Genomic DNA, 282,417 nt, shown 5'->3' with positions numbered 1-282,417 from the left:
AGCTCCTTAGGCAGGGATGGTTCTCCCCCTCTGGCTGCTCCAGGCCTTCTACAACCCCCGGCCGGGCACACCCACACGGGGCCGGCCCGACGAGCTGGTCTCGCGCCCACAGCCCCACCGGTGCAGCCGGCCCCGGAGGGCACCGCAGGGTGGAGCGGGGAGCCCTCACGGGAGTCCCCAGCCCGCTCGGTGCCGGTGCCAGAGCAGTCCCCAGCCCGCTCGGTGCCGGTGCCGGTGCCAGCCCCGGTCCCACAGCGCGTCCCGCCCGCGGGTGGAGCCCTGACTGCCCCCGCCCCTCCGCGCATGCGCCGTGCGCGGACAAGATGGCAGCGCCCGTGGATCTGGAGCTGAAGAAGGTACGAGACCCCCGCCCGCGTGTTTCTCTTTCATGTGCGCTCCCTCCTTGTGTCCCACCCTTCCACTGTGTGTCCTGCCCACTGTGCGTCCCCCTCCGTGTCCCCCTCAGTGTCCCGGCGCCGGCGGCCCCCCCAGCCCGGGGCCGGTTGTGCCCCCGGCGCTCCTCACCCCGGCGTTCTCCCCTGGCCAGGCCTTCACCGAGCTGCAGGCCAAGGTGATGGACACGCAGCAGAAGGTGAAGTTGGCCGACCTGCAGATCGAGCAGCTCACCAAGACCAAGAAGCACGCGCACCTCACCGACACGGAGGTGATGATGCTGGTGGATGAGACCCGCATGTACGAGGGCGTGGGGCGGATGTGAGTATCGGCCGGGGCCGGGGACACCACCGGGAGAGGGGCCCCTGGATTCAGGAAAGACAGTGAGAGTCTGCAGCATGTCCGGAGAAGGATAACGCAGGTAGAGAAGGGGCTCGAGGGGAACCTTCCTGTTTTCTTCAACTTCCTGAGTGGAGCGTAGTGGTGGTCAGCTCTTCTCCCAGACAGCAAATGATGAGAGGACATAGGCTTAAACTGCACTAGGGTAGGTTTAGGTAAGTCATTAGGAAGAATTTCTTCACAGAAAGGGTGATTAAACATTGGAAGGGGATGCCCAGGGAGGTGGTGGAGTCACCATCCCTGGAGGTGTTTAAGGAAAGACTGGACATGGCACTTATTCCATGATCTAGTTGACAAGGTGATGTTGGGTCATAGGTTGCACTCAGTGACCTCAGAGGTGTTTTACAACCTGATTGATTCTGTGATTCTGAGTCCTCCAGCCTGAGGCTCTGTGAAGCCTCCAGGCTGCTGCCCTGGGCAGGAGGCTCTCCACAAAGAGCATGTTAGCTTTCTGTCAGCACGTTCACTTGTTCCCTTTTATCTTCCATTTTTAATTTCAGTTTTAATTTTTAAATTCAATCTACCTGCAAATACAGCAAGGCTTATTCCTTTACCTCTTGGGATTAGGTGCTGGCTGCCTTGATGAAGGGCTGTTACAAATTATATTGGCTTTGTGTGGTTTTGCTTGCTGGCTCAGCTCCTGGCCTCGGTGCTGACCTCTGGGGAGTTTGTAATTTCAACTAGCAGAATGCTCTAATGCCAAATGGCATTTGTGGGAAGGCCCTCACAGATCTGCCCAGCATCAGTCATTTCCAGTGTTGTTTATGTCAAACTCCTTGAAAACCCCCTGTGCATAGCTCCTGTGCTCAGGGCTTTGCTGGCACTGATGTTTTACAGAAATGTCCTTTGCAGTGTCATGCCAGGGAATGGATCTAATGTCATTGTTTGGATTTTTTTCAAACCTTTGGAAGTGAACATAAAGCTTGTATGGGTAGTCCCAGTGCATCCTTAAAGATGTGCTTCTGTGTGTTGGATGGCTGTCAAAACAAACACCTTAAACCAGGCTGAGGTGTTCTGATTAATTTCTGCAATGCACTTTGGTGGGATTTCAGCAGCCTCTGATAGAACACCCTATAAAGTGGTTTTTATACAGAGAGGTTAAACCAAATAAAGTAGTTTCAAATCTGAAACATGTGCTTGCTTGACAAATATCACATTAGATTTCTGCATTTCTGATTTGAGAAATAGGATTTTGTCTCATGTGGGTTGGGTAACAGTGATGACTGCCCAGCTCAGGATGTGGTTTGTGAAATACTGGATCTGCTCAGACTGCTGCCAACAGGGGAGATTGTATCAACCTCCTCCCTGCCCTGTTTACCCCACCTTCTTCGTGTCAAAGTGGCTGATCACAGGACCAAGCAGCGAGCCAGGTCAGCCTTCCAGTGCCCTCATCCCTCAGCCCACACAATCTCCAGACCAAGCTGCAGGGAGGTGGCAGGATGGGAAGCCAGGAATGGTGTGTGCTTTGCATTTTGAGAGTTTTCAGGGGAGTTGTACCCAGGCTAATGGAGCTGTTCAGAGTGGCAGGGTTCCCACTAAATAAACTTTTCCAAGTAGGTTAAATGTTTATGTTGGGTTTGGTGGGGATGCTGATGACATCAAAAAGAGACAGAGTCTGGTCTCTTGCAAGAGGGGACTGATTGACCTGGGCAGGCTGTAGATGTAGCAAACACTTGTGTTTGGAGTAGTCATGAGATGTCTCAAAAGGCTTTTTTTTCTGTTTGGGTTCTTCACAGAGCAGACAGATGAAGAGTAAAAGATAATTCTGGAGTCAACATGTTTCTCTAAAGCTTATTCAGAATTTGAAAGTCTAGAGGGCCTTTGGATGGGAGAAGTCCCTCAAGGTACTTTAAGAATGTGAGAGTGTTGGTCTTTATGGTTAAATGATCCTGCCTGTGAATCAGGTGTGGGGTGTCACAGTGGTCACAGGGGTTTTCAGGGTGAAGAGAGAGGCGAGAATGTTGACCTCATGTTCAGAAGGCTTGATTTATTATTTTGTGATATATATATATACTACATTATAACTATACTAAAAGAAATAGAAGGAAAAGTTCTCAGAAGGCTGGCTAAGCTAAGAATAGAAAAGGAATGAATAACAAAGTTCTGTGTCTCAGCAGAGAGTGAGACCCAGCTCTGCTGTGAGTGGTCAGTAAATCCAAACATCCACCCAAGACCAATCACAGATGCACCTGTTGCATTCCACAGCAGCAGATAACCATTGTTTGCATTTTGTTCCTGAGGCCACAGCTTCTCAGAAGGGGGAAAAATCCTAAAAAAAGGATTTTTCACAAAAGATGTCTGTGACAGTGGGGAGCAGATGTTATTTCATCACTCTGAAGTGCATTGTCCTGCTTTCTGCTTCTGCCTCCTTGGGAGTGAGACACCTCCTTGATGTGCTGAACCACTTACCCTTGCTGTGTGCAGGAGCCCCAGTCCTGTGGGGAGCCCTCTCTTCTCCCCTTTCCTGACCAGACAGGTGTGAGGCAGGGCTGGCAGCTCCGGCTCCTCGGGGATGGCAGAGGCGCCAGCAGGGAAATATTTACATTGTGACATTGTTTAAAAACTGAACTCTTCGTGGCCTTTCTTGTATTAGTGGCTGTGCAAATACAGATTAAGGGAGTGCTCTTCTTCTGAATGCTGTTCATTCATTCTTTTTTTTTTTTTTGCTTTTTTTTATCCCTGCCTAAGCTTGACAGGGTGTTTCTGTGAGCTCTGCCTGTCCTGGCTGTGGGGCTGAAGCTGCCCTGCCAACTGGCAGTGATGCACTGGTGTGATTTGTGTCACTTCCTAGTGCAGACAGCTTGCACCAAGTACATGAGCAACTTCCTGAAGCCCACTCCAACCCTAGCAGAAAATTTATTGCTGAAATTTGGGCTTTTGGCAAAACAGGCTAAAGCAATCCTTGAACAGGAGTTTAAATCCAAGGGCAGTCTGGCATCTTGTGTTCCACTGGAGACCAAAGGAGGTGGTCACTGTGGTTCTTCTGGACATGGAAGCCATGTTCTGTGAAGTGGACTAGCAGATGTCCTGTGTGGACATGAGTTTGGCCACCAAAGGCATATTTGTGATGTCCTAATTTCATTTACGTAGTCCAGCATGGAAATACTGGAGCTCTAAAGGGTTTCAGTTACCCAGGAAGGGTGGAGGTTTGAGTCACTGTTAACTCTGATTATCAGGGTTCTTCTGCTTGAATAACTAAATTCTTGAAGTAGGTTTGGTGCTTCTATTCCTGTGCTTAACTTTTTCTTTTAATTTCCTTTCTTTCTTCCCTCAGACCCATCTAAGCTGCTACTTAGAATCTGGCATCTGATGGGGTTTCTGTGTTTTTCCTCCAGCTTGGGTGGATGGGCTGTATGCAAAGGGCTAGCATGTACCCTTCTGTAGGACAAGATACTCCAGGTCTTCGTGGAATTTGAAGGCTTGAGAAATTGTGGTGACGTGCTGCATCCTGGGAGGAAGCCTGCCTGCTTTGGTACTTCCTTCTGCATTACTTGGAAAGCAGTTGTGTGGTTTTTATTTTCTGAACCCCTATCCTGAGTCTCCTTCCTTCCCAGAAAGCTTTTCCTTCACTGCTAATGAATGTGAAAGTTTCATGTGTTGTTCCTCAACTTAATTTGATTTGGTTTTTTTTTGGGAGTATTGCAGTTTGTGTAACATGCCGAGGCCTTACCGGGCTCCACACGTGGGGCTCAATTTACTTTTGCTAAAGCTATTTTTGCTTTGACAGAAGAAATGTCAGTGCCACATAGTATGAGCTGATGAATTGCTGTGCACTGTACATATCTGTGGGGCTGGGAGCTCATCTGGGTGGTGGCATCTTGCCAAATACATTTCAGTTCTGTTACTTCATACTCTTTTGAAGGGCCCGTTACGTAGCCTGAGACAGCTACCACTGTGCTGGACTTCTGCTCAAGCTATTTGTGAACTGATATCATCGTGTTGCTTTGAGAACTATGTTGAAAGTTTAAGCTTCAGAATTCTGTCTGAATATTTCAGACCTTTCCCTTTACATTCTTCTAGCCCATAACCTGGACAAGATCCTTATTTACAGGAGAAAAATGTCTGGCACTTGGTGTGGGGCACAGTGAGGAGAGTGCTGCAGATTTTCATGCCGTGCCAAAATAGACAGTCAGTTTTGGTTTGATATTGCTTTATCATCAGTTTACTTGTACAGCTAATGGGAGAACACTTAAAAGAGAAAATATAAGAAAAAAATCAAGCAAATACTGTAGCACAACTTTTGGCTCAAGATTTTCTGCAAGCATAATATATTATCACAGCTGTCCCTATAAAATGGCTTTGTACCATTACAGTATTTTATGGGACAGCTGTAATAACATGATTTTGAATTTAAAAATTTTTTTAAAGAGTGGTTCAGATTTTTGGTGGCTGAACCATATGCATGTGGAAACTGAGAGAGAATTAAATATACTTGATGATTCCTTGGACTTAAATGCATTCTTGCTTTTACTGTGATTCATGGTTTTGTTTGAAAATGAGACACAATCAGTCACTGTAAGCTCTTTCCTGAACCCCCAAAGGCAGCAGTCCCTGCTGCACATCCCTGGCAAAGCTGCAGGAGCTGCATTTTCACTGTTTGTGTGTGTGTGTGAGGTGTTTGTGTGTGTGTGTGAGGTGTTTGTGTGTGCATTTTCACTGTTTTTTGTGTGTGAGGTGTTTTTGTGTGTGCAATTTTCACTGTTTGTGTGTGTGTGTGAGGTGTTTGTGCGTGTGTGAGGTGTTTTTGTGTGGGCATTTTCACTGTTGGTGTGTTTGTGTGTGTGTGAGGTGTGTGTGTGTGAGGTGTGTGTGTGAGGTGTTTGTGTGAGTGTGTGTGAGGTGTTTGTGTGTGTGAGGTGTTTGTGTGTGTGTGAGGTGTTTGTGTGTGTGTGTGAGGTGTTTGTGTGTGTGTGAGGTGTGTGTGTGAGGTGTTTGTGTGTGTGTGAGGTGTTTGTGTGTGCATTTTCACTGTTTGTGTGTGTGTGAGCTGTTTGTGTGTTTCACTGTGTGAGGTGTTTGTGCGTGTGTGAAGTGTTTGTGTGTTGTGAGGTGTGTGTGTGCGTGTGGTGTTTGTGTGTGCATTTTCATGTGTGTGTGAGGTGTTTGTGTGTGCATTTTCACTGTTTTTTGTGTGTGAGGTGTTTTTGTGTGTGCAATTTTCACTGTTTGTGTGTGTGTGTGAGGTGTTTGTGCGTGTGTGTGAGGTTTTTGTGTGTGTGTGTGAGGTTTTTGTGTGAGTGTGTGTGGTGTTTGTGTGTGTGTGAGGTGTTTGTGTGTGTGTGAGGTGTGTGTGTGTGTGTGAGGTGTTTGTGTGTGTGAGGTGTGTGTGTGGTGTTTGTGTGTGTGTGAGGTGTTTGTGTGTGTGTGAGGTGTTTGTGTGTGTGTGAGGTGTGTGTGTGAGGTGTTTGTGTGAGTGTGTGTGGTGTTTGTGTGTGTGTGTGAGGTGTGTGTGTGTGTGTGTGAGGTGTTTGTGTGTGTGTGTGTGAGGTGTTTGTGTGTGTGTGTGAGTGTGAGGTGTTTGATTCTGCCAGCACTGAACACTGCAGCTGCCCTGTGCTTCCTGCTCACATGTCAAAAATCTCACAAAGAGCTGAAGGACACCCAAGGCTTAACCTTGCTGGTTCAGCTGCTAACTATAGGCTGGTGTGTGAAATCTGAGTGCTCCTCCATGGGCTGGCTCTGTGGGCAGGGCTCGGTGCAGGCTGGGCCATGGGGCCCGGCTGCCGAGGGGCTGACAGGTGCTGACACCAGTCCCAGGCAGCAGCTTTGGGTGTTGCTTTCTGGCCAATTTGTGGTTTATAAACCTAAAGTTCCTCCATGTAGCTATTGCAAAAGGGAGGATTTATTTTCCACAGTAAGTGTGATGTGTGGAGAAGTTCAATCAGGCACTGAGCTGTGAAGAAAACAAAATTTGTGTCCAGCTGCTTGATGGCTGCTGCTGCTGCACATTGAATGAGCTGTTGGGAGCTGGTACATGAGGAATCAAAGGCTATATGGGCATAAGCCAAAAGGTTTTCCATCCCACAGCTGGTTTTTATTTCAGGTTTTTCCTGATTTTGAACTACTTACTTTTGTTGCAGCCTGAACAATCATCTTCACAGATTGTTAGGTGTGAGTGGGCCTAAAAGTTTGCAAGCTCTTTTTAGAGAGCTGTCATGGAAAGCAGAAATGAGAATGATGCATGCAGAGGTGATGCAATAGTTTTCTGTGCTGCTGCCTGTGACTTGGTCTGTGAATTAAGGGGCAGGAGTTTGTCATCCCCTTCCTGGTTAATTGGGAGGGTGAGAGGAGCAGAGCTGGTGCATGGACTGTGGTTACTGCTGCCAGTAGTGAGATACTGGCAATCTGGACTCCTGGATTTGGTTCCAGCTCAGAAGGGGAGCTTGTTCTCTTGGGCACAGGCTCCTTTTCCAACTGACATCTCATTTCCAAACACATTCCTTCCCCAGTGCCCTGCCCCCGCTTCGTTCTTGATCTTATTCCTGCTGCCCAGGGCTGCTCATTTGTAATCTCCTGGATATCTTGGGCCAGTTATAGCTCTTCTGCCCTGCTGCTCTACATAATTTCTCCATGCAAGACTGAAACGTCAGAGAAGAAAAGATTTCCATGGTTTGTGTGCAAGATGTCTATCTGTCCTGTTCTAGGAAACAGCTGCACTTCTTTAAAGAATCAGCTTTAGGCAGAGAACTTGGACACTCTGATAAGTCAGTGTTTGTGAAATACATAAGGAGTAGAAACAAGGGTCTTAAAATAAAAGCAATAGCTAATTTAAAATACAAATAAGTCCTTTACTTATCCCTACTGGAAATAAATCTGTTGGTTATAGTCCCCCACCTACTGCGTGGGTGTTCTGATAGGAGATTAGCAATACAGCTTTTCCTCTTGCTTGTCTCCCTTGCCTGGTGACATTTAACTCTTTAGGAACATTTTTCTGTTGGGACTTAGGACTATGACATTCACACAAGTCTGTTCCATTCTTTTCTTTATCCCTAAATTTTTCTCCACCTGTTACCTAGACAACACAGAGGAAGGAGCTACCTGAGTAAACTTGAGGTGAAATCTAAACTGAGAAGAATAAGGGTCAGAAGGGAGGCTGAGTGCTCCTGCAGGCTGCCCTTGTTGCTAGAAGAGGGAGTTTGATGTGCTCTCATGGAAATGCCAGAGCCTGCAGGAATCCTGCTCTCTCAGGGCAGGTTTGCAGCTTGGGCTCCTGTGCACTGAGGGCTGTAGTGAGGAACCTTGGCTTTGTCCCTGCCTCTAGAGAGAGGGAGGCTGAGCTCTCTTGCAAATCCAGCCCTTGCTTCAGTGGCTCAGAGTTCTGTTTGGATATAGGCTAGACAAGTATTGAATGTTCTGAGGAGCTTCTACTACTCCTGCTTTTGTGACTTGCTGTGCCAAATGACTTTACAAAACCATTATGGAACATGAGTGACTGATTTCTGAAGTTCTCCAAGCACTTAAAATGTCACTCTGGTATTCTGAAACACCAAGGAGCTTCCATTAACTTTAATATTTAGTGGATTTAAAGTACTGTATTTTGAAACTTCTTCCCCATTTCCTGAAGCAAATTTTGGAGTCAAGGGTGAGAGTCCCTGGAGAAATACTGAATTCTAGAGCACTTCTTTCAGGACACAGGGCTGTTAGGTTTAGCACAGAGGATGTGACTTGCCTGCAGCAGAGAAGAATGGCCAGATCACTGGCCCAAAAAAAGAGTCCCTGCTGTATTTCTGTCTTGCTTGGAGATGCCCTTCCAGGTGTGCAGTCAGTGGATGTTCTGCCAGCAGGACAGAGTATGACAAAGTACTGAGGGCCCTCAGCTCTCAGAGGGAGCTCTCAGTCAGTCCCTGAGCTGGGATGTGAATGTCAGCATAAGATATAAATTTCAGGTGGAACAGCCTTAAAACAAATGACAAATCTAAGTCTGAACATGCTGGCCTTGCCACCTGTTCAGAGCCTGAAAGAAGGGGAGGCTCATTCATGACCCCCTGAATTAAAACACTGAATTAAATATGAAGAAACCAATCCCATGGCATGAGAACTCCATTTTACACAAGTTTAATTCAGAGATGCAAGAACCAAAGTGCTGCATCAAATCTTGAACCAAATGCAAGACAATTTCTGTCTTGAATTCTTACTTTGTTTTCTCGAAAACTATTTGCTGAATTAACGGAATGTTGTGGCCAATTTAGCAAAATAAAAAAAAATAGAAGTTTGTTCTTGCTGATTAGGACACAGCAGTGTGGTTGTTTTAGTGCTAGCTAATTTAACTCCAGAGTCCAGAAATATCTGTCTATTAGTGTTGTGCTTGAATGCTTTTGGCTCAGTTATCTTTGTGTCCACTGCTGTGAAGTTTTCTGTAGTGCTTTGATGCTTTGTTGTGGCAGGATTTGGGATGTGCAGAAGCCAAGACTGTGCTATTTACCCACAAGCTGGGTCTTCCTCCTCACTTTGCATTTCAAAGGTTTCCTGCCAGACAAGGCAGAAATATTTTTTCTTTATTTTTTTTTCTTTTCCCCTCTTGCAATTTGGGATGGGTTTGCTTTTCAGAAAAGATGGATCCTGATTTTGCCAGCTTCTCTCTACAGGGTATTAGGGAGGGTCTGCTGCTAAGAAGGGCATAAGTTTTTCTGTCAGAGTATAGCAGTATCTTCATGTCACTTCATTTGCTACTGCAAAGTTCACCTTTTTAATCACAGAATATTTATCAATAAGAAAAAAATTAAAATAGAAATGTCTTTCAGGTTATTTACCAGGGTGCTTACACCAGCGTTTGCTTGTTTATATTTTCCTTGGTGCATATCCATGTGGTATTGTAGTTTTATTTTTTTTTTGTTAAGCATTCTTCCATAGGAATTTGTGGGGAATTCTTGAAAATAGAGCAGATTTTAGAAATGGATCTTGACTTCCTGTTATTGAAAAAATTTTTCTGTTTTCTGCTTCTTTCTGCTTCTGGTTCAACCCAGACTGCAAAAATCTATTTGAGGTGCATGTGTGGTTGGCATGTTGTAGTCATCTGAGTTCCCTTGGCTTAAATAAGCCACAGCTCATCAGTGCCACATACTAACAAATTGTATGAAAACAAAACTAGAAGACAAAACCACTAAATCAGGAATATAGTGAGGCAGAACCACTCAAGGGGATTTCAATTGCATGAAGTGCTGTTGTTCTTGCACTGTTTTCCCACATGGATTTAATCTCAAATGTTATGAATTCCTGTATGATAGAGAGGAGGCATTTGCTTGCTTTTTTTTTTTTTAAATTCCATTTATGTCAATTGAGCCTTGAAAAAGAATTTATGATGTTCATTAAAAGCAGACCACAGTACTATTTTCTTTTCTTGGGTTGTGCTATATTTAATACACACTTCGAGGTATATTCCTGATGTCTTTTTTTAAAGAACCCAACATGAACAATGGTATAAATCTACCATCTAGTTAAGTGTCTGGCAATGCAGAAACTGCTGTTTGCAAGCTGTGTTACTATCTTGGCTGGAGGTAATGTAATATGCTGGAGCTATTGAGAGATGCCCCCCAAAAAAGTGAAAGCTCAACGTAAACATGGCCTGAAGGGCAGCCCAAACCCCTCCGTGGGGCTGGGCACATCAGGCCAGCCCTGCTGAGCTTTGGGGAAGCCAACAGCGTGGAATTCTTTCTTCAAATCCTTTAGCTCCTTAGAGTAAATAGGTTTATGGCTTACAAATGTTCATCTGAGTAAAAGTTACCCTTGTTGGGGCCTACATAAGATGAGGTTTGGCCGATATCCAGCGCTGCTAATCCTGAGCTCTGCGTGCTCCGGTGTGTCAGGCTGGCTCTGCACAGGTTGTGCTGCTCACTGGGGATGTCTCCTGCCCAAACAGCTCCTGGTGCTCATCCACCTCTGTGAGGGCAGCAGCAAAATGTCGTGTGAGCTATAAACTGCTGCTCCTTGGAATGTATTCATGTATAATCCTCCCGACATAAGCTGCGGGATTTGTTTTGCTCTAAGGTATGTGGGGGGAATAGTTGGGGTCAGCTATATCGAGGTGACCCAGTGAGACGACTGACCACTAAAATAAATGCAAACATAGGAAAAGCTTCAACTCATCTGTTCAAACTCCATCTGTTCTGAACCAGCTCTGGTTAAGGCATATGATCTGTTGATGGGAGATTCAAAATCAGGCTGAAAAAATGTGAAACCTTTAGACATGAAGGGTGGCAGCACAAGCTATAATTAGTGATGATTTTTCTTTTTTTTTTTTTTAATATTGCTTCCTTGTCTTGTTTGGAACTGGGTAATTCATCTATGGTGACTAAAACTGGAATTTGGAGGGGTATAAACTGTGCCTGGTATGAACTGCATAGAGAATCACTTACAGAAGCACCAGCAAATCCTGGGAGAGTAGAAGAGGACTACTGGGTGCTGGCAGTTCTGCACAGCTGGTTTTGGTTCAATCAAGCTAGATTGCTTGGGATCAGCTCCTTGGAAGCCTTTCTTCCATTGGCTTTGAACAGTACTTAAAATGCAGTAATCCCCTGCTGAGTCTGCTCAAAGCTTGAGCAGCAGTGCAAGTTCAGAATTAAAAAGCGTCTTTAAATAGATAAATGCATCACTGGGCTTAGCCAAACTTTTCTCACAGAGTGGTCTAAGGCAAGCACTTGGTTTCAAGGGGCAGGACATTTCATGTAAACACTGCTGTGATATACCACAGCATGTTAGGTTGTTTAGAACTACAGTAAACACGTTAAAATAATGTTAGGGCTTTGCACAAAGTTGTTTGTTTTCTTTTCAGTTTTTTGTAGAGAGTTTCCCAAGTGGAATGAGAACCATGTGGCTGAAGTTACAGTGGTTCTTTGTGAGTGCTGGGAGCCAGGTGAATGGACTTACAGATGTGCCATTCATCATTATTCTGGCAAAATAACACTGGACATATGTACCTGTAAAATTGTTTCTGTCTGGAATCAGGCAGAGAGCTGTGTACCCATCTTGGCAGGGGAAGAGCTGAGGCTTCTCCTGCTACCCTGATTCTTGCAGGGATCTACATGGAGCCAAGTGGGAAGAGCTTCTTTGCAGACTGTTTGTGTGGGGGTCCTGTGGCCTGGTGTGGGGCTCCTTCCCTCCTGGTTTGAATACTTGAACACAAACACTCTCTTGCCCAGGCAAGGCAGGCAGGGGAAACACTGGGACCACATTTCCTGACTCCAAGGGCAGAGGAGAGGCTGCTCATGCCCAGCTGCCTGCCACTGAAAGCTCCAGCTGTGAAGGCTGAAGTTTGTTGTAGTTGCAAGTAATTGAAAGTAGGGATTCTTCATGGAAAACCTGAACTATGAGCATCACTGTGACTCCACCTTTAATAACTTTAATGACTTGTATGTCATAATGAAGAGTGGCATGTGCTGAACAAACATCTCCATAACCTCATTCATTAAGAGGCAAATCTTTCAGAATCCAATATTATGTCTCAAAGTCAAGTAAACAGCACATTTTGGTGCAAACAGGCTGAGTTATGGAATTACTTACACTGGGCCATCATCAGTTTGTGGGTGTGTATGTGTGACACAAAGGAGCAGACAGATGATGAAGTGGGCAGCTCTGCTGACCTCACAAGAGTCTGAAGGACTTTTGGGCCAGGGCATCAGGGAGTGCAATATAGACACTGATCAAATGAAAATCATAATAGAAAATTAGGATTGTGAAGGGGTAAGAGATCCCTTCAGAAAGAAACTAGCAGTGAGCCCCAGAGAGTGTATATAAACCACTCTCTCTGCCTTAGGGAAACAAAATTCCTGGTGTGGAGCTAGCAAGGGGAGGAAAATAGAAACAAGTGGGAATATTTAGAGTGAGGTTTCTCTTTCAGTTCACTTGTGCTCTATTTCTGTTCCCATATTGCACTTGAGAACCAGCAGTCACTGGGAGCCAAGCCTGTAGGTGCAGTCCATTGGCTCTGCTCCATGGAGCTGTTCTTGTTGGAGCCCAGGTTTGGCTGGGCACTGCTGTCCTCAGGGACCCCATCCTCTGAACTTTCATTTCTGATTTTCTTTGGTTTGTTTTGAGTTTTTACCATTATTAGCAAGTCCTGTTCTATTTTTACTGGCCGTTCTCTTTGAAATGGGTGGCCAGGTGAGATGGGGTGAACTTGTCCATTCTGACCCAGATATTTTTTGTGGTAATTTAGCAACAGTGAAAAAGTTCCTGTGTGAAGAGGTGATTGTTACTAAGCTTTGTCATTGCCCCTGTGGTGCTGAATCACTGTTTCATGGTTGATAGTGTGGGTGTCATGTTTGACAGGTCTGGGAGTGTGTGCTGTGACGCTTCACTGAGAGCAGGAGGATACAGACAAACTCATATCTGGGGGAAGACTGGATTTGCTGCTTGTCTTGTGTGGATTAGCAGTGCTTAAACTCCATCCCAGTCCAGCACACAAACTCTGGGGGCTGGAGCCTCCCATGAACTCCAGCAGAGCTGTGGAAGCAGCTCTTGGGTCAGTATTGCTGTGTCACCTGCTGGGCTCTGCACCACTGAGCAGAAAGGGGCTCCTCAGCTCGGTGACTCTCATATGGGCCAGCTCTCAGCTGGTGCTGAACCTCCAGGCACAGAATTAACTTCATGTGTCTGAAAGGATTGGTCACAAACTCACTTGGGGATGAATTAAGTTGTCAGAATGTACCATGCTTCTTTGATGAGCTTGGAAATCTGTACATAAAATAACTACATCTAACTGAAACCAGGCAGCAGAATGGCACTGCCCTGTTTCTCCAGCTTGGTGAGGGAAAAATCTAAAAATCATCAAGTTGATGTGTTACTTAGGGTAATTGGAAAAATGAAATTTAGATTGAATTTAAATTCTGGTTTATTACAAATGCCCTGCAGCACTTCTTACCTAGTGAGCAGAACAAACTTCTGCTTTTTCCAAGTGCTGCCATAAACCACGTTATTTCCTTAGGTAAAAACTTTGGCCAAGATCTCCATGATGTGTGTATCCCAAACTAGACTCTAAAAAACTGATGCATTTTTGAGTCCTGCTTTTGTTGGAAAGCAAAGCCACAGATTTGAACAGTTAACTGTGGGTGTGGATTTACAGTTCAGCTTTCAAAGGCCTGGCCTTTGGCATCTTCCAGGGTGGCACCTGTGCCCTTGGGGCTGAAAGCTCCGTGGTCTTGCATCAGGGAACTCAACTGGCTTTGAGCAGCACTGGTGAAGACCTGCAGGATGCTGCTGCCCAGCTCAGGGACATCTGACCTGCTTCTGAGCAAGTGTGTGAACAGACCCAGCTTCCATCCCACTGTTTTATAGCAGGCAAAAGCAGGGTGGTTGTGTTTGTGCCCAGCTGCCTGCAGAAGTCTCGTCAGTGCTAATTTCAGCCATCCAGTTTTAATTTGCTGTCCCATGTCTGCCAGAGCATTGCAGGAGGGTGGGAAGGAGGATATTTTCCCTGATGACTGCTGTTGACATTTGCAGAATAAAAGTGAAGTCAGGCAGTTGTTTGTTGGAGGTTTTGGTGCCTGCAGCAGTTGTGAGCCAGCCGGGATCGCCCAGTGCCTGTCACCCAGCAGGGACATTCCCAGCTGCAGCATGGGGAAAATTGCTCAAGCTGTGTTGCTTTTGAACTTTGTTTTTTAGACCAGGGACGTCAGGGAAACCAAAATGATCAATCTTCCTGTACAATTTGGGGAAGCAAATGAGAAGGGATTGTATTCTTCTTTGCTGCCTCCACAAAAAAAGGAAATAATTCAGGAAACGTTCACATACACAGGCAGGCTCAGGGAAGCAGTGACGTGGGAAGGGACTCATGGCTTTGTGTACAGAAGGCATCTTGCAGCTTTGGCATTCACTAATGGCAGCCACTGCAGAAACAAGGCAAAATTTGAGTTTACAGGGGTTGTATGTGAAGGCTAATGATTTTTATTCTGGTATTGTATGCCTGAGGTAAGAGCATCAGAGTGATGTGTTTGCTGGTGGTCCTGAAAACTATCTTTTCTCTGGCTGGATCCAGCAATGAAAATAACTTCTTTCCTAGAAGGATGGTCTTCAGCTTGATTTTCACAAAATACCTGTGTTGTTATTTCAGCAGTCTGCTGTATGCCCAAACCATCACCACTGTGTGCAAGTGAATGGTGGGGACACCTCCCATTGGGAAAGGGGGATTAAGGGGATAAAAAGAGTCTGAGTGAGCTGTGTTGGTAAGAACAGGAGCAGACAGAGAGCAAAGATGATGCCAGCAATAAGCATGAGCCAAGACTGGGGAAAAAATGAGAGAGATTTGAGAAAATTGCACCATAAAAGATGTAGAGGAAGTTCCTGTGGAGAAGAGGAGGTGAAGCAGAACAGGGAGAGAAGTGGGAGGAGGAGGAGGCACTTCTGTGTTCAGTTAATAGCAACCCCAAAGAGAGTTTTAATTGGAAACCTATTATAATTATCCACGGTTTTCCTCCCATGCATTTCAGGAATGTGTGTGGCAGGTACTTTTCCTTTTGGCTGGGTTACTGATGCAGAGGGCACTGGGTTTCCAGCCAAGTGGCAGATCCGTGTTTGTGTTTACCAGGCACTGAGCAAACACTTCAATAATGTCATTTGTCGTGGGAGATGACTCTGCAAACTGATTTCAGGATTTTCTGTAGCAGACGGGGAATGCACTCTGATTGTGCCCTGTCTAAAGCTGCTCATTTTAACTGTTGGAGCATGAGCTGCTGTCACCTGGCAGGAGGACATTGACCCTAGTTGGTGCTAGAGGAGACCTTGACCTCGTTGGTATGACCCATGGAGGCTCCTTCTAAATCCCCTGGGGGACTTTCTAAGTAGGGAAGGGGGTGAATCTGCAGCTTGTACATTCTTTATGTCTGGAAGGATGAAAAACAACCAGGAAGGGTTCCTAAAATTTGTTTGAACTTAGTTGTCCTTTAGCTCTTTGTGGGATGCCAGTGCCACGTGCTGCAGAGCTGCTTTGAATGTTTGGTGCTCCTTCAGAGGCTTCTCTGAGGCACCTTTCTTGTTGGCAAGCAGGACTCAGATGTTGTGGATGCATCTTTCAAATCCCTTTGGCAATTGAAACCAGAACAAGTGGAAACCAGTGGCCACAACTTCAGTTAAAAGCAGCCACTTCCCACCTCACAGAAAAAACCCTTTGGTTGGGGAAAGTGTAGAAATTTGGAGACCAGTGAGGGGTTGGGTTAAAGTCAAGGCTTGAGAAGTGGGGTCTGCTGGAGGCACCGCCTCTGCTTTGTCAAATCACAGGGTCAGCTGGAAAGGCTCTTCACAGACCATCCAGTCCCACCCCCTGCCTGCCCTTCCACTATCCCAGGTTGCTCCAAGCTGGGTCCAACCTGACCTAGGACACTTCCAGGGATGGGGCAGCCACAGCTTCTCTGGGCAGCCTGTGCCAGCACCTCACCATCCCCAGTCTGAAACATTTCTCCTCAATGTCCAATCTAACCTGGCCTGTTGCAGTTTAAAACCATTGCCTGACATGACAGACCCTGCTAAAAAGCCTCTCTGTCTTTCATGTCAGCCCCTTTTCTACATTGAAAAGCTGCAGTAAGGTCCCCCTGGAGCCTGCTCTTCTCCAGGTTGTACAACCCCAACTCCCTCAGCCTTTCCCTGTGGAAAGCTTTGCTTTTATTGTGTGGGTTTGTTTACCTTGTGAGCACTAAACCCTTAATAAACAGCTCTTACCTGTCAAGAGTCTTCCTTGACTCTGTGCCATCCATTGATTTAAATCCCTGTGAAGGGAAGGTGCTGACAGACTCCCCTTGCTGGCTGTGTGCCAGAATCACTTCCAGATCATTCAAGGACACTGAATGATAGGGGGAGATCTCTGTGTGTCCATGTTCACCCTCCCAGAGCATGGCTGAGGCTGGTGAGCCTTTGGGGCCAGGAGCTGTCAGAGCAATTTCTGCTGTCTCTGTGCAGAACATGGGAATGAGGATGAGCACTTGGTGCCCAGCTGGTGAACACTGATGTGAAAAGCACCCAACTTTTTCTGTCTCTTCTTTTTCCCTTGTAGGTTTATTCTTCAGCCTAAAGGAGTGATTCACAATCAGCTCTTAGAAAAACAGAGAATAGCTGAAGAGAAAATTAAGGAGTTAGAGGTAAGTTTTTGGCAAATGATGATGAAAGCAAAACATTAAAGGTCTACGGATACTCTTTGCTACATCTCTTGTTTTTACCTGCTACTTTTGGTGCTGAAGGATTGTTACAGAGAGCCTTACCTCTCTGTAACAGGGATTGTTGTAGGTGTAACAGAGATTGTTGTACTTGTAACAGAGATTGTACACAGTAACAAGTCACTCAAGGCACTTGGTTCCTTTCCTAGATCTACAAACCAGTAGGGATTGATTGTTGCCTCTGTGCCCTGGTATGAAAATTGGAAGAGAGGCATTCAGATGAGATTAGTAAGAGCAAGGTCTAAAACAAGCAAAAGGATGTTTGTGTGGTTATTTGCAGCAGATAAGTGATGTAAAATTTCGCCAGTGCTGTGGGTATTTAGAGGTTACACTGGCTCAGAACAATTGCACAAATTCATGGAAGAGAAATCCATTGAGAATTACCAAATATGTAGAAATGGCATCCTGCTCAGGAAGTCCCTGAGCTAAAAATGTCTGGAGGGTGGGAAACTATGAGGAGGAAGTACCATATAGCCTGCCCTGTCCTTACTCTCTGCCCTTAAGCATCTGCTTGGGGCTGCTGTTGAAGAGCAGATCTGTGGGGAGATGTTTTGACAGTGTGATCAGAGCACTCCTGTGTTCTTGTGTTTATCTGGTTGGAGTATTCAAGGCACAGAAGGATATCTAGGAAATGAAAAGCAGTGTCTGCGCAAGCTGCAGTGTTCAACCAGCCTATCTGCTGAATCCTGGCTATCTGCTCGTGGCTGCGTCTGCAGCTTACAGCTCTGCTGAGAAGAAGTGCAAAATGTACTTTTCCAAGGCTGTTAGTGTGTGGTTTTTTATAATTCTCCCCAAATATCATTAATACAACTCCCTGTTTCTTGGTCTTTGAGGAATGACAGAGAAATCAAAGACCAAGTTTGTGCCAAGCTGCTTTTCCCATCTGTTATTGTTTTGGAGAAAGTGAAGTGGAGACCAAATAAGAAGGGACAAGCAGGAATAGGAAGTCTGTGTTCAAACCCACTCAGACCTGTGCAGTTCTATCTCTGTTGTCTCCTACTTATACTAAAGCAGAAGTTGAGTCTGTATTTTTTTTAAATCCCTTCTTAAAACTCAGCCTGCCTGAGAAGCTGTGGAGCAAGCCCATCCCCAGATGTTGTATTGCTTGGAGTGTTGTCTGTGCCAGACTCTAAGGGGATTTATGTTTCTGCCCATGAGAACTCTTTCTGCCCAGACCAGACAAGTGCTCTGTGGAGAGGGGTGTGCAGGCAAGGCACAGTCATTTGTATGGTTTTGTGGTAAAAACAGTGGTATCCTTGCTCCTTTGGAGCCATCCCAGATGCCAGGGGATGTGCAAAACCAGCCCTGCAGCTGGGGCTGGAGAACTTCATGGCAGCTCCTCTGGGTTTGGGAGCAGGTGGAATGTGCCTGGCAGCTCCTCTGGGTTTGGGAGCAGGTGGAATGTGCCTGGCAGCACCTCTGGGTTTGGGAGCAGGTGGAATGTGGCTGGCAGCCTGTTTATAAACTGGGGTTCCTTGCTGCCAGCTGTGGTCAGCTTCTTGGCTACTGTGCTCTTCAGCTGTGCCATCTGGGTTTCTTCCTGTTCCTGGTGGGGAATTATCTTACCTCCTGAACTTCCCTGATCACTGAGTTCAGCAGAATGGGTGGAATTTCCCACAAATTATAACTTTGCTGTTCTTACACCAAGCCTCAGAACTGGCTGCTTCACAGCCAGTTTCACTGTTTTTCTGCTTCGTTGCTGAACCTCTGGTTATGGTCATTGAAGTTTCCAGCAATAGTCTCAAAACTGAGACTGTCTCAAAAGGTGGTTGGAGTGGAAAGGTGGTTGCCACATGGGTTGGTTTTTCTTTTCAATCATGAATAGTAGGGCTCAGAATGCCAACACTTTCAAAAGTTTGTGTTAAGTAAACATTCAAGTCCATCTTTTAAGTGATCTCCTTCCAGCTGGCTGTGGCAGTTTTGTGAAGAGGGTTTTCCTTAGGCCTGGGATTCCCCGTGGAAGAGGACAAGCACTTAGGCTGACAACTGCTGGAAACTGAGATTTCAGGGGAAATACCTGGGTCCAGCTCAGAGAGCATTTATCACAGGAGGAGGGGATTTTGCTGTCCTGAAAACAAGTTGTGACCCAAGCAGGAAAGAATGTGAAACTTTGTGACCTTGTGCTTCCACCACATGGTTGTAAAATAAATATCCAACCAAGAAAGGTTAAACATCTCTCCATTTATTATTAAAACTGCAAGGTGTTTAAAGCTTAGGTTTATATTTTACATTGTTAACTACCTTGTGACTTACATTTCTCACTTGGCACAGCTGAATCAGGCTGGTCAGAGTAATCCCCCAGTACCCTATGGTGTGGCTGATCTCATTACTCACATAGCTGAGCTCGAGGCAATTGTGCTTTGCTATGATGACATTACTGTGAAATGTGTATTTTTTGATACATTCCTGAATCTGAGAAATGCTCTCCCCTCTACCTTGATGCTGTTTGCAGAGGAGGGCTGGGTTCACTGCTGAGCTCTTCTGGAAATCCATCCAGCTGCATAGCAAGGAGATCTCCAGCTGCCTGTTCCTAAAAATGTGTCTTTAATTTGCTTCAGAGGTGTGAGCTGGTTTTGCTGGCATTCACAGCTGCCAGTGAACTTTGAAAACTGTGAGGAGTTTTGTCTCTCTTCTCCCTCTGACACTCTCCACTGCAGTACATGATTGCAGTCATTCCCTTGCTTCTCTCTCATGGGTTTCTCCACTGATAAAGCAGTGCATTGTATTTTTCCAGGTTTTCCAGGCAGCATCACAAAATTGATGGGATGCTGCTCGTTTGGGCTTCCTTGCAGCAAGGACAGCCAGACCTGTCCTTGTGAAGGGCTGGGAAAATAAAGCTTGGCTGGGACACACATTATGCTTGGTGAGCTGTGTTCTGAAAGCACCAAGGGGTCTGGGTGTGGATGATGCAGTTAGTTACCTAAAGAAAACCAAAGGTAGCTTTACTCTTCTTGTTAAAGCTGTGTGTGGATGTCAATATATCTAAGTGTATATGTGTGTGTATATACGTATATATATATATATATATATATATATAATGTATGTGTGTATAATCATAGAATGGTTTTTGTTGAAAAGTTTGGATGACTTTAAAGATCTCTGCCATGGGCAGGGACACCTTCCACTAGACCAGTTCTCTCCAGGTATGAAGTAGCCACAGCTTTTCTGGGCTACCTGTCCCAGGGCTTCACCATCCTCAATTAGTAAAGAATTCCCTTCTAATTTCTAGTTTCCCCTCTAAATTTCCTCTCTTTCAGTTTGAATCCATTGTTCCTTGTCCTGTCACTCCAGTTCCTGATGGAGAATATCTCTCTGGCTTCCCCGTAGGCCCCTTCAGGTCCTGGAAGGTGCTATGATGTTTCCTCATCTCCAGGGTGAACAGCACCAATGTTCTCAGCCTGCCAACTCCATATGCACCTGTGTGGCTCTCTGAACTTCACAACTTGTATCTAATCCTTTGGAATCCAAACACACTGCCCAGGCTTGCTGGCACAGTAGCTGTGCCTGCTGGCAGGCTGTGCCAACGGGGCTCACCCAAACCTCCAGAGATTGGTGCCATCAGCTCCCTCACACACTGGCATGGGACACGTCCTGCTTAGCAGGATTGGATTTTTCCAGTCCTGATACTATCAAATTCTTGTTGTGTTTCACGGTACAAGGGGTATGTGTTAAATCTATTTTGAAAGCATTCTAAAGGGATGAGCACAGACTCTTTTTAGCTCAGCAATGTTTGTGCAGTATTAGGAGAAAAACCAAGTAATGTTTTTTTTCCCTTGTTTTTAAGGAAACATGATATGTGAGCGGTGGAACAATGCTTTGTTTCAGGAAATGTTATCCGTTTCCATTGTAGCCCTAGATGGATTCTGTTTTTAAATGTGGCATTTTAAAAAGAACAAACTCTATGATGTTATAAAGACATGGAAAATTGATTCTTCATTAGGGGTGGAGAAAGTGATTATCACTGTGTGCTTTCTCTGATAATATCTGATAGTCCCCTTCTCTCCTGCTATATTCAGCTTGTTTAGTTGTCAGGCGTTGTCAGACTAAATTGCTAAAAATAACAAATAAGGGGGAGGCTCTGCTGGGCAGCTCCGTCTGCTGTGTGCCACTGAATTTAGCTCCTTCGGGAAAAGGGCAAAAGCAACCTGCAGCTTTCTGGGGGAATTGGATTTTGGTTTGAAACTCTGACCACAGCATAGCTGTGTGCTTGTTTCCCAGGCAATTCTTTCACATGCCTGTGGGAGACTGAAAGTTTACTGCTGCTGAGATAAAGGCTTGGTTGGTTTCTTCTCTGGCTGCCTGGAGTAGAAAATATAATCAAGAGAGCTGTACCTAAAGGCTTGATTTCTAATTCAGAAATCCTTCATGCAAGCCCTAAAACACCATGTCCAATTTCCTTATCCCATGCAGAAAATGCCTTTGCTCTCCTTCCTGGTGGAGGAAGGAACACTGTGCTCTCAAACACTGCTGTGCTCCATGTTTAAAGCCTCAGGTGATGTTTGGAAAGCTGGTGAAGTTACACAGTGGCTGCACTGAAATGCCTTAAGGTGACCACTGACTGTGTTGCCTGAGCACAGTCCTGCTCGTGCTGCAGCTTCCATTTCTCTAATCTGCTTTTTCTGGGAGCTTTAAAATGGCTTTGCTGCAGCCCTGAGGCAGAGTGGCGGTGCCCCCCCTGTGATGAGTCGGCTCTGACAGTTGCCACAGCAATGTTTTCTTCCCCTGTGGGAACAGAGATTTTGGCAGGTGAGGTGTGGCTGGGGAGAAGCGCTGCAGCCTGGGGCAGGTATGGCTGGGATGGACCTGCTCGGTGTGGTCCAACTCCCCTTCATTCTTCACTGAAACCCTCAGCGTGGAGGCCAGTTCTGTGGGTGGCTTTAACGATGTGAAAACAGCTCTCTTGAGATTCGTGGTGCTCTTTGCAGGCCACAAAATGCTCATCAGAAGGTAGCAATTGTTAGGCTGTTCCCAAGTTGGAGCAATTTCTTCCAGGGTTTTATGGCACAGAAGTTCTCATCACATGATTTGCTTGGGGTAGGCCAGTGCCCAGGAATGTGTGGTGGGCTTTTTAACTAACCAGGGGGAAATAAGGAATGCTCCTGTTTGCTTTGGAGAGGGGAAGCCTCAAGAATAACTCTCTGTGCATTAGCCTGGAGCAGATTCTACTTTGGATGAGGTTGCTGTTCCCTCATTCCGTGGCTGGCATCAGCGCACGTACCGGGAGCAGGGTTTGAAACACGTTGTCACTGCAGTTGCCCCTTGTTTCCTTGTGTGTGCACAGGCAAGGTCAGTCCCTCTGCTTGCTCTAGAGGGAGGCAGGACACCTAAGGTGGGGACAGGTGGAGTTTGGAAGTGAGTTTACCATGTAGGATTAATATTTGGGCTTGTGTGGACATTTTAGGAGGAAGCTATGGGATCTCTACAAATGATGGATGTTAGAGTGAGGATGAGCTGCAGAGCCCCTCAATGGGGACCAGGCCAGGCCAAACCCAGCATCTTGCATGGCTTTGGGTGTCAGAGGCAGCTGTGGTGTCTGGGCAGGTCCTTCTGGACACACACATTTGGACTTGGTGACGTTCCTGGGAAATGTGTTTCATCTTGACTCTCTTGGCTGCTGTCATCCATGTCTGAGGCTGTGCCCTCACTGAGGGTTGCTGCTGTGTTTCAGGCTGCAAAGCTGCAGGCTCAGTTTGCTTTTGGAGGACATGGGTGGTCCAGCTGCCTGCCTGTCAGCTGTGGAGCATCCACAGGCACTCCCATGGGAGAGCAGAGCTCAGCCTGCATGGGCAGGGCTGCTACCAGTGCTCTGCCCTCCATGAGAGCCTTGTTTTGAAGAAGGGAGTAGCCAAAGCTCATTTTTTTCCCCTATAGGTCTGGCTGTCTTACAGGGAGGAGAATCTGTGTTCTCATTCCTGATTTTTGAAATGAAAGATACTCTGAGCAATGAGAAAAATAGGCTTCAAAAATGACAAAACACTGAGGAGGTTGAGAGTGTAATGGACACAGAGCTAATGCTGCCAGCACAAAATCCTGCTTTGTGGAGAGGCTCTCTGACATTGGACTGGGGCCACACAATTTAAGGTAAATGCTGGAGGAATTGGGGCATAGCTAATGCTTCTCTAATTCTTTCTGTTCCCCAAACTGACTCTGCTGATGGTTACATGAAGAACAGGCCCTCACAGCTGTGAGGAATCATTCACTTCACTTGCTTTTTAATGTTTAAAGCCTCAAGGTCTGTCTTGTTTCTCAAAAATGAGGGTGGCAAAAAGATTGTGTTCTTACAGCTGAACTTCATGGGTGTTTCTCTGTTGTGTGACTGTCACCTTTCATTGCAGGCAGATGGAAATCAGCTGTGTGCAGCCAGCACCTGGCAGATTTTAAAGGCAGCAAGTGTTCCTCAGTATCTGCAGGGAAGGAGGTGGATCTGTTTGAAAGCTGGCTCTTAGTCCTGTGTTAAATTTGTTAGATAAAGATCAAATAACAGTATGTTCTGCTTTGAAAATTGTGTAAGAACCTTGTCATGTGTTAAATAGTGCACAAGTCACTGGTTGCAAAACATGATGTTGGAATCTTATAGGCACAGGCAAATAAATTCTCACATTTCAAAGGGGAAAGGGGATTCCCAGCTCTCTGGAGGGGTCATCTGCCACCTTAGGCCTGGGCTGGCTTATAAAAACTAATGTCCCACCACATTTTTGTGAAGAATGGTTGTGGGTAATGCTGATTTGACTGCAATGACGTGTATTTATATCATCACATGTGTGTGGGTATGCAGTGGCAAGGCTGGATCTCTCATTTGGAGCAATCATTCACTGCAACAAATTTTCAAACTCCCAGATTTTTGCAAGCAGTTGTTTAATTAGTAATTCTTTGTTAGTCTTCCCTGTACTGCAGACTGCAAAGTAAGCACACAAACCAGCTGAGAGGGCAAAGGCTTTATGAAGGAAGAACTGGAATTTGTTGACTTTGCTTTCACTCTTCCTACCTTTATTTTTGGGTGGATATTTGTAGATTTTAAAAGCAAGTGGGTAATTAATGTGGGGGTTGTTGTCCTTTAGAGGCTAGTTATAGACATGCTTTCAAAATAAAGGCATCTGAGAATTTGCTTTATGTTTTTTTTGGGGGGGAGGGGGGGATTATTCTTGTTTAAGAAAAACCCAACAACCTAACAGAGAAAACTTTTCAAGCAACTCCTGCCAGTCCACTCACAACCCCTTGTAATTAAGAGGAAAGTGAAACACACTATGCATGAATAAAAATCCACTTCTGCTGCTGTGTCTAAAGGGTTTTGTCCATCCAGGAACATACATTTACTCATCTGAGCCTGAAAACATGGTTTGTTTCCTCTGATTAGCATTAAGCTGCCTTTATGGTTCCCCTGAAATCATTTTAACACCAAGTTGGTTGATAAGTCTTTCATTTTAAAGCAGGGTCTGATTCATTGTCAAAGCTCTCCTTTGTGCTTATGGCTGCAGAAGTATCCCAAGCAACGAGCTGAGCTGAATGTGGGTCTCTCTCCAAATTCCTCCTTGCATGAGTAATAATTAGTCACAAACCCAGCACTGCTGTCCTTCCCTTAGTCACCAGGCCCCTGCAGTGGCTCCTGGCTGCCTTTGTGCCAAGCAGCTCTGGGGAGGGGGATTATCTGTGCCTGATAAACCTTCAGCCTGCTTCCATCTCCTCCTCCATCTCGCCTGGGGAGAACAGGAAACGATTATTTGGAAAGCATGCTGCTGCCTGTTGGAGCCCTGAGCCAGCCCTGAGTCAGCTGTACAAAGCCACACCTTGCTGCCAGGTATGCAGGGCAGCCCTCACCGTCATGCTTCCTGCTGTCCCCACTGCTGGCTCACCCCTGCTCTGTCCCTCATGCCTTGGAGGTGGCTGTGTGGCTGCTCTGAGCCCAGGGCTGTCTGAACTGAGGGGGAGATGCTGCCTAGGTGGGCGTTGACACCGACTTCTTGTTGCCGATTTGTCTTTGAAATGCATGGAAATGATTTTTCTTTTCAAGTGGCCTCGCTTGGCCAGGACTGCAAGAGCTGAAAGGTGTGGTGTGGTTTTGCAAAAGTCCTACTGCCAGGAGGGATCCTGATGAGCCACACCAGCTCTGCAGGACCACAGAAACTGAGGCACTGGGATGGGGAACTTACCACGTTTTGCAAGAGGCGCTTTGGTGAGGGACGCTTCCGCCGAAACACAACGTGGGGGTTTCAGGAGCTGAGTGAGCTTCCCCTCCCCAAGCTCTCTGTTTGACCTGACTCTGCTGTCATAGCCTGGTTAGGGTGCAGTATCCAGCCTGGAGCAGTGCACTCCTGGAAACTGCTCTGAATGGGGAATTGTGCCAAGAGGGGGTGTCCCTAAAGGAATCCTTTGGGTTGATAATACATTTCTGCTGCCACCTACTGAAAGGTTCTCATCGACTTGCTTTTGTAGTGGTTCACATCAGGCTAGGGTGCAGGAGTTCACTGGAATAATCCATCATTTCCCACTCACCAAGAGCAGCTGTCTCCATCTCTGCTGAAAGTGCTGTCCTGTGGCTCAGACAGTGGGTCCATGTGAAGTGCTGCTGCCACGAAGCTGGGCTTGGGCAGAAAGGCTGGCAGGCAGCCTGGCTCTCTGCCCCTTCTTCTCTTGAAGGCACCAAGAATGGAAGTTAATGGGGTTTTTCCAGAGTATGTTCCTCGAGGTAATGATGGGGAAGCCCAGCTGGTTGTGCTGCAGTAGGATCAGCACACCATGATGGTGGATTTGCACCAGCAGTTCTTGAGTAAGGATTCTCTTGAACTGGCAAATGTAGTTGTGTGCTTGATGTTTTCTCTTCTACACTCTAACCCAGATAGATCTGTGGGTCCCCTTTACCTTGGGGAAGGAAGAGGTGAGGAAAAGCAGGGTGTGAATCATCACTTCTCCTCTTTGGTATATGGCATCACGCTTCTGTCAGCAGCTGTCGTCAGAAACCAGCTGGGTTCCCTTCCTATTCCAGGTCATTCATTCTTGAGCAAACTCTGGGCAACTTCCTGAGGCAATAACTGCTTGGAAAGTCTTGAAGTGTATCTAAATATTTGGTGGTTGCTGTAGAGTAGTAATTCCCAGTGTGTACATGTGCCACAGTATTCAGCTGGGTGAGGACCAGTGCTGGGTGGACCCATCAGGGCGTAGGGCTGCCTGCAGACCTACCCCACCCCCTTGCTGGTGTCCACTCTTTCAGCTTCTCCTGGAGCAGGAGCAGCTGGGTGCTGTTCAGCAGGTTCACCTCCTTCCTGTTCAGGGCTTCAGAGTGAAATCCCATAAACAGAGCACGTGTCTTCAGCACATCATCTTCCATGAGCTTAGTCTGACCAAAATGTTTGCCTTCCCCAGGGTTGCATGCCAGGGCTTGGAGTGCTGCTCTCCACAGGGAGTTTGGGCACTGCCACCCCCTGACCAGCAGTGGTGGCCCCAAGAGTGAGGGCAGCCTGGGCTGCTGCTGCCTGGCCCCCAGTGCATTGCCATCCTCCAGGGAAGATCCTTCTCAGTCAACCATGTGCTCCCAACTCCAGCTCAGGATCTGCTGACCACCTTCCCTCAGAGCCCTCAGGCAATGCCAAAAATGGTTTGGGTTAACTTTGGGGGATACAGAAGTTCTTGGCTAGCCACAGGGTTGCTGAGGTGTCACAGGATGAGTTGTCTCAGGGCTCCTGTTTGAGGCACTGCATCATGCCTGAGGACTGCAGTGTTCCTCAATGGAAGCCTTCTGAGTGTGAGAGTAGGATGCCAGAATCTGGTGGCTGGTGGCCAAGCATGCTGAGAGCCATGGGAAGGGAGATATTCTCTGAGAAGGGACCTGCCAGCTTGTTTTGTCCTCACAAGTTGGGTGTAAAACAAGTTCATAGAAAAACACGTTGAAAAACGAAAATGGGGGAAAAAAAAGAACTGGCTGAAATGAATAGGCATGTTCCAATACTAGATCCTAAAATTTCCATGGAAACATTTTTGTTTGGGCTTAAGCAAATCTGTGTTTGCAGGTCAGGGGTTGAAGCTTTCTTTCATTTGCAGAGGTGACGTGAGAGGAGTGGAATTTGAAGAGCAAAAGTCGATGTTGAATGATAAACCATGACTTGACACAGGAAGCTCACCTGTGAGGGGGAGGGCATGGCAGCGTGGATGGGCAGGGCTGCTGTGTCTGTTCTCTGGGAGCACAGGGTGTTTGGGCTCCTGGGGTGGGTGACAGTGCTGTCCCCTGTTCCGCTGAGCCCCCGGCCGGAGCCAAGGCCCTGCCACACGCGGGGCTGGCAGCGGCCAAGCCGCTCTCCCTGAAGGCAGAGCAGTCTGAATCACAGTGCTGGGGGAAAGACAGTGCTTTGATCATCAAAAGCCCATCCAAGAAAAGCTGATTAATAGTTTTCTCTTGCTGTGGAATCTGTGGATGCTGGCTCTTTAATCTGCCAGGAATGCCAGGTCCGGTGCGTCACGCTGAGCAGCTCGGGCCTCGCCAGCAGCAGCACTGTGATGCAATGGCAGCGGAGGTGGAGGCTGGAGCAGGAGGTGACTCCTGCCGTGTCAAAAGGCCATGGGCCACTTCTGTTAACCACAGCTCCTTTTCTTCTTCGGGGTGTGAGCTGGAATTGTATTTGCATTCAATCGAGTCTTTCCACAGCTGCTGCCAAAAGCAAACAGCGCGGAGCTGCTCAGGGAGCAGTACTGCTCCGATGGGGAGTGAAGGGCAGGGGGGGCTGAGGAACAGGGTGGTGCCAGGGCGAGTCCTCTGATGTTGTTTGGCTGCAGCCACCCGTGCCAGGGCACAGCTGGGCACGCCAGCACACCTTGGTCAGGAGGTGCACAGCCAGGGCTGGCTCGTGGTGCTGCCTGCACTGCCCCAGGCTGGGGCCAGCTGAGCTGGTGCTTCCAGGAGCCTGCACTTCCTACACCAGCAAACAGAGGCAGCCAGGGCTGGTGGAACCCCAAAGCCATCGCCTGCAGCCCCCCACGGGTGTTTGGGAATGTGTTGGCACTGGGCATTGCATCCCACCAGTGCCCTGGCTTCCCTTCTCCTCCTGGGGCTGGTGCTGCCTTCCCTGCCAGCCCTGCAGCTCTGCCTGTGGAGCTGTCAGCTGGACAGCCACCATTCCTCTGGGAAGGGTTCCTGGGAGATGGATGTGCATTGCCTGAGTGCTCAGTCCCATTTTGGGTGCACCTCCAGCTGTGGGAGATGCTGTTTTCAGTCCATGTAGCTGCACTGAAGCACACACACCCTTTGCCCTGCACACTTTTTTTGGAAGGCTGCAGGAAGCCTTGGAGGTGGAAAAGGCTCCTAGAGCTGGCAGAGGAGAATATGGGCCAGGTTGGTGATCCATCTGTACTCAGGGGTAGGAGAGGTGCAAACTCCAGTTTCTGAGCCCCCAGGATGTGCTGGAAGGCCCAACTGGTGGGATTGGCTTTGCTGCCCAAGGAGGGATCTTCTTGCCCTCCATCCTGGTGCCAGACAGCTATGAGTATGGCAGATGTGTTTCCAGAGAGCAGATTTAGGTGAGAACACTTCCTTTGGGGCTAGTTTTGAGACAGATCATCAGGGCTGTGGTTTGTCTTGTTCCCAAGTGCTGCAGCCCTTCCTGCCTGGGGAAGGAACTGTTGTTGGGAGTGGTATTAGCTTAAAGGAATTAGGAAACCAGGCTGGGAGGCATTGGCTGCACTGGCTTTTGGGGCCATCCTCTGTGGGTTTGCACCCTGTCAGTGTCCTGCAGGTGGCCCAGACCTCACTGGGCTGTGGCTGGGCTTGTGTCCCAGTGCAGGTGGCTGAGCCCTTTCTGTGTGGGGCAGAAGGGGATCAGGGGCTGTCACACAGAGGAGAGAGTGGATGGAAACTGGTGGGTGGCCTGTGGCAGGAAGAAATGAGGATGCAGGAGCATGTCCTGGGCTGGATCAGGTCAGCTGGCTCAGTTTTGGGGTGCATGTGCTGTCCACCTGGAGTCCTGTAGCTGCAAATCTGCTCCATTCCCACGCAGCCTGTCCTGTGCAGCCTCCAGCTCCCCTTGCTTGCTCTGTGGGGGAGAGGATTCTGCAGTGCTGACAGGACCTGCAGCCCTGGCTCATCCCTCCCTGTGTGAGTGACTGTGCCTGGGTCATGGGAACACACTGGCCTTTCTCTGGCAGTGGGGGAGCTGCCAGGGCCTGCCAGCCTTGGTCAGAGGCTGTTCCTCTGAAATAAGTTTCAGTACCACCCCACAAGAGAGTTTTGTAGAATAATTCTCTAGAAAGGAGCTGTGAACCAGGAGGAACCAGCCCCTTGCTGCAGTTGGAGCCCTTGGCTGACACATCAGCTGTTTCCTGTGGTGCCCTCTGGGTTTCCTTGTAACTGCCTTGCCACACTCCTGGTGACACTGCAGGGGGACAGCAGCACACCAGGGGCACTGCCCAGCCTCCTGTGGAGCCTGGCCCTGCTGGCAGCCGGAAGCTGGGGCTTTTCTGAGAGCTCAGTGTCATGGGACAACTTCCTTCCCCCTGCTGCCTTCTCAAAGCCTCTCTCCTTTCTCTGTTCTTCCCTGGAGCTCTGTGGCTCAGACAGTGGCATGTGGGGCTTGTTTGGGCACCCACCTTACCTGTCCAGGGGCTCACAGGAGCAGGGGGAGGGTGGGGGCAGTTCAGGGCAGTGGTGTGGTGAGTAGGAGTTGTGGGTCAGCAGCTCACAGGCCATGCAGCCACCACAGCCAGTGGTGCAGGGTCAGTGAGCTGCTGTGCCCCCTTGGGCTGCTGCCATGTCCCCCTGGGCTGCTGCCATGTCCCCTTGGGCTGCTGCCATGTCCCCCTGGGCTCCTGACTGGTGAGCACTGGAGCCACAGCCGTAGGAGTGAAAGCAGAGGCTTCAGAGAGCAGCAGCCACCTTTGGTTTCACAAGGGACCAAAACCAGCAGTGCAGTTTTGACGTTGCCCTGGCAATTCCCACAGGCTGCACCTGCCATGGCACAGGTAGCAGAGGATGAGCTCCTGGAGCAGCAAACACACTTTCCCAGGGGAATGCATCAGCATTCCCAGGCTGGCACAGCAGCCACAGGCTGGCCCGAAGCAGGGCTCAGAGGACAAAGGGTTAACTCGGGCTGTGAGTGCAAATGAGCTGGAGGTGGGGTTGGGGATGCAGGGAGGTGTTCAGGAACAGATCCCACCAGCCTGGCAGGTCTGGCTGGGCCGGAACAGCCTCCAGCATGACTTCAGAGCTGTGCTCTGGTGTCTCGGGCTCGGCTCGGCGTGAGTAGGCAGAGCGTGTGTCAGCCACTCGCTCGCTCAGTGCTGCTCCCTGGGAGACACGGAGTTTCCTGTCTAGACCCCGGTAATGGCAGCGAGGAGGGGTTTGCAGCAGCCTCCTGCCCCTGCTCTGGTGATGACTGAAGCAGAGCCCGGGCTGCAGTTCCCCTTCCTGGGGAACAAACACCTCGTTTCTGCCACGTGTCTCGGAAAATGTGGCGCCCGTCTGTGATCCGGGCTGTGGGCTGGAGTGGGAGCCAGCCCCAGCTCCTGCCTGGCTGCAGGACAGCTCAGAGTGTTTGCAGCCCCTGGCTGTGGGTGCAGGGCTCCCCTTGATGCTCAAAGGATGCTCCTGGAGCCCAGAATGGGACTCTGGAAGCTGCTTCTGGGAGGGAGTAAAAGCGCTGGGACCAGCCCAGATTCTTGTGCCTCGGAAGTTAGGTGACCAAGGAGAGTGATTGAGGTAAAGAAAAATTCCCTGAATCCTGCCCTGCCTGGGACTGCAGGTGCTGCCTAAGTGCAGGAATGGCCTTAAACCCAGGCCCTTTGCCACAGGGAGGGCAGAGCCTGTCACTGTGCAGGGGTGGGCAGTGTGGGTCCATGTGTGGGTGCTCCTCTGCTGTGTCAGGGTCCCTTGTCCTCCTGGAGGTGGTGCACACATGGGCACCAGCAAGGCTTCCTGATGGGATGTCTGAAATTCTCCTGGGCTCTCCCAGTCCTGCTGGACAGTGTGTCTGGAGAGCTGCTCTCTGGAGCTGTCTCCTCCTGCCTGGTGGGAGCAGGAGACAGGGGCAGGAGGGCAGGACCATTTCATGCACTAATTTAAGTGTTTAGAAAAAGCTTTAGTAAAAAATGACCCCCTACAAGGCAGCTCTGCTGCTGCCACCCTCCTCTGGTCAGCAGAGTGAGGTGAAGCTTTGAACCACGAGGGTTTTTTGGGCCTGTGTCCTCTTGCTGCCCTCAGACTCAGTTCCCTCTGTGGGAAATCCCTCGACGTCTGTGCGGCAGCGTGGGGACAGCGCGGCGGTGACAGAGCCCTGCTCTGTGTCACTGAGTCACTGGCAGTGGGAACCTGTGGCTGCTCTTCTCCCTGTGGTTTCCTCAAAAGCATTTCCTGTAAATGAAAGAGACCCCACGTGCCTGGGAGCAGGGAGAGGGACAAGGAGCCCTGGGCCATAACCCTGGCCCTGGCTGTCAGGAGCAGCCTTCAGGATTTGAATACAAACCCTGCAGCCTGTAGAAGCAGGGCTGGGAGAAATGTCCTCATGGCAGGGCCATTCCAGCTGTGTGCAGCTGTGCCACAGCAGGGGGACAGAGGGGCAGTGCTGGCAGCACGACTGCTCCATGGGCTAATGCATTTTCAGCATTACAGGTCCCATGGGCTCAGGGTCAGGCTCACAGGGCAGCACAGCAGTTCTTGTCCTTCATCTGTCCTTGGTTTGGGTGGCCTTTGGGGACACTGCTGCTCTGCTGAGCTCCTGGCACTGGAGACGGGCAGAGCCTCTGGCAGGATGCTCTGGGTGGAGGCCTGGACTCCTGGAGTTTAATGCCAACCCTGCCAGTGCTCAGTGGGAGCTGGCATGGCCCAGGGCAGGGCTTTACATGGGCAGCACAGGAGCCTGAGCTCACAGCAACACTGGAGGAGACTGTTGTGTCTGTTGTTTGGAAACCCAGAGAAAATAGTCCAAAGAGCCAAGGGCTGATTTTTCCAGCCACAGAGGAGCACCCAGACCAGCAGGAAAAACGCTGCACTCTGAATTCCTATCTGGGGATGCACGGCTTGGGGCTGCTTCCCTGCCAAGCCCAGCCTAATTACAGATGATTGAGGAAACACGTACTTGGTGATGATGCCAGGGAATTGCTGATAGAAAGGAGGATATAGGGTCAGAAAATGGCCCAGCTGGGAAAAAGAACCTTTTTTGTGCCCAAGGAAAGGGTTTTGCTGTGTCTCCATAAGGAAGCTTATAGGCTCCAAGAGTTACAGGATCTGATTTGATTTCCTTCCTTGCTGAGGTTCATGGCTCCCACTTTTTGCAGCCCTGAGGTTTCAGGGGGGAACAAAATTCAGTCTGTGTGGACATTGCTCTGTGCCTGTGCCTCTGGGAGTGAGTAGCTGCTGTCCCCACAGGGGACACCTGCAGTGTGGTGGGTGCCCCAGGCAGCACCCACAGCTCTGCTGGGTGGCTTTGGGCCCTGGTGCCCAGGTTTGTGCTGGCAGGGCTGGGGCATCCTGACTTACCTCTGGTTTCTGCCTTGCAGCAGAAGAAGTCGTACCTGGAGCGGAGCGTGAAGGAAGCAGAGGACAACATCCGGGAGATGCTGATGGCCCGCAGGGCACAGTAGTGGCACCCCTGGCTGACCCCCACCCACCTAATAAACACAGCACGTGTCCCTGTGGCTGCTCTCCCTGCAGGGGTGTGATGGAGAAAGGGGCTGGTGGGAGGAGTTGGGCTGAGGGGCCTGCAGGGCATCCCTGCTGTGCCCTCATCCTGCGGATACCCAGGATGGTAGCGGACAGACAGACAGGGAAGGTCCTGCTGCGGAGGGGCGGTGGGCAGGGCTGGCACAGGCATGGACATGGACACAGGCATGGGCACAGGCACAGCCATGGGCCAGCAGTTCATTCCCACTGCTCCGGGTCATTCTTGTTGGCCTGGGTCATTCCCTGTGTCCCGCTTCATTCCCCGTGTCCCACTCCATTCCCTCATTCCCGCTCCATTCCCGCTCCATTCCCTCATTCCCGCTCCGTTCCCGCCCCGGCAGGGCCGCGCTGCGCGGCCGGACAGCGCCACCGTGTGGCCGTCATGGGCAGCGCAGGTTCCCGGCCCCGCCGCTCTCCCAGCGCCGCCCGGAGGCTCCCGGGATCCCGGAGGTTCCAGGTCCCGCTGCTCAACATCCAGGAGGTTCCAGGTGCCGCTGCCCGGGATCCCGGAGGTTCCAGGTCCCGCTGCTCAGCATCCAGGAGGTTCCAGGTGCCGCTGCCCGGGATCTCTGATGTTCCAGGTCCCGTTGCCGCCTCCCCGTGCTGTCACCCCATAGGCACACGGGTGCTGTCACACTCTGGGCTGGCTCTTCGCTGCCCCACCTTCCCCCACCGCGGAGGGTGACCCAGGGACTCCACTCCTGATGGCTGACAGCTGCCAGGCTGCCACGGAGGTGACAGGGAAGGTGACAGTGCTCATTCCCAGGCTAGGGGCCTCTCAGAACCAGGCCACAGACCTGAGTTTATGGCTGCAGAGGGGCAGCCCCCAGAAAAAGGCTCCTGGGGACCGGGAATTGCAAGGGACTCTCATCAACCCCAAACAGATGAGCTTGGGCCAGGCCAGAGCCCCAAGCTGCACTGCTGAGCCCACAGCTCCCCCAGGCTGCTGCGCCAAGGGACAGCGAGTGCAGTGTCCTCTGCAGGCAGAGCCACCCAGAGCTGGTGTGTGCCAGGAGAGCAGGGGGGCTCTGCTCCCGAGGCTGGGGGAGCAGCAGGGTGGGACACAGCCCACAGAACCAGCAGCAGGTTGTCCCCACTTTTCTGCAGACAAAAGCTTTGTATCCTTTTCTGGCCAGGCGTGCCATGGAATCCTCTAAATCCTCAGCACTAGATTAATCCATGGCTTTTCTCTTCTTACCCATTAATTTACCTCCTGCAAACCTCTGCTCTGCAGTGGGGGATGATGGATCACAGCTTGGGACCAGCCCTGTGGCACAGACACAGCAGCCCAGCCTGTGCTTCTCCCAGGAGCTGCTGGAGAGGGTCCTGGTTCCAGAAGGGGAAACATAAGGATAAAAACCCAACTGTGCTGCCCTGTGTGGGATGAGGGGCTTGGAGGTGCCAGACCAAGGATTCCCACCCACAGAGTGCCCACAGGAGACCATACACAGCACCAGAGGGGATGCCCACCCTGCAGACAGACTCACTGAAACACCGGGACCTAGTGAAGAAAAATCAACTGTTGGCTTTAATTATTGCGTACGTCTTCGTCTCTAGGGCTAGGAAAATCTCAACTGGTAAATATACATTTCATCAGAATGCCCTTGGCTGAAATACACCATTAGCACATTCTTCAAAGTTACAACAAAAGTCTTAGAAATGTTAAAAAGGGATTTTTTTTTTTCCTTTACTAAAATAAAGAAGTGCACCCCCCACCCCGACAAGGCGCTAGGACGGACAGACGGGAACTGTTGGCTGTGCAAAGCAGAGCGTTGATTACAGTAACAGAAAGAAGTCGGGACAGGAGTGGGGAGCCTGCATAGCACTCGGCGAGCGGCGGGGCGCAGGGCTCAGGTCAGCATGTCCCACAGGCAGCAGCAGCAGAGCGCGGTCCAGCACGCCGTCAGGCAGGCGCTCTCGCCCGTGTCGTCCCTCCGCCGCTCCTCCACGACGTACACTGCGGGCACAGAGCGTGTGAGACACGGAGCGGCACCACCACACAGACAGGGACACAACCGGGTGCGGCCCCCGGGGCAGCTCTGCGGGAGGTGCCAGCTGCCCCAGCTGCAGGCACGTCTGTCCGCAGCCTGTCTGTCTGTCCGCTCAGGCTGGCGCGGCTCAGCCCCCTCGGAGGAGCAGCTGGTGCCCAGCACTGCTCCAGCCCTACCACACACAGAACTGCCTCTGCCCCAGGATGACAGGGCAGGGACTCCTCTTGACAGGCACCAGTCCTTGTTCCAGCCCTGTGTCCCTCCTGCATGTGAGGGGACTCCCAGCTCTGTCACCTCAGCACCCGAGGCACAGGCAAGGAGGTGGCAGTGCAGTGACACCCCCTGGCCAAGGGGCAGGTGCCCAAACACTCCAGGTGTCACCTCATGAAAAGAAACCATCTGCCCAGAGGCTCCTGGGATTTACTGCCCACTGCCAATTGGGATTCACTGCACACCGCTGGGATTCACTGCACACTGCCAGCTGGGATTCACTGCACACTGCTGGGATTCACTGCCAGCTGGGATTCACTGCCCACTGCCAGCTGGGATTCACTGCACACTGCCAGCTGGGATTCACTGCACACTGCTGGGATTCACTGCACACTGCCAGCTGGGATTCACTGCACACTGCTGGGATTCACTGCACACTGCCAGCTGGGATTCACTGCCCCCTGCCAGTTGCATGAGCACACAGGAGGGAGCCCCAGGTTTGGGTGCAGCTCTCCAGGCAGGGTCTCCTACTTGAGGCCAGGTGCTGCTGGCTCTTTGTGCCAGCTCCTGAGGCCCATCAGGACAGGGGAGCAGTTTATCTTTGGTTCCTCCTCGCTGAGCCCAGGCTGTCACACCCAGAACTGCATCATTCTGAGGGCAGGCACAGGACTGTCCTTCCTGGCAGCTTTCCTGGCTCTCATTGCTGTGCTCTGTGTGGGAAACGTGCCCTCACACAGGAGTCCAAGCCAGGCAGGCAGCTGGTGCTGGGGACACAGTGCTGGAGGCAGAAACCTGGGCAGGACACAGCTCATGGCACCAGCCTGGCTCTCCCATGGGTTGCTCTGTGCCCAGGAAACCCTTCCCCAGTCACTCCTTCAGCTCTGCAGAGCCATGGGCAGAGCATGATGTGCTCCAGCTTACACAATGCCACAACCCTGGCACCACCAAGTGAGGCAGAGAGGGCGGATCCAGCACCCCCCAGTGTCTGTGCTTGGGCACAGCCTGTGCCTGAGCCTCAGGCAGATTCCCTCTCCTCAAGGGGAATAAAGAGAAGAGGAATCCTCTGCCCAGGCACAGCCCAGCTCCAGGGGAGCCCCTGCACAGCTCTGCTGTCCCCCTCCCTCTGACCACTGTCACAGCGCCTGCAGCCCTTGCTCCAGAACGTCAGGATGGAGGAACCCTCCTCCCTTCAGCCCCAGGAGGAGGTGGCAGCGCTGGGACAGGCTGTGCTGGAGCAGGGGAGGTGCTGTCCCTGCCCACCTGCAGAGCCCTGGCTGGCACCTCCAGCAGGGGCACAGCAGGACCCGATGGAAGGCTGGCTCCGTGTGCTGCTGCCAGGGGGAGCCTGCACAACTCCTGCCCCTGTGCAGGGCAGGGCAGTGCCAGGGCCAGCCCCTGCCACACCCACAGGAGAGCAGAACAAGGTCCATGGCCTGTGAGCCTGGCACCGTGGCTGCCTCCTCCATCCCCCTGAAGGTTGGACCACAGAGCCATCCATCCATCCCAGGGGAATCTGTCACACGGCAGGCAGGACTTTGGTCAGGCCCCTCCCTCCTCCCTGCACTCAAAGCCAGGCCTGGAACACTTGCAAAGAGAACATGGAGGCTTGGAGCCCTGACCTTACACAGCACCTCTGCCCACTGCCTGCTCTTCATGGAGAGGTGACCCAGGGGCTTGGTCTGGGCTTTATTCACCTTGTGGATCCAGGAGCTCTAAACAAGCAGCTCTTTGGTGGGCTTGTTTGCTCTAGAAGGTGCTGTTACAATCAGTGGAGGCAAAACACACACAAAATGCCCTGTGTAAGATGGTGACATCCCTGTGCTGGAGCCCTGACAGCCCTGGCTTCCAGCCAGGGTCAAGCTGTGCCACCTCTGAGCCATGGGGAGCTGGACTGCTGCTGCCAGAGCATTGCCATCCCCAAACTGAGGGCCCCAGTGCCCTGAGACATCCAGATCCACATGGCAGAAGGAGGCTGCCCCATCCAGACCCACATGGCAGAAGGAGGCTGCCCCTTGCCAGTTAAAATCTGTCCAGGACTGCAGGGAGTGTTTGCCTGATTTATGATTAATCCATGAGATGCTTTAAGGTACAGCCAAGTGACAGTGACAGCCAACAAAGCACATCCAAGGCATGTCCAAAGTGCTGTTATGAAACACTTGCTGAAATATTGAAGGGAATGGCTTTCCCCAGCCTGTGCAGAGGGAGCCAGGCCTCAGCTGGCTCATGCTGGATGCTGTCCCTCTGCAAAGGGGGTCACAGTGTCCATGGGCATCACCCTGTCCCTGCCAGCCCCTGGCACTGCTGCCATGGCTTTGCCCAGAGCTGGACAAAGGACAGGCACAGCTGGGGCAGCACCAGGACAGGGACAGCAGCCATCTCAAGGCCTTTCCAGGACTCACCATGGGTTTGGTAGGAGCCTTTCTGTTAGAAACAGTGAAACAGTACTCATGTTTGTTCCCTCTTCTTTCTTCTGCTAAAAGCTGGAAGCCATTTGAACCAGCAGCACATTGTGGCAAAAGCACCTTTCTGTAAAAACCCTCTGAAAAAAGCTGTGCATTTCCCCCATGGCAGGCAGCTGTGGTACTTCAACCCACAAAACAAACCCACTCACCTTCCAGGTTCAATGAATGCCCCAAAGACACCACCTGAAATACACATTTGAGAGGCTGCTGCCTTCCCCTGCAGAGCTCCTCTCCAAGGAGAGCAAGTCTTAAGGGCAGCCCTGACACTGCTGCAGTCTGAGTGTGCACACCATCAACACTGGAAACTTTCACACCTGGAGAGCACTGGGCAATGCTCTGGGGACAGAGAGCCAGCCCTCCTCATAGTCTGTGAAGCTTCCTTTGAAGCCACATCAATGCTTCAGGAGCTGCAGCTTTGTCACTGTCACCACACAAATTGCCAGAGAGGTTTTAAGCACAGATACTGAGCATTAAACAGCTTTTCTGACCTGGTGAGGGGCTGGCAGAGGACAGGAGAGGAGCTGAGGGGTGGGCAGCTGTTCAGCTACAGCCACCAAAGCATGCAAGCAGCTCAAAGACAGGCTGGATGCACTCTCAGCAGCCTGGAGATGCCCCACACCAATCTGCTCCTTCTGGACACCTGGCCATTGGCTCAGGGCACTAACACAGTGACACAAGTACCTGGGGACATCAAGGGCACGTGGGAGCAGCCTCACCCACTCCTCCCAGCCCATGCTGTACAAACACAGGGTCAACCCCCCAAACACCATATCCAAACCCAATCCAAAATCTCCCAATGAAGAGAATTGTGGTTTTTGTGAGATTCCTCAGTGTCTGAGTGCCTCCAAGCTGAAGCCACCCAGTTTTCCATGGTGAGCCTTATTGGGGATCTCACCAGCTGCTTTGTGCCTCACTTTTGGTCAAGGTTGGGACCTCCAACACCTCCTACAGCACAAAGGGTCCTCGTCACTATGGACAGAAGCCTGGTGGTCCCAAAAAGAAGAGAAACAAGGGTGATTTCTGTTGGAGGCATTAGACAGCACTCAGTTCTAGGCTCCATTTTTGATGGTTTAATTGTTTTTCCTAAAACAGGATGGGAGAAGGTACAAACTGAGAGACCCTCCCAGCTCCTAATCAGCCTTCAAGAGCATAGAGCAGCATGAATCATGCTTACCCTGCAAATGGTATCAGCCCCTGTAATCACACAGCAGTGGCCTGCACAAACCAGTGCAAATAACTCCCACTTTGTTTTTAAAACAAATACCACAATACCTTCTTATTTCATGTACAGGCTGCTTTATCTTGAGCATATACATTTTGTTTCTTCTCACACCTAATTGATACATTAATCATTAGCTCCATGAAGGAATGAGCTGTACTTTTCACCCAGTTTGGCATCAACTAAAACTGTGACCTTAAGCCTGCAATGCCCCTCACTGCAGTGCTGCATTGGCTCCACAAGGATGGCAGTACAATGGTTTGGAGGTAAAAGCAGATGCACAGGCTGACCTGACTGAGCAATCTGCTGCAGACAGCACAAAATCATTCTAAGAGGTGGTGAGCAAGATTTCTTACTTGCTGAAGAGGAGAAAACAAAGCTCTTGGTGCAGAAGTGGCTTGTGATAAAACCCACTTAATTGACAAGAGGGAAGAGGCTTCTGGGTCCCTTCTCTGCTGTGCTCTCCCCCCCAGATGAGACTGGCATTAAGTAATACTCCTGCTCTGGCCAGCTGTTCCCATGGCAAACAGCCACTGTGATAGCACAGGGAGGATTCTGGGGCTGCAAAGGCAGTGATTGATAAATTACCCACTGCTGCTTCCTCTCTGTGCCCCACAGCCAGGGGTGCAGGTGAGGGGTCTGTGCTGGCACACAGCTGGGCCCAAGGAGAGGAAACCTCAGGGCTGTGGGATTTGAGCCCTCCCACCTTCAGAGGGTGGTGGGTGCTGGGCTGTGCCCTCCCCTTTGATCAGGACACCTTTGATGCCAGATCAGCCCATCCTCTCCCAGGATTCAGACTCAGACATCACCTGGGGGTGCTGATGATGCCTTGGGAGAGCCCCTGAGCTCCACAAGCTCCCCCAGGAGTCCTGCACAGCCCAGGGCCAGGCCTGGGTGTCTCAGGTATGGCAGGAATGACACCCAGGCACAGACAGGCACAAGGGGCAGGCTCAGTGCCAGGGCAGCAGCAGGGGGAGGGCACAGCCCAGCACCCACCACCCTCTGAAGGTGGGAGGGCTCAAATCCCACAGCCCTGAGGTTTCCTCTCCTTGGGCCCAGCTGTGTGCCAGCACAGACCCCTCACCTGCACCCCTGGCTGTGGGGCACAGAGAGGAAGCAGCAGTGGGTAATTTATCAATCACTGCCTTTGCAGCCCCAGAATCCTCCCTGTGCTGTCAGAGTGGCTGTTTGCCATGGGAACAGCTGGCCAGAGCAGGAGTATTACTTAATGCCAGTCTCATCTGGGGGGGAGAGCACAGCAGAGAAGGGACCCAGAAGCCTCTTCCCTCTTGTCAGTTAAGTGGGTTTTATCACAAGCCACTTCTGCACCAAGAGCTTTGTTTTCTCCTCTTCAGCAAGTAAGAAATCTTGCTCACCACCCCTTTGAATGATTTTGTGCTGTCTGCAGCAGATTGCTCAGTCAGGTCAGCCTGTGCATGTGCTTTTACCTCCAAACCATTCTCACCCAGGCCCTTGGAAAGCTTTTCTGTTCAGGATGGAGGCCAAAGAAGGGAAAGCCAGCACAAGTGTGTCCAAGGGATGCAGAAGTGACAGCAACAGGAAATCAAATGTCCCTGAGCCCCTCTTGGAGGTGCAGACCCAGAGCTGCAGGAGGAAGGACCACCCAGCCACAGCCTCCCACTTCTCCTGGAATAAACCCCTCACAGGCAGCAAGTGCAGAAGAAGAGAGTTCAAGACTGGGGATCAGGGACTGAACTTTCATTTGAGCTGCCACCAAGCTGCTCTCTGCATGAGGCCTCCAGGGCACAGATGAGATCTCACTCTCTTGGCAAGGAAGGACTTTAATTGTTCTTTCTCCTCTCTGAGGGTCTGTGCTCATGCCTAACAGCCTCAGGCCTGTTATTTCCCAGCCCCCCAACTCCCTCCTGCCCAGAGGCTTTCCCTGTGTGCAGTCTCTACCACACCACACTCAGGTTTCAGGAAATACCTCAGTACACTCCTGAAACAGATACCAGAGCCAGATGGAAATTCAATAGCCCACTTCCAAGAAAAAAATCTTCCAAAGCTGCAAAATGCTCAGAACAAGTTTCCCAGCTCCAATCACAAGTGGCTGCTGCCAGAGCCACCTGAGCAGAAAGCAAGTGTGTCAGGAAATGAAAACACCAAGAGTACAGGCAGTTCCACCTGCAAATTCCCTCTGCCACCAGACAGACACTGCTGACCCAGCCCAGATTTCAGAAACAACTGATCTACACCTACTCTGACCAGGTATCAGACCTCTCCTCTTCCATGGCCTCATGCCTGGGTTCAGCAGGTTTGGAAAATTCCTGCCTTTGTGTTCCTGTAAGGCTGAGCAGCTCTGACATTCACCCCAGAGAGCTGTTCCAGCTTTCAGGAAGCTGAGCAGGCCACACATTTCAGGGAAATCTCTGTGCAGGCAGCCAAGCCAGCACTTTGCAGAGCCAACACTGCCCAGGGCAGAGCTGTTCTCCTCTCACACACCAGCCTGGGAGCCAGGCAGAAGATTTTCCTGCAGCTGAGCTCAGGGCTGGAAAAGGTTTTGTTTCCTCACCTGAACACACAGGGATGGGATTAAGAGATCTTGGAGATAATGGAAGTGATACCAGTCAGCATTTTCGGTGTATCAATGTGCCTGGGAGGGGTTCAACCTCTCTGAAAGGCACAAGCATTCCTCACAGGAGTCAGCACACCTTCTGTAGAGTGCTCAGGTCTGGGCAGGATGTCAGCAGGCATCAGCCAGCTCTCCAAAGCACAAAAACCCCAGCACACAGGTTAGGAAGTGTACAGGAGACATGTCATATAATAAACAAGCTTTCCCTCAGCTCAAATGTACAATAATTCAGGGCTTCAGATTTTCAGCCTGCTTCTAGACCACAACAGAGGAGAGACATCTCCCAAAACTACAGATTTTGAGAACTTCCTCTGATTTTTTTTACAAATCAGTAAAATCTTAATTTACTGTTAAGGCAAGATGTTTTTTACTTAGTCAGCTGCAGGGCTAAAACCAGCACAGTCCTCAGCCTGTGTCAGTGCTTACAGTGAAAATCAGCATCAGCCCTAGAGTTAAACAAGACCTGGCTTGGAGGGATTTGCACAGCACAAACTTCATCTTACAAAGGTCCTGCAGTTGTGCTGTGGGACAAAGCCCATTTTAAAGCACAAGGGAACGTGCCCCAGTGAGATCCTCCCTGTGCAGCCCCACAGTCTGTGCAGTGCTGGGAAAGGCTGGGCACAATTTGCTCCTCACCCAGCCTGGTGCCAGCTGACCAGGACTGGAACAGCAGCCTCATTTAAATCAGCCCACACTGGAGCCAGCCTTGGCCTCCTGAGACCAGTTTGTCTGAAGCATGATTTCAGATACTGGACCTGAATTGGGAATAGCTTTCTTTGCACCAGGTTTGATCAGATTACTCCCTCCTTGGGGGTGAGAAGCAGTGAAGGTGAGCTGAGACAGCAGCCCCAGGACTGCACTGTTTGCCAGCCAGCAGCCCCTGCTGTTTGTGCAGCCAGGGACAGAGGGAGGGATGATACAGCAGTCCTGGAGCAGAGAACACTGGGGTTTAAAGCACACTGAAGAATGAGAAGCAGATAAGAGGACAACTGCCAAGTAAGATTAAATTTTTTCTTTGGCAGGACTCCAGCAGCTGGAGATGCAGCTCCTGAAGGTACAGGAACAGTTAAAGTAAGTGATCTGACAGACTAAGAAAGGATCAACAGACAGAGAGAGAAAGGCTGTGTCCAAATTAACTCCTGCTGGGGAAGGCTCAGCTCCAGCTGGTGTGGGAAGCAAGGGGGCAACCACGGAAAGGCACTGGAGAGCCTCAGCAGAATGACTCCAATCCCCTCCTTTCCACACAGGTAAAGAGGAAAACCCATGCAGGGATTTTCAGTGCCTGTATCTAGGTGACCTGCTTATCCTGCAGCTGGGCAAACATTAGGAGGCAGACAGCATCACTGTGACTGCGACTCTTATCACAGCCAGCTTTGCTACAGGTAATCAACTTCCAGAAATAAGATTTCCACCCTGTGTGTACAATGGCTCAGACACAATCCTGAGCTCTGTTTGCCTTCAGGGCCTGCTGACAGAGCCTGGTTCCCTTTGGCACAGCATGGAATAACCCCATCCATTACATTGGCTTCTATCAACGTGGAGGGGGAGGAGAAATAAAACTCCTGAAATTGCTAGCATCAGCTTCTGCTTTTAGAATTAGTATGTCACTTTGTACTTTGGCTCATTCCACTTCTTTTTAAAGCATACCTTTATCAGCTGCATTACATTTCACCTCTAATTTACATAGACAAGAAAGGACCAGCTGAGCAGTCAGCAGTTACTGTGGTTTCTTTACGCCAGCCGATAGCAAATAATGAAAATACTGGTGGGGAAATATCTTCTGGAATGAGGTATTTTCTTCCTCTTAAGCAAGGCCCTGCTGTAAAGAAGAACCTGCTGCCTACACAATGCTGCACACAGGAACCACATTGCTAAAGCTGTGTGTTCCCCAGCTTTGCTCTGGGGCAGGCACTGTGTGGCACATCTGCCCTGTCCCAGGAACTGTCACCCACACGGACTTTGTGTGGACAGACTCGGAGCCAGCCCTCAGCCCTTGCAGCAGAAAGCTGCAGACAGGGATCAGCAGGTCAGTTCCCAGAGCTAGGAAGCTGAATCAGACACCCTTAAGAATAATGTCCCCCAGGCCCAGCATACACATCACCACCTCTAAAGGCAAAGGGCAAGCTGTTTATTGCTAATCAACAACAGCCAAGTCAGTTGCCAGCCTGTGGGAACCCAGGAAATTCCTCTGGCTGTCCTGGAGGGCTCCAGCCCTGCCCAGGGGGCTCAGAGCCCTTGGCACAGAGCCCAAGACCCTTTGATTTAGCCCTTGGAAAAAACAATTACCAACCTTATATGAAGAATTACAAGACACAACAGTTTAAGTAGAATAATAGTGAATTTATCACGGTGAAAAATAATTTTTTTGGGGGTTTTTAGAATGAGGGTTCAGGAGGCAAGATGAAGGAATCTGGGCATGTCCAGCCTTTCTCCTTCTTCTTCTTGGCCTCCATCTTCTGCTGTGATGTTGGCACTTTTAGATTGGTTTAGAGTAGAAGCTCACTGTCTAACATAGGTGATAGGTATTGGGAAGTGATTGTAAATATTGTACATGTAGTTTTTAGTATAAAGACATAACACAGCCTGGGGGCAGGCAGAGTGCCTCTGTCTGTGCTGCTGGATGGACCTCAGCTGGACAGGAGAAAAAATTTTATAGATAAGGAACAATAAACAATCTTGAGACTGAGAACTGAAGAGCTCTGACTCCTTCTTCAAGCACCAGGCTGGGAAAAGAGACTTTGTGACACATCTTGGGGTCACTGTGAGCAGCAGAGACACCAGCCCTAGCAAGGCGTGAGACCTGGGGTTTCTTTGGAGACTTTGGTATCAGTAACCTGGTGAAGCCTAAAAGCCATCCATCCAAAAAACAAACCCATGAGGGCTTCTGTGCCACCTCAGCCAGTCACCAGTGAGTCTCCAGCTTGCTGCTCCTTCACATGGAAAAAAACCAAATTTGCTTTGAGGCCTTTCACACCCTGAGGGAGCTGGGGTGACTCTGAGGGGGTGCAAGCTTGTACTCATCCCCTCTGGGAGAAGGGGCCCAGGATCACTGGGATCAGCTGCAGTGTCCCTGCGCCACAGTGCCCTATGGGGGTGGCACATGGCAGTCATATGGCCACACCACTGTCCTAACACAAACCACAAGCTGATTTCTGCAGCCCAGACATCCTTGTGGTTGGCTAATCCTGCACAGACAGTCCAGAGGGGAACACACGTGTTCTGCTTGTCCAGAGCTGCTCTGGACTGCAGCTTCCTCCAACAGGCCTTTAGGTTTGTTCCCCTGTCCAGTGGCACACTGAAAAGGTGGTGACATCCCTTTCTCAGCTATTTGTTGCAGAGTCACTGCTCACTGAACAGCAAGAACTTTCTTTCCTACCCTAAGCAGCACTGAGGTTAAGCTGCTTCCCTGTTACACCTCAGATGCAGCTTTAATACACAGAGTGAGGCATGTGAGGATTTTTGACTTCTCCAAGGGCCAGGTGGACAGCCTATGTCCATTGCTACTCCTGACAGGCTACAAATCAAGATGAAACAACACCATCACCACAAAATGCTAATTTACCATCAGGTTCTGAGAGCTCAACAGTAATTATTTCCATCTGTGTGATCCACTCAAGACCAAAATATGATACATAATTACTTCCATACATTAGCATTAGCACATTGGCTGTGCCCTACACTTTGCAGTCTGCCCACACAGTATAATAATGGAAAGCAGAGAATTTAAAGTATAGCAAATTTCCTAATTTTCACTGTGGACACACATTTGCCCAGAAACACTAATGCACTACCTGGAGTAGCTTGATTCATTAGATTAAGTAAAGTCATGTAGGAGAGCAAAACATCCGCTCTGAAAGGAAAGCATCCACACAGCAGCTCTTCCAGATAATTGTCTGGAAACACCACAGGAACTGACAGGGCACATGAAATCACACTGGACCAGCCAGGCTGTCTGCAATGCCTTGATTAAATTTAGATGTCAATTTTTTATATTAGGAGTTCAGCCACACCAACAGATACATGGCATTAGTGTAACAGATTTATAAAAAATTAGCTTTTTTAGAGACATCCACTCTAAACTAGACACTCCTGGGGATCTTAAACAAAGCCCCTTTGAAAGCTCTTTTACAGTGTCAGAGCACAAAGATCAGGTTCCAAACTGGCCAGAAAGGAGCAAGGGGTGGGGGGGAAAGGCTGTTTAACAGAAGGAGAATGAAGAAAAAGAAAACTTTTGCAGACAAATGCAAAGTTTTAGCCCTGACTTCACTTTGCAGACATCAATAAATGTGTTTAAAATAAATATGTGCCATCCAGAGGGACCTGGACAGGCTGGAGAGTGGGGGGCATGTGAACTTCAAGAAGTTCACTTGGGTAGGGGCAATCCCAAATCACAGGCAGGGTGGAGCATGGATGGAAAGCAGCCTGGGGACGACTTGGAGCAGGGTTAGATGGATATTGGGAGGAATTTCTACCCTGTGAGGGTGAGGAAGCCCTGGCACAGGTTGCCCAGAGAAGCTGTCCCATCTCTGGAATTGTTTAAGGCCAGGGCCACTTTCCCTGGGGCTTGGAGCAAACTGGGATAGTGGAAGGTGTCTCTGCCATGGCAGGGGTTTGGGACAGGCTGATCTTTAAGTTCCAACTCAAACCATTCTGTAATTCTATAACTCTTTTACATCTACTTCTGCAAAAGCAGAGCAAATCAGAGGCTCCCAAGTGGGTTCAGAGAGCACCTGTAGCTGCAGGAAGGCAGTTCAAGGACAAGACTTACCAGAAGGTTTTTGATTTATGGGTTAGAGTGCTGCTTCTGCAGAGCTGGAGTTGTGTTAGCTTAGGCTTAACAAAATCAAACCTCCTGCAGAACAAGCCTGGGCTCTCAGTGAAAGAAACTCAAACATTTCACTGCTTGTCCCCTCCAATTTCTTTGTGCTGGTGCACAGGTTTGTGAGCACAGCAGAGGACATTCAGTGTTATCAGTTCCCTGACCCAGTTTGATAGGAGATCCTTCAAGCTTCCAAGGCAGCAGAGCTGTCTCAAAGCCACAGCCCCTGTGTCCCCTCAGCCCCTGCCAGCACATCCCTTTGTGTGGCTACAGCAAGAAAGCAACACTGGCACCAACCAAAGATGTTCAACATGGGAGACAGGGAGTTGTCCCCCCCCCAAGAAACATCTCTTAGCCACCCCAAAACTCCAGGGAAAACCCTGATTACACTTTGAGTCCATATGGTGAAGTGGTCGGAAGCATCACCACGCTGCTGCCTCCTCCTCCTCCTCAAAGGCAGGGCTCTTGCTCTGTTACAGAGGAAGTTGAACTCATGATTTGACCTCAGTTTAGTTTCTTTTTCACTCACACTAATTGTTTACTGCTTCAATTTGGGCCCTCCTGATAGACCCACACCAGACTGTTCAAACCCACTGAACAGTCCCACCTCTCTCAGGTGGGATTAAAGGATTAAAGGACCAGAGCTTCTACTCCTTTCTGTGAGGAGAAGCTCTGGTCCTTTAATCATCTTCTCTGCCTCTGCTCTGGCAATGTGAGCCTGCAGCAAGCCCCAGGAGAGCAGTGGGTGCCAGGGCATACCAATGTGCCATACTGTGGCACACAGATGGATCAGCCAGCTGCCAGGGGAAGGTGCACCATCCTCCCTCCCCTCCCCAGAAATCAGGGTTTTTCCACAGAATGGTAATAACTTCAGGAAAAACCAAAATGCCCAGGAATGAGTAGATCACTTGGACAGATACTGATGGGCTCCAGAAAACTGAGGCTCATTAATTCAGTAGGAGTTGTACATTTGAATATTATAAGCTTTAACTATGCAGCCTTTGGCTGAAACATATCAACAGAAGACAGGTGGAATGAGAGCTGTGGCAAATCTAAAGGCTGTGCAACAACCTCAGCATAAGGATTCCCTTGAGGAATCAGCAGTGAGGATGCTCAGCAGTATTCTCCAACAACCAGAGAGAGAACTGTGAGAGACAATACAGCAAAATAAAGCATGAAAACAAGCTGCAAACAAAAAGGCCACTTCCAACAAGTCCCCACCCCCTCCAAGGCCAGCAGGGCCAGGTGAACACTTTACTTCAAGGTCAGCGTGTCCCTGAGGCGGTGCTGCTCAGCCATACCTGTGTTTTTCGGCCCATCTGCGTACACTGGTCCTGGCGGTGGTGGAGGAGCATTCTGCCATCCATACTGGGGATATCCCTGGTAGCCTGGCTGGCCTGGCTGGTAGGGCCCGGGGGGGTAGCCAGGGTAGGGGCCAGGGGGCGCCCCCGGCTGTTGGGCATAGGGTGGGTACGGGGCGGTGGGGCCCGGGCCGGGGTACGGCGGAGGATTATCGTAGCTCATGTGGGATGCACAGTCTGGCCTGCAAAAGAGGGAAACAAACAGGACATGGTTGGATTTTGTCTGCTCATCCGTGACCATATGAGTTCCTTTTCACACTGCACTCTAAGGGCCCTATGTTGTGTGAGAAAGAGACTTCAAAATACCTAGTCAAGCAGTGAATTAATTTTTAACCCTATCACAGGGGCAGGGAGGGAGTTGAAGCAATTTCTCTAAGTGACATAAGTTTAGCTGAACAGGAGTAACATGCTCCTTTCCAGCCATGCATCAGCTATTCACCCTAAGTCTTGCAGCAGCAAAACAAAACCCTCTGCTTCCACTCACAAGTAAAACACTTTTCAGAGAGACTCAGAAGTGATTATTTCCTGTTTCTGTCAATATCGGAAAGGAAAACAATAGAAAAATGCAGCCTGTTCCAGGTACATTCGATAGCTTTGACAGGAGAAGGAGTGAACACAAACATCCATTACACTTCTGGTAATTGTTGAGGCCTCCAGACCACTCTGGAGCAAGGCTGTGTGTGAATAATTTCCTGATGCCACTGTACCCCAGCACGTTGTGTAGTCTTCCAGCCATACACTACCAAATCATTAAGCAGCCACAAGGCATTAGGGCCTTGGGCTCAGCCTCATTCAAAAAGCAACATTAAAGACCCCAGAGAGCTGATGCTCATAAAACCCATGTCATGTATTACTCATGGCACAGCCATCAGAAGACAAGACTGATATATACAATACTGCAATTTTAATGAACCTCTAAGTAGCATGACTAAGCAAACCATTTCTTACATTAGGCTCCTGTCTGAGGAACAGAAGAGTATGTTAATATCCCACAAATTCAGGAACCTTCCTGGCTGAGGCAGCTGAACGCTGCTATTTCCTTCCCCTATTACAGAGTGCAGACAGATCACCAGTTCCCCTTTGCTGCACACCTCCTCCCACACCCCACAGGGAGCAATACCAGCAGCACAATCTGTCTCGGCCAGGCTGCTGCTGCTGCAGGCTGCAGTGGGAGAGGCTGGCCAGCAGGATCCCCTGTGGATGGCACTGGGATGGGCACAAAGCTGGCTGGGCTGACTGCTCAGCACGGTGTTCCCATTCTATGGGCAGCAGGCTAAGGCCGCCCCAAAGGATTCCACCTCAACTCAAATTCAGCCAGCAAATAACAAACTCAGCCATCCCACTGCTCCCCTACCAAGGGGATTCAGGCTGGATCTGCTGGGGGCCACCCTTATCCATCAGGACTGGCCATCACTCCCTTTGGCAGCCAAGCAGGGAGCCTGCCTGGCCTCTGTGCAAGCACCCAGCACAAGAACATGCCAGAATCCCTTGGGAGCCAGTGGAACCACCCAGGTACCAAAGCAGCTCTGCAGAAAGGGCTGAGTGGGGATCAGGTGCACCTGGTACAGCTCAGAAACCTCCGAACCGCCTCGGCACGGCGAGCGGAGCCGGGCGGGGGCAGCCCTGGGGCTGGGCTCGGGTACCGCAGCCCCTGCAGCGGAGCGAGCTGGGTGTGTGTGTTTACAGGCTCCTGTGTGTTTATTTACAGCCCCGTGTGTTTACAGCCCGCTGTGGGTGTGTTTCCAGCCCCTGTTCGATGGCCCCGGAGCGCCGGCTGCCCCTCCCCGAGCCCGGATCCCAAGGCGCTCCCTTGTTTTTACACGCTGCTCCTGCCCGAAGGTCGCCAGCACGACGGTGCCAAGTGGCACCGAGCACCCGGCCCCGCACCGAGCGCACGGCCCCGCACCGAGCACCCGGCCCCGCACCGAGCGCACGGCCCCGCACCGAGCGCACGGCCCGGCTGATCCCTGCGATCCAGGGGCCGCTCCAAGGGCTGCCAGCCCGCCCTGCAGGACACCGAGGAGCCCTTGAGGCTCACAGGCTGTGGCTGTCACTCACCTGCATTCATCCCAGAGCTCCTCTCGGTGTGCCAGGCACAGTCACAGGATCACAAACACGCTGAGTTGGACAAGGACCATCCAGTTCAATGCCTGGGCCTGCACAGACACCCCAACAATCCCCCCCTGTGCCTGGGAGCATTGTCCAAGAGCTCCTGGAGCTCTGGCAGCCTGGGGGCTGTGACCATTCCCTGTTCAGTGCCCCCCAGTACCCTCTGGAGGAAGAACCTTTTCCTGAAATCCAACCTAACCCTGCCCTGACACAGCTCCAGCCCTTCCCTGGGTCCTGTCACTGGTCACAGTGAAGAGATCAGTGTCTGTCCCTCCCCTTCACAGAGAAGTTGTCCCAGCCAAAGGCTAAGGCAGTGCTATACCCTGCAGATGATGCCTTTTAATGGCTTTCTCAAGAGTTTTAACTGCTTAACCAAATGCCAGGGATTACAGGAATTTTATTTACAGTTGTTTTTTTCCCCCCACTGCTAGGCCAGCCAGACCACTTAAGTGCTCACTTTAAAACTGACAAGTACAACATACACTTAACTCAAGGCTCTTTAACCACTGCACTGCAATGCAACACCCCCACCAAGTCTCCAGCAAGGAAATTCTTCCTTCAGGGAGGCAGGGAGAGCAGGCAGCAAGCCCTACAACTCACTTCAGTGCAATCAATTAGAGAACTGGGACGTACCAGGCCACTAATGCTCATCTAACCCAGAAAATTATCCCAAAATAACATCCAAAAGCAAGTTTCCAGTGAAGAACAAGGCCAGAGAGAGTGTGTGTGCATACCCACAGACCACTGCATGTTGCAGAGGAACCATTTGGTGCCCAGACATGGCCCAGCCAGCCCTGCTTTGCTCAGCCTCCCTGCCCCAATGTACAGCTGCTGTGCCTTGTGGAAAGCTGCCTCCTGCCCATCAGGTCACCCTCCTGAATTCAGGGATGCACTAAACCAAGGAGGTGGCATATGGGAATGCCCTGGTCCAAATCAAAGAGCCCCAGCCCATTTTCTGCTCCTTGGGGAGCAGGGGACAACCTCTCCATTCATGTTCCCCTTCTCTGTGCAAGGGTGTAATTTCACACCCTAGGTACAAATACATGTGTTTTTATATACACATAACACAAGGCAGCAAACAACAGACAGTGTTTTGTTCATAAACCTTAAGAACTCCCTGGGCTTAGCCTGCTTTGATGAGCACTGTCCAGCTCCAGCAGATGCACCTGGATTGCTTCAGTTTTTCAAAGTCCTTCTGCCCAAGAGGATGGTCAACTCAGCCCACCCTTTCCAGGGAAGGTCAGCCTTCCCTTCTGTCCCTTCAGATGCATCAATTCATTTATCTACATTCAATATCACTGGTATTTTAGTGCTGAAGCAAGGTTTAACAGATGTTGTCATTCTTCAGCTGGCTGTGAACTCAAATTCAGTCAGCAAACAACGAACTCAGCCATCCCACTGCTGCCCTACCATGGGGATTCGTGCTGGCACTGCTGGGGGCCACCCTTGTCCATCAGGACTGGCCATTCACTCCAGGCAGGGAGCCTGCCTGGCCTCTGTGCAAGCATCCAGCACAAGAACATGCCAGAATCCCTTGGGAGCCAGTGGAACCACCCAGGTACCAAAGCAGCTCTGCAGAAAGGGCTGAGTGGGGATCAGGTGCACCTGGTACAGCTCAGAAACCTCTGAAAGAGTGTGGTAGGAAAAGAGCCTGGTTAAAACCAGCAGACATAGGATGAACAAAAAAACCTTCATATCAGCAGCTCTGCAGAAACGTCTGTGAAATGGTCAGGAGGAGTTAAAAATCCAGTGGCTTCAGCAAACAGGGAAGTGGCAGCATAGGGAACAAGAAAGAACTACTCGTGTTCTTTGTTTACCAGCTCTGTGTTAGCCATGTCAAAACAGTTTTTGAAGAGAAGGCAGGCTTGGAGTGGAGGCAGTAACTGAGATTCCATCTGCTGATATGGGAGAGGTTCTGAGGGGAAAACTGGCCAGAACCTACTGACAGCTGTACAGATGCCTGGGCAGAGACAGCAGAACAACAGAACAGAGGAAAAGATGGAAATTAACAAGAACATATTCCACAACTGAGGGTAAAGTACCATAACTGAGATTAGGCAAGAGATAAAAGAGAGTGTCCAGCATGGACATTTTCAGCAGCCACTGGGGATTTGTCTGTGGTGAGTGAGGAATCTCCTGAAGAATCCATCAAGGCATTCAGCAAACCCAGGAGGCTGCTGTGGAACCTCAGTTCTCAGAAAGAATCTTTCCCTGTCCTCCAGTTTCAGTGCCGGTCATTGCTACACGTACACAAATCCCTCCGTGCCCTTTTTGAGCTGTGTGACAACACTGAGATTTCCTTCAGTCTCATGACCTCACACATTAACACACTTCCCAGCACTATTTACCCACATGGCTATGTGTTTACATGACAGGGCTTTGAATCATGAAATAGATACTTTTCAGAGACATACCTGAGCTCTTAGTCAAATGTATCACCAAGCTTTGCTGTGGGCTCTTACCCCAACCAGTAATTCTGTGTGAGCTGAAACCAGGACCAGCCCCTGTGAGGTTGCATCAGAACTGGTATCTGTGGCTTTCCTGGTCAGCACTCTCAGAGACAAAGCTCAGAAGAAAGAAGCCAACATCAGTAAAGCCCTTTGCTTTCCATGCACTGCAGGAGGTCCAGCAGGAAGAGCCACTACAGAGCTCAATGGTCCCTGCCCAGCCTCACAAAGAGATTTCCTTGCAAACAAAGACACTTCCTTGACTGTCACTAAGCATTTGCCCTGTCTATTGCTGCTTAACAACAGAGAAATTGCTAATCCATCTGAAGAGAAAGGCAAACCACGTGCCTATTCCTCCTGCCCACAGCATCAGTACTTTTGCTAAGGGGCAAGTTCATTGGTACATCATTGTTTCCTTAAGTTATATTCAAACTCCTTTGTTCCACACTAAGTAAACATTATTTCCCCTACCCCAACAGCAGGGTTCCATTTTAAACAAGCTGCTGACCATACCCCAGCCAGAAGGCTGCAAAAGGTTTGCAAAGCAGAAGTCACTGAAGTGTGGTGTTGTATAGAAAATGCAAGTGACCCCAGATGTGTATGTACACACTGAGGTACCAACAGGCAAGAACCACCATCCTATGGGAGAATATCAGTCCCTCTGCAGCTGGAACCTGCCTCTGGCTAAGGCTTAGCAAAAGGGGCAAGCACAGAACTATAATGCTTTGCATTCACTACACACAGATTTATACTTAGCTTGTCTATTTTGGCAACCAATCCTTAGAGAAACAAATTTCACCATTAGGCTTTGAAAAAACTGATTGCTTCACACTTACTGCCTTGTACAAGGCCAGCAAACCAAGGCAGCTCCTGCAGAACTAGTCACTCATTGCTCCTGATCCTCCTCTTCCAGCACACTCATGAATTTATTATCTTGTTCTTTTTTCAGGCATCTCCCCTGAGCTGAAGACTGCTTCAACAGAGCCTGCAACACTCCTTGATTATTCTTTCCAGCCATCACTGTGCCTTTTAGTGTCACCATTTGTCTAGGAGCAAGCAGGCAGACTTTCTCAGCACAGTGCCACAGCTGTCTCCTGCTTCCCACCCCTTTCCCAGCCCACTCCCAGGGCAGCTCCTGCCATCCATCAAGCTAAAAACAGAGCTCAAGTTGCACTGAACGTCACTGCAGCTGCGAGATCCTTCCAAGAGGGAACAGCTCCTCAGAGCCTGGCACTGCACAAGTACAGCTCACCCCACTGCTCACCCAGGGTCAGCACAGCCTCAGCTTCACCCTGGGGAGTCTCACCATCCACCTCTAAAACTAGGAACAAAGGAACAGGAAGCCTCCTTTAGATGGCTGCTGGATACCTCACTCCCTAAGTGCAGCCCTATGGCACAGCCTGGGGGCCTGGACAGGGAGGACTTTTGGTCAGAGGGTAAATAACATGATGCATGAAAACAACCAAGAATGAAGAGAAGAAGGGAAAGCATGTTGGAAGAACACTTTTCTGTTAGCACAAGGAAAGAGCCTGCCAAGATGACCCAGTTTCACTCTTTTCCCTCCTCCAAAGGCCACGTAAAAGGCTGGTGCTCCCAAACATCTCTTGAGGTCAGACTAATTATGGTCACCATAATTATTGACCAAATGATGGGAGAGCAGTAGGAATCTGCTTCTACCTGTTGGCACCTTGTTACTGGCAAAACTGAGGAGAGCATGCATAAAACCATCTGCATTTTTACACAGCAGGTGTTCACAGCTACTAATCCACCTGAAAGAAATACCAGTCCCTACGGACAGCTGCCTGCAAGTCAGATCCTTCAAATGCAATCTCCAGTGCAGGCAAATCCATTAAATAAAGAACTGTGCATAGGGGTGAGAGGGTAATCTAACCAGGGTGCTGAAACAGGGTGAAATGTCTTCTCTTGCATAGGGAACAGTGCAAGAAACAGCCCTAGGAAAACAAATGGAGGATTAGTAAATTAAACAAACAAACCAAAGAAAATTAGCAGTCTGGAAAACAGAAGAAAACCCCCTACAACGACCCAAAAGCAATTGGCAGATTTGTGGAATTGCAAGGTGAGAAGCTGCTTGTTTTTAGGACAGCAGAACAAGCACTGCACCTCGTGCTGCTGTGGTCAGTAGGAATCACGTTCTGGCTATGGCAGGTATTGACTCAGCTGGTCTTTGCAGAGATGCAGGTGGAGGGCAGGGTGAGAGGCCAGACCCTGAGAAGGACAACTGGGGCACCCTGATGTAACCCACCCCTTCCAATGCCTGCAGCACTAGGAAGCAGTTTTCCAATACAGAGCTCTAATGGAAAGTACATTTAACATCAACAATCCAGCTCCTGGCAACCAGCCTAGCATTTAAATTACATTTCATATGAACAGTATCCAAATGAAAAAGAGAACAAGTGGCTTTTAAATGGCACTGGCTCAGTGTTTCCCTCTTACCAGCTTATTTGTCAGCTCCATTTACTGATTGTATGAAAGGTATGTTAAGGATAAATTGAAAGAGATTCCATTCTTGCTCAGTTTGCTTCCAGGAAAAGCTTCCTCCCTGGTTTGCCCTCCCACTCCACCAGGTAGCTCCATCAGCCCAGACTAATAGATGAGGGGGAACAAGAGCTGCCCCCACCTTTTCTGACAAAAGCTGTTTGAAACTGCTTTCATTTCCAAAAGGCAGGTCTAGGCAAAAGCAAAAAGCCCAGCTTTGTTCTGTAAAAGGAAAAGCTAAACCCACTCCTCTGTTCAAGCCCATTTCCTTAAAAGGTGTCCTGGACTCCAGGACACTCACAGTCCTTGGGAAGAGGAGCATTTCCTCATGTTCAGCTGAGTGCCTCTCAGGCATCTCCTGCACAAAACAACTGCTGCTGCTCCTGTGGCTGAGCCACCAGATCAGGCAGCTCTGTGCAGTGAGCAGTGGTTTGGATGAACAAGCATCAACTTCCTGAGCCAGGTGTTCCCTCCTCCTGGCGTCCTCCAAGCCCTCCAGAGATCTGAAGGCTGCCCATGTGTGAAAATGGAAAGTGCAGATGATGTTTGAGGCTGAGGCTGGTGTCTCTACAAACCATCCCAGCTCCCCAGTCCCACTGTCTGCTCTGCCTTCTTGGCAAAACCATAATGGATGTGCACCATTCCAGGTGATTTTGGTTTCAGAAACCAGGATTTGATCAGTGCTAAAGGGCTGTCATGCTGACAGTTCTTGCCTCAGAGGCAAAAACTGAGGAGCTTCACAGTCACAGATCTCCACAGAGCTCTCACCAATGCACCCTCACACCCACACAGGACTGCACACCAGGATTTTCCTTCTTCAGACAAACTTCAATGGCTCATCAATTGTTACCAACACACAAACCTCTTCAGAAATGCTACCTATCACTTGCTGCCTGCCCACTGTCTACCTACATGTTCTGCATGGCAGAAGGAAAGTATGAAGCTGACATAATTCCTACAATAAAGCATTAGTAGAAAAAACCCAAACCCAATGCCCTGCTACTGTTACTACATGAACTGCAACTTTATGGGGCGGAAATTGTACAATTTTTCAGACATTTGATGAAAGGCTTTAGAAAACCTTTAGATGAAATATACTTTAACACCAGGAACTAGCAATTACAAAGATGGAAAGCATCATTTCACAGCCCCTCAGGTGGTGTCAGCCATGGTTGCTGTTGCTCACACAGGTGAGACTCCGCCCAGGTACAGCAGTGCCTGGGGCAAAACACACCAAAAAGCAAAGTCCTTTACTGAAATAATTTCAGAGAGAAGCACCAAGATCTTGATCTCAAGGTTTTGCACCAAGATCTTGATTTCAGGTTTTGAATGCTTTGGCATGCACTGCTCTTGTTCAAGTCTTTGTATAATGTGTTGCCTTAGATAATTCTGGAAATACATGACTATAATTTGCTGTTAAATGGTGTACTGACTGTTTTAAGGTGCAACAAATACCAAAACAACAAAAAACTCAATGAAAACATCTGATTGTCAGGTAAAACTAGACCTGCAAATAACAATTAAAGCAAGCAGCTTTGTTGGTCTAAGTGAGAACATGAAGCAGTTTGACTGGCAAGAAAATTAGTAAGCACAGATAATACATTTGTATGTTATTCAGATAATACATTTGTATGTTATTCAGAATTGTATGTTATTCAGAGAATGCATTTGTATGTTATTCAGTTCTGGCAGCATTCCAGCCATGGAACAGCAGCAGTCTTTCAGGAAAACTCCCCCAGCTCTGTAACACTGGTGGATTAAGTGGAAGACACCACCCAGAGCAGGATGATTTTCCAGCACCTCAAGCAGAAGCACACACAGCTATGTTGCTGTGTGCAGACAGAAATACAGACATTTTCTACAGCTGAGTTCTCATTACTCAGAAGGAGATTTCCATGATAGGCTGGAAAATGGAATGAAACTGAGATTTCTCCACCCCCCCTCTGTGTTTTCTCACTTTTTCTGCTTTTCCATATCTTTCATGTGGCTCTAACAGGATGCTTTATTTTGCCTGTAGGGTCTATGCAAAAATCCTCTTTAATGTCTGCTTGTCACGGGGCCACTCCCAGATCCTCCCAGTGGTCACCAAACCAGGAAAGCTTTGCCTTACCTTGTCAGGGGCTGAAAAACTTCCACACATCAAGGGACTGCCCTCAGTAGCTGGTAAGACCAAATAATACCTCAAGAACACATTATAATACTAGCGTGGAAATCTCTCTCACTGATGTTTAAGTGACAGAAACAGCAGTTTTTGTTCAGCATGAGGAATCCAACAGGAGCTTCTGCAATGCCAGCCAGCTGTGGGCAGGCACTGGAGCACAGCACTGCTCCCTCCCAGGGCAGGGTGTGATGGCAATTCCACACAAGCTGGGAAGAGCTCCCAGGACACAGAGTGAGGGTTCCTCAGCAGGGCTGTGAGGGCAGGATTTCAGCAGGAGGAAGGCAGCCTCTCCCACGCTGGGCTGCTCTCAGGCTGCCTGTGGGAAGGCAGGCAGGATGCCAGGCCTGGCAATACCCACAGCCTGCCTCAGTGACTCTGGTCCTTCCTATCTTCCCCTATTCCCAGAAATGACGGTGCTATTTTCTACTCATTGAGCCAGTGGCTTTGAGGTCAGCAGCAGGAAGTTGAGAAAGGCAGGATATACAACCCAGAGAGTAGAAAATGTCAATACTGACAGCAGAGAATGAGTGAACCTGCCCATTCAAGGCTCCAGTGGCCACGAGAAGTTTTCAAGGAGCCCTCACAAGCTGCCAGCCGTGCCACAGAGAGATCACAAATGGGACAGGAGAAATGCTGACCTGTTTCTTGAACATCCAGAGCTACACAAACTTGCTCTGCCCTCGTAGAAAAAAAACCAAATCAGGTAACATATTAATCTGATCCTGCACAGGAGTACCTGAGAACAGGCAGCTCCTCTGTTTAGGGCACACAAAGCCCTGCAGGTACTTTCTCCATCATCCCAGTGCAATGCTACAAGCAGGAATATCTCTGCTTACACTCACTGAACACCTCTGGCTTTCTGAGCAGCAAACCACTGCCAATTTTAAATGTAGCATGGCCCTGGGGGACACAGGGCAGCAGAAAAGCAGAGCTCTGCTCTGACTGGCACCAGGGCATGGCCTTGCAGGGTCTGCTCAGAAACACAGAGCTCCCACCCATGTCAGAGCCACTCCTTTACAGGACAGGCTCCTCTTCGACCTCTGCTGCAAGGACAGCCACCAGCCTCTGCAGATTATCAGTTACAGCTCTCACACCCTTCGGGGAATGACAAATCAGTATTTAACAAAGATGGCCTTTAGAGCATGTGAACAGGGGGAAGAGGGTGCACTTTGTGGTGCACAAGTTCCTGTGCTTGGTAAAACTACTATTCTGCGCAGTAGGAGATTATTATCTAACATGCACATTAATCCCTGACTGTCCCCAAAAAGCACTGAAATGTGATCAGAAAAATTTATAAAGTCTCAGTGTTTTCAGCCTCCTCCTCAGTCTACCTGATATAGTAATGTTATTATTATCATCATCAAAAAATTTCTAGGAAGAGTCACTCATTATTTAAGCAGCTGATGAGAAATACCCCATTGCTAGCACAGCAGCACTTCCCACACCTTGTATCCTATCCCTGTATTTACACAGCACAAGGAGAAGGCAGCTGCTCAGCACAGTCATTATAACTCACCCACACTCACTACCTTACCCAGACTTACCCTATTTACAACCAGGTTGTTCACACACGTCTCGTAATATGGGCATCAAAAACAAAAAGCAACTCTTTTTTTTTCCTTTCAGATAAAGCTAAACACGAGGCTGGGATGGGTGGGACAGATGCTGGCACTGGCCTGGACACAGAGGGGCTGCCCGCTGCCGTCAGAGAGGGTGGCACATCCATGCGGCAGGGACAGGACACGAGTCCTCTCCGTCCCTCATTCTCCTATTTCACCGTGACATTTAATTATCCAAATGAGGTGTCCTCAGCTATAGCAACAGAAAACATAAATCCAGGACAACCCTACCGGCTTTAAAGACACGATGCAGCACTATTATTTTCACTCCTAGTGCTGCCATACCTCTAAATAAGCCTGAGCATCAGTTCCACCCGTGCCCACCCGCCCTGGGTCACGCCCGGCCTCAGCCGGGCAGCGCCGCGTTCCCCGCGGACAGGGCAGCGCCGGGAGCCGCAGCCCCGCTCCCCGGGCCGGCCTGGAGCTGTCGGGGGCAGCTCTCGGACCAAACCCGCACGGCCGGCGCTGCAGGCAGGGCGGCACCCCCGGGCTGGGGGGTTCACCGGGCCGCTCCTGCCGCGACCCCTCCGCAGCGCTGGGCGCAGGGCGGGCACGCACCGCGGGCTGCGAGGGACGGGACGGGTCCGGCCCTTCACCCCCGGGGAACCTTCCACCTCATCCTCCCCATGCTCCTCATCCTCCTTCTCCTCGCCCTCCTCAGTCCTGCGCGGCCCCGCTCCCCCCACCCGCCGCAGCTCCCACCCGCCCGGAGCCGAGCCGAGCCGAGCCGAACCGAGCCGAGCGCAGCCGAGCCCGGCCCGGGCCCCCCGGCCCCTCACAGAGCCCCGGTACCTGCGCCCTGCGCGTCTCGCGCCGCCGCCCGCACCTGCTGCGCACCCCGCGGCACGGTGACGTCACGGCAGGCGGGCCACGCCCCCTCCGAACGGGGCGGACACGTCACGGCCCTAGCCCCCGCCCTAAGGGGCGTGGCCATGGTGGGGGCGTGGCCAGGGGAGAGACCGGGGCGGCCCCGGGCCCTGTCCAGCAACTGTCCCTGTCGTTGTCCGTGTCCCTATCCCTATCCCTATCCCTATCCTCGTCCTGTCCAGCTACTGGTCCTGTCCCAGCTACTGCTCCTGTCCCTGTCATTGTCCCTTTCCTTGTCCCAGCTACTGCTCTTGTCCCTGTCCCAGCTATTGCCCCGTCACTGTCATTGTCCGTGTCCCTGTCCCAGCTACTGCCCCTCTCCCTGTCATTGTCCGTGTCCCTGTCCCAGCTACTGCCCCTGTCGCTGTCCCAACTATTGTCCCTGTCCCAACTATTGTCCCTGTCCCAGCTACTGCTCTCGTCCCTGTCCCAGCTACTGTCCCTGTCCCTCCCCTGTCCCAGCTACTGCTCTTGTCCCTGTCCCAGCTATTGCCCCGTCACTGTCATTGTCCGTGTCCCTGTCCCAGCTACTGCCCTCTCCCTGTCATTGTCCGTGTCCCTGTCCCAGCTACTGCCCCTGTCGCTGTCCCAACTATTGTCCCTGTCCCAACTATTGTCCCTGTCCCAGCTACTGCTCTCGTCCCTGTCCCAGCTACTGTCCCTGTCCCTGTCCCTCCCCTGTCCCAGCTACTGTTTTTGTCCCTGTCCCAGCTATTGTCCCCTGTTCCTATCGTTGTCCCTGTTCCAGTTACTGCCCTTGTCTCTGTCCCTGCACCTCTCCCTGCCCCGTGCCTGTCACAGCGACGGCCCTTGTCTCTGTCCATGCCCCGTCCCTGCCCTGTCCCTGTTCCTGGCCCAGCCTCATCCCTGTCCCCACTCCTGTCCCTGCCCCAGTTGCTGCCACTGTCCCTGTTGCTCTGCATGTCCCTGTCCGTGTCCCTGTCCCTGTTGCCCCGGCCGGGCAGTGGTCCCCACCAGGGACCCTCGGGCACGGCAGGGTTGGGAAGGTCCCCCCAGCCCCCCAAACCTCGCCCTCGCTCCTCTCCCTGCGGGTCCAGACGGGACACCCGGCTGCAGACCGGGACACCTGGCTGGAGACAGGGGCACCGGGCTGGGACCGGGACCTTTGCACGGGCGCTGCCGCTGCTGCTGATAAGGGGACACGTGCGCAGGAGAGGGTCCAGGCACAGAGCCTGGGAAAGCAGTTACGGGCTTGCCCAGATAAAATAGGTCAAGGACGCAGGTTGGAGCGCTCCGTCACCGTCCCTGCCCCTCGCGCATGACCGTGACTCACCGGCGTGGCCAGCGGCGAGGGGACAGCAGTGGCCACCTCTGCAGGGACGCTGTGCCCGGGGGTGCAAGGTGGGCTTGGGCACCGTGGTGGTCTCCAGGCAGTGGAGCAGCGTGATCCTGCTCCTGTGCGTGCTCAAACTGCTTCTTTTTCCCCACCATCGATTAGCAGATCTAATCAGGCCAGCCTAATGCTGGGTCCCTAATGAGGCTCAACCAGGAAGAAATTATTTAAATTAGTTACATGACATTCTTGGGTGAGAGAAAAACAGGATACACAGCTACCCCAAGAACTTGGCCAGCACCTGAAATGTATCCCAAAGGAAACCTGCTGGCTGATGGGAGGTGTGGGAGACATTCCAGAGCCATTCCAGGGCACCTGGAAGAGTCTGCAGTTCCCTGGATGCAGGCAGTGAAGCACCATCATTCCCCAGCCTTGTCTGTCCCAGCCATGCTGCCCTCCTCACACAATCACAGAATCATTTAAGCTGAAAAAGCTCTCTGAGATCATTGAATTCAATCCTTCCTCCAGCACTGTCAAGGCCACCACTAAACCATGTCCCCAAGTGAGACATCCACGTCTGTTAGACCCTCCAAAGGTGGTGACCCCACCACTGCTGTGGGCAGCCTGTTCCAATGCCTGAACACCCTTCTGGTGAAGAAATTTTCCCCCATATCCAGCCTAAACCTCCCCTGGTGCAATTTGAAACCATCCCCTCTAACCCTGTCACTTTTGCCTGGGAGAAGAGGCCAAATCCCACCCTGCTCCAATCTCCTGTCAGGGAGCTGTACAGTGGGAGAAGGAGCCCCCTGAGCTCCCTCAGCTGCTCTTCACCAGACCTGTGCTTCAGACCCTTCCTCAGATCCATTTTCTTCTCTGGACAAGCTGCAGCACCCTGGCATCTGGCAGAACCTCCCAGGAGGAGTTTGCTGCACAGAGTGGGGAAAAAACCCAATCAACCAACCAAAAAACTCCTCTGCATCATTTTGTGTCACACCAGTGGGTCCATGTGGCTCACATGAAGGGTGTGAGGAAGAGGAGGGCTGGCATGAGGGGCCAGGGGAAGGCACTGCACACGTGGGCATGAGCTGAGGCTCTGCTCCACTGCCCTGGAGCTGCAGACAATTCCACCCCACTCTGTTTCCTCACCCTACAATGTCATTTCCATTTGGGAATGAAGCTGCCCAGCCAGGAGCTCAGAGCAGAAGCAATGAACATTGTTCTGCTGAGCACTTGTCCTGCTCCCTGCCTCCAGTGCCAGTGGGCACTCACTGTTGTCCTGTTAAACATTAACTGGGAAAACAGCTTGGAAAACATGGCTTGGCTTCATTAAAATCTTCAAAGGACACTTGCTACTTACATATCCTTATGAGCAGTTTGCACATACTTTAAATACTAATGCAGGCCAGGTTTATGGCTCTTATGATCCCTCCAGGAAATGATACACTAATTTCTAGGTGCAGCTGTCTCTACCCTGGGAACAAGGCTGGTAGGAAATGCCATACAACAAATTGGGATTTAGCTCCTACAAGGAGAACACAAGCCAGCTCTCCCCTGGAAAAAGGAGAGGCAGCACACTGAGCAAGGACATGTGGAAGGCACATTCACCCAGTTTCCATCAGGGGTGTTAGCACATCCCCAGAAGGCACCCGAGGGGTGTGGGAGAGCCCTGGAGCTGTTACACATGTTGGGCTGATGGGTTCTCATGGGCTCCCCTGTGAGTGTGGTGTGGCTGCAGCTGAGGACAGGGAACCCCTGAGACACAGAATTGGAGTGGTGTGAAAATGGTGCCTGAGATTTTGGAGGACAGAGCAGATTTTGCACCCTTTGCATTTCTACCAGTGTTTTTCTCCCTTTCTTTCTCCTGTTCCCTGACATGACCCACCGTTATTAGCAGATGTGGGAAGGGAGGTGTGAATCCTGTTTACTGGGAAGCCTGTGCTGCCTGGAAACTCTGGTTTAGCAACATTTATCTCCCCCCAGCCCTCCCTGTGCCTGGCAAACTCAGAGGCTCCATAATCAACGCTTTTGTCTTCGCTGTTTACTTTTATTCCTTTCCGATTGCCTGAGCAGCAGCAGCAGCCAGAGGGAAGGAGCTGACCTTGCCAAGGACGAGGGCAGGAGCTGGACCTGGACAGCACAACAGGCTGTGGAGAGCAGGTGAGCAGGACAGCAGAGTGCAAGGCCACCGTGGTGGCTGCTTGCCCCCGTTCCTGCTGGTTTCACACCTCTTTCCACACAGTCATTTGGTAAAGGCCGTTGCAAAAGCCTTGTGAAACACCCCACTGTCCCTGCAAGGGCTCTGTGAGGCTGCAGGCAGGGCTTTGGTGGAGGTGTCTGTAGGGCAGAAGGGATCAGGGAGGAGATGCCCCTGTCCTTGTCTCTGTGACAGTGCCAGCTGAAGGGATCCTGCTCCATGCCCAGAGTCCCTCCAGCCTGTGCCTTCCTCCCTGCCATGTAGGGGGACACAGTATGAAGGTGGTACAGAATGCAATCTTATCCCCCAAAGAGCTGCAGCTGAACCAATCACTAAACATCAGGAGCAGGCCTGATGTTAACAGGCCACACCTGTAGCCAATAAGAACGGTGGTATAAAAGAGTGGATTGGTGGGATCAGGAGTCAGATGGCTGCTGCAAGGACTAGGAACAGTCAGTGCTCAGAGGAGCTGCTTGTGAGAGACAGCAAGGAGGTATGGAACTCTGGGGATGTAGAATCCTTGCACTATAATGATGGTAGAACTCTTGATATACAAGACAACACTACCACTTGCTAGTGCCTCCACAAAAACACAATTGGGACCTTGTGAGCAGATCCAGGATCAGTGTAACAGTTCAAAAGGAAAATGCTGCCTGGGAGGATAAAATCCCTGGATCTGAACTCTCTGTCCTGAAATCCCAAGCCCTGCCTGGGACAAAGGTCTTTCTTACCCATCACCTTCACTACTGAGAAATTTTCCTGACTTGCTTGATCAAAATTTGTGGTTTGAAAGTTCAGGTCCCCAGTGATCTGTGGCACAGATCTGCTGAACACATTCAATGTCCCTTCACATCTGTCTGAGCTCATCTGTGTGAACCCAACTCCTGCACTCTGAAAACTGGCTCTGTGAGAGAGGAGTGGTGTTGTTCTCTCCCTTGTTCTTCCCTCCTTACTCAGGATGGGTTCTGCTGTGCCTCCCAGTGATTTACAAACCCCTCCAAGTGCCCCTGGTCCTGCTGTCCTGCCTGCAGGTGATATGCAGGGTTACAGGCTGCACCTCCCTCCTTGCCCTCCCCTCCTCACAGGGCTGGGAGGCTCCATGTGCTGGGGCAGTGACAAAGCTGTCACACAGCTCATGTGCCCCAGCCCATGCAGGATGGTCCTGAAGCTGTTCTGCTCTTCTGCTCAAAGGTCCCAGGGCTTTGGTGCTGGGTCCTTCTGAGGGATTGGTTTTTCTGCTCTTCTTTACACTCAGTGTCCTTTGATCTTTGCCTGCTTCGTGCTTATCTCTCCCTCCCACTCAGTAAAGTGAGATTTATGCTGGTAGATAAGATAGGAAGGCTGTTATATTTGGGTGTGGGAAAACAAAACATTGTCAAGGGCCAGGCTGGCCATGAATGGAAAGAGAACAGATCACCTGGCAAGGTCCAAGGCTCAAGGACCCCCTAACAGAGAAGCTTGTGCAGGGAAAGCTGGAACCATTGCTCTCCTCCTGCTACACCAGGCTGAGAGAGGCTGGGGATGTCTCTCAAATCCAGGGATGCTCCCTGCACTCCAGTGTGGCTGAAAAACTGGGATGTGCCCCATTGAAATTACAGCTGTGCTCAGCTGGCTCCTGGGCTCGCCATGGAGGTCTGTTCCCTGGCTGTACATTAGAGCCTGGTGCTTGTTAGTGGCTGCTTTTTGCTCTCAGTGCTTATCAGCTGGATCATGCCTGGGAACACTTTGATAACAGCAGCGATGGGCCTGGGCTGGCAGGTGGCCAGGGCAGGGCTGCTGTGTCTGTGCTGAGAACTCAGCTCAGAGCCTGAGCTGGAGGGACTGGGAGGTGTGAACGAGCCCAGCACGGAGCACAGATCCACAGCTCCTGTGGGGCCTGAGCTGGAGCAGGTTTGCTGCAGGAGCTCTGGGGAGATCCAGGCTGGAGCAGCTGGTGAGGAGCTGCAGCCCCTGGGGAGGAGCCAAACTGCAGGAATTCAGGGAAGGCTGAATTTCTGTCTGCTGTGCCCTGCTGCCCTGGAGGGCTGGGATGTGGCCACACTGATGGTGTGAGCCCCTTGGGGAAGCCAGGCTGGAGTTCAGTGCAGTGTTAAATCAGGTTAAAACCTGGCCCAAAAGGACCAGGGATGGAGATTGCAATGGATCTGTAAGTTGCTGTAAGCCATGATTTGTGTGTTTCAGGAATTACTAAAACAGGCACCATTCAACCCAAAACAGGAGGAGCCTCCCAAGAAGCAGTGCCAAGGCAGCAGTGACTGAGCTGATCTGAGCTGCCTTTGGTGCCCAATAACTGCCCCACCCAGTAGCTCTGCTGTCCTGAGTGACCACCAGAACAGATGGAGCTCAAACCATGGACTAAATGAATGAACATTTTGCTGATGCTTTATAAACATTTTCCAGAGTGGTCCATAGACGAAGGGAATGATATCTGTGTGCCAGATCAAAGAATGGGAAGGGGGGTGGTGGCTATTGAGGTTGTACTGAATAGTGTGGGACCTGGAATGGTGTAAAGGGTATGGAATAAGAGGTGGAATGTGCTGGGTTTGGCTAGAGTTATTTTCTTCCCAGTGTGCTGTATTTTGTATTTGTGCTGAACACAGGGGTGAAGATATGGAGATGTTTTTGTTATTGCTGAGCAGAGCTTGCACAGAGCCAAGGCCTTTTCTGCCTCTCAGGGTGGCAGGGGAGCTGGGGGTGTGGAGAGGAGACAGGGGCAGGATTCAGATGGGTTCAGATTCAAAGAGGTTAGGTCTAGATTAAATATTAGGAAAATATTCTTTGCTGTGAGGGTGGGCAGGCCCTGACAGAGATTGCCCAGAGCAGCTGTGGCTGCCCCTGGATCCCTGGCAGTGCCCAAGGCCAGGTTGGATGGGGCTTGGAGCCCCTGGGACTATGGAAGTTGTCCCTGCCATGGCAGGGGTGGCACTGGATGATCTTCAAGGTCCCTTCTGACCCAACCCATTGTGTGGCTCTGTGACCCTTCAGAGCACACAGCTGCAGGAGGCCTGGGGTACCCAGGAGCCCCTGGCTCCCACCAAGCAGAGAGAAGGCACAAACATTAATGCTTTCATAACACTGCCTTGTGCTTCCTGCAAAGCACTTTATCCCAAGGATGCTAAGTGTTTTGCAAGATCTTAAATAATTAAGCATTAGATCAGTGCTATGCAAGACAGAAATATCACCCTCTCTCCTCAAATTCATCTGTCTGGGATGGCCACACTGGGAACTAATGGGAAGGGAAGATCTCCTGCTGCCAAGAGACAGGCACAGAAAGGTGATGGAGGGAGGTGAAGGCTGAAATCACTCTGGGAAGCATCCTAAGGAGCAGCTGAGCTTTGCATCTGCTGCCCCAGGCCTGTGGCTCCACAGCTGGATGTTGCAGACATCTTTTCAAGAAAAATGCTTTCCTTAAGATTTTTCCTCCTGAGAAGCTGAGAAACCTCAAGAACAAAATGTAAACATTTCTTATCTACTGCTGTGGAATGCAACAGGTAAATCTTTGATTAGCCCATCTTAGATGTTTATGATTAATGGCCAATCACAGCCCAGCTAACTCAGACAGAGAGTCCGAGACAGCTGCCTTTGTTATCATTCTTTCCTATTCTATTCTTAGCTAGCCTTCTGATAAAACCTTTTTTTCTATTCTTTTAGTAAAGTTTTAATGTAATATATATAATAAAATAATAAATCAAGCCTTCTGAAACATGGAGTCAGATCCTCATCTCTTCCCTCATCCTCAGACCCCTGTGAACACCGTCACAGACTGGGCAGGTTCTGGAGTTCAAACTTCCCAAGAGGGAATTTGGGTGTGCAATCCTGACAGGATCCCACAGCCACAGGAGCCCTGTGCCCTGCTGGGACAGGTGAGGGGACAGCCCAGCTCTGCAGCAACGCACTGGCACCCTCTAATGACACAGTTATGAATATTCAGGGACCTGCATGGCTCCTGCAGCCCATCCTGCCGTGCTGGAGCTCCTGGAGCTCTGCTCACAGCTCTTCTGGAGCCCTGGTGGGGCAGGGCTCTCTCTTCTCCACCTGCTGTGCTCCAAATCCCCAGCTCAGCTCCCTTTTGGAGCTGCATTTGGTGCAGACACCAGGGAAGGTTTGTGGCTGTGCATTGCTGTCGCAGACATCTCTTTATGAAAATCCTTTTCTTGGGATTTTTCCTCATGAGAAGCTGAGGGGCCTCAGGTACAAAATGTGAACATTGACTATCTGCTGCTGTGGAATGCAACAGGTGCATCTGTGATTGGCCTATGTTGGTTGTTTCTAATTAATGGCCAATCACAGTCCAGCTGGCTCTCTATGCCCGAGGCACAAATCTTTGTTATTCATTCTTTTCTATTCTTGGCTGGCCTTCTGATGAGAACTTTTTTTCTATTCTTTTAGTACAGTTTTAATGTAATATATATATCATAAAATAATAAATCAAGCCTTCTGAAATATAGAGTCAACATCCTGGTCTCTTCCCTCATCTGAAAACCCCTGTGAACACTGTCACACATTGCTCTGCCAGGTGAGCTCCAGTGAGCTCCCTGATCCCTTCCCTCACCCCAGCAGCACAGCCAGCTGGGTTTGTCCCTGAGCACGGCCACAGGAGGGCTGGGGAGCCTCTGGCCAGGTTCTGTAAGCCCAGTTTTGGCCACACTGCCCAAGCTGGCTCAGGAAGCCCCTTTGCTCCCCCTTGTGCTGCCCCAGAGGCACTGGCACAGTTTGCCAGCCTGGTCACAAAGCTCCAACCTCTCCTTTCCAGCCCACCCTGGGGCAAAGCCAGAGAATGTGTCCCTGAAATGGGATCACAGATCATGGCATGGTTTGGATTGAAAGAAGCAGTGAAGCTCATCTTGTTCCACTCCCCTGCCATGGTAGGGACATCTTCCACTAGAGCAGCTCCAAGCCCTGCCCAGTGTGACCTTGAACACTTCCAGGGATGGGGCAACCTCAGCTTCTCTGGGCCTCACCACCCTCACAGGGGAGGATTTCCCCCCAATATCGAATCTAAACCTCTCCTCTCTTAGTTTCAAACCATTCCCCCATGTCCCATCACTCTGTGCCTGTGTAAAACATCACTCATTTTTAATAGCCCCTTTAGGTACTGGAAGGTGACAATGAGGCCTCAGCTCAACTCCATCCCAAATGATGCTGAACCTGGTGCGTCTGTCACAGACATCTTTTATGAAAAATCCTTTCCTTAGGATTTTTCCTCCTGAGAAGCCTCAGGAACAAAATGTAAACATTGATCATCTGCTGCTGTGGAATGCAACGGGTGGATCTGTGATTGGTCTCATGTGGTTGTTTCTAATTAATGGCCAATCACAGTCAGCTGGCTCAGACTCTCTGTCCGAGCCACAAGCCTTTGTTATCATTCTTTCTTTTTCTATTCTTAGCTAGACTTCGGAGGAAATCCTTTCTTCTATTCTTTTAGTATAGTTTTAATATAGTATTTATAATAAAATAATAAATCAATCATTCTGAAACATGGAGTCAGATCCTCATCTCTTCCCTCATCCTCAGACCCCTGTGAACACGGTCACAAGAGCCTGAGCTGCACCATTGTCCCATTGGTGTCATTGTGCCATGGCCAGAGTCTGGGTGTCCAGCCTGGCCTCCAGACAAGCCCAGCAGGGCACAGAAGCCCAATGGAGGGGAGGCTCCTCTCCAGCATCCCCAGCCTCCCTAGGCCCTGCTGCCTGGCTCTGGGAGCCCAGGGCAGCTCAGTTTGCTCTCAAGGATGATTCAGCCCTGCTCAACCATCTCCCAGGGCCTGGTGGCAGAGCTGCCACCATGGCACGGACAGGGCAAACACAGCCAGCTCCTCCCTGCATGTTGTGCTGGTTGATAAAAGGCTTTGGTGCCCTGGAGCTGAGGTTGCCACTGGCAGGAGCAGGGCAGCCCCAGTGCTGTCCTGCCAAACTCATGGGCAATGTCAGCACCTTCCCACTCAGCTGGGAGAAAGGGAGAAAGCGTGGGGAATGGCCCTGGCAGAACCAGGGCTGTGGATCCTGTACAAACAGTGCAATGTGATCCTGAGCAGTGAATCCACAGCCTGAGCAGGGCCAAGAGCTTCCAGGGGAGCTTTGTCTCCTCTGCCAGACTGAGAACTGAGCTCTGGTCCATGTGCCATCCCTCCTGCCCTGCAGGAGCTGCCCAGGGCTGTCACAGAAACCTCCCCTCGAAGGTGGGTGGGTGTGGGGAGGCTCTGGGGATTTACAGACAGGAGCAGAGGGGTGGGATGGGATGGGGATGAAATAGGAACAGAAGGGGATGGGATGGGGGAGGGGATGAAAGGGATGGGGACTGAGGTGAGGTTACATGGGGTAGGGAAAGGGATGGGATAAAGGTGGGGAGTGGGATCAGGATGGAGAGGAAAAGAGGAAAGGGGTGGGATAGAGGTGAGGAGGGCAATGAATGGGGTTGAGATAACCCTAAACAGGGCTGAGGAATGGAGCTGTGATGGAGCTGGGGTGAAGAAGGGAATGGGAAAGGAGGGAATCAGCTCTTGTTCAGACAGCACACGTTCAGGCAGCAGCTCGTGCTAGCTCAGCCTCATTGGCCACAGCAGCTCTGGAGAGCCCTGAATGCCTTTCTCTTCTGCTGCTGTCCCAAGGGGCTGTGCTGCTCTGCCAGCCAACTGTAGCAGCAGGATTTTATTTTACATTTATTTTCCTAATGGCTTGGGTGGCCTGAAAACTTGAGCAGTGAATTGTGACTGCTCAAGATTGGGTAAAAATCCACACAATGGCTGTGCACTGCAGTGTGGCACCGGGGATGAGTCACTGAAATTGCAATTAGGAAAGAAAATAACAGTGGGTTTACAAGCTCCTTTCCAGGAGCATTGCATTTCTCTGGAATTACAATGGCTCCTTGGAGTGGTTCATGAGACACTGCTCCACATCAAAAAATACATGGAGCTGGAGGAAGTGGCAGCTGATGTAAAACACTTTAGCAGTGAAGGGAGGGAGGAAAAACAGGTTTAATTTTTACAGCATAGGTGCTTTGGGAGGGCTGTGGGGTGAGCAGAGGAAGCCACAGCAAAGCGCAGGGATGTGGGGCAGTGGAGCAGTGCCCACATGGAGCCCAAGGAGATGCAGGAGTCTGGGCAGAAAGGGCACACAGGGAGTGACAGAGGTCCCACAAGTGTCCCCTCTTCAGCTTGCAGAACCTCGCTGGAGAGAGACTCTCAGATAGTGCAGCAAACGAGGAAGGTGCATCACCCTTGGGTTGCTGGAGTCCTGGAAAGCAAAAGTCAATCTTTGGTTTGTCTCCCAAGAGCTTCATTTTGGCTTTTGTCTGAAAGGTACAGCCTGGTCTGCAGTGAGCAGGGGTGTAAAGCACTGGGCACAGAAGCTCCATTGGGAATGGGCACAGATTTAATCTTTGTGCCTTGCACCAGCATCAGGTGTCAGTGAGTCCTGGGGAGAGGCTGAGCACAGCCCTCCAGTCCACACGGCGCCAGCAGCACTTCTGACTTCTGTTCCCTCTTTTCCAGCTGCCCCAGCTCCAGGAGGAAAGGCCAGCAGCTCCCAGGGCTCAGCCTGGCTGGGGCACAGGGGCTCCCTGTGCACCCATCGGCCTTGGCTTCACTCCCAGGCCAGCAGCTGCACAAGGAACTCTGCAAAACCAGGGCCCTGGGGATCCTGATCAGCACCTCACCCCAGAGCAGGACACAGCTGTGCCACCCATCCCAGAGCACAGACACAGCTGTGCCACTCACCCCAGAGCAGGGACACAGCCGTGCCACCCACCCCAGAGCAGGGCAGGGCTGTGCCACCCACCCCAGACCAGGGACACAGCTGTGCCACCCACCCCAGAGCTGCTCCTCACCTCTCCAGGCCAGCAGCAGGCACCAGCCAGCTCTCACCTGTGGGCTCTGAACAGCCTCATCTGCCTGGATTGCTGTGTTTTCATGATTTTAATTAAACACAGGGATGTTCCAAGGTGGACTCCAGGCAGATTCTGTGCTGCTGTTGGGAAGCAGAGCCCTGCCTGCTCGCTGTGACCATTGTCCTGCAGTGTCACTGTCCCCAAAGCCACAGGACACAGCACCAAGAGGGAGCCAGAGCCAAGTGCCATTTTCCTGTGCCCTGATGCTCCTGAGCAGCCACACAGCCAGTCCAAGGTGTCATCAGTCCTGGCTGTCCCAGGACTCCCAGGATGTCACATCTGGTCACTGTTTGGGGACATCTGCTCCCCTTCTTGGGGAGCAAGGCTTGGTCCCCTCAGCTTCAGTGACACCAGGGAAGATTCAGTCCTGGTCAGCACAGGGTGACATTCTGGAAACAGCTGCCATTTGGCTTTGGGAGGTAAAACACAGAGGGTCCACAGCTGGTTAGGCAGGTTTGGGCTAAAAACACCTGTCTGAGAGACTGCAGGGTCAGGTGCCTCATCCTGAAGGTCATGAGTGAGACAGGGACTGCAGACTTCAGAACCCTGGAGGGAAGGAGGGGAAAAGCAAGAGCACAACCCTGAATTTTGTGAGAGCAGACTTCACCCTCTTCATAGGTCTGCTTGTAAGAATCCATTGGATAAGGTAGAGAAGCACCCAGAGCCCACAGGAAAACAAATGTCACTCCTGTCTTTAAGAAAGGCAAAAGGAGGATCCAGGGAACTACAGGCTGGTCTGCCTCACCCCATCCCTGGAATGGGAACAGCTAATCCTGGATATTGTGAAAAATGCATGTATTTTATGATTGAAAATATTAAAATGAATATTATATGTGCTGTGTTAGAAAGTAATGCTGGATTAATTCTCTTAAGTAGTGTGTTAAATATAGTTTTAGGTTATAAAAATTGTTAAAATAGAAACTGTGCTATGTAGGATACTTTTCTTTAAAGAAAGGACTTGCAGCGAGACAGCAGCCACAGGACACCTGAATCTTTCAGAAAAAAAGATTTTATTGCCCTCTTATCAGAAGAAATGAACTTCTTCCTGCCTCCAAGGCGCTGTCAGGATTCAGAGGAAGAAGGTGATGATGACCAGACAGAATCCTGTATTTGAATGGAATTTATGCATCATGTATGAAGTGTATGAATATGCAACAGGCTGTTGTTTTTAAGGGTTATTCCTTTGTTAACGTGGGTCCTTTTTTGGGCTCCTGCTGTCCAGAAAAAGGTACCCAGACTGTCTGTAACTCTTTGGCTCTATTGTCTCATATTGTCCTAATTCAAATTGTCCAAATTATTATTACTCTAAATGTATTACTATTTTTATAACCATTTTATTACTATCAAACTTTTAAAATTTTAAAAACAAGTGATTGGCATTTTTCACAGTATCATTTCCAGGCACATGAAGAACAAGAAAATCATCACTGTTTGATTCCCCATGTGGAAAATGTGTCCAGTGCTGGTTTTTCCAGCACAGACTGGAGAAACTGGAGACAGCTCAGTGGAGAGAGGCACAGAGGGGATGGAGGGACTGCATCATGTCCCTGAGAGAGCTGGGACTGTCCAGCTTGGGGAATGGAAGGCTCAGGGGGATCTCACAGTGTGTATGAACACCTGAAGGGAGGCTGGAAAGAGGAAGGATCCAGCTCTTACCAGTGGTGCCCAGTGACAGGAGAAGGGACAATGGCACAAATGGAGACACTGGAGGATCCCTCTACATACCCAGGAGTTATGGGGTCTCCATCCTTGGAGGTGTTCAAAGCCCAAGGTCATGGCCAAGGGGCTCCCATGGCTGAGGGGCTCAGAGCAGGTCCCTGCCAGCCCAGCCAGTCTGCAGGTGTGTGACTCTGCCACGGGGCACAGAAATGCCAGGGCGAGCTCTGGGCAGGTGGGACAAGCTGGGCTGGAGCAGGGGCTGCTGGGTGCCCATGGAAAGGACAGAAATCCTACAGAGGTCCCCAGCTGTCCCTGGAGGTTGCTGGTTTGCTGGTTTTGGTGTTGAGCCAGGACACACGTGCATTTTTTCTGTCACATTTTGAGCATTCACCACGTGGGCACCAAGGCTGTCCTGCCCCCAACACCTGGACAGTGAACACCAGGACTGAGCCCAGCCACAGAAGAGCAAGGTAAGAACAGCACAGTTTGCAGAATAAGCTGATTTATTGTATGGGCCAGAAGAATGCTAAATACTTAAATAACTGCTTTAGCCTATATTTAAACAGCTACACAGCTCCTTTGAATTTTCAGAACTGCTGTGAGCTGAGCTGCTCCTGTGGGACCCAGGGAGTTTGTTGAGCTGGCTGAAAGACAAATTAGAGGTCAGCTTTGGGCAATTTTATTTCACAGTCCTGTGCTGGAGCTTCACACACACACACAGAGACACATATTTCATGTGAACATCCATCTGAGTGCCAGCAGCAGCAGCACAGACAGAAATGAAGCATTGTCAGCCTTGCCCCTGATTTATGAGGCTTTCAGGCAGCCAATTCCTTCCTGCAGAATGAAAGCTCCTGGCAGAGCAAAGGTGGAGAGGCAGGGTCACTCCTCCTTTTGCTGTCAAACCAACCCACAGTGAGAGCTCTGCACCTTGCTGAGTGTGGCCACTGCAGCCTAGGGGGCTGAGCTGGGCAGGAGAGAACAATTCCCGCAGGGATTGGGCTGGGACAGGAGGGATGTGCGCAGGGGCTCGGGCAGTGCAGCCCACACGGGGGGTGAGTGAAGGGCTGGGGGGTCTCTGTGCCTGCCTGCAGCCCCTCTGAGCTCCCGGGATGCTCCATCCCACCAGCACACCTCCAGCCTCTGCAGGATCCCAGCCAGGGGGCATTTCCCCCTTTATTCCCCCTCAGCCTCACTCTTGCTTTGCATTTCCTCTTTCTGCCCCCCTTGAGGAGCAGAGCAGGAAAAGTCACTGCAAATGTGCCAGGGGAGCTCAGTGGCACGACCTCATCATTAAAATGCCTGTTTCATGCTCAAAGAAATGTCCAGCCTGGATTTTGATCCAGCTGTGGATATTTCATGACAGATATTTTCTGTCATATTCCTCTTCTCCCCCACCCAGCAGTTGAAGGAATCTCCAAGATGCTTTTTTCCTAAGGAAGGAAGGAATCTGCACAGGAATCTCTAAGATGTTTTTTTCTAAGGAAAAGATAATGGCACTATGAGGTATTTTATAGCAATTAAAAGAGCAGCGAGTTGCAGAAGGAGTTTCAGGAGAAGCAGGGTTATAAAACCGCTTTTCTGCAGCGCCTCTGGGGCTCATAGCTCGGCTGAGCTGTCACTGCAGCCTCTGGGCACTGGGGAGCAGCTTCAGGGCTCCCTCTCCTGCCTCGCCGCCCCTCCTCACGCGGCTCAGGGCAGCTGAACCACCCTGAGATCTCTCACAGACACATTTTGACTCAGATTAGCCGGAATGCCAAGGCTGTGGGGAGGGGACGGCGCTGAGCATCCCCAGGCGGGCTGTGCCATGGGCAGGGCAGGGATGGAGCCGGGGATGAGCTGACACGTGGGCAGCAAAGTAGGCCAAGGGCTCAGCTCCAGGCTGGGCTGGGATGGAGTCAGGGACAGCTGCGGGCTCTGCCGCGGGTCCTGGCAGGGAATGGCATGGGAACACCCCTGGGGGAGCGGGGCTGGCACTCAGGGACTGCCCTGCACCGGCACAGGAGCCCCAAGGGGGATCCCAGGGGGAATTCGGGCAGGAGGGAGAGGAGGAAATCCCGAGAGCGGCGCAGGAGTTACCACCAGAGGGCACTTAAATATTGCTCTGTGAGCAATGGGCTTTCCTAGCGAGACGCCAGCTCCGGATTGCCTGACAATGCACATCTAAGCCTGAGTCATTGCTGGCACAGAAAGCAAAGGAAAGCTCTCAAAAGGCATTTGAGAAGTCATGCATGAATGGGAGTTTACTAGCAGGGCACAGAGGATTGAACTTTTCTTTCAGCCGCTTTCAGAGGGGTTGGCCAAGGGGTCTCCACCCTGCCGGGGGCAGCGAGGGGAACGGAGCATCAGCAGCCCCTGAGCCTGTGATACCCGCGGGGCTGGCACCGGGCACGGCTCACAGTGCCCTGCTGGGACACAGCTACAGCCCTGCCAGGACCTGCCTGTGGGCAGTGCTGGGACAGGAGACACAGCCCTGCCAGGACCTGCCCCAGCCCTGCCGTGCTGCTCACCTGGAGCATCTCTGCCCTGCTGTGTGCTCCAGAGCTGGGCAGAGATGGAAATGTTCTGGGTCTTATGGGAACAATTGCAGGGAATGGGGAAGGGAGGAAGGGAGGGAGGGAGGAAGGGAGGAAGGAAGGAAGGAAGGAAGGAAGGAAGGAAGGAAGGAAGGAAGGAAGGAAGGAAGGAAGGAAGGAAGGAAGGAAGGAAGGAAGGAAGGAAGGAAGGAAGGAAGGAAGGAAGGAAGGAAGGAAGAAGGAAGGAAGGAAGGAAGGAAGGAAGGAAGGAAGGAAGGAAGGAAGGAAGGAAGGAAGGAAGGAAGGAAGGAAGGAAGGAAGGAAGGAAGGAAGGAAGGAAGGAAGGAAGGAAGGAAGGAAGGAAGCTGTAGGATTTGGGTGGGTGCCAAATAAGCCATGGAGTGCAGGGGTGAGGACAGCCAGGTAATGGAGATGTAGAACATTCACAAAGATGGAGCGGAACAAATTCCATCCTGGTGCTGTCACAGCACTCTGTGCACAGCCCAGGATGTCTCAGAGAGGCCCCTGGGGCTCAGGGCAGGTTGTGGGAGCTGGGGGCTCATCCATGGCAGCCCTTGGAGATCTGCTCTGAGCACAGAGCTCCTTGAGGATCCCAGGGCAAAGCAACGAGAGCTGGGAGTGCTGCAGGTGTGGGTGATGGAGAACTGAAGGAGGGTGGCCTCTGGGGAGGAAAAGCTGACTGCAGATGACAGAAGGCTTGTGCTGTGTTGGTAATGTTAATGTTAGTGACACCTGCACATACCTAGAGAAAATGGGTTTAACCCTGCAGCGAGACAAGGGGCCCCAAGGGCTCACAGGAGGATCCCTGTGCCCTGAGAACCCCACCTGGCTGAGCCCAGGGTGGTGGCAGGACAGGGACAAGACTTGCTTTGTGATGGGGCCTCTCCCAGCATCTCCTGGGATCATCTTCCAGCAAATTCTGCTGCCTTTGGAGCAGCCAGAGGCAAATCCTGGGCTTTGCAGCAGGGTCTCCCAGGATGAGTAACACAAACACTGTCATTGGGAATTGCTTCCAGGGGACATGGAGAGGATTTAGGGGATCCCTGGGTGCTGCAGCACGTGGGAGCTTCTGTCTGGTGGGGCATGGGGAGAGCAGAGATGGTGTGGGAGGCACTGGGGTCCCATCTCTGGGATTCTCCCCTCAGGCCTGCCTGGCACATGCCCCCCTCACTCCAGCCAGGGCCACTGCCTGTGCCAGGGCTGGGCTCCCTCCTGCTCTCAGGTTTGGCTGATTATTTGCAATTAGCACTAATTAGTGTCTCTTTTGACAGTGCCTTGTCTCTGCTTTCCCCTGCCTTGTCCCTGCCCCATCACGCTGTGTGCTGGGCCCATTTCCTCCTGAGGCAGCTCCCCTGCTCTGGGCAGAGGGGTCAGAGGGGGAATGTGGGGCTCCAGGGGGAATGTGGGGCTCCAGGGTAATTTGGGGTTCCAGGGGGATTTTGGGGCTCCAGGGGGAATTTGGGGCTCCAGGGGGAATGTGGGGCTCCAGGCTGCTCCCCTGGAGGAGCTGCCCACAGGGGCTTCACTGAGGAGGTGCCTGGTGCTGTCCTGGGGGCTCCCTGGTTTGCTCCAGCTGTGCTGCCCAGGCTGTTGTGGGTCTGGTTCCCCAGAACCAGTTATTGAGTGATATTATGGGGTGTCTTTGACCACTGCTGGGCAGCCCTGCCCTTTCCCAGCCCCTCAGAGCCATCCCAAGCCCCTCAGGGGGCTGAAGCCATAATGCTGGTGGGCACAGAGTGGCTGGCACTGTCCCTGCTCCTGGCTCTGCAGGGGCTCAGGGTGTTAAACCCTGCTGGGAATTGGTACAAGAGAGGTCTCAGCACACAGGAACATTTAAAGCTGTCCCACCCTGTGCAGGAGTGAGCTGGGGTGCCAGTGGGAGGGACAGGAGAGATGATGGCCTGCTTCCCTGGAAACAAGCCCAGGAGAGACAGAGAGGAACCCTCAGCCAGGAAGGATGTTAAAAAAATTGTGAAAATAATTCATCAAGGAATCACAGGGTCACAGAACATGCTGAGCTGGAAGGGACCCACAAGGATCATCAAATCCAGCTCCTGGCCCTGCACAGGACACACCAACAGTGCCACCCTGTGCCTCAGAGCATTGTCTCAGAGCTCCTGGAGCTCTGTCAGGCTTGGGGCTGTGACCACTGCCCTGGGGAGCCTGGTCAGTGCCACCACCCTCTGGGAGAACAACCTGGGTCTTGTGAATGCCAGAGAGAATTGTCCACTAAGCCCACAATATTTTATAGCTGATTAATCTAAATAGGCTGCACAGAAAAGTGTTATCACCTCCACCTCCCCAGGCTTGGAGCCTGATTGCATCAAACATAAATCTTTTAAATGGGTTTGTTCTTTTCTCTGGGATTTATTTAAAAAAATGAGCATTTTATTTAATCTCACAGTATTCAATGTGTCAGAGGGAGGTGGAAGCTCAGGGCAGAATTAAAGTGCATTGCATTTGGGCTGGGGTCATTTTGATGGGTTGAAACCTTGGCAGCACTTGTGGTCTTCATGCACTGATGAGAAACCTCTGTGCCAGCCAAAATCAGCTGGGAAACAAAAGGAAGGCCCTGTTCCTGTCCAGGCACAGGTGATGGTTTTATTGGGGTGTTTTTGGGTTTGGACACAACTTTGGTGGATCCTTGTGCTCGTGGTTTTGTATGTCTGGTTGGAAGAAGAGCTCAGGACTGCCCAGGAACTGCTGAAATCCCCAAATCCTCTGTGCTTGGCTGGATTAGAGACCTGAAAACCTCTGATATGTATTTTTTCAATACTCACAACAGTGTGGTTTGGTGCTTAGTAAATAGCTGTTTGACAGCAGAACTCACAGCAGCTGGCTTCACTCATCCTTTAGAGATGCTGAAATTGGAGAAAAAGATTTAAAAGGCAGAAAAAAGAAAAGGATTAAAAAAAAAGCTGAAAGGAGGCAGAGTCAGTAAAGACACAGGCACCTTGGGAGAGCCAGATCCAGCTGCCAAAGGTCAGGAGGTGAGGGCAGGGAGCCCTGCAGGTTGTCAGGGGTTGGAGGGTGAGACCTGCTGCACTCTGATGTTTGGGAGAGCCAAAGCCCCTCCATCTCCTCTTACCCCCAGCCCAAACCTTTCCTTTCCTCTCCACATCTTCTCGGGGCACCCTGAGTGAGCTTAGGAGTGCTGGGTTTGCACAAGGCTTGCTCAGGATTGCCTGCTAAAGTGAGTGGAAAACCAGTTTTAAACGAATTTCAAAGCTGTTTAAGCCAAATGTTCCTGTGGGGACATTAGGTGAGGATCACCACATTGTTTTGAGCTGGAAATCAGCTTTTCTAGAATAGACAGAGAAGAATTTTGTAGCCAAGCTTCTTTGTCAGATATTGGGACTTGGCTTATCCTGGGCTGCTTCCTGCAGCCATGGAGGGATTGAGCCTGAGCCCCAGGATTGCACTGGGGACCCCTCAGGTGAAGGAAAGGTGCTGAGCAAAGCCTTGGCTGGTGAAATATAAATGTGGAGAGACAGGGCAGAGGCAGAGCCTGAGCTGACACCAGTGGGTGTCCCCTCCTGACACTGGCTGCTGTCAGAGGGGCTGTAATTAATTGCTATTAATATTCTACTTGAGCTCCAAGCACACGTGCTGGGCATGCACAGGAAGCAATTATTGTTATTATAATATGAGTTATTCCTTTCAAAATAGCAGTGTCATTAAAAAAAATTGCAGCTAACTCCTCTTTTCCCCAGGGAGCAGGTCTGCTGAGGGCTCACACGTGTGGAGTGGCCTCTGCTGTGACGTTGCTCCACAGATGGTTTGTGTTTTTCTGAATCACTGATTCCCATTTTGTGTCAAGGATCTGTCTGGGCACAAAGACCTCAGGGGGCACAACTGGAAGGTGAAAAAGCCAAAAAGCCACTTCTGTTCTGACTGAAATGGGGCCCCAACCCGGCTCTACAGCAGAGGGGCCCAGCACTGCACTCCCTTCCTCATGCTCCTCTTCCTCAGGCACAGCTTTGTGGAGAGGCTGAGAGGAGCATCAGCTCCACCCAGCAGTGCTGCTCTGGGTGCCCTCACTCAGCTCCAGCAGTCCCAGCTCCCAGCAGGGTCTGTGTGTGTGTCTGCCCATTGCAGGGCTTAGGCTACACCTTTCCAACCACCTGCAAGGGGCTTTGGGAGCTCTGCTCACCTGGCAGGACCTGAGCTGCACACGTTCCTGGCAGGACTGGGCTGAGCCTCAGGGCTGAGCTGGGTGCTGGCCCACGAGCCATGAGAAGCCTCATTGGGCACATTTGTGGGATGAAGTGAAAAAGAGCTCTAGAAATTCATCTGGGCTTCCTGACTCATCCCTGGGAGACTGAGATTTCCCTTTCAGCAGGGGCTGAACAGCTGGGAGACACTCAGGTCACCAGTTCCCTAGTCCTGGGTTCATCTCCTCCTGCCCAGAGGGGTTTGGGTGGCAGGTGGGAGTTTAAGGAGATCTTAGAGGATCTCCTAAGAAGCTCATCAGGCATCCCACTGCCCATCATGGCCCAAAGCAGGGCAGGACACCACATTGTAGAGGGTGGGTCTGTGTGAGGCCAGCAGAGCTCAGGACACCCTGCCCAGGGTGTGCCCAGTCCAGTGGCACTGGGAGCTGGAGGGCTGGAGGCAGACCAGGAGACCATGGGAGGTGAGAAATTCTCTTTCCTGCCTGTTCCTCGTGGCATCTCCTCCCAGGGTGGTGCCAGCACAAGGGCAGGAAGGTCTGGGGGCTGTAAGGCTGACAAATGGGGCAGAGCTGGCGCCACCAGCAGTTCCACATCTCATGGACTTGTGCCCACAGCTGGTTTGGGGGATGGACTGGGTAAATCCTCCTGCTTCCCAAACAGCCTGGAAGGGCTGCTCCTGCAGCCAGAGATCCCTGTGTCCCAGCACTGGGACAGGGTCACCACAGGCTGTGACACCAGCAGGGCTCCAGGGTACATGTCCTGGCTCCAAACAGGATCCTTCACTCACTGAGACATTTCCTGGGGCTTCTCCTTCCTTGATCACCTTTCCCAGGGGTTTTGCTATTGCCCAAATGTTTTCAGGGTTTCAAGACCTTCTTTAGGTTTGTGAATGTTTAGCCCTTAGTAGAGCCATGGATTTTTAACATCAAAAGGTCATTTCTAGGTCACTGAATAATTACTACTGCTGTCCCCACTGTCACTAATTCTATCCCAGGGAAGCAGCAGCTTGCTGAGAAATCCTCGAGCTGCAGGCTGAAAATGAAGGGCAATTCACCCCAGAAAATGCAAGATTAGGAGCACTTAGTGCCATGGGATATTGGAAGGAGAAGCAGGACCAGGGAACAGCAAAGCTGGCACAGGGATTCCCTCCATCCCTGCTGCTCCCCACTGGACTGAGCTCATCCTGCACACGGTGTTACTCTCAGAGTGCTCAGCACAGTGAGGAGGTGCCTGCAGCCCCTTTGTGCTGTGCCCCCATCACAGGGCTGGGCTGGGGGGTTTTGGGGGCACACTCCTTTCTTGCAGCCCCTGGGCAGGGCACTGTGTTTGGCACAAAGTCTGTGGGGACCTCAGTGCTTGCTGTGAACCAGGGCAAACCCTCACAGGCCAGGAGGAGCCACCAGATGCAGGGAAAGCTGTTGCTGTTCATGGAATAATGGAATAGTTTGAGTTTGGAAGGGACCTTTAAACTCATCTTGCTCCTCCTCCCTGCCTTGGGCAGACATCTTCCTGTATCCCAGGCTGCTCCAAGCCCCATCCAACCTGGCCTGGAACACTCCCAGCTATGGAGCAGCCAGAGTTTCTTTATTGCTGATACAGGTTAGTTTTTTGGGGAGCAACAGGATCTTTCATCTTCATTGGGTTATCCTGGGATGGATTCCCTGATTGGCAAAGTGAAGGGGAGCATCACCAGCTGGTGGGGGCAAATCTGACTTCCCTCAGGGACACTCTGGGAGCAGGAATTGCTCACTCTGGCTGGAGCAGCTCCTCCAGCACTACATGGGGCCATGGGCTGCCCTTGTGATGGCCAGGATGTCAGTCCAGCCCTCAGCCAGTGCAGCAGGCAGAGCGTGGCAAGGTGCTTTTCCATGACCATCGCTGGGAGATGCACTGCAGGTTCAATCCATGACCAAGATGAAAAACCTCAGCTGGGGATCCTTGCAGGCTGTGAGCTGTGCTGGATGTTACAGGCATTGTTACTGTCTGTCTCACACAGGGAGAGGCACTTTGGCATCTCCTGCTTCCAGTTTTAGTAGGGTTCAGTTGTTCTGGTCACTCCTGGCAGTGTTTGCTCTGTCTGTGATGGATGCAGGCTGGCTCAGGGAGGCACTTCTGGGATGAAGAGCAAAGGGAGGCACAGGGAGGCAATGTCTGTTGTGGGGTCAGTAGGACTGAGCTGGGTTCTGTGCTCCAAACCAGCCCCCTCCTCTTTCCCACTGTGTTTGTGGCTCTCCCAGGGCATCCTTGGCAGATCAAGCTCTTCCAGACCTCCCTTGGCACCCAGCTTTGCCTCATGGGGACAGTTTCCCCAGCAGTCCCTGGGGACAGGCAGCTGCCCCCAAAGGCTCTGGAGCAGCTGGCCCTGGATCTGGGTCCCAGCTTGCCCAGGGGGTGCAGAGCAATGGCTCCCCAAGAGTCACAGAGTCATGCTGCCTTCTTCCTTCCCTGGCAGCAGAAATCACCCTCTGTCCTTGCCTCAGCTTTTGATTATCAGGCCAGCTGGAATATTTGGTATGTTGCAAAGTTCCCCACTTTCAGCATCTCTGCATTTTAGACTTGGAGAAACAAATCCAGGACAAAATAATTCAAGTATTCCTTCCACAGTTTCCATGCTCTGCTGGGTTCAAAGGGAAGCTCATAGGAGATGGATCAAGCTCATGGCTATGCCTCTTGATTTCAAATATGCATTCCTGGAAATCCAGAGGAATTTCTCTTCCCAACACCTGCATGGCTGGACTGGGAGGGATTGGGCAGCTACCAGTTGGCTTTTGAGTCACTTCTCCATGTGAGCAACAGTGGTGGAAGCAGCAGAAATATCTTCTCTGTTTCCCTAGGTCAGGAATGCCACCCTGGGGCATTTCTTTTTATCTTGAATAACCTACTTCAGCCAATTCCCAGAAAAATCCCAAGTTCTCTGCAATACCAACCAAACCAACATGGAAGGAATTGCTTTGGTTGGGGGCCATCCCAAGGCAAGGCCAGTTCAGGATGCTCCATATTTGAGTAACTGGAGCATTGCCCCATCCACTGAAAACAATTTGAGCAATTACTAACCCCAAACTTTGTGACCAGAGTTTCTGTCTGATCTTTCAGTTTGGTTTTTGCTTTAAGCATTAAGATGAACAGTGGAGGCGTGAGAGGCAGCAGAATCAATGCTGACGGTTGTTCCCATGTGCTACAGAGAGTGTTGGGTTTGGAGTGGGAAATTAAGCTAAAGAGGAAGTATTTTCTTCCAAAATAAGGGCCTTTCATGGCTTGTCAAGGTGTAGACCAGCTGTTTCCTGCTTCTTCTCAAGCACCCACCGTTGGGCAGTGGGTATCAGCTTGGAGAAGCTCTGGCCCAGGGGTTTCCTGATGTTACTCAGACAAATGGAGCCATTTCATCAGTGTGCTCTATTCCCCCCAAACCAGAAAGCAAGTTTCCAGGAATATACTGCTCCTAACCATGGGCTAGCTCACAAAGGAGATAGAGATGTGTGTAAATATGCTCTTCAGAGGAGCAGGAGAGAGCAGAATAATTTCTGGTGGTAACGCTGTGGTCTGATGTGAAAGATGCTGCAGTGAAAGCCCAGGGAGAGCTGGAGTGGTGCTGCAGGGCCCAGGGATGGATATCTCAAACCTTTGCAAACCAGTGAGGGAGAGAGGAGAGGGAAGGGGCAGGGGAAGGCTGGGGGAGGCACTGTCCATGTACACAGAGCAGGGTCTGAGCCTCAGAGCGTGGGGTGGGCTGGGAATCCTGCCCTGAACACGAAGCGTGAAATCCATGTCCAACAAGAATTTCGGCTGGTGCATAATGCGAGCACTGGATGGCTTTGGAGCCAGGGCTGTGGCGCTGAGAGCGTTGAATTAAACATGGGGTGACTCAGCGCTGGTCCGCGCCAGGCTGGGAGCGGCACTGCGGGGACAGGTGCATTATTGATGCTTTCATTTTCCCCAGGTTTGAGCACCAGGCAGAAAAGCAGCGGCTGCGGCGCTTGGAGGGGGACACGGTGTGGCCACACTCGGCATTTGCAACGCCTGCCTGCTCTTGTGCTGCTCCTGGAAGAGGGATTTCTGCATCCAGCCTCTGCACCTGCAGGAGGGAGCCCCAAGGCAGGGCAGCACCGCCTCCATCCTCCAGCCCGGAGCTCCGGGAGCTTTGGGGGCTGCACAGCCGGCAGAGAGCGGCCCTTGGGGCTTGGAAGGGGTGAGAGCTCCTGAATCTGCCTTTGGCTTTGCTGATGATGCAAAGCCTTCATCTGCTTCTGGTGACTGCCTGCAGACCCAGGGCCGGGAGCACAGGGTGTTCCAGCAGCCTTGGAGCAGCAGGAAGCAGGACCAAGCCTCGCTGGAACTGAGTGTGACAACTCATTACCTCACAGGAGGATGTTCTACTTCTATCCCAAAGCTTTCTGCTGTAAAAACCCATCCTGTGTCTCCAGGCCCCAGCCCAGTGAGCAGCAGTGAGTGCTGCAGGGCTTTGGGCTCAGCATCCTGTTCATCTCAGCTGGTTGGGATGTGAAGGGAAAGCCTCATGGAAATGGTTGGAAAACATGAGCTAGCACTCCTGTCAGGCCTTGCAGGGAGAGGCGTGCTTTGCCTCTTCCTCAGAACCTAATTTGAACCACAAGGATGCAATGAAAAAAAAAAACAAAAACCAAAAACCTGCGTTGGAAGATTTTAAAGAACAGCTCGAACTAAAAAAGCAGCTGCCAAACCGAATTTCCATTATTAAAAATCAGCACTGATAAGAGCCATCTTAGATCAAATAATTTATTTAGTAATTCCATGTAAACACTTCAGATTTACTAGCAAATACAATGCTTGCTGTTCTTTTAAATAGATCATTCAAAAAATAAGAATCTATTATTAATGGCAGGTTGACTAGAGATCTCCATACTACTGTACAATAAGGAATTGGTTTTCTAATGGATTTAACATCTCGATTTTTCTTGTTCTGCATTTGCTTTACACAAAGCCCAAAGGACACAGGTTTGAACTGCTCCCTGACGATGCCACTGCGGCCCGGGGTGTTTTGGGGAAGGTACGCAGGCAACTCCTCCCATCCTGGCATTGGTGTGAGCTGATGTGAGGGTGGGGTGGCAGAGCTGGCGTGAACACTGTTCACAAACACACGCCTGTTCGGTCAGAAAACAGACAGGGAACGGTGGAGAACTTCTCTTTGGGATGTATAAAAGCAACGAACTCCATCGTTGGCATTTACTTATCAACACAGCAGTACACATACACGTATCCACAGTCTGGAAAAGCATCCTATGAGCTGGAGAAAGCAGTGGTTCTGAGGCTTGGTACACCAGTGCACTAAAACCAAAAGAATGATACCTTCTTACATAGTCAAATGAAAAATAAATATCTTTATTTTCTGCCTACTTTATTTCAGTTTTCAAATAAATTTTAAATAAATCTGTACAAAGTATACTGTTACAGTATATATTTGTAAGTGAACTGAAATGCCTAAGTGTAACAACACTACAGGAAAGCAGTAAAGATTGGCACATCTCTAATCAAGATTAACTTTTACACTCAAAAAATACCAATGCCTGTGAAAACCCTCAAGATATTTTTGGTATTTTTTATGCAAGTTGTAATGACAGACCAATTCTCCCCTGCCTTGAAAAGAAAATCACTTCTCACAGTTTTCAGAGAACATGAACATCTTTATGATGCTAAAGGGACACCATCAGGTGAAAAGAGAGAGAGAGATTTCAATTTTTTAAAAAGCAAACGCTTTGGTCAAAAATGAAGTCAAGTTTGAGGTTTGTGCACGTTTTCCATCTCCCCGGGCTGGGGCGGGCGGGAGTGGCGGGGATGGAGCTGCTCTGGCCGGGCACACAGAGCCTCGGGAGAGGAGCTGCTCCCCTTGCGAGCCACAAGGAATTCACACAGGGCTGCATTCTGTGGTTTCTTTTTCCCCCCAAAAGCAAGAAACTAAAATTGAACTGACAGTGTCCCTTTGCTCAAAATAAAGACTTCTGTGCTAGAGAGGTCAGGTACTGAAACAAACTTTTTCACTTTTTCACTTTTACATCTCAAAATTCAAGTTTTCAAATCCAACTGCAGTTATTAGATTCATGAGCTCTCAAAACCTCCTAATATTTTCTTAAATAATTCCCAACTGGGAATTGGGGACAAATACTACAGATTAAGAGTGAGAGTTTTCTCTCTTAATCTTTCCAAAGATATATTCACTCAAAGTTTACATGCTGAAAGTTAATCTTACATTAGAATGTAATTGGCTGCAACATAAACCTATAAATGAATCAACTACCATAGATTAAACTCTGTTAAATATTTCTAAGTTAATAAAATATTGACAGTATTATAAAATTACAGTATTTACAATAAGAAAAATCTAGACTAATATATACCTTTAACAGATCTCTTCTCCAATTTGGGATTGCAACGGAATTATGAATATATGAACAATTTTATTAGAAAGTTGCATTGCAATTATCAGGTTTTCCATTAGAGCTAGAGAGGGTGAGCTATCACTGCCTTTGGAAAAAACAAAAAGTGACTTCTGGTGGTGGGGTGGAGCTTTTGAGTACCAAACTGGTAACAGGAGTCCTCCGCAAGACGTCTGAAGATAAGGTAGGACCAGCCTCAACTGCTCAGATTAAGGTTGTATTACAGAACTGCCAGCAATCAGAACCACCCAGGCTGCAAAAGGGGAGGAAAGGTAGTTTTCAGCTCAAAGTGCACAGCTGGAAGGGCTCCCCTCATTCTGGACTCCACCTAAGGCTGCAGGAGCTCTGATCAGCTCTCAGGAACCTCAGCTCGGGGGTGCTGAGGAGGAAATGAGCCACGGTGCTCCTTAAAGGGACATGGTTGGGCTGCAGCTATGCCAAAAACACCCCTGTCAACCATGGAGGACAGAACCAGGCTGGGCATTTGAGATTCTCTTGGACTTGCTTTCTTAGGAGGTTTTTCGGGGAAGGGTCAGGGATGGGCATTGGTTTAAGGGTTTTTAAATTTTTTTTTTATTTTGTTTGCTTGGGAGAAAAAATTTGGCCTGGACTGGGCAGTAAACTCATTTTCTATCCCTCATCAGGTTCTCTGTTTCTGGGGTATTACCAAAACGTGCAGTGTTTGGGTGGCAAATACTTGTGGGGAAAAAGGAGGCTTCAACATTCCCAAGTCAATTTGTCTTGGGATAAACCAAAAGCAATTTGAGTCCTTAAAAATCACCAGCTGCTTTTGGGGTCTCAGACACCCAGTGATGTCCTTTTAAGGATCAGATCTTTCACTTGCCCCTTTTCCCAGCCTCGGAGGAGGAGTTTACAATGACTTTAGGAAGGGCCACGTTTACATTCTCTCCCTCCTCCCCATGTCACATTTGCTTTCTAGGAAAAAAGGGGGAGAAAAGTAAGTTTCAAACTCCTTTCCCGCCCTTCCCTCCCCCGGTCCTGCTCACAGTAAACCAGAAATGGCAGTTTTTAGTGTATATTTTGGGATCAATTATTTTTTCAGCCCCAAGCCTGAAGATGCTAGTGAGACCTACCCACAGGCTTCAGAGAGGAGGAGCAATTTAGGGGTTTCTACCAGTTCCCGTGGTGGGCAGGTGGGAACACCTCTGTCCTTAAAAGCAGGATTTAAAATGGTAAAAGAATAATTTGTAAACTCGAATCTACATTACCAACAGAAGGCTCTAGGTCCTGCGGGCTCCAGTTCCCAGAGATGCAGAGCAGGAAAACTAGAAAGAGAACTTGGTACCTTTCAACCACCTGCTGGGTTGTACTGGGAGGGAGTGGGGAATGAGAGAGACAAAATGCCAACTGACCTTATAAACAAAGGTATGTTTAGGGCTTCTGGTTTCAGGAATAAACCGATATTTACTGGTAAAAGTCTGCCAAAAAACAAAAACAGAAACACAGGATTACTGGTAAATATTGGTTTATATGGAGAATTTAAAAAAAAATAAATTAAAAAAGAGATGTCATCGTGCTCCTGATCTCCACGTGCTCCCAGGTGGGAGCTGAGAACCGACCCATGGCATCCCTGCACCCAGCAGTGTCTCTGGCACCTGGGCACCTCAAACCAGAAGCCTTGTGTTGAGAGGAAAGTCATGTTTGTTTCCCTTACTCCCCTTAAACTATGTGTTTCTGGATTCCCCCCTCCCTCCTCTGCAAGGCTGGTCCTATGGGGGTTTGGTTCAGGAGTGGGAAGTTTGCTTCCAAAAGCACTTGGAAGTGAATTTGTACATAATATGGTACCTCAGCACAAGGGGCCTGAGCCTCGGCTGCTCCCTGAGATACCATAAAATATACAAGACTGAGTGGATATTTTAAATAAAGCATTTTCTTGTAAGTGGCATAAACCCATTCATTTTATTTACATGCTTATTTATTTCCAAAAATAGAGTTGGTCCACATTGGACAAGAGAAATCAAGAAGCCATACAGTAGAAGAGTTAAAAGTCCAACATTTAACCAAAGTACAATGAAATTCCAGAAGTCTGTGGCTGACTTGAACCACAGAAACATACACATGAGCCACACAGACATTTGTACATAGAGCATTATATTACCAATAATATTTGCAAACATGAGGTCAAGATGGCTAAAAACCCAGCAGGACTGACCCGGGCGTCCTGGCTGAACAGAAGTGGGTGCTGAGGGGCCCTCACTGCTGTGGGGAAACACAGCTCTCCAGAGATTTTGCTTCACTTTTGGTTTTTTTCTTTAACTGAGAAAGTCCTAATTTTTCTGCCCTGGGGATCCAAATTGAGGACAGGGTGAAAGCCAACCCCACATTAGGAGCTCCCTAAATGCCGGGGTGCCGGGGGCTCAGACCTGCGGGACAGCGCGGGCGCCACAGGGCACCGGAACCCCACCGAGGGCAAACTCTGCCCTCTGCCACTTGGCCTTAAAGATCACCTGGAAAAGAAAAAACGGGCATTTATACCCTTGTGGTGTGCTGAAAAAAGGTCTGGATGGGGTTTGCCTTGAGAACAAGGATTTCCCTCCCTTGCCATGGGCAATTTTTGGCATCAGTTATTTCAGTCCTATGTTTTCTGGAAGATCACAAATATCCTAGAAGATGTTGCATTGACAGGTGAGGGAATAACATTTTTACATTAAAAAAAAAACCAAACAAAAACTTGGAGGATGGACAGCAGAAGAATAAAAAAGAAAAAAGAAACAAATGGAAAAGATGCCTTATCTCTGTGTGAGGGCCCAGCTCTCTGGGTATCTCCATGGACCTCACCATGACAATATCTCAGTGTCTCCAAAGGATGGAAAAACAGACTTAAATCTCTATGTTCTGCTGCAGAGAATCACAGCAAGTAAAAAGGGGAAGACAGTTGTAGCACTTCTGGTACTTCTACAAACCACCCACTACATGGAGTAGAACCACACAAAAAGGGTATAAACTAATTTTCCTTTTTCAAGTCATCTTTGACACTCACGCTATTAAGCCTAGTCCAATGTGAATGCTAGTACAGAGCTAATGTACAGAATACCAGCGATAATTATCAGTACCTAACAGGATTTAAAGGCAAGTATACTCAGTACATTTATAAAAAACACTAGGACCAGAACCAGAGCTCTGACAGCAGTTACACAAAGCAGCCGTGCAGGTCTCTACGAGGACAGAGCCTTTAGCACAAGTCGCTATGATCATCTGAGCCTGTGACGGACAACTCGATCTCCTAATTTGTTTCCTAGAACATCTCTAATTGCAGATGTGAAATACATTTGAAAACAGAGATGGGCCTGATCCTGTGCAGTTGGGTACATACAACACACCCCAGTGAAACTCAAAGCCCAAATTCCTAAAGAGAGAGCACAAGAAATTGTTGTCTTACATCAAATAACTATCATGCAAGCATACCACGACGGTTTTATATTGAGTAACTTCAAAGTCAGCTGGTATAATTTAACTAGAAGTGAGCAATCTAATGGATTTCTAGGGGTAGGGACAAAGGTTGTGCCAGTGACAACCACCTGATCACCAGGGAGAGCAGCACAGGGACACTGTGGGGCTCTGATGAGCTGTGGTACAGAGGATCTCCTGCTCAGCAGCCCCACAGACCTGCAGCACACCTGGGATGTGCAGGATTCCTGTGGCAGCCTACACACCTTCCCTTCATTTACTCTACAGAGTTCTTCCTCCTGAATGAACAATTCACTTACAGCCTGGCACACTGATGGAGCATTAAAAATTACTCTTTTTCCCCCCTGTTGCTGTTGCCTCACATGTCCCATGGTCAGCCCCATGCTCACTGCACCAAACATTATGCTCTTCTCAATTTTCCTGCCACAGCCAGGCTGGGGTCACTTCTCCAGTATAACCCAACCACTCTGTTCCTTGTCTTTAAACACAAACTCTGAGTGAAAGCCTCACAGTGCCTGCAGTTATCCTGCTTCTATTGCAAACTCCAATGACTTATCAAAGCACTCACTCTTTGGTACCACCATCTACTGGAGACAGGGAAGGTGGAGAAGCCAGCATACTTGCCATGACTCCTGGACTTTTAAGAAGCCTAAAACTAAGCCAGAGCAGCACAAGGTTGCTCTGGCTGACTCCAGTTACCTGTGGGTTCTCCTGGGTCTCTTGGGAAGAGATGTGACACAGGTCTGAATGTGCACACACCAACAATCCCCCCTCAAGAACAAACCCAGGCAAGAGATGGAAGATGCTGCCCAGACCTCTGCTCCTGCTCCTTCCCTTTTTGCCCATTATAAAAGTCCTACTCCTTCCCTTTTTGCCCATCATAAAGTCAAGACCTCTGAGTTTTTCCTTAGTAAGAAGCAAACAGAACATAGCCACAATATCAGCTGCTGAGGCACACTCTGGCATCTGGCAGACCTGCAAGTCCAGCTCAAGGCAGGAATTTGAACTGGGGGTGTTGCTTTACAGGAGAAATCTAGATTTCTCTAGATTACCCAGTATTCTGGGCTTGTTTATCCCCTCAGAGCAGACTTTGTAACCTGGACCTAGTGCTGTCCACCACACAAGTTTCATGAAAATGAACCTTTTTTCACCCAGCAACTTTGGGTTGACCAAACCATTGAATGGAACTCTTTTGCTCAAAGGCTGAAGATACAGACCTGGAAGGCTTTAATCACCTTCTCTAACTAGACTTTAGTCAACCTTTTGCTTCCCAAGTGACAAATTACAACTGCAACCGAAGAAGGACTCTGTGGTTGGTATTTCTCTTCTCATTGCAAGCCTATTTTTTATCCTGCTGTTTGTCAATGTGTTCAGACATTGTGGTAGGTGCCCCAGCAAACCAGACTGATCATAGAATCAAAGAATGGAGTGGGTTGGAAGGGATCACTTGCTCCAACCCCCTTTCTATGCAGAAAGTATGTTGCTTTCTACCTCTCACACACTGAAGAGCTACAGCACTCCAGCTTCACCTTCTCAGACTGGAGTTCAGGGGTGCTGGTCTGCAATTCCCAGTGCCCTGACTAGTACTTAAATTAAAAAAAAAAAGAATAACCTGATATTAGGACGTTATCTAGTCATGGAGAATACTAAGCTGTTTTTTGACAGCCCTGTTTTTGTTAGTACCTTTAAGAGTTTCAGTCCCAAGCTTTTTTAAAACCCCTTGATACATCTGTTGCTCCTCCACTTGAATTTCCTACTTTGCTCCAGCATCTCTGCCTCACTTGAGTTTCAGAGGAAGGCTCCTTATTCCACCCAAAAGGACAGCAGGCTCTCAAACGTGCCCTGTGCTCCAGAGTGATGCAGAGGAGTCACTTCAGCAGCATGAAGTAGTGCAGGAAATGAATTCTGCCTTCAGTCCTGCACAGCCAGATTTTCTCCCCAGCCTTGTGTCTGATGTCCCTCAGACAGCATTGGCTCCCCAAAGCCCCCAGCTCTGCAAAGCCCCTCCCAAACTGCTTCATTTCCCACTCATGGTTACCTGCCCTACCACGTGGCCCTTCCAGTCTGCTCCTCCAGAGCTGGATTCTGTCCTTAGGTGGAATCTTCCTGAACTCCAGAAATCCCTTCCTTTATAACTATTTTTAACAACAGTTTTAGGGTTGTTCATTCTTTCATGGCAGAGTTCTGCCTCACCTGGATGCCAGTAGCCTTCCCAGGTACCTGTGGTAAGCCTAAGACTTCATTTTTCTGATCTTCTCCCCTGCAATATTTTGGAACAAAAGAGTCACTTTTAGTCCAGCACCTTCTACCCTGAGAATGCTGAACCTGCAACTCAGTGACCCCCAGGTGGTCACTGCTCCTTAACAACTCAACAATAATTGTATTTTGAATTATGTCTTATGTTTTAGTCCTGAGCAAAGGCTAACTCTAGACCAGGCTGCTACAAGAAATGATCCTTTAAGTAAATCAATATGTTTGCTCACCAAAATGTTAGCCAGTTCCCTCCCAAAAAATCTGGCCAGATAGCATAGCCATAATAGAACTCACTTTTTCTAACAGGTTTATGAAGATGCATGAGCCTGGTTTTTTTCCCAAGGCTCATGAAATCCTCAACTTTCCTTTTGACTGGAATAGAAAACTTCCTAATACCTCCATGTCATTAAAATACAGAATTTATATCCAACATAAATGTGGCTGTTTGGTCATCAGTACTCCAATTTCCTCAGATTTTACAGCAACCTTTTAGATGTAGTGTTCCTCCTTTATGACCTAACATACCTGCTACAATGGCAGGTAATGCAGTATCCTATTGATTCCCATCACCCCCACCATGTTTCAATCAGAGCAGCTGTGCTGAGGTCTTTTTTCACCACCAAGCAGTTTACAACAACTATTTTTGTCTCCTGTTTGCACCCTGTTGTGCAGATGTGCCCGTTCCTTACTCCAGCCCTGTCCCTCCCGTGCACACAACTCTGCTCCCAACCTCCAGCCCCAACACCTCAGCCTCCCACCAGCCTCTGTCCTCCCCACACCCTGCCCACCTCCCGTGCCACCAGGCTGAGGTGGAAATGCTGTGAAGTCACAGCTCCTCAGTTCATGTCCCTGTCACAGCCTTTTCCCAGGCACACACACAACTTCAGGAACAGGCCTAAATTCTTCCTGGATGCCCAGTTTAGCTTCCCAGGTATCTCAGCTTCAAGAATGCAGGCTTGCCCCCAACACTCTGATACCTTTCAAGGTTTATGTGTCCAATCAACAGGGAAACAGTTTGATGGATCTCCTAATCATTAGGAGCTTGTATTTCCCATCACCAAATCCTCTGCCATTCAGACCTCCCACAGCTGCTTTTCCAGCTTCTGGAGGCATCTCCAGAACACAAATCAACTGCTCAACCAAGGCTTTGGTTATAAATCACCCCTTCAATCCTGTCCAGTTTCAAGTCTCCACAAGACAGGGCAGTCAGTGCTGCGGTGGGAATGAACCCTGACCATGCTTATTTATTTCCAAAAATAGAGCTGGTCCACATTGGACTAGAGAAATGTCCAATTCTCTTGGATTGGACAGGGGTTTGGTGCCATCTCTCCTCAGCAGCTCAGTAGTTCTGGCCTCAGGATGCTTCCTGCAGCCTGGAATGCCCCCACTTGTTGCTCCATACTGTATTTCATCAGCAGATAATCACTTGCAAAGCGTGTCCTCTCTGCACTCTTGTGTGCAGTTCTTTGTGCAATTAAGCCAATGTACTTTGATTCCCATAATTAAGCTAGGAATTTTACTTTATGACCATATAAAGTCCATCTTTAAACCAAAAATAGACTGACCGTTAACAGATTCTTTTTTTTAAATGACTTTAAACCGCCAATTAGAGACTTGCATTGGACAAGATAAGTTACATATGGCCTTGCAGAAGCCTGCAAGGACTCATTTTCCAGGACTTTTATTGACAGGTGAAGCTCAGAAGCCAACTTTTTTTTTTAAGATAGAATGAGCCTCTGATCACAGCAGATCTATCCACAAACCAAACTGTTCACATGCATGAAAGCAGAGATGGCTTTTACATGAATCTGCAGTGCTCAGTTCAGAGTTATTAATGACAGAAAATAATTCAAAGCCTTTAGTCCCTGCTTTGCTCAGACCTGCCTGGTTGCCCTTCAGCAGCCCCTGGCAACAGTGAACGTACTGTCATTTATTATTTAAATAAAACAATCTTTTTAATAAAAAGAAATTCTGACCCCATTTAAACTCTCTACCTGACAAGACACCAGCTTCTTTCCTTCACCTCTGGTGCTGCTCATGCAACATTTTTTTTAAGCTGACCTGCCCACACAGCTTCTGATAAGCCAATGCTACATTGCCAGCTCTCCTCAGCATCACTCGAGTGGGAGGTTTAAATACCAGATTTCACAAAACCCTTTCTCCATGATTCCTAGCCCTGGCATTTCTTGAAGTATTGACAGATCGGCAAGCCTTCCCAAAAGTGAGCCAGCTGGACCTGCTTCTGCTGGACTGCTGCAGAGGGAAGAGCTGGTCCCTGAAATCCCAGCACTCACCTCTCGAGCCCTAGGTGAGTTTTGAGGAGCCTGGACCGGCTGACACCGATGTGCCAATGCAGACTCACCCCCTGCCCATGCGAGGTGCCTGGGCAAAAGGTGAGCCCAGGCAAGTTCCAAACCTCAGCAGACTGCAGGCAATAAAGCCAGCAGCCTACATAGTGCTCACTATTGTGCAACCAGGATGGAGCACGGAGAAATAAAATGCATTCCCTAGGGAGACACCAGAGCAAGCGCAAGCTGGGGGACAGCCACACCCACACCAAGGTGGCTGCCTTTCAAATGACAATGCTGCTCCCTGACATTCCAACAGACAGGTCCTGCCTGAAGCACAACCACTGTCCTGCCCTCTGACAGCCACCTTTCTACTCAGAGTGAGAAGAAACCCCCCAAACTTCTAATGGCCCAGCCTCGATGGGCACACAGCAATTTGAGCCTGAGTCACACAAGACATTCACCAGTCACAGAAAAAACAACCACTGCTCATTTACTGACTCTCAGCTCCCAGCAACAGAAACTATCCAGGTCCATGATAAGGACACAGCCCCCTCCAGCCTCACCTCAGCACCAGCCACATCAGCACAACCACACTGGGGGGATCAGCCCCACAGCAGCCACCCCAAACCCACCGTGCCAATGCTGGCCCGTGCACCAATCCAGAGCACGGTGGTGAGGATGTCTGAGAGCCCAGGCTCAGCTCCCAGACCTTCCTGCAAGCATGACAGTGACACCTCCCAGCCCAAATGCTGCCCTGTGTCTGTCAGACAGGATCTCCTGCACCCTCAGGGCTGCTGCACGGTGTCTGCCCCGTGTTCAGTAACACAGCCAAACCCACCGGGGTCAGCACGGTCACGGCCCTTCAGACACAGCTTGCAAGCCACTTTCACAAGCAATTCTCCATTGAAATCAACATCATGACTGGGATGACATTTCAACACAAGGAGGTTTTTCTCCAAAAGCTGTCTAAAGCTCTCCAAGTCATGCACTTGCCGTCCCAGCGGCGCGCACTGGATCAGCTCCCACAGCAGCCACCTCCCTCCGAGGTCTCCCCAGCCAAGAGGGGCACATCCTTCCACACTGCAGATGTAAATCCACACCTCTCACCTCTCCAGTCTCAAACAGAAAGAATGAAGCTGGTTTTTCTTGCTTCCTGCATATTTCAAGATAGTGTTTCAAGAAAAAATGCTTCAGTGCCACAGCCAGGGAGACTCAGAAACTCAGACTCTCAGCAGAAACTCCCACTGCTAGTGTTACAGCCAATCCTCTTTGCACTTCAGTCTGCTGTGTGGCCCAAGACTCAGAGAGGGCTAAGGTGTGGATTTTTGCAAAGCTAATGTCAGAATGGACAGCAAACAACTGATCACCAACAAAGCCAAGGAATTGTCTGAGTTAAGACTGAGTTCCTGCTGGGGAGATCCAGCAGATTCCTGTTCAAACCAAAAACCCTCCCAGCTGACCCAGAAAGGAGCAGAGGTTCACCACATGTCATGAACTCAAGCCTCAAGAGGAAGTGTGGAAATGGCCAGGGTCACCAAGCTCAACAGCAAAGTAGGCCTTGCTCAGGACCTGACAGCTATGTTACCTGTGTTTGGATATTTCACTCTCCTGTGAGCTCTAGCTTGCCATGATAAACTTAATGCCCACTGGCTGGTAAAACTTATCAGGTCTTGTGCTTTTTAGGCTGCTCCAAGGTACCTCACACAAGGACAGTAGAATTTCCCTACCAAACCACACGCCCAAGTCGAGCTGCAGAGGTAGTGCCACAGCCCAGGTGATGTCTGCTCACCCAAAACAAAACAACACCCACATGCAGGCAAAATCTACAGCCAGCCTGAGCAGGCTGCACCTTGGCTGGCCACGGTGCCTTCCAGAGCAGAGAGCTCAGGACCAGATCCTGTCTCTGGGTGAAGGAGTGCCAGCAGTATTGATCTGCAGGGGGACAGTGAAGCATTGTTTGGGGATATCCAGCCATTCACTCTGTCTTGTTTTAATCAGTCAACATTCAAAAGACAGATAGTGAGGCCAAAAGTGCTCTATCTTTATCTTTTTTCACTTAATCTCCAGCTGACATTTTTTTCCGTGAAAACACGCCTCGTTTCTTGCTGTATGACTTCAACTCTCCCTCTCCTGTGATATTTTGCCTCAAACAGGCTACACAACCGGTTACTACTTTTATAGAGGTGGGAGTGACATGCTTTGACTCTTCCAAAACACAAAATGCTCATCTGGCTTCAGCCACCAAACTGCTACGATGGGGACCAGCAGAGCCACCCCAGCTGGGGAGCTCAGTGTCCTCTGCTCCATGATCCCTTGGGACCACAGCCTGACACCCCTCAGCTGCTTGTGGCAAAGAGCCACCGTCATGAGGCTCTCATGGGCTTCTTTCAGTGCCATCCCTGTGCTGATGCTGAAGCACTTGCATGGCAGCCCAGGTGCACCTTGGCCATCCATCTCTGCCACGTCCCCTCTCCCACCTTGCTCCAAAAGCCTTTTTCCACCCTCCAGACACACAACACCTTTGCTGTGACTGCTAGGAGCTCCTCCCCTGGACAAACTCTCTCACCCAGCCTGAGGCTGCAGGCTCAGGAAATGCCTTTGTTAGTGACAGCACCACGCCTGACCTGCTCATCCTTTCCCTTCCAATGGACTCCTCCAGCAGCAACTTCTATGCCAACCAAATTGCAGTAAAATATCCAGAAAACCATTGGAGAAGTAACACTGTGAACCCCCTGCAAATGGATGATTTAGCCTTTACTTCTCTCTGCTATCTGCAGCTGTTCTGCACTTACAACAAGCAACACACAGCCCAGAAAAGCCTCGTGGCCCACTTGTAATTCACAAGAAGTGGGATGGTTGCAGACCCTGTTGTGAGCTGCCTTTCTCCCAGACTGCAGTGCTGCTAACACACAGCCCGTCAGCAACTGAAATGCTTTGGAAAGACAAGCAAAGGAGGATAGGCAGGCTAAGAGAAACTCCCAGAGCAGACCCAGGACCATCTGGCATGAGCTGGGAGCAGAGCAGGGCAGAGCAGAGCAGAGCAGAGAGGCAGCCCAGTTCCAGCTGTGGAGCTTCCAGAGAGGAGCATCTTTCCTGTGCCATCACCCCCAGCCATCCCAACACAACACACACCTCTTCTGAGAAGAAAAAAAAATATCATGAACTTCAGGCCCAAAGATTAGGCTCTGGGAAATACGAGCTTTTAAAAAAGGTTATAATTTTGGAAGTCCATTTAAATTAACCTTAACTAGCTTTAAACTCTATATACGTATCTCCTTGCCACGCTCGCAACCCACGCACATTTTGCAGTGCCAGTGAGCTAAATCATGTGCAAGCGAGCAGAGTAAAAGGAACCACAAAAAAATAAAAAAAAGCTCTGGGCAGAAACTCTCTTTCATTGTTGCAACGGCAAAGGAGATGGCAACAGCAGAAGGAATCAGGAATAAAAATGGAACTCGCTTGTTTACCTTGTCGGTTTTGTCAAAACATTGTGACAACGCTTTGCGTGCAGCCAGTTTCTCTGTTCTGCCACCAAAAATTCAGAGCCCTTCACCTTTCTTCACGCATTACAGGCGAAAGCCAAGAAGAGTAAAACTTTTAGGGAGAGAAATGAGTGTGCAAAAGATATAAAAAAGCCCAGTATGAGAATTTCAAACTACTGGGCTCCTCTTCCAGATAGTCCAAACACCACGAGGAACAGTGACCCTCCAGCTGCACAAGCTGAGTTAACGAGGAGCAGGCAGCCAACGAAGGAGGAGAGTAAGACAATAAAGGGAAAGTTTGGGTAAGCCTGACAAAAAGCAAAAGAAAAAAAGAAAAATGAAGTAAAAAAGAAAAAAAAAAGCCAGGAAAAAAAAAAAGCTGCAAACTGGGTTTCTAAAAAAGATAAATTCTTGACAGTGTCTTTTTAAAAGAGAAACTCACAGTGCTTCAGGCAGAGCCCTACCTCTCCAAAAGCCACGCAATCCAGTAGGAAGCAGCAGGTTTTTGAAGGAGCAAATTGCACAGCTGTGGAAGAATTTGCCTTTACTGCCTTCTTTCCAAATCACCTAAGAGAGACTCAATGTCTACCTGGAGGACTAGCAAAACCGAGGAAATTGGTTGGTTCTAGTTAGACTTTTGAGGTTTTCATGCTTGAAGAGAGCCCCTAAAATGTAAACCTGTTTTAGCATTCTTGTACATTAATGTCATCGTTCTCCCTTGCTGACTCCCACAACTTCTGCCACAGACAAGTCAATCAGATTTGGTATATGCCCTGGGACAGGGAAGGGGAGGGCTGGGTTTAAAGCAAACAAGCAACCAAAAAATAATTATGTCAGTGCTCTGCAAGGTGTTGGATCCAAGCTCGGTGGATCTGCTGAAGTCTTCGATCCAAAACACTTGGCAATTTGACTTTAAAAAAATCAAACAAAAAACCCTTTGACCTGTTGAACTTAGAGAAAAGCAAGTGGCAGACCTTGGAGGAAGGGCGACAGCGTGTGAGGGTGCAAAAACATCATGTGCTGTAGTTCACCTCTTTAGAAGAAATCAGAGTTTTGCTTTGGTTGGTTTTGCTTTTTCTGAAGTGCCAGGGAAAGGCGCTTCCCAAAGGGCGACTTTGGAGTTTACGGGCGCCAAGGTGGAAGCGTGGAGTGAGGACATGCCAAAAACGTCAGGTTTGCATAAACCCTTCTGGAAAAAGTGCACCGTGGTTTTAGGAAAAATGCATATCTACCAAATCTCCACTGACCAGGGGCCACTTGTGCACGCAAAGTTGCATCAATTGGCAGCATCAATGCTGACATTTTTGCCTTCTCCTTCCACCCCCCTCCCCAATTTTTTCTTTTTCCTTGGGAGACATAGAGCGCCACTGCATTAGAACGTACAAGAAATGAAAACAGTGAGTACGACTGATATAGATCCATTGACTTTTTATTACAAATGTACTTGATCACTTGGCTTCAAAAAAGTTTAAATCAACCCCTATTTTCTGTACGCCAGTACAAAGTAAAATCTATTTTACAAATTAAATACCTAAAAATTTGACAAAAATATTAAAGTTTGATGGAAAAAACAGTTATAAAAATCTTAAATCCCCTTTTAAGAAGATAAGAGATAACATTCCCTCCCAACCCCCACAGTCCTGTTATACAATATTAATAGTCATTTTTTTTAGAATAGGTAGGTATGTTATATCTTGCTGTTAGCATACAAGTCACTCTAATAGCTTTATCTGTATATACTCCAGTTAGTGCATGAATGTCATCTGATTGAATATAATCAACTATCTTTAACTGATCCCTAATTTACATTTCATAGCTTGCATAGTTTGAAGGGACAAAGGTTACACTACAGCTAATCATAAAAAAAGGTGGTTACAGTGCTATTTTTAAAGGCAACAAAGTAATTGCTCCCAAAAAAAAAAAAAAAAAAAACCCAACCCAAAACTAAACGAAAAAAAAGAAGTTACCGGTCGGCTCTGAGCAGGGGTTAAATCCCCGGCAGCAGCTCTGCCTGGCTCACGGGGTGGGCTCTCCGCCCGCCCGCTGCCCCCTCTGCGCTTCCCCCAGCCCCGGGACGGCTCGGGAGCCGCTCTCCCGGCAGCGCTACGCCCAGCGCATTGCAACCCCTGCGAGGGATACGCGCAAAGTGACACTGTCAAGTATTTATTTAGGTTTTTTTTCCAATTGAATTTTCAAAAAACGAAAAGCCCTCCGCGTACGGGCGCGCCCGGCTGCGAGCTCGCAGCGCTCCCGGTCCCCGCGGCCGGCCGGGCTCCTGCTCGCCCGCCGGTCCCGGCCGGCCCAGCCCGGGGCTCCCGGTACCGGGGCTCGGGGGGATCCCCGGAGGGTCCGGCCGGGCCCCCCGGCTCCCGGGAAGCTGCCGGCTGCTCCCGCCGCAGCATCGTAAGCGGGACCGCAAAGAAGAGGCAGGAATCAACAGCGGGTCGTGCTGTTTCTTTTTTTGTTTTTTATTTAAATTCTCCAAGACAGAGCAATTTCATTTTTTTGTTTTCATTTTAACAAAAAAAATAGAATTTGAATTCGGAGGACATTTCCCCGTTAGCATAAAACCACTTAAAAGGTGGTTGTATTTCAATGGTAAATTACTTGACAGTGTCCCTTTAACTTAAAAATAAAATAATGTCAGTATTGCAATGAATTTCAAGTTTTCTTGCACGTAGTCATTATAAAGTAGCTTTTATCATGCTCTTGGACCTATTCTACAAGACATTTAAAAGCATATCATCAAGGAAAATATAAGGCATACTTCTCAGGAATTAGGTATCTTGGCACATTTGAGCATACTGTCTTTTTTTAAAACAACACATATGGTCAAATATACCTTTCTTCTTCTAACATTAAACAGGGTTTTCTGTACTTTGTTTTAAATACTGAGATATTAGAGCCTTGGTAAAGTACCGAGCACCTCCGGGAAAACAAAAATTAAAACAAAAAAAGCAAAAAAAGAAATCCGATGAAAACTAAAACAACGAGGAGCAAAATCCCACGAATCTTTACAGTCATTTTAGTCTTTCGTTATCATCATTCATCAAGTCCTTGAACATACAGAACGTGCGTTAAAAGAAGAAAAAACCAAAACGAAACAAAAAAAATACCAACCAAGGAAACACGCAGAAGAAACCCAAAACGAGACAAAAACTGACCACAAGTTCTCGGCCACTGTTCACAGAACTGCCCGCGGGCTGTCCCAGGCTGTACTGCTTTGACTGGACCCGCGCGGCCCGTGCGCTCCTGCAGTCAGCCGGATCCTGGGCAGGATCCGGGCGGCGCGGGCGAGGAAGACCACGGGAGGAGCCTGCCTCGTTAGCGATGCTGCCAGGAGCCGGCAGGGACGGAAGGACACTCTGCCGTGCTCTCCTCGCCTCCCGGCACTTATTGCTGGGAACGCACCGCGGCGGCGTTGGAATTACGGGCGCCGGAGCGCGTCCGTCGGCAGCGCGACAACTTTGGGGAGGGCAGCGAACAGCAGGACCGAGACAATCAATCAAGTAGCACAAAAAAAACACCAAAGCAATTAAATTCCTAACTACGTCTAGCAGCATGGAGAGTGCAGTCCCGACACATCACAGTTGAAGTACAATAATCGCTGGAACTGCCCATCCAGAGCCTCCGATTCAGAAGCAGGTTATCAGACACATGTTTACATGCAATTGAGAACCATTTCAAATGTCACATTATGCACTCTGAAAAGCTTATTTCACTACTGGGAAATAGGAAAAGTGCACATTAAAGCAATTTTAAACATTTCCAGTGATTGTTTAAAAAGAAACAGAAACACCTCGCTACCAGCGGCTCGTGTTTAACTTTCTGTGAACACTAACAGCAAACTTCTTTCAAGGGCAATAATGCATGGTACAATGGAAACAGCTTGTTTTGACACTTACAGTACATCTCAAAAAAAACCCCAAAAAAACAAACCAACAAAACAAAAACCCCAAGAAGAAAAAGGGAATTATAATTTCAACTGGGAATAAAATGACAGCAGGAAATCAAATTCTTTAAAACAAGCTTTTTTTTTGTTTTCTCCCCACCCTTCAGAAACTCCATCCTTGCCCCTCGGTAAAGAAGCGCTGGCAGCTCCTGCTCGCACAGGAGCAGCTCAGATCTACCTGACCCCTAACTCAGCCAAGACCATTCAGCAAAATGATTGCATTCCCAAAAAACTTCCGAGTGGAACAAGATTCTAGTTTCTCTGAAATGCTCTCTACTGAATTCCAGCCAAGAAAAGAAAATAAAAGAAAAAACAAAAAATAAAGTTTTGTTTTCACTGTTTAAGGCATCTTTTTTTTATATAACATTTTCTCTTCACTCGCAATGATGATAGTCATGCAGCAGTTTAATGATAAAAATATATTAATATTTTACTATACAGCAGCAAGAAGTTAGTCAATTAAAAGCACACCAACTTTTTTTTTTTTTAAAGAAAATAAAACATAACTGAAAAACAACGAAGACAACCTGTAAAAGTCTATTATTATTCTTCTTATTATTACAATTTGGAGAACACACCTGGACAGATTAGTGTTCTGACAAATCTGCGTTTCCCTAGCCTGGGCTTGGAGCAGAGCCCGCGCCCGGCGGGAGCTGGGACGGGGAGGGCAGGGCACGGCCAGGCTGGCCAGGTATGTAGCCAGTAATAAGAACTAGCACCACAGCTACATGGAAATCCATGACGGACACACACCGGCTTGGCTTTCACTGTCCAACCAAACTCCGACCCCCATGGCTCAGTGGGATCACGCTGCCCTCGCTGCACTGCTTCCTAACAGGCCTACGGGAGTTAACAGGGATCAAAGCATCGCTGCGGAGCTCGCCCGAGCTCGGGACATAGTGCTAGTGCCAGTGGCCACACGGAAAGACTCGCTACCTGCTGTCCAAAAACAGGTGGACTGGAAACCGCTGCACGTCAGGTTAAGTACTTTTTAAGTACACAGAATAAAAAAAATATATTATGAACAATACAAGTACATCTCATATACACAATAATGACAATACGCCTACTCAGTTGTAAACCAAACAGGTGCAGAAAAAAAATATTATGGGAGGAAATTCTTTACTTTTCGTTTTTTTTTTTTTTTTTCTCTCTCTCTCTTTTTTTTTTTCTTTTCCTCTTTTCTTTTTTTTTTTTTACTATTTGAATAACTTTGGTTCAAACGTAAAAATCACAAGTTAGCAAATTTCATTTAAATGCCTTTTTTAATAATTTTTCTTCATGTTCACAGAAGTTTCACTGACCATTTTTATATGTTTAAGGTCCAGATGCAATGCATATTGTATAAAAGAGAGCACTTATTGTTTACCTTGCATGAATTAAACCTACGTACCTTTTAACTCTACAAACTTCTGCATAACATTTAGACAAAGCTCAGACACACAGCATGCCTAGCCCTCATATATATATACACATCTCTAATCACAGGTATATAGGGTGTCAAATATACTATAGTAACCTCCATGTAAGGTTCGAAATTTGGTAACAAAATGAGAAGAAAAAACTAAAAATATTATTTTACGTGTTCTAAAATATCTCTTTTTTTTTGTGCTAAAGTCAAATGTTAGCTCAACATGAAAAGGACTTTTTTTATATAATTCAGCAATATTATAATCTTGACCATTTTTGCAAACACTTTTAATAATAATAGCTTAAACGTGTACAAAAGTTCTCGGTTAATTAGGGAAATAAACACTCAGTTCTTTATATTTTTAATCAAGTAGGAAACACAGTTCATATATAATGTTATTACTTTTTTTTTTGACTCTTTTTTTTTTGTGTGTTTTGTTTTTTTTTTTTTTCTGTTTTGTTTTGTTTTTTTTTTTTTTTTTAGCAGCTGCTTACTGTTTGATACGGTGGGTAAAGTGGAGGAACATCCAGCGATGGGTGGCGGGTCTGAGGCGCTGCTGCTGCCGGGCGGCGGGGGGGGCGCCGGGCGGGCGGCGCGGCCGGGGGGGCTCCGGGCGGAGGGGGGGCTCCGGGCCGCCGCCCCCGCGCCCCGCCGCCCGCCCGCCCTCCCGCCGGCGGCGGGGCCAGTCCGCGTCCCGGGGGGCGGGCGGTCAGTCCTCCTCGGGCTCCTCGGCCTGCAGCAGCGCGCCGGGCGGCCCGGCGGCGGCCGCCTCGGCCTCGGGGGGCGGCTCGGCGCCCACGGCGGGGGCGGCGGCGGCGGCGGCGCGCTTGTCCCGCTGCTTCTCCTGGATCTTCTTCATCTCGTCCGAGTACTTGCAGAAGGTGTGGCCGAACTTGGCCCAGACCTTGTAGGGGACGGTGATGGAGTTGCGGTAGGTGGGCTTCACCTCGCTCACCCGCATGAACACGCCGTACTTGTTGGAACCCACGTCGAAGAAGAAACGCTTGTTGTCCACAGTCAAGGAGGTGCCCTCGGGCAGCTCGGCCGGCTCCTCCTCCACGCCGTAGTCGTCGATGAGCTTGGCCAGGGCGTCGCGGAACTCGATGAGGCCCTGCGCGGGCAGCGCGATGGTCTGGCCCTGCGTGGAGCCCAGCCCCGGGCCGCGGTTCACGGTCTGGCGGACGCGCAGGAAGCGCCCGCGCTGGTTCTCCTTCAGATCCATGTAGTACTTGCGGTTCTCCCGCACCAGGAACTCGCTCTTCAGCGCCCGCCGGGGCTCGTCGGCCGCCTGCGCCAGCTCGGGGGGCTGGCTGGGCCCCAGCTGCGCGTAGTGCTCGATGAAGTCGCCCAGGTAGTCGCGGAACTCGACGGCCACCGACATGGAGAGGGTCAGGCGGCTCTTGTTGCCGCCCGCGCCCACCTCGGCGATCTTGAGGAAGCGGCCCTTGGCGTTCTGCTTCACGTCCAGGTAGAAGCGCTTGTTCTGGATGTCCACCCGCTTGGAGGCCAGCTCCTGCGTCTCGTGCTGCAGCCCGCCGCCCGGGCCCCCGCCGCCGCCGCCGCCGCCGCCCGGGCCGCCGCCGCCCGCGCCCGGCCCCCCGGCGCCCGCCGCGCCCCCGCCGCCGCCGCCCTGCTCGCTGCCGCTGTCTCTGTCCGCCATGATGCCGCCGCCGCTCCGCCGCCGCCGCCGCTCGGGCCTCGCCCGCCGCTGCTCGCCCCGGCGCGGCCGCCCCCGCGCCGCCGCCGCCTCCTCCGCCGCCGCCGCCTCCTCGGCCGCCCCCGGCCGCCGCCGCCGCCGCCGCCGCCTCCTCCTCCTCCCGCCGCCGCCGCCGCCGCCGCTGCTGCAACAGCCCCCGCGGCCACCAGCCGGCCGCGCTCTCGCGAGATCTGCCGGAGCGAGGAGAGGGCGCGGGAAGGCGGCAGAGAGCGGCCCCCGCCGCCGGCCGCCCCGGCGAGCACGGCGGCAGTGCCGCGCCGCCGAGCGGCCGCCGCGGGTACTGCAGCTGCGCGCTCCCCCCGCGCACCGGCGGCGCCGCGGCCGAGCCCGCTCCGGGCGGCACCGGCACCGCCCGGCCCCGCCGCTGGGCCCGCCGCTGGGCCCGCCGAACCCGCGCTCCTGCACCCCGGGGGCAGCCCGCGGGGCCGGGGAGAGCCGCCGGGTTCGTGCTCCCCGCAGAGAACCGTACGGGAGAACGCCGAGCAGCGGGCCCTCCTCCCGGCTGGGATGCCCGGGATGCCCGGCTGGGATGGGATGTGATGTGTGTTTATTCGGGGTTGGTGATGGAGTGAATTAATCGGCCTGTGGCGTGGCGCCGGGCTCGGAGGCTCGGGAGCTCCGCGGGGATGCGGAGCGGGGGGATCGGGCGTCCCCCCGCAGCGGGGGTTTGGAGGTGGGGCTTGGAGGTGGGATCTTGGAGGCTTGGAGGTGGATTTTGGAGGTTTGGGGGTGGGTTTTGGAGGTCTAGGGGTGGGTTTTGGAGGAGATGCTTTAGCTTCTAGTTCTTGTTTCCAAACCCTCAATTTTAAGCCAGCTCCAGCCCAAGTAAGGATGTTTTCTCCTGATGCTGCAGGCCAGGAAGCAAACTGGTAGGATTGCTCTGGGTAGAAATCTCTTCCCTACCTGCTGCTTCGAGGACTGCTGACTTCTGGGGAAGGCATGGATGTACCTCTAGCATCCCAAAAACCCTGCAAATGTTGTACAAAGAGTGGTGCTACGAGGTGAATTTTGGGGTGGTCTGTGGAATGTGCTTGGCACACAAATGGCTTTCTCGAGGAGACAGGGAGTGAACTGCTGAGACATCTTGTTGCGTTAGAGGATGCTCAGATGTCGCAGGAGGAACCCCATCCTGCCCCATGGCTGTGGTTAAAGCCGTGGTGATGGCGACTCCATGGGTAATAAAAAAAAATACACAGAGAAACAGTTTCCTTTTACCACAGAAACAATATTTCAGCACTGGCTGAGCTGCAGCTTGCCAGCTGTCAGAGATCCCTGGGTGCTGGGGATGTGCTGTGCTCCCCGTGGATGCTGGGTTTGGTTTTCAGCCTGCCTGAACTGTCCTGACTGTTTCCTGCGTGTCCAGCTTGGCATCCCCACGCTGCCATCCCCATGGCAGGCTGCAGGCTGGTGCCTTGGCAGCCCCTCTCTCTTGATTTACTCTTTTTATCCTCAAGTCAAATGGCATCAAACCACCGAAGCCGCGGCCTGTTGCTGTCACCAGCAGGTGTTCTTATGGATGAGCCACGCTTTATCCATGTGGCACAAGGGGGAACTGCATGGGAAGTTGCGTTTGTGCCCTTGTGACCGGTCTGTCTGACTGGGGTGCAGTGAAAATCGCTGGTGCTGAGGATGCTGGCCAGCACAGAGGTTATTTTTCCTCCCCAGCACAGGCCAGTGGTGCCTTTTCAGGAGTGGCTGTGCTCCAAGTGGATACCAACAATCCTGGGAACAGTCTGCCAGTGTTGATGCTTTGGGGATGATGTTTTGTGGAATTCTGCTTGCCCAGCACCTTTCAGTGTTGGAAGTCACAGCCACCACCTAATGCTCTGATTTTGTGCCTGAATTTGGCTTGAATAAGACATCTGCTTATTGAAGTAAACAAAACAAAGGAAAAAAAGTGTTTTTCTTCCCAAAAGACAATCTTTTCAATGGAGGCTCTACCACAGCAGCCCATCCTGGGGACCCACAGGAACTTAAATTGGTCGGACCAATGCTAAATCAAGATCATGTATCCAAGGCAAGCTTGGGATGGCTGCTGAATGAGGCAAGGTGCAAAATAGGATGGACCAGGGTGATGGATCAGTGCAGGAGGCAGGGGATTCCCTCCAGATATTTTCCAGCTTTGGACTGGGATCTTGCAGGGAGCTCCTGGTCACAGGCTGCCCATCCTGGCTGCTATCAGTGGCTCCCATATGGTTATCAGCCTGCACACTGTGCTGCCTCTGTGGCTTCTGCTGAAGCCTATCCCAGACCTCTTTGCTCTGAATATCAGAAATCTTTTCATGTCCAGCCCCACAAGTCTCAGTTTGGAGATTTCACATGATTTTCTAACAGCTTCTCTCCTTCCATGTGTCTCTCAGTAGCAATTACACCCCCTTCAGCCCTTTTCTGATAGCCTAAATGAGACCAAATTCAGGTAGCTTCCTCTCATTAGATAATCCTCCTTTCTTTGACTATTGTAGTCATTTTCCACACCAGTTTCAGTTCTTTGGAAAGATAAGGGAAAAGATTTTCAGAGTTGTGGCTGGGATTTCAGGCTTAAGATCAATGGGCCTTTTGTTTTGAAACCCAATTCAGTGGGCTTTTAAGAACATATCTGATCATTAGTGTGAGCATCTCAAAGTTTGGAGCCCCAGCCTGTAATCCAGCTACGAAACAACAACTCCGCTGACTCCAAGAACTTGTACAAACATTTATAATCAACAGGAGGCAAGCTAAGAGCCATTCAAACAAGAGATAAGATTAGTAGCTGAAGTGCCTGGGCTGCAATTGTTATTGTGCAAGTCAAAGAAAAGGCTGTCACACTCGGGGGATATTGCCAAGCAAGATTCATTTGAGTCGCCGAGTCATTCTTCTCTCACCCGCTGGCTGAATTCTCCTGCAGATCAGCTCAGGCTGAGTTGGGTGATCTGCTGGCTTAGGAGGTGACTGAGTTAAGACCTTTTTCCAAGCTGTGTCGGATATTTCCCTTGGTGCTGTTTTTGTCCAGCAAGAACTCTTTCCACCAGGGAAAAGGGAAATCAGAGAACTTCCTGTGCTGTGGTGATGGGAGTTGGAGCACTGAAGCACCAAAGCCAAGCTGCTGTTGCCATCTCTCAGATGCAGAGCACTCAGAAGGATTTTACAGCCACGGGGGGATGTCTGAGGCTGGGTGAAGGCTCAGAGCAGCCCCTGAACAGGAACCTGTAACAGGATGGTGAAAGCTCCCTTTGCTTTGCATCTGGGTCCTCCTTGGAGCCTGCCTTTGGAGAGAGGAGTTCAGCATGGCTTGTCCACTGCTGTGGGGCATTGCTTACCCTGTGAACAAGCCCCATCGTGTGCAGCAAACAAGAAACCAGCACACAACATATGAAAGTCATTTAGGAAGATGGGAACGATGAGCGGTGCACACAATAGCGTCGCTATTAGGATCTGTCGATCCTAATTAAAAAAATACTTCTCAATGAAAATTATTTATAAAAAGAAATCACAGTGACCCTAAATCAAATTATTTGTGAATGGTTTTTAGTCTCCCAGATCAGTTAAAACTCCTGTGTTAGTCACTGGACGTCATCCAAGCTACACGCTGAATGAATAACATCCCTGCCAAATTTCATTTTTTTTTCACCCTCACCCAGTTTGGCACAGGACAGTTAAAGTCATTTTTCTAAATATCTTTCAGAACATCAAGCGACTGTAAAATAACAATGGGAAAGCTTGGCCACGGACAACTGCAGCCCTCCAGTTGGAACCGCTTCTCTCCAGGAGAGCAGCTCCACTCCCTTTGATGATCTGTGTTTTGGGGCAGCACCCAGGCAAGGATTCCTGCACGGGGGAACTGGAGGGTCACTGATAACCCTGCCAGGGAGCCTGGCTTCCAGCTGGTCCACAGTGGGGCAGGGCTGCATCCACATTGCCCTGGGTACAGGGTTGGTGTCTTTTTGGCCACCTGCTGCAGGGTGACATCCCGAGGACGTGTCAGCCATTCCTTGTCCACAGCAGTGGTTTCCATGGTGAGCTGTTGCTCACTCTTCAGAAACAAAAAACAAACAAAAAGAAAGAAGGAATCAGTACTGCACAATGGCAGAACAAGTTCTTGCTTCTTGTGTCTGCAAAGATAAAGGGCTAATTCTTCTAAGCATTATGTGATGTCCTATCCAAGTGAATTAAGTTTGGGATTGTTTTCACCATGGCTTGTTCCGACTCCAGTGTGCTTTCTCTTCTCCTTTGACAGGCCTGCAAGTCCCTCACTGCCCTTTTCTCAGCTGGCTTCCCCCTCATTTGTTCTTTCTGACCATGGAGGTGTTGTCACCTGCAGAGAGCGAGGACCCTCCCCAGTTCTGGGTTCTCAGAGACATTGAGAGGGCAGAGTGGTTCTCCAGCTCCCCATGTAATCCAGGAAGTGCTGGCTGCTCTTCTGTTGAGAGCTAGCAACAAATGGCCACCAAATTCCAATCTTGCTGGTTTCCAGTGAGAATGATTTATAAATCCAGGGCTCTCTGCTCCTTGTCTCCTAAGAAGGAGCAAGGACTAGAGCCCAGCATCATGTGCAGCAGTGGCAAAGGCTGTGTCACCCGTGTATGTGACTGTTTCCCAGTATCCAGGTGGCTTCTTTGCCTCCAGTTGAACTGGTGTGATGCCTGGGTGGGCCTCCCCCTTCCCTCTCCTCTTCCCATGCCCATGGCATTGGCTGGGAAGGTGCTCTGTCCACAGGGATGTCCAGGTTGGTGGGCACAGCTGGCTCACAGGCACAGCTGCTCTGGCTCCTGTGACCAGCAGGTTCATCCTTTTATTAAGATGACAGCACCTCCTGTTTTTGCTGTTTGATTCCTCTTGTTTTCATGCTGTCTTGCTGCTGTCTCCAGAGCTGTGCCCAGATGCTCCTGTTGTTCCTCCAGCCATGACTGCTGGTTCTGGACTTGCACAGCTATGCAGCAAAGCAGCTGACACCTTCTCTGCTCCTGCTTTTCCTTCGGGGCTCATGGACATGCTGGGGGCTGTGGGCTGTGAATCCATGCCCTCAAGGCACATTTTGGGGAGTGTGCTTTAGAAAGCACTGGCTGACACTGTCTGCAGCATTCTGGGTTTCCCAGCTTTGCCTGCTAGAGGTGCATCCCCCTCCTGCCCCCAATGCCTGCTTTATCCTGCCATTAATTTGCAGCTTCTAAAGCCGTTGGATCACACCAGGTGGCGTCCCCAAGGTGCCCAAGAGCAGCCCAGCTGGTGCAGGGTCCCAGAGGAGAAAAGGGTGGGAGAAGGCAGGGAGAGGTCTTGGCACTAGAGACTCCCAGGTATGAGTGTGCCTTGGACCTCCAGCCAGGGGATCTTTCTGGTTTGTAACTTCTGGTTTTGAAGTTAATACCCCAGCCCCTCCCCAGTGCAGCTTTTGGAGGCTGTGGTTCTTTCTCAGATTATTTAAACCCCTTTTCCTTAAAAAGTATGTGAGGATGTTGGAATAGATCTTTTGCAATCTGTTCCCAGGGAGCAAGGGTGCTCTTAGAGCTGGGGTGGAATGGGCTGATTGCTTCCATGTGGGGCCAGAGAAACCCCAAACATCTGCAAGGATGAGAAGCAAGATACAGAACAATCACAGTTTTAAAATGAGATTCAGAACAAATCACAGTTTACCAGTTTTACATCCAAGAAAAGGATGCCTTGACTTTTCTCCAGAGGTTTTTCTCTGAAGATGCTGACCTGGCTGAAGATGCCACTGGGAGAGGATGCAGTGAGTCCTCAGCTCTCAGGTGGGCTGGCTGCTGCCAGCATGACTCAGTGCTGTGGTGTGACCCCAAATGGCAGCTCAGCACCATCATCCACTCACTCACTCACTCACTCACTCACTCACTCACTCACTCACTCACTCACTCCCCCTGATGGGATGGGAGAGAGATTCAGAAGGAGGAAAGTGAGACAAACTGGCAGCCCAATAAAGACAGTTAGGGAAAGCAAAAGCTACATGCACCAGCAAAGCAAAGCAAGGGATCTGTTCCCTCCTGCAGGCAGGTGTGCAGGCACCCCCAGGACAGCAGAGCTGTGTGGTCTGGGATGATCTGCATCAAGGGAAACACAGGTTGGATATTAGGAAGAAGTTTTTTACAGAAAGAATGATAAAGTTCTGGAATGTTCTGCCCAGGGAGGTGGTGGAGTCCCCATCCCTGGCTGTGTTTAACAAAGCCTGGATGTTGCACTGGGTGCCAGGGTTCAGTTGAGGTGTTGGGGCTGGGTTGGACTCAATGATCTTTAAAGTCTCTTCCGACCCAGTCTGTGAATTCTGTGGATATCCCTTGGGTCAGTGGCAGCCAGCTGTCCTGGCTGTGTCCCCTCCCAGCTCCTTGTGCACCCCCAACCTGCTCACTGGTGGGGTGATATGAGAAGCAGAAAAGGCCTTGGCTCTGTGTAAGCCCTGCTCAGCAATAAAAAAAACATCTCTGTGTTATCAGCCATGTTTTCAGCACAAATCCAAAGCACAGCCCCACAGCAGCTACTGGGAAGAAAATTAATTCTACCCCAGCCACAACCAGCACACAGAATCCCAGCTCCCCATCCTCTGTGGGCTTTGGTTTACACGACTCTGAAAGGAAAACTCTCCCAAAACTCACACAAGGAAGAGCAAACTGCAGCTGTGCAGGTGGAGCTGTGCAGGGCAGACAGGGGCTGGATTGCAAGGAGCTGATGTTCCTTTGGTGGAACCTTTTGTTGCATGCAGATAATTCTAGACCCTGCACCCACCTAGTGATTTTAGAGCCCCTGGTTTTGAATCCTTTTTCCCTGTGGTGGTGGTAAGCAGCAGCCACAAGGCTAATGGGTGTATTCAAGACTTGTTCTAGCAGTGTTAAACTCATTGCAGAAGCTCAGGATCTGCCTTTTGGCTCCTGGGGGCAAATGTGTGTGAGTGAGTGAATGCAGCCCTGTAGGCACAGCTGATACCTAAAGCAGTAATTTCAAGGATGCTACATAAACCCAGGAATCGAGCAATACCTACCTGGAGGAGAGCAGAGGCACTGGAACTTAATTTAAACTCTTCCAAGTCCCCTCCCTCCCAATTCTAAGATAAATGGATACAAACATGCCCTGGAAGCTGTTGTGGAGCCCAGCCAGAGATGAGCAGGGAGGAGCCAAAGGCATTTCCACAGCTTGTCTTGCTGTGCAGGAGGCTGGGAGAGGTGTTTATAAACACCTTTTCTGCTCCCAGTGCTCCTGGCCCCTCTCTGGCTCAGGGCCAGCCATGGCCCTGCTCCAAGCTTGTTTTGCAGTGTTTCATCCCCCGTGCTTTGCCTTGGTGCTGAGGCTGAGCAGGGGGTTGCCCTAGGAGCAGGTCCATGCTCCCAGAGAGGGTGTGAGCTGCTGTGCCAACCCAGGAGACAGGAATTGTCCCTTCAGAGCTGTTCCTGGGGGTGGCTCTGAGCTTTCACCCTGGCCCTGTGCTTGCTCTTGCTCTGTTTGGGACAGGTGATGTCCCATGGGGTTGAGCTTTGTCCAGGGCTGAGCTCTGGGGTGGGGCAGGGGTCCCACAGCCCTGTGGGGTGGGCACAGACCCAGGCAGGGATCCCACAGCCCTGTGGGGTGGGCACAGACCCAGGCAGGGGTCCCACAGCCCTGTGGGGTGGGCACAGACCCAAACAGGGGTTCCACAGCCCTGTGGGGGTGGGCACAGATGATGCTGGTGCTGATGCTGTTTGGCAGTCTCATCATCAGGACAGCAATCTGGTTGGGTGCCTGGGATAAAAACACTTTATTGACTGTAAACAAACCTATTTACACAGATAATTCTCAGCCTGGCCTGGAGAATGAGGGAACTTTTGTCCAGAAGAACGTATAGCTTGTAACTTCTGAACTCCTCATTGTGCACACATGAGAACAACCAAGGCATCTCATCTCACACAGCAGCTGGCTGTGGTGGCAAAACCTGTTTAAAGGAGATACAAGATGATCTCTGAGTGTGATTTTGTGGAGTGAGGGGTAACAGGATGAGTGTTTGAAGCCATTCTTCAGTTATTGCAGCACTGCTCTGTCCTTCTGTGGTCCTGCCCCACACCTGGGAGGAGGCATCTACTGGAGCCCAGTCCCTGTCTTTTCCAGGAGGATAAAGCTGTTCTTTAGCCGTACTCCAGTGCCTGCCCTGGTAGGAAGTCACAGCTGTCCTTCAAGGAGGATGAAGGTCTTGCTGTGCTGATCCATGGAGGTTTGGCCAGCTTTGCATTCCTCCTGTGGGAGGTAGGTGTGATATCTCCCTTTAGAGGTCCACAGTTTTCGATAGAGGAAGAGAAAAGCCAACTTGGCTTGTCATTTTGAGCTTTATCAAGAAGAAAAGGGCTGTGGTGAGGGGTAAGCAGTAAGAATGACAAGTGACACTAAGGCAGCAGAGTCTCTTGTCATTCACACGGTGATGGGGTTGATTCCTGCCAGCCCTGAGGTGATGAGAGGCCCAGCTCACAACTGCAGGGTCCTGTGAGCCTGGTCTGGGTGCTGTGACAAGGAAGAGTCAGGCACTGTTCCCTTTCTGTCAGTGACTTCCCACGGGCAGCATTAAGAATTGTTGTACTGTAGCAGGGGAATGTCTCAAAGTATCAAAGTTTATTCAGTGATTATTTAACATTTCCCTTTATCTCTTTCAAAGCTGCTCTGGGGGTGTTTTCTGGAGCATCATTGTGGCCCTGGGTGGGATTCCTTTCTGTCCTGTTGAGACCTGTCTGGTTTTTGGAAACCTGGGATTCCTGCTCTCTGTGGCTTATCCAGAGACTACCAGCTCAAAAAAAAATTGTCCCAGAACTCATCCAGTGTTTTGGATTTTGCTGAGGAGATGTTTAAGTGAAAACCTCTTAGTCCATGAGCCAGACCCTTACCACAGAGGCAAAATCTTTTTACTTTTCCCTCAAAGATGCCATGAGTGAAATGATGAAGGTACTGAATTTTTTCATGCTCTGGTTTCTCACAGAGCAAATTGGCTGCAGAGTCCACTCTGACTTGGTGTCAGAGGGAAAAACCTTCACTTTTATGAGGTAATTCCTTGTTCTGCTTTTAGACCCACAAATCCCAGCTGGGGCTATGCAGGAGACTGAGGGACTGAAGGAGCACAGACTGGATCACACCAGCAGGAGGAGAAAACCTTGGCTCCCCTAAATCCTGCTGCTGGGGAGAACAGGAATTGCCTGGTGCCAACACAGAATGCACCCAGCACAGCAAGAAATTCTTCTCCCTCCCCAGGGGCCATGAGGGGGTTTCAGCTTCTCACAGTGTCCAGATAGAGGAGCTGGTTTGAGGATATTGCTTATGGGAATATTTTGGGAACTCATTAAAAAGAGAATTAGAGGCCAGCCCTGGGTGTGATTGAGATAACGTGGTGTGTAAATGTGCAGGAAACATGAAAATCCTCTCAATAATTAAATTCAATTAATTGTTTTACAGCTGCTCAGCAAATACCATGGGGTTCAGGTGGGGAAATGCGCTGCTGGGATTCCACAAGGTTTGGATGGAGCAGGTAAGAGACTGTGGTGTGTGGAGCACCTGGTTTGTGCTGGAGAGGAAAATTATTTACAAACCAGAAACATTGCAAACTGACTGTGCTGGAGATCTGTGGGACAGTGTGCAACCAGCACAGCAGCCACAGCCCCTTGTTCTGGGGAAAGCAGGGCAGGGGGCTGTGAAGGAAAGGGGCTCTGGCCCCTGTGAGAGGGAAGTTAATTCTGCATCTCAGTTTGAAAGGGCTGATAGCAAGTGGCATCATTAAACAGCTGCCTTGATAAGAGAGAATAAAAAGGAGGATCTGTAATAGCTTGAGGAACCAAAAAGGAAGAACTTCTCTCCAGAAAAGGGATATGTGCAGCACTGGGGAAAATCCATCCTGGGTCCATCCCACGCTGCACAAATGCAGGGTGCTCTGCATCTGAAGGGGCAGGAGGTTTACTTGCCCTTGATATTTCTCTTTTTACTCTGCCTTGTTTAAACAGATGTTTTATGAAGCCTTTTGCTGTTGGGTATTTCTCACTGAGACTGGAAAGACCCCCACATTTCTCACTGGAGAGACTGGAGAGATCCCCTCACCACATCCTTCCCCACCCAGCCCAGAGAGTGTCCCTGAGGAATTGGGTGTGCTTGTTGGGGGACTAGGGACACCCTGCTCCCCTCAGAGCAGAGCCAAGGCTCTGCTGCCTCCCTGGCCATCCCCAGCCTGGGGAAACAAGAGGGTTGTGCCAGACCCTGCTCTGAAGTGCCTCACTCAGGTCCCCATTGCTTCCCTGCATGAAGCAGCAGTGACTCCTGGAAGGGAACAGCAGTGCTGTGTGGTGTTCATGGGCAGCCAGCATTATCCCGCTGTCTGGGGGCTCACAAACAGCCATGCCAGACTGGGTAGAGCTCACATATCCCAGAGTGTCAGGGTTCTGGTTGGGGCAGTGGGATGGAGCCCTGGAATGCTCCTGGCTGGTGCCTGCTTGTACCATGACTGCTGCCAGCACCAGGTCAGCCCACTGGGCTCAGCCTCATCAACCCCAAACAGTGAAGGACCCCTGAGCCCATGCTGTGTGCTCTTCTGGGGATACACCCCCTCCTGGGGAGGAAAGACCACCTGGATATTCACCCTCAGCCTCCCAAGCTGCTCTATAGGGCCCCTGCCCTGTGTGACATGTCCCACTGAGGGGACTTTGGCTCTGTCACCTTTGTACCTGCCCTCCAGGTAGTTCTTAGCCATTAACTCAGCCCTAAACTTCCTCTCAGACAGACTAACCAAGACCACCTCCCATCATCCCTCATTTTAGTGCCCTGTCCCTGCCCCAGTGAGTCTGTGTGTGTGATCCAGCCTTCAGAGGCAGGAGCAGCACCCCTGGGGCAGGTAAGACAGGGGATGTCAGTGCCCCATCACTCCTGCAGCAAGCAGAGCCTCCCACTGAAGCCTCTGTCTTGTCAGAGCTGGCTTGGCATCCTTCCTCTCGGGTCTCTGCTGCTCACAGTGACCCCAAGATATTAGAAAATCTCTTTTCCCAGCCCAGTGCTCGAAGAAGGAGTCAGAGCTCTTCACTTCTTGGTCTCAAGGTTGTTTATTGTGTCTTATCTATAAAATTCTTTCTCCTGTCCAGCCCAGGTCTGCTCAGCAGGTCAGACAGAGGCACTCTGCCTGCCCCCAGGGCAGTGTTATCTTTTATACTAAAAACTACATGTACAATATTTACAATTACTTTCCAGTACCTATCACCTATGTTAGACAGTGAGCTTCTACTCTAAATCATCTAAAAGTGCCAACATCACAGCAGAAGATGGAGGCCAAGAAGAAGAAGGAGAAAGGCTGGACACGCCCAGATTCCTCCATCTTGTCCCCCGAACCCCCATTCTAAAAACCCCCAAATATCTATTTTTCACCCTGTGATAAATTCACTATCATTCTAATTAAACTGTTGTGGCTTGCAGATCTTCATCTAAGGTTGGTAACTTGCTCCATGGGTCATAATCAAACCCACAGGGGCATCTTGGGCTCTGTGCCAGGGTCTCTGAGCCCCCTGGCAGGGGTCTGGGCTGCTCAGGACAGCCAGAGGGATGTCCTGAATTCCAACACTTCCCAGAGGATGAATTTTGGATGAGGAAATTCTAATTGCTGTCCCTGGCTGTGCAGGATAAATCTCAGTGCAGATGCATGAGCTGCTGTGTAGGAGCATCGGGGGTATGATGGTCAGGACAGATGGAGACGAGAGATCTCTGCAGCCAGGTCAGGAACTTGGGGTTCATTGCAAAGGGCCTGGGTGCAGGGCCCTGCTGGGAGCTGCCAAACACAGCTCAGAGCAGGCTGAGAGAAGAGAGGGGGAGAGAGTAAAAAAGGTAAGAGAGCAAGGTTCTCATTACAATACAATAAATCTTCTTCTGTGTTGAATATTCTAATTCTCACTAACCAATCTAGTACAAAATACAAATCCTACAACATTTACATACAGCCTATAAGAATCATTACATTACCATACTGTGTTACATTTTGAACCCTAAAAACTCCTCTTTGGACCCCTTCTGCCAAGCTGTAGGGTCTGCTCTGACCCTTGGGCCTGTCTGCAAGCAGAGGGTGTTGTTTCATCAAAAGGGGATTACCTTCAGCCAGCCATGCCATTGTTTTCCAGTTGTTCAGTAACTGAGGGATCTCAAAGCTTGCTTTCATTTCAATCTCGCTTATAGTTTCCATATTCTCAAAATCTTTTACCAGACAATCATATTTATAAGGCTTTCCTGTTTCACCTTCCCCAGCAGTGCTGCCTGTGTGCTGAGCTCCAGGCAGGAGGTGCTCAGCAAAGGGCTGAGGAGGGAAAGCCTGGGAGGGCAGCGTGGCCTGGGGTGGTTGGGAGGGTCTGGAGGTGCCCAGGAGGGAGGATCCAGCACGTGCACGTGGGTGCCCATGGCTCACACAGGGAGATGCAGCACATGAGCTGCCTTGCTCTGTTTGTAACCTCCCACTGCTGTTGCACAGTCTTTGCGAGGAGGAGAAGGAGCTGAAAATGGAGCTGAAAATGGAAACTTGAGGCTCAGATGCTTGGAGGGGCTCAGGAGCCCAACTGAACCCATCAGTTCCCAGGGAAGCAGGAGCTTCTGTTCCTCCTGGGGCCTGTGTCCTGCTCTCATGCTCAGCACAGAGGGAGACATTCACGCTCCACCTTGGAGCAAAAGTCATTTTCATTAACTTATTGAGGAAAGGAGACATAAAGACACAATTTAATTGCAAACCACAAGACTACAGTGTGAGATGAAGCGAGGATAGAATGAGGGAGGAAAAGGAAAAACAACTTGGTCTTATTTTTAATTTTCACCCCTTTAGCTGGGTGAGGGAGAGCTGGGTGAGGACATGGCAGTGCCATGGTGTGCCCAGGTGGGTGGGATCCAGCATTCAGGATCTGGCTACCTGAAAGCTGCTTTGGACAGTCCCAGTGGCTGCAGCCTGGCCCCTGGTGGGTGCAGGATGAGAGCCTGGTGTGCAGGGAGCCAAGGACACCTGTCCTGTGGGTTTCCTGCCTGGATTCAGCTCCTGCTGCCCTGGGTGTTGCTTTTGGAGAGTGCAGGATGTTCTTGGGAAGTGCATGGCAACAGGAGGGCACCAGGAGAGCAAACAGGGCTCCTCTTCAGCCCCTCACATGCAGCAGCATCCCTGACCTCATCCCAGCTCTCCTTGCAAAGGGCAGGATGGAAAGGTGGGGGATGAGGCTCCAGAACCCCTCCAATCCCCCTGGCTTCTTGCAGAAACTGCTAATTAAAGAGCCCATTTCACCAAACGATTTTTTTTTCTGATGTGAAAACTTTTCCATAAGGAACTAGTCCCGAATCCACCAACTCATTTCACATTTATTTTAAATCTCAGCTTTATATTGTGTAGTTTCCTCCAGGGCTTGATTATCTTCTCAGTAAAAGCTCTGTTGTTCTGGTTTGTGGGACCTATATTTAGCCTTGCCCTCAGGTCTGTGCACCTCTCAGTACAGGGCTCAGATGCTGCCACCCGAGCTCCTGGGCTTTCCTATTTATTTGGATCTATTAAACAAGTTACCATTTCTGTAATATCAAGGGCATTTTCCAGCCACAGGCTGCCTACAAGCAGTAACTTGTTGCTGCAGAAATGGTCTCCTGGATCTCAGAAGTAATTTGGAGAGGGTCTCTTGTCTAACAGTGGCAAATTATATTTAAACAGGGAATCAAGGGCAAAGCCAAAGAGCCTTGTCCTTCTCTCTTATTGTGATGGTATCTCAAGTCCTCATTCCCCGCGTTTCCTACACATGTAATAAGGCATACACCCACTCAGCATATTTTTACATAAAAATACACAAAACAGGCAAAAGTGGGAGGGGACTTTGCCTATGAAGGGAATTCAGAAGTGCACAGGCATACCTGCTGCCCTGGTGTGGCTGCAATTGTTATTTGATACACAGGGGGGTGTAAGGAGGTTGTGTGGAGAGAAGGGAGAGAGAGAGAGAGAGAGAAAGAGAGAATCATCAGAGTGGCTGGCAGCGAAATCCAGCCCAGGGAGAATCTCTGGGATGGAGGGGTCTCTCAGGCTGGGATACACCATCCTGTGGGGAGCATTGCTCCCACTGCTGCCATTTTTCACCCTGGCATCATTCTGGTGACCCATCTCAGCTCCTGGGCACCGCTGTCCTTCTGGGGAACACAAAGAGCTGCCTGGCTGATCATCAGTGTCCACCTCTGCCAGTGCCACCACAGGAACCCTCTGGCTCTGGGCAGGGGTGCCCTGCAGAGGCTCCTCCACCCTGAGTGAAGCCCTGCAGGAGCTGGAGCTGCTGTGGATGTGTTGGATGCAGCTGTATCCAAGGAACGAGCCAAGGCACGCGACAGCAATGATCCACGGGCAAAATCTGGGTGCTGGAACATCTGATTGGAAGGCTGGGAGGAAAAAAGGGAAGGCTGAATTGTTTATGGTTTGTTTTTCATTCATCATTCCTGCTTGTGTGGGTGGACAAGGAGTGAATGAGTTTCTCAGGGAGGGCAGCAAATAAAAGAGGCACACATTTCCTTGAAGGATGAGTAGATTTTTTTTCCTTCCTACTGCTGAGGTGAACATGTCACAAAGGGGCTGGAGGGAACCCTAAAAGCTTCTCTCCCAGGTGGAGGAAACCACTTGCTTTTGCTTTTGATTTTTTCCCTTTGATCACCATGTGCCAAGAGATAAAAGATTTTTTTTGGGGAGAGTTTCATCATAATAAAGACTTGCTTTTTTCTTCCTACAGCAAATGTTCTCAACTTTTCTTTGGACTGTTGAGCATCTCATGGGATCACAGTGGGTCAATGCGCTCCCAGAGGGAAGGATGAGTGGCTGGATCAGGCCTCTGTGCCAGGACAGTCCATTTCTGACAGCATTGGTGCCTACAGCTACAGCCCTCAATTCTGCCTTCCCCCGGTCTGGAAGTGGACATTAATAGGCAGGAGATAGGCAGATGTAGATGATTTTTAAGGTTTCTTCCAGTCTGAGCCATTCTCTGATTCTGTGGTTAGCCAATGTTCAGGCTGGAGTCTCAGACTGAGTGTTGGGCTTTGCTTTTTCCATACAATTTCTCTGTTCATCCTCTATCACCTGCTTTTCTCATTTCACCTGAGGCTGTGGTGGTGTCCCCCTGGTGCCAGGAGTCTGGTGTGTCCTGGGGAAGGGCTGGCTCCTGCCCCACATGAGCATTCCCAAACTGAACAAACCAAATCCTAGCAGGGAAGACGTGGAGGTGGGAAAACCTGGTTACAATGGGTTTGTTGGAATTTGTGGGGCTTTTGTGAAACACCTGATTGTTGCAGGGAAGGAATGTCCCATAGGGAGAGAAAGCAACATTCCTTTGGCTGGGATATGGGATTTTGTCTCCTGTATTTGCCATCCTCACACCAGCAGGGCTTGAGGCTCCCTGCAGGAACCAGGATAGAGCTGGGAAGGGCTGGGGGAGGTGGGGAACACTCTGGAAATGCATGCATGGTTCTGAGGCTGGCCTGAAATGGGCAAGAGCTTAGCACAGCCCCGTGCTGGATAACACAGGGAATGGCTGGACCTGTCCTAGGCTGGATTTCAGGGAAAGGTTCTTCCCCAGAGGGTGCTGGGGGCACTGAACAGGGAATGGGCACAGCCCTGAGGCTGCCAGAGCTCCAGGAGCCTTTGGACAATGCTCCCAGGCACAGGGGGGGATTGTTGGGGTGTCTGTGCAGAGCCAGGTGTTGGAGTCAATGCTTCCCCTTCCAGCTCAGCACATTCTGTGACTCTGTGCTTTGTTCCTCCTCACACCAAAAACCCCACATAGGATTTGCAGGAGCACATCTTCAGCTTTCACAGAGGAGACTGAGCATCTGCAACCTGTGGAGGATGCTGAAGAAGGACAGCCTGGCTGCCAGTCCTTGCAGAAGAGCTGCAGGGCTGCCTGAGGAAGGGGAGGGACACTGGGACACTGCCCTGTGCACCAGGCAGGGCTCTGTGCCAGCAGCTCCCTTGGCAGAGGCCAGGACAGACCTGAGAGGTGCTTTGTTTTCAGGCATCTCTGGGAAATTGCAGGAACAAAATTTAAGGAGGTAAAAGAGAAACCAGCCCCCACAGCACTTGCCTGAGGAACAAGAACCTCTGATGGTGCTGCTGAGCTCTGGGGTCCTCCAGACAGGGTGGGATCCAGGCTGAGCTCAGATTCTCCATCTCTGTGCCAGTATGACAAATATGATGGGTTTTCACAGCAGGGAGTGAGGGGAGAGATGGGCTTTAAAGAAACCACAGATCTCCCGGGTCCCTGCCAGCAGTTCCCCTCAACTGAAGGAAAATATTTTTTAAATCGTTTATTTCGGCTTCATTCTCTCAAAGTCAATGTTCAGGTTGCTCTGGTAACTGCACCAAGGACCTTGCTTTATTTATTTCATATGTCAAAATGCCCAAGGACCTATAGGAAATAATGATTTTCTGTTTATATGGGAAGAACAGCATAAAGGGGGGTGAGGGATTTAGTCCTAAAGCATTTTTGAAACAATAAGAGGAAAGCAAGTGTCTCAAGTGATGAAAACTAGAGTTAGGCTGAACAACAGGAAAAATACTGCTAAAAGGAGATGTGACCAGTGTTTTTTTTTGAGGCTAAGTATTCTGGACTTCAAAATACCTCAGAGACAAAGAAAACCCTAATTTTTCTAAATTACCCCAGAGGCCTCACAGGTATCTTGCACTGAATTTCTCAGTGGGAGAACTGCTGTGGTCTCGCTGGGATTTGAGCCTACAAAACCAGACAAGGATTAGCAACTCAGCTGCCTGGGCATGAAAGTGCCCTTTCTGCTGAGGGCCAGGGCAGAGCAGGCGAGCTCCAGATCAAGTTATGCTATCGGGTATCTCCTTCCTTTGCAGGCAGAACCTCAGTTGCTGTCTGAGCAAAATGATAGGGAGAGGGGAAATTCCACAGAGATTTATGTCAAAAGATGAGAGAAGTCAGGTGGTTTCCCTGCTCCTCCGAGCAGCTTCCTGAATTTAAAATGCTACTCTTCCCTCTGCTGTGGGAAACACTTATGCTCCCTTCTACCTCCCCCTGCATTTCTCTGCAGTTGGGCACTGTCACCAATCAGGGGGAGAGAGAAAGGCTTCAGAAACATCTGAGACCAAAAATCCTCAGAAAATCACGCCTAGTGAGGGGAAATACAAGAAGTGAACGGTCCCTGAGCCCCGCTGTGTGCACCGCGCCCCCGCAATGGGAGCGCCGCTCTGAGCGCTCTCAGAGAGGGGAGAGCAGCGCTCCGGGCTGGCAGCAGGAGCCGCAGAGCCCCGGGTGCGTGTGCGGGGCTGTGCCCCGTGTGCCAGCGGTGGGACAGCGCTGCCTGCCGCCCCGAGCCGGGCAAACACGAGCAGAGGCGACGCCCCACGCCTGGGCTGGGCTGGGCACAGCGGCTCTGCTCCCTTCCCGCTTTTCCTGATGGTTCTGGCTGCGCTATGTTAAATGGAAAGCAAATCCCGATCCTGCCATCTGTGCTGCTTTGCTCTCATTGATGGGCTCAAAGACACAGCTCTTGTCATCTCTCGAGGTTCGCTGGGGGGTTTCCCTGAGGGTCTGAAGGCTCTGGGGCCATTGCAGTCTGTGTCCAGAGCCATCGCCCTGCCGCCTCCAGGTCACCTCCGTGGGATGGGGCTATGGCCGCTCCCCTTCAGCGCGGAATCCAGTGCAACAACAAGCACCACAGAATCCCCTGCTGCTGCTAACTGAGCATCTCCGCTCCCTCCCGCACTGCCTGGGCAAGCGAGGCTTTGGGAGCGCAGATGCTTCAGGATCAGCCTCGAAAATAAGCCAAACAAGCACCTTTTGGAGCTTAAAGCGACTCCTCCTGGAAGCCACTGCAGGGAAAAACATTTGTTTATTAACGAGAGGCAGCAGGAACAGGGCATGAAAGGCGGCTTTGTCTACCCGGCCGCTGCGTGTTCCGTTTGTCTCTATGTTAATGCCTTTCCTTCAGGTGTGCAGGGAATCTCGGGCACAAATCTCCCAGCTCCATAAAACCATCGGGCACAGAGGAATCCCCAGCTCCCGAGCCCTGCGCATCGCGGAACCCCCGTGTCACCTGCAGCCGCCCCCAATGAGCGCATCCTTGGTTTGCTCTGCGGGGAAAAGGGGGGCTCTGCGAGCGCCGGTGGGGGCTGCCGAGGGGCCGCCTCCATGGCCGGGCGAAGGGAGCGCGATCTGCCTCCATCCCCGAGGACCCCCAGGGACGCGGGGATCCCCTCCGCAGAGGGCATCCCCGGGGGGAGTCCCCGGGCAGGGAATCACCTTTCCGTGGGGGTGCGGGGTCAGCATCCCGGGGGCAGGGGCGGCTTTGGAGCATCCCGCCTCCTCCCCGCGCCGCGCCGCGCCACTGCCTGTGCCGGTGCCGCGGCCGCGCCAGGCCGTGCCGGTGCCGTGCCCTGCCGTGCCGCTCCGTGCCGGTGCCGTGCCGCCCCGCGCCGCGCCGTGCCGTGCCGTGCCGTGCCGTGCCGTGCCGCCCCGCGTCGCGCCGCTCCGCTCCGCCCCGCCGCGCCCGCCGCGCCGCAGCCCCGCAGCCCGGCCCCGCAGCCCGGCCGCCGCCGCAGGGCCGGCGGGCAGCGAGCGGCAGCCGGCGGCATGAGGCGCGACCCGGCGCCCGGCTTCTCCATGCTGCTCTTCGGCGTCTCCCTCGCCTGCTACTCGCCCAGCCTCAAGTCGGTGCAGGACCAGGCGTACACGGCGGCGGTGGTGCTGGAGGGCAAGGTGCAGTCCGTGGGCCCCCCCGCCGGCGGCAATGACAGCCGCGGCGCCGGGCCCGCCGGGGGTGTCCTGGTCAAGGTGCTCGACCTGTGGCCCCTCAACAGCGGGGGGCTGCAGCGGGAGCAGCTCATCAGCGTGGGCTCCAAGGCGCCCTGCTTCAAAGTGAAGCGCAACCACCGCTACATCTTCTTCCTGGAGCCCACCGAGGAGCCGCTCGTCTTCCACACCGCCTTCGCTCCGCTCGACACCAGCGGCAAGAACCTCAAGCGGGACGTGGCGCGGATCCTCTGCGCCGACTGCGGTACGGGCCGCGCCGCGGCGGCGGGGGGCGGCGGGGGGCGATGGCGGAGCGGCGCCGGGGGGCGATGGCGGAGCGGCGCCGGGGAGCGCTGGCCCGCGTCCCGGGCAGCCGCGGGGCGACAGGTCCGTACGGCTCGGACCTGCGGGGGACAGGTGCCCGGCGATCGGCCCCCTACTCCAGCCCCGGCGGGCCCCGGGAGCCGCGCCTGCACCGGGGGAGAGGCGATGCGATGCGATGCGATGCGATGCGATGCGATGCGATGCATACGATACGATGCGCTCCGCGCGGCCCGGCCGCCGCAGCCGCGCTGCCCTCAGTCCCCGGGCCCGGGGCTCCTCGCTCGCCCCGCTCAAGGTCCCGCAGCCCCGGGCCGGCCCCGCGCCAGCAGCGCAGCCCCGGGCCCGGTGCGGGGAGTGCCCGCAGCCCGCGGCCGCCCGGCTGTGCCGCTCAGGAGCCCCCGCTCTGAGCGCGGTCCCGGTGCTCTCCCCTCGGGGGTCTCGGCTGTTTTAGCCCTGCCGGGAGAGCTCCCGGCCTGAGGGGGCTCCGGGGGCTCCGGCCGCGACCCCCGCCCCGGGCGCGTTCCCTACTGCGGAGGGCCGGGCCGGGGATGCGGGGCTGGGACAGGGGCAGCGCTCCAGGTGTGCCCTAAGAGCCAGGAAGTTTTGCTTCTGCCAAAATAACGGCCTCTCGGGGGGGAAGTTGGCTTTTCTTTTGTTCGTTCCGCGCATTTCGGTGTCTCCGATCGCTGCTCTTGAGCGGTGCCTGGTGCTGTTCTTCCAGCACCTCTGGAAACGCGGTTATGAAATGACTTCAGCGGGAAGCGCCCGCCGGAGCGTCCCTGCTTTTGTTCCTGGGTTTTCCTTGCTGTCCTCTGGCAGGTGAACACCTGCGAAGGGCTGGGCGGTGGGGACCGGGCGAGCACAATGCCTGCATTTTCCCAGGGTTTGGATCCGAGCTGACAAAAATGCACGGCTGGCCCTTCATCCAGCCTGAATGCTGGATACTGTGTCACAAAATCTGGAGAAGGATGGTGTTAACCCGGAGAGCTCTGAGCGCCGTGCCCTCAGCAGGGGTTTGGATTCCTCGTGCTTGCTGTGTTACGAGGATACACAGGGTGTAGCTCCAGGGAATCCAGGCAACCCACTCAATGTCAGTACACTGCATCCTCATCAGGCTAATTGGCCTTTTGCCTCATTAAAAGCAAGGTGCTTTGTCAAGTTATACTTAGCTCTGTAATGACCATATGTGTTCTGCTCTGTGGTGGGTGTTGTTGTGGTATTAACTGGGTATTTCTGGGGCAAATACTCTGCCTTTTGGGACTGCTGACCCCACATTGTGAAAGCCAGACCTGTCTCTTTTTTTAGTTATCTGAAAGATAAATTTAGAAGCTTGCGTTTCCTGGGAGAAAGGTGGAACCTTGCATATCATAATAATGTTGTTGAGGAAAATGGGCTAGGACTGTGTGCAAGAAAACTAATTTGGGAGACACTAATTTCATGTGCATCTGTATATGGGCCATCGTGGACAGAGAGGATTTAGTGAAAGAGCTGTGGTAGAGACAAGAGAAAAGTAAATGGGGGAATTTCTCAGAACTGTGGTCTCGCTGTCAGGGGAAAACACAGCAAAAGGTATGTGGCTTTTATTGTTTTTAATTTTTTTTAAATCAGAAAGGATTCTGAACCTGTGCATCTCTGAGCAGCAGGGTTTGGCTTGAAGGGGAATGAGGCTGCTCCATGGCATCCTGGCTCAGGCCCAAAGCGTTAATGTGTGGGCTGATGTAACAACAAGTTAAGGGTTGTCATTCTGTCGTGACACCTCCTTGGAGCTGATGCTTTTGTTTCTGTGTGGCTCCGACGGGCTCATTCGGCTTCCCTGGCTGAGGGACACTGCAGATTGGTGGGAGCCTCGTCTCAGCAGAGCTCGATGGCAGATTCCAAAGGAAAAATAAAATCTGGTGGTGGGGAAATGTCATAGCTGTGGTTTGGTTTGGCGATGAAGATGAAATGGGAGCCTCAGCTTGCTGAACTGGTGGTTCCCTGCGCCCTTCATGCTCTTGGTCCAGCTGGGAGGTTACTTCTGAAGGTGACTTTCCTGGCAGGAGAGTCTGATTTGTAGCACCCGAGCTGCTGGAAAGGTGTGGGAACTGGGAACCCACGGTTTGCCTTCCTGCTCTGTGGTTTGTGCTGGGAGGGGAGATCCAAAAGGGTGCAGGGGTATTGCTGCTCATGGGGGTGATGAGAACTCCAGAGCTGGCAGGGGGTGAATGTCCAGGCACGAGGAGCACTCTGAGGGACAGCTGGGCTGCAGCTGTGTCAGGGATGTTACAGAGCTGGGGGACAGATGCTGGGGTCACTTTGGAGCGGGAAAGGAGAACCCTGTGGCTCTGATTGCTCCAATCCCCCCACTCCCAAAGATGGAGGCCTCACAGGACCATCTTCTCCCTGCTCTGGCTCTGTGCCTGGGTCTGTTTTCCAGTGATTCATCCCCTTCTCACTGGCTGAGATGCTGTGTATCTCCTGCTCTTGCTGCGTGCCGAGGTCTGGGATGCGATGCAGGACCAGACCTGAGATGGGAGCATCCCTGTCCCTCTCCAAGGAGTAGTCTCTGCTGTTTGCACATCTCACTTAGAGGAGAGAAAGTGGGTGCTGAGACTCTGCACGGGACCCAGACCCTCTCTGAGCAGAGCCGGGAGGGCTGAGGTGAGAGCAGGCTGGCCTGGGGTGTGGGGACAGAGCAGGAATGCCAGTCTGAGTGCCTGCTGTGTGTGGGGTCTCAGCTGGGCTGCTTCTTGTGTGCCCCTGAGCAGGGATCCAGGGAGGGGATTCTCACTTTGGCCATCTCACTGCTGGGCAGGCTCTGAAGGCTGGAACTTTCCCACCTGCAGACCCCAGAGGGTGCAGCCGCTGCAGCTCTGCCCAGCCATGGTTTTCATCCCTCTGGCACACGGGGAGCAGCTGCTCCCGGGGCCTGGCATCCTGCAGGTCTCACCACCCACTTGTCCATCTTGAAACCTCTTTTGCACTGGGAGTATTATTGTTTTTTTTTCATGCTGTTATATAACGATTCCTGTTATTGCTTCTCCTCCTGTCTCTTTTCTTTGTATCTTCTAGCTCCTTAATTTTGGATGGTCTCGTATCTCCTTTGTGCCTACACACTCAGATCAAGGAGGAGGAAATAGGTGCAAGGCACGGTGCTGGCTCTCACTGGTGAAGGAGCTGGTGGCACTATCCCCACTGGAACAACTCCTGATCTGAATCCACAAAGGGACTTGTGGCCCTCATCCTCCTGCTCTTTAGGGGTACCTTGTGTCAGCATCCCCTTCCCACTCTGCATGAGTCCCCTCTACCTGTGTGAAACATTTATGTGCAGATATTTTGCACACAGGAGAGTGGGGATTTAACTTGTCCAGCCTCTCTGCTTTCACAGAGGAACAAATGTCTCTCTGCCTCCATATGCAGTGAGTTGCAAAGTAGCTTTAATTAGAGCTTGTACGTCTCCTGAAGCACCTCACCAAAAACGCTGCTGAGCTCCAGGACGAGCTCTGCCACTCGCCTGTAGGATTAGCTAGCTTAGCCTGGGCAGGTAATCTGGTGGTGGCAGATCCCTGGGAGGATTTGCAGGCAGAGGACCTGTTGTTGTAGCTGATACTTCTTGTGAAATGAGGTATTTATTTTATTTCATTTCCAGTCCAAATGTGTCTTGGTCCCAGTGTGAATCAGGAAGGTGCTGGGGCTGTGGCATTGGCCTCAGTGGGCACATAATGCTGGGAGCTGTTTATCCTGGAGCCAGGTTGGTTGGAGCTGGCCTGTGAGGGGAGGAGGGAGGCCGGATTTTGAAGTGCCCGCTGGAAAATACAGCCCTCTGGATTACAGTGTAGGTGTTGCTGCCTGAAATAGCACTGGCAACTTTGGACCAGCAGCTCATGCAAAAATATCCCTCCTCACTATCCTGCAGATCATTGGAAGGCAGGCAGGCACAGGGGAGGGGTGTGGGTGGGCTCCAGCCGCTGGTGATGGTACTCTGCCTTCATCCCAGGACAGCTGTGGAGCACAGAGCAGTAAAGCTGGATTATCTCACACACCACCTTGCTAATTAGAGCTGTCTGAAGCTGTTTCTCACCACCTTCAGAAAATCACACTTCTTTGGGTTTGCACAAGAGCAAAAACTTGCTTCCTTCTTGCCTTGAGTTTCTGCAGATGGGGAGCGGTCACTGTGCTGCAGACAGCTGTGACCTCTCACAAGGGTGGCAGAGTTCTGGGTGCTCTCTTAAATCCTCTCATAGAGGATTTGGTCTGAGTGGACCTGGAGGACCTGGCTGGGTCCTCGTGGCCAGGTCAGCTCCTTGTCTCCCAGATGAGCCATCCAGGAACTGGCAGCTGGAACTTTGCTCTGCCAATGCTGCAGGTCCAAGTGACTTCAGTGGTGCCTGACACAACAGAGTTTTCCCCTCCCAGACATGTGCCATGTGTGGAGCAAAGCCAGGCTAGCTTCTCAGTCCCCCTTTCAGAAGTGTTTGACTAAATAAAGCATCTCCCCAAGGATCTCCATGAGTAAGACGAGACTAAAACAGCTCCTGAGTGATCCCAGCAGTGCTGATTTCTCTATCTGGGGCTGCTCTATGCCCAGCCCAGGCCCCAGCTGCTGCTTGGTGGCTCTTTGTGCTCCACCAGCTGACAGCCCTTAGAGATGGGCCCTGAGGCAGAACGCCCTTTCTAAATCACGGGCGACACCTTGACTTGGGTTTGGATCTGGATCAGAAACTGGTGCATGCTTGGGAGCACAGAGGCAATAAACTGCATCCCAGGCAAAAAGGGAGCCATGCTCTGCCACAGCTGAGCTCCCTGATTCATTTGGGCTGTGTGAGATGCACCATGGGCACCAGGGCCTGGAGCCTTCACTTGGCACACCCCAAAGTGCCACAAGGGATGGGTTTTGGTGCCGTGCTGCTGGGCTGAGGGTGCCTCTCCCAGCAGGCTGGAGGAGTGCTTGTGACACGCCTCCTATGCAGAGCAGCTGCTGATTTGCCAGGTTTGGGGCATTGCATGCTGCTGCTGGAGCCACCTCATCTCCATTCCCCTCCTGATTCAATGTGTGATGCTGCTGAGTGCAAATGAGGGCTGGGCTGGCCCTGGCAGGCACCTGGGTTCCTGCAGGTCAGCTGTGCTGGCCCAGGGCAGGTGAGGGTGCAGATGCAGCGAGAAGCCCAGAGCTGAGCGATGCACTCGGGCAGGAGCAGCTCCAGGACACCGATCATGGGGGCAGCAGGCTCGGGAGGCTGAGAGCCCGTGGGCGACTCCGGTCGTCTGAGGAGTTGTCACTGCAGAGGAGCCTGGTGACAAAGTGCTGGGAAGTGAGGAAGAGCCTCCGCTGAGCTGGGGGCTCCGGGGCTGTCTGGCAGCTCCTGTTGATGCTCCTGTGCCTGCTGTGAGCCTGGTGTGAGCCTGGTGTGAGCCTGGTGTGAGCCTGGCCAGTGCTGTCGGCACTGCTGGGAGCTGGGCTGGGGGCAGCAGAGCTGCCAGCACACCCTGCCCCTCTCTGCTGCTCAGAGGAGGCTGCCAGGATGTGAATACACTCCTCCTCAAGTGCTGGAGTGCCCTGTGGTGCCCAAACTGTGCTGTTTGAAGGCAGAGGCTGTGCCCCACTCCCCGGTGAGGTTTCTCTGTGCTCTGAGCTGCTCTGTCTGGTGCAGATGGCTGTCACAGACATCTTTTATGAAAAATCCTTTCCTTAGGATTTTTCCTTCTGATAAGCTGAGAGGCCTCAGGGACAAAATGTAAACAATGATTATTTGCTGCTGTGGAATGCAACAGGTAAATCTGTAATTAGTCTCATGCAGTTGTTGCTAATTAATGGCCAATCACAGTCAGCTAGCTCAGACTCTCTGTCCGAGCCACAAACCTTTGTTATCATTCCTTCTTTTCTTTTCTTAGCCAGCCTTCTGATGAAATCCTTTCTTCTATTCTTTTAGTATAGTTTTAATAGAATATATATCATAAAATAATAAGTCAAGTCTTCTGAAACATGGAGTCAGATCCTTGTCTCTTGCCTCATCCTTGGAACGCTGTGAACACGGTCACAGATGGCAGAGGACGCCTGTCCTGTCCTGTCCTGTCCTGTCCTGTCCTGTCCTCGGGGGGGCTCAGGGGATGTGTGCAGTGAGGGGAGGCTCTGTAGGAAGCTCATCTCCCTGCAAACTTTGGCAGCCTGGCTCCTGCTTGCCTATCAAATTGGGTGTGCAGCAGTGGAACCCCAGCACCTCCCAGCACTCAGACCTCAGGAGAGGTCTGCCAACCGCCCAAAATTTGGGGCTAGAGTACTGAGCCTGCGAGGGTAGGCTAGAGATCAAAAGGAAGATGAATCACTGCGCTGCTCTTTCTCTGCTCAATGACCGTGCTCCCAGAGCTTGGCTGCTGCAGCTTGGGGCTGGGCTGTGTGCTGCAAAGGCTGGGCTGAATGGGCAGGAAAAACTGCTCTTGTTGAATCCCCATGGTCCAGCTCTGCTCTGGATAAGACCCTGACCAGTCTGGAAGATGGAAAATATAAGGTACCCCAGAAGATCTTGAATGTTGTAGCTCAGGGACAAGGTTCTTCTGCCCACAGCAACTCTTTCTAGCCTGGCCAGTCCTTGCTTTCTCCTCATTGCAGTTGGTGGCCACAGGGGCTCTCTCCAGTCCCCCCTCTGCCCCACACCCATTGCCTGCAGCAGGACAGTGCCTTCCTCCCCTGTGTTCCTGTCACTGTTGGCTGGCCTCAGGAGGGCAACTGAGTTCATCCCTGCAGGCTGTAGCATGTGTTCTGGTTTTGCAGGAATAACACCTCATCTTTGGTGACCTCCTGGGGCAGAGCTGGCTGCTGCTGTCTCTGCACAGCTCCTCTCTGTGGTGGGACACACGTGCCTGATGAGCAGGGATGTGTCACACTTGTGACAGAGCCCTCAGCTCCCACCCTGCTGCCCCCCTCTCTCTCCCTGTCCTTCACCCTCCTGATGAAGGTGAGAGCTCTGGGAAAGCCTTCCCAGTGGGCTCAGGGGCTGGAAATGAGCCTGTAGGATCTGCGGGTGAGAGCAGAGCCTCGGGGCTGATGGAAAGCAGATCTTGGATGTGATGGTTTTCTAGGGCAGGTCTAGATGGGCAGTGCTGTGCCTGATGGCTTGTGGAAAGGCTGAGGAGGATGGGAATGCTTTGCAGAGCCTGTGGAAGGACACACTGTGCTACTTAGTGGCAGAGCTAGGCAGGTCCTGCCAGTGTGGGGTCGGAAGGCAGGTATTTGCATTCATTATCATCAATCACTGCTCCTCCACTCTCTCTAATGGCTCAGTAATGACCAAACGCTGCTCAGGAGCCTCTCGGTGGTCTCAGGGCAGGCAGATGGCTTGGCAGGAGGGTTGGGACAGGAATTAGGTCTGATTTCTGGGCTGCCTCAAAGCTGGCAGCGATGCAGGAGCCCTGGCTGCTGCCCTGGCCCAGCCTGTCCCCGCTGGACCCTGCTCCTGCTGCTTGGGATGGGCAGCCTGGGACAAACCAAGGGGACACCAGCACCAGGCACAGCCTCTGCTGCCAGCCTGAGCCACTGGGATGTGGCCTGTGCCATCCCACAGAGCTGTGTGGGTGTGTGATTAGCAAAATGCTCATTAGCCCTGGGAGTGTGACAGGGAGCAGGAGCCACGGGTCAGGATGCCTTGATTGGAGGTCAGATCTTCCACAGGGGTCCATGGGATGGTGGTAACAGCAAGGGGAGGAGGAGTGCTCCTCACCCTCTAGGTGTTCCCCTCCCACCTCTCCAGTCTTCCTCAGCTGCCCTTCTGCGTGTTGTGGTGCAGAGGAGAAAAGGAGTGTGGTTGTTTGGCTGAGTGTCCCATGGCTGCTCTCAGCCTTCAGCCAGGCTGGCCTGTGCTGGGAGTCCAGCTGAAGCCACCAGCACCCCTGGGAACATCCTCTGCCAGTGGGGTCTCAGCCACCTTCTCCCTGGGTGAAGGATCTGTCTCCCCATCCTGCTCTCAGCCCCAGCCCTGGAGTCCATGGGGGTTCTGGGGAACATCAGGGGCTCCTCTCATGGGGTGATGGAACACTCACTGCCTGCCTGCGACAGAATGAAGCAGAAATTTCTGTCCTTAGGGGACCTGGCAGGGACAGCTTTGAGAAGAGCTGGAGATCCTTTCTTACAGCACTGGAGAGCCTGAATCCCACAGATACATCCCCAAATATGCAGAGCTGAGGCAGCACGAAGGAGCTGGAGGAGTTTCTCTGCCAGGTCCTTCCTGCAGCTCCTGGCTTGGCTTGGCACTCTGTGTGTGCATGCAGAGTGTGTGCACCACCATTCCAGCAGCAACACTCAGAAGATGCCTTGGTGTCAGAAATGGGGCTGCAGCTGGGGTGGAGGTCTGGGGTGGACCAGGATTGCTTTTGTCTGGCACTTTCTGCCTTGGTTGGTGATTTCAGTTGGTCCTCCTGGTGTGGGGGACACAAGAGGCTGATGGCTGGTGGTTTGCAGGGTGGCTGTTATTTTCCTTGGACATTCAGGCACAACAAGTTCTGGCAAATGCTGCAGAACCCACAGGCCAGATGATGCCCAAATAGGATTACAGGGAAGGAGGGGAAAACCCAGTAGGGGTCAGGTATTCTGGTGGATTTGGGGGGCTCAGATGCAGCTGAGATTCTGGAGAAGGCCTTGAGGGTTTTGAACATTGAGCAGGATATAGCAGTAGATGTAGAATGGTTTGGATGGGAATTAGGATTTTTTCTATACAAGAGCTTGGGTGCTGATGGGAGGCAGCAGGCAGGGGGTCACTGAAAGGTCCTCTTGCACCCAGAGCCTCACTGCAGGGTGCTGTGGGGCACTGAGGGGAAAGACTGGGGGATCTCTGAGGCCATGCTTGCATGAACAGCAGGGTTGGGGTGCAGCTGCTGATTCTGCAGCTCCCCAAATACCTCAGTGCCAGAAGGGATGGGCTACACTGGGTGAGGCACAGCCCATGCTGGGTGTTAGCCCCAGGAGAGGTGTGCTGTGACCAGGAATTGCTCTGATCTCCACCACCTGGACCAGGAGAAGGAGCTTTGTGGCCCATTCCAGCGTGGGGATGCTCTGGGTGGGGGCTGCTCTAAGGGCAGGGTGCTGCCCACACTCCCTGCAGCCAGGGCTGTTTGTGTGGCTTCGTGCTCTGGAGGAAACCAAGGCAGGCAAGGGGAATGTGCTTGAGACTTGGTTCAGGTCCCACCTGTGCCACTGATCACAGGAAAGCTCCTTAGCATCCCCACGCTGTGATTCCCTGCCTGACAAGCAGGAGGGATGCTGCTTTGCATGCTCTTCTGGGGAGCAGGCAGAAACTGGTGCTGTGCTGGGTTCCCAACACTGTGTCAGCACCAGAAATCACCAGAAATGGAAACAAACCCTCCCCTCCCTCCAGCACCAGTTCCTGATGCACCTCAGCACCGTCCATGGCCCGGGGTGCAGGGCTGTCCCTGCTGCCCTGGCAGACCCAGCTATGAAGGAAGCAGATCCTGCAGGGGCTCTCTGTGCTCTTGGGGCCATCTGAGCTGGTGTTTGGGGTTGGAGGCCTCTCCTTGTTCCTGAAAAGGGTCTGCAAGAGACCTGCAAAGCATCAGCAGCAGAGTGCTGTCTCTCCTTGGGTGGCCACCCCATTTCCCAGCCAAGCTCAGCTCCCAGCAGAGGTGTCAGATCCACAAGGACAGAAACTGCTGGTGCCCAGCCCTGCCTCTGATGTGCAGCAGCACTCTCCATCTGTGAGGAGGAGCTGTGACGTGTGAGGAGCCGATTTCTGCCAGTCCATTCCTGGTGACATGCAGGCTCCTGGCAGCCAGGCTGTTCTCCTGGTGCTCAGCACAAGCTGGGAGTGCCCGTGGCAAGCAGGGATCCCCGAGGGCACTCGAGGCTGTGTGATGGTGTGCAGAGAGGATTCCCCAGGCTGCTGGAGGGCTCAGCAGCTCTGTGCTGCTCTCTGTGGTGAGGCAGGCTGCTCTGCTGCTGCCTGAGAACTTCTGTAGCTGCTGCATGGAACTGAGACATCAAGGGTATGTTTTGTGGCTTGAAATGACCCTCAGAGCTGCCAGCAGGACCCATTCTCCAGTCCTGTGGGGTGCCACGTGTCAGCGTCACTTGGCAGGTGTGAAAAACACCAATCATTTGTTTTTAAAATTTTAAAACTTTAATAGTAATAAAGTGGTTATAAAAATAGTAATACAATTAGAGCAATAATAATTGGGGCAATTTGAATTAGGACAATATGAGATAACAAATACAAAGAGTTACAGACATCCAGGTACCTTTTTCTGGGCAGCATGAGCCTGAAGAAGGATACAGTTAACAAAGGATTAACCCTTAAAAACAACAGCCTGTGGCATATTCCTGCACTTCATACATGATGCATAAATTCCATTCAAACACAGGATTCTGTCTGGTCATCGTCAGCTTCTTCCTCTGAATCCTAACAGCGCCTTGGAGGCAGGAAGAAGTTCATTTCTTCTGATAAGAGGGCAATAAATTCTTTTTCTCTGAAAGATTCAGGTGTCCTGTGGCTGCTATCTCGGTGTGAGCCCTTTCTTTAAAAGTGTATCCTACATAGCATCATTTTTATTTTAACAATTTTTATAACCTAAAACTATATTTAACACAGTACTTAAGAGAATTAACACAGCATTACTTTCTAACACAACACATATAATATTCATTTTAATATTTGCGAAACACCAAGCATAAAATACATGCATTTTTCACACAGGTGATCCAGACCCATCCAGGCAGGGTTTCCTTCAGCAGGCTCTGCCCAGGGAGAGCACAGACAAGTGTTCACTGTCTGCTCTGTGCTGAGGCAGCAAATCCCTCCTGCCTGGGGCTGCAGACGGCTCCAGGCCTCCCCTCCCTTGCCAGGCACTGCAGGCTGGATCCCCTCCTGCTCTGTGGCGTCAGGGCAGGGGCAGGGAGCCCTGAGCTGTCACACAGGACAGCACAGTGTGAGGAAGCAGAGGGAATCCTGCCTGCAGTGAGATACACCTGTGGGGAAAAGAGCTGAGCGTGCCAAGAACACGCATGATGTCACCGCAGCCAGACAGGTAACGGGATAAAATCACTGCAGGAAGGAGTCAACGGATGTTTCTTTGAGCAAGGAGAGGAAATGACATCCTGTGGTGAAGTGTGATGGGCAATGAGACCAGCAAATGTCATTTTTAGGTGTTAAAGCATCCAGGAGAGGAGCTGGTTACTCCCAAACCATAAATACATGGAGAAGGGCAGATGGGCACACTGGAAGGTGCACTGGGAAGCTGTGACCTTTTGAAGATTTCCTGCTGGGGTGGTGGCTGTGGTGGTGGCTGTGGTTTTCCCTCACTGGCTGATGCTGACACCTGCCTGTTTTCCATGCTGGATGTTGGATGATGCCAGCAGAAGCTCCTGGGGATGGACATGGCTCCTCAACCCATGGTGCCAGATAGCTCTGAGCTGGGGAGAGGGGCCTGGTGCTCTCCTGTGCTCTGGGGGCTGGGGATGTGTGCGCTGTGTGTGCTCTGGTGTATCGTGGCATGTCAGGACCTCTAGCTGCTCACAGTGACACCGAGATGTGTTAGAAAGTCTCTTTTCTCAGCCCAGCTCTTGAAGAAGGAGTCAGAGCCCTTCATTTCCCAGTCTCAATGTATTGTATCTTATCTATAAAAAATTTTCTCCTGCCCTGCCGAGGTCCATCCAGCAGGACAGTTCCAGGCACTCTGCCTGCCCCCAGGATGGTGTTAGGTCTTTACATTAAAAACTCCATGTACAATATTTACAATTACTTCCCAATACCTATCACCTGTGTTAGACAGTGAGCTTCTACTCTAAACCAATCTAAAAGTGCCAACATCACAGCAGAAGGTGGAGGCCAAGAAGAAGAAGGAGAAAGGCTGGACACATCTAGATTCCTCCATCTTGTCCCCTGAACCCCCATTCTAAAAACCCCAAAATCTACTTTTCCACCCGGTGATAACTTCACTATTATTCTACCTAAACTGTTGTGGCTTGCAGATCTTTATCTAAGGTTGGTAATTTGCTCCATGGGTCATAATCAAGCCCACAGGTGTTTTGGGCTCTGTGCCAGGGTCCCTGAGGCCCCTGGCAGGGGTCCTGGCCATCCAGGAGAGCCAGAGGGATGTGCTGGGACGTGACAGTGGCACCTTAGGGAGAGGTCACTCTGTCCCTGCCCCTGCACAGATGGCTGCAGGCCTTGTGGGCCTTCCTTGTGGCAAGAGAGATGCTGAGGCCTTGTGGGCCTTCCTTGTGGCAAGAGAGATGCTGAGGCCTTGTGGGCCTTCCCTGTGGGAAGAGGGATGCTGAGGCCTCGTGGGCAGAGCTGGGTTCTCCAGAGTTCTCCAGCTGGGATGTTTCCTTATGTTGCACAAGATTTACTGAAAGCCTCGTGTGAACCTGCTGGGAGGGGGTGCATGGATGAGTTCCTTTTCCCATCATCTCCTCTGTAACTCAGTAGCCTTTCCCAGCACTCGGCCTTCAGGGAATTTCCCACCCCTCAGGCCGTGTCCCAGAGCCAGGAGAGCAGGATCAGCCCCTGGGCAGGCAATCCAGCCCTTGGTGCTTCACTTGTGGGGTGAAATTAAACCTGACCTGGAGCACAGCTCAGCTGAGCCCTGCACAGGCTCTGATTGTGGCCCAAGGAGGCTGCAGGGCCCAAGGTGTCTCATTCTCCATTCCAGGTTGCAGTGGGTCAGTACAGGGCCTTTCCAGACATCCCAGCAGTGTGGGCACAGCTGGTTCTGGAGCTCTCCTGTGGGCTGGGGGTGTGAGGAGCAGGGCCAGTCATGTTCCACTCTGCCAGCTCTACTGTCACCAGGGCAAAGCCTGGGCCATGGCACACCTGCAGCCATGGCACAGCCCAGGCATGGCACAGCCCTGGCATGGCACAGCTCAGGCATGGCACAACCCAGCCGTGGCACACCTGCAGCCATGGCACACCTGCAGCCATGGCACAGCTGCAGCCATGCTGGAGGAGGGATGGGTGGCCAGGGGAGTGGACAGTGCCTGCATGGGATGACCAGGCATCTCCTGCAAAAAAACTAGGTTGTACCAGGTGTGTGCTGCTCCCAGGAGAGTTATCAGATTGGTGTGGAGCCTGTGGAATACACATCTGTGTCCCTGGGGCAGAAAGCTGCCCAGCAGTGGGGCCTGGAGGTTTGGAGATGTTTGCTGTAGCAGGCACACACCTGCCAGCAAGTGAGGCTGGGAATAGGATTTTGTTTTATCCGGAGCAGTTTTATGCTGGACTGAACTCATCTTCTGCTGGAGAGTGGGGGAACAGCAGAAAGCGGGGGGTCATCCTTTAGCTGCTGCACCTGAGGGGAACCCTCCTCCTTGAATTCTTATTTTCATGGATTATATTCTTCAAAATAATGAGGGTTTTTCTCCTTCTCTCTGTAACGGGTGACACGGGAAACCCTTCTGCAAGGAAGTAAATTCTGCCTGTCACGGTGGCTTTCATTTGGCAGAGTTGAATTTCCTTCCATGCTGCTGTTGTCTTTCTCTTCTCCCCCCTCTCTCCCGCCCACACACTCTCTTTTCCATCGTACATCCTCAGCTTTCAGAATGATAATTGCAGCTGAGTGAAGAAAACCCTAATGTGTTTTGAAGGATGGCTTCAGTGCCTTTTTCTGCAGTGTTCTCTGAGTCTGCACCCTGTTTGAGAATGTGAAGGTGTTTCAATGACCTTTTTTTCCATTTAGACCTATTTTTTGAGGATATTTCCTGCAAGTTCCTGGAAAGCTCCTTCTTTCCTTTTCCAAAAGCAGCTGGGTGAGCTGTGGGGGCTCAGCCAGGAGAAAAGGAGGCTCAGGGAGGACCTTTTAGCTCTCTGCAATTCCCTGACAGAGGGGTGGAGCTGGGGGGGATCGGGTTGGTGTCTTCTCCCAGGTAACAAGCGGCATAAGGTGTGTCATGGGAGGTTTAAATTAGATATTGGGGGGAATTTCTTCACTGAATGGATAGTCAGGCATTGAAACAGGCTGCTCAGGACAGTGGTGGAGTCACCATCCTTGGAAATGTTGAAAAAATGTGTAGATGTGGCACTTGGGGATGTGGTTTAGTGGTGAACATGGTGCTGTGTAGGGGGATACAGTGTAGGTAAATGAAGGTGGGTAAATGGGTAAATAAATCTTATCCCCTAAAGAGTTGCAGCCGCACCAATTACTAAAGATCAGGAGCAGGCCTGATGTTAACAGGCCCCACCTGTAGCCAATAAGAACAGTGGTATAAAAGAGTGGAGTGGTAGGATCTGGAGTTAGATGGCTGCTGCAAGGACTAGGAACAGTTAGTGCTTAGGGGAGATGCCTGTGAGAAACATTGAGGAGGTATGGAACTCTGGTGATATGGGATCCTTGCACTACAATGATAAGAGATTTCTTCATATATAAGACAACAGTGCTGGGTTAAGGGTTGAACTTTCTGATCTTGGAGCTCTTTTCCAACCACAGCAATTCTGTGATTCCACTCATGGTGGGACTGCAAGTGCAGTGATGCTTCTGCCCATGCACCATGTCCTGGGACAAGCAGGACAGAGGAGCCCTGCCTGGGGCTCCTGGCCCAGCCTAAAGCTGCTGCTCAGCCCTCTGTGAGCAGCTGCTGCACCAAGGGGGATTGTGCACAGGGGCTGTGCCCTGCTGACCACTACTGCCAGCCTGTCAGCTGTTCCCCAGGTGTTCCTTTGGCCCAAGCTCTGGGCCACAGGCTGTGTTGTGGCCAGAGCAGCCCTTCCCAGGCCAGCACACTGGATGTGCTTTGGAGAGCTGCCAGACCAGCAAACCTGCACTGGCTGTGGCCATACCACACTCACAGCTGAGTCTGCCTTGGCAGAAGGTGCAGGATGGCTCAGAGAGGAGCTGGGGAGGGAGAAGTGGCCGGGGAGAGGCCATGCCAGGCAGGTGGCTGTGGTGTCAGTGCATGAGGGCTGCCCTCCCCTGCCACTGACCCTGCTGTGCCTCGGCTGCTGCAGTGGGAGCTCCCTGGGGCTGGTGGAGATGTAGCACTGTGGCTGCTGCCTGGGCTTTGCATCCCTCTCAGTGGAGATCAGAGTCCTTGGAGGAGCCTTCAGAGTCTCATCAGTGTCACTGTGCTGGTAGCTTGAGACAGCTCTGTGCTCCAGGGTGAGACGTGCTCAAAGGCAGAAATACCCTGGGGCAACCTGGGGAACAGAAGCCACCATCAGCTGCAGCTGTAGAGTGTCGGGTGACCTTTTTTCTCCCCTGAGCAATCTTGCTGGGGGGCAGTGGAGGCCCCTTGATGCTGAGATGCTGCACTGAGGCACCCAGCAGCGTGTTCTGTGTGTCAGGAGCTGCCTGCAGCGTGCGCGGGTGTGCATGGCAGGGAAATGAGGCAGCTTTGCCACAACCCGTTCCCAAACCTTTCCGAGCTCCACCTGGCTGCTTACCCAGCCAGCAGAGGCAAGGGAACCGTGCCTCCTGCCCATGGATGTGGGGATCTTTCCCTCCCCTCCCCCTGTAATCAGATGCTTGCAGAGCAGAACTCGCACTCCATCAGCCGTGGGTGTCTATAAAAAGCCTCCCTGGGGTTGCGATTGGGTGGGTTGGCTGTGCCACGTGGCTCCTCGTAAGGCCCGTGTTGCTGAGCAAGTGGCATTCCACTTATTTTTGGCATTAATAGTCTTTAGTTAATACATAAATTCAGCTTAAATTCTGGATGGAGGATAAATCCCAAGTGGGGGCTGTGCTAATAAGACGACAGACGCTCTGGGGAGCCTGGGACGCTGTCAGCCTGCGAGATCCAGAGCAGCAGCAACACCAGGGCCTGAAAAGTTACCACCAGTTCTCTGACTCAATTACACAAGGGTTAGGCAGGTGCCTGAGGTTTTAGCTCACCTGAGGTGAAAAAAAGCTCACCTTAGCTTTAACTGCTGGAGCTGGAATCATTACAGCAAATGCCCCTGTGAGATTCCCCCATCCCACCTGGCATGGGGAGGGAAGAAGTCAAAGCCACACTTCGGGTCTGACCACTGCAGAACACCCTCATCTCTGCAGTGTCCTCACAGGCACACCTAGCCTGAGCTCCTCTGCTCTGCCTCACTCTTGCTGACCCCCTGCCAGTCCTCCCAGGCATTCCTCACACGCTGGTGCATCCCAGGGGACCTTCAGCCCAGATCTGGGGGTGTTGAGGGCTGCATCCCAATGGCTGTGTCCCTGTCCTTCCAGAGTCACACACCTGCATCCCAATGGCTGTGTCCCTGTCCTTCCAGAGTCACACACCTGCATCCCAATGGCTGTGTCCCTGTCCTTCCAGAGTCACACATCTGCATCCCAATGGCTGTGTCCTTGTCCTTCCAGAGTTGCACATCCCTGGGAGGACCTGGCAGGGAAAACCATGAGCAAGCCATGCAGAGTGTGGGACCTCGGAGCTCTGACCTTGGGCTCTGCTCCACGGCTTGGTGCTGTCCCCACAGGAGGGTCTGGAGGTGCCAGCAGGCTGTCCCAGGGTTTCGTGGCATTGTGCTCCCCAGGGCTGTGCAAATGTGGTAGGATCGAGGGCCCCAAGCCTGAATTCTCCATGCCCACGATGGTTTTGAGGGTTAAGGCTGGAGCTGAGTTGTGTTGCTGCCCCAGCAGTCCCTGCTCAGCAGCACCAGTACCTGGTGCCTTGCTCACCCTCGTGCTGCCCACCACACCTGCCCAAGGGGCTGCTGATGGCTCTGCAGCCCAGCAGGGGAGCAAACCCCTTCTCATGTCCTTCCCATGACCATGCTGGAGCTGTTTTGTGCCTGTGTCAGACTGACATGACAAGAGGGAGGTTCTCACTCCCATCTCCTGCTGCCTCCTGAGCTCCTCCCCACTTTTATCTGACTGCTGTGAGATGAAATCCAGAATACTTTCCATGCTTTTTGTGAAATGCCCTTGTGAAGAAGCAGGTTTCCAGGAACCTTTCCAGGGGGGTGCTGCACTGATGATCTGGAGCCTGTCCCACTCCAGCCCTTCCCTGCCCTCAGAGTTGGGGTGCAGGGTGTATGCCACTCTCAAGGAGAGGTGTCCAGGTGACTGTGACACAAACCCCGTGGCTAAGGGGTGGCTTGCCAGCTCCTGACAGGGTCCTCATTGTGTTTTCATGATTTTAAATTCCTACCAGAGCTGAAAAGGGAAGTTATCCAGGGTTTAGAAGAACACCAGTTGGTTCCAGTCTCTCCTTCCTCACCTTGTGCAGGGCCAGCACCCACATGTGCAACAATTTAACCCCTTGCAAGGAAGCAGGGAATTTAGTGAGATTTTCCAGCCTCAGATGTAGGGAACTTCAGGTTTCATTTGCAGTCAGGATGGATGTTCCAGCACTGGCCTCATAAAATGGGGACAGTCAGGGGGAATTCTTTTCCCCATGTTCCTCCCTGAGGATTTGCATTTCACCCTACTTCTTTCATCTGCAGTTTCCATCTGACGGAACGACGAGGGAAACCTCAGTTGTTTGTTTTTGGGGACAAGGGTTTGCAGCCACATTGTTTTCCCATATTTTTGGCTCAGGGGAGGTGGGGCTCATTTCAAAGCTGGGAAAGCCCTGGCTGGTGGCACTGGTGGTTACCCCTGATTCACAACACGAGGGGGTGAAGTCCCAGCTGCAGCCTCTGGGCAAGGTGTAACAGCCAGGAGGCTCTGTGCAGAGCTGTAGGTGGATGCAGCTATTCCTCTCCTCTCTTCCCCCACATCTGTGTTCCCATCTGGGACCTGCCTTGGGGACGCATCACGCTGCAGTGGAAGCTGCAGCATGAGCTGATGCGGGGGCGGCCCTGGGATGCTCCTCTCTTGGAGCAGGGGCCTCAGGGAAGTGTGTGTGTGTGTGTGTCCCTGTGCTTGTGCCAGAGGCTTCCTTTGGAGCCAGAAATGATCAATGCTGGGGGGGTAGGAGGGAGGAATCCCAGCATCTTCCTACCCGGTAGCCGGCAAACCGACTCTGAGGATTGGCCGTTGCTAGGCACAGGGCTGGCCAATGGGGGCACAGTGGTCCAGGCACGGCCGGGACATCCTGGCTGGGGCTGGCACCCGTGTCCCGAGAGGACAAACCGTGGCAAGGGACAGCAAGGCACAGGAGGGAGCACTTGGCATGCAGGGTGAGTCCAGGCTGAGCAGAGCTGTGGGGTTTTGTGCCTTGGTTTCTTTCCTTCAGGCACTCCCATCCCTGCTGCCTCCTGGCCCCTTTTATTCCAAGTCCCTCCATCACTACCCCGTGTATCCTGAGCCCTGGGGAGGGTGAGAGCCCTTCCCACCCCTCTGCTCTACCCCAGAGAGAGCTGACAGCGAGGTGGCTCTCACCTGGAAAAGCCCAACAACAACAACTCTCTCAATAAACCACTCAATGAGGCAGAATAAAGAGAGTACCTAGTGAGTAAATAAAACATCCCTCCAGATGCTGGCACCCACATTTGTGCAGCATCAGACAGACTCTGGGCAGATTTCTCCCACTTCTCAGAGCAGATCCATGCCAGGGAGGGAAGCTCTCCCTTTTGGTCATTCATTCTATAATTTCCTTCCAAGAAAACAACTGTCAAGGGTGTTCTCACAAGAACTCCTTGCTGCACTGTTAAAAAAAGGCAGGGCCACACAGGTGGCTCATCTGCTGTGCTGGAGTGGGAGCTGCCATGGGCTGGAGCTTTTCCCATGGGTGAGGGATGTGTGTGGCACAGCCCAGCCTGGAATGTGCTCAGTACATCCAGCACAGCCTGGGAATGGGTGTACTCAGCTCACAGGTGCACTATAACTCCTCAAGGCACAGTGGTCTCCTGCTCAGCATCAATGCACTCCAGTGGCTAAAGCACTCCTGAAATGTGGGATGCCTTGTGACAAAGGCTGGAGAGGAATCTTGAACAAGGAGTGACAGGACAAAGGGGAATGGCAGTTGGGATGGGGCAGAAGACAAGCCAAGGATGGGAAAATAACTGATAACTTTGGGACAGAGCAGCCTCTCTGACCACTCCCAGCTCGTGATGGGTTTGGATTAGCCCTGGAATCAGGGCAGGGATGTGGGGAGAGGCACAGGCAGGGCAGCCAGTCCTGCTCTGCCTTTGCTCTGTCACTGTCCCTGCTCTGTGGGGCTGCACTAATCCCCGCCAGGAAAAGCAGGAGGGAGCTGTGCTTTGATGGAGACAAGGAACGGTTTAGAGGGAATTAGAAGGGATTTGTGTTGGTGGAAGAAAACACAGTAAGCGTGGCTGGCCTGGCCTGGGTCAGGGCACTGGGCTGTGCAGGGGGCTGGCCCTGAGGAGCTGCTGGAATGGCAGAGGGGCTGCTCACCAGAGCTCTCCTTAAAACCACTCTTCCCAGAGGTGTACCACTGCTCATGAATCTTAATTATCTTGTAGAAGTCTAATGGTGACTGGAAGGAGCTTGAGAGGATGAACAAGCCAAGCTCATCCCATCTGGAGATGAGTGAAAATGTCCCAGCATTTATTTAGCATCTTTTCTTTTCTGTGTGCTTGAAATTCACCTCCCAGCTTTAGGTTGTCCATCTCTCAGTTCTGCACTGTTTTGAGCTAGCTACAAGAAGAAGCCAAAAATGTCTGTTTGCAGGTCTCCCTGAAGGCTTCTCCCAGTTAAAGCTTGGTTCCAGTTAGACCATGGACTGGTTGCTGTGGGTACATTGGCAGCTCAGACTGCTGCTCCCCTATGCAGCATTGTCCCTCCTGGCTTGCAGCTGCCTCTGCTGCATGTGATGGGGCAAGATGTGTGTTGTCCTCTTATTGCAAAGGTTCCCATACTTTCTTGGTGATTTCTCATGGGCATCTCCTCACAGCACAGCCAACAAACTCCAACTCTCTTCTCACCCAGCTAACCCACTCTTTTGTAGCACTCTTCTTATTGGACACAGTTGCCGCCTATTAAGGGCAGGCCTGTTCCTAGTCTTTGGTGATTAGTACAGCTGCAGCTCCTCAGGTGTGACACTATCTTCTGCACTATCTTTATTTTCTTACATTTTATCCATCCGCAGAGGTGGGATGGACAGACTGCAATCCACCACTCTGGGAGCCTGCAGGGGCTTACAGGCATCCTCTGTTCCCCTTGGCTTGCCTGCACAGGAGGCAGAGGTGGTGCTGATCCCAAGCACTCCGATTGCTGATGGCCATGGAGAGCATCCTGCAGGCCCCGCAGCTCCTGCCTGTCACCCCCAGCTGCGGCTGCACCAGCAGCTGCGCCGAGTTGTTGGAGCAGTTTCACTTCACAGCTCAGAGAATGCCAGGATGTGGCAGTGTCTGGAAAAACACGGGCAGGCTGCTCCCGAGGAGCAGGGACTGGGGTGGGCGGGAGCTGACAGCAGCTCAGCATCTCAGCTGCCCCCGGGCTGCTGCACACACCACTGGCACCTTCAGAGATCCCAGCCTGTCAGGGAGACCTGTCCGAGCTCCCCGAGGGGTCTGGCGGGACTTGATCACTCAGAATTCACAGGCTGCTCCTGGCAGGCAGGGATGTGGGATGCAGCTGGACAGTTTTTATTTTTCCTTTTTTTTTTCCTTTTATTTTTTTTAATGAGATGCTATTTTGTGTCTGTATTTAGATGTTTATTAGTTTTTATTTATTATATTTTTATTATATTTTTATTTTATTTTTATTTTATTTTATTAAATTTATTATATATATTTATATAATATTATATATTTATATTATTTTATTATATAATAAATAATATATAATATATAATAATATACATATATATTATATATATAAAATTATGTATTATATATAAAATTATATATTATATATATAGAGCTGTGAGTTCTATAGTCTTTTATTCTAATAAACTAAAAATGGAGATGCATGTTTTTTTTTAATAAGGTTTTTTAAAGGATAAATTGTTTAATTAAGAAATGATACTTAAATTATTTTTATTTTTAACTGAATAATTAACTCTTTGTGGTTTGTAAGTGGTCAGGGCTTGCACCCCAGTGTTGTGGTGCAGGGCAGGGTCTGAGGGGTGTCCCAGTGCTGGACAGTGCTGCAGTGCAGAGTTTTCCTCCTGCATTGGAAGGGATGGAGAGGGGCAGGACAGGAGCTGCCATCAAGGGCCAACCCTGCTGTCCCCTGGGGGGTCTGCAGTGACAAGGTGCTTGGAGGTGGCCCTGTGCTCTGCTCTGAGCATGAGGAATGTCCCCGCTCTGCTCTTCAGGCAGCATCTTTGGGAAGAGATGGCAAGACAGGGAGGAAGAGAATAAGGGACAGCGCATGTGAGGAAGCAGCAGAGAGAGGGGTACAGGAAAGCTGGTGGAGATGTGGTGGAGGAAGACAAGGGAACCCAGTGATTAAAATGATTTCCCCTGATTCTGTAGAAGGGTCAGAACCCTGGTGTGGTTCTCCTCAAGGTCACGAAGCCAAGGCTCCTTTGCAGGAAGTGCAGTCCTGGGGTGCTGCTGAGCATCATATTTGACAGAGCCCAGGGGCCTCTGCCTGCCTGAGCAGCCTCCTCTGAGCACTTGTGTCCAGCCCAGAGCTGTGACAGAGCTCCAAGGTGACAGAGTGATTTGTCGGTGGCCCTGTCAGATGCTGAGGCCTTATTCCACTGAGAAGGGATTTTAGGTTGTGACATGCACTCAGATTCCCATTTAGCTGCCATCTCCAGCTGGCTGCTGTTTTCCAGCTGCTGGAGAATAGGGTGAGGGATGGACTGACCTGTGTTTTATTGGATCTACCTAATTTTTAATGATTTATTTGCTGCAGAGAAAACAAACTGGGGCAGGAATTGGGCTGCTCAGATAGACACTTGTTTTTTTATTGCAGACTGGGCCTGCTGGGGTTCCCTGTGCTTCAGGATGATGGGGAAAACTCGACTCTCCTGTCCCACTGGGTGCTGGGCATGTCTTGCCGTGACTTATCTCAAAATCCTTCAGCTGCATTGCTGTGGGATTGCTCTCTAGCACACACATAGCTGTGGAACAGGACCAATGAAACAGGGCTACCTGCAGAGAAGGTCCTGAACAGTGACCAGGAGTTCTTTCAGCCCAGATAAAACAGTGCCAAGGCATCTCCAGCACTGTGAGAGTGCAGATGCTCTTATTCCCTTGCAGTTCCATTTACTGGCATTGCTGTGTCTTCGTGTCTGGCTTTCAAGTGATCACAGTTAACAGCAGCAGCAAGACCGCCCTGAGAGATGATGGGCACTGGGAAGGAGCAACAGCCTCTCCCAGCACAGGATTCTGGGCTTCCCTTCTGTGAGAAGGCTCTGGAAACCCCAGACTTTGGGTTCTGAGGGTTTTCCCTCTGCCCTTGTGCCACAGGGCTGAAGGAGGGTGGGAAGGTGTGGCAGATCAAGGGGCATGGAAGGGTTTCCATGGAATGGCTTCTCTGTGGTGAGGACTTCAGAGTCCTTCCCTTCTGCAGGGTCTGATGGAGGAAAAGCATCCCTGGGAAGGACCAAGCTCTGCCAACAGGCTCCACAGGAGTGACCAAGACAGAGCAGGGTCTAAAGCTGACTTTGGGGTGCTACAAGCTGTGCCCAAGGAGGAGCTGGATCTCCAGCACATCCAGCATGACCAGAGGAGCTCACAGCTGGAACACGCTGTCCTAGAAAACGGCGCGTGTTGGTCCCAGAGTCTCCAAGGCTTCGCTCCCGTGCAGTGACATCCAGTCACAGGAAAGTGGGACAGGAGAGACCTGGTGACAGCCCTGACGTGGTGCCAGCTCGGCTGGGAGGAAATGATGGGTCTGCCAGCTCCTGTTTGCTCACTGGTCTGAGCCTGGTGTGGGTTTTCCCAACAGAAAAGTCCCCATGGACCTGGAAAAACATGGAGGGGAAGCCAAGGTAGAGAGAAAGAAGGCCAGGCTCTCAAGCTCAGCCAAATGGTTTATTTTTCTATGCTTAAAAAAATTTCAGATCCTAGTTAAGGACAAATTAAATTATTAGTGTTACTGTGTCTTAATTAAGGTTAAATAGGCTGTGACTATTGCTAATGGTGGGCCATGATGGTCAGGCAAAGTGACCTCGATCACCTCTAACCTGCTTGGGATGGAGACACCTTGCTGTGGAGGAATAATCTGTCTGAGATGGGATGCTCAGCTGCCACACAACTGCCACTTGGTGTGGGTGGGCACTCTTGGATAATGACACATTGATTTGCACTTGGTTCCAGCAGCCCAGGGGTCGTGGTGAAGATGGGGACACCATCCTTGCTCTTATCCCACCCTGTGGTACTCTCTACTCCCTCAGGAACAAATCTTTCCTCCATGTCCTGCTCTTGTTCTGCAAACCAAAACCACCAGGATGCCTTTCAGCTGGGGTAAAACTATACATCCCTAACACTTTTTATTCATTAAACTGTTTGAGTTTTATGAATGTGTGGGAAATTGAAGCAGCCCTTCTGCTATTTAGATGGGAGTTCATGCACAGTAATGTTCACTTTTAGCCCAGCTCTGCTTTGGCAGTGCTGACACCAAGAATCTAACGCTGGATTTTTGGTTTGCCACAGGAAAGGGCTGGGCACAGAACACACAGCTGCCTGCTCTGTGGTCATGCCAGTGCAGACACCATAAATCTATATATTTCAATTATCATAAACAATGCCTTCAGGGAACACTGCTGACACTTTTCCTTCTGAAACTATGCTTTCCACTCTTTGTGTGGTTCCAAGGAATTTCCCATGGGATTGTTTTCCAGGGGAGGCAAAGCCAATGATGGGCAACTAATGTGTTGTCAAGAGCTTGCTGCAGTGTCCAGCTGATTTCCCATTCCCCTGCTGTACAAAGAGGCTTTTGCTTGTCTTGATCTCCAGAGCTATCCCATGCAGGGATGCTGATGAGTGTCTTGGTAAAAGACAGTGCCCAAATAAGCTGTAACAAGAGAGGGTCTGGAGGCCTGAGAGGGCCCTGCCAGAGCAGAGCAGGGCTGCAGCCTCCTGATCCCCACTTTCACCCAGATACATGGAGCCTCTTTAGGCTTTAAGCTGCTGCAGGATGAGGAACCCAGCTCAAAGCCAACTGTATCCTCTTACACAAACACCAGTGCTGGGAATTGCAAGGGATCATGGAGGATTGAGAGTGGCCAACTGAGGGAAGCAGTGAGCTGGGACAGGGACTTGCAGGGACAAGGGGCTGGAGGGAGATGGAAAGGCAGAGACTGGTGCAAGGGACTTCCCTGGATGCAGTCCTGTGAGAGGTACTGGGAGATTTTGGATGGAATTCAAGAACAGCACGTGTAGCAGTGCTGAAAAGGCACTTGAAGATATGGTTTAGTGGTGAACAGAGTGGTGCTGGGTTAGCAGTTGGACTTGATGATCTTCGAGGTCTTTTCCAACCTTAATGATTTTAGGTTTCTATCTCCTAGCAGGCAAGACTTCTCTTAAATTCAAGTTCAGTGGGGAAATAGTCTTCAAAATAGGCGTCAAAAGGGATCTGAAGGGCTCCAATCCAGCCTCCCATCCTTAGGTGCAAGGTGCAGCATTAGCTGTATCTCAGGAGAAATTGATGTGAAAACATTCACAGTGCTGGCCACGGTTGTAGGGTTTGTGCAAAGCCATTTGTACAGCCTAAGGATTTGGTCTGATAAGTCAGGGGAGACTTTGGGCATGGAGTAACAGCAAGTTCTGACCTGGGTGAAGCATTTTCCTGGGCTCTGGGATCAGGTGGCAGCTGCCAGGTAGGCTGGAAATGTCTTGAGGTGTGGGGTGGTGATGGTGCTGTTGCCTTGGACACCTTTCTCTTCTGTGCTGGGGTGGAAGAAGGTTTGGAGATTGGCTTGTCTGGGGCCCACATGCCTCTTCTCTGCACATCACAGCAGCTTCAACACCCAAGCTGGGGCAGGGCTGCAGGACCCTGCACAGCCCATGTGGGAGGGCAAACTGCTTAGCTGCAGCACCCTGACTGGAGGTAAATCCAGGGCCTTAGCAGGATTGTGCCCTTTGGAGGCACAATCCCTCACCAGTGCCTCTTGTGGGGCAACTGCTGAGTCTTTCAGAGCTCTTGAAGAAGTTGGACCAAAAGCTCTCAGCTCTCTGGAAACGTTTGGGCTGACCCTGCTGCCTGTTCCATCCTGGTGGATGGGCTCCATGCACCCTCTTTTGCCCTCCCTGCTGGCACTGCCCTGCTCTGGCTGCTCAGGCTGGCCGTGGCAGCCAGCCCTGCCCTTTGCTGGGCTGCAGTTGCCAGACACGGAGCAGATGGCTCCATCTGCACCCAGACAAGGCTCTGTCTCCAGGGCTGACATGGGAGACAGGAGGGATGTGTGAACAGCTCCACGCTCCCTCTGCTGCTGCCTGCCTTCGCACCACTGTGCTGCGGCCACTGAGGACTTGTGAGGGATAAAGTGAGGGGAAACCTGGGGGATGGCTGAGGAAACAGAGCCCCTGTGGCCCAGAGGAGGCCTGGCAGAGGCAGGGAGGGGAGCACTGAGGGCTCTGTGTGCAGGGGGTGCTGGTCACACACTGACCGCAGCGCTGCAGTCCCGGGGGAGGCAGCAATCTGTGTCATCTCGCAGCAGGCCCCCTTAAATCTCAGCCTGATTAAGCAATGGCAATATGGGCCTGATATGAAAGAGCCTTCCCTGAAAAGGGCCGATTGTGTGGGCAGAAATAGCCTGTTTAATTGTTCTCAGGGCCCTGCAGTGGGAGGCACACGAAACCAGTGGATGCTGCCTTCAGCTGAGCAGGAATCTGGAGATGAATAGTGTCCATCAGAGGCTGGTGCTGCTTTGGGAACAGCCTGACCCTGCTGGCCATTCACCTGAGAAAGCTGCATTTGAGCACTCAGGGTTTTGTTTTCAACCTCAAGATGTCTGAGGGATTTGGGGAATATCCACTCAGCTTCTGACCTTTTGTTTGTCCTTGAGAAAGCAGCGTGTGGCTTTCCATGGTGAGGCTATCGACTGAAACAGCTGTGGGGTGCTGGGCCTTGCAGGTGGCACTGCTGGAGGAGGAGGAGGAGGCCTTGGTAGGTCTTGGGAACAGTTCCTCCTGGATTCCTGTGCTAGATTTTAGACCCACTTGCAAATGTGGCCAGTGGTTTTCCATCGACACATTTGTGAGAGCTGTGTCAGAGCAGGTCTGGGAAAGAGTTTGATACTGAGACATCTGATGAAAAACTGCTGTGTGTAGTTACGTCAGAGTTATTTATTCATTGCATAGAGATAAAAGCTTTTTTGATGGAGTGCAGTCATCTTAGCTTGTGGCTGTTGTTTTTCTTAGTTTCTTGTGTATTTTAGGAATCTAATTAATTATAGGGAGTGATTGATGCTCTGAAAAAATACACTTCAAGCTGAGCTGCAGTTTTCTTCATGATTTCTTTGACTTGATGCTCAGAAAGTAGTAAGCCAGGACCTTCCTTGGCAGCAGGTCTTCAGCATTCAACAGGCAAGAATTAAACTTTGTCAATTGCAAGTAGAGCAAGAGAGGGAGCAAAGCTTTGTGTAGTGCAGGCATATCCAGAGGGAGCTCAGCAATGCCTCAGGAGATGTCAGAGGGGGTTGTTTGAGCCCCTCTTAGCTTATACTCTTGCCTCCCTGAGGAACATTGCCCTGGACTGCTTGGGCATGTATGCTGAGGAGCCCTTTGTGTCCTTGGAGGGGTTTAGTTTGAAATCCTAAACTTATTTTGATGCAGGGACAAGGATCCTCTGTCTGGCAGGGGGAAGCTCCTTCCTCTTTTAGAGTAATGTTGAGCTCACCTGCTTCATTCCCCAAGACCCTTAAAGCCTCTCTAGAGCCAGATGGACAATTCCAAAATCTATTTTGGGATTTGGATGACAATGTGTCCTGCTGAGGGACCCTGTATTGCATGCAGATGCCAGCTGTCATGTTCAGGCATGGTGGCCCAGCCCTCTGGGCTTTTGCTGAGGGATGCAGGCTGTGCTGAGCTTGCAGCACTGGAGGCCAGCTGGGCAACCTGGCCTGCAGGAACTGCAAAGCCACTCTGGCACTTATTTTTCTTGATTCCCTCTGCCCTGGAGACAGGCTGAGCACCAGCAGGGCTTGATTGCTGTGACCAATTGGGCTGCTCAGGATCTGGTGGGTCTCATTACCCCTGGGTTCTTCTAGGACTTGATAATCCCACCCCAAGCACACCTTTCTAACAGCCCTGTTATGGTCACATCTTCCCAGTCCCCTCTGTTCTTCTCCACATGTCCTGACCACCCCTGCCTGCACCCAGCCTACCTGCTCAAATCTCTCTGCACCTCATCACTGCCAGCATCTCCTGACAGATTGGCAAAATCTGCAAAATGAAAATATCTTCTACCACATTTTTCAATTTTGCCACCAAATTTTGACAGAGCCAAGAGCCTGGAGCTGCTTCTGCTGCCCTGCATGTTCTCGGTGACCTGGAGGGGACCTAGCCAAGTGTCTCCTTGGCAGTTCCCAGGCTGCTCATCCTCTCATCTAAGTGCTCTTACAAAAATGACCTGGTCCTGAGCAGCTGGAGGAGTTCAGCTGTGAGATTCATGTCTGCCCCCATCTCTTTCCTTTCTTTCATTCTGTGCTGCTCTGGGAGGAGAGGGCAGCTCTTGGAGGACACTAGTCCTGAGAATGCCTGTTGGATAACCACAGCTCCCTGGAAAGCCCCAATCCCAAATCCTCCTGTTTGTAAAATAGGCAGTAGGCTGCAGTTGGGATGTGTGAGAGGGAGGAGGACAGCCAGCAGCTCAAGGACCTGGGAACCAGCTGGTGTTTCCGTGGGATCCTGAGGGGTTTTGCTGTAGGTAGAAGGAGCTGCCCTAGAGAGCAGGGGCTCTGGAGACTGTGACCCTGTAAATCTGTGGGATTGACATTCACCTTTCTGGACTACACCTGAGCTGCTCATCTGGTGTCTCAGTGCACTGGGTTCATATTTGGAGAGATGTACCCAACCTGTTCATTTGCCCAGATCCTGGACTGTGCCAATAGCCTCAGTGACAGGAGATTTTGGCAGCCCCTTCTTCCCCATTTCTCTAAACCCAGTGCCCATCACTTTATTTCCTCTTCCATTTCTTGGCTTGTCTCATGTATAGACTGCCTAGCTGAGATCACACCATGATGGGCCTTTGCCTTGATTTCAGGGTGGATAATAGAGCATCCAGCATCTGATTTAATTTTTGCAGGGATTTGAGTTCCCTGGGAAAACTCCCTGGAGAGATGCTCAGCTTAATCATGATTAAGACCAACAAAAATCTGGTGGCTGATCCTCTGAGAAAAGAGGGGCTGTGCTTGATCAATAAGTGAACCTGGGGCATCTGCTGGGAACAGAGAGGTTTTGGGGGCCTTGCTTGGTCTGCTTTCACCACCTGGGCTGTCCCACACTGGGAGACCTGCTGGAAGTGCTGGTGTTCATGAGGGTGCTTCGATCTGCAGAAGGCTCCATCTATTCCACAAGGTGTCATGGTTTTCTCTTTAATATCCTCGGGATTGTTTTCAGGCTGGGGATGCGTGTGGAAGGAAGAGCCTGAGGATGCAGATGGAATGGAGGAAAATCAAAGTGATTAAACGGCTGTAGATGAGTGGAGATATGGCTTAAGAGATTGATGGCCGCCCGCTGGGTGGAGAGATGGAAGGGGAGATTGGATTCACGTGCAGCAGGATTGCAAATCTGCCCTCCCTTCCCATGCTAAATTGCATTTGTTACTGGTTTTTAGCCTTCCCCTGGGTAAACTTCCTCATGGCTCTGTAGCACACCTTTATGGCCACATCTGCTGTTTCCACCTCCCAGGTTCTCTGGTCTGTTCTGGGGAAAAAGCCCATAAAATAAACCTCGTGCAGCCACACAAGCTGTTTGCTGCGCTGGTGTTTTCTTTGGCTGTGTGAGTGCAATGGGTTCTGGTGTGTGCATGACTGCCTGGGTCAGTTAATGTGCACAGAGGAGGGAAAGTTGCAGTAAAAAATGCATTAAGCATCGGTGTGTACCCCTGCAGATGCAACAGTATTGACTTTCCTACAAGAGTGGCTTCGGAGGTTTCTGCAGGCTGCAGCTGTGGCTCTCTGACCAGCTCAGTGCTCACCCTGAGCAGGGTGAACACCCAGTGACTCGACAGGACTGGACTTGATGTGATTAACGAGCTGTACCTGGGGTGAATTCCTCCGTCCCTGCCTCGGTGGTGCTTTACACAACCTGCAGGGATGAGCGGGCGTGGGAGGGAGCTGGCGGCTGCTGCAGGGACCTGTGCGGATGGGGCTGCTGGAGCTGGGATGGAGGGGGGTGCCCAGGCTGCGGAGGTTTGTACCCCACAGCACCCGGGGCTGGGGGACCAGCGGCCCCCAAGCGCTTGCTGTCCCCCACTAGGTGGCACTGGGAGCCCTGTGATGTGTCCCTGTCCCCCGGCACAGCCTGGCTGCCCCTGCCCCACTCCAGGAGCAGAGCACAGAGGGACCCGAGCACGGCGCCCCTGCCGGTTCCCACCGGGAGCTGAGCATCACCTGGGAGCTGCGGTGGCACAGCGCCAGTCATCCCAGGAACGAGTGATTCCAACGTGTCCTGTGCTTCATATGCTCACCTGGCCACCCCAGGAGTCATTACAGTGTCTCCCGTGGAATTGGTGGCCTCAAAAACCTGGTGGGAGCCAGAGCCTGGCATGTGCAGGAGGCAGGGCATCACTGCCAGCTGGTGAGTGCTGCACGGGGAGACACTGCCACTGCTCATCTTCTGCTGGGTGCCACTGCATCCTAGTGTCCTGCAGGGTGTCACTGCATTGCTCATGTCCTGCTGGGTGTCACTGGTGTCACTGCATTGCTCGTGTCCTGCTGGGTGTTACTGCATCCCAGTGTCCTGCTGGGGTTTGGAGTGTCATATGTCCTGTGCTGGGAGCCACTGCATCCCCAGTGTCCTGCTGGGAGCTGGGCTGTCACTGCAGGTCTTGTCCTGCTGGGAGCTGGGGTATTCTGGTGGGACACCACACACTGTTCTGCTCTGCCTTGCTGGGTCAGTGCCTTTTGCACACATTCTGCTGGCCTGTGGGATGTCACACACTGGTTCTGCCCTGCCAGAAGCTGTTGTGCTGTCTGTGTCCTGCTGGAGCTAGGGTGGCACTGAGAGCCCTGGCACTGCTGGGAACCAGCTGATCCCTGGTGTTTTACTGGGAGCAGGTGCCTGTTATGGGGCTCAGCCCCACTGGGAGCTGGGGTCAGTTCAGCACATCATCCTGCTGGCAGTCAGGGCTGGGAGCTGGTCCATGCCCCATCAGCCCATGGGACATTGTCCCCTCCTCTCTGTGCCAGGCTGTCACACAGAGCGCATTGCCCCAGTCTGGCCTTCTCCCAGCCCAGCCCAGCAGACCTCCTGCTCCTGGGATAAGGATCAGGGACACCCAGCCACAGCTTGCTCTGCTGAAGGTCCCTGTCTGCAGCAGGCACTGGGATGTTGTGGCACTGTGATTATTTGAATTAATTCATTTTAAATATCTGTAGTGCTGAGAATGAAATGGCATTAAATGAGCACATCCCCCCATCCTCTGCTGCAGTTCCCAGCAGCAGCACCAGGATTACAGATCTCTCCCTGCCTGTCCCAGTGCCCATGTCTGCCTGTCTTTCTCCACCTTGTCTCTGGATTCTGCCCTGGGGGATCCTCTGGGTCCCTCTCTGGGCCCAGCACTCCCTGCAGTGTGAGTGGGAAGGGAGGGTGAGCGTGTTACTCTTTCTCACACAGGGAAGGTTGAGTGCTTCAGGTTGGTGTCCCAAGGACATGGTGGCCCCAGGCTGATGAGAGGGGCTGGCAGGATGTGCAGGCAGCTCAGTGAGGTGGCAGCTCTGGAAGGGGGTGCCAGGCACTGCTCTTCCACACGTGGCTGAGCTCCTGGGCCAGGGGAGTCTGGAGCCTTGGCAGGTTGTTTGTTTGCAGTGGGAGAGACAGGGAAAGCAGGGATCTGTGTCCCCAGCACTGGCAGCCTCTGGATGAATCCCACAGTGGAATGGGGGAGAATTGAAGGTAAAAGTGTGATAACTTGAGGGCTGAGTTAAAGGCTGTAGTAATCAAAGCAAAAGCCACACATGTGAGCAGAGCAAAGCAAGGAATTAATTCACTGCTTCCCATTGCTGGCAGGTGTTCAGCCATCCCCAGGAGAGCAGGGCTCCATCACACCTAACAGTGGCTTAGGAAAACAAGTGCTGTAACTGTGAACATCACCCTCTCCCTGCTTCTTCACCCTGCTTCATGTGCTGAGCGTGGTGCTCTGTGCCCTGGGATCTCCCCTGTGCCAGCTGGGATTGCTGTCCTGGCTGTGTCCTGTCCTGTGCCCCCTCAGCCTGCTCCCTGCAGGAGGAACACCTCTTCACCGTGCCAGCCCTGCTCAGCAGAGGCTCAAACAGCCCAGCACAGAACTGTTTCCTGCACAAACCCACAGCACAGCCCTGCACCAGCTGCTGTGAAGAAAACCTGGGGAATATCAAGAAATAAATGACCTCCCTCCTCCTCAGTTATCTCCTCATGTTTTTCCTTCATTGGCAAACAATCATGAAGTCCTGTACAGAACTATTGTGCAGCAGGGTCTGTAAGATGTGAGGTGGTTGGAGTCTCTCTGTTCAGCTGGAGCCCTGAGTAACCTGTGCCACATGATGGTCTGGACTGAATAGAAAAGTGCTGGTTATGCTAACTTCAACGTTCCTTTTGTTGTTTGCCCATTAATTTGCTTTTTTCCTCCACAAAGTTGTACTATCCATTTTTGCTTCTAGTTTGTGCTGACTAGACCTGAGTGTAACAATTTTCTGCCATCCCTGGACTGAATGCAGGAGTTGGAATGCTGGTTTGAGCTCAGCTTTCTATTGCATAGCTCTTTTCAATTCTCCAGTGAGCTTTTATTTGCTAAACGAGCAGCAGTTGCAGAGTGCACACGTGGTGAGCCCGCCCAGGTGACCGCAGCTGCCCGGTGCTTTTACCTTGAGGTCACCCTCAGCTCAGACTAGATTTTCAGTGGTGGCTGGTGAAGCTCTGCAGATCCTATTAGCAGCCTCTGGAGCCTGGAGAGACCTGTGTGTGCAGAGCAGGAGCCTCTGAGAGAGCAGCTCAGGTAGGTTCTGATGTGCCCGAGGCAGAAGAAGAAGACTATGGTGACAGAGAGTGGGTCCTCTGTAAAAATGCTGCCTGTTGTGCCTAAAGCCAGCCCTTGGGGGGATGTTACAAGTCACACTCAGGCTGCTTAAACGTGCTCAGGTTGTCACTAGAGGGAGCAGCATGTGATTTTTTTTATTTTCCTAAATCTTGAAAAAATGTCAGGATGCAGAGACTCAGCTGGTGGAGTGGTTTGGCAAGAGGGATGTAGGAGAGATGCTGCAGTACCTTTGGCTTAATAAATATATGTGTTTCTGTAATGCAAGGGGATCTCCTGTGCCACTCAGCCAGCAGGGTCTGGGGGGAGAGGCAGGAGCAAAGCACTTCTTAAAGCTCAGTTTGCTAAATCGACTTCTTGGCTCTCCTTTTGGCTGTGGAAGTGCCAAGTTTTGAAGGTGGACAGGGCCCTGCCAAGTGCAGGCACTGTGTGCCCTGCAGGGGAGAGGGCTGGAGTGGCAGGGATGTGGGATTGAGTTGGCTTTGCTGCTCCTGTGAGTTAACTGGGCTTGCTGTGTCTGTCAGGGGCCTGCTCTGACGCAAGCAGCTGCTGGAGACCTTCAGGAGCTCTCAGCTCCCGGATCTGGTGCCACTGCAGAGCTGAGCAGGGCTGAGCTGTGCCTCTGTGCCCATCAGAGGTACCTCCCAGGCCCAGGGTCTAAACACAAGATGAGAAGCAAGGAATTAAGAGACAAAGCAAGGAAACAAAGAGCCCATAATGGTATCCTGCCTTGCCTTGAATTGGACAATTCCCCTATGACTAGTTGGTGGGCAGAGGATTGCTCAGTGGGTGGAAAGGGGTCTGGAGTCAGTCCTGTGGACTTCATTCCCTCATTTGTAAAATGATGTTGTGAACATCTGGCTCACACATGGAGCGTGACACTTGGCTCACAGAGGCATATAAATGTTTTCAGATCCTTGAATGGCTGTTGCTGAAATGCGAGGGATCATCGTTAATGAAGTCTGCAATAACACTGACGGAGCGTTTGTGTTCACTGCAATTTGTAACCATGTTCTAACACTTGTTAACGAATGCTATTGTGGGCTGCAGTGTGACCAAGGAACACTTGAGGATAAACAGGACCAAGTGGTTGTTCCTGGTTTGTGCTGCTATTTATCACTGCAGGTGGTGAAACATGTCCTGTCGTGCAGCAGGGCTTTGAATGGGTGAGCACGGTGAGAGGGGAGACTCAGCTACCGTGACTTCCTCTGTGGTTTTTCCATCTGCTCCACTCTCACAGGCAAATCCCTCCATTGCCTGGTGTAAGTAGGGTGCCAGGGAGCTGAATATCCATGTGACATCAGGAAAATCCAGCTGGTGGGCTGGAGGTTTGCTTTAGAAAACACAGCTTGGAGTAGTGACACTCTCAGACACGTGCTGGGATTGTTGGGGTTGTCCTGTGCAGGATCAGAAGTTGAACTGGGATTGCTGGGATTGTTGGGGTTGTCCTGTGCAGGACCAGGAGCTGAACTTGCTGAGCCTTGTGGGTCCCTCCCAGTGCAGATCATTCCATGATTGTGTGAATGCAGCTACTCTCCATCAAGAGACCTCACCTAGGTGAGGACACGAAGAAGCAGCAAATGTGCAAAGTCAAAAGCAGAGGACTGAGATTAATCAAAGGCCTGCATGGATGAGCAGTTTGCAGCTGAACCAGACATACAAAGGAAGCAGACCAGAGGTAGAGGCAGAAGATCTAGGAGGAGTGCAGAGCTGCTGTCTGGTTTTGCAGGGATAAGATGACCCGGAGTTGAATCGGGTGAGGAGTGTGAAGGGTGACAGAAATGATTCTGCAAGTGTCTAAACAGCAAAAGGCAGAGTAGGCTCAGTGAGGACCTGCTGCTGAACAGTGCCAGAGAGCTGGTGAGGACAGCCCTGGGAAAGCTGAGGTTCTTAGTGCCTTCTTTGCTTTTTTTGAGATCAGGCCTCAGCAATCACAAACGCCTGGGTCCTGGGAAATGTCTGGAGCAAGGAGGAGTAACCCTCAGGCTCAGACCACTTAAGCAAACTGGGTTCCTAAGTGTTTAGGCTGAGCAAAAGCTGAGAAGCTGGGACTGGTCAGGCTGGAGGAGAGAGGGCTCAGGGGCACCTTTTCCATGTTTTAGATGCCTGATGGGAGGCAGTGCAGAGGAAGGAGTTGGACTCCTCTCAGCAGTGTCCAGTGACTGACCAGAGGCACTGGGCACCCAGGAGGTTCCATCTGGACAAATAAAAACCTTTCCTGTTGTGAGAGTGACCAAACTGTGGCATGATTCCCCCGGAGAGGATGTGGAGCCTCCATCTGTGGAGTTATTTAAAACCCATGGGGACTCCTGCCCCTCCTCCCCTGTGTCCATCAGTGGATGTGCATCCTGTGCAGGCTGTGACCCACAACTCCTTCTAGACCCTTCTTTGTCTCTTCTCTGCCCATGGGGATGACTGCCCTGACTCACTTGTTCCTTATTTCTTATTTCTTTTCCTGACTGCATCTCCCAAGTCCTTGAGATTGGTCCGAATCCAACGCCTGTCCTGTGATATTCTGGCAGCTTCTTCTGTGGTGAATCAATCCTTGTCTGTTATCTGGCTGTGAGGAGAAAGGCTAGTTAGGATTGACCCAAACTTCATCGTGTGATCTCTCACTTGATTCATCCTCCATCAGACAGCAGGACATTTATGTCTGCTCTTTGAACCTGTCTTCTCTAGATGTCTTCCCATCATATGGACATTGAAGCTCCCGTAAATACCCTGGGAGACTGTCACCATCAAATGTCACAAGTCTTACTAACATCAAGAAGTGATAACCATTGTGTTTTCTTCATCTACAGTTCTTTTCCCTGGCTGTCCAGAGAGCTGGGCTGTCTGAAGGAGTTGTGCTTGTTCCTGCACCCTTCCTTGCTTGCATCTCATGCTTTTGGTAATGACAGCCAATCTAATGGGTCTGAATAGGCCCAGATTTTATTTTCTTCCATTTCTTCCTGTTTTCCACTTCACTTGCCCTCTCTTGATGTTCTAAACCTACTTGGTTGTCTCTAGAGCGCAAACCCAAGAAATCTGCATCACTACCTTGAGAAAGGCTTGTCAGGCACGTCTCATTGGGAACCCTTCCCTCACAAGAGCCCGCCTTACTCTGCTCTTGCTGTGTCTGAGGGTTAAATCTTGTCTTCTTCCAGACACTAATAAATAGCTGTGCTGCACCTGCTGCTGCTGCTGTCTCACAGTGGTCTTTGTGACCTTCTTCATGTATCCAAGACAGCTGATCTGAGCTTTCCAGCTCTGGGAGGTGGACATGTCATGTCTCTCTCTCTCAACTGATGGACTAAGAACAGTTTTCCACCCTCCCTGTTCCTCCAGAGCTCAGTGTCTTGCCCTTTCAGTTTTGTCTATTTGTGCTGCTGAGATTGCTTTTAGCTGGTGGTTGTAATCCAGGCTGGAGTTGATTCCTCCTTCAGCACTCCACAAGGATCTCATGGGTCAGTTCTTTTGGTCCCTTCCTTTCCCTTCTGCCTTGCCCTGGCAGCCAGAGATCTTGTTCAAGGCCCTGTTCTCCACCAAACCACCAGCTCTTTTGCTGCTCTTTGTTCCTGTAGTTCGTCCTTCCAAGACATCCATAACAAAGCTTAGAGTTTATGCTTTTCTGCCTTTCTGAAATCAGCATTTTAACTTTTCTGGTGTCCCTCTGAAGGCTCTCAACCCTTTTGTCTCCTTACCCTCACCCATGTTGCTTTCATGTCTGTGTTCTCCCCAGCCCTCCACACTGAGTCACTGCTGAGCATGGGTCTGCAGTGTTCCTGTCCCACAGATCCTCCTCAGTGTGTCCAGATTGTCCTTTGGTCCCCACAGCTGCTTCTCTGGACTGCTGGCACTTTATGTAGGCCTGAGATTTCTGTTCTCCCTGCAGCCCATGCCTGTGTCCTCACTGCACACAAACAGCATCCCTCATTCTTCCAGAACAGGCTGATACTTTCCTGGGTTCAGTTTGAGTTCTCCCAGACAATCTGTTGCCCCTAGTAAATCACAATTCTGATCACTTATAAAGTTCTCCTGCTTATTTTTAGCTGGCATCTCCAGGGCATTTGGCAAAGTGATGCAAGGTTCCTTCTGCTCCTTCTGTGCCATGTGGGACTTCTCCATCAGCCTTTTCCTGTTGTCTGGACCTGTTGTACTACTGCTACAGACACTCATGCAAAACTCTTCAAATTTTTAAAAATTTTTAAACATTTTTTGGGTCCTATTATCCTTTGTATGAGGGATAATTAAAATTTCTCCCCTTCCTGGCTTACCCTGTGGAATGTAGTGGCTGCTGTAGAGCTGGCACACATCACTGCCCCAAACCACAGTCCTTTCACTGACCAGATGACCTGCAGGATATTTGGGCTCCTTGTAGGAATACTCTCAGTGCTCCAGAGGATGCTGACATCTGGCTCGTGGACTGAAAACTGCTCAAGGTCCCTCTAACCAAGCTGGGGCATTGCAGGACACCTGACATGAAGATGTCTGGACCAGTGTGGAACAGTCATGGACACTGTCTGGCATGGGAGGGCTGTGGTGAAACCCTTTACCCAAGAAATCCATACAAAGACAACTGGAGGAGTTTTTTCTTGCATTGGTGCTCCTGTTTTTAATTCAATGTGGTAGATATGAGGCTGGAATGAAGGGATGTTCAGCTCTGTGGGATTAGCCAAGACATGAGCTGCTGTGCTGCTGTCAGTGGGTCAGAAAGGTTGCTCTATCGTATGTGGAGGGAGTAGAGACCATAAAAATCCTTCTCTTTTCCCTGTCTGTTCTTTTTCCTTGAAAACCTGCTGGGCCAGGCTGCGAGAGGATACCCAGACCGGTATCCTAGAGAGTGGTGATTACATGGCATCTCATAATTTGCATCTTGGATACAGTGGAGACTGGAATATTGGTGGGAGCCTTGTGCTACCAGGATGCAGCACAATGTGCAGCTCTTGTTTGCCAGCAGCTGGATTTAGAAGTCCAGTCTGTGTCACCACAGCCAAAGACTCACAGGGGATGGAGCTGTGTCCCAGGGATGTCCATCCTGTGCCACTGCCTTGCTTTCTTCAGAAGGATTTCCTTCTTTTGAAGTCATTCATCCCTTGAAGCAGAACTTCTCTCCTTGCTTTGAGTTTCCTCTTATTTCATGAGCACTTAATGCATTCTCCTTCCAGGATGCCAAGCAAATTTAAAGTATGCCCATTTAGCTTGCTAGGATGACTCGACCCAATGGATTTTCTCTTATTCCATTAGACCATTTTGCTCCCTGCCCTTTTCCTTCTCCTTGATTGAAAGCTTCTGAACCCTTCTTGCAGTTTTCAGTCCATCACTTTCTTTGTCTCTGTGTGACATCCTGTTCTCTGTGAAGGTGCTAAGCACCAGGAATGCCATCCCTCAGATCCACAGACTCCAGGCTGGTGAATCTGACCCTGGCCTGACTCCACACAAAGAGAATTTCTGCCCTTTTCTTGGTTCCTCTCCCTCTAAGGGACCCAGTTATTTTCAGCACTGCTTTGGCTGCATACATCACTGAGTTCCTGAGCATCAGATCATCTAATAATGATAATAAATGTGTAAAACAGGACTGGTATTTTAGTGTAGGTGTGAGTGATGAACTTTTGTTTGGCTCTTCAGGTGGTTGGAGATGTGGCTTGTGTTCTACCACGAGCCATGGAAGTGTAGAGAAACCACTGCCCAGGGCCAGGGAGGAGGATGGAGCTGCAGAGGAGACTCTGTGATGAAAAGAGACCACTGGCTGGGACAGTGATAGAACAGGCCCTTCCCAGCATCTCCACAGCTCCTCACTGCACCCTGCAGGGCTGATGCTCTTTGCAGTGTGAGCTGGAGGGGTTAACACAGTACCCTGAGCTGCTCCAAAGCAGTGTGAGTGATAATGCAGCTCTCCTGACATCCTTAACCATAGACCTGAGATCAGGGCACCTTCCCTGCAGTCAGACCTGGGGATTGCTGGTACCAGCCACAGGTTATAAACTAATTCTGGCAGTTGGCCATAAAACTGCTCCTTCCCCTGAGACACGGAGGCGTCTGGTGTCAGCCTGACACAAACCATTTGAGCAGGGAAAGGCCTCTCTCCTGGTGGGATTGCAGAAGCTCTTAGTGAAGCCAGGAGTGGAGAGAGAGGGGCTCATAACCCTGTGCTAATAAATATTAAATGCCTGTTATCAGGCCTGGCATTTGCTTTGTGGCTCCAGCTTTTTTGCCTGCTTTGGAGGTTATCCACTGAAGGCAACAGGTTTATCAGCAAGTTCAAGCATGTTTGGACTGCAAGGTCTCTCCTGGTGTCTGGCACGTGAAATTATCCTAATCTGCCTTTAATATCCCAGCCTGTACTCTGGGTTCCATGACACACAATCTGTGTGCCCTGCACCTCTGGTTTGGGTTACAGCTGCTCACAAAGGGCTTTAATCCCCTCTCTCCATCTCTGTAAACATTGCAGTGCACTCAGTCCCTCCAGCAGCGCAGGGTGCCCCAGCCTGGGGACTCTCATGGCAGCAGAGTGAGGGGCTGCTCTGGGGAGCAGTGGGGCTATGTTTCAGGGTGAGTGGCAGCCCAGAAATGAACGTGGTGATGTTTCATCCTGTGCTGGTGGCAGAGACTGTGGAGCTGTGTCCTTCCACCCCAGGAGGGTGGGATGGGGGTCAGCAGGGACCCAGGAGTGATGGGGATCTCCATCACTGGGGTGCAGGAGGGGCAGCAAGGCTGCTGCAGCGTGAGGAATCTGAAATTCAATGAAGCAGTTCCTCTCTGGAACGCCTCTCCTGGGCCCTGAATCACCACGTGCTTGTGGATAACAACAGGAGTTTTGCCAGAATAGAAAATGAAGGATCAACCTCCTTGTGACCTCTTGGCTCTGAGATGCTGAGCAGCACCCTGCTCAGGCAGCTCATTTACCTGGCTGCTCCCAGGGAATGCAGCCTCACTTCTCATCTCCAAACCAGGATTGAGACCACTGTGGTGGTTGCTGTTGGTCCCCCTCATTTCAGCAGCTTTAAAAAAGAAAACCGGGGGTAAAAGATCATATTTTTGATAAGGTTTTATTATTTGGGTTTGGTTTTCTTTCCCCCTGCCTTACTGGCACAAGAAAGCAAAACAAACCAGTCTGGAGAGTGGCAAGGTGACTTTTTAAAACCCAAACAAAGTGACAGAACCCCACCAAGGCTAACAGGTCGCTAGAGCAGCTTCCTGTCTGAACGTGACTGTGCTTGTCTGTGGCACAACACCTGGAAAGGATTTTCATTGTTTTCCCTTCCATCTGCTGTCAAGGAAGATGGTGTTCTTGTTTTGCTCCATCTCAGGGTGTGAAGCTCTAGGAATGCTTGGGAGAGCTCTCCCCTCACTGCCAAGGCAGCAGTGGTGGCTCCCAGCTCAGCCCAGAGCTGCTGAATGAGCTCTGCTGGGAAGATCAGTGGCTCCTAGGGCTCCCCACCAGCAGAAAATGCTCCCAAACAGGGCCAGTAGCCCACAGAACACACAGAGCCAGTTCAGAAATGACTCTGTGCTGTGCCAGAAGGGTTCAGTTGGGATAATTGCACCAGATCGTTAGAGAACAATAGGAGTGGAAAGTACAGATTAAAGCACCCCCATTTCTACTGTGTGTGTTATGCACAGAAAGAAGATAACAGAGTCAGAGGGACTCTGGTGGAAAATACTTATCAGACTGGCTGTGGGCAGCAGAATATTTGGACAGAACTGCTCAGAGATCCAGACTTGTTTGAGCCCAAAAAGGGGCTGTTTGGGGCTGGTCAGGCGGGCAAGAGCTTTGTCATTTTCTCCCAACACTGACACTTTGCTGTTGCTGTTTATTCCAGGGGGTGAACAACTCAAACTTGAGTTGTTTAATGCACTCATGATCTGGTTGCTTGTTTGTTTGCTGACACCCCCTGCCCAGCTGGTAGAACAGAGTGAGATGTCTCCAGCTGGTGGAACAGAGGGAGATGTCTCCAGCTGGTTGTCAAGGTGCTCTCAGTATTTGCTTTTGTCCCTTCCCATGAGCTCCTCCTCCCCAGCTCCTCCTACCCTGTGGGTGTGAGGATGGGAAGAAGGGTTTGGGGTCCTGTGTCTCTCATTTGGGAGGAACCTGAACTGTGTGGAACAAAGGAGGGTCTGGCTGTCTCATCAGAAGATGGCAGGACCTGCATTAAGCACTTCACAGTCCTCCTGCAAGGAAGCCTGGATTTATCTCAAGCTAAAGCGTAGCTCAGCCAATAAATCACAAACCAGAAACCAGTCCAAGGCCTGAAGAATATTTATATGTGCTCTGGTTGGAGGGATATGGCACTGGTGTTCTGGCACATAGGGTGACACTGTGTTTCACCCCTACCAGCTCACCCTTATGCAGGACACATGCACCTGCAATGGTGGAAAACACTTTGATTGTCCTTAGTTCTTGTTTCCAGGCCTGTCTTATGCTCCTGGCTCCTCCCCATACCCCAGATGCAGCAGCTTGGAGGAGAACACACATCTGCTTGCCTGGTGTGCTGCCTGCAGGAGAGCTCTCCCTGCTTGTTGGGCCTCCTGGAACATTCACATGCCCAGCCAGCATCTTCCTGCAATGTCTCTTTAGCCTTGTCTGCTGCCCAGGGCTCCCTGAGTCCCTGGTGGCACCTCCTGGGGCATTGCTGGCACATCACAGGGCTCAGGTTGCCTCTTCCCATGGGATTTCCTGGGCATTCTGCAGACACCTGTGCAGGGGATGAGTCTCAGTTCATTGTCAGAGATATACAGAAAACCCTGTGCATGTCCTGCTGAGCTGGGAGATGTCTCAGGGCTCTGTCTGTTGCCTCAGGTGTTGAGCTGTGTCTGGTACCACATCAGGTACAGTGCAAGGGAGACAGGGATGAGCTTTACTGCAGGATTGGTCCCTTCAGGCCACTCCAAAGGGCACAAGCAGTTCCAGAAGCTCCCAGGGCATTACACTGGGGGCAATCTGAGGGCTGGATAAATGATTTCTGCTTTAGCTCAGCACAGGAGTCTTTTGCTCTGACCAAAAGAAGAACTTGTCCCATACAAACAGGCCTTGGCCAATCTCTTACTTCAAGGCAAAGCAGGAGTCAGCTGTGGAGAGGGAATATCTGGGGATCTGGAATTCAGGATGGCATGGACCACTGAGGCCTGGCTAGCCAGGAGGAAGCAGCACAGGAAAAACCAGCCCCAGATTTCCAGTGCCAAATTCAATGGAGTGACAGCATGCCAGCAGAGAGGACACAAACTCTTCTTGGTCCTGAGATTTCTAGTTGCATTCAGTTGGCCTGTGAGCACAAAAATTATGTCATGGTAAAGGAATTGCTAGACCAGAACTGCCTCCTCATGTGAAGTTATTTAAGCATATCTTATGATATATTTTTATGTGCTGGTAATTATCATCTATACCCAGATTGCCCTACTTATGCTTTCCTCTTGTGTCATTACTTGTTCATGCAGGAGTGTTTTCCCTGGGGGGTGTCATCAAATACATTATAAAAGTAGAAGCCACTGAATTGTGTTACAGAGAACATTTTGCCTTTTTTTTTTTTTTTTTTTTTTTATAACTCACTCGTATGCAATTAGTGTAAAGCACTTTATAATCAGAGGTTTCCTGGTGGAAGAGATCAAGTGGATTTGAGAGTCCCACTGTCCCAGCAGAAGTTCCACCAGGGGAGATCACACCAAGCAGCCCCATCCTGCTCAAACCTGGCGTGACACAAGTGCCTGGCTCTGGAAAGGGCCCCCTGAACTGGGCAGAAGGTGCAGGTGTCAGAAGGGATGCTCCCATTGAGAACGGAGCCAGAAAGAAGCAGAAGACACCATGGGGGAGGAGATGGTCTGCTCTGGGCACTGCAGGTCCCTTAGGGCTGGGGAGAGGCTGTTCCCTGCCTGGCAGCCCCAGGAAGGCTCTCAGCAGGCAGATGTGATTTGTAGGGGATGCTGTTATTCTGTAGGTGTCAGGATGCAGGTCTGGAAACCCAGAGAGTAATGGAGCCTGTGGGGACCCTGCAGAGGCCATTCCTGAGGCAAACAACCCAGCTGGGAGCTGTCCTGAGGAGTGGCAGGGTGGACAATCTCACTTTGCTGCAATTCTGGGCTGACAGGATTGTCAACACATTAATGTCATCCAGCTGTGAGTCCAATCCAACATCTCTGTGGCATTCTCTCTGTTCCTGGCCTCAGCATCCCTCTCCCCATGTCTGCAGGTCTGTCCCACAGGACAGAGACTTTTCACAGGCCAAGGGGGAATGGCTTGACAGTGACAGAGGGCTGGTTTGGGTTAGAGACTGGGGAGAAATTGCTCCCTGTGAGGGTGGGCAGGCCCTGGCACAGGGTGCCCAGAGCAGCTGTGGCTGTTCCTGGATCCCTGCAAGTGCTCCAGGGCAGGTTGGATGGGGCTTGGAGCAACCTGGGATGGTGGAAGGTGTCCCTGCTATGAAAGAAGGTGGGACTGGATGAATTTTAAGGTCTCTTCCAATCCAAACCATTCTGGGATTCTGTGACCTCCCAGATGACTGCGCAGAGCTGCAATGGGCTGAGAAATTGTTCTGTAGGTTTGGGCACAGGTCCCTCTTTCAGTGGCTCTATTCACTTTGGTGTGTTGTGTGGCTGGTGGGCGTGGGGAGAAAGTCACCCAGAAATTTGTCCCAGAAGAAACTGTTAATGAGCCCTGGGGCCATGGAGCCTGGCTTGCTTCAGGAAGGTCTCATCTGGGATGAGCACTGCAATTGGTCCTCAGGAAGGTTTCCCCATTAGGCAGAGAGTTGTTACTGGCTTTGCTGGGCAGTGGTGTCATGGTGAACAGCTGCAGCACCTTCTCTCTCTCTCTGCTCTCCTTGGTGCTCTCCAGAATGTTCTCTACAAGCTCCTTCTGCACCAGTGAATTCCATGGGCTGACTGCAGGGTTTTGGCTGAACTGGGGTCAGGAACTCAGAGATGAGAATGGATGAGGGTGTGTCACCTCATCACTGACAGCAGACCCTGCTGGTTTGGCACATGCAGCCTCTGCCTTTACACCAGGCCAGTGGATGAGTTGCAAAATCTCCTCTGATTGTTTTTTCTTGGTTCAGCTCAGGTGTTAACCATGAGACTGTGCAAACCCCAGAAATGGGAGGAGGATGTTCACCACTGGCTCTCCTGTAATGGGTTTTTCCTCATAGAAGGTGTCTGATGTACTTTGGGAGCTCTGACCTGTGGGAGGCACAGAGGGAAGGGAACAGCTCTCCTTGGCTTCCTACCCCAGCTGAGGAGGGAAAAGCTGGCTGGAAGGCACTTGCCCAGGTTTCTCACTGGGTGGCATCACATAAGTTGTCCTAACCCACATGGATCAGTGACATGCCAGGTCCACACCCCACAGCACAGGGGCTGTGAGGAGCTGCAGTGGTGGTGGGACCACAGGCTGCCCCCTGGATGGGACTGGCTTGTTTGCACCCTGTGGTGACCTCTGAGGGCCCTTAGAAATGGAAGGCACGAGTGGAAAAGACAGGAGAGGGGCCAGAAGAGATTCTGGAGGGAATTGGCTGGCACAGAGGGAAGATCATGATGCATAGAAATGGATGTGACTGCACTTTTCTCGGGTTTCTGCACAGTAAATGGAGTGAACTGAAGGGGGCAAGCTTAGAGCTTGACTGCACAGTGTGAAGAGAAATCAAAGTCCTGGGCAGAGAAGGGGCCTGGGCAAGAGCTTTCTAGAAGGAGGGAGAGAAACTTTCCACAGTGAGTTGTGTACTGGATGAGAGCCAAGGTTTTGAGGAGATGTTTAACTTGTTTCCCATTTGATAATTCAAAATATTTTTTTTTCCAAATTTAAAATTTTAGATTGTTTACATGTAAGTATCCAAGCCTTGGATAATCTCTTTCCTTAGTTTTTGCAAGCACCAAGGCCACCTTGTTTTCATCAAATCTCCCTTGCAGGCCACCGCCTGCAAACTCTGCTTTCTAAATCCCTTGCTGGAGATTCCCAATGGAGTCTAGAATACCTCCAAAGAGTCTAAATGTGTAACCATGGCTCTCCTCAGAGCAGACCCACATCCTGGGGCTCTGGAACCTCAGCTAAGGTGCTGAGGGTGGGTTTTGGGCCCACGTTAAGGAGCTGTTGTACCAAGCAGAGCTGAGATGTGATGCAGAACTGACTCATTCCCTGTCAGGAATGAACCTCAAGGTTACAGGGCCAGGAGATGTCATCCTACCATGCTGCAGGAACAGGACCTCATCCCTACACCTGCTGACCTGAAGGAAAAGGATTTGCTGGTGCCTCCAGTTAGTACTGACAAGGCTTTTTAATGCACCTGTTAAAGAGGGTCTCTAATGCTTTATGAATTCCTTTAGTTTCATAAATCTCTCCCAAAAGAACCCATTAAAAAAGGGAAAACTGCAAACAAGTACTTAGTGTTGAGGAGAGAGCTGTAAAACAGGGAAAAGTCTAAGCTAAAGAGCACATTCTCTCCTTACCATAACAGAATTTTGTGCCACCAATGTCTAGAAGTCTAGTACAAGACACCCAAACTTCTGCAGGAGCATCTTAATGGATAAGTGCACAGGAATGCATTGAGGTATTTTTATTGGATGGTTGGCAAAATCCAGTCCTAAGCCATTTGGGGGCTAGGAAGGGATTTTGCTGCTATGGTCTGTGTGCAGGTAACTGGGATGGAAGTAGTGGGACAAAATCCAGTGGGAACCTGGCAAAGGAAAGAGAGGTCTCAGCATGTCAATGCCCAGTGGATGCATCACAGAGCTAATGGTTGTGTCTAATGCCTCTGCACACCTGGACCATGTTCAGCAGAGTATTTGGAGAGCAGAAAATGTATCCTGGCAACTTGCTTTATTTAGCAGCAGTGTGCAAACGTGAGGCTGTTCCTGCCTTTCACTCCTCATATGTCAGTGTGACTTTGAAGTGACAGATCTCTCCAAGATATGGAAGTGTCAGCATGCCACGAGCAGCAGCCCAGAGCTCAGATGAAGCTGTGGGTGGTGATTTTTCTCAGCATGGATTTCTCTCACTGCAGAGAAACGTTTCTTACCCTGTTCAGCACATTTTGAAACAAGAAGCTTTTAAACAAGAGGCTGGGCATGATGTTACGGGAAATCCCCACACAGACCTCTCCTATGCAGGTAATATTCTCTTCTCTTTTGTTTTTAAATCTCCTGTGCCAGAGGTTTTCTCTATCTTCCAGAGTCTCTTAACATTGCTGTTCACAGTTACAAACACTCACCTTTGCCATCCAAGGTTACAAATTCCATGCTTGGAGCTCCTTCCTGATGGAGACAAAGAGCTTTTTAGCCTCGCTGCTTCACCCAGAGGTGGCAAAGAGCCAGACCTCCCTGAGGGGCAGCTTTTGGGAGGCTTCTCCCTGGGGCAGGAGCTGATGTTCACCCACCCCTGGGCTGTGCTGTGTGCGTGGGAGCCCCGGGCGTGCAGGGCAGGCTGGATGGGACACGCGCTCCAGGCACAAGCTCCTGCTTGCTGCGAGGCAGGGAATGCTGCTCTGCATGGAAATGGCTCTTCTTGGAATCCCTAGCCCTTCTTGGATTTCCTAGCCCTCCCCTGGCACCGTCACACTTGGCTGCCTGCTCCTCCTGCCCAGAGGAGCCACTGGAGGAGGCAGCAGCAGGGCTGGCACTGCTGTGCCCAGTGCTTTTGTCTCCATGGCTCGGGGAGGTGCTGTGATTTGTGCTCTCCCGGTCACTGACAGGTCTCAGCTGACAGCTCCCTCCTCCTTTTGTAAAAATGACTTGCAGAGCAGCTAGTTGAGACATGACAAAGTTTTGAAAGAGGGAATTTCGTTTCCCATACGGTTTCATGGGAAAGGTCACTGTTCCACCCCCGGTGCCACTCTGGGTGAGCTAAACACACACAGCTGTGCTGGCTGCACAGGGAGGGAGCCTGGCACAGGGCAGGGGATGCAGGGACATGGGACACAGGGCAGGGATGGGGTTGGGCTGGCAACCGGGGCTGGGGAGGGCAGCTGGGCTGGTGCTGCTGCAGGTCAGGGTGGCAGCCCTGGGCAGGATTCCAGCAGCACATCAGCCCTGTGTGGCACTGGCACCTCTGGAAAGGCTCTGGACTGAGTGGCACCAGATCCATGTGGTTCTCTGGCTGTGTGCAATGAAGACTTTACCTGCACAGTGTCTGAGTATCAACAGAGCCTTGAAGCTTCTCTCAGCTGGCTCAGCATCTCCATAAAAGCATAGCTGTTTTGGAAGGTTGTAACCAAAGAGGGGAAATGGTCTCTGATGGTGTTTGTCCCCTGATCCTGGCTTGTTTCCTGAGTCTGTACCTGAGCAGAAGTCAATCAGCGTAAATCACAAAGTGCCTTCAGCTTGCACTTGTGATCAGTTCCATTTGTGGGCTGCTGATGGGGCAGCTGGTCCTGCTCTGCCCCATTGTACCCACAGTGAGCAGAACCTTGCCTTCCATGGCTGAACTGGCTCCCAGAGATTGACTGGACGTCAGGAGTTGTTGGTCACTACTCAGTGTGGCATGCAGTGAGTGATGCTGCAGCCCTGGGCTCGTGGCCAGCTGGGAGGGTTCCCCTCTCCAGCAGAGGTGGTTCCAGCAGGAATCATCCATGGCACGTCCCTGGATGCAGCAAGGGCACCCACCCAAGGCAGCAGAGAGCCTTTGAGCCAAGGTTGAGCTTTCTGGCCAGAAGGTCATTGCTTGAAACCCTGCTTGAGCAGGGAGGTTGGACCTGATGATCCACTGTGGTCCCTTGATGGCAGAATCTGTGATTCTGTGTCACCCTTGGGTCTGGGGAAGGCCTGGTTGCTCTGCTACCCTGCTTGGGGGAGGAGGGCTTTTTTCATAATTGCTGCCTCCATGGCAAACCTACAGTGGCCACAGTGCTCTGTGTTGGTTTTGAACTCACTGCTTTTTCTGGTGGTGGCACCAAGAAAGCCACATTAACTCCAAAATATGTCTTGTCTGCTAAACCCCATTCTCTAATATTCTGCTACTGGTCAGAATAGCTCATGGTCTCTGGGATAGTGTGGTTTGGGTGCCTCTGTTCATTGCACTCAGAAGCCTTTAGATTCTCTTTGGCTGGACCATGGGGGATAACATCACAGGCTTTGCTTGCAATTTTGGTTCAAATGGTTCTCAGATGCTCATGAGCTCACCACTGCCAGCTGCCTCTTGCTTCCAGCTGCTTTAGTGGCCCAAAAAGGCAGCAGAAATTCCTCTGTGCTTTCCCAATGGCACATTTTCCAGGCAAGGTGTGTCCAGAGGGCCATTAGCCTTCTGTCAGTGAAAGCAGAGGGACCTGCTCCAATAGGAACAGATGTTCTGGGAAGTGCCATCGATTCAAGGGAGGCTGATCTGAGACCCAGTCCCTGATGTGTTTGTGCATGTGTGTGTGCCCTCTGCATGGTTCACTCTGTTGGCAAGGGGCAGGAGCTGAGATGAGCACCCGGGCTTCAAAACATGGAGAGTTGGTCACGTTCCACAGCTGCATGTGAGGAGAAATCTCTGTCTTGTATGCCTTGCCCATGCACAGCCAAGTGAAAACAGCTGTGTCTCGTTGGCTGATCCCAGCCCAGGTTACCCAAGGTGATTTCTGCCTTTTGGTGCAGAGCAGCTCAGCTTTCCTGCTGGGGGAATTCTTGTAAGGAGCTGAAAAGTGAACAAAGTGAGGCTTAGCTCCTTGAGCAGGACTGGAGCAAAGGGATGGCAGTGCTTGGAGAGTTGGTGAGTGCAAAGGGGATGTGGGTGAATCAGGGAGCTCTGCCCCGGATGTCAGGATTAAAAGTGACTTTTATGCAAAGGAAGGAATGACTCAGAGATATTTGAATGATCAGTTAAAAATTGTTTTTTTCTTCCTTATCAGGTACTGGTGTTAAAACATAGCAGGGCTTTTCTGCTGTCGCTCCTCTCTGAGCTGTACAAGTATACAACCCATACTAACTGGTTTTTGTCCCTCTTATTGGAAAAACCTCTCAGTTTATGTGTTCTTAGGACCCAGGGTTGTTAGAACTCAAAAGAATCCATGTCTGAGACTGACATTGACTTCCTCCAGGAGAAAAAGGCTTTGTTAAGGCTTCTGAGGCAGAGTGGTACAGCTGTGGTGTCCTGGTTTGGAGAGACAGCTCCCAGTGTGGAGAGGCTGCCCAGCAGCTTTTCTGGGCATCCTGGACTGGGAAATGAGATCAAAACATGGGTATGCGACTACATGGATCCTTCTTTCTCACTGAAACAGCACTGTTGAGTAAAGCAAATACCCTCAGGAAGGGTGTCTGCTCTGGACTGTGGAAGAGAGAAAGAACCATAGACTCATGGAGTCATATAATGGTTGGATTGAGAGGGGCCTTAAAGCTCATCTCATTCCAGTCCCCGTGCCATGGGCAGGGATACCTTCTGCTAGTCCTGATTGGTCCTGAACATTTCCAGGGATGGGGCAGCCACAGCTTTTCTGGGCAACCTGTGCCAGGGCCTTGGCATCATCACAGGGAAGAATTTCTTCTTGATATTTGATCCAGATGCCCTTGTTCATCCAGCTGGAATGATCCAGCTAAGCTCTGCAGTGCAGGGCTGTGCCAGGGGCAGATGGAGGAGCGATGCCCACTGGGCTGGAGCAGGGCTTGGTGCTCTGAGCTGCTTGGCCCCTGCTCACCCCTGCCCACACAAACCAGAGCAGAGGCAAGGGTCCATCGTCCAGGATGGGGGGGGGCTGAGCAGAGCTGTGGGCATTGTCACTCAGGTGTAACGTTACAAGAATTGTGTGGGCATCCTCACAACCCGCCGGGCATGTTTAGGCAGATGGAGAATTCAACAAAGACAAATGAAATTCCAAAAGAACATGTAAATTGCAGCACAATCCTCATAAAATGAGCTCAGCAGAGCTCATCAGAAATGCCCTGAACCCAGCTGCACGTGGCTGGTTACATCTGGGTTTTGTGTTGGGAGCACTGCAGAAGACATTGTCTTGGAGGAGTCAGTGATTCTGAACGTGCCATGTATGCTCTACTGCACCCCGTCCTGAGGGCTTAGGAAACCTGTATGTTATTAACATAATCTGTAACTTATCATTCCTCTGGACAGGAAAACTGCATGTGGATCAGGGGGTGAATGCAGTGATCCTGATCGGGAGCCACTGGAGAGTCAGTGATCCACGTGGAGAGTCAGTGATCCACGACAGAGTGACCCTGGCTGGGCTGTGTGGGGTGGCCAGCATGGCCCCAGGCTGTGTGGGCTGTGTGGGGTGGCCAGCATGGCCCCAGGCTGGGCCGGGCTGTGTGGGGTGGCCAGCATGGCTGTGTAGCCTGTGTGGGGTGGCCAGCACGGCTCCAGGCTCTCTAGGGTGGCCAGCATGGCCCCAGGCTATGTGGGACGGCCAGCAAGGCCTGAGCTGTGTGGGCTGTGTGGGGTGGCCAGCACGGCCTTGGGCTGGGCTGTGTGGGGTGGCCAGCGTGGCCCTGGGCTGTGTGCGGTGGCCAGCATGGCCCCAGGCTGGGCTGGGCTGTGTGGGGTGGCCAGCATGGCCCCAGGCCAGGCTGTGTGGGGTGGCCAGCACAGCTCCAGGCTCTCTAGGGTGGCCAGCATGGCCCCAGGCTGGGCTGGGCTGTGTGAGGTGGCCAGTATGGCCCCAGGCTGTGTGCGGTGGCCAGCATGGCCCCAGACCTGGCTGGGCTGTGTGCGGTGGCCAGCATGGCCCCAGACCAGGCTGTGCCACACAGATCCCAGGCCTGCAGGATAGGCACAGCCAGCTCCTGGTAATGGAGGAGCCCATGGGGAAGCTGGGCTCACTCTGCCTGTGTGGCAGTGAACATCCTTTCTGTTTGGCTATCCACGTGCTGAATGGTTTTCTTGTTAGAAAATGTAGCTCAGATGACCAAAAAGGAGATTTCCTCCAGGGACAGGATCTGTGCAGCCTTGTAGGAACACCCACCTGGGCTCTGTGGGATGATGCAGAAATGCAGGGCTGCCAACATCTGAAGGGGTGTCAGATTTACCCACTAGCAATATTTCTCTTTAATTCTATCTTATTAAAGCAGCTGTTTAATTAAGGGATTTACTGCTGGATTTTTCTTATTGAGCTTAAGACAGAGCCCTGCGTCAGCTCTCTATTTCTCACCTTACCTGGTGCAGAACAGGTTTTATAAGCCCTAAACACAGCTTTGCAATCAAGCCTGGAGGGTCAGCATGCACTGAGGGCTTGGGGGTGGCTCAGCTCTGGCTCTGCAAAGTATGTGTTTCAGAGGATTTGGCCATGCAAATAGTGGAAAGGAAAATGAGACAAGTTTGAGTGAACTTGGGCATGGTTCTGTACTTTGGATAAAGTGAAGTTCATCTGGCTGGAGCAGACATAGGACTGGGAGAGTTTGGCAGCCCAAGTGAGAGGGGACAGCCCAGTTATGATTCCCTGCAGAAGGGAGAAGGAATGCTCTCCTAGTTGTCTGCTGAACTGAGTGGGAGTTTCCAAACGTGATGGGAGGACAGATGGGACCCTTGCTAGCTGTAGGAATTCCTCACTGGCACAAGGAAGGTCCTGAGAAAGGGGCTGTTCTCAGGATCTGTTCACTGCTTGTAACCCACGTTCCAGTCTGGGCCACACAGCCTGCCCAGCCTGATGTCTGTGCAAATCCCTTGGGTCTCCTGTGGCACTCAGCAACTCCTCTGCCCCTTCAGCTGGGCCTGCTTCCCTGGGCTGGGCTGGGGTTCCACTCTCAGTTATTGAACCAGCAGAGAGATGGAGTGAGGGCTCAGAGAGGTCTGGTCACCAAAGTCTGCAGCCACTCCTCGCTCTGTGCCATCCACACTCCCTCCCCTCCAAGGTATGCCTAGAGAAGTGACAAAGGTGCAGAGCAGCAATTTAATGAAACCCCTAGACAACAACCACCCTCCACGTGCCCCAGACTTGTGATGGTCACACCTACAGCTCACAACTTGAATAAGAAAGTGTTTGGAACAGGCACCCAGGTCCTTTCAGGCTCTAGAGAAATCAGCCTGCAGAACCACTGGAGCCAGCATTGCCATCTCAGCCTATACTTAGCTGGGGAAACACAAACTTTTGCTAGAGAAAGGTTTTGCTCATACCCCAGTTGCCTGGGTAAAGTGCTTTTGGTGTTTAGCTGAGGCTAAAAAAGTACTGGGGCTCTTGATGTGAGTGTCCATCCAGTGCTGCTGTTGGTTGTTAATTACAGTTTGACTGGCTGGCTGCTCTCAGAGTGACTCTCCTGTTCATTAGGAATTCCTTCTCTGTGGTGGTTGGGCTTCTTTTTGGTGTTTGTGGGCTGCCCTACAGAGAGAAGATGCTGGCAGCACCATAAGTCAAGCTTGAGATGATTTACAAAAAGTTCCATGTTGGATCTGTAGCTGATGAGGATTGAAAATGGATTGTTCTTCTGTCCTGTGCTAAACATATCTCTCTCAGCCAGACTTTCTAATTCTTCCTTTGACTGTCCTTGGACACCTTCAGCACTCAGTGCACTGTGTGCTCTCAGTGTGGGATGTGGACAGGACTCCCAGCAGGTCCACAGAGCCCTTGCACTGTCAGGCCAGCACAGCCTGATTCCCTTCCTGCCCCCCAGAGCACAGCCTGAGCTCTTCATAGAATCCTATGGTGGTTTGGATTGCAATGGATTTCAGAGCTCACCTCATCCCACCCCTGCCATGGCAGGGACACCTTCCACTGCCCCAGGGTGCTCCAAGCCCCGTCCAACCTGGCCTGGGACACCTTCCAGGGATGGAGCAGCCACAGCTTCTCTGGGCAGCCTGTGCCAGGGCCTCACCACCCTCACAGGGAGGAATTTCCAACATTGAAGTCCTTCTTTTACCTGCCTTGTCTGTGTGTGCTGTAAACACACTGGATCTACACAGCCCCACTTGAAACCAGAGCTCCCTTGGAGCTCTTAGATATTCCCAGAATAAACCTGTACCCTGGTAACAGTACAGTTCTCCCAGAAATTATTGCTGTTTCTCCAAGCTCTTTCCAGGGGGTGTATCTCCACCCCCAGTGACTGATTGATTGATTTAAAGCTTTTTCTGAAGTCCAGGTTCCAGAGTAATCTCGTGCTGTAGTCAGTAGGAAGTCCAGGAGAGTCCATCACTTGCTCCTGTGCTGCTTTGGGGTGTGTGCACTCTGAGACCTACACAGGTGATGAACTAGTGTGTGACTAGACCTAGGGCAGATAAAAGGGGTTTTGACTGTTGTGCTCTTGGTGGATGCAGCTCTCTAAACCTTACCCCTCTGCTGTTTTCTTCCAGAATATATTATAAACATTACCCCTGGCAATGCGTTTACCATTGTCATAACACAGGGTTTGATAAGGGGGAACTTTGCAATGACTTATAGCATCTGAGATTCATTAAAAATCTCACTTATTTGGGTAATGAAGTAACTTTGATAGTAAAGAGCTTCAGAGGAGACAAAATCCTTAAGACTTCCGAGCATCATAGATTCCTTCTTCATTTCCAGGGTTTTCAGAGAGCTGCAAACTCTCCAGGACAAAGAAAGGAACTGGCAAATTCCCAGTGCCACTCAAAAATCAGCTGTTCAAACATTGCTTCTGCCCTTTGCCTGCCAGTGCTGAGCAAGCCAGGGGCTCTGCAGCCCTTGGCTCCACAGAGGGTCATGAGAGGGTGGCTCTTCTGGAATAACCTGAAGTGGCTTTCCCACCCTTTGCCCAAGCAAGTTCATACTCAGAGAACAAGTGTGTAAGTGCACAATCTCTAGGAAGATGCTTTGGAAGATTTCACTCCCCTGTAGGGTTGGCCTGCAGTGGGGAGCAATTAGATGTACTCTTTATTGGTCTTTATTTCATAACCTCCCCTGATGACTGCCTCTTCAGTCTGCTTCTTTTTGCATCCTCCAGCTGCTGTTGCCGCAAAGAATTGTGGTGTGACTGGCCAGTACCACTTTTTCTCATGTTTTTCCCCTGCTCCTGGGGTTGATGAGTTTGTGGAAAGATTGAGCTTAGATCCTCATCCCCAGTGAACTCCCACAGTGCTGGTTGAAAGGTGAAACCAAGTTGCACGAATTTTCCTGGAAGAAACCTGGGTAGAGTTTGCTCCTAACCTTGGTCAGAGGCTGATCTTTGGCTTTGTAGGCTCAAAGCAAGAGCTCAGCTTTCTAGAAGTGTTTATAAAGCACAAAATGAGTCCCACTGGGCTTTGCCCTACCCCAGCCTTCCAGAATTACCTCTGCCTCCTCATAGGGATTAATGGAGATGATTCAGTGATGCCATCAGTAATGGTTCCAGCAGGACAATCTGGCATAGCACCATCTGTGAAGAGGCAAAGATGTAAATTTCTGAATGCTTTTGCTAAAAGACAAATAAATCAGACTCTTGAAGCCAGCATTGCACTTGCTGTCTTGGTTTTGTAATGCTCTGTGCTTCTTTCTGCCCCCTGTTTGCTGTCACCAAGAGTCTTAACTCAGCCTTTCAGCTTGGAAAACTGTCTTGTTCTCTTTCCCAGTGACTAAACACAGAATGTTTGTTGTCAATATTTTAAAATATTTATCTACATAAATTGAAGTGGCCTGGCTGCTGAAGGCTGGGAATGGTTACAGCTACTGTAGCTTAACACCTTTGAGAGCTGGGTTGTGTTGAAGTGTGTTAAAGTGACTTTGGCTTTGGGTGCTTGGTCTGATGGAGACCAAAACCCAAGATTGCCCACTGCAAAGTTGTTTGGGAAGGTCTGGCAGAACTGGGAGGTGAGTGCAGGTCCTGTGGCCCTCCTCTCCCTGAGACTGCTGTGCTCTGTAGCACTGGGGACAGGAGGCAATGTTTACCTGTGTTTATATCTGCAGAACCTGTGCAATTTTACGTAAGAATAAAATAAATATTGTTCGTTTGAACAACGCAGAATGTCTGTTATTCCAGGAATTTGGTGGAGGGGGTGGGCAGTGAAAAGTGCTGTGGTCATTTTAAGTGGCTGGAGCTGTGTCTGGTCTATTTATTGTTGGATTGAATCACCCTGTGCATATCTGGACACATTTTGGGATTATTTGTTTACCTGAGTGAATTCCTGTAATTTGATTGTACTTTCTGATAGGGGCAGATTTGTAAGTCTTCATCCTATCAGATCCTGTGGAGTGTTTTAGTGCTGGGCTGCTCATCTCAGCCTTATCTCAGCCTCTGGCCAGATGAAAGCCTTGAGAAAGCAGCTGATCAATTCATCCTTTGAGATCCATTTGTCACTGCTTCCCTTTGTTTTGTGTGAGGGGGAATTTCCAATACATTTTCCTCATAAAAGAAGATGAGGGAGAGATAAACCAGCAATGATCAAAATCTTCCCTATAAAATGAAACAACAAGGAAATTCAAATTGGCTGGGAGAAAATATGAAGTAGCTGGGCTGTGCAAGAGTCAAGACACAACGAGCAACTTTCACTGTGCCACTTAATATGGCATTTTCTCAAGTTCAGGTTTTCTTCCTGAGACTGTTTTGGGGTTCATGCTGTTCATTGGAAATGGGTTTGGGTTTGTGGCCATTTCTGGTTTTGCAGAAGTTTATAAGGCAATATACAACAACAAAGGTATTGAAAAGTGACTACTGAGTTTTGGTTGTCTTTCCTTTCTGCTTCAAGAGGAATCCAATTTCCATATGTTGGTGGGGCTGGAGCAGATCTCCTCCCAGAGCAGAGTGGTAGGATGATGCATCTCCTTGGAAACCCCATCTCCAGCACAGAATGTGGCCAGGGATGTCACTTGGACAAACACCTCCTCTTCCCCTCTTGGAGCTGGCAGAAGTTCTGGGGATGACAGCAAACATCCCTCACCCATCTGGTGGACACATTGTGTGCAGTGGATCCCATCCCCCAGGGGAAACAGCTGCTCAGCCAGGGGCTGAGGGGTCCTTGGGTGGGCAGGACAGGTGAGAGGTGCCCCTGTGTGCCAGGGCAGAGCATTCTGGGCTCACCTGCAGCTACAAAGGCAGCAATGAAGAGTGAGAGGCAGAGAAAGGTGATGGCTCTGAGCTCACTGCAGAGAAGGGAACCAGCAGTGCTTAGACAAGAGGGTCTGCTCTCTGTGGGGCCACAGGGGACCCAGCAGGGCTGGGAGGCCAGGGACAAGTGCTTTGCACAGCACATGGATCTGTAGAGCTCCTGCTGTGTGGGTAGCTCTGAGGAGCCATCAGGAAAGAGTATTTGCTCGTCAACATTGTGTTTAGTCTCCATGGGTTCCTCCTTTGCTGATCACAGTGCCCTATGGGGTAACTGCATCATTTCACGCTGCTAAAAGCCACCACAAATGGCTCCCCAGCCCAAACTCTTCTCCTTGCTCTTCTGCTGCTGCAGCACCATGGAAATGACAGCTGTTTTCAGGGTTACAGAGGGAGCCAGTGCCTAGGGCTGCACACAGGCTCCTGTGCATCCTGGTGTTCATCTCTTACCCAGGCAATGCTCTCATACCCTGCCACAGCTGCAAGCAATGGCAGAGAAGGGTCTGGTGCATTTTTGGAGGAGTGGAGCAAGAATTAGAACTGCTTCAGTCAAGAGACCAGACCAGAAGGCAGAACTTTATTTGACAGGCCTACTGAAAAGAGATGTGAGCCCAGTCTTTCACTTCAGGCATGGCTGGATTGGGAATTCAGATATGTGGAGGAGCAAAAGAGCTCTAAACCCAAGAGCTGAGAGCCATTGCAGAGATGCCAACAAAGATCCAAGCCTTGTCTTGGTGTAAACTTGAGTGAATTCTAATTGGGTTAGGGAGTAAATTTGATTTAGGGCCTGGGATAGTGGGATGGAAAGGGGCCCACTCATCTCAGCAAAGACAGCTTTTATGCAGACAGCAGCTTTTTACTGGGGTGCCTTCCCACACATTTAAGGGCTGGGTGTCCTGCAGAGGCTGGCGCAGCAGCAGGGTGGGAGATGCTGCCCAGGAGGGCACTCGGGCACAGGAAATGCCCATTTTGCCTCGGGGATGGGGCTGTTTACAAGCTGCCGGTGCTGCTGGATTGTTTCTTTAGGTCATGGCGTGCCAAGTATTGTTTAGTTTAATAGCCCTGTTAATAGGATTATATTTGCCTGCACTATTACGTGAAGGAAAATGATTCCTACTTTGAAAGGAAAAGACACTTCAGTAGCGATGTTGCAAGACACACATCTGTCGTCAGATGCTGCTACTGAGCTCAGATGTCTCTGGGCTGGAGCCGAGGCTCCTTCTCATGCTGCAGTGCCTGGGCTGGGGTGGGAACAGCACGCACAGCTCAGAGCAGCCCGCAGGGGCTCTGCACGCAGGGCTGGGACAGCAGTGCTGGAGGTCTGGGCTCCCTGGGGACATGTCCTGGGGCAGGGGATGTCAGCTGGCACCAGGAGGCTGCAGGCAGTGGGTACCACAGCTGGGGTAGCACTGGTTGCCCAGGTAAAGCTCAGCCACTCTAGAGCTGGGGCAGCTCTACAATTTCAAATTTTGCCTCTGCCAGATTTGTAGGCCATCATTAACGGGGCTGTTTGGTGCTTGGGGAACTGCTGGGACTTGCGACCTTGCCTTGCCCAGCACACGGGCACCCGGAGCAGGAGGGATGCCAGAGTGCTCCATTATGTAATGCAGGTTTATATCGGTATAAAAATGATAGCTGGCACAGCAGTGCTGGAGGTCTGGGCTCCCTGTGGACATGTCCTGGAGCAGGGACAGCTGGCACCAGGAGGCTGCAGGCAGAGGTACCACAGCTGGGCTGGCACTGGTTGCCCAGGTACAGCTCAGCCACCCCACACTGGTGGCTTTGTTGTTCATTCAGTCTGCCAGAGCTCCTCCAGGGCACGAATTTCCTGGGTGTTGTGGGATGGTCCACAGAGCACAGCAGGGACCTTGGTGCAGTGCACAGCTCTCCAGCCTGAAGGCTGCCAGTCTTGTGCTCCCTGCCCGTGTCTGCCAAGAACATCTCTGCTCATTTAAACACTTGGCTCCATGTTTCTTCTACTCCTGCCACCACCCAAGCAGGGGCAGGCAGCTGCTGGCAAATGAGAACTGTGACAACTTGACATGAGGGGTAGAAAGTGCAATGAGCAGAATAAGAGCCTGGGAGAAGCGGTTTTCATTTGTGGAGCTCTAGAAATGTTTTCCCAGTAGACTCCTGAGCAGCTCAGCTGCTCATTGATGAATTTGGCTTTCTGGGCTATCTGCAGCAGGAATCAAACATGAACAATTCCCCAGCAAGCAGCTAGAGGAACAATGCATCCTGGGATCTAGTCATTGATTTATGTCCAACCTTTGGAGCCAGGGAATGTGCTGAAGTCATTACCAGGTCTTCAGCAGAGGTGAGCCACTGACAAACGCGTCTTCTCAGCATGAGGTCGACCTGTCACTGCCTTTGTCCAGGAAGGCAAGAATGCCAGCTAGGAGCTACAAAAAACCCCCAAACAACAAATTCCAGTGTGTGTTGCACTAGCCAGCCCTACTCCATAAAAAGGAACTAACAGCAGCACCCTGAGGGCTGGCAAGCAGCTGGTGTTTCTAGATGAGTGAGGGTCTTCCAGTTCCCAGAGAAGGGCAGGCAATTAAAGAGTGAAAAAAATATCCATGCCCCTTTCTTAAAAGGGCTTTTTTTCCTGGGAGTTGGAGAAGGGCAACAGGCAGAGATGCTTTTAAACCCAAGCCCCTTCATCCTTCACAGTTATCCTGAACAGCCTCAGATGGGATCTTCACTGGGGCAAATGGTCAAACACAGCAGTGGTGGAAGGGCACCAGTTGTCTGGGTGTGGGCATTAGAACTGGCTTCCAGTTTTAAAAATACTGAAACTGGGCTGTGGGCAAATTCAGATCTGTGCAGTACATAAATCTTCCATCTAGGCTAATGTGTGTGATTTTAATCTCTTCCCCACTGTCTCCCACCCAATACCCGAGTTTTTCCCAGCTCAAAAGTCCCTGCTGTTCCTTCTGTCCCTTCCAGTAATTCTGTTGGAGCCAGGAATCATAAGTGCTGGGTGGCTTGTGTTCCTTGTGCTTTCCAAGGAATTCTCCCTGTCCTTCACCCGCTGAACTTTGCGTGGGAGAACATCATCTTTGTGATTCTCCTCCTGGTGTTGCCTCCTTTCCCTTTCCCTGGGCTGGGAAATGGATTGCTTTAATAAAAAGCTGGGCAAGCACTGCCTGCAGAATGCCATGAGCAGAGAACCCTGCCTCTAACCCTCCTTGTGTCACAGAGACTGTGGTTGAGCACCTCATTTCACTGTGCCATCCATGCAGACTGTGTCCCAGTTATTCCCACAGACAGGAAAATGTTTCTGGAGGATGATGTGGACCTGAAGTGGGTTCGCCTGCCCTTTGGTGTGTCCAGCATGGACTTTGCACCACCTTGGCTGCCTGGGATGGCTCAGAGCTCCTGTCTCCTGAGGGCACCCACCATCCCTTGATTTCCCCACCGGCTGCCAGGCTGTGTCTGTGCCTTTCTGTGGCACTGGTTGTTGTGACTGTTGCACAAAACATCCCGTGAGAGGGACCCAAGCAGGAAATCCTGGATGTGGCAGTTTTTGATGGTGTTCACAGGGGTCTCAGGTTGAGGGAAGAGATGAGGATCTGACCCCATGTTTCAGAAGACTTGATTTATTATTTTATGATATATATTACATTAAAACTATACTAAAAAAATAGAAGAAAGGATTTCCTCAGATGGCTAGCTAAGAATAGAAAAAGAAGGAATGATAACAAAGGCTTGTGGCTTGGACTCTCTGTCCAAGCCAGCTGACTGTGATTGGCCATTAACCAGAAACAACCAACATGGGCCAATCACAGATGCACCTGTTGCATTCCACAGCAGCAGATAACCATTGTTTACATTTTGTTCCTGAGGTGTCTCAGCTTCTCAGGAGGAAAAATCCTAAGGAAAGGATTTTCCATAAAAGTTGTCTGCGACACCAGATGCTATGAGGTCTGTGCTCAGTGGCCTGGCCACTCTGTCCCAGGTGCTGGGACAAGGACATGGAGGCAGGAAGGGCTGGAGACCAGAGGGAGATGGGCTGGAGGAACACCAAGGGGCTGGGAGGTGCAGGGAGCAGGGAATGGCCTGTCTGGCTCCATCTCTCTGCCCCATTCCATCTGACTGAAAGAGCCAAGAGGGACAGAGACTGCTCTGAGCTGTGTCCTGTCACCCCCTGCCTCTGAGCTGTGGGAATGTCACTCATGGATTGGGACACTGAGGGGACACATGGGAGTCTGTGTTCCTCTGTGTGATGTCTTCAGAGCAGGGTGGGCCGTTGAGTTATTTATGCTGCCAACTCAGTCATCTGCACTGAATTTGCCTTTAGAACTGCCAGGGTACCTTTGGGGAGCTCAGAGGACAGGGCTGGGTGGTGAGATCACTCCAAGTTTTATTCCTTAGTCAAGAAGGGAAGCAAAACATCTTGGTCATGCTCTAAGCAGAGGCAGATGGGACAGGCATCTCCACTGCTCGTGGACCAAATTGTTCAGGGTCGAATGGTGGCCAGAGAAGGTTACTGTTTGGTTATGGCACAGAAAAACCACTCCATTGTGTTAGACCAAAGAATTCAGACAGAGTCCTAAACCAAAGGCTATGACTGGAAATGGTGGAAAGGGGAAAGCAAAGAATTTTCTTCCCACAAATGGGGAAAAGTATAAGGTCAAATTTGTCATTTTGCCAGAAATTCTGCCAATTGTGCTTGTGTGCTTTATAGAGGAAAGTACTAATTTCTGTGTACACTCATCTGAGTTAACAGAAATATCTGAGATGAAGCAGAACCTCTTTCATCAAGATAGTGGGTATTTAACACCATTGAAAAGGGCCAACACTGTCCTGTACCCTCTGAATCCCTAGTGTGCCAGTCTATTTCATCACTAAACCTTTTTACAGTACATGAGCACTTGAATCATGTATTTGGTGCATCATAGGCTTTCACTTGAGACCCTGATCCTCTCCCTAGGGCTCCCTCCTGCTTCCTCCAATTTTATTTGTGCTCAAGGAGGTGTCCAGCAAAGGGCTGCATCATGAAACTTCCCTTGGGGCTGTGAGGCCACTGGAGATAGGGCAGACTCGTCAAGCAGCTAATTTTTCGTCAGTGCTCTCAAAGCCAGCTTGTCAGCAAGGGCTGAACAAGGTTGGCCAGGATTTTTGGTGCCTCCTACAATTTCAAATTTTGCCTCTGCCAGATTTGTAGGCAGTCATTAACGGGGCTGTTTGGTGCTTGGGGAACTGCTGGGACTTGCGACCTTGCCTTGCCCAGCACACGGGCACCCGGAGCAGGAGGGATGCCAGAGTGCTCCATTATATAATGCAGGTTTATATCTATATAAAAATGATAGCTGCAGGGAGGCAGAGTGAGTCTCCAGGTGGGATGCAGACCCAGACACGCTGTGTGTGCCCAGGTTTGTGTCTCCTGAGCAGTGCCTCACCTGTGCTGGTCAGAGCCATGTGCGTGACCGTGGCTGTCACATCTGGCCCTGCCGTGTGGACTGAATGCAGATCAGAACGCATGGCCTGCGTCAGAGCCTGACCTTTCCTCCTGTAAACTATCCTGCAGATGTTTATAAATGGCTTTGTAATCTTTAGCTGGTAAGGTCAGCTAAGAAAAATTTTACAAACAGGAAGGAATATCTCAGTTCTTCAGTGGGTTTATTTGCAGTGCGTGATTTGTCCAGGTGTATCTGGCAATGGTCTCCTGGCCTGAGAACACCAAGATTCTGCCTTCAGATGAGTCTTAAGAAGTTAATTGACACAGCATTCCAGAAGAAAGCTCCTTTCATTTTGTGGTTTGCTATGAGAAGGATTTTTCTCAGCTTTAATATCTGCAGGGGGTAGTTACAAAAGCAGCTGTTCTGTCATTAAAGGAGGATGAAGGACTCCTGTCTGACTGAGCAGCATATTCATTCTCCTCCATTAACTCTCTGCTGAGATTCACAGCTGAGCTGACCAAATGGTGTCAAAGTGGGGTGGTTTTGGGTGTATTCTCCTCTTCCCCTTTTATAAAGTCTTATCAACTCTTGGTGTCCAGTGATGTAGACAGAATACTAAAAGAAGAGACTGCTTTATGAAATGTCTAGACTTAATGAAAGCAGAGAGCATCAGGCCTCTCGTGGGAGAACCCCTTTCAGAAATATCTAGAGAAAGATGGTTAGAATTAAATTTTATGGGGACATTTGAATTCTCTTGTGGAATACCACGCCAGAGATAAACCCATGTGAAGCTCAATAACACATTTGGTCTATGACTGTGATCAGCAGTTCTTATTGCACTGTATCTGTGGCCCAAGTCAAACCAGCCAAAAGCTGGACTGGAAATTCAAAATGGAAATTAAGTCTGACATAAGTTTCCTCTGGATATCACCATTAGTCAGGCTGCCCATTGGATGTTTACTGCATCAAGCTTTGCAGTAAATTCCAGTGTATTCTTGCAGCCTTTGGGGATGTCACAGTTTCCTTTGAGGGACGAGGTATTTTAGGGATATGCTGGCACAAAGTGCTGCTGCTCAGCTGTGCTGTTTCCAGTCCCATCCAGAAAGCAGCAGCTGGGGCTGGGGCTCTCCCCCCTTCCCGTGGTGGTACTGACACAAAGCAAGGCTCTGAATTTTTCAGGAGTCATATGGCGGCTGCCCTGGTGTCCCTCTAATTGCTCTTGTCTGCAGAGAGGGAAATTCCCTGAAATGCCACTTCTCAGGCCAGGGAGATCTCCTGCCATGTGCCTTGGGCAGAGCTCCCTCCAGCCCCGCTGCTGACTCACAGCACACTGGCCTGGCCTTCCACAGCCCTGGAGGAGCCACCATCCCAGGGACCTCTGTGGTGGCTTCAGACCCTCCCCAGCCTGCCCCCAATGCCATGTCCCCACTCAGCACTGCCTCGTGTCAGCTGTGCCACCCTGAATCACCTGGCCAGCAAGATATCCAGCCAAGTCTGTGGCCCATTGGCCTTTTTATAGCTCAGAAAGTCCACACTAGGGCGGTCTGGTGCTGACCCTGGTCACTGCAGTGTAAGGAAGATGTTAAACTCTTAGAGAGTGTCTAGAGGAGGGGGTGGAGATGGTGAAGGGTTTGGAGCTGCTTGAGAGGTGACCAAGGAGAGCACTTGATCTGTTCAGCCTGGAAATGGGGAGACTGAGGGGTTGTAGACCTTGTTGCTGTCTACAATTTCCTTGTGAGGGCAAGAGGAGAAGCAACACTGACCTCTTTTCTCTGGTGACCAGTGACAGGACTTGAGGCTGGAGCTGTGTCAGGAGAGTTTCATGTTGGATATCAGGGAAAGGTTCTTCCCCAAAAGGTGGTGGGCACTGAACATGCTCGCCAGGGAATGGTCCCAGACCCAAGCCTGCCAGACAGCACTCTCAGGCACAGGGTGGGATTGCTGAGGAGCCCTGCATATGGCCAGGAGTTGGATTTATTGATCCTTGTGGGTCCCTTCCAAGCCAGGCTATTCTGGGAATGTTGCTGCCCACAGCAGGCAGGGATGCTGGGGCACCCATGGCTCAGGCTCCTGCTCTCTGGAGGGGGCTGCTCTGAGCCCAGCCCTGGCATGCCTGTGGCAGGAAGCTGAGCCTGCAGCACAGGCTTTAGCTAGAGTGTAATTGCTCAGCCAGCTGAGCCTGGCACCCGGCAGAGATCCGGGATGAGCACAGAGCCCGCCTGGCTCCTTGCGGGATGGCAGAGCCAGCAGCAATCCCCATGGCACAGGGTGAGGTGTGTGACCCTGCAGCCACCCAGCCTGGGACAGCTCCCTGCCCCTGCTCAGCTCCTGGGCTCTCCAGAGCCCCCCCAGGCTGGGGATGGGGCAGGGACAGGCTCCAGAGCAAAGGTACCTTCCCTGACCTGAGCCAGCCTGAGACAGAGCTCGGGCTGCTCGTGGCCAGAAAGGAGGGAGCAGTTGAGAAAATGAATACAGTGTTTGCAAGGACTTCAGGAATTGTTCCCTTGTTAATAGAACTGCAATTTGTGGAAATATGATGGAGGGTGAAGGTCTGCAAATACTTAGAGGAATAATGAGCATTGTAAGCAACAAGCACCACAGGGGAGTATGAGAAATAGATTGTACCAGACAGGCCATTTCTGCATAATTACACAATTAGTGGACTGGGGAAGACAGCGGATAACCCTTCGCAGTGTGCTGTGGTGTGGTGCAGACCGTGCTGGAGACTGGAGCACCAATTAGCTGGAATAGCTCACAGAATGTGGAGAGGCTGGATGGAGGGAGGAGCAGCCGTGCTGAGCGCCTGTCTGAGAGGGGACACGCTGGCAATGGTCACTCCCCCTCTGGGTAACGTGGTGGTGATAACGGGGGACAGGCTGGAGAACCCCCCGGCTGGGCTCTCAAAAGGTGCAGTGCAAATGAGGGGAGAGAACAGGGAATAAATGTCGGCAGGGAGGGTTTTGACAGCAAGCAGAAAAGGATGATTTTGGTAATAGTCTGCAAGAAACACAGCTCATACCTTTGGGCAACAACAATTACAGGCAGAATTATGTAATGAGAAGGCGCTGTTTGGGAAGCAGTAATTTGGGGAGAGCCCTGGCTGTGTGAGCAGATCACAAGAGCCCCGTGGTGCTGAGCTCTCTGCTCCAGACACCCGTGGGCAGAGGGGGCATTGGTGGCATCTCCCCAGCCAGCTGTGGCCTCTGCTGTGCCATGGTGAACTGGCAGGGACCCAAAAAGACAGTGGTGAAGGGTGGGAGGCCTTCCTTCAGCCTGGAGGAGCCAGACACATGGGGTGGCTGTGAGAACAGGCAGGGAATCAGTCTGGATTCCCTTCTCTTGTGCTCCGTGCACACCTGCACAAGAGGCAGAGTGCTGGAGGACAAAAATAATAACACAGAGCTGCTGCTGCTTCTTCCCTGCTACAAAGTCAAAATCATTCTTCTGGGCTCTTCTGTCTCTGGATTTGGGGGGTTAAGCTAAGAAAGTGCTCCCTGCATTGCCCTGATCCTAAGGCAGCCTGAAGCAAGGCACAGATTTTCCCCCACACTCCTGGTGGGCCAGAGGGCTGCCTGGAATCCATGCAGGCTGATCTCACCTGCCTGAGTAGCTGGTGCTGTCAATGCAGGCATTTTCATACTGAATTATTCCTGGGAATCACCAGGGACTCCTGTCTCCACCTCCTTCCCCACACATCCTGGAGGAATTCCCTCTGCAGCCTGTTTTCTGTGCTGACAACACCTGCCTTCCCTGCTTCCCACCCAGGCAGGGAACGTCGCTGTTCTCAGGGCTGCCCGAGCTCCCCCTTCCCTTCTCCCATGGGCAGAGACAGCAGCAGAGGCTGTTCCCTGCCCATTGCTCTCCCTGGAGCACCAGGAGCAGGGCTGGCAGCTGTGGCCCCGGCCACCCAAAGCAGGAGTGTCACAGCCAACTGTGGTGACAGTGCCAGCAGAGCCTGCCCAGGGGGAGCACAGCTCACAGTGCTAGATGAGGAGATGCTGGGAACACCAAAACCTTCCCTGAACACAGCCTTGGATGTCTCATGGTCTGGGTCTGGAAAGGACAAAGTTAATTTTCTTCATAGCTATTCACAATTGCCATGTTTCAGCTTTTTGATCAAAACAACACCAGTGAAAAACTAAGATTCCAGTTTTTGTTAGAGTAGATTTGGGGCCATGCCATAGGTTTGGAGGGACACAGGCAGGCAGATGAGCTGACCACTGAGATACTTCACACCATTCAGCACCATGGCTGGCAGTGAATGGGTTAACCATCGGCCTGGGAGCTGGCTGGGCATCGTGTGCTCATGGAAGGGGATGAGTGATTGCTTTTGCATCACTTTTTTGTTTTGTTTTCGTCTCTTCTACTCATCCTTCACTTATAAAGCAGTTGTTATTATTGTTATTTTTATCCTGACCCCCAATTTTCTTGCTTTTATTCTGCCTTTTCTCTTACCTCATCCCACTGGGGATGGCAAGGAGTGAGCCAGCATCTCTGTGATGTGTTCTGCTTAGCTGCCCACTGGGGTTAACCCCCAGCATCTCCTCCATGGATTCAAATGCAGCACATCCAATTACTCTGCTGCTTCAAGCACATTTTCACCAGGCAAATACAACACAGAACAACATGTGCCCTGCATAATGTACTTGTCCATCTGATCCTGCTCTCCTCCCACAGCATTGCAGTGAGTGATGCTGTATCTGCTTTTCTTGATCTTTTAAGGTCCTGGAAGAGGTTTCTGGGAAAGAGCCTTCATTTGGGTAGAGATACAATCTCTAATTGTTTTTTGAAGCATTTCTCTAAGGCAGAGCTCAGGTGTTCTGGTCGATATCCTTGCAGAGGCTTTCTGAGATGCTGGTGTGTCCCTGGCAGGACCTTGCAGCTGCACTCTCTGGGCTTGCACAGAACCAGACCCAGATGGGCCCATGATGAGGTGATCCCTTCCTTTGTGGACCCCCATGAGCTCTTACACATCTGGGATCTCCTACCTGCAGCCTCCTGCCAAGTTCAGATCTCTGGGAACTCTGAGAGCAGCTTCTGATCATTTTTGCTCCGTGTGGTCTCAGTTCCTCCTGTCCAACCTTTTTCCTGCCCAAGTTCTCTTCTGAATGGGGGAGCTAACACAAAAGATGTTCCTTTTCTGTCCTTGGCTGTGGTTTTGGGCGCATTTTGTCTTGCAGACATGCCGTGGGTCTGTGGGTGTAGGTGTGAGGAACTGATGGATGTGTGGGACAGGGAGGGGAAGGGAAGCAGAACCTCCTACAGACCCTGGGTCTGGCACAGTGCTCAGGCAAGGATCACTCTCTGACACACACAGATAAGCAGCTGAGGTGTCAGAGTGCCCCTCACACGGGCTCTGCCTCCAGCTCCACTCCTCCAGCTCCAGCTGACCCTGTGAGCAGGCAAAGGGCTGAGCTGGAGAGGCTTCATGCTATCCCTTAAATATAAACATTCCTAAAAGCAACTTTCCCATTTCTTTGTGGGAGGCTGTAACCTGCTGAGGCCTTCAGCACTTTAGCAGAGTTGCCTCTAGAGAAAAAGAGACCATAAGAATTCATGGAATTCTCCACAAAACTTCCTAACCTTTCCTGACCAGACCTAGAGAAGCTTAGGGTGGAGGTGTGAATGGAGGATGTCCTGTTCATGGATTTCACGTGGAAATTGCTCTTGTTTGCAGGGGCAGGAGGAGGAAATAAAGAGAAATTGTTAAAGAAAAGGCAAATGTCTCTTGCTGGGATGATAAACACCCAGGAGGATCTCAGAGGTGCTGAGGGCTGGGGTGGAGGGGTCAGCAAGGAGCTGAATTCTGCTTTTAAGGTGTCTGGGCTGGCTCATGGGCACAGACACAGTGACTTACCTGGAGCTGTCCCAGGGCAATGAGTGAGTTTGTGCCCCTTCCCAGCAGGGCTGCTCTGAGCAGCCTCAGAAGCTGTTTTTGAGATGCACAGAGCAGATCTGTGATGTAAAGCCCACCACTGAAGCCCATCAGCTGAGCCTGCTCACACACAAGCCCTTGGTGCTGCAGGGATGGAGCTGAGCCCAGGCTCAGCCTGGACTGTGTGCCACTGCTGTGATGGGCCAGGAGCACCCAGGGCCACCTGCAGTGACTGAACTGGCAGCTGTGGGAGGCACCCAGGCATCAAAGGGCACCCACAGACACACCCCACAGTGCCCATCTTCTCCAGCAATGGGACCTGGTGTAGCCTCAATTCTCACCCACATGGAGCAGCTGCAAACACGGGCTGGGATTTCTCCAAGCTGGTGGTGACTCCATTGACATCAGAGTCCAAGGGATGGGCTTGCTGAGTGTGTCAGCACTCAGCTGGGTTGAGAACACCTTCAGGAGATGCTTTCCTGTCTTTATGCCTACTTTCAGAATTAAATTCATCTGGACTTGGATAAGATTTGGTAAAACATGGTCACTTCAGTAAATAAAACCATTTATAGCTGTAAGATATAACTGCTACGTGATAAATCCTGAGAGGATGAGGATTTGATTCCTTAAGGATGAAAAGGAAAGGGAGATGCCATGTGAAATATCCCACTTGGGCTGGCTGTGTCAGGTCTCTATCAAGCATCCACAAGACTTGTCCCCTTTCAGAGCTGAGTGTGCACGTGCAGTGGGTGTGAGGCTGGATTTGGGAAAATGCAGATGGAAAACTGAGAATGGAAAAATGCAATTTGTGCAACACAGGAATATCAGGCACTGCTCGAGTAGAGCTTAATTGTCCTTATTGGACAGATAAATAGCTGTACTTGCCGAGTGGTTTTTCTCTTTTCCTTCATGGCAGCAAAAGATGTGGCAGCAAGAGCTGCAAAAAGAAGGATGGTATTTTTAGCTAAAAAATACCTTTCCCAGCTTGTCAGTGCCAGCAGACAAACCTGCTGAACAGCTTGTGTTGAGCTGGTGGTCCAGCAAGTGCCAGTACCTTGTCTTCTGGCAGGAGATACTTGTGAAGGGATAACCCCCAGGGTCTCAGGCAGTGGCACGAGGGCTCTGCCATGGGTTTGCTTCAGAAAACTACAGGTGGGACTCAGCTTGTCAGGAGCAGCTTTGCTGCTTTCACAATGCCATTGTCCTTTTGCCAAGTGTGCTGTGCCTTGTAGGAGCAGGGACATAGGAAAGTGGTGTGCAGCAGATTGCATTGATGAGCCAAAGGGATGCTGACAGGTACAGTCCTACTGTGCCTTCCTTTATTCCACATCTTCAGAAATAGTGTGTAAGTATTTCTGGTTCCCTCCAATTCTGGGCTGACTCCACTGTTAAGCAGGAGCTGGCAGTTCCAGCACAGTCCATGGAATGTGACACACAGGTTCCCCAGAAGCTGATGGCCACCTCCTGGTGATGCCAGTGAAGGCAGAGTTAAGCCAACAGTGGAAGGTTGTGAGAATGCCACGATGTGAAATGGGTCATTGTGCTGCCAGGATTGCTGCTGTAAGTGCAGCCACAGACGTGCGCGGAGCGTGCGCGCCTGACTTCGCTCCTGAAACTGGGAATCTGCAGGAGCTGCAGCTAAGATCGAGGAGCAGTGATGGCTCAGAGCTTTTTATTAATCCCCATCAGGCTGGGAGGTGTTGCATGAATTCCTTTCCAGATGCAAAGCTGGCTGTTTTTCCCTGGAGAGCACGCTGCTGTTCTGCACGGGAGCAGAGGAGAAGCAGAGCAGCAGCATCGCTCTTCTCCACGGGCTCCATTCTCCACCAAGCTGATCTGGGATCTTTCTCTGAAGAAGCAATTCCACAGCATCAGATGGCAATGGATGCTATGTAGGGGATGAGGTAGGGAGGTTCTCTTTTGCCTGATCTCTGTTCTGATTTCTAGGGGATTATAAAGGATCCCAACTTGTTGGGTTTGCATAGAGGCAAATCCTAATGAGGGCAAGGATTCTCTGCCTGGTGAATTCACCTTGCTGCTCAGAATGCTGGATTTCATGCAAGAATTATCTGTGCTTAAGGTATGGCTCAGCCTCTTATATAATAACATTCCTCCTCTCCTTCAAGCCTAAAGCTGTACAGGAATTGCAGAGCCTGAAAAACCCATGTGTTGATGGTGGTTTAGGTTATAACTCTCCACGAGGCTGTTCAAAGCCATAAACATTAAAAGCTGTTTCAGAATGAAATATGAAGTGACTTGTGAGAGCACAGCCGTTAAAATGTGTGCCGACCACCAGATGAGGCACCTGGGACACCAGGCTGGGATCCACTTGCCATTGGAAGTTTGAATTGTGTCAGTGCAGCCATAGGAGGAGTGAAGTGCTGCTGAATGTAGCTGCTGTATGTTGGGATTGTTCAGGAGAGAGTGTATTCCACAGGATCCATGATAAATCTGGATCTGGAGGGGCGGGTCCCTGCCCTGGGACAGGGGCCAGCCCGCTGGGTAAGGTGTCAAGATGTACAGGATGTACACCTGCCAAGGTAAAAATTAATCTGCATGTAATATTCCTGTCACAGGTGAGACTGGGATTGTGCCAGGGTACAAAAATAGCCACGCTGGGTGCTGCTGGTGCAATTCTTCCCATCACAAATCCCAGGCTGCTTAGGGTGCTGGGGCCAAGCTACAGGCTGTCACTTCTTCTTAGACTTAGATTTTCATTTTCTGATGCTGAAGCTGAGCTGTGCAGAGCTTCACCCTCTGAGCACTGTTCAGCAGTAGGGAATCTTTGATTATTTGGAAAAAAAGGCAGGGGAAGAAAAGGTAGAGCATCATTTCAGCTGCACTTGTTGCCTTTAAAAACCTCTGCTAAACACAAGGACTTTGCAGAGATGATCCCAAGAACAAACAGACTTTGTGTCTTTAACAGTTTTATAGTTTATCTTCAGAAATGGTGGGGAGGAGCTTAAAAATACAGTCCTCATGTGAAGAAATTTGTGGGAAAAGCTAATTCAGGATGAAAAATATAATTGCAAAAGAAAAGAAGGGAGGGAGGAAAATGTGTTTTTAATGACACACATCCATTCAGGACACACGTGCTGGTGAGGCAGCTATCCCTAAGAGTAAAACATCCAAGTCCCTCAAAACTCAGCAGATTTAACACCAAAACCAAGAGAACTGGGTTTGGGCCTCATCATGCCTGGTAAATGCTGTCTTATGGATTTAGGTGGTTGTGTTGATCCCTCGTTGTTGGCCTGGGGACAGTGCTCATGGTGGGTTTCCATTCATAAAAGATATGAGAAGGGAGCTCTAATCATGCAGGTAGGATCCACTCCTGAGGATTCCAAGGAACTGTTTTCCCAAGGCTGAGGAAAACTGGGTGAAACAGGTTAGGTGTTAAAACATTCTCAAGAAAATGAGTAGAAGTGGGAGCTCTTTGAGCAGAGGCCAAGAAAGCTGAGATTTCAGATCCACAAATATGGACAAGGTTTATCCCTTAGATGTCCTATCTTGGTAGCACTGAAAGCCACAACTGGAAGCAATAAGAAGATCAACAAATTTAGCAAAGAGAAAAATAGGTAGCAATCCATGTCCATCTGGAATTATGATGTGTAGACAACAAGCTCAAAGACATCTGGAGGGAAATCACCTATCAAGCAGAGCTCAAGTACAGAATTACAGGGCTTTACAAACATATTAGCTAAGAGAAATATGGTAATGAGCCAAAGAGTGGAATAACCATGTGGCAATCATCACTCATAGTGACCCAGAAGACACCAACTGGTCAGTAACCACTATTACCTTGCTTTTGGAGAAGAAAGCGTGATGGACAACTGCTGTCCTGGGACAAGGAAACATGGAGGGTCTGGAGAAGAGGAGGCTTCAGGGAGACCTTATAGCAGCCTTCAGGTACCTAAAGGTGCTTACAGGAGAGCTGGGGAGGGACTTTTCACAAGGGCATAGAGTGAGAGGATAACGGGAATGGCTTTAAGCTGAAACAGGGTAGGTTTAGATTAGACATTAGGAAGAAATTCTTCTCTGTGAGGGTGGGGAGGCTCTGGCACAGGTTTCCCAGAGAAGCTGTGGCTGCCCTATGCCTGGAAGTGTCCAAGGCCAGGTTGGATGGGCTTGATGCAACATGGTCTCATGGAAGGTGTCTCTGCCCATGGCAGGGGTGGAATGACATGAGCTTCAAGGTCCTTTCCAACCACAACCATTCTGTGGTTCTAGGTTAAAACAATGTATATTAGGCTCCAACTCCAAATCAGCCAACTTGGGACCTTTTGTGTCAGAGTTCAGAGCAGGTTTGCTCAGGTGCTGTCTGGTGTGCACATCTCAGCCTCTCATTAGGCTGCGCCCCAGTGCTCAGTGGGATGGTGTCCTCTGCTCCAGCTGCAGAAGGGAGTGTTGGAAGGTCTCCTTTGCCCCTCACATACAGGTGAAGGAGTGTTCAACAAAGCCAGTGCTGGCAGGAGGTCACTGCACCATGAGGTGTTTCTGTGAGATCATCATCACCAGTAGCCTGGAGGTAAAATTGCTCATAAAGTCAGCAAGAGACAGAGAGTGCTGGGATTTCAAGGGTCAGTGGGGAGAAAGAAGCTAGAGAGGGTACTCGGTGTGGCTTGGCACACTGGCCCATTGAAAACAAAAGGAAGCTTCACCACAGAGACTGGGGCTGCAGAAAAGCAAAATAATTTCTCTTGGTGAGTCCGTCTGACAGAGCAGGGACTTGGTAAGACCTGTTGTAGAAACACAGAGGGACAGATTTTCCATGTGAAGCCCAGTGCCTGAATGGAGCACTTGGGAGTTAAAAAGGCTGGGAATGGGTGGCAGTAGGGATTTTGCCTCTGTATTTTCCTCTGTCCACAAGAGACAATGGAATAGCGCCTGGTTTTTGTGCTCTTAGCTTAAGTAGGATATTGCAAAATGGGATAGCCACAGATATGATCCTGAGCTGGAGAAAATGCCATACAGCAAGGAATGGAAAAAAAAAAACAAAAAACTTGATCTGTTTAACTTATCAAAAAAGAAAATTGAGGGATAACTTGATTACAGAGTGTAAGTACTTCCATGGGAGAAAATACCAGTTGCTGAAGGGCTTTTTAATCTAGAGGAGAAAACAAGAGTAAGAAACAATGGCTGGACAGTGGAGCCAGATATTTCACTTCAGAGCAGGCAGACATTGTTAACAATGAGGGTGATTAACCACTGGGAGAGGATCCCAAGGGGGCTGATACCTCGTTCATTTCTCCATGTCCACACACCAGGCGGGAGCGCGTCTCTGGAGGACACGCTTTGCTCACCAGTGCGGAGCTGGGTTTGGCCCATGGGTGACTGGACCAAATGTGCTGCCCAGTGCCCTACAACTTCTCATCCCTTTGGGCCTTTGAAGCCCTTAGCTGCTTCTGGGAATGACTTGGCAGTTCTCTGGGGCTTTCCTGCTGGGGATCCTGATGGATTTTTGAGGCGATGTCAGCACGGGCAGCCCTGCAGAAGGGGACTGGCTGAGTCCCTCATCACCTGTTGGACTGTGGAAAGGGCCTGATTAACCCCCAAGCAGGTGAGATGTGGGCTTAACCAACCACCTAGAGCTCCAAGAGATGGAGGACAGAGACAAGAAGTGCAGGTAAGGGCTCTCCAGCTATTCCTAACTTTTGGAAAGACTTCCTGGGACAGCAACGAGCTGGGTGCAAGGGCAGGTCAAGTCCCTCTGATTTATGGTGGGAACAACAATAGGAAGAGAAAGGCCAACTTAACCCCTCTGCAGGATCAAAGCAAAATGAAAATAGTTGGCAAACCTCTGCCCTTCTCTTTAGACTCCACTGCCTCTCTCATACCACTGTCTGAACCTCAGCAGCTGCCCAAAACACTCATTTCTGGGATGCTCAGAAGCTGCTCAGAACTTACTTTCAGTCAGAGGCAGAACCAGCAAGTGGAAAACCACCTCTGGACTTCATGTGCCCAAGACACTCCCGGGTGAGCTTCTCCTGTCCCATAGCCCTGCTTCCCTCACCCTCCCACCGCAACCCAGGGCATCTCTTCAGCCAACTGGGAGCAGTGAGCAAACGGTTAAAGTTTTGCTTCTCCACCCAGTGGTGGGTGTTGTCTGTGTCAGAAACAATATAAGAACAGTCGGAAGTTGCAGCTGGCAAGTAACATTTGGAGTAGCAGTCGTGGGGCATATAGATCTGGTGTGGACTGTCTTTTCCTGAGACTGTAAACACTTGTGCAGAATGTCCGAGAGCAAGAAAAAAGGGAAAGGAAAGAGCAAAAAGAACAAAGAAGGGAAAAAAGGGGAAAGAGAACCTGACCCAGGAAAAGGTACTTCCCATTTTTAACAAATTTTACTTAAAGGAAGAAGAGACAAGCCAGCAGGAAAGTGCTTGTGGGTTGCATGAGGGTGCAAATGCCAGGGACTGTTTGCCAGGCGAGTGTGCAAATCTCTGCATCTCATTCATATTTCATGCTGTTATAGGTCTGCTTTTGTTACAGGTCTGCTTTCTTCTTCATCTCATCTCGTTTTTTCTTTCCTCCTCCTTTCTTATTTTATTTTATTTTTTGCTTAAATACCCAAAGCCCCAGCACTTCAGGGCAATATGCTCTTCCATGAACAGCGGTACTCAGCTCCTGTCATGGTGATAGGGGAAGTGAGGGGGTTTGTGCTGATTCTCTGGGGGTTCTGCTGTGTGGTGATTTGCTGTTTAGTTGGTTATTTTCTTGCTTTTCCCTGAGGTAAATATCAAGAGTCATAATTTTGGAGGATCCTAGGTACTGTTCCTTGAGACAGACCAATTCTCAGAGATCAGATTTTAGTTACAGCCTCGGTTTTTGAGGTAACTGCAATGACCTGTAGTGAAAGACACGTGGGCTCTGCTGATATGCTGATATTCCTGAAATCAGGCTGTTCTTCAGAGATCTGACTGTTCCTTGCTGACTGGGTAAGGCAATATTTATGATATTGCCAGGATTAAACGTTTTAACGGCTACAGTTCGATTCCTGACTACATGGGTAGTGCAAGAACTGTCTTGGAAGGATACAGAAGGCTTGGTGGTAATGCAGCCCAGTGTAATTCCTTTCTCTCTCATGGTATCAGGGAGGGATTATCCTGGGCTGTTTCTTATCTGTGGTTTATCTGGCAATGCATTTGGAGAGAGCAGCAACCGTGTCAGGCTTTGTGTTTTATCAGTGTTAAAAGAGGCTAAAAGCTGGCTGGGGTCCTGTCCTGAGCCTGTCAGTTCAGCTCCTCGCTTGCCTGGCTGCAGCTCTGCTCCTGTGCTGTGTGGTGACATGAGTGACCGCTCCTGACCTGAGCAGGTCTGCTCTGCCTTTGCACTGCCATCACTGGTGGCAGGATTTGCCCCTTCCCTTTTCCATCCCTTCACCCTGGGCATGGAGAGCCTGCAGTGCCCCGAGCAGGGGCCGCTCCACCCGAGCTGCTGGGGTGGCACTGGGTGCTGGTGCCACCAGAACAGAGCTGTGGGATCTGGGAGGAGGCTGTTGGGAAAGCTTCAGTACAGCTTTGGGAGCTTGGAATCACCAGGGAGAAGCAACAGCTGCTTGAGGGTGACAGGCTCTGCCTTGGGGGCTCAGGAGGGTGCAGCAGGTTGGGGGCTGTCTCAAGCCATCACCAGCATCACCCTGCCCTGCCTGTGAAATGCAGAGGGCACAGGGCAGTGCCTGCATCGTGGGCATCTCCTTTGCTGGTGCCTTGGGAGGCACTGGCTCAGGCACAGGGGGGACATGGGGCACACTGGGACTGCCCAGGGAGCAGCCACCTGCTTTGAGAAGGGCCAGGTGTGAGCAAGGCTCAGGTCTGTAGTGCCACATCAAAGCCCTGCAGTAGTTCACTGCTCTGGAGAGAAAAAGGAAAGACTCTTTACCTGTTGTTAATCCCACTGACAACCAAGTCTTCTGCTGAGATGCATTGTCAGCTGTTTCATCATAAATAAATTCCACAGGGGAGTGGAAACCCCCCTTGTGCCTGCTAATGGATCCAGAGTAGAACTGGGGATGATTGCATTGACCATTGGGGATGATTGCATTGATCATTGGGATGCTTGCATTGACCATTGGGGATGCTTGCATTGATCGTTGGGGATGCTTGCATTGATCAGGTGGTGGAGTCACCATCCCTGGAGGTGCTCAGAAATTACTGGATGTGGCACTCAGTGCTCTGGTCTGGTTGAAAAGGTGGTGATTGGCCAAAGGTTGGACTTGTTGATCTTAGAGGTCTTTTCCCACCTAAATGATTCTGTGAGTCTCTGATTCTATCATCCTGTCTGTACCTCAAGCAGAGAAATGGAAGGTTCTGTATTTGGCTGGCACAGCATCCTTTAATTTGCATTCCTTGTAAGTGGATTGTTTAGATCGAGGTTGCTTGTTTACCCTCTCTTTGCTCTGTGGGTCCACTAGAAGAAGACCCTTGGTTGTCTGTGGTGTCCCTGAATCAAACCCCACTTTGGGTTGGGCTGGTTGGGTCCAGCAGAACCTGAGAACACCTTTTCCCATCATGGGTCACCTTTGCTGTGTGGTCTAAGGACACCCTAGCAATGGTTCCCCAAAAGAACCTTCAGGAGTGAGGAGTTCCTCCTGCAACCACTTCTAAGTGCATGCCCCAGTCCAGGCACACAGACCAGGATGATCCACAGATCATCCTGTGGACCATTCCTTCAGCCTGAGGCTGGACCTCAGCCTGCTCTCCAGCATGCCCGGGCTGATGCAAACCCCAGCCCTGGCACACAGCAGGAGCCTGGCTGGGCTCTGTCAGGGGGATTTGTGCTCTCTGTTTTCCCAGGCTGTAGAATTTCCCTGCAAAGGGCATGTGCTGACCCCCCTGAAACCAGGAGGCAGAATGGGCATCTACACAAATCTCATGCAGTATCTACAGATATCAGGACAGGAATTCTCATTTGATTGTTTGTGCAGGGGAAAGTGAGGGAATGATGGCAGCATGCAAAGCCTTCATCCTTCACACTCATCCCTGAGCAGCCTCTGCCAGACTTTGATCCCTCTGACATTCTGACAGTCTTTCAGACCCTTGTGCTCTTAGGAGCCTGCATGGAAAATTACCCTCAGTCACCCTTTGGGGTGTGCTCTGTAGAACCCCAGGACAGCTCTGGCATGGCCAAGACTCACCTGGACTCCAAAGGGGATGTCCCAGCCCTGCCAGCTGCTCTGGGGGAATTGCCCCAGGTAAAGCTCTCACTGCCAGTAGACCAGAGCAGCAGAACAACCTCTGGAAGGCTGAAACAGCAATTTCAAGAGAGAGCATCCATGTGCCATGGGGTGTGCTAGATTTCCCATGAGGTCTGTAAAACGCAGGGGAGGAGAGGATTTGTCTTCCACTGCGGCTTTTAACACAATTGTTTTGGCTTCTGTGAATGTGTACAAGAGGATTGCTGCTCTCATGTGAAGGGCTAGCTTTGTTCTGAGGACCAGGACTACCTTTAACCTAAACTCACATTTTCGTGCCTCTAGCAGTGCAGCTGCCCTGAAGTGAGTGCCTTGGCTACAGCTTTAGCCAGTGGAAGAGCCTGTGAAGGCCTCCAGAGGGAGATGGTGTCCACCTATGAAAACAAACCATCAGGATCCCTCTTTGAGACGTTTGTGACATGCATTGAAAAACACATGGCTCCTGTCCCACCCTGCACACGTGGAGCACACACCCTGCAGGGACTACCTGAGCTATGGGATGTGGAAACAGACCCACAAATTAATGTGAAATGCTCCCACAAGGTTCAGGTCTGAGATAGATGTATTTTATCACGTGCTGTGCATGGGGCAATCAAAGCCATGACACTGAGACAAGATCCTGAGTGCAAAATCAGCAGCCCTGGCACGTTCTGAAAGATTTGGAGTGGACTTTGGGGAGGTGGGACAAACGGACCAAGACCAATGCCAACGTTCACTGCAGAGCTGAGCAGAGTCAGAGCTGTGGCAGGGGATTGGGATGAGAAGAAAAAAGGGCTGGAGGAAGCCTTGCTAGCGAGATAAGCGAGTTGGAAAGGGTCTGCATTTCATCTGTACTTTCGTGAGGTCACTTGGGGAGAAAAGAGCAGAGAAATGTAAAGCATTTGGTTGGTCAAATTCCCCAGCAATTCCAGGCATTTTCTCTTATTTTTATTTGGTGTTGAGGAAAACATTGCGTGTGCTTCAGCTTTTTGCTGTTTGTCAGTGCTAATAAGCTGGCAGCACAGGCACTTTGCTTTCTCCTGAACTGCCCATGGCAATTGCTAATGCTGGAAAACTACTCAGAGAGCAGGTGAAGAGTCTCTGCAGAGAGTATCTCATGTTTCAGTAGGAACTGGCTTGACCTCAGCTCCCAGATGAGTCAGGAATTGGTAGAAAGGTTGTGCAGAAGGGTATTGCAATTGAAACTCCCAAGGCTTGAAGGGGAAGGTGCCCCCTGGGCAGGAGCCAGCAGTGGCACTGTGGCAGAGGCAGGTGCACATTGCCCAGGTCTGTGAGCCTGGCTGCTCTAGAGCGCTGCCACATTACTACAGCATTTGGGAGGGAGGATGGGGATGTGGAACCCCCTGCAGATGCTGAGTGCAGCCTCAGAGATCCTCAACAGCAGCACAGGCACAGCAGCTCCTTCCCTGTCAGCCAAGGCTCCTCTGTGTGGGCTGTGTCCACGCTGCAGGGTGAACGCGCTCCTGATTTGTTCTCAGCTTTCTGCTCTCAGGAAAGACTCCAGTTCTGAGGAGCTGGTAGAAATATTAGCCAGAAAGGTTTGTTTACATGAACAATAACCCACGGCGGATATCCCACAGTAGCAGTTCTGTTTTCTATAAACACCCAGGCACACGAGGTAGCAGATGTCAGCTGTGCTCCATGTGCACATGTGTGTTTCCATGGGCTGGTGTTCATGTGGCTCAGAGCACACATGGGGACAGTTACCACGCACTGGGGAACGTGCAGGGACTTGCTCAGCTTTGGGAATGGAGGGGGTCTGACTCACAAGCTCCAGTGATTCATGCTGGGGTAAAGCAAGAGGTGAATCCCAGCTCCTTTCTGGTCTTCCCTGGAGCTCTGCTGAAGGAGGGATTGAACAGAGCACGTATCTCTGTTGCTCCACTGTCCATGGCTCACAGTTTCAGGTGTTTATACAAACAGGAGTTACAGGAGAGGGACCCAGCAGGGCTGAGGGATAACCCATCTCTGCACTGAGGCAGACTGCAGGGCTGGGAACGCCTGGCAGAGGGGCAGGATGCAGCAGAACAGTACATTAGTAAGTAATCCCACTATGGATCCAAAAGCTGGTGAGTCAGAGCCCTGGGCATTCCATTTTCAATCCCTTTTTGGAGGTGTAAGTAACCTGGGAAAGGCAGTCTCTGGAAAGAGGAGGAACATCTGGAGAGGGGCTGAGCACAGCCTGGCTGCCGACCTTGCAGGTCATGTGCTCAGCTCATTCTCCTGCCTCATTAACGTGATGGGCTCCAGCTGCAACCTGGCTGAAGGAGAGCTGTGCTGCCACGAGCAGCCTGGCTCTGACACCCTTCCTCCTGCCTCTGCCCTGCCAGAGCCTGCTCTGAGTGCTGCCCTGAGCCCAGGGCTTGCCTCAGGCTGAGCCCCAATAGAACTGAGCTGAAAACTGCTCGGAGAAGGTGGGATGAGGCTGTGGCAGAACTCCTGAGGCAGTGAAATGGGGGAGATGAACCTCCTGTTCCTCTGACCCCTTCTCATTTCCCCTCAGATTCCAATGAGTGCTTTCAGGTGCATGAGGGGGGATGTTCAGCAGGACCCTGTGCTTTTTCCAGTGCCTGAGAGCTCTGTTACAGCTTTTGGAATATGCAGTGAGTGGAACTCTGGGTAACACACCTCCTGCTTGGCTGTGCTTGCTTCTTCTGGCAGCAAAGCTCCATTAAAAAACACTGTGTCTCTTGAAGAGAACTTGAACACATCAAGTTCAAGAGAAGCTTGAGAGATGCAACTCATGCCTAGGATCCTAAATCCAGGCTGAGAAGTCACAAGGCTGAAATCCCAGTAAAGGTTGGATGATGTCTGTGCTAGAAGCAGTGTTCAGAACAGAGGCTGTGGGATAACCTGGAGCTTTCCTTTGGGGAATCTGCACCTGTGTCGCTGAGGATGAGGCTGTGGAAAGCTGGGTAGGAGCCTCCCTGCACTCCTGGCTCCCTGGGGCTGTGTGGAGCTCCTTGCCCTGGTTCCTGTGGGCGTGTGCTGTCCTGGGGCTGCCCAGGGACGTGCTGGCAGGGAAGGCACTTTGGGAGGGCGAAGGCCTCTCCAGCAGGGCTGGAGCTTGGACATGCATCACCTGCTGTGCTGACCTCCTGTCTGGGACACACAACAAAGTCACATGGCTGGGGAAGGGGACTCTGCCCAAGGGGAAGCTCTCACTGCACCCACAGGGGATGACTGGGGCAAAACTGAGCAAAACTGTCCCTTCCCTGCCCATCCCATGGAGTGTCAGAGCAGGGAGAGGTGTGTGTGGTCCTGCTCCTGCCTCTGGTGCTGTGCCCAGGCACCAAGTGGTGTTTGAGCCAGTGTGACCTGGGATGGTCTCCCCTCCAACAAGGGCAGCACTCCGTTGTTGCATTTTTGAGATGTTTCAAATTGTAACAACAAATACAAGAGATAATGGTAAAAATTAAACATTTTAGGTAATTAATAACTCTGGTAATTAGGCTTGGCAGACTCAGTCATCAGTTCTTACAATGGGTTTTAGTTCAGGCATGTCTGGAAGGCAAGAGGTCCTCGATAGGAGGGAGAGAGGTGCTTTGCAGAGATCAATAACCACACCAGGCTGCCTTCCTGCAGAAATGCTGTGGTCAAACTCCTGAGGAGTCTGGTGGTCCCGGAGCTCTTCTACATTGTGCTTCATCCCTACTATCCCCTTAGATTTTGGACTACAAATAGGAGTCAGAGCCCAGTTTTTCTTGCTAAATTTTCATCCATGGTGAGGATGAGGAGGAGAAGGAAACCACATTTACTCTCCAAGTCTGATATTTGCCGTCAGATCAGAAAAAGAAAGACAGCTACAAATGTATGAGATGGACAGAAAAAGTGTTCTTTAGGAAAGCAGTGAAACTTTAATTTACCCTAAGACTATACTAAATTCAGGTGCTTTAGTGTGTAGTTGGCTTATTTTTAAAAAGAGACACCCCAAAAATTTGAACCAGATTTCCTCCATCACTGACCAATGTTTGGAAGCCCTTCAGAGAAACTTCTCCTTGGTGTCAGAATTTGCACATTTGCTTAATTTGGCGGTGAAATCAGGTTGAAATCCACCCAGCATGTTCTCAGCAGATGTTTCTCTGACCTATCTCCTCTGGCTTTTTTGGTGGATGTGTGATATGCACCAGCTGAGCATCCAAGCCTCTGGCTTTCAACAGTTTTTGATTTGAAGGCTGCAACTTTATTCCCCTCCAAAACTCTGTGTGTGTTTGCATGTGTACATATGTTTGTGCTCACATGATTTTTTCTTCCACTTTGAAGTCCATAGGGCTTTGCAAGAATTCCCTGGTTCCTGATGTGCTCCAGCCCTCTGGGGGTGTGGAGATGCAATTTTGGCTGGCACACCACTCTGGCAGAGCCTGCACTGACCCTGATGCTCTTTTTGTGTCTCTTGTACATCTCTCCCTCCAGTCAAACCACTGAAAAAACTCCTGTGCTCAGCACCCCCATCTCTGGTTCAGAGAACACGAAAAGTGTGTCCCTGCTCTTCCCCACCCCTTGGCTTGACCCAAGTGCTCCTGGAGAGGAATTTCCTTGCTCTGGGGGCAGGCTGGTGTTCTCCAGCAGCAGTGCAGTGTGGCTTTGTGGAGATTCCTCAGAGCCCTGGTGCTCATTGCTGCTGTGAGAAGGCAGATCAGCCAAGGAGGGAGCTGGGTTTGAGTGCTCCTGGGAGACAATGAGGAGGAAAGCTGCTCCCTGAACCTGGCCACGTCCCCCTGCCTGCCCTGCATGGCTGCCCAGCTGCCTGTGCCCATTTCCCGGCTCAGGGCAGTGGGGCAGGGCTGGCACAGAGCAGTGTGGAGTTGGGCAGGGTGGAGGGAGGGAAGGAGGATCTTTCAGCTGCTAGCACAGTCCTTGTGCACAAGGGTAACCAGCTTCAGCTGTGCCCGTGCAAACCTGCTGCTCTCTGCAGGAGAGAAACCTCAGCTGCACAGCCCAGCAAAACAAACCCTCACCTGCCTGATTTCCATTGCAGGGCTTGGAGGCAAGAGGAATTCTGGTGGGAAAAAGGCTTGGGAGACACCCACAGATGGGGGTACATTGCTCCATTTTGGGTAGCTGGCAGTGCTGGGCAGGGCTTCCTCAGCCTGCCCTGCTCTGTGATGTCATTGTGGATGTGTGACCGTGTTCACAGGGGTCTCAGGTTGAGGGAAGAGATAAGGATCTGACTCCATGTTTCAGAAGGCTTGATTTATTATTTTATGATATATATTACATTAAAACTATACTTTAAAAATAGGAGAAAAGATTTCATCAGAAGGCTGGCTAAGAACAGAATAAAAAAGAATGATAACAAAGGTTTGTGGCTCGGCTCTCTGTCCAAGCTAGCTGGGCTGTGATTGGCCATTAATTAGAAACATCTCACATGGGCCAATCAAAAATCCACCTGTTGCATTCCACAGCAGCAGATAACCATTGTTTACATTTTGTACCTGAGGCCTCAGCTTCTCAGGAGGAAAAATCCTAAGGAAAGGATTTTTCATAAAAGATGTCTGCGACAGTGGGTGGGCACAGCAGCTCCAGCTCACAGCACAGCAGAGCCCAGCACTGGCTCTGCCTTCTGCCATGAGCAGAATGAGCTGCTTGGCCATGCTGCCTGAAAAGGGCTGTGTTAATGTGGTTTGGATCCAGAGCCTGGCTAACAGGTCCCTTGCCCACAGGATGCAGGGTGGAGGGGCTGGAGCAGGGCAGGATGTCTGTCCAAGGCCAGGAGCCCCCTGATCACTGCCCCAGGCACAGTTTGTTTCCCTGGCAGAGATCTTTCGTGTTTCATCTGCTCATTCAGGCTTCTGCCTGAAGGGCAAGGACAAAGAATGCAATGAACTCCTTGGCATGGAAGTATATTTTGCTTCACATTTGTCAATAAATGAGATTAGGTTTCTGCATTTGTGCCGAGAGGCTGCGTGAGAGGCACGTTTAATGAATGCTAAAATAAACTCTCTGGATAGCTGTGGGGTAACAAACACAGCTAAAACTTGCATCTCAGGAGAGATCCTGACATTGCAGAGATGCCAGTTATATGACCAAGCAAAAAGGAGTCAGCCCAAAGCTAAAATTACCCCAGATCTTTCATGAAATGATGACTTGGTACCCAAAGCAGCCTGTGTATGATAATGACCATGCTGCTGCTCTGCTTGAAAGAACATTTCCAACTCAGTCCTGGATTACTGCTCCCAGTTCTTCCACGTATGAAAACTCTTTGTCCAGAATCTGAACCTTTTATCCTAAAAAGATAATCTCAGAAAGGTGGGAGGCAGCATGAGTTGCCTATTCCTGGGTGTCCTTCCCACTGCCCACCCTCATGAGGCCTGACTCCCCCTCTTGCTGTCCAGTAGGGCCAGTGAGACCATGTAGGAGCAAGGAAACCTCTCTGCTGTCAGAAACAGACACTTGTGGGTCCAGAGAGAGTCCTGGATATCGAGGTTTAAGATCCATGAAGAAACATGGATGGATTTCAGGAGGGTCACCTTGAATCACATAATCTTAGAACCACAGACTGGTTTGGGTTGGAAAGGACCTTAAAACTCTTCTCATTCCATCCCCTGACATGGTCAGGGACACCTTCCACTATCCTGGGATGCTCCAAGCCCTGTCCAACCTGGCCTTGGACACTTTTAGGGATGGGGCAGCCACAGCTCCTCTGGGCAACCTCAGGTCCTCCCCACCCTCATAGGGATGATTTTCTTCCTAACATCCAACCTAAACCTACTTTCTTTCAGTTTAAATCCATTTTGCCCTGTCCTATCAAATATCTTGGCAAATATGAAAATGCTAAACTCTGGAGGAATGGCTGCAGATGATGGTTGGCAAATATGAAAGTGCTAAACTCTGGAGGAATGGCTGCAGATGATGGGGGAATGAGCTCTGGGGTTTCTTGTGGGAGGCAGGGGAGAAGGGCAGTGCCACCCCCATGCTGTGGTAGCACTCGGGGTGCTCTGCAGCAGCCACCAGGGCTGAGGGTCTGACTCAGCTTTCCTGATTCATGGCTGTGCACTTCCAGGCATGGGGGTGAAAAGGTTCGTTGGTAACCAAAGCAAAGCTGTCAAGTGAAAAATGCTCTGTGGGCAGAGGATCCTGGCTCTCTGTTGTGGGAAACAGGAGAAGGAGCACTGCTCCAGGAACGTGTCCTGAGGGGGTTTTGCTGCTGGATCCCAGGGCTGGCAGAGCAGCAGTAAAGGCACAGCACAACGTGGGGCTGGGCAGGCCCAGCACAGAGCCCTTGTGGCTCCTCAGTGCTCCTCTCTCAGCTCATCCCTTGAGGAGGGTGCAGTGCTGCTGGTGATGGTGTGGGCACTGCAGCCCCTGCCCATGCCAAGTGACCTTGGCTTCCACAGACCTAAAAATTTCGTTCTTTTCATTAATACTTCTGGCTCTTCTCCCGGCATGCTCCCAGGCTGAATCTGCAGATGAGAAATTGTGATGCTGCTCGTGTTGCTTGGGACTTTCCTAAGCTGCAATTCAGGAATTACTCCTTTCTGTGGTCAAGCTTATCCATCCTACCTGCAGCTGGTGAACAGAAGGGAAAGCAGGAGTGGCAGAAATTGGAGTGCAATGGAAATAGTTGATAACAGCTTTCAAAACCCCCTCTGTCCATGTAGCATGTATTTGGTTGGGTTTATTTTTTTCCTTTTTTTGATTATTAGGACTTCTGGAGAGGTTTCCTTGTTCTATCCTATATTTAGAAAGTGTGGGCAGGCCATGCCATTTTAAGAAGCAGCCTTGTGTTGGCAGGGCCATTGCTCATTTCATGTGTTGTAACATTTTTGTGTTGGTAATGTTGTGAGGGAGATTCTGTGAGTCACAGCTCTGGTTCTCTGGTGGGGTCAGGTAGGTGTCTTGTTCATTTTGGGGTCTTAGGAGGGCAGAAAGAAACAGTGTTAATCTGAAGCAGTGCCAACAGTTTTGGTTTTATTGCCAGGCCTGTGATAATCTGGTATTTCCCTTGAAGCCCCAGGTGCTGTACTTCCTTTATTTTCTGTGACTCTCCAATTTCTTTACCCTTTGTCATGGCAGGACAGAGACAGACAGTGTGTCCTATCTGGGCCCCAAACATTCACAACATCAGCGATAACAGCAAGCCCCAAACACATCTCTAGGTGGAAATCTCCTTCTGTGTAGTTCAATGTCACCATTTTCAAGGAGAAGAGGCCCAGTTCATGATTTCCCAGTTCATGATTTCCAAAGGAGCAGAGCTGTGTGTCTGATGTCTGTCTGTTCTCTCCTCTCCTCCTTTCCCCTTCTTTTCTTCCTGGTCTTTTTGCAGGTCACAAGAGACACTGAGGGTCCTCTCTGTGATGGAGAGCCCATTTCCCTGGGCCTGTCCCAGCTCTCCTGCCCCATGCAGGCACAGCAGCTGCTCCCCTGCAGTCCTGGTCCCTGCCTCACAAGGTTTGGGTGCTTCCCCAGCAGCAGCAGCGTTTTTCTGCACTGGAGCCTCGGGGCTTGTCTGCACAGGGAGGCTCTTGCAAAACATGCTTGGCCTAGGGTGGGAATTTAAAGGGAAAGAGCTGTTCTGCACCAGAGTCCTGCCTTGCACCCTGTTATCCTGCAGAAAAGCATTGCTGTTTTTAATTTCTGTGCTTGGTGCAGCTGCAGTGGAGCTGGGCAGCCAAGGGCTCCTGGGGCAGCTCTGCTCTGAGGTTAGCACTGCACAGGGAATGAGGGCTGGGCAGGGGAGGCTGTTCTCTGTGTACCCAGCAAAGGGGCAGCCCTGCAGAGCAGAGCCTGCCCCAGGGCTGTGGTACCCTCTGGAGGAGCCCCTGAGCACGGGGCTGGCAGTGCCCCTTCCTCCCTAGCACTGCCCTGGGAGGAGCTGCGGAGCCCACACCTGTCAGGGCAGCCTGGGGCCCACCTCCATGGGCTGTCCTGAGCCCTTCAGAGCTCCTGGAAGGAGGGGCCTCTGGGAGGGTGTTCAGCTTTGGTGCTCACTGAGCTGCTGGGCTGGTCACCCAGCTGCCATCTGTGTCCCACCCAGGCCACAGCATGAAGCTTCCTGAGGTGTTTTCCTCAAACCCAGCCCTCCAGCACTGTCTCAGTCCCACCATGCCAGCCCTGGGGAATGATGCTCTGGGGAGCTGAAGGTGATCTGTGGGTACACTGCCTGCTGAGCCAAGGCCTCACATCCCAGCTCCTGGCTGTCAATTCAAGTCCTTTGCCTTTGGGAGAGCAGGGGATCCTTGCACCCCACAGGATTGAAACGTGAGGTATCTAAAAGGAGAAGGGACACCATGACAGTACAAAAAGTCATGGAAATGTGGCATTCCCTAGGTCTCTCTGAGGCCAAAGGTGTGAGCCCAGACATCCCTGGCTGGTTTCATTTGCATCCCCTGGAAGCTGTGACTGCAGCCACTGATGGCAAGAGCATGGCAGGGCTGGCAGACAGGCAGACATTTACACGAGGCACAGGCATGCTGTCATCTGGGTAAACTGGGGAAAAATCCATGCAGGGGTTTTGTGCCTCTGGGCATCAGGGCAGGAAGGCAGCCCTGACCATGAGAGAATGCAGAAGGCTTCCCCACTGGGAAGTATTCAGAAGCAGTAAGTGATACTCACTGCATTGAGTGGGGTTCTTGTCTAGCAGGGTCAATGGTCAGACCCAACATCTCAGGCTCCCTCAGCCTGGTGGTCCTCCCTGGCTGCTCTCTGTGCCTGTCACGAGTCCCCATGTGTCACTGGAGCCTCCCCCTGCTCCTCACTGCTGGAGCTGCCCTGCTAACAGAGTTGGCTGCTTGAGGACTCATCAGGGCTGAAATGATTTATTTCTTAGCCATTTACTGCAAACGAACCATTGGAAGGCTTTCAAAAGCCATCTTCTCTTGACCTAAGTTCAGCTGGATGTTTTAGCAGCATCAGCTTTACATAACACGCCAGTAGAGGGGAATTGTGGGGGAATAAAGTTTATGTTGATAAACAATCCTTGCTGACCAGGATCTCCCTCTCAAAGTTGAGTGGTTGTTCAGAGGATCACTGAGGAGCTGGGAAGTACAAGCCAGCTGCCCCAGAAAAATGTGATGACTTGTGTGTTTACTCTGAGTGTCTGATAAAATCCCAGAATATCTTATGACAGCAGGTAATTCCTTGCCAGCATTTAGATTTCAGCAAAATGTCTTGATAGAGCCCTAGCACCCCAAATTAATTCCAGTTGGTGAGGACAGGAGAGCATCACATGGGCAGAGAACTGGGTGGGGAGGACCATGAACAATGGATTAGGATAAACAGCAGTGTGTCCAATTGTCAGGGGAGTGAAGGAGAGCACAGCCTTGGGAGCTGAAGCTGTGCCAGCTGCTGCCCTCCATGGTGGCTGCACAGAGTTAACCTCTGAAAGGCTCCTTGGACCCTGCAGCACATCCAGGAGCCCCTGAGGGCTCTGATGAACTGGGATCTGTTCATTCTCAGTTACCTGGGAATGTTTTTTCAGAGTATCCTTCACGGGGCAGGGCTGCTGTGTGATCCTGTCTGAGGTGTCCATTCAGCTTTTGTTCGTGCTCACAAAGACGCTCCCAGTTAATTAGCTGATATTTTGTCCAGGCATTTATTTACCACCAAATTACAAAGGGAGGGGCACAAGTTGAAAAATGAGGTGAGAAGCATAATGGGGTAGGCTGTGCTCGACTGTGATGTTCCATCTCCATGATCCCCTGGCTTAGGGTGAGAGCTGGGTAATTGCTGGTGTGGGTCCTTGCTGAAAAGCACCATTAGAAAAGCAGATCTGGGATGGAAAATTCCTCTACGTGTGCAGGGGTCCTGTGACTGCAGAATCTGGGATGAATTCTTCCTCTGAACGTGTGCAGGCGTCCTGCAACTCCAAACAGCATCGTCTGGGTGAGCAGAAAGGTTTTATTCTCATGGTGTTCCAGGCCTGGCCATGGGGCAGAGGGGCTGCTGCAGGGACAGGCAGGGCAGCAGGGTGACAGCAGGCACCTCTCATGGGCTGTGAGTGGAAGCTCAGCTTCTACAGCCTGCAGCCAGGGGGAAAGTGTGACCCCAGGGCCTCAGAGCAGCGCTGAAGTGTCTCTGAGCTGTGTGGGACAGTGGAGATCCCAATGTTCCATCCCAAACAGGCTGAGAAGCAGCCCCAGTATTCAGGTGTCTGCCTGAGAGGGTGATTCAGGATTCTGGGTTTCATGGAGACAAGGCTGCTAGGAGCTCTTCAGTGAGATGTGGGAGGTAGTCAGCATCTCCAGAAATGAGAGGAGGATGAGATTGGGGGTTTAGAGTGGTATTCAAGGTTTTCAAGATAATGGATTTTGCAAAGGAAAAAAAAAATCATCAACTCCACAGCCAAGATTGAGACAGCAATGACAAAGAGGAGTGGCTTTGGTTATCTCTGGTTGGTGGCAGCTGGCATGGGCAAGGAGAAGAGAACAAGAAGAAGGAGTAGTGTAAAGGACAGGACAAAAGGAGAGGTAGATTACATCTTTGGAATGATGGAACATCACTTTTGCAGCTGGGGGCCAGAAGAGCCTCACAGGTCTCAGGAGCTGCCTGTGTGGCTGGGCTCCCATCACCTCCAGTGTGGCTGGGCTCCCATCACCTCCAGTGTGGCTGGGCTCCCATCAGCTCTGAGCAGGGCTCTGTACTGACAGCCTTTCAGCCAGGGCAGAGTCCAGAGGGATCCATCCACTGCTGGTGAGATTGTGGGGTCAGGATCAGCTGTATCCTAGAAGCAATCCAGGTCCTGGGGCACCCTGTGGATGCAGTGTGGATGTGCAGTACAGCTTGGTCGTGTGTCTGGGTCCTGGTGAGGTGGATGGGTCCCCCCTCAGGGCAGGGATGTGATCTGCTCGATTTCTGAGTGGTTCTTCCAAGCTCATTCTTGTAATCCTGTGATTTGTTGTCCCCCTGAACCTTGTCTTTGGACCTTTCCAGGTTAGTTCTGTAGACCCAAAGGTCCATCCAGGCTTTTCCAGGGCAGCTCGTCAGCACCACTGTCCCTTCTACAGATTCATTATAAACAAAGTCACATGCATGGGGTATTTAGACTGAGCATTTCCTACAAAAATGTTCTCCAGAAGAGGAGACCCCACTCTTCCCATCAGGTTTGCAGTGTTCTCAGGCCCCTGTACATCCCTTTTTGGGTTCTAGGTGGTTGCATTTCTCTGCATGGGGGTGCTCAAGGGTGGCTTGGGAGATGGTGAAGGGAGGCAGTGGGACTGCAGAGGTGAAGGAGCAGCTCTGTAGGAAATTTGCTTTTACAAAGGCTCTGAGTGCAGATCCTTCTTACCTGGCCAGCTCCACTGCCTCCTTTGTCACTCCTGCATGGAGATGAGAACCACCCATGCTTGCAACACAGGATGAAACCTGCATTGTGCCCTGGCTTTGCCCAGGTCTCCTCCTTGGATCCCAGACTCCATCCGCTTGTTGTCACCGCTGCTTAAAATGGCATTTGTGGTGGCATCCAAAGGTCCTGGCTGCAGCATTGTTCCCCTTGTGCTATTCACAGCACAGAGTCATAACAAGAGCCAGTCCCTGCCCCAAATATATTAAGTGGGATCTTTGAGAGAGGAAATGGAAGCACAGAGAAGGGATGTGAATTGTCCCACTTTACGCAACATTTCTGGGATAAAACCCAGCACTATTAATAGCTTTTTGCTCAACAACCATCTTTTGTTCAGAACTCTGGTTTTCACCTTAAGTTGTTTGTGTTGTGCAGGATCTGCTGCCCAGTTTGGCGAAATTTCCCGTTTTGTGACCTAAGGCTGGACATGAAGGAGGTCAATAAACCCATGTCCAGTTTGAACCTGGAATAATTTCCCTGCTTGGGTCATCACCACGTTGCCTATTGTCTCCTCTTTGCCCACATTTTGCTGCTGCATCCTTGGTCTTTGTTTTCAATCACTTGTGTTCTGCAATGGCTCCTAGAAAATTACACCTTCCTGTGTTTCTCTTCCCTAAATCCCTCCGTGAAGGAGCTGGACAGCCAGCAAGGGTTGGCTCTCATCACAAAGTCAAATTTGCTTTACCTTCCTTCTCATTTGTTGCCTATGAATATTCTATAAAGTGATCTTTCTGCCAGAGAAATGTTTGTGGAAACAGAAACTGTTGATTAAATTTTAACGAAGAGTCACAGGAAGCAAATTTTAAAATTGCAACTGTATGTTTGTGATAATAAGAGCTCTGTCATTGCTGTCAGGGACTAGAATTGATGCAGGCCACAAAATCTCTTCATCCAACCAAAATGGGCCAGAGTTTCTTGATTTCTTTTTTTTTAAAACACAAGCCACAAACTGCTCATGAGCAATTTACAAGCCAAAAATTAGCCAGGATGGCTTTCCAGAGAATAGTTCTGAAGAATATCGCAATAAGCAATATTCAAATATAAAACGAGGGAAAATAAGGATAAAAAAATTAATCAGGAAGAGCTGACATCCTGGAGACTCCTGGCAGCTGTAAATCAGCTTGGTTGGGGGACATTTCAGTGGAAGCCACCCATTGCTGTGCTCCAGTGGGGGTCCGGAGCTGCTCAGAACAATGCTGGGAAGCCGCACTCTGGACAAGGCAGGAGACACGCTGTGTTAGTGTCTCCACTGGGCAGTGCCCAGAGTCCCAGTCGGAATTTACAGCTCCATTTGCTGCTTCCCTGCAGCCCAGGGACGAGGGTGGCCCTTCTGCCTGGCTCCCTGCGCCGGGCTGGGCTGGGGGAGCTGTGCCTGCCTTGTGGGGTCTCTCCTGCGTGGGTTCCTCAGCCCCGAGAAGGAGCAGATGCCGTGCCCAGAGCTCCAGAGGGGCACAGACCCAGTGAAGGGGCACTGGGACAATGCCACGGTGCAGGGTGGTAATTCCATCCACGCTCGGTGGGATTTGGGCTCGTGGAAAAGCTGTCTCAGGGATGATCTTCAGCTTCTTTCCTGTGTCTGGATGAAAACCAGACCTGCGGTCACTTCTGGTACCAAGTGCTTTAAAGCCTTTCTTCAACCAACAGCAAAACTTTTAATCTTTCTAATATAACATTACAGAGAACAAACAAGTCTCTAATGCAAGCCCTGGGGTCTCTTGTGGGGAGATCCCGATAAAAACAGGGCTTTCTGTTTTGGAAATACCCTCTGGTGGATTTGTCTCTCACCAGAGACAATGGTGAACTTTCAAAGTAGGCAGAGACATGGGAAAAAAAATATTGTAATTACGACTGCAAGTGGCTGGCTTTTGTCACGGAATGCTAGAGAATATTATTTTATAGGTTAAAAATTAAACATCTCCACCTCAGCATTAGAGGCTTCTCACTGAATTTATTTATCCAGATATTAAAGTGCTTTCATCTGTGAGTCCCTGCTTTGTGTGGCATTTCACCTGGTTGTGTGTGAAACATCAGGATGTTCTGTGGCCCAGAACTTCCTGGGAAGTTGAAGCAGCAAAAAAATTTTGCCAGCTGGGCTGTGGCATCTGACCTTCACTTGACCTCTGCCCGCCCTGGATTAACATCTTGTAACTGATCCCAAGTTTCTTTTATTTTTCCCTGATTGCTGAAGTTAAGCATGTTTGAAAACACTCGTTAAAGCTGCCTCTCACAGCGAAGTCTGCTGGGGTGGGGAAGGAGGTGGATCCTCTGCTGGGATGGGGCTGGTGTGGGTTTGGGCTATCAGACCCTCTGCTGATGCCTTGAGAGGCTCCCTGGTACGGAGGCTAGGCAGTGCTAAAGGAATAAAGTAGGGATTTATTAAAAGGCCTTCAAAGGATGCATCTTGGACAGTGCAAAAGCCCAGCCATGGCTACACCCAAGATGGATGATGGGTCGTGAGTTTTCCCACTTTTGTAAGTTTTGGTCCATTTAAATATTGGGGTTAATTGTCCAATTACAGCTCCAGGTTATGCCGTCCCATCCTTCCTCTCCCCAATTCCCTGTTGTTTGCAATTTTTGGGCTGAAGTTGCAGTGGTATCCTTGGTTCTGGAGCTGGAAAAGGATTGTTTTGTCTGACTGAGCTGTGAGGAGAACTTGCTAACACTTTATATAAAGTTCAGAGTTATATACTGATGCAGTACAAAATCTGGAAAATATGAAAAAATGCAGTACAGAATCTGAAAAATATGAAAGCTAAAACTTAAGGCATCACTGCAGTGAGGTGTTCTGTGGTTCCTGACCTCAGATCTCACACCTCATTAGTTCACCCCCTCTGTGGTGCTCATTCCATTTGAAAGCAATGGAATTGAGGGGGTAGGACAGGGATCCCCAGCAGGGCTGTGCTGCCTGGGTGCAGTTCTGTCCTTGCCTGGCACACCTGGCTGTGATGGGCTCAGGGCTGGGCAGGGAGGATCAGCTTTGTGTGCCAAAGCTGGCACCTTGCTCAGAGCTTCGGTCACATTCTCCTGTTTGCAGTGGCCTCCCTGTGTCCTGATTTACCTGAAGGATTTGGTGTGGGTGTTTGGGGCTGTGCTGTACCCCTACATTGCAGTGGCTCCTGCTTTTGCAGTTTTTCCTGTGTCCTACAATCATCACAGAATCCCAGAATGGTTTGAGTTGGGAGGAACCTTGGAAATCATATCATCCCCAAGCCCCAGCCATGAGCACGGACAACTTCCACTGCCCCAGGATGCTCCAAGCCCTGTCCAAACTGGCCTTGGACACTTCCAGGGATCCAGGGGCAGCCACAGCTGCTCTGGGCACCCTGTGCCAGGGCCTGCCCACCCTCACAGGGAACAATTTCTCCCTGCAATGCTCCCACCAATCCATGATGGGCTGTCTGCTTTCCTCCCATCCTTGGAGAGCCCAGGTGGAGCAGGCAGTCCCTGTGAGAGGAATTTCAGCTCCCCTCTAACTGAGCTCTTCTCCTCTGTGTTTAAAACAACAGTCCTGTGATTCATAAAGCTGTAAAACATCCAGTAGGGTTTTTGTTCCTCCCTTTCTAGAACCAATGACATCCCACTAATGGTCATTTGCATCTGCAAATTCTTCCCTGTATTCTGAAAGCTTTTAGCCTTTAGCTTTGCCATGACAAAAGGGGTCTATATATGGTTTCATGTACAGATTTCATAATAAACATTTAATGAAATGAGGGTTTTTTCTGCTAACCTAGATTGTTTTGTCTCCTGGGGTGTGTTTTTCAATCACTTTCCTCTGGTGATTGAAAGATGATGGATGCCACCCGGGTCTTTACCAGGGTTCTAGGGCAAGTAATTTGTGCTTAGTGCTCAGTGACTGGAACAAAGGATTAATGTATTTTAGAGTTTTGGATGCTTGGGGTAATTTCTTTGTTGGCTGGGTCTGGGCTGGCAGTCCACAAAGCATGGGTGGGCAATTTTTCTAGCTGATTGTGAAGATAGAGATAAAGCTATATTTTATGAATTGCTGTTTCCAAGGTCATCTGGAAATTGAGCACTTCATAAAACATATCTTTGTTCAAAGATATATTTGATTATATAAAATATGATCCCAGAATCAATTGGGTACAAACAAGATGTTGCCTTTAGGGTTGAAAACACATTGTTAGAGGCATGAAGAGCAGAAATTGTCGCTGCTGTCTTTGTGTGGCTATTGTTTTTGGTCTTAATAGGAACAGAATGAATGACATTTTTCCACCAGACCACTTATGCTCAACTATACCTCCAGGACAACTTCCTGGCCAAAAATATTCAAAACAAACAAACACAATAGCAATTCTACTCCAATTACATTGTTTGCAAACCAGCTAGTGTTCATAGAGTACTAGGTTTGGCAAATCCAACCTCTTCAGCCCCTGGATTTTAATATTGGATATTTGCATGTGCATGCCTTGGTGGAGTTGTGCTCTTCAGGTGGGTGTTTATGCATGGGCACCTCCAGTATAGTGGCAAAAGCACAGCCCAATTGTTTTTGAAAATTGGGTATTGGGAGCACATCCCTGCCCAGTGACCAGCTGCTCATTGATTTCAATGGAGCTGAGATTGCAGCCCCAGGCTCTGCACCAAATCATACACCAATTTCAAAACTTTCACTGCAAAGAAGAATAACTGGATTTTTAACTGTGGGAAAGACAGAAGAGGAGGAATTTATCAGTTGCTCTTAAATATAAGTGGGGCCAGGATTTGTAAGAGGAGGGTGGAATTTCTGGCTTTGTGGCACATTTTCATAGAATTATAGAATCATTAAGGTTGGAAAAGACCTCTAGGATCCCATGGTTTGAGTTGCCAGAGGGATCCTATAGAGAACAAACCTAAATCAACAAAGCTGCTTGTAACTTTCCAGTCAATTTTCTTTGGTGATGGGAGTGGTCATGAAAATTTGGTCACCCTCAATTTGAATAGATTAAAAAAAATTATAATAGTGCTGTAGATTGGTGTTGTAGTCACTTCTTCTCCCTGAGAAGGAGGGGGAGAAGGAACTTAGTTAAAGGAAAAGAAACTTGTGTGTTAGGGAAGGTATGGGACATGTAGGGAGGAATAATGCATTTGTTCTGGCTTCAGCAAAGTGCTTTCCACGCTTCATCCCAACCCCAAATCCACAGATCTCAGACTTTTCATCACCTTCGCCCTTCCAGTCATCTGTGTCCTTTCACCAGTGTCTGGTCTGTGTGGGGCAGCTGAGGGGTCCTCAGCAGACCCCCAGGACCTGGAGTGGTGGCTCCTGCATTGTCACACCTGTGTCCCCAGCTCCCAGAGTGGGACCTCTCCCAGGAGCAGGGATGAGCCTCTGACTCCTGCTGGAACACCTCTGTGGGAGAGGCAGGGCAGCAAGGACATCCCCCATGTCCTTGGAGGGCTTTGGGTTATTAACCCTTGCTGTTCTCAGCAGTTGCTGCACAGGTAGTGCCTCGGACAGTGGAGATGAGGTGTAAATGTCCCAGGTGAGCCACAGGCTCTAGTGCTGGCTCCTACCTTGGATTCCCTGCCCTGTGAGGGTGGGCAGGCCCTGGCACAAGGTGCCCAGAGCAGCTGTGGCTGCCCCTGGATCCCTGGAAGTGTCCAAGGCCAGGCTGGACAGGGCTTGGAGCAGCCTAGGATAGAGGAAGATGTCCCTGCCCATGGGATGGAGCAGAATTAAATGAGCTTTAAGGTCCCTCCCAACCCAAACCATTCTATGGTTCCATGACTCCATGATCACTGCTCATGGAGAAACATGGCTATTTGTTAATGAAAAGGTCAAACAGTGGTTACAGCAAAATGCTGCCCTATTGGAAATTTCAATTTGTCATTGTTGTTTACCTGTCACGGACCCCTGCTCAGCACACCAGGATCTGAGACAGTGGCTACAGAGACTGCCATGAGAATGTCTGACCATGCTTTGGCATAAACTGAAACATAAGTTGCCTGAAGTATAAATCCCATTACAGATCTTATATTATGTTTAATGCTCTGGGTTTGGAGGCTGTTGTTACCCACGGGGGTCGAGGCTGGTGTGGGACGATGTGTCAGTGTCACACCAAGGTTCTGTCCCGCAGGCTCGGGGCTGTGTGTGGTCTGAGGACGTTGTGTCCACCCATGCAATAAAGCCAGGGTTGTTCTACAGCCTCACTCAAATGCAGCCCTGTTACCTCCAGGGCCGTTGGAGGGTCACAGACTCTGAGGAGTCCTCCTGACCCTGCCACCAAAGAGCTGAGTCCCCTCAGAGCTCTGGCTGTGCACGCCACAGCCTGCCTGGGGCACAGCAGGGACTGCCCTGTGCCCTCTCCATAAAAACCTGGGAAAAGAAGCACAAACACCGAGTGTGTTGTGAGGTTTCTTCACCCATGTTTCCATTCCTTCTGGCAGGAGGGAGATTTCCTCAGAGTGGGTCCCTCCTTTGACAGGTTGGCATTTGCAGCCAGTATTGAAACAAAGTCCTGGGGATCAGGAGCTGCTGCTGAGCTCCAGGTTTGTCTCCTTGTCAAATAAAGGCCAAATTATACCCAAGGCAAAGGAGAATCACCTCTGATTGAAACAGTGGAGCCTGTGGGACTGCATCAGGCAAGAAGTGAGATGTATCACAGTGGGGATGGTGCTGACCCCCAATGAGTGTCTGGTGTCCCAACCCGCATGGTGATGTGCCAGGAACACGTGTCCTTACTCTGCAGTAGAGATGACAGAAATGGGGAAAATTCCTTTCAGTTAGGTGTTGCCATCTTGGCAAATGTTTGTGATTGAATTGATGAAGCAAGTTGAGGCTGCAAAACAGATCCTATGGAAAGATGAATTCTGTAATTTTCCATGTTAGAGAATGTTGAAATACTCCCATCTGAGACACCTCTCCAGAAGGGGCTTAGGGACCAGCAGCCCTTGAGACCTGGCTCAGCTGGGTTTCATGGCTCCAGATGTTGTCCTTCAGTGAGGCCTGGAAGGCTCAAGAACTGTGGCTGGAGCATCCTTTGGGTGTCAGGGTTCCTGTGGGGAGAGCTGGGAACTCAGACCCATGGAGATACCTCTGGATCTGCGGCTTCTCCAGCCCAGCACAAGAGCCCAGTGCAAGCCCCAGCACCAATGTGGAAGGGCTGTCCTGAGACCAAAGGCTTGGGCAGGCTGAGAAACACAGCTCCTTTCCAAGAGATCACCTGTGCACCTTCCTTCCCCTCCACTCCGGTACAGGGAGGGGCGTCCTGGCCTAGGGACATTCAGGTGGGGACATTGTGTGCAAAGCCATGGCTTGGATACAGGCATGTCAAGGATCACCTGTGAGTTTGTAGGTCTTAACTCTCCTTGCATCTCTTCCATTCCTGTGAGAAAGCATTTTTCAGCTTCCTTTTTCCACGCCCAAGGGAATTCAAGCTCAGTTGCCTTCTTCCTCAGCTGCTCAGAGAGACACAGAAGGATCCTGTGCTCCCAGGCCTCCAGATCCACCCACCTAAACACTTTGGCAGCCTCCATGTGCCAGGCAGTGTGGGGCAGGCTCACACTGCACCCTTGGAGGAGGCCAGAGGAGAAATCCCATCCCAGTCACCCAGAGAGCCCAGATGTGTCTGTGTGCAGCATCCCACAGCTCAGAAACCAGAGTTTGTGGCTGCTATTGCTGGCTGCTCCACAGCTCATGGAGCACCTTTCCCAGGCTGGCTGCTCCTGCCTTTTGCTGCTCAGGGGTTGTTTATGTAGGATGCTCTGTGGGTGGGATGTGGTTTTGTCACCACTCCATTGTTGGACTCTGTTTGGGCACTCTGCCCGAGGATGATTAATGATGTTTTGAGTTGTGGCTCTGAGGTGCTTGCAGGCATACTGCAGGTACCAGAGGTAAAAGAGGTGTTGTTATCATCAAGGTACTTCAGTGTTATATCAAGTGTAATCAGAAGTGAATTAATTAAAGCAGTGTGTACATGTAAGTCCTTTTATGGTGGATGTTCAAACAACTCATATCGTGCAGTTTAGAGCTCAGTGTTTCAGACTTTTGTAACCCTCTCCTCTCCATGAGAAGGCAGAGGGTGCCAGGGCTGCTATCAGAGGACAAACCTCTCCTGCAAAGGTCTTTTTGTCAAACATGGCCCTTAAAACAAGTCAGGAAATTGTGTGCATTTGTCCATCCTTGCTCTGGTATTTCTCAAGGTTAGTTTTTACAGCTCACATAACTAGTGTAGGATGGGATCTAATGGTTGCTTGGGTTTCATCTGACCTTGGAGTGAGCAAAAATCTGGAGAAAAATCATATTTATTGTTGGTCTCAGCTCTACCAGGATTAAACTTGTTTTTGCAGCACGACATACCCTTGACGTGGTTGTCACTTAGAAAAATTGCCTGGAAATGCATCTGGCTCTCCTGTCCAGCAGCTCGGGCACTGTGAGGCTGGTGATACTCCATACCACAGAGAGGAGACACAAATTTGGATGGAGGAGGGGCTGACAGGATTGCAAGGTGACCAGAGATGCCAATCCTGAGCTGTAGCTTCAGTCTGATAAGCAGAGCCAAAATTCTTCTATTTTCAAGTCCAAAACTCCAGGTTTTGGTGAACTTGGCAGCAGTGGGGGCTGAGCTGGGGGTGCTGCCGGCCCTGCTGTGGAGGAGACCACATCTGGCAGGGCTGTTCCATGGAACCAGAAGGTGAGGAGCTGAAATTGCAGCTTCAGCTCAGCCTGCTCAGGGTGATGGGTGACCTGGGTGACCCTTGGGTGACAGCAGCTGCCCTGGCCCCACCTGTGTGGAGGAGGCTGGGAAGCTGGGAATTGATGGAAACATAATGGATTAGACCTGGACCCTGCCTGGCACACTGTTTGCCCAGGATAATCTGCTATTTTGATATGTGTGAAGCTTGTGGTTTTGTTTTTCCAGCATGCTGGAAAATGTATCAAACAAGGAGGAGATGAAAATGACCCCAAACACTCAGAGCACCAAGAAAGGAGGCACTCAGAATCAATCCTCTGATCTTTCTGAACTAAACTCGTGGTTTTTCTGAGCTGCAGCTCTGTGATTTGGACAGAGTTGGGAGATGGGTCAAAAGCTGAAAGTGTACCTAAATGTAAAATTTTGATGTACTCCAGTATTAGCACTCCATGTGCTGCTCTGGCCTCTCAAGCTACTTTAGTTTACTGCTGGGTAAGGTTGAAAGGTGATTCAGTCATAGTTTACAAGTACCTAAAAAGGGAAGGGGTTTCTGGTTGCTAGATGGGATTCAAATTCACCAGAGAAAGGCAGAGATCTCTTGGCTGGAAGCCAAAGTTAGAGGAGTTCAGACTATGAATAAGAATTGCAGTTTAAACTTTTTATGAGTGAAAACCAGAGGAAAGTCTTTGTCTGGAATTAAGCAGAGTCATCAGCGCTGAATGGCTCTAAATGAAGATTTCTCTGTTTTTCTGAAAGCAGCAGGAATTATGAAGTGAGGCTTTCCAGCCCATCCCAGAGAGCGAGGCCAGGCTTCCCTTTTGCCCAGAGCAAGGCTCTGGATGCTGTTTCCCAGGCTTGGGGCTCTGCCTGCTCTTCCCACGCTGCTGTCCAAGCACAATTCCTGCTGCAGTGCAGCAGAGAGGGCACAGATGTGTCAGGGAGCACAGCTCTGCCTCTTTGTGCTCAGCCCTTTTCCCAGACACAGACCAGAATATTTTGGGACTGAGTTCCCCTTTCACTGCTCTGATTCAGTGGGGGATTGCAGTCCATGGAGCCCATCAAATGTGGCCTGGAGCTGAATACACTGTCTCCTTCCCTCCTGTAGGGAGACACCAAAAACATGTAGATGGGGTGGAAAGATGTTCTCCTCCCTTTCTCTGGGCAGGACTCTCTGCTGGAGGGGTGGGATGCTGTGTTGTGTGTGTGTCAGCTCTTTGGGTTTTTTGGATCTGCCTGCTTAGGAATGTCCAGCAATCATCACTGGTGACATGTGCAGAGTTTTAGGTGAGACATGATTCATGTTGGTGGGGAGATCAAGTTCCTTGCTTGTTCTTGGCCCTCTTCTTCCACAGGCTCCAGGTTCCTGGGGTTTGCTCTGCTCTTGCCAGCATTTTGGTGGAGAGGGGCAGGGCTAACACCCCTTTGTCCCAGCAGTTCCCTGTCAGGACCCAGAACATCCCTTTGGCTGTCCTGAGCAGCCCAGACCCTGCCAGGGGGCTCAGAGACCCTGGCACAGAGCCCAGGGTTCCCCTGTGGCTTTGATCATGGCCCATGGAGCAAATTACCAACCTTATATGAAGATCAGCAAGCCACAACAGTTTAAGCAGAATAATAGTGAAGTTATCACAGGGTGGAAAAGTAGAATGTAGAGTTTTTGCTATGTGGGTTCAGGAGGCAAGATGGAGGGATCTGGGTGTTTCCAGCCTTTCTCCTTCTTCTTCTTGGCCTCCATCTTCTGCTGTGATGTTGGCACTTTTAGATGGTTTAGAGTAGAAGCTCACTGTCTAACATAGGTGATAGGTACTGGAAAGTAATTGTAAACATTGTACACATAGTTTTTAGTATAAAGACATAACACTGCCCTGGGGGCAGGCAGAGTGCCTGGAGCTGTCCTGCTGGATGGACGTCACCAGGGCAGGAGAAAATTTTTTATAGATAAGAAACAATAAACAACCTTGAGACTGAGAACTGAAGAGCTCTGACTCCTTCTTCAAGCACCAGGCTGGGAAAAGAGACTTTGGAACTTTTCTCGGGGTCACTCTGAGCAGCAGAGATCCCAACAGTTTCCAGTTTCTCTTCCACTCAGGGTGATGGTAGCACATAGAGCTATGGAAAGGAGAAGAGAGTATTCATTCATGCCCCAGGACTCAGCTGTTGTATCAATTTTAACACCAGTTGAACTTCTTTATATCATACTCCTGGTTCTAGCTTATAAAATATCAGAATTCTTCACACCTGTGGCTTCTCTGAAATGAGACAAGAGTTGTTCCTTTAGTGACTGGTATCTCAGTCCAAATTAACCAATATTATGTCCATGTGCTGTCTGCTTCATAATTCTGCAGACCACCAGGCTGGAAATAAAGTGAAGCAGATGCAGCCATGGCAAGGTCAGGACCTTCCCTGTATTTAAGGTGTATGGATGATGTTGGCAGGGGACAGGGTGACCTCGGGGTACAATAGGAGCTGACTGACACACACATTCAGACAGAATAAATATTTGAGAGTCTATTTCTCTATTCCCCAAGATGACCCCTATAAAAGCAAGGTCCTGTTTACCTTCCTGGCTCTCCATGCAGCGTTCTGGGAAGAGACCAGCTCTCTTCTCCTCTCACTGCCTTCCAGCTCTTCTGGGCAACCCATTTCCAGGCAAGGACCAGGGATGTGGGCTTCACAAAACCCATGACACCTTGGATTTTCACAGAATTCACAAAGTTTGGTGAAAGCTGGGATCATTTCTGGTCAGAAGTCCCTGTTTGTGCCAAAGCACAGTGACTGGGAAGCAGTGAGAGATGTCAGTGCACAGCCTGTAACCACTGCCTGCAGCTGACCCAAGGGTTTTGTGCTCTCCCTGTCCCATTAGAAAATCATAGAATGGTTTGGGTTGAATCAACCTTAAAAAAAGCCTTAAAACTCATCTCATTCCAACGCCCTGCCATGGACAGGGACACCTCCCACGATCCCAGGGTGCTCCAAGCCCTGTCCAGCCTGGCCTGGGACACCTCCAGGGATCCAGGGGCAGCTGCCAGGTGTGATGTGCCTGGGACCAGCCCACGTTACCCACCCCAGCCCTGGGCTGCCTTTCAGGCACTGTGAGCTTTGCTTGGCTCACTCCTGCCACCCTGAACTGCTCCATTTCTATCCATGCTGGGATCCTTTTGATTAAGGACAATTTTGCTTCTCACTCCCATCAGGAATATGAAGTGCTGAGAGCTTCCTACCTCAGGAGCATTTTCCTGATGATGGCTGTGCTTTTTATTATTTTGTGAAAGATCCCTTTTGGTGAGAAAAGTCTTTAAATACTATCAACCTACACTGACTTAGCTTGGCATGAAGAACTACAGGAGACATACAAAGGTCTGTAGAACAGTGATTGCTCTGATGAAACCCATCCAGTCCCTCAGCCTTTCAGTGCTCTGCCATTTCACAGGATCAGAATGCACAAAGCAATTAGAAGGTGGTTTGTGCATATTAGAAAGAGGAAATTATCTATCAGTAGCACACCTCAGACAAGGAGAAGCCATTGTTACCAATATTCTTAAGGCAAAGCCAGCAAGTTGCTGTTTCCTTTTTTAAGGTTAGCACTGAGAAAGAAAAAGGGAGCTAGAAGAGTGCAGAGCTGTCAGTTGAAAGAAAAATTGCAAGCCTGCTAATCCTTTCTTGTCAGGTTTAATATAAAGCCTGGCAGAGATTGATAAGAAGTGTCTCCCTCTCTGTCTGATGTTCCAGGTGCATGGTAAAAATCACTTCTCTGAAACACCCACGTGCAGAGCCAGGCTCCAGGCTGGAGAGGCTGCTGGCCAGCCTGACATTGCTGCCACAAAACCATTTAAAATACCTATTCTTTCACTTTTCTTCTTGCAGCCTGAATAAATGGCTGTTCCTCCTAACTCCTTAGACACGCAGGATTTTCCTGCAGCCCCTCTCAGTGGTTATTGCTCTGCTGGTGTTGAGCTGAACAAGGTTTCTGCAGCAGATTTGGAGCATCTGGGGCACAGGGGGCTGCTCCTTGTGACCTGCCTCTGCTCCATCTGCACTAAAACATTCTGCCTGGGGCTGTGGCAGCCACAGAGGTCTGTAGGTGTTGGTAATCTGCAGCAGCAATGGCCAGGAGCAGGGGGAAAATAATCCCTGAAGAGCTTGAGCTGGTGTGTGGTGGGAGAGCTCAGCAAAGCTCTGCAGGGACAGCAGACACAGGGTCCTGCCTGCATGGATAGGGCTGCTGTGGAACATCAAACCTGGTCATGGGGAGCCTCCAGAGCCTCCCTCTGTTCCCTGTGTGGGTGTTTCTGATCCTGCCCCTTCCCTGTGTGCTGTTTTTCTCCATCACCTCGTGGCTGAGGGGGCTGCAGGAGCTTAGCCAGGGGAGGGGTCGGGGGGTTCCTCTTGTGTGTGCACAGCCCTGAGAGAGGCAGGTTTCACACTGTCCCCTTTCTCTTCCCTCAGCTGTTCCTCCCAAACTGAAGAAACTGAAAAGCCCAAATGTTCACGTGGGTGAGAAGATTTCCCTGAAATGTGAGGCGACTGCTGGGAACCCTCAGCCATCCTACAAATGGTTTAAAGATGGGAAGGAGCTGAAGAAGAGCAAAGACATCCGGATCAAGTATGGGAATGGGAAGTAAGTACAACACAGGACTGCCCTGCTTCTGCTATCTCAGGGTCTGGGGCTGGGGCTGGAGGTGCTGCTGTGCTCCCCAAATCTCTGCTGAGGGCTCCCTCAGAGCCACAGGACCACACTCAGCCCAGTTACTACAGCCAGGAGAGCGAGCAAGATCCCCAGAGACCTCAGAGGGAATGAGTAGAGAAGCAGGGCATGCACAGGGAAGGGTTTGGGTTTGTAGATGGGCTCTCCTGGGTAAGGGAGGCCCTGGATACCTGAGACAGGTGTCCTGTGACATGGGGAGGCTTTCCCTGGTAGCTGTGGGCAGCTCAGGTTGTCTGGAGTAACTCCTGCTCTGTGATTAAGGGTTGGATGCAGAAGGTACCCAAACCCAGCTGTTGCCCCATCACTCAGCAGCAGGGCTGTGGGAGGAATTGGTTTGTTCCCTCCTGCAATTAGGTGGACACAGAAGCCACCTAAGGTCACTGAAAAATCACAGAATGATAAATTAGGGCTGGAAGGGACCTCTGGAGATCATCCAGTTCAACCCCCCTGCCAAAGCATCAGCACCTGGAGCAGGTGGCACAGGAATGTGTCCAGGTGGGGTTGGAATGTCTCCAGAGAAGGAGACTCCACCCTCCCTGGGCAGCTGTTCTGCTACCCTCAGCATACCCACTGCCAGAGTCAGAACCCAACCTGACACTCTGTGGGTCAGGGTGTTGGTGGCAGTCCCATTGGAAATGTGGCTCAGCCCTCCTGCAGTGTCAGGGGTGGTTCTGTTGGAGCAGGGATCCTGTAGAGAAGGATGTATTCTTCCTCTGAAGATCCAGTGGAAGGAGAGGCAGCTGCAGTTCCTCTGGGGAATCCAGTGGGGAAGCTGTGCTGGTGTTCCAGAATCTCCAGATTGTATCTGGGTAGCAATGCTTGGCTCCTCCCTCTGGGCTCACATCTCCCAGTGGGATGTTATAGTTCTTATCAGCCATGCAGTGACATTCAATAGCTGTTATCAGCAATGTCCCCTCCCGAGGGAGGAGTGAATTATGGTCACTCAAAGAGAGAGATAAGGCAAACTGCCCACTTGGCAAAGGTAATCTGCCATACAGATGGTAATGGAAAACATCTTGCATTGCAATCTGGAATATCCCCTCATTCAGTGAGTGTCACCCTCAGCATCCCCTCATTCAGGCAGGGCTAGAACAGCTGGAGGAAGAGGTCCCAGTGACCAAGATCAGGGGTTCTCACAGGGAATGGACTCAAATGAATCCATGTTGATGTTTCTCAAAGCCCAATATTTACATATGATGTATCTTAAAATTACTCCATTTTCATGGCTATGCTTCCATTCACACATCCTGACCTAGCCAGCAACAGTCAGCTTGCAACTGCCTGACCCCTTGGAAAATTTGATTCTAATTCTTTGCTAACATGTTCTGGTTGTGTGAATACAAGGTCATAATGGACTTGTTAGGGTAGCAATTTTTAAAATTAGAAGCCACTAAAAATCACTTGGAAAAATCACCCAGTGTTTGAATGGGGCGTTGCCAATTGCCCAAACTTAATTTCATTCCTGTTTGGTTTGGTTTCAGAGTCACACCCAAGATGGTTGACCTCCTTTGTAATAATCCTGGGATTTGTGGCAGTTTTGGGATGAGGCAGAGAGGTGGTCAGTGCATCCAGGATATCTGGGTGCTGTCTGGGCTTGCAGGCAGCAGAGCCAGGGCAGAGCTGTGCCTGCCTCTCTCTGTCACAGTAATGGGCCCCCAGCTGGGTAATAATTACTATTGATTCCATGATTCTCAGAAGGTTGATCAATCTCTTTATTATATTATCATTATTAAGAAACTTCTTGTTTTTATAGACAGTTTGATACACCTGGACCTAGTTGGTCCTCTAGTCTAAACACCATCACCATTGGCTAATTAAGAAACCTTTATAACACATTCTACATGATCACAGCAACAGGTGTAGCAAGTGAAGATAAGATTGTTTTTTATTATTTTTTCTGATTTTCTCACAGACTTTCCCCAGAAAGGCCTGCTAAAGTTGTAAAAAGCCCCAGAGCAGCCAGCACTGCCCTGCTGTGCTCCCAGGTGTCCCAACCCTTCGTCCCATGCCCAGCACAGAGCTGCGACAGGGTGACATCCCACCCCAGCCATGGGGACATGCAGGCCCTGGGCCAGGGACAGGAGCAAATGGAAGGGGCTTTGGTCTCCCTTCCTCAGGACACTGCTGTCAAGCCATAATTTTGCATTTTCCAGTTTCCATGGAAACTTTCTAGCTCTCCAGTGAGAGGCCAAAGATGTGTGGTGCTGGAAGGGCTTCCTGCTGGCAAAATAAGGCCAAGGATAAGCATTTTAAGGAAAGCTGAGCACCTGCCTCCTCCAGTGTCTGAGACTCCCTCAGCAGCAAACGGGTGAGCCCAAAGCATTCCCAGAATTGCTTCCCATCCCAGTTTCTGCTCCCTGCTGCCATTAAAATGTGCCTGTCTTGTGCTGGGAGCAGGCTGTGGAGACTGGGCTCCAGCAGCTGTTGAGCAGGAACGAAAGGAAATGGCCTCAAGCTGTGCCAAGGAGGGTTTGGATATTAGGAAAACATCTTCACTGAAAATTAGGGAAAACATCTTCACTGAAATGGGGGTCAGGCACTGGAACAGTCTACCCAGGGAAGTGGTGGAAGTGTCCAAAAACTGTGTAGATGTGTCACTTGTGGACACATTGGTGACACATTGGTTCATTGGTGGCCTTGGCAGTGCTGGGAGAATGGACTGGGTGATCTCAGAGGGCTTTTCCAATGAATGAAATAGTTGTCATTCTGTGGGACAGTTCTGAGGTAATCACCCCTCAGTGAGCATTTGCTCCTTGTTTAGCAGAGCAGGAACACTTCCCTAAGAGCATCTGGGTGGGTATGTGACACCCACCCTGGCATTGCCACCTCTGTCCCTGTTTGCTGGGCCCCAGAGCTGAAAACCCCGAGGCAGAGTGGCCCCTGGCACTGGAGCTGCCTCTCTCTGGTCTTGACTGCATGGAACAAGCACTGAAAACTGCTCAGAGCAGGCTGAGAGAGCCCTCATGACTTTGATGTCTTCATTATGCAGCTGGTGGGGCCGAGTTTAGTGGAGGGACATGTGATATGGGTGTAGAGCATTACTTGCAGCGTGTTGGGAGGGGACTCCAGGGAAGGAGAAGTATCCCAAACTGTAAATCTCTGAAAGGACATCTTATTCTATAACAATTATTTTAGGAATAATGGGATTTATACATCTGGCTCCACTTAGAGATAACGCTGGTCTCCAGATAATCCTCTGGGCTTCCCTTCAGCTCAGAGTGGGGATTTCAGAGAGCCAGAAATGGAGCACTGGGGAGGGACCTTCACAGGGAAAATACACAGGGCAAAAACTTCTCAGGCTGTGCAGGATCATTTCAGCTTCCAGGTGCACAGGATCATTTCTTTAGAGGTGTAATACCTAACAGAGATTTCTGCTGGAGCCAGGCAAAAGGAGCCCTCCAGCAAAGTGGTGTCCATTGTGTTCCCCTTGGCCCTGTGAGGCACAGCTGAGATCTGTCCCCAGCACTGAGATCTTTAGCATGCAGAGGAATAGGATGGGAGACAAGAACCTGGTTGCCCTCCGTGATTAATTCCTGGCTTTCCTCCCCGTGTGTGTAAAGAGCCTTGAGGTCTCTACCTAGAAAGTATGACTGAAGCACTTTTTTTTTGGTGATTGGGTTTTTATCTGATCTCTAGAATAGGAGATCTCTTTCAAAATAAGGGGTGTATATGTTGTAAGGAGGAGAGGAGCACTTAACTGCATGGCAGCTCTTCAGCTTTTCCATCAATCATTTCCCCTCTTCTTTTTAAACTTACCAGCAAAACCTCTGGTGCCATCAGGCAGAGGAGTCAGGTTTTTTAATGGATATTTGCTGGAGGGAGGGGAACAATTCTGATTCCTCCTTTCTGAACTCCATGTTCCATCTGTAATTAGTGACAGGCTGGGGCAAGCCCGGCTTGCACGAAGGGGAAACCTCTTTAAGGTGGAAGAAATTATTGGCTGGAATTTTATCTCCATCTCCATTGAAATAAAACACAGTTGATGGGAAACCCAGAGAAATTACCCAGAAAGAGCCTGTGGTAGTGGAAATCCAGCGTAGTGAATGGCTCTCCCCCCAAGCTGCCAAAGTGATGCCATTTTTGGCTGAGTGTGTCTGAGGTCTGACTGAGGCTCCCAAGAAGTTCAGGTTGGGTTTTGACTTTCTGGCTATCCAAATGGTCAAGGGCCAGCTGTGGAGGAAGCCAAGGGAGTTTTTGCTTGTGGAGGCATAGAGAACCTTTCCCTGTTGAAGTCATGCTCAGGGCTCAGCCTGGGACATGCAGAGGTTCAGCTGGAGCCTGGGAGTCCCCAAGCTGTGCCTGTCCTTACAGCCCTTTCCCTTTGTGTGCTCTTCTACCAGGGGACGCTGCTGGGGTGATGAAGGAGGCGTATCATTAGATTGGAGAGGGTTGGCGGTTCAGTTTGGGACAGGCTGACCATATGACATCCCCTGGGAGTGGTGTCCTACTTTCAGTATCACCAGGAATCCCTATTGTTAGCCTGTAAGTGGAGCCAAGGGATGCCCTCCTCTCCTGTTTCTGTACAGTAGTCCCTCAGGCCATGCCACTTGAGCAGATTCATTGCTGGGGTCTTCCTTGTAGGGCTCCCACTTGTAGATTATTCCCCACCCACAATGAATGGGGCTGTGGTCTTCCCTGTACAGCTCACTGCACTGGAATGAAGGCCAAAAAAAAAAATAATGCCAAAGCAGCAGGGGAAAGAGAGTGCCAATAAAGATAAATGATTTCCTAATTAAGCCTGGAGACAAGGAGGGGCAAAGAGGACTGTGGAAGCCTTGTGGGAGCCAGAGTGAACCCAAGCAGGCTATACCACCACTCTGGCAGGGGTCTTTGGGCTGACATTTTTAAACAAAGGAAAAAGCTCATTTGACAATGGATCTTGCAAGAGCAATTCCAGATGCCTTGAAGCAAAGACTCTTCTCAAGCACCGGTGTTGTTATAATCACCAGGGGAGCTGCTGCCTCGCTAACTCTCACCATGGCATTATGAGCCTCCGATATTTGGGATTTGGTTTTAGCTGCTGAAGGCACTTTATTGGAGGGGGGTGTGAAGGAGAGCATCTCCTTTGTTTGTTTGCTTGTTGTTTTAGAGGAGATGATGGACATCATCTTGGCCAATGCACCTGGGACTGAACCAGGGAATTTGAGAACTGAAAGGAGAAGCAGTTGGATCTTGAGCTCAAACAATCCACAAACTTTGCAACTTGGGGCTCCTGAGAGAGTCAGGGGATGGACATTTAATCAAATTTGACTGCATTATAGCTGCTAACAAGTCAGGGTCAGTTGCTGGGCTGCCTCAGCTGATGGGCTCTGCAAACTTAGAGGTGGAAGGAGCTTTTTGTGCCTGAAATTTGGTGTGGTTTTTCCAGCCATGTTGGCTGCTTACAAAAACAAAATAAAAATCTCTCTCTGCAGACCTTCGCCCACTGCGGTTGCAAAATGTCACAGATTAGGTGGAGGCCTTCACTGAGACATGAGCTGAAATCCCATTCATCCTGTTTAGGTTAAAATGTTTTACCTTTGGGGAGGAGGGCTGGAGCTGCTGGCAGCTCACCCAGCACAGCACATCACAGACTGCAGGCACAAATTTGCCACAGAGCAGACTCTGCTGAGGATCTGTGACATGTACCAGCTGCAGAAAAATGGCCTGGGGAGAAAAGAATGACATGAGGAGACCCAAACCTTTATCTAGATCTCCTGCACGCCCTGTGTATGACCATGGTGGTGTTTCACAGGGGTTTGGAGCAATAGTTCCCTGCCCATGTGAAGGTGCCATCCCTTTCCCATGATCTCTGTTCCCCAAAATGCTTTTTCTTGGTGTCAGTATTTGCAGCCTGGCCCTGCTCTTCTCCATTGCTGGGCTCTGTCCAGGGCTGTCCCCTGACAGCTGCTCTTGGTGTGGTACCTCCTTCTCCTCCTTGATTCTTTATAACTTTATGTGCTTTGCTTTTAAGGTCCTCTCAGGCCTCCCTCCCCACTCCTGGCAGTCCCTGAGGTTTTGGTCCTGCCTCTGATTTGCCCAGCATATCAACCTCCACCCAGTGCGTAATACACTTCCAAACTGAGACCTCTGTGCCTTGTCCCCAGCAGCACTGGCCCTCTTTTCCTTCCCTGCCCCATGACCAGCTCAGGGTTTGGTTGCTGAGGCGGTGAGACCTGGGCACCCTGAGGGGCTCTGTCTCTGTATTGAGGTCACACACTCTTTGGGATAGCCAGGAATCCGTTCCACATTTGGTGCTGGGAAGTCCCTGGGAAGTCTTGGGACTGCTCCTGCATGAGATCACAGGAAGCAGGGAAAGAACCTGCTGGGAGCTGGCCTCAGAGCACTGCTCCAGGACCTACATTTTCTCAAAAAAATTAAAATCCTGGCATTGGGGCTGGAGGAGGCATTCATAGGATGGATCAATTGCCTTGAATTCCAGAAATGATACAAAGGGCCTTGCAGTGGCATTGGGTCTGTGCATCAGCCAGAGCCCCAAACTCAGCTTTTTCTCCTTTATTGACCTCACACCCTGGCAGGTGCCTCAGCCAGGGCTGGCACAGGGAGCATCAGCAGCATTGCACAGGGATTTGCCTTTCAGCACAGCAGCCACAAAGTCCACCCCAGGCCCTGGTGTGGTGGTGTCACTGCCTCTGCTGCCCCACACCTGTCCCCATCTGCAGAACACCCCTGGCTGCCTTTGAGCCTGCAGGGGCTTGCACAAGTGACCCTGCTCTTTGGAGTGTACTTATTGATCCTGTCCCCTCCTGTTGACACTGGCCAGCCCAGAAGCAGCTCACCCTCACTCTGAGCCCAGTGTCAGTGTCAGCTCTGCACAGTGAGGACTGGGAGAGTCTTCCTCTTAAAATCAGCCTGTCCCAAGCCTGGGCACAGAGAGACCACAGCGCTGCTGAGCACAGAAGGAGCAAATCTGCTTCTCAGGTTAGAACAGCGCTTTAATGTTGGGGAACAGGGGTAGCAGAGAGCAGGTAGAGTGGGTCAGGGGATGGCTGGGGCTGTCCTGGGCACTGTGAGGACATTGCCTGTCCCCACCATCCCAGCAGGGCAAGCACAGAGCGGGTCAGGAGATGGTGTGAGGGGAGGAAGGGAAATAGAGAAGGGATGATGGCCAAGCTGAAAACTCCAAACCTTCCTGTCCTTACTCCTCTTATCTGATTGCTTTGCTTGAGGGCATTTCTGTCCCCTTTCCCTTTTGTTCTTTCTGTTGCTGATACTGAGCTGGCCAGATGATGCTGTGGAGCACAGAAAACACTTGTTTTCCTCAAGCACTGTGAGCACAGCCACCCTGCCCAGCTCTGCTGAGCACAGCTGGAGGGCACAGAAGAGATCAGAGGGGCTGTGCAAAGGACAGAATGATCCTGGCTGCTCCTGCTCTGCCAGACATGGCTTTGCCATGCCATCCCCACACTGCTTTTGCATTGCAGTGATTCCTCTGCCTGAATTAACCCACTGAGTGCTGGGGCTGATGGATGTGTCCCCCCAGAGCCCCACTGGGGCTGCCCAGTGCTCGATGGCTTCTGGGCAGCACTTGTGGTTTGTAAGCTGGATATCCTGAATCTTCTTGCCAATCATTAACCTGCTCTTCCAGGGCAAATGCAGCTGGGTGAGAGTGCCAGGGCAGCACGTAGGCACCAATTAAATCCCTGGCAGGATGCAAGCAGAGCACGTTACAGCAATTGCTGGCACTCCTGCTCTCGGCAATGCCAGTGTGCTTCCTGCTGCAAACAGAGGGAAGGGAGTTAATGGGTGACCACAGCAGGGCAGCCAGCGTGTCCTTTGCAAGGGTCATGTTTGGGAATTTCCTTTTCCTGTGGTTTCAGGTGTGTTTACTATGTGCAGTGCTCTCCATTGACAATTTTGGGGCCACATGTGGGGTAGTCTCCAAGTTCTCTTCACCAGCTCATTCCTTGACTTCTTTGTTACTTATGTGTTAGCTCCCTTATTTTTAGAAGATTAAGAAACCACTGCAACAGTAGTAATGCTGGAGCTATTCTTGTCCAGAAGGATGCAGAAGTGGCTGAACTCACACAGGGAGCATGGAGCCCTCAGTGTAGGTGTCACAGGGGCAGCTCATGGCAGCTGCTCTGCTGATCCATGCTCTGACAGGAATGGCTTGGTGAGGAGATGACCTGGGAAGATGGCCCAATTTCCACTTGGCAGTAGGTAAGAGGGGGAAAATGATTCAAACTTGACCAGAGTGCTGGTGGGAACATGCCTGCTGTCATGGGAAGTTCCTCCTTGGCTCAGATGCAGGGCCTGTTTCTTCTCCTCTCACTGCACTGCAGGCCTCAGGGCCTGAGCTCACATTTAGATGTCTAAATTACAGCCGATGAGGACACCCTTCCCAGCCAGAATCTGCCAGGATCTTTGTGTAGGTCCTGGCCAAGGGCTGAGCTCCCTGTTTCCCATTGTAGTCTGGAGATTGGCACTGAAGAGGGTGATTTACTCATCCCTCCAAACTGCCCTCTGGGGGACTCTTTTCTCTTGGCCAGAAAGGTATTTTGGGGGATCTTCTTTTGGCCAGGCTGAAGGTCTCCTTGTGAATCCTATCCCTCAGAGCCTGCAGACAGCACATTCCCCGTGGCTCATCCCTCCACTGGCGCTACAGGAGATAATTAGTGCGTGGCTAAGTCATATGTGCTGAGGGTCAGGCAAGACAATGAGGCACATTTTCCCCTGGAGTAAAGAGATGTCAACAGAGTTGCACTGCAGCGAAATGATGGGATCTGTCAGTGACCCTGGCCCTTTCACTGAGCAAACAGCCCGGGGCAGAGCCCTCCTCCAGAAGAATGGCATGGTCTGGCAGCCAGGCACCCTTGTGAACGCACACGTGGGGCTCTCCAAGGGCTGCTGTCCCCAGGAGCCTTCATCCCACACCCCTGGGCCCACAGTAACTCCTTGGAGGCCACTCCTTGGTGTGGCTGTGAAATCAGCCCTCAGGAGAGCCAAGTACCTGCCCCTGGGGACAGCAGCAGGAGGAACACAGCTTGGAAATTATGATTTCCAATGGAGTTTTGGGATATTTCAGGAGCACTTGGAGAAAGTAAAATAGAACAGAACCAGAGTGGTCACCCTTGGCACACACAGATCAGGTGAGGACTTGTCCATTTGACATCCTTCAGCTCAGTTCTTCCAGTGCACAGGATTATCCATGGTAATTAAAAGGCCCATGGTTAATGCTGTGAGGCAAAATATCTCTCTGGCTGTTTCAGTGCTGCTTAGAATGCTCTCTTTGCATTTATGCTCCACATGAAAGTGGATCCAGATCTCCAGCCTTCATCTTCTTTCCCCTGAGTCTCACCAGACATTACACAGCACAGTGTGGAGACCAAGAGGGCCACACCATTGGCCTGGGCTATGAAGGGCAAGAAAAAAATCTTGATTTTTCAAGGGGATCTTCCAGTACAGAATAATTTCAACCAACTGTGATGGCAAAAATAAGCTCTTTTGACAGTACAAGTCTTGTGCATTAAAACAAAGTAATCCCCTTTGGTTTCACCTTGATGTTGTTATGCTCCAAATGCCAGCATCACTCTTTATTCTGCTCACATTCCTCTCCAGTTTCAGGTAAAAGACCAAATGTCTCTCACCCTCTTGCTGGAGCTGAGTCTGTCAAGTGTGGCTCCTTTTTTGCCACTCCCTAACTCACATCTTTGGGACTTACACCCCCTTATCTGTAAAAAATCACATACCTAGGTGATATTCTAATGCAGTAGTGGATTTTTCCAGTCGTTCCACCTGGTGAAATGTGCTGTGGACTGAGATTGCCATGCAGCCAATGATCATTAGAACATCTGTGCTCTGGCAGCTGAAGGCAGCATGTCCATTGATGCTCTCAGCTCTGCCCTGGCAGAGAGCCCCAGCGTGCTGATGTGCCAGGCTGGTGTTTTCTATGGACTCTGAGTTAGAGCCTTGCTCTTCCAAGCTGCTTTCAGCATGTGCTGCCTGCACTGCAGCCTGCTTTGTGAAACAAATGGTGTATTCTGGCAGAGAGGGTTGAGACAGCTGGGAGAAAGTAATGGCTGGGCTGGGAGCAGGCTTGGAGCTGCATTCTGGAGCCATCTCACTCTTTTGATGAGCATTTCCACATTTTCCTCTATGGAGGGAGTGGGGAACATGCTCCTGAACAAGGTGCTGCAGCCCAGCAGAGCCCAGGCACCCTTTGAGCCTCCCAGAAAGGTGCAGGAACCAACAGGCACAGGGCAGCAACAGGCACTGGGTGCCCTTAAATGTCCTTAAATGCCTCTCTCTGGTGCATTACCTGGCTCCAGAGCAGAACAGCAGTGAGGGCCACCATGCCCAGGGCTGTCACAGGCTGTGCTCAGAGACTTGAGAACACTCAGAGAAAGGTGTTATGTCGTGATTCAAGGCAGAATCACCCCTCTTATTCAGGCTCCCATGTTGGAATGTGTTGCACAAATGGATTGGGGGAGACCTACAGTCAGAGGGATTCAAGAGGTCTTTGCATACTGTCAACATCCATTTAGAAATTGCTCCACATGTGGCCCCAGCTCATGCAATTGAGCCCTTGACCGCATCCTGTAAAACAGGGCAGCGCCTGTTTCCTGGGAGCTCTACCAAGTCGTCTCCAAGTGCTTTTAATTTACCAATATAACTAGTGAGATGTTCCTGCTGTGTCCTTGCGCCGTGCCTCCCAGGAGAACAGCTTGTCAGGGTGTTAAAAAGATGCCAGTGTGCTTCTGTGAAGGGCTTCCTATGGACAATGATTTGCACATCCCATAGAAAAGTCCTTCTCGGATGACACGTGGAACATTGCAGCTATGTCCGAGGCTGATGGTTATTTTCCACATAAATGGAATTATATTTGCCTTCAGCAACATTGGCCACTGGGACCTCTTTCTAAAGCTGGCAGTGCTTCCAAGTCTCTAAATAAAGTGACACAGACCTGAGGTAAAAGCCTGGGGTGGAAAGCAAACAGAGATGTTCTCACGAGAAGAGCAGACAGGGTGGGTTGTGATAAGATGGCTAAAATGGAAGAAAATGTAGAAAACCAGAGGGTCTCATGTGGGAGTCCCACTGTGGTCTCATGAGTGGCACTCAGTGTGTGTTGAAGGCTCCTATAGATCCCTGTTAAACTGGGCAACAAAAGGTTTTGCCTGTTAGTCAGAGCCATCCCAGAGAATGAGTCACAGCCAGTGGGAAAGGCGATGCTCCTTCAGCAGCACCACAGAGCTCTGCAGCAGAGATCTGCCTCTCCCGAGGAGGAGCACGGGCTGGTGTTGGGGAAGATGAAACAGGAAAGCCTTATAAATATGATTGCCTGGCAAAAGATTTTAAGAAAATAGAAACTATAAGCGAGATTGAAATGAAAGCAAGCTTTGAGATACCTTAGTTACTGAACAATTGGAAAACAATGGCATGGCTGGCTGAAGGTAATCCCCTTTTGATGAAACAATACCCTGTGCTTGCAGACAGGCCCAAGGGTCAGAGCAGACCCTACAGCTTGGCAGAAGGGGCCCAAAGAGTTGTTTTTAGGGTTTAAAAAGTAACACAGTATGGTAATGTAATGATTCTTATAGACTGTATGTAAATGCTATAGGATTTGTATCATGTACTAGATTGGTTAGTGAGAATTAGAATATTCAGCACAGAAGATTTATTGTATTGTAACGGGAACCTCGCTCTCTTGCCCCTTTTACTCTCTTACCTTTTTTACTCTCTTACCCTCTCATCCTCTCTACCCCTCTCTTCTCTCAGGCTGGGAAGTGACACAAGGCTGGGAGGTGACACAGGCTATGAAGTGGCACGGGCAGTTGTCACGCCCACCCTCTCCTGCTCTTTCAAGGCACATCTGGCTGCTCAGATGACTGTGCATCTCAGCCACACATCTGTAGTCCATTGGAGTGTGGATTTTGGGGACGCAAGGTGTCTGCCCTTTTTTTAGGTCGAGCTGAAGCTGTCAGTGATATGTCCAGGGCAAACCCCAGGGAGTGGATGTGCAGGGTGGTGAGGGACGAGTCCCCCTGGGTGCTGTGGGTGTTTGCGTGAATGCAGCTGGTGGAGCACTGACTGCTCAGCATCCCTGACTGCTGAGGAAGGTGCAGAGCAGGCATCTCCTCTCCACATCTCTGTCTGGCAGGCAGATCCCACTGTCCATCAGTAAATTGGCTTTTTTCCAGTGTGGAAAGCCTGTGCTGTAGTGCTGGGACTCTGGGCCTCAGCTCCTCATGAGACTTTCTGTGTGAATGAGAGCAGGTGTCAGACCAAAGCACACAACAGGCTCAGAGCAGTGGGTTCAGAGGGAGGTGTTCACCTGGCAAATCCTGGGAAGGGACTTGTCCAAATCCTATCCAGGCTATTCAACAAGCTCAGGTAGCCCATCCTGTCAAGCAGGGGTGACCCTCCAGGGCCAGGAATGGCTGTCACTTCATGAGGTTGTTCAGCAATGGAGTAAGAAATGTCTGCTGTACTTTTCAACAGAAAGATTTCCAGACTGCAGTTCAACAAGGTGAAGCTTGAAGATGCTGGGGAGTACAGCTGCGAAGCTGAGAACATTTTAGGGAAAGACACCGCCAAAGGCAGCCTGAATGTGAAAAGTGGTAAGTGAAGAAGCCAGAAAATGTCTCGAGCTGTCTGCCATTCCACAGAAAGGTTCTGCTCATGGTCTGTCTTGTATTTTGTTTCATGCTTTCAGGATATCGAGTAAAATAATCTTGGGAGATAAGAAAAATGCAGCTTAGCATAAATGTTTATCTTTGTTATCTATCACTGGCAATGTGGTTAATTTACATTTTAAATAAACTTACAGTCGATGTATTTTTTTAAAAAAAAAGGGGTAAGGAGGAAAGAAAGCTGGTGGGCTTGATGTTTTCATTTTTTAAAGAATTTCTGAGAAGCAAAACTCACCAAAAGACAAGTAATTAGACCATAGCTTTGTGATGAGTGAAGTTGCTTCTGGTTTTCATCCTAGAATGTGTGCTCCATCTCTTAGAGCTCAGCGGATGGAGTCTGAGGTTAGGTGGTTTTATTATTATCTTGGTCATAATAATTATATTGCTTAACACGCTGGTTTGGATGCACCCTCCGGCTCAGAAAGTCCCTACAGTGGCTGCCAGAAGCTGGGAGGGCACAGCTGGGAGGGGGTGACTGTATTTCCTAAGCTCTTCCTCCTGCCATTCACAAGGGGCACTGTGGCAGCCTGGGCTGTGAGCTGGGCTCTGCAGCCTTTGCTGGGATCCAGGATTTTGTTCTCATCCCAGTGTGACGGAAGGTATCTTGCTCCTGCTGCTTTCTGACAGTATTTTCTCTCTTACTTCAGCGTGTGTGCCATCCTGAATCTTTTGTTCTGTGAAGCTGCAGCATCACACAGCCTCCCCCTGCCTGCTCAGTCCCAGTGCTGGCAGGGTCTGCAGGAAGGCCACCCTTGCTCACACCTCCCTGCCTTCATCCTCTGTGTCTGTAAACTCAGCCCTGCTGCTCTGCTGGGGTTATTTCCAATTCTGATAGCAAAGGTGTCCCCAGTAAGAAACTGAGGCAGTGCTCTCCTTTTTTATTTCTTGCCTCACTCTCTGGCTGTCCCACACCACATAAACTGCTCCTGTGTGATGGGAGCTGCATGTGCAACCTCCCTTCCTCCTGTGCAGCCATCAGAGCCCTGATGCTCCTCTGCTGCCCCTTCCCCAGCACCTGCACCCTTCTCACAAGAGGAGGAGAGAGGTTGAGCAGTGCCTGCAGCAGGACCCTGACCTGCACACCTGGTAAATGCACACCTGGTTAATGCACAGCAGGGAAATGCACACAGGGAAATGCACACCTGGTAAATCCACAGCAGGGAAATGCACATCAGGGAAATGCACACAGGGAAATGCACACAGGGAAATGCACAGCAGGGAAATGCACACAGGAAATGCACACAGGGAAATGCACACCTGGTAAATGCACAGCAGGGAAATGCACAGCAGGGAAATGCACAGCAAGTAAATGCACAACAGGTAAATGCACAACAGGGAAATGCATATAGGGAAATGCACATCTGGTAAATACACACAGGGAAATGCACAGCAGGCAAATGCATATGGGGAAATGCACAGCAGGGAAGTGCACAGCTGGGAAATGCACACCTGGTAAAGGCACAGCAGGGAAATGAACACAGGGAAATGCACACAGGGAATTGCACAGCAGGGAAATGCACACCTTGTAAATGCACACCTGGCCACTGCAGGGCAGGCAGCACCTGCCAGGGTGCTCAGGAAGCCACCCTGTGTCACAAGGACCCTCCCAGCAGGGATAGGCTCACTCCTGAGCTGCCCAGAAATGTGCTAAGACCTGAAAACCCATGAAAGGCACACAAAGATCTCTCTGTGAATCTGGTGGGTTCGCTGCCTGGATGATCCATGCTCTCAGCCTTGCCACTGGGCCCTTGGCTCACTGCTCAGCTGCAGGCACACCTTGCTGCTCTTTGCAGAGCACCTGCCAGGGCAGCAGGGCCATCTGAGCCCCTGCGAGAGCAGCCCAGGTGATGCTGATCCCTGGAGGCTTTTGTGGCCCTCGCACTCCTTTTTCCAGTTCTTTTCACCACTCTTTTTTCCTCTTTCCCCTGCAGCTACCCAGAGTTAAGCAGCCTTCCCCACAATGCAGGCTCATGCTCTCCTGGAGTATTCCTGTCCCATCACTGCTCAGCCTTCCTGGGGCCTGGCAAGCTTTCCTCACTTCTTCTGTGACATCTTTAAGTACAAAACTCCTCAGGGCACCTGAATCCACATGTGTGGTGTCCCCTGTTTCTTCTTCCCCAGGATCCTTAGCACTGCTCCTGTTGTGGCTTCCATTGCAAAGTGCTCTTTGCTCTATTCCAACACCACTTTTCTGTTTCAGAAAAGCAGCTTTTCAGCCATACAGATCTGCTGCAAGTCACCAAAACCACCACATCTTTAGAGAGAGTGGCTGCACAGCAGAGACCCCTTGGCACTTAGGAAATGCCCCTCAGCCAAACCTTCCCCTCAGCCCTCCTCTACAATTCCAGCATTTCCACAAAACTCCCAGCTCAGAAATAAATGCTTTTGCATTGAGAAACTTTGTGAGGGCGTTAATTTCTGAGGAAATGCTTCTGGACTTAGTCAAAATATACTGCAATATATTGCAGATTTTATGACTTTGAAGTAAATTAGATGCTTTCTTAGAAAAATATCCCATTTCCCAGTTCTCATCATTGAATAGTCTAATGTTGATATCTCATGGCCATGAGGGCACAGTTGAGGTGGGACTGTTTCAGATTCTTTTTTTCCTCAGAAAATTTTTAGGCATCTCCTCAATTGCCCTGCCCCTTATCAAACACTGCAGAGAAAATCAAGTTGTACAAAAAATTCTTTCTGCTTCTGGCTCTTTGTGGTGGTCTGGCAGGGTGGTCAGGCTCCTGGGGCTTCCTCCTTTGTGCATCCAGAGGGTGTGAGGGACCTCTCCAGAGGTGCTGGTGCTGCCAGCAGGGTTGAGCAGAGCATTCTGTGGCCATTGGGGTTCCCAGTATCCTTCAAAAAGAAGAAATAACTCCCTGTGCTTGTCTCCCCTAATCCTGGGGTCCTTGCTTCATCTCTTTCCTGTTCCTCCACCTCTGGTCCAAGCATTAATTTGTGCTGCAGGACTTCACGTGGGATGGAGGCTCTTCAGAAAACCCCACCTCTTCTTAAACCTCACATTTTCCCCACTACCACATCCTGCCATCCCATCTTTGCACTCTTGTGGCCATCAGGGCTAAGGAAACCTCCCACATTTTCACTCATCTCCTGCCAGGTGAGCCCTGAGCCATCTCTGCCTCTTTATTGTGACACGAGGCCCTTCCCAGCGAGGGGACACGGTGCCCTGTGCCATCCCCTGCAGGGACACTGCTTGTCCTGCCTCTGGCACCCCAATCAATGCCTGTCCAAAGCTGCACTGACACCTTGGCAGCCCCAGCTGTGCCCCCAGCAGCACCTGCCCCTCTGCTCCTCCCCACAGTAGCTAAGCCCACCCTGCTCTGCTCAAAGGAGATTATTTTGTTCACTACTTTCTTACCTTAATTTCCCCAGGAACAACGAAAGCACCACAAGTCTTACCAGCCTCAGAAACTAAAATAGTTGTTATGGAAGAAGAGTGTAAGTACCTCTCCCCCACCCCCCCATACAGCTGCTTTCCCCTGATTTGTTTGCTATTATAAGACATTTTGCATAAATGCTTTATTGCCTCCTGGAATCTTCTTTAATCACTCCTTCTGTCTGATTTTTCCCAAAGCCACTGGTCTTTCTTTCCCTAGATCTTTAAAAAAAATCTGATTTATATTGCTGGTGTCTATCTTGGAGAGGGAGAATTTGATAACTATTGCAATGGCTGCTTGAAGAACATGATACCTAAAATTGCAGCTGAAGTTCAAGCACTCCCAGCTCTTTCAGTACATGGAGTTATTGGTATTTGCAAGATGTGCTTGTTATGGCCTTTGATTTAACAGGGTTTTCTTTTATCACTTTGTTTTTGTGTTTGGGTCAGGGCTTTTTGAGTATAGTTGATCAAACCAAAACTGTAGCAAGTACAAGAAAAAAGACATGAGTCTTCTAAGCATAGGTAATAAGAAAATTGCAGAAAATCCATCCACGCCCTGCCATCCCATTTTTTCCTGAGTCTCCAGAAAGCAAGAACAGATTTCCCCAAATCCTTAATTTGATTTATTGTGGCTGAAATGCTTTTTAGCATTCCCTCCTACTCAGTTGTCCCAAAAGCAGTAGAAAATGGGCACAGAGCAATAAAAACCAAGGAGGGGATACAAGTGTAGATTAGAATCCTGGTGCCTGGATATTGGCTCAGCAATTCCTGGTGGAGGGTGTTTGGTCTGTGTCAGGGGGTCTCTCCCCACTGGGAGCCACCAGGATCCTGGCAAAAGCCCTGGGAAGGCAGGAGCAGGCAGGGATTTTTATTTTTGTGTGCTTCCATCCCAGCTGCAGATGCCCAGAGCCGAGAGCACAGCTGGCTGTGCCTCCCTGTTGGCAGTTCTGCTCTGCAGATTTTATGGGGATGTTTCCTCCTTTGAAAGCTCAGTCTTTTATGAATTTAAAGGAAATCTGATTGCAGCCACAGCAGGCACTGGCCAGGTATTCTTTAAAAGCTTTTCTGATTAGAAAACTGCATTTAAATTGTGCTCTTTGTAGTGCTTAGCCTTGCACTGCACTAGGGATGCCAAGCTGAGATGCAGCATCATTAATGCCATGGCCACACCATCCTTCCCCAGGATTTTCCCTTTGCTTTCACCAGAGGAGATCCATGCTACTTATTTGCATCATATTAGATTAATTTTATTTTCTTAAAAGCCAAAACTCAGAAAGGACACTCAGAAATTTCCCCTTTTGGAAAATTTCTTTGCTCTGTGGGTGCATCATCACATTCTTTGTTTTTCCTAATGATGGGAAGAGATGGCAAAGTCCCCACAGTTAAAGCTGTATCTCACTTTTCCCTTCACATTCCTTTTTTGCAATATCTCCCAAGTGTTATCTGAACAACTCAGAATCTCTCTGATATTAGTGGTGATGGATGTTGTATCAGAGAATTGCATGTGTGCACAGCATATGGGGAGGTGATGAAGATGTGGGGTGGGATGATCTGGAGAGCAGACAAGTATCTCATTCTTGTAAAAGTCTTGCATTTCTTTTCAATATCTATATTCAGACTCACCTGTAGGTTGTCCCTACTCTTGCTGTTTCACTAAAATCTTGTAAATCACTTGCTGGATTTTAAACACTGATGCCCCCAGTACCTGGTTTGTGAATAGCAGGAGGTTCCACTCAGCTTCATTTGTGCTGCAGTAGCCTTATTGGTGGTGAAAATGTTAAATGAGACTTTGTTTTGTGCTTGTCACAGGCTGAGCCTGTGCAGTTGGGTGGCCACAGTGGCTCAGCTCACAGGCAGGAACTTGCAGGGGTGTGGAAACTCGATCCTGTGCCCTGACAGGAAGGTCCTTTCTGCTCATTTCAACATCAGAGAGCCCAGAATGGCAACGTGATCCTGTCACAGAGCAGCATGAGGCAGCTAAACAAGGCTCAGGAGTCTGTGCACATGTTGGGTAAACAGGATAGGAACCAGTGCTGACATTTAGAGCATTCTGATGGAGGCAGAAATGGAAGAAGGGTCAGAGAAATCTGGAGAGCATTCTGAGATGGAAGGGTTATGCAGGACAGAGCTAGTGAAACCCTCTCAAAGTTTAATTTACAAAGGTGAGATAAAGTTTGAAGTCTCTGAGAAGGTCAGGTAATCCCTTGTGCTTGTTTTCTGCTGTTGAGCTCTTCTCTAGCTCCTTCCCTTGACTTCAACAAGCAGGTGAAGCCCTGAGGGTAGGAGAGAACACAGGCCAGGTGGAGGAAGGGTGGTTTGGATGCTGTCAGGGTGCAGGAGGCTGTGCCAGTGGTGGGCAGGTGCTCTAAACCAGCATCTGGATCATTGCTGGACTCTGCTCGTGCTCCTGGCTCACTCTGGAGCGGGGTGAGTGCCTGCTGAGAGCTGTATCAGCCTCTGTGGGCTGCCAGTGCCCTTGGCTGAGGCTGCTCTGCAGCAGAGAGAGGCTCAGGGTCACAGGAGAAACAGCAGAGCAGGCAGTGCTGAGCTGTGCTGGGAGCAGGAGCATTGGGGGGTGATATGGAGCCCCTGAATGAAAGCTGGGCTCTCTGCGTTTGGTTTTGGGGCCTTTGTTTCATTTGCAGGGCATCACAAGCCCTCTCCAGAGTCCCTCTAGAGACCCCTGTGGACGGGTAGCTGAAACATTCCTTTTTTCTCCAATTAAATCTAACTCTCCACACACCAGTTTGGGCCCACAGATTTCATAGCTGTCATCCTGGTGATGCCATTGGGCTGTTTGTAGCCTCATAGGTGCAGAGCCATTGAGGCAATCCCCTCCAATTTAATCCCTTCCCTGCTGCCCAGCGTGGCCGAGTGTTGGAAATGTTCTCCTCACTGTCCCAGGTGAGCTTGGCCTGATGTTCTTGCATGACTGCAGTGGCTGTGCTGTGCTTTGTGAGCTCCACACCCCACAGGAACTTGTGCCACGTGGTTATGGTTCAACCAACCCCCCAAACCTGCTCTCAAATCCAGTCTGGCCTGGCCTTTAATGGGTGATCATGGCAGACCTGACTGTGACCTTGCTGGTCTTACTCCCCTCTTTTCTTCATCTCCTTATTCCTTTCTCTTCTTTGTCATCACCTCCTCCCTCCCTCCTGCTTTGTTCTCAGTGCTGAGACTGAAGACCAGCTGGAGGTCTGACCTGCTGATGGCTGAGCTGCTCTGTACCTGCACAGCTGTAAATAAACTGTGTGTGAGGTTCATTTCACCAATGTCCAACATCTCAGATGACTCCGCACCAGCCATGCAGTTGTTAAAGTGTTGGTCCAGGCTGATGGGGAATAGAGCTAAACACAAAGGAACTTGTGAATCTGGGAATGACCCCACCAGTGTGCTGGAAACCCACTGAGATCTCCCTTGGCCTCTTGCTCTGAGGTGCTGTGTGTGATCTGCAGCCACGTGGTGTCCGAGGGCCACGCTTCAACCCAGGCACAGTTACCATTCCCTAAGTGAGACATTTTGCTTCCCTTTGTCCTCCCATGGAGCTTGGCAGGTCTCTCCATCCTTGCTCCCTGAATTGTTGCTCTCATGGATGTGAAATCCCATCTGGTCAGTCCCTGGCCCCTCCAGCCTGAGGCCACTGAGCCCTCCTGGAGCCCCCAGGTGTGAGCACAGAGCTCTGGGCTTGGAGGTGAAGGGTGTCCAGCCAGCCTGGAGCACGGGCAGAGCAGACACAAGTCTGGCCATGTGAACAGAGCAGTTTTCAATATCAGACTAAAAATAAATGCTGGTGTGGTCTTTGCTGGGATAATTTCAGCCGCGTTGCTGGAGGTGGGGCTGTAATTGAGCGGAACCTGCACGCACGCAGGCACGGAGCCTTGAGGTGAGTGTGGGGATCTCATTGAGTGTGGAGATCTCACTGCCACTCTGCAGAGAGCTCTGTGGTGCCTGGCAGCTGCCCCATCCTGCTCACTGCTCATTTTGCTCACTGTATTTTTTAAGCAGTCACGCAACTGCCACTCGAGATGTGCTGTAAAACTCTAAAGGCAAAGAGGGGCAGGATAAGTGTGGGGTGGGAGCTGGTGTCCCTGGGAGCACTGAGGCTGAGCCTAGCCTTTAGAACTGGGCTGTGGACCAGGGGATCTGCTCTTCTGGCTCCATCCTGGGATCCTGGTGTGTTGCTTCACTTCTTGGGCTTCAGCTGCCCTGCCTGCGAAGCTTTCATGCTGGCATTGGCTCTGTGAGAGGATTTTTAGGTTGCTGAACAAATCCCCTCATTGAAGTATCATGTTGCTGCTATTACAATTGATGCTGGGGATTTGGGAAAATGAAATGCTGCACTGCTGTCATGTGCATTTTCAGAGCCCTGTGGTAGAGCAGAGCATAGGAAGGGCTCCCTCGTAAAGCTGCAGAGATCGTTCCAGAGGAGCAGCCTGAAGCTTGGCAATAACACAGGACTTTGCTCCTGCAATAACTGACTGTCCCATGGAAACAGGCAGCCCCTGGGTGCTCAGAAACATTTAAACTTGTTTCTTAGTGAAACCCCTGAACCGGGCAGATGGGAGAGGTGGGGGATGCAACCTGTGCTGTTTTGATCAGCAGCATCTGATGCTCCAAGATGAGTGCCTTGCAGTCTGGTATTTGTATCTTGGGATGAGCTTCTAGCGTGCAGCTATTGATCCTAATGATCCCCTCGGGAACTGGAAACATGATTCCAGCAGGATCTATTTCAATAAAATGCAGGGGTAAATATTTGGTCATTTCCAAATGAATAAACACACAGGAGCAGAATTTTTATGAGCTCCAGAGTCCCCAGTCTCCTGTCAGGCAAACCCCAGTGTGCACAGGCCCTTCTGATTTCATGTACAGATAACAGAGGGGAGCATCCAGGCTCGGCTCAGGTTTATTGCAGGAGGAGGTGTCGTATCAGACACACAGAAATCTGCTACAGAGGGAATGGTGAGGATCACCAGCCCCTCCATGTATTAATCAGTGTAAATCATGGATTTAGTGTGGCTCACACCAGGATTACAGCCCTACAACTGAGGAATATCTTGGCCAGACACCTTCTCATCCATGTTCTTCTAACAAGCAGTTGGATGAACTCTGCTGAGAGGAACCTCAGCCATTCTGTGTTTTATCAGTAAGTACATGAGGCATATACAGAGCAGGCAATCTGTATACACTCCCCAACCAGCTGAGTTCATCTGTCTAACTGAATGTCTAAATATTGAGAGAATAAAGTGTCTGTGCTCTATGAACCCACCAGCCAAAGTTATTTATAAAGAAGAAAAGGAGCGGCGAAACCATCGCTGTCTCCCTGCTCTCCTCGACAGTAGCTGTAGCTCGTGAAAAATTAACTATAATTTATAGTCCAAGCTGCATTAATTAACTCTTTGCAGGGGGAGGGTTTCACCAGGCTTCTGGGAACAGGCTGGTGAGCTGCCTGCAAAGGTGAGATGACGTGCATGGCAGGAATTGTGTAAGAATCCCTGCACAATCATTAATGGCCTTTCTGCGTAGATGGGCTGTGTGCAGGGAAGTCCACCTGGCACAGTCACTGCCCCTGGCTCTCTTCTCTGCTGCCCTGCCATTGATGATAGTCCAGAATAACCGGGGCATGTGGTGGAAAACAGACTCTGTGAATGACTCCAGTGCTCTGAATCTGCCATGTGTTTATGCTGCTCTGTCCTCACTGGCTGGGGCAGCAACAATAAAATGTGGCTGCAGATCATTCACAAACACATCATCAAGAGCCAGCCCTCTCTTCCCTGTCCTCACCTCTTTTCTTCACCTCATTATTCCTCTCTCTTCTTTGTCCTCACCTCCTCCCTCCCTCCTGCTTTGTTCTCAGTGCTGGGCTGAAGACCAGCTGAGGTCTGACCTGCTGATGGCTGAGCTGATCCAGCCCTTCTCCCACCCTGAGGGCCTTTCTGACCAGTTTGCCACTGTGGATCTCAGGGGCACCTTGCTTATTCCCCCTGGTCAGAAGGAAATGTCACCACTTGCTTGCCTCGTGCACACTCGTGATTTTCTGCTTTTAATTTGTTGCAGTACCTGGGGAGGTTCTTGGTTCATGGCTGGTGTCGCTGCACAGCTCCCTCATCATGTCCCACTGCCTTCATGAGTGCTGTTCCACCCTGCTACCACCCAGAACTGCTCCCTTGCTTATTCAGTTCTGCACTCATCTCAGCAATTTCACAACTTTCCGAGTCATTTGGGATAGATGGAGTTGTGTTGGAGGCTGAATGAAGGACTTATTCTGCCACACCAGCCAATGGGGGGTAAAATCTGCCTGCTGTTGTAGAGCAGTTAATGTGAAATAGCTGTGGGGAGTCATTGTGCCTGTGGATCAGCAGGCACGGTGTTTGGCACAGAGCTGTAAATAAACTGTGTGTGAGGTTCACTTCACCAAGGTCCAACATCCCAGATGACTCTGCACCAGCCATGCAGTGGTTAAAGTGTTGGTCCAGGCTGATGGGGAATAGAGCTAAACACAAAGGAACTTGTGAACCTGGGAATGATCCCACCAGTGTGCTGGAAACCCACTGAGATCTCCCTTGGCCTCTTGCTCTGAGGTGCTGTGGTGTGATCTGCAGCCACGGGGTGTCCGAGGGCCACGCTTCAACCCAGGCACAGTTACCATTTCTAAGTGAGACATTTTGCTTCCCTTTGTCCTCCCATGGAGCTTGGCAGGTCTCTCCATCCTTGCTCCCTGAATAGCTGCTCTCATGGATGTGAAATCCCAGATAAGGCACCTTGGAAGGCTCTAGAATGTGCGTTACCCCACCCAGCAGTGAGATTTCAGGTTATAAGAGAGACAGATCTGTATTCAGTGCACCAAACCTCAAAAAAAAAAAAAAATTAGGAATTTCTATGACTGGAATAAATATCCCATAAATATCATGTGTGCAGTATGGTCTCACTATTTCCAAAGAGAAAAACAGAACCAGGGATGACCCAAAAAAAGAATAAATAGAGATCATTGCTTCCCAGCTAGGGAGGGAGATGCTGGCTGTGCCTGTGATGCCACAGGTAGCACAGGGGAAACAAATGGGGATAAAGAGTAGTTTTTTCTAATACAAAGGCCAGAAAAGGGTAGGTTAAAAATATCAAAATGGGGATGTGGCTTTACACACTGTGTTCGTAGTTGTCACAAATATTGTGGGTGCTACAAGATCAGATTTATTCAAACAGCAATTAACTTGTTGGTGGAAGTATCCAGCAAAGACCACTAAATGTGACAACACTGAGGCTGCCTTGGATTGTCTCTGTGCTGCTCATCCTGCAGGGGCTCAGGAAAATTATCACATCTTCTTTTTTAAGCTTTGCCACTGTTGGGGCCAAGACAGGGCTTTGGCTTGAGCAGTGTTACAGTCTGAAATGGCCTCATTTCCTGATGCTCTCCTCTCAACAAGGAACTGCCTCTCTCTGTGGCCTTTGCCACATCTCTGTGCTGACAAATGCACTGGAGTGAGGCGATTCCATGGCTCAGTTTTAAAACACTTTGTGCTTCTTTGGGATAAAAGGCAAGGTACTAGCAGGAAACAGGGTTGAAAGGATAATGACATTAGAAAGATGCTTCTAGTAGAGGAGATCACTCATGTATTTTCCTGCAGTATTTCCCAACCATGTATTTCCCTGACAGGCACAGCTCTACTGATAGCCCTCCCCTAGAAGTGCCCAACATGCCCAAGCCTCAATCATGTCAAGATCTTTTTTACCTGTTTAAAAGGGACAAAACTGTTTTTATGGGATGAAGATCCCATGCAATCTCTGGCTGATGAGCACTGTGATCCTCCTGTATCACATCACACAGCACTGCATCTTCCCATCCACCTTTCTTGGTGGGTTGGGTGTCTTTGTATCTAGGGTGTTTCCTATGGAGAGGTTTCTGGGCTCTGTTTTCAGTTCTCCCTCTCTGCCCCTCTCTTGCTGTGGCAAGGTTTGCTCCAAAACCATTCTCTTTAGGGTTTATGATGTGAGACTTTGCCAGATGGATCGTTTTGCTTGCTACCGAGTGCTGTGTTTGATGGTTGCAGAGGTGACAGCTCCCTGCAGCCTGTGCTTGTTTTTCATCCCTGTGCCTTTCAATTTGCACCAGCTCTTGGGCTGATGAAGTTTCAGTGCTCCCTGATCCAATGGTCCACTTGCACAGACCCACACTTATCAGAGACCCACAGCTCTCCTCTTCTGAGTAGAAATGTGCTACTATCTTGTAAAGGTATAAATTATAAAGTCTTGTCTGTATAATGAGTCTGCATTCCTCAGATAAATTACACAGACTCATAATGGCTTTGGCTTTTAGTTACCATTAATCTTAACTGGAAGGGAGTGCTGAATTTCCTGCAGAAGTGTGGGATTCAGATTTTTGAAAGGGTTTCACTGGAGGCTTGGTCAAACCAAACTCTGCTGCAGTGTGAGCACCCTGCTGTCCACATTTGGCTCCCAGCTGGCTGCAGGACGTGCCCTGAGGGAGCAGCTGCTGTCCCAGGGCTGTGAGCACTCTGGCTCTCTGCTGGAGTGTTTTCCATGTCTCCTTAGCAGAGCACTTTGGGACAGCTTGCTGTGCCCTGGATAGCTGTGAAAAGACAGAGCCAGAGGCAATGGTTATTCAAGGCAAGGCATGGAAATAGCTCTGGCCTGTCAGCCAGTGGGAGGCATCCATGGGAATGGCAGACAATGGCTGGGACAGCGCACGGGACAGAGCAGGGACTGAGCCGTGCTCAGGTGACAGTGTGGGTGCTCCAGGTGGGCACAGCCCAGAGGGAATCTCCTCTGGACCCCACAGACCCTGCAGAGAGTCCCAGACATGTGAGAGGCAGAACAAACCTGAGTGCCAAGCATCACCCACATGTGAGAGGCTTCACAAGGTGCTGGGAGCCCAGATGTTCCCAAAGGAGCTGGGAATGCAGCCCTTGGCTCTGGTGTGTGTGCTGCAGCCCCTGCAGAGGTGGGGTGGGCACAGGGGCTGCCCAAGGAATGGGAGCAGCCCTGGCTCCCTCTGGCACAGGCCACGGCTCATCCTGCTGCTCCTCCTGGGGCTCTGCCTGGCTCTGGTCGAAGCTTTCTTCCTCAAGCCCTGTGTCAGTGAGGATGCAGTCTCAGTGATGGTGTCACAAACCTCTCCAGGAGGCTCATTCATCCTTTGGAAAACAGGATGAAAGAGAATATCTCCTCAGAAGCTTTGGCTACAGCATAAAATGTGCTGCAAAGCAGGCAGTAGCCACTGCTGGAGGTGTAACTGTGATAGGGTCTGAGGAAGGTGGGTAGTCCAGGAAAGGGGACTGTTTGTAATGAGGTTAAGTATTCAGTTGTAACAAATTCATGCTTTTTAGTGCCCAGCACTCGTTAGATTTATGTGAAGATGGGTCTGCATTCCCCAGAGCTGCTCACCTCCTGTAATCTGTATCAGTGCTCTAACAACTGATTTTTTCCTTCCTGGCAGCCTTTGTTTTACCTTTGGAGACTCTGCTTTAGTCTGTACATTTATCAGAGTCTCTCAGAGACAGGAATTACAGTGAAATTCTGCAGGTTTTCTTGTCACTTACAGGACAGCTTTTGTCTAGAAACCTTTTGTAAAGGTTTTCTCTAGAAAGAAGTTTAGATTTGGAAAAGCACCTGGGAGACTGGAGTCATGTTGGCTGCCTGCCTCAGCACGAGCTGGGGCTGGCTGGCTTCTCCTGCTGCACTTGGCTGGGGCTGTTGGGGCAGCCCAGCTGTGGCAGGACAGAGAAACGCTCAGGAGAGGGCAGGGATGGAGCCCTGTTCATGGAGATGTTCCTGCTTGTGCCAGACCTGGTTCTGCCTCTGAAAACTCAGCTGGCAGAGGTGTGGAGCAATGCAAAGTGCCCTGCAGCACCTCTGAGTCTGGCTCCAGCGTCCTGAGGTGCTCAGGCCTCACAGCACATCACTGGGACTCTGTGATTCTGCAGCCCCTCTCTTTCCTGACCCTTCCTTGCCTTCCTGGCACAGCATTCCCAGCATGAGGGAGGGCCAAGGACAGTGGGAAAGGGGCATTTCCCTACAGCTTGCCAAAAAAAAAGATTTTGCACTACATTGTGGCTGCTTAGAGGATGATGAGTCTTCACCTCCTCACTCACTTGGCCCCTTTTGCTGGGAAAGGAAGGGTCAAGTTGCAGCCCTGGGACCTGAAGGTGGGTCTGCAGGCACAGGCTGAGGTTTGTAGCTCTGAGGTTTTTACTTTGGCAAATAAACTCGTAGAAAATCATCTAAGGAAGCAGAATTGCCAAACAAAGGAAATAACAATATCTCCTTTTTGTGTGTGTGTTTTTGTTTTCCCCTGCAGTAACCACAACTCTCTCCTCCTGGTCCGGGCATGCCAGAAAATGCAACGAAACAGCCAAGTCCTATTGTGTCAATGGAGGGGTGTGCTACTACATCGAGGGCATTAATCAGCTGTCGTGCAAGTAAGTGAGTGGAGTTCTTGTGTCAATATGGAAATTTCTTGGCTGAGGGAAAGGAGACCTTTGTGCAGCTGCCAGACTGGGGGGGAGCTCTGAAATTCTCCTGGCAATTGCAGTTTGAGCTGTGCAGGTTCAGAGAGGGGCACTAGAGGGGCAGGGGTGGGGAGAGGGGCCAAGGATTTGTATTTTCCTTTTTTGTGTGCGTGTCACTGTTCACTTTTCCTGGCTTTTCTCCCTCTAAGAATATGTTTGTCCTGGCTGTTTCTTTTCCCTTTCTCCCCTTTCTCCTCTGCAGCTTCAAGGAAATTTGGGTCCCTTTTGCTCTCCCTGAGCTGACACGTCCTGTTCTCCAATCAGGGAGATTTTCAGGGGCACAGCCTTCTCCTCCTTCCCCATGACTGGAGGGGTCCCTTGTTGAGACCTGCCCCAACCTCTCCTGTGTCTCATGGGCCAGGGTTAACCCCCAGCTGTTCCCCTCTCTGTGCAGCTTTGTAGCCACTGTGTGGGATGTTTGTTTCCCCCTTCAAACCTGCAAGAAAAGCTAGAGACGTGTACTAAGCTATCCCTAAAATGAGCTTTGAAGGGTTTGAAGTGGGTCTGCACAGCGTGAGGGATGTGGAATGGGATGTGAGAGTTTTTCACCCCTGGTTCAGATCCAGAAAGCCCAGTGGCCTCTCACAGCTCACCCCCAAGGCTAGCAGTGCCTGGGGACAAGCTGTGCAGTCTGATTGCCAGTGCTGAGGGTACCCAGAGCTCACCTGTCCCTGCCCTTGGGCTCTGCACAGTGAGCAGGACCTGGTGCCCTGGCTGTGCACTCTCTGAGCAGATGGAATCCTCTCCTGAGCTCCCCTGGTGACCCAGGCAGCACTGCCCAGCTCAGAGAAGCCCAGAGCTGACAAATTTCTCCCTTTGGAACCCAGAGACCTCTCAGTGGAGACACAGCCAAAGGTATTTGCATCTGTGGATGTCACCCAGCAGCACTGCAGGATGTGATGCTCATCAGGTACCTCAGCTCCTCAGGCCTGGAGGCTGCACTGAACACAAGCCTGAAAGGGCTGGGTCACACTGAAAACAACTCCTCCCTTGTCCCAGAACTCCTTTGATTCTGCAGGGAGCAGCAGAAGAGGCCATGTGGAAATGGATCCTGGTGAGCTCCTGTGCTCTGGCTCTCCAGTGCAGCTGGGGTGGAAGGAGCAGCTCCCAGTCCTCCCAGACTCACCCTTAGACACAGAAAGAGCTGGCCAGGACAGAAACCAGAAGCTGTGGCTCCCACATTTCCCATGTGTGCATGGAGTGCATGGAGTGGGAGCAGCCCCTGTTCCCCCAGCCCTGTGCTTTGGTATAATTGTCACTGCCATTGGCTCCTTGGTGGCACCGTGGTCTCCTCTGGTCAATGCTCCCCACAGGAAACACGGGGGAAGCTCCATGTGATGGTTAAAGTCACAGCACAGGGATGGTTAAAGCCCTCTGTGATGGTTGAAGTCACAGCCACCATTCTGGGGTAGCTGCAGCCCAGGAAGCCCCAGAAATCCCAATCTTTCCATTCTGAACCCTTGAAGTGTGGAGGAGTGTATGAATCAATATTTGCAAGCAATGTGGTCATGGCAAGGGCACAGATTTCAGGGCTATTTCTTTTGGGAAGGACCCAAATGCAGATCAAGATTCAAGTGGGACCAATTTCTAATTACAACAAGAGTTACCTGTACCCCTACCATGCATAAGAATCACTTTTTCCTAATGAAGAATACTGTGGAACTTGTCAAATGTCTTCAGCAGCTCAACTGTTTCAACCAAAGCAATTCCAGCCAACCTTCCAAGCAGGCTGCTCTGACAGATGATGAACAGAGGGAACACTCAGTGACGGATCCCATTAAGATTTTATGTGCCACACCAAACAGACCTAATTATTTCATATCATTTGAAAGCCTGAATTCCTCACTTTGCAGATGGTAAAATGATATCCTTTCCTGATGAGTTCCAAGGTACCAATTGCTAAAACCAGATGGGAACTGAGCAGGCATGTGTGGAAGGGCAAGAAGGTGTTACCCAGAGGAAGGGCTGGAAGTTCTGCACTGTCACTGCTCATATGCCAGGAAAGGTGAAAAACAAGAAAAACAGAAAAACAAGGCTCCATGTTCTCAGAAACCTGGGGGACCCAATGCCTTCCACACAGCACAGTCACTTCTGATCTCACTGCTTGAGGAGACCCCTGGATGCTCATTCTCCTTGGGTGCTTTTATCATTAAAATCTCAGACTGAAGATAAGAAAACCTGGCTTTTGAAGTGGTGTAATTTTAGACTTTCTGGATTCTAGAGGATAATAGCTATTGAGGGATACAGAAGCATTTGAACTGAAAAGTGATTCCCATAAAATGGCTCTCCCAATGATTTTGGGGTGATTTTTGGGGAAGATGCTGATGAATAAACAGACTTCACCTTTGCCTGCAGACAAAGAGCTGGGACATTCCTTGGCTTCCTCGTTGCACCAAGGCAGGAGATCTGCTGCTGTGGTTTGTGAAAGATGCAGGAGAAAGGAGAAGAGGCAAAGACACAGGTTTCCATGTTCATTTCTGATCTCTGCAACAGCAGCCTTGGCCCTCCAGCCTGACTGTGCCTCTGAGCCAGGAGCATGGAAGAGATCAGCAGGTTCTGCTCACAACCTCTTCAAAAGCTCTGGAGATCAGCAAGAGCCACGTGAGCAGCTCCAGCCAGGAGCAGCACGTGTCCAGGGCCCTGGGGGGATCATCTGGCCCCTGTGCCCCCTTCCAGCCCTCCCTCACTGCATGCTCAGGGGGTTCTATCCCCCCCAGCACCCTTGTGATGTTCCCAGCCTTTCCAATGCCAGCTACCAGGGTTTTGGAGTGTTCCTGTTCACTGCCTGCCACCATCCTGCCATCAGCTTCTTGGGGTGGGTTCCATTCTTGCAGATGCCCAGAAGCACAGGAAATCCTTCCTGAAGATGTCCCCCCTGGCAGTCTGGACCAAAACCAGCAGATGGGTTCTCCAATAATTTCTTCTCCTGATGTGGTTCATGCTCGATTTGCAACAAAAATTGCCTAAATTGGCAGCTGGCTTTTTATTATGATTTTATAACAAGCTTCCCAGAAACGTGTTCCTCCTGGTCTTTTAAATCCTGAGGAACAAAGTATTTGCTTGTAATCTCATTCCCTCCCTCCCTTTCTAATATGCTTCAGACAGACCTTGGATAAAGCATTTTCTTCACTGAGGAAGAGCCCAGAATGGACTTGGATTGTTCCAGAAATTTTGTCTTTTTGGATTGTGTTCTTCCATAATTTTATCCTTAATTTGAAGTAAATTCTACACATGCTGGTGTCAAAGGTAACCTGAACATAATTCAATCTGTGCAAACAGACCACCTGGAAGTCAAATGGGAGAAGTGGGACCTGCCTCAAATATTCTGCAAATTTTCTGCATAAACCTGGGAAATGACAGAGCCACACATAGACAGAACTCGCTCAGCATCCCTTGTAAATCAAAAAGCTCCAGAATCTTGACAGGAAGAATTTCTCAAGGCTTTTTTCAGATAATTTTGCTCAGAGAGGCCTGAGGATCTGACTCCAGGGCAGGGACAGGTGTGAGCAGAGCTCAGAGGGATGCACACAAGGGAGTCTCCAGCCTTGAGCTGGGGCACAGAGCAGTGGTGCCTGGTTTGTTGTGCCCAGTCACACAGAGCCTTGGGATCACTGGCAGCCTCTGCTCTTGGATCTGCCTCCATCCTGGAGAGACCTTGGCACAACTCAGAGCACTTGGAGGCTGCTCCAACCTTTTATTGCTGGGTGCCCCACAGGGCTGTGCCTGTGCTCTTTTGCCCATTTAGGTCTTGGCACACATGAGGTACAGCTGGGGTCTTCCCAGCCAAACAAACCAAGCAAGTCAGGTCTCATCACTGCAGAGCCTTCTCTGCCCACTGAAATGCTCCTCACATCTCTTCTGTGTGGTCAGTGAATCAAAGTGATCTGGGCCAGGATCTTGTGTGGGATCAGAAGACTTAAAGAGCATTATGGAGCAGCACCTCCACGGCATGTTGGACCAGTTGTGCTCACAAGAATCAGGCTGGATGATTTGCAAATGTGACAGATAAACAGCCTGGGCTTGGGGTGACAGCTCTGCCTTACGTGGGGGAGGCAGGTCAGAGGCCTGGACAACCTCAGGCAAAAAGGGAAAGTCAAGGAGAGAAAACAAAACAAAGCAAAGCAAAAGGAGAAAAGATCAGATCATTTTAAAATTAACTGATGAATCCAAGTCACCAATTTTCAAAATCACATCTCCAAGCTATTGTTTCCTGCAGATTTTCCCAGGAAAGAGAAAGATCATTCTGAAGTTTTGGCCACGCTGCAGCTCCCCTGTGCTTTCCCAGAGCCCCATCCAAAGGTGTGACTGTCACAGGGATGCTGCATGGCCCCTGGCAGCACTGTTTGCTCAGCTGTGGCATCTGGAGCTGTTCCACCCTGCCAGTGGCATTTGGTCATTGCACAGCCACAGGGACGTCACTGTGCAGGGGCGTAGAGCAGCCCTGTGGGGAGGTGTTGCAATGTCCCTGGAAATGGAGAGCCAGGGGTGAAATCTCCACATCCTGTTCCAAATCCCCCGGACCAGCCAGGACTCGTTCCTTGGGGTTTGCATGCTGTTTGTCTTGGGTGAGGAGTTCAGGTGCCTTCTCAGGTTCAAGCGGCCCATCTGTGCCTCAGTGCCCTGTGATGCCTCAGTGACCCTGAGGCCATCAGAGTGTGGGAGCTGATCCTGCAGCAGCAAAGGCTCAGTGAGGGCAGCACATCCTGCCATCCCCGAGCCAGCAGTGGGTGTCCCTGAGCTTTGGACTCCACTCTGCAGCAAACATGCCTTGATTAGCTGCTCTGGAGAAGGCCTTTGTGTTTATTCTGGTTGCTTTCTCTTCTTCCCATCAGTGATTTGGTGGAGCCCAGCCTTTTGTGGCTCTCCAGAGCCTGATCATCTGGGACTGGTCAGGGGACAATGACAGAACTGTCTTCTTTTTCAGCCCTTCCCACAAAAAAGCAACGTGCTTGGAACATTTTTTTTCCCCCCATTTGCTTACTTCAGTGCATTGTGTCCTTCTGCTACAGCTTGTCTTTATTGTGTCATTTTGAAGCACCTGCTCATTCACATTTTTCTGTAGCATGGATTGCTTTATGAGAGCTACTGAATTTGGCATATTTTAATTAAGAGCTGGGGGTGCAAAGGAAATGTGCCTACCCTTGCAAGATTTAGAGCAACAGCTGGACAGAAAAAAGTTTTGCTTCCAGCAGGAAGACAAAAGTAGCAAATAATAATTAACAATAATTATTGCTCTGCCCTGATATGGGGCAAAATGTCAAAGTTCCTCAATTTTCAGCAGTAAGTGCCCAGCAAACATCATAAAAATGAGTCATGCAAACTATTTTGGTTTGTGCTTTTTGAGATGCTTTATTTGATCATCTTACTGCATTTTTGTTACCATGTAAATATCTCACTGCAATTCATCCTGAACCCAAGAGCAGAATTTTGCAGATGTTTTCAAAATGGGGTTATTAAAAAAAGAAAAGGTCTTAAGGTCAAAATTAAAAGAATGGGATATTTTCCAGCAATAACAGAAAACAGAATCTGGACAGAAAAATCCCTGACCAGTTTATCAATGGCATTTACAAGCAATTTTCAGAGGCAGCAATTAGACACAGAGGGATGGAGTTAAGCAAGGGCAGTTTTGGGCGTCTCCACTCAGGCTGGAGAAGGGACAAGGGGTTGGTGCAGCCCTGGCCTTCCCCAGGACCATTTCTATGGCCACAACCTTGTCCACTTCCCCTGGGAGAGACCCATTGTGCCTCTGTGAGTGCACCAAAAACTCCAAAGATGATATTGGAGGGAAGTCCACCAGCTGTGAAGTCCCTGCAGGAGTTTTCCAAAGAAGGAGGGGCTTGGTTTTGCTGGACCAGCCAGAACCTCTTGAGTCAAAGGTGCAGGGAGAAGGATGCCATGATCAATCCCAGCTCACAGCTCTCAGTTGCAGGGAGCCTGAACTTTCAGGTGTGTCCCTCACTGCAGAGGAGCTGCCCTCACCACAGGCAGCAGATTTTAGTGCAGAAGGGATGATCTCCACTGCTGTTCCTGTCCACAATGGGAGAGCCATGTGCCAAGCATGCTGGAAATTTCATTCCTTGAAGTCACATCTGAGGCCACAGTCATAAATAATAAATCATCTTCAGCAGCCTAGAAGTCAGAGACAGGTTTAAAAAAAAAAGAACCAAAAGTACTGCATGCTCTCAAAGGTCTTCTGGTCACTGCTTCTGCCTGCAGCCTTGCTCATGAGGAGCCAGAACCCAGGTGTGCAGGGGTGGCACATTGTCTTGACAGCTTGTACACAAGCTTGAGAGGTGACAGAAGGTGCTCTTGTTCAGGGGGGCATTTTCCCTGTCACTTCTCCCGGTGCTGAATCACTGAGTAACTCAAGATGAAAACCCTAGCTGTCCCAGACACAGGGGAGGCAGTTGTCTGCTGCCTTCTGCCTTGAGAGCTCCTCTCCCCACCCACGCCTGGCTGACTGCAGAGATCTGAGGATGGGCTGTATGGTAGCTGTCATGGCATCAAAGCCTCTTTGACACCTTTTTGTTTTGCTTTTTTTTCCACTTCTTACCAATTCCTTTCTCTGGGCTTTTATTTCCTTAAAATTTTCCCATAATTTTCAGTCTTTCATGCAGCCTCAGTCACCCTGGACTTCCAGCCCTGGCTGACCTCTTGCAGGTGTGCAGCTGAGGTAATTTTAGCTCCTTTCTGACAAAACACCCCTTTTTGGGGTGGGTGGGACAATTCCTTCATTCAGCAGCACCCCTGAGGCCCTTTGGTGTGCTCACAACATCCAGGAAATGTCAGATCCCAGAGAGATGGGAAGCACCTTGCAAGCTAAACTGGATTCCCTTGAAGACTCTGTGAATAAGTTCCTGACTCTGTCAGAGGTGATGAAAAATCTTCAAAAAGGATTGGGAAGACACCTTCTCTTTTGGATTCCTTGCTCAAAGCCATCTCTGAAGGGTTTCTCCAGTCCTGGGGCTGGTTTTGTGAGGCTGTGCCACCCAGTGCCTCAGGTTTGTGCTTTTTGATTGACAATGGGGCATTTCCTTCACTTCCCAGCACCAGCTTCCTCTGCTTCATTGCAGGGAAGGCCAACAGGCCCCATGTCTGATGGTGCCTCCTTGGGCTGAGCTTTCCTTGGTATGGCTGGTTCATCTCCCTCTCCTGTGCCCCAAGATGAACATCCAACAATGAGAAAAAAGTGCCAATTTTTCAAAGATATTTCCCTGACTAGGGAGTTCAATTTTCAGTTTCAGAAGTGACTTGGATACTGAGGAACTGAAGGGTGTGACTGGAGAGCTCAGGGCAGCCTCGTGCAGACCCGTGCCCTAAAGTTCTCCATGACGAATTTGGGGTGCACAAATAGCTCAGCACACTCCCAGTTAGAGGTGTGAGCACAGGTCCCAAAAACCCAGATGCTGACCCACATTTGGCCATGGGCAATGAGGGAGCAGTTTTTTTGCACAGCTGAGGCCTACCCAAACTGCAGTGAAATCCAGCAAGAAATCAAGTGCCAAAACCAGGTCAGTGATGTCCATGATGAAGTACAACTACTAAAAATCAAGAGTTTCTGCACCTGGACCTGGACCTGGACCTGGACATGGACCTGGACCTGGACCATCCCTTACCAGATGCACAGGCTGGGAGCAGTTGCCTGCACTGCTGTGGCTGCTCCAACCTCCTGCTGTCCTTTGAAGAGGCCTGGCCAGGAGCTGAGCCACTGACATCAGATTTGGCCTCTGATTCATCTGTTTTTACTGAGGTGTCTTTCAGTCCCTTCCTTGCTGACCACTTGCAGATCACTGTGAGATTTTCTGGGTGGCATCAGAGAGTGAGGAAGGTCTGGCTTGTACCAGGTGCAGAGCCTGCAGCTCTGCTCACAAAAAGTTGGAAAACAGATGTTGAAATGCTATAAAGATAAAGCCCTCTTAAGCTCAGAGGGAAGATAGGTGTGCTGAGAAGGGAGAGAGGTGTGGGACAGGGAGGTGAGAGCTGGGACTTGAAGAAAATGAGGGATCCTGTGCAGGACTATCCAAGAAATATCCAGAAGATGTAAAGTGAGGGAGGGAGACAAGTGCCTGGGGGAGAAGTGTTTGACCTCACCAGGCTGGGCTTCCATGGCTGCCCAGGCTCACCTGCAGCTGCACAGGGTGACAATGCAGAGCTGCTCACCCTGGGTGGCTCTGCAGCTCCTGCCCATGGCCCTGTGCTCCCCAAACCTGTCTCAGCCCTGGGGAGCTGCTCATGGGCTGGTGCCAGTGCCTCCCTGCCACCTGAGCATCCTGTGACTGTGTAGCTGGTGCCCATGGGCTGGCACACCTCGGCCCAGCAGGTGACCCAGGCCAGGCCCGAGCCTGAGAGAGCCTCTCACAGCATGTGAGACCCCTTCAGCTCAGCGCAGCTTTCTGCTCTGTCCTTCCTCTCTGTTAACGCAGAGACTCTGCCTGTGCTTTCTCTCTAACCACCCTGAGAACACCCCTGGTACTTCTGGGGTCACCATGGGGAGATGCTGTCCACACCCAATGCTCGCTGTCGCCCCAGCAGCTGCTCTCTGCCTTTGGTGCCTCTTGCCAGCCTGCAGAGCAGCTCCACAGAGTCTCTGAGAGTAGCATCCAGCCCATCTCATCTTCCTGCCAGCTGGTGCTTGTAGCAGGTGAGAAGGAAGGAGGCAGGCAGAGCAGGGCAGAGCAGGAGGGGTTTGGCTGCCTGCTTGAAGACCCAGGCCCAAACCAGAGCTGGAGCACTGATGTTGCAGGTGCCTGGTGAAAGCAAAGAGTAAATTCGCATGTAAAACCTTTATTTTTTCCATTCATCACAATGCACTTTTTATTTCTGACCATAGCCTCAAGAACTGTGCCAGACATGTTCTGTGATTTCTCCCCTTTTCCCCTCCAGATGTCCAAATGGATTCTTCGGACAGAGATGTTTGGAGAAACTGCCTTTGCGATTGTACATGCCAGATCCTAAGCAAAGTATGTCTGAAGACAAAAAATGCACCACACTACTAAAACCCTCCCGGGCACAGCGGTGGATGTAGCGTGCTCTAGTCAGGGATGGCTCTTGGTGTCAGCTTTGGGTAGGGCTTAGGGCTGCAGGTAAGGGTCAAGGCTGCAAGCAGACAGAGAGGAGCCGTGGAAGGGAGCAGAAGGGGCCTCACTTCAGCCTGTTTGGGTGTCATTTTGCTATCTTGTTTCTCTCTTTCTGGTTTTCTCTCTTCCGGTAGGTGTCCGATCGAATTCACAGGAGACCGGTGTCAGCATTTCGCAATGGTCAGCTTCTCCAGTATGTCTCTTTCTACTTCTCTCTCTCCTTGGTGTTGTGGCTCTGTGTCATGTCCTTAAAGCAGGTTCTTCTGTTCTCCAAGAGCCCTCTTCCTGTCTTGTGCACTCCCAGCTCTGTCCTAAGAGGAGCTGTGACCGTGCTCAAGAGGAGAACTGGGCTCGTTACCTCCCTGTTTGTTACAATGGGCTCTGCTTTCATTTCTGGTTGAGCTGAATGCTGCTTGCTCTTTCCAGGCAAAATGCAGAGTTCATGTGGTGGGTGTGCTGTGTGAGATGAGCCTGTGCTGTGTGTGGAGCTGGGCCTGCCAGCATTGCTGTGCAGGGCAGGATTTGGGCATTTCCCCTGTGCCATGCAAGGCAAGATTTGGGTATTTCCCCTGTGCCATGAAAGGCAGGATTTGGGCATTTCCCCTGTGCCATGCAAGGCAGGATTTGGCCATTTTCCCTGTACTGTGCAGGGCAGGATTTGGGCATTTTCTCTGTGCTGTGCAGGGCAGGATTTTGACATTTTCCCAGTGTCATGCAAGGCAGGATTTGGGCATTTCCCCTTTGCCATGCAAAGCAGGAGATGGACATTTTCCCTGTGCTGTTCAGGGCAGGATTTGGGCATTTTCCCTGTGGCACAGAGGTCACACTGGTGGCTCCCACTGCCTCTGGGCTTCCCAACCCCACTTGCCATGCAGGATACAGGATAAACCTGCCAAATGGGCATCAGACTGTGTCCCTCCTGGACACAGAGCTGTTCCTGTCTCTCCTAGGTGGTTGGACAGCTTTGCATATGGGACTGAGCCTAAGTACAATGACTGTGGGTGTAAATACCCTAAAGCCTTTGCCCTCAGTGCTTCCCAGTTTAGTTTCCAATTCCTACAGTCTCGCTTGTAGGCATAACCAGCTCATGGTGGTCAAGGTGGATGATTTTTCTGGGTCACCACTGAGTCAGTGTCCCAGCATCAGTGGGATCCTGGTCTGGGTAAGGGCTGCCCTGGCAGGAGATGCAGTTACAGAGCAGGAAACCTGTGACCCTCCCTGTGACCCTCTGTGGGTGTCCCTGAGACCCATCCTGCCCCACACTGGCTGCCTGGACCCACCACAAACGGTGGGGTTAAAGAGAGGCTTTTTAAAAAGAGCCAAAAAAGAGGCTTTAATTAGTGGTAACCAGAGGAGAAATGCCTCTTCAGGACGGCTGCTTGATTGCCAGAATGCCTCTCCCACTGCTCCAAGTCTAATTCCTGCCCTCCTCATCCTGGACTGGAATTGCAGGAGCCTCATTAGCACGTGCTAATAGCTGGCAAGTGCTGGAATTAGAGTCCCTTGCATGGAGCATACAGACAAGATGCAAATGGACTTTGTGGGGCCCTTGGGACAGCTCAGTGTTTTTACATTGCCTTTTGTTCCAAATTGGCTTCCCAAGCTGAAACCTCCATTGATTTACCCTCCCAGACTCCAACACCCAAGCAAGCTCTTTATAAAATGACAGCCCAGAATGTTCTATTTTGATCTTTCACCTGGTGCTAAAGGGTTTCCTTCCCTCCTGGAAGCCCTGGAAGGGTGTCAGGGCTGCAGCCAGCAGTGGGATGCTCACCCCATGGAGCTGATTTGCAGCATGTTTCATGAGGTGGTGTCCAACGGGCTTAAACATTATTGCTGCCATGCTGCAAAACCAAAACAGGGGTGAAAATGAGTTTTATGTCAGGAAAATGCCTTTTGAGAGTATTAATGGCAGGAGTAAACAGCATGTGGGTTTTTTTTCCCCAGCTTGCCGAATCCAGCTTTTTATGGGACTGAATTTGTTTTAATTTTATTCACGTGTTAGAGGAACGATGTCAGCTTTAAAACTGACACATGTACATTTCCTTAGCTCAAGTTTGCTTTAAACCACAGCATAGTAAGGTAAAAACAGCTCAACAATCCAGGCTACCTGTCTGAACTTGGATAAAATTCATATAAGAAGATGATTCATACATGTTTATAGCTGTTTTCACTTTCAGGTCACAGTTGGGTAATATAGATAGCAGCAGCACTGAAGAAAAGCTTGTGCTGAACTTTCTCTTTTTCTGAGTAGGAAAAGCATTCCACTCAAGTGTGGACCCTGCAAATGCTTACCTTCTCCTTTGATCAATAATTAGGGCACAGCAGAAGTTGCTGATTTTCCATAATTCACTCAATGCTTCATCCCATATGGGTTCTGACAGGTCAAAAGCTGAAACAGATTAAATGAGGTTCAGGCATTTCCACTGGAAATAAAATAGCTCTGTCCTGATTCATGTTTTGAGAACACTGCCAGCATTTGACAGATACTTAAATAAGGACACCTATATTGGTGTTGTTTTAAATGTATTTGGGGTATTTCAGGTTTTCAGGCCTAGATTGGATCCTCCTGATTCTTTAATATGAATATTAAATATGACAATGACTTTTATTAGGTATATCCCAGGGCTGAGTGAGAGTCTCTGCAGAGTGAGCTAAATTGAAGGTGCTGTTCTGGAAAGATGTGGCAAATACTTTGCTGAATTTGGGCCACAGATGGAGATGGTGCAGCATCCCAGCATCCTGCCAGATGTTGTGTGTCCTCCTTTTGGGAGCAGCTTCCTGCCTCTCTGGTTTAAACCCTTATTCACATTTTGCTCAGGTAAAACTCCCCGTGTTCTCCAGGAGCCCAGGCTGTCTTTGTTTCTTTGACATGTAGCTCTGGAGGTTTATTTTTCTCTGATTGCCCAAAACACCTGCTAGACCACATTAAGCTGAAAATTAGGTGTATTTAGGTAGGTTTTCTCTCATGTGAGAGTTGTGAGAGTTGAGATGTGATGTTTCTTTATGTTGCTGTTCCAACCATATGAGCAGGTGCCTACTGCCAGCCATTCTGGATATAGACACCACTGCTTGAAAATAAAGAGAAAATGTTAAAGATTTTTTTTTTCATGTCAGGCTGCCACTGTTGCTATTTTCTACCAGACTGGTGCACAGAAACTCATTAGGAATTGTATTAGTGGGGTAGCTCAGAGAACCCCCAGTCTGTCCCAGCTCTGTCCACACATAAGGCTGATGGATCAGGGTTAGGAGATAATTTTGTTTAGAAAACCTTATAGAGGGACATTAAAGCAACATTTAAATCAGCTGTGTTTCACAGCTACCCTGTTCTACATCACATCAAGATCTGCCTCAATCTTCTCTCTTCTACAAGCAACTTTTCAGGTCTTTGTTAAATCCTCCTGGAGGTTTACCAATAACTTGCCAGGCTTTGGGCTGGCTGGTGGCAAAGGTTTTGTAAAACACGTTGGCAGCTATTTCAGTCCTGGTGCAGCTGAGATCCTGAAAGTTAAACGTGGTCAGCAGGAACATTTATGTTTCCTAAGTCTGCGCATTTGGATTCTTTCCACTCGTGATTTATGAAACAGTTTAGAAAATTGGGATAAAGTTTTATATTTATGCTTCCCTCTTGCTTGTGGAAACTGAAACTTCATCTTAGCTTTGCTGTTTATTCATCTCCACAAATAATCATCACCAATCTGGAGGACAAATGTCATACCATTCATCTTGCTTAGTGAAACATTTTCATTTTCTACTTTGTGATCCAATTAAAATTGCAGGCTGTAGCCTGCCTGTAAACACCCTCAAACAGAGCTGACATTCATATGCAATGTCATCTAGCATATTCTCCATTTTTACCCCATATTTAATTCTTGGTTTCTTTACAAATTGAATTCCAATTCTCAGTTGGAGCCTTCTGGTCTGGTTGGAAACACAGAGCAGGATTTCCAGCAGGTATCCCTTGGGAGAGCAGCTTTGTCTTCTGCTGCTGGCCCAGCCATCGTGAAGCAGTGTGGCTTTAATGGGTGAGAGTTTCTTGTTTTTCTGGAGGATGGTCCCTCTCCCCCAGCACTCACCTGGCAGCTGGGAGTGACCCTGGGTGGCCTCTGGAACCTGGTTCTTCATGCTCATTTGTGGTGTCCTGGTGAGCACAGGGATAAATGTACCACCTCAAGCTCTTCTGGGAAGGTCTAGATCTGAATTTTAGCTTCTCTTCTCACCTCACTCATTCAGCAGTGTCTTCCTAACTGCAGTACAAAAATGATAAATGAAAGATTATTCCTTTATTTGACATAAATTTCTGCTTCCTCCTCCACCTCTCACTCAACTGACCCCCAAACCAATATTTAGCAGCATTTTGGATTCCACAGGCATTCTGCACCTTCCATTCACTGTCAGGGTAACTGCTGGCCCCTGAATCACAGGGTGATGGCTGAGCTTTGCTGTGGCTGGGGAATTGCAGGGTGTTTGTGGTTCAGCATGGCAGGGTGATCCCTGTCCCCAGGACACAGCACAGGTTCCCCTTGGGGTCTCCTAAAGTTAATTGCATGCTCCAAATACACAGCAGATTTCAAACACTCTGTTGTTATGTGTTTGGACTCCTGATGCCAACCAAATTTGTTTTATTGCTGCAGCACTGGAGAAGGTGAATGGCTGTGGAGCTTGTGGAACATTTACAGAATTCCTGTTCCTAGCAATCCCACGTGTCACCCAGCTCCTGACACAGCACAGTGTCCTCTGTCCCCATCGTGTCCCTCTGTCCTGCATTGCTCCCTGTACACCCTGGGAAAAGCCTGAATCAGAGACCTGCAAGTGCTGCTCTTGTCAGCACAATTGATTAGCAACAAAATTATCACCAATTTATTATCCTGCAAGTCCTCAGATGTCAGTTCTCCACTTTGTTTCCTGCCTTGGAGCATGCTCTGTGTCCCAGAGAGGGCATTTTGAGGGAATAGTGTGCAGTAACTAAACATCTTATCGACCTTCTTGGGCAATCTGAAGACCAAGTGAGCACAGCCACAGCTTTCACAGCTCTTTGCTAAGGCTATTATCCTTTTTAATCATCCTATAAATCTACAGTTCAGTAGTGAGAGTCATCTTGCTTGAGGTGTTGCTCCTGCAGGAATACTTTACATTGAATGTTTTTGTCTGTTCATCTTTTAAAATAACTACAATACATCACAGTCACAGAGGCACTGCAGATGAAGTAAATGCAGGGCTTTGGCTTTTGTCTGATGCTGAGGAAAAACATTTTCAGAAAGATTCAGGAGGCACATTTGGAATGAGATTTTCCCCAAAAACCCCTCATGTGCCCAGTTCAGGGAGTTTGGGGGATGCCTCAGCACTTCAGGGTGCTCAGCTTGCCCTGGCCAGGGAGGATGTGTGCAGAGCAGACAGGATGATGATGATGATGAGAAAAATGCTTTGCCCACTTCCTCAGCCTACAGCTGCCATGTCAGGGCTGTCTCACCCCAATTTATTTGAGTGGTAGCCCTTGGATAAATTGCTTCCAATGGAGCTTGTTCTGTTGAAGCTGGAGAGGGCAACAAGAAACATGGAGAGATTTAGGGGACTTGGAGTGACAGAACAAGGGGGAATGACTTCAAACTGACAGAGAGCAGGTTTAGATTGGATATTAGCAAGGAATTCATCCCTTTGATGGCAATGAGACACTGGCACAGGTTTCCCAGCCAGCTGACCTGAGCCTGGGGAGACAAAAGAAACAGCAGCTCTGACATGAGAGGGGCTCAAGCGCCTCAGGTCCTGCCCACCAGCTCTGTGCTCACTGGAGTTTCTGAGTTTGCAAAAAAATCATGAAAATGTTTTGAACTGCATCCATTTGCAGCTGCAGATGTTGCAAAATGCCCTGGAACAGGGAGGGATGTCTGTGTGCAGATGGAGCAACAGGTTGGATTTATGGATGAAACTTGAGGTATCTCTATGTGCATTTGTCAGTGTCAGGGGAAACAGGTGTGTGCAGTGGTAGGAAGGCTTAGGAATAGGTCAGGGCTGGATGTGGTAGCCAGGTGGTTTAGGATTAATATATTCTGTCCAGTTCTCTGCTGCCCACCACATTATGTCCATGTCACTGCCACAAAATGTACAGAAGTGCACAAAATGACTATGAAATGCTCTTTTACACAAATGTTAGCTGTGAAGCAGAGAGCAACTAGGTTTTTTGGCCTTTAAATCATACAAAACCTTAAAGAACCCCAACTTCTCCCTACAAAATCCCCCCAAAACATCAGCATTGGTTTGGAGAGAAGAACCTGCTTTAGAACACGTGTTTACATGTTCTGTAACAATTAGTGCTAATCCCCCCCACCTAAATTTTGAACAGCACTGCAAAAGAAAGCCAATATTTCTGTGCAGCAAAAAGCAATTCCTATGGAAAATATAGTAAATAAATGTGGACATCTCCAAGCTGCAAATAATCTTGTGTGTGTGGTGATTGGGAGCAGCAGAGCTCACTTTTGTGTGTGGTGGTAAGTATGGAGAACTTTCATGTTTATGTAAGGAAAACTGTTCTTTAGGTGATGTCCGGAAAATGACAGGAATTCAGGAAAGTGGGAAATGACTAAAATTCAGGAAAATGGGAAATGACTAAAATTCAGGATCCCTGTTTGGCACTGTTGATTCACTGGGCAGACTCCTGTGCTCAGCAGTGTCTCTGCAGGATGAGCTGCAATCTTACTTGTGCTGAATATGAATCTGCAAGCACATGCTCCCATCTGGGCTTTGTGCAGCACACCAAAACAATGCAGAGCCATGGCAGGAGTGCAGTTTGGAGGGTCACAGGCTTGGGGGGAGCTTTCAGTGCCATTTGCACTTTGGGATCATTGCCTTGCCCGGGCACTCGCAGCACCCGCGGCTGGCAGGGCTGGCATGGGGGTCTGCGTGCCCTGGGCTGGGTCAGGGGGGCACAGCACAGCCCTGGCCAGCCCCAGGCCCCACAGGACCCCCCCAGCCCCGTGCCCAGCTTCTCTCTGCAGCACAGCCCTGGGCACAGCAGGCATGCAGGACCAGCCAGGGCAGATCTGCCCTGTGCACAGGGAATGAATGGTTTTCACCAGGCTCATGCAGTATCTATGTGTTTTGACCTGTCAGGAGTTGTTTCAGAACAAGTGTACCTTTCCTATATTTTTTTTTCTTTTTTTTTTTCCCTTGCCTAAACAGTGAATTCCATATCAGGTACTAACAAACATGGCTCATCTCGAAAGAATTCATAATTAACTGAAAGAATTCATAATTAACTTCCACTGCAATTTGTTTGGGTCTTTCTTTGCATAACATGTGAGTTGTGGTGGGGGTTTGAAATGCTCTGAAGCATACAGTGTCTCTGTGTGAGTGCTGCTGAGCCTACCAAAGCTAACCTGCTGTAACTGCACAGTGTGTGTGTTTGTATTTTAGAGTTCTCTGACAGACCTGTTTTTCTTTTTCTCTTTCTCTTCCTTGTCTTCTTTCTGCATTGGCAGAGCATCTTGGATTTGAATTAAAGGGTATGGAACAACCATTCATTTATTAATCAGAAGCCATTAAGAGCTTCCAACATTATATTTATGGCTTTAATGGGATGATTAAAAAATCAGCTGTTCTGTTCTCTTCCCTGGCACCAAGATAGATGTTTGGATTGAAAAAAAAATAAACCAAAAACCAAACAAAACAACAACCAAAACCAAAACAAAGCAAATCACAAATTCTAAATGCAAACCTATGAAAATGCAGGTGTATTTTTAGCAGCACTTTTTTCTTTGTTCCAAGCAGCAGCGTGGTGTGTGTGGCATGACTGGGATGTTACAATTGCCATACATCTCCATTCAACATGCTTTTGTGTATTTAACTGGAAACCTGGGCTCTTGTGTCCATCCAAAAGGCACTGCAGGAATTTCAGGAATGGGAAGAGAAGTTCTAGAAATATCAGGGCTGTTATAGAAGTTGCCATCCCAGTCACACTAACCTCCACCAGATCCTGCATAGGGTCAGGATGAGCTTTGCCATTCCTCCTCCCAACATTTAGCAGCTCCTTTTGGTTCTTGAGCAGGGTGAAATTGGGCCAAGAGAAATTGTGCCATGAGACAAATTAGTCTAGAAAACCATCCCAGGGAAGTCAGGAGCTGCCGGTGAGAGTGGAGGGTGTAATGCTGAGCACCCCAGTGGCAGGATTGGGAAAACATTGCAGTAAGTTAAATGCTTTTAAAAATATCCCCTTTGGGCATTTACCTGCTCCTGCCCAGTTACTCATAATCATTTTTTTTTTTCCATTCTCCTCAGTCTGGTTTTAGATATATATCAAGTTATCCCTTGAATAAGCAGTTGGGAAATCAAACCCTTGAGGCACGTTTTCCCTGGAGCGTGCAAGGCAAGAGCAGGGAGGGCTGGTCAGGAGGGAGCAGAGGGGCTGGGCAGCCTGGGATGGTGCAAGGGGGTTGGAACAAGATGAGTTTTAAGGTCCCTTCCAACCCAAACCATTCAAGGATTCTGTGATGATTCTATGACTGATCACTTAACCTAAAAGCATTGGCCTGGCAATGTCAGCCAGAGCAGATATTCACATGAACATGCTTCAATTCCCTTTGCTAGAGGTATGAGGACACCAGTCTTCCAGTTGTGGATCCTAAATTGCCTTGTGAGGTCCCTGAGGTGGAGGGGCATTGACTAACTGAGGCTGGAGAAATGGATCTCCTCTAGTTTTGGCATGCCTGATCCCCCAGGACTGGTGTGCTTCCCCCTGGGGCAGAAAACGTGGGAATTTTATAGCCAGGGAGCTTCAGAGAAAGCAGTGCTGCTAATGCTAATACACTTGGCCAAACCTTCAAATTGAGGATTTTTGACATCCCTTTTTTGTTGACCTTTTGTCCTGTTCCCCATCCATGCTCCATGTCACCACAGAAGCACACACATCCTGTCCGCAGCGCCTCTCCCCTGCCGTTTGTCTGTCACTGTCCTGCCTTGCTGTGACACCGTGGCTGCCCCGTGGCTCTGCTGGCGTTGTGTGGCCCCACGTGGTTTGTTCTCAGTGTCTGCTGCTGTACAAGTGATGGTGCTGCTGATGAAGATGTGTTTGTAGAGCACAGAGACACGAATGGACCTGCTCTGGGATCTTCCCTGCTCAAATACAAAGCTGCAGCCTGCACTCTCGTTTCCTTTCTGTTGCTGTTGAGATGGGTTTGCCCCAAGTGATTAGTGGAAATGGTCCTTCCATTTGTCCTGTCTCAGGGTTTCTGATTAAAACTGGAGGGTTTTCTTTCAATTCTGCCTGTGTGCTATTGAAAAGGGCCTAAAAATTGGAGTATTAGGTTCTGCAAATGAGCTAATAAAAAAATTAAAAACATATAAAGTTTTGCTCAGCCTCATCTGAGGTGTTGCCTGGGCCCCTTCTGTTGAAGAGGGAGAAATTTCTCAGTAGCAGTGTCCCTGGTCACACTATGTGAAGATGCTGTTATTGAGCATCAGCTTTAATGAGAGGTTGGGCGCCAAGCTAAATTACTATCAGCAGATCATTCAATTTTTAGTTTGCAGCAGTGGTGCACAGCCTCACACTTCATTGCTTCGTGTGGCAGAGCTGCCAGCTCGAGACAGAGAGGCCAAATCTGCATTTCTGATGAGATAAAACATTCCCCTGCTGTTCAGGTGAAGGTTCAGGGCAGTCAGACCCACCAGAGTCAGGGTCCCATAATGACATGACCACCAGAACCAAGGCTGGGATTTGAGCCCTGGCCAAAGAATTTTGTCCTGTTATAGGTAAAAAAACCCCAGCCAAATAAACAAACAAAAACCCCCAGTCAAACAACATCAACCAAAAAAAAAAAAAAAAAAAAAAAAAAAAAAAAAAAAAGAATAAACCCAACCGACCCATAGTTTTAATGTCTTTGTTCTTTCTTCCTCCTCCATGATTCAAAGGGAATTATTTCTGCTTAGGGACAAAAGTCTGTAGCAAAAAGCATTGCTATTGAAGGATTTTTGCTGAAAACCGGCCTCCCTCCCTCCTTTTTTGGGGGGTTTCTTTTTGGGTTTTTTGGGGGGGGGGGGTTTGGGTTTTTTTTTGGTTAAAGTAGTTTTTGCTGAGGCATAGCAAAATTCTTGCCCAGTGCCATCCATAACCAGGATGTGATTCCAGCTGTTTTTCCTAATTTGTATAAAATCTCTGAAACTCCTGTCTGAAGGAGGGAGCTGTACAACTGTAATCCAGGTCCCAAAGATGTGCAGGAGCAAGAAATCGTGTCTGCCATGGTTGCTGATGCCTGGTATGAGGACCCCCTACCAAAGAAACATGTCTTTGAAGGAGAAGTTTCACTCCAATGTGGGCTCTTCCCCCATTCCAACTCCACCTGGTTCCTTGGAAGGGGAAAAAACCCATAAGAAACTTTGTTTATTAAGTTTTGCATCTTAATTACAGGGTTGTTTTTCCTGCCAGTCCTTGTTACCAAACCTTTGTCCATGCCCATTCTGAGAGTTAGAAAGAGGTGACCATTTTTCCTAGCACAATTTTTTTTTCCTCCAAAAATGCTTTTTTCAACCTAGAATGGCAAGCTGAAATTGTTCTAAATATCCAGTTGGCTGGAATGTTTCATTGCTTCCCATTCACTTTTCTTTTTTGCTAAAATCTGGTCTCGGGGTTCCTGGGACCAGACCTGTTTCTCTTCTGGTTTTGTATTTGAGTGTTTGATGGCACAGGAGGTGGAACATGGTCTGTTCAAGGTATTTTGAGTGGTGTGGGGAAGCACACTGGGCACATCAACCATGGCATGACTTTTATTGATAATCTAGATAGGAAGGAAAAAAAAATCAATAAATATTAAAGGCATAAACCCCAATAAGTTTAACATTAACACATAGTGTGGGGGCACGAGGTCTTTGTTCATAGCTGCTGAGCTGGAACCCTCATGGCAGCTCTGCACTGAATCCTCCTCTCAGTCATCCAGCTGGAGAGCCCAAATTGCCTCTGCTGCTCCTGGCAGGGGTTGCTGGATGTCACATCTGTTCTGATGTGGCCATGAAGGAGGAGGTGTCCTGGCCATGGTGTTGCTGCCTGGGTCAGTGCAAACGAGATCTGAGCATCTCCTGGGAGCTCTGGCGGATGGGAATGAATCCCTCCCTTCCAGCCTGGGTTTTGGTGCAGGTGGCTGGCTCTTGTGACACTTGGTGGTGTTTGGGAGGCAGCAGCAAGCTGCTTACACTTTGTGTGTGCCTCTGAACTGCCTGATGCAATGGTATCAATCTCCTCCTAGGGTTTCATTGAGAATCCGTGACTGGTTCCTGTATTTTAATCACTCCACTCCCTTTCCTTTGCCTGACACACTATCACTTCTCCATCCTCATGCTGCTTTTTGACACTGACCAGGATGTCCCTTCCAGCACCTGCAGGCTTTGGGGGCTGTTGCTTCCAGGGCATGCAGCTGCTGGAGGCAGAGGCATCCTGAGCCTGGGGCCAGGGATCACAGGGCTCCTGTGTGTGCTCCAGGGCTCCTGGGCCAGCTGGTCAGGGCACCAGAAAGGGGGGATCTGCTGGAAGGGAGAGGGATTCATGGGGCTTTGTGAGATTAGCCATGGTGGGAAAGGAAGGGAAGGTGAGAAGCATGAGTGCAGAAGGGGTGAGCTACCAAATGAGAGAGGGCAAAGGCACAGGGAGACAAAAAGGGCCTTTTGAGGGGTGAGGAAGGTTGGGCCAGGTGGGCTCAGGTCTGGGGCAGCCATTAGGCAGGCAGGGGATTGGCAGGAGGTTTGGCAAGAGCTCTGCCCGAGCCCTGTCCTCCATCTCACCCCCATGCAGTGCTGGTTCCCCTGCAGCCAGAAGCAGCCCAGGTGCTGGAGCCCATCAGTAACTGGTTCCTTTCTCTCCATTTGCAGAAGCAGAGGAGCTCTACCAGAAGAGGGTTTTAACCATCACGGGAATCTGTGTGGCCTTGCTTGTGGTGGGCATCGTCTGTGTGGTAGCTTACTGTAAAACCAAGTGAGTATGGGGGGCTCACAGGCAAGAACTACCTACAGGTTAGTGAGTGCCAGTGTTCATGTTCCACACGTCCATGCTCTTCACCCAGATGCTAATTTTAGGAGATGATGTGCTGTGGTTCTCCCAGGAAGCTCTCATGCAGGAGGCCAGGGTCTCTGTCTACCAACTGTGTTGGAATAGGAGGTTTTCCTGACACCATTTGCTTGTCCCCTGGAACATAATTTGCCCAGGCAGGCAACATTTTGCTGTGTTACAGGGAAAAGCTGGCCCCCAAGCCAGCAGCTCAGCTTCTGCCAGCAGAAGCACACTGGGCTGTTGTGCAGGAGCTTTGGGCTCAACTATGCCCATTGCAGGGATTCCAGAGTGATCCTAATGGAACAGGAGACCTGGGAACCTCTGTTATGGTCAGCCTTCCCTGCCTGGACAGCACTTTTCTCCCTGCTCAGCCTGCACCTCAGTTCAGAGTGCCCCTGCAGTCAGTGGGTCTTGTGGAGCAGATGTCTCACCCTGGGCAGGCTTTGCCGCTTTGTCCCTCATGCAGGACAGGTCAAGTGCTTTGTCACCAAGGCTGAGTCAGAACTTGCTTCCCCTTCTCCTTCTCCCCACTTTTCTGCACTGCCAGCTGGCTCTGCTGCATTGTGCTGGGCCTTGCCTTGGAAAGGGGACCCTGGACCCAGCTTCCAAAACTGTCCATGAGAAGGAAAGTTGACCTTTTGTTTGGAAAAGCAGTAGGAGGTGTTAACTGTTGAATGCCTTGTTTCGTATTGTTTGTAACTTTCTGCAAATACCACTGGAATATTCCCATGTTGAAGACTTGCCTTCTCTTTCATCTCTGGGGGCACAGAGCCCCGTGATGGAAGGGTTCCTAATAGATTTTTTTCTGTTCTAAAGGAAACAAAGAAAACAAATGCATAACCACTTGCGGCAGAATATGTGTCCTGCGCATCAAAACCGGAGCCTTGCCAACGGGCCAAGCCATCCACGTTTGGATCCTGAGGAAATCCAAATGGCTGATGTAAGAGCCTCTGCCTCCATCTCCCTGCATGCTCCTGAGGGGATGTTTTCTGCCAGGGGTTTGACGTGGATGTGTATCCTTACACACCTGTGTGCTTGTGTGTGAGGAGCAAAGCCCAAACAAACTTGAGCAAAAGGAAAGATTCTGCATAGAAACATTTCCAAAAGCAACATCTGAAGGGGAATTTGATTTTGCTTTGAAGTGCATGATGAGATTCAGGCATTTAGGATAGGCTTGTTTTGATTAATCAAGTGTGACCCTGATTCCCACCAGGAGAGATGTTCCCAATGTTTCCTGTTTATTACTCTCTCCTGTCAAGACCCACTTGGTGGGATGACAAATGGGATCAGCACGGCAGTGACCAGAGTCACCGTGGTGAAACACGTCATGGTGATGTGGTCAGCTATCCATCAGCCCACCTGCCCATGCCAGGGGTTCTGTCCTGGTGGGGTGCCACTGTCACACCAATGAGAACAGTCTAAGTCTCTCTAGGACAGGATCCAGAGGGAAGTTCAGCCACTTTCGTGACTTCAGTCGTGCAAGATTCCCTTTAAACGCCGTGAACTCAAGGGCCATCAATGGGCTGAAGTGCCTTGCTGGATCAAGGCCTTGAAAGGGGTCAGAAAAAGGGAAGGGATGGGGCAGAGGTGAACAAGAAGTAGCTAGAAATAAATCCAGTTAATCAGCTCCAAACTCTGTTGGGTCAGCCTTAGGATAATAAAATTTAGCTAGGTTGGATCCCAACCATGAAGGAAGGGGAAAGGGAATTCTAAGAACTACAGCCCCTGGCCCCACAGTACTGACTCTCTCAGAGAACTTAGTGCCCTTGTGAGAAGCAGGGCTGGTTGTTAGATGAAGGAATATCTCAGCATGAATATTTGGATCACATCTGGAGTCCCTGTAGGACTCACATCTCTGACAGATTTCACGTTGTTCTCTTTTGGCTGGTACTCGTTCGGGTGTAACCAGCTGTGGGCAGAGATGTGTCTCTGCTCAGCAGCTGCACATGGCACCACTGTCCTCTGGGGAATCCCTTGGCTCTCCAAACCCTTCTGCAATCCCTGTGCCACAGCCCTTTCCCAGTGTTCAAAGGGAAAGGGCACAGAAAAGCCTCCACCCTCATTGTCCTTTCCTGTGGGATGCAAGCTTCTGGGTTCACTCAGTCCTCACCTGATTTCACCAGAAATAATCAGGCCATCTAAATTTTTCTTTGGTAGCATTCATAGACTGATGAATGGTGGCTGACCTGTGTGATTCTTGTTATTTTGCAGTATATTTCTAAGAATGTTTCTGCCACCGAGCACGTGATACGAAGGGAAACAGAGACAACCTTCTCGGGAAGTCACTCCTGCTCCCCGTCCCATCACTGCTCCACAGCCACTCCAACCTCCAGCCAGAGGTGATGTATTCCATTTTCTATGGACCTTCTCCTGCTATTTGCTGTAGGATGCTGTGAGATTCTAAGATTTTCCTTTCACCTCCATTTCTGTTTTCACTTCATGTTTGGCTCTGTAGTGGCATACGAGCCATGTCTACTCTGCAGGACTCTGCAAGCACAGCTGGTTAGTGAGAGGTGTGGAAAAGTGTGTTCCTTGACCTGCAGGAGGGTGCCAGCAGGATCCTGCAGCACAGGCATAGCTGGAAAACAGGAGGAAATGAGCCTGTGCTTCCATGCTTTGCACAGACCCAAACAGGAGGATGTGTGTAGGAAAGGTTTTGCAGGTTGTGTCTGAAATACTTCATTAAGCACACACAGGGTTGTGTTTTTCATATTTAGAATGTATTTGCCTTGTGGGAGACAAACTACACAAAATATGACCAAATGTTTTGATTGCTTCCTCAGAGTCATGGTCTGACTTGGAAGTCACAGGCTTTGACCAGAAGGAAAATGCTCCTGTGCAATTTATCAGCCTCCACCTCAGGTGGTGGCTCCTCTTTCACTGGAAGTCATTCTGAAGCCTTTTGGAAAATTTGGTTTAGCAGGAAAGTACCAATAGTGCTTTGTGACAAAGGATGAGACATATTTTGGTTTCCATTTCAAAATAACCACTGGGGGAAGAACCCCACGTCTTGGAACCTGAATCTTCTCAAGGTTTCTTAGAATATTTAAATTGCAGATGGACCTCCTTATTTTTATGATGTCCAAAAAAGTCTTTCTTTCAAATGCTCTAAAGGAACTCCTGTGCTGCTTTGAGTTTGGATGTTCCAGTTCCTCCTCTTAGACAGCTCTTGTTCTTCTTCCAGTAGGTGACAGGGGTTTTCCTTGACACCTCTTGCCTTTGATAGGTGACTGATCAATGTCCTTCATTAGCCTGGTAGGGTTGTCTGCATTCATCTGGGAATGCAGGAATTCTTTCAGCTGAAGCTCACAGATGGCTCCAGGCAGGTTTCCTTAGGGCCCAGGCATTCCTCAGGGTTGAGCAAGTACTCTCAGTTACAACAGGCAAGATCAATTCAGATGCTGAACTTGGATTTTCAGGTGAATTCCTCCCCAGATTCCTCTGGCTATACATCCAGCAAGTAGAGAGGGAGCCAGGAATGACTTGATGGGTTGGGAGTTATTCTTTTTTTCCAGGGAAATCCACTCCTCATGAGCCAGACGATATGTTCTCCAGGTTTTTTTGCGTTCACACTCCTCAGCCCAGCCCTGGCTAGGTGTGTTCAAGCTTGAGCCAGGTGCACAGAGGCTCCTGTGCCTGCAGAGCTGCACCTTGCTGGCCTTCCATGCTCACTTGAAAGGCCTGGGCCATCCCTGGGCACCTCTGAAGACACAAAGGTGTGTCTGGAGGGCAGCATTAGCTCATGACAGCTGTAGGGAGGAACCTACCTTGGGTAGCCTCTGGTGCTGGCTACCTGCCACCTCATTTCCCTGAGTCAAGTGCAGCAAGCAGGTGCTTCTTGAAGTCATGCCAGAGGCAAACTACTGGCATAATCAGGCTCCATTTTACTCCATCGGTGCCTCTAATGAGGACGCTGTTTGAAGTTATAAATGAGCATGTGCCTGGAGCCATCAATAATTAACAAGTTCTTGGGAAATCTTAATGAGGGCTGCTCTCCTCTGTAAACCCCCACCCAAAATCCTCCACCCACGCAGCTCCATCTGCAGTTTGGGAGTTCAGGGAGGTTGCTCTCATGGATCATGTGTTTCTGCAGTGGTGGGGGTCAGCGTGGTGGCCGTGGCATGGTGGGACCCCAGTGTGCAAGTGGCCCTGTGCATCCCCAGTGAGTCCTCGTGGGATGTTCTCTCTGCACCCAGGCTGGGGCTGGTGGGGCTGCAGCTGCTCAGCACATTGTGGTCTTTGTCTAGCACCTTGAAAGTGTTTTCCTGCCAAAATCCTTGGTAGACTTTGCTCTGCTCATTTTGAGTGGCTTCTCCTGGCTCCTCTCTGGTAGCAATTCCAAAGGGGCTGTCACTTGGCAGTGCAGGTGGCACATTTGAAGGAACTTGGCTGACTTGCCTTGGCATAGCCAATGTGTTATTCCACACCCAGAACACTTTGCAAGCACAAAGCAGAATTGCCCTGGCCTCCCTCCAGAGGCTGTCCCATCCTGCTCCCAGGCATTTATTCCGTGGTGGGATAAATACCTGCTATTGTACTGGTTTACTTCCTTTGTCCTCTAATGGCATCTCCAAGAAGGAGCAAAGAATGACAAATCAAAGGTAGGGTTGGGAATCTGGGCTTCCCTGGCCAGATGTGTCCTAATGAGAGAGAGACAGACAGAAGGGGGACTGTGGTGGTGTTCACAGGGGTCCCAGGAAGAGGGAGGAGATGAGGATCTGACTTTATCTTTTAGAAGGATGATTTATTATTTTATTATATATATTATATTATTTATATATTATAATACATTTATATATTATAATATATATTATTAATATATTTATATATTTTATTATTATATTATTATATTATACATATTATATTAAAACTATACTAAAAGAATAAAAGAAAGGATTTCATCAGAGGACTTGAAAGGAAAGGGATAGAAAGGAATGGTAAAAGCTTGTGTCTCTCAGAGAGTCTGAGCCAGCTGACTGTGATTGGCTATTAATTAGAAATATACACATGAGACTAATCACAGATGCACCTGTTGCATTCTACAGCAGCAGATAATTATTTTTTACATTTTGTTCTCGAGGCTTCTCAGCTGAAAAAATCCTAAGGAAAGGATTTTTCATAGAACGTGTCTGTGACAGGGGACAGCAGTGCAGAGGTGCAGAGCTGAGCCTGTGCCTGTGTCTTTGGGGAAGAGCTGGGTGGGGTTCTTTGCTCACTGTCCTCATGGGCTTTGCTCCACAGACATGAAAGCCACACCTGGAGCTTGGAGCGAACAGAGAGCCTGACTTCGGATTCCCAGTCTGGGATAATGCTGTCCTCGGTGGGAACCAGCAAATGCAACAGCCCGGCGTGCGTGGAGGCACGGGCGCGGCGCGGGGCCACCTTCTGCCTGGAGGAGCAGCGGCGGCCCACGACGCAGTACCGCGACTCCGTGGACTCCCTGCGCGACTCGCCCCACAGCGAGAGGTCAGAGCCCACTGCTTGTGCCACCACAGCCCAAAAATGTGTGCCTTTGCCAGCCCTAGAGTGGCGGTGCCACGGTAGAATTGGGGAACTCCAGCTCTGGTCCTACCTGAGGATGCCCAGTTCCCCCAGAAGGGCATTCAGGTCAGGCAGCAGCCAGCTCTGCACCCTGTAGGTTTGGAGCACAGGGATGATGGGTGTGGAATATGCCTGGCTGCAGTCAGCAACTGTAGAGAAGGCTGGGAGAACACCCTGGGCAGCTTGGAGGGCTGCCAAGCAGGGTCTGGCCCTCAGGTGCTTGAGGAAAATGTGTCTATCCCCAGCACCATCCTGGATGGCCAGGTGAGAGGGTGCTGCATGTGGGCACAGCCTTGGGACAGGACTTGGTAGGTCCCAGCCTTCAAGGAACACAGCTGCAGAGCTGAGACACCAACAGCAGTAGCAGCTGTCCTCTTCCCAGTCTGGTTCCTCATGGAGCAGAAGCACATCTCCACCCTTGTTCCAGCCCTTTGCAGGTGGCCGTGAGTGACTCCTGGTGGCCACGTGGCCCCTCGTGGGCAGTTGCCCTCCAAGGCAGTGGAACTTATCCATGGGGCAGAGGAACTTATCCATGGGGCAGAGGAGAAAGGCAGCATCTCCTGCTCTCATTCCTGTCCCTGGTCCATTCAGGCAGACTGACCCAGCTCCTATGGAGATGTCATACATCACAAAAAACATGAGTGAAAAGGCCTGGGTGAGTGAGAGAGCCTGGGCAGGTGGAATTGGGCAGAGATACCACTGGGAATATAAAGAGGAAATAAGATCTGCTCGTTAGAAAGAGGTGGTGCTGAAGAAAGGGCTAGAGAGAGGGGCTAGACCAGACCTGAGTGACCTGATGCTTTCACTAGAGCAGATGAAAGTGGTAGATGGCTTTTTGAGACACAAGATTTTTGCTAAATCAGAGAAAGCAATGGCCCCATCTGAGCAATGGCCCAAAGCAAAGGGTTTCCCCATCTGTGGCCTGAGCAGGGAGAGGGAATTCCAGGGACCTTCCTCAGAGACAAGCCTGGCAGCTCCAGCGGGAACAGAAAGCAGCTGTCAGGCAGATGAGAGGCAGTGAGTGAGGCCATGACTCAGCCTGCTGGGAGATGCTGCAGGATTTGCAGTGATGCAGAGTGGGAATTGTGCACTGAGTCCCTTGGGAGAAGCATTTTGGGGGCTGCTCAGCACATGCTGCCCATTGAAGCCAGCAGCTCACCCTCCCCTGGCTCAGCAGTGCAAGATCCCTGCAGCTGATTCCCCAGGAGATCTTCCACGAGCAGGTTCACTGGGGGTGTTGTATTGCACTAAATAGTTTATTTAGGTGTTGTTTTGCACTGAGTTATTAGAGATTTGCACAGAGTAGTCTTTATATTGCACTGAGTAGTTTATGTTATATCACATGGTTTGTTATTCCCCTGTCCCATCACACGGTTTCTCCCTCACCCACCCTTGTCTCTTCCCTGGTCAGTTCTTCGCCCTGCCCCTCCCCACTTGCATCCCATTGGTTGTGGTCCTCCTCCTCCTCCTCCTCCTCCACCCCCATTAACCAAGCTATGAAAATTTCCTGCCCTGAGTACAAGGCCTCTTGCCCACCTTGGAAATAAACCACGTAGGTTCCCAGGTGGGGAAGAGCACTTCCAGTCTTTTGTTTAGGTCTGTGTAAGACTGTGTGTGCTGGGGCCCCTAGCTAGCCACAGTGAGCCCCAACAGCCCACCCAGACGACACGGTTCTTACAGGTGGTGCCCCATGTGTTTGTCTCCCATGATGGTCAGAGATGGCACACAGCAGCTGGTAATTCACATGGGGATTATGTTAGCTTTTGGGACTCACACCTTTCTCTGACTTTGTCACATTCTGGTCTTACAGGAGGCCTCCTGGGTCCCCGGGCCGGGTGTTCAAAGCTGGCTCAGCAAAGGGTGGGCTCAGCTGGTGCTTTTTGGGTTGTTCAGTGTCCAAACAGAGGCGTTGCTTTTGCAGGTACGTGTCGGCCCTGACCACACCAGCACGCCTGTCGCCCGTTGACTTCCACTACTCGATGACCACGCAGGTGCCCACCTTCGAGATCACGTCCCCCAACTCGGCGCACGCCGTGTCCCTGCCGCCGGCGGCCCCCATCAGCTTCCGCGTGGAGGAGCAGCAGCCCCTCCTGCGGCGCTACCAGCTCCCCTTCCAGGACACGCAGAGGTACGACAGCTACTACCAAAGGAAGACCTACCTAAACGACAGCATGGGGAGCCTGCCCTCCAGCCCCTTCCGCATCACGGAGGACGACGAGTACGAGACGACGCAGGAGTACGTCACAGCGCTAGAGCAGCCAAAGAAAACAGCCAGCAGCAACAGGCGGTGGAAAAAATCCAAACTGAACGGGCACATCCCTCACAGAGCCAGAGCCGTCCGGGACTCCTTCTCCTTGAGCAGCGCCTCTTACAGCGAGTCTGACGAGGAGCTGGTGGCCGAGAGCACGCCGTTCCTAAGCACTCAGAACAATGAGGCGGCGCACGCGGAGTCGCCGCCGCTGCACCGGCCGGGCGACAGCCGGACTCACTACTCGTGCCGCGGGCACAGCGCGCACGGCGACGGCGGCCGCGGCAGCAGCCTGGCGCACGTGGCGCCCAAAGCGGACCCCGACTCTCTCTAGGCGCATGGGCAACCCACGTGGAGCAGGCCGAGGGCGAGACAAAACCACGCAAACCCGCAGAACGAGACAAAACAGAACACACACAAAAAAAAAAAAAACAAACAAACACAAACGAAAAAAATAAATATTTTTATTTTATATAAAAGAGGGAAAAAACAAAAAATATAACAAATAAAAATGTTTTATTTTCATTTTAGCAAAGTTGTCTTATAATAGCTAACGACAATGACTTTTTTATAGGGAATCTCTATTTATATGTAATGTCTTGATTTACAGCTTCCGAGAAAAAAAAAGTAAAAAAAAAAAAAAAAAGAAGAAGAAAAGAAAACAAACAATAAAGTTAAAAAAAAAGTGGGCCAATTTTTGACTACTTAAAAATAGAAAACAAAACTATCGTGGTGCCTTTTGCTGTATGCTAGTGCTGGGATTCATGCCGAGGATTCTGTTTCAGTAGCATTTTTAAGGTCATAGATTTTTGTTTGGGAGACAACCTGTCACAAGGGCGCTCTTCTGTTGGAAGAAAACAGCCTTGCCACTTTGCCCCGTACCCTGCTATTAATGATCTTATTCTTTAAAGTATTGTTTAAACACACATTAAGGACATGAGTGGGAGCATTTCCATTATCATGTCTAACGAGGATCTGTCTTGCCCTGTAAACTACTTGTATTTTCGCTTAAATCAGGAGAAAAAGAAACCCAACAGCACTGTGCTGAAATGCAGAAATAACGTTTCTTTTGCCACACAGGTAGGAAGAGAAAACGAAATCGCGCAGCAGCAGCAGCCCTTACAATATAGCTCTCAGCCTTTGGCCATCTCACCGGTGGGTCTGGAGTGGGGTTGGCACAGGCTTGTGGTGCAGCCAGGCTGACAGCCCTGTGCCCAGGGTGGATCACACCTGTCAGGTCCCCTTGAACGCGGGTGGCTGAGCCAGCCCCGTTCAGCCGCGGTGCCCGTGGCCGCCCCGGTGCCGTGCTGGTCCCTCGGCTGAGCGGTGCAGCCATGGCTGGAGCTGTGGTGTCCTGGGTGACACCTTGGCTGGGGTGCCGGGGACACCCACAGGGTGGTCCTGTGGCACACACGGCCGCGTGTCACCCTGGACACGGCGCCAGGCCATGTGCGGGGGTCAGCAGCACCCCGAGCGCTCTGGGCTCCGCTGCCGTGGCCGGGCCGGGCCCAGAGAGCGGATCCTCCCTCCGGCCGTGCCACGTGTGCTGCAAGGACAGTGGTGCCGTCACCTCCCGCCATCGGTGACGGACGGCGCGTCCCCACACCCGGAGCAGCTCTGGCCACCGCCGGCCCTGTGGCGCAAAGAGACAGTCCTGCGTGTCCGGGCGGCACAGCACCCCCGGGGAAGTGCCCCCCTCTCCTCAGTTCTCTGCAGCAAACCTGTTTACATTGTAGCCTGACTTTTTTCTTTTTATATTTTTACTTCTGCATGTCCTTTGCATTTCAGATACTGTAGATTGGATGCATGGTGAAGCTGTGACTGAGAAGATAATACAACAATTGACAGTGTATTATTTCATTTAACTTTTAGCAATAAAGTAACTAAACCCTCTATTCCTCACCCATGATGGGGTCAGATAGAAAACTCTGCTAATTTGTCATAAGATGATTGTCAAAGTTTGCTCTGGATTGTCTGAATGTCAGAACTCTTGACTGTTTAACACTTGAACATTTTTTATATTATAAATAAAATAAGAAATAACAAGCTGTGGGCTGCATTAATCTCAGGCCCTTTGGGGGGCAAATAGGGAGCTGTGACAGGCACTATACACAGAATCACACACTGGTTGAGGCTGGAAGAGACTTCTTCCACATTTCCTGCTTCACCAGCTCCCCCAGAGTCAGCTGCCCAGGCCTGTGTCCAGTCAGGGTTTGATTATCTTCAGGGATGGCAGTACCACAACTTCTTTGGGTAACCTCTGCCTGTGTTTGGTCCTTCCCAAAGCAAAAAATTGTCTTCTTGTATTCAAACGTCATTTCTTATCTCAAAGTTTGCATACAGATTCATACTGCCTAGGCCTTCTGTCAAACCCTGAAAACTCTCTATAAATCCATTTCCCACACAAACTGGATTTACTAATTTTTAATTTGAACCCTTTGCCTCATTTAGTCTTTTAGGCCCATTGCCTCGTGTCCTGAACACTGAGAAGAGTGCAGCTCCCTCTTTTTCACTGCCATCCATTGGGTATTTATACACATGGATAAGGCCTCCCTGAGCCTTCTCCTCTCCAGGCTGGACAGTTCCAGCTCCCTCATCCTCATCCTCTCATCTCATATGAGAGATGCCCTGGTTCAGTAAAAATCCTTATGCCCATAAAGACCCATAGGTGGGTGTTTTTCTGCCTGGCATGGACATTTGACCTTCCTGCAGGGCTCAGGAGTGGAGGCTCACTGAGGTGAGTGACTGCTACCCACACATCTCTGGGGGTGCCATTCCTCCTCCAACTGCAGATCAGGAGATGCCCCTTCCCTTGAACCATGGAAGTTTCCAGATGTGCCAAGAGAGGTCAGGGTGCTTGTGCTGTGACCTGCACCTATTCAGTGACTTGAGGGGAGTGGGGATGTGTTGGGTTCATGCAGCACTGACCCGCCCACAGAACAGGGCCCTGGTTCAGCTCCTCCATGGGAAACCTGTGTCTCTGGCTGTCTCATGTAGGGACACACTGACAGTGTGGTGTGGTCACAGGAGCACAGTCCCTGAGGTGGCACACATGGCTCCATCCAGCTCAGAACTCACTCCCCTGTTCCTGCTCAGTGACATGGACAGGTGTCCAAGAGCCCCAGCTGAACTCAACAGGAGAGGGGTCTGTCACAGTGAGTCAATCCTATTGAAATGGATAGGTTGGAACACACTGATCTGGTTGGAACTTGATGATTTTTAGTGTCCCTTCCAACCCAAATCATTGTAGGATTCTGTGAGTGCCCAGAGCTGTGAGAGAACCACCCAGCCCTCACAGTACTGCCCATGTTGGAGGCCAGGCTAAGCAGACCCACAGCCTGGGCTTCTCCTGCTCCAAACCTCCCCAGGATGCCCATTGTCCTGGAGCTGACCCAGCTGTGTCACAGGCCACCCCAAACATTCATGGCATGTCCTGAGGGGCCTCCAGACAGACCAGAGGGCCCAGCACTCCACCCTGGATGAAGACATCTCAATTCTGGCTTCCCAGAAGGTTAAAGGCTGAAGGACCCTGCCCTCCTGCCCATGCCACCC

The 282,417-nt window shown here is 50.4% G+C and overlaps 4 protein-coding genes and 1 long non-coding RNA gene across 13 annotated transcripts; 2 read left to right on the top strand and 3 right to left on the bottom strand.

Moving 5' to 3' along the window:
• Positions 1-223: 223 nt before the first annotated feature.
• Positions 224-32,537, top strand: PFDN1 (prefoldin subunit 1). 2 transcript variants are annotated; one of them, XM_064724916.1, is made up of 4 exons: positions 224-356; positions 548-714; positions 16,769-16,853; positions 23,264-24,020. In XM_064724916.1, exons 1-4 carry the CDS (start codon positions 324-326, stop codon positions 23,372-23,374), a joined length of 396 nt encoding a protein of 131 aa, XP_064580986.1. In that variant the 5' UTR covers positions 224-323; the 3' UTR covers positions 23,375-24,020. The 2 variants fall into 2 exon arrangements, with proteins under 2 accessions (XP_064580986.1, XP_064580985.1); XM_064724915.1 differs by lacking the exon at positions 23,264-24,020 and adding an exon at positions 32,400-32,537 and having other exon boundaries at positions 249-356.
• A 1,527-nt stretch (positions 32,538-34,064) lies between these two features.
• Positions 34,065-102,452, bottom strand: CYSTM1 (cysteine rich transmembrane module containing 1). 4 transcript variants are annotated; one of them, XM_064725029.1, is made up of 3 exons: positions 102,379-102,452; positions 47,158-47,399; positions 34,065-34,519 (listed from the first exon to the last, which is right to left on the bottom strand). In XM_064725029.1, the coding sequence occupies exons 1-3, from the start codon at positions 102,408-102,410 to the stop codon at positions 34,413-34,415; spliced, it is 381 nt and encodes a 126-aa protein (XP_064581099.1). In that variant the 5' UTR covers positions 102,411-102,452; the 3' UTR covers positions 34,065-34,412. The 4 variants fall into 4 exon arrangements, with proteins under 4 accessions (XP_064581099.1, XP_064581100.1, XP_064581102.1 ...); XM_064725030.1 differs by lacking the exon at positions 102,379-102,452 and adding an exon at positions 58,842-58,953; XM_064725032.1 differs by lacking the exon at positions 102,379-102,452 and adding an exon at positions 58,876-58,941.
• A 78-nt stretch (positions 102,453-102,530) lies between these two features.
• On the bottom strand, positions 102,531-103,555 carry PURA (purine rich element binding protein A). Its single transcript, XM_064725028.1, has one exon. The coding sequence runs from the start codon at positions 103,542-103,544 to the stop codon at positions 102,594-102,596; it is 951 nt and encodes a 316-aa protein (XP_064581098.1). The 5' UTR covers positions 103,545-103,555; the 3' UTR covers positions 102,531-102,593.
• Positions 103,556-121,340: 17,785 nt separating this feature from the next.
• On the bottom strand, positions 121,341-121,989 carry LOC135453737 (uncharacterized). The gene is made up of 2 exons (XR_010441938.1): positions 121,805-121,989; positions 121,341-121,635 (listed from the first exon to the last, which is right to left on the bottom strand). It is a non-coding gene; the product is annotated as an uncharacterized LOC135453737 (long non-coding RNA).
• A 101-nt stretch (positions 121,990-122,090) lies between these two features.
• NRG2 (neuregulin 2) lies at positions 122,091-279,590 on the top strand. 5 transcript variants are annotated; one of them, XM_064724667.1, is made up of 11 exons: positions 122,091-122,558; positions 223,170-223,341; positions 235,870-235,988; positions 249,764-249,884; positions 259,186-259,244; positions 266,527-266,550; positions 270,899-271,001; positions 271,893-272,016; positions 273,288-273,415; positions 276,318-276,542; positions 278,539-279,590. In XM_064724667.1, exons 1-11 carry the CDS (start codon positions 122,135-122,137, stop codon positions 279,197-279,199), a joined length of 2,160 nt encoding a protein of 719 aa, XP_064580737.1. In that variant the 5' UTR covers positions 122,091-122,134; the 3' UTR covers positions 279,200-279,590. The 5 variants fall into 5 exon arrangements, with proteins under 5 accessions (XP_064580737.1, XP_064580738.1, XP_064580736.1 ...); XM_064724664.1 differs by lacking the exon at positions 122,091-122,558 and adding an exon at positions 194,810-194,947; XM_064724668.1 differs by lacking the exon at positions 266,527-266,550.
• Positions 279,591-282,417: the final 2,827 nt, after the last annotated feature.

This window comes from Zonotrichia leucophrys, chromosome 13, assembly GCF_028769735.1.
Source record: "Zonotrichia leucophrys gambelii isolate GWCS_2022_RI chromosome 13, RI_Zleu_2.0, whole genome shotgun sequence".
NCBI classification, from domain to species: Eukaryota; Metazoa; Chordata; class Aves; order Passeriformes; family Passerellidae; genus Zonotrichia; species Zonotrichia leucophrys.
Note: the sequence above shows the minus strand (reverse complement) of the source record. Positions and strands in the feature narration are given on the sequence as shown.

Bases quoted from the DNA above. Each gene is read 5' to 3' on its own strand.
- PFDN1 (XM_064724916.1), top strand. From the start codon at position 324: ATGGCAGCGCCCGTGGATCTGGAGCTGAAGAAG. The intron at 357-547 runs GTACGAGACCCC...TCCCCTGGCCAG, and splicing joins TGGATCTGGAGCTGAAGAAG to GCCTTCACCGAGCTGCAGGC. The intron at 16,854-23,263 runs GTAAGTTTTTGG...CTTTCATTGCAG, and splicing joins AGAAAATTAAGGAGTTAGAG to GCAGATGGAAATCAGCTGTG.
- CYSTM1 (XM_064725029.1), bottom strand. From the start codon at position 102,410: ATGTTCCTCCACTTTACCCACCGTATCAAACA. The intron at 47,400-102,378 runs GTAAGCAGCTGC...CCTCTTTTGCAG, and splicing joins TTTACCCACCGTATCAAACA to GCCAGACTGTGCATCCCACA. The intron at 34,520-47,157 runs GTATGGCTGAGC...CTGTGCCCGCAG, and splicing joins AGATGGGCCGAAAAACACAG to TGTACGTCGTGGAGGAGCGG.
- PURA (XM_064725028.1), bottom strand. From the start codon at position 103,544: ATGGCGGACAGAGACAGCGGCAGCGAGCAGGGCGGCGGCGGCGGGGGC.
- NRG2 (XM_064724667.1), top strand. From the start codon at position 122,135: ATGAGGCGCGACCCGGCGCCCGGCTTCTCCATGCTGCTCTTCGGCGTC. The intron at 223,342-235,869 runs GTAAGTACAACA...ACTTTTCAACAG, and splicing joins ATCAAGTATGGGAATGGGAA to AAAGATTTCCAGACTGCAGT. The intron at 266,551-270,898 runs GTATGGAACAAC...CTCCATTTGCAG, and splicing joins TCTTGGATTTGAATTAAAGG to AAGCAGAGGAGCTCTACCAG.